Source organism: Myxocyprinus asiaticus, chromosome 17 (assembly GCF_019703515.2).
Source record: "Myxocyprinus asiaticus isolate MX2 ecotype Aquarium Trade chromosome 17, UBuf_Myxa_2, whole genome shotgun sequence".
Lineage (NCBI taxonomy): Eukaryota > Metazoa > Chordata > Actinopteri > Cypriniformes > Catostomidae > Myxocyprinus > Myxocyprinus asiaticus.
In genome coordinates this window covers 33390948-33679305 of record NC_059360.1, presented here as the reverse complement: position 1 = coordinate 33679305, position 288358 = coordinate 33390948, and the positions used below count along the sequence as shown (strand labels likewise).

The following is a 288358-nucleotide window of genomic DNA, read 5'->3' as shown; positions in this document are numbered from 1 at the left end:
AGCAGAGCAAAATGTGTTTCACTTAGTGCTCAAAATGCAGCAAAACACTGCAGTTATTGTGGTGGGATCCCGAGACAAAGTTCCCAACATAGATGAAAATTTCATCTGTAATGAAAGATAATCAAACACACACACACACACACACACACATACACAGACTGGTTTCCATGTTTTATGGGGGCTTTCCATAGACATGGTTTTTATACTGTACAAACTTTATATTCTATCCCCTAAACCTAACCCTCACAGAAAACTTTCTGCATTTTTACATTTTCAAAAAACATCATTTAGTATGATTTATAAGCTGTTTTCCTCATGGGGACCGACAAATTGTCCCCACAATGTCAAAAATTTTGGGTTTTACTATCCTTATGGGGACATTTGGTCCCCACAAAGTGATAAATACATACCGCATACATACACACACACACACACACACACACACACACACACACACACACACACACACACACACCTATCTCCCTTCCTCCACCCTCCAACAAAACAATCACAGTATTCTAATTATACCAGACATTAACAAAAACAAATGAAAAAGGAGAGAAGGAGAATGGATGAAGGGATGAATACTTTGATTAGATACAGTTCCACACCTGCTTGAACACTTAGACAAAGGAGTCAATATTACCTTCCATACTCCAGGGGAAACAGTGAGAGACTCATAGAACTAATATTTGCCAAAGCACTATCTTACTTTATTGAATTACTTTCAAAATCTGTCATGCAGTGTCTTGCAAGGCTGCACTTCAAAAACAAAAGTAAGCTTATGTTTTTATGAAAGCACTTTATTTCTGTTTTGTTCTGTTATTTCCCCCAATTTTTTTCTCTTCTTTTCTTTCCTTCTTGATCTTTTACATTATGTTCAAAATGGAATACTAGCATACTGCTTACTGTATTGTCATAATTTCAGAGCCTTAATCCTAATTTCTTTCGTAGTTGATTGTTTGTCTATACTGAGGGTGTGGTTTTGTCGCAATTATGCCAAAAATGGTGTCTCAATAATTTGTCAGTCTTCAAACATGGCATGATATTCATAACAGGGAAATGTATGCATTGATAAATAAAAAGACAAATGAATAATGAGCTCTTCATCCAGTAAGACACTGGAAAATATTGTCTGAATTATTAACATGGAATGATTAACAATAACATATCATCATGCTTCTTATTGCAGTAACATGTTTTTCAGTGTCATTTTCATGGCATGTTTCCGGCAGATGCTCCAATACATGGAATTGTAGATCTGTGAGTCTGAACTCTACCAGCAGGGTATGTTCATCATCTTCACTGTTAAACTCCACTATCTGTGATGTTTGTTGTCTGTTGGTCTCTCTAATGAGCAGCAGAACAAAGGATGAGAAAACTGGATGGAGGGTATGACTGTTTTTATTTCAGAACTTCCTTTCCATCACTATGTTTTCTTTCTTTGCTGTAATATTTCACCCAGGCTTATAAGATTAGATGGTCTGAAGCTATATTATGAATAGGCAAAGTTTTAGTAGATTTTGGTTTGTTATTAAGGGGCCAGTTCACTAAACTGTTGTGTCACTTTAGCATGTATTTCAACACAAAAATGTATGCCTTATTCACTAACCATAAGCAATCCAGTTTAACCAGGCACTAAATGTGCTGAGATAGTGCTGTATCATGAACATTTTAATTAAACCACTGTCCTTCTTTTCAGTGTAAATGCCTAATTTCTGTGTAAATTAGTGCTATTATAGTTTGCAGTTAATTCACAAACTGTTGCGCTATTTGTCGGTGCAATTAACGTCACACTATTACGGGCCGCGGGAAGCTGGGGGTAAATGGAATTTTACATCAGTGAAAAAAAAGAGATGTTTGTGTACATTTTCAATTGATCATGGCAGCACTAATTCATCAAATGATGATCAAATTATGGATAATAGGGTTATTACCAGGCATTTATCCAGACGCATGGTGTAGTCTGGCACACTTATGGCATTTTAAATAGCCTTGATCACAGTGGTCAAGCACTCATAACTGACCTGTAAGATTGGTTATTGCACCATACAAATTGCATTCAACACTACATTTTAAAGTGTTTGTGCTGTTACCTGATTTGCATAATTCCTTAAGTGATTTGGGCGCTAAAACAATGCAGGCAACCCATGCAAATAAACAGAACTATCAAAGGATGCAATTCCCCTTTAGTGTCCACAGCTAAGCTTATCAACCTTGGGCAACTGAGTATTGCTGTCTGGAACTTCGTATGTACTGTACACCGATGATCCAAAACATTATGACCACCTGCCTAATATACTGTTGGTCCTCCACATGCCACCAAAAAGCACCGACCCACCGATGCATGGACTCTACAAGACCCCTGAAGGTGTCCTGTGGTATCTGGCATCAAGACATTAGCAGCAGATCCTTCAAGTCCTGTAAGTTGTGAGGTGGAGCTGCACTTATTGCACATCCCACAGATGCTCAATAGGATTTAGTTCTGGGGATTTTGGAGGCCATGGCAACACCCTGAACACTTTAACATGTTCCTCAAACCATTCCCGAACAATGTGTGGCAGGGCACAATGTCCTGCTAAAAGAGGCCACTGCCATCAGGGAATACCATTGCCATGAAGGGGTGTACCTTGTCTGCAACGATGTTTAGGGAGGTGGCACGTGTCAAGTTGATGTCCACATGAATGGCCGGACCCAGGGTTTCCCAGCAGAACATTGCCCAGAACATCACACTCCCTCCACCGGCTTGTCCTCTTCCCACAGTGCATCCTGGTGCCATGACTTTCCCAGGTAAACAGCACGCATGTACACAGCCATCCACATGATGTAAAAGAAAACAGGACTCATTGGACCAGGCGACTTTCTTCCACTGTTCCAAAGTCCAGTTCCGATGCTCGCATGCCCATTGTAGGTGCTTTCGACGGTGGACGGGGTTCATCATGGGCACTCTGATCGGTCTGCAGCTATACAGCCCCATATACAGCAGGGTCCGATGCACTGTGTGTTGTGACACATTCCTCCTGTAACCATCATTACAATTTTCTGTGACTTGTGCCACAGTAGACCTTCTGTCAGTTTGGACCAGATGGCACAGCCTTCGTTACCCTCATGCATCGATGAGCCTTAAGCGCCCAACACCCTGTTGCCGGTTTGTGGTTTGTCCCTCTTCGGACTACTGTCGGTAGGTACTCACCACTGCTGACTGGAAGCACCCCACAAGCCTTGCCATTTCAGAAATGCTCTGACCCAGTGGTCTGGCCATAACAATTTGTCCCTCATCAAAGTCATTCAAGACTTTTCTCCTGCCCATTTCCCCTGCATTCAACACGTTGACTACGAGAACTGATTGTTCGCTTACCATCTAATCTACCCAGACCTTGACATGTGGCCTTGTTAGGAGATGATCAACGTTATTCACTTCACCTGTGAGTGGTACAAAACATATTGTTTTGGTTCATCACTGTATATGTGTGTTTTGAGAGTTTTGATTAGTCATGATGTCGTGGTGAATTTGTGCAACATATGATCAACAGGGCATAAAGATGCACGTTTGCTTGTATTTCTCATCATCTTAACAATGAGTAATGGCTTTGTTCTGTGAGGTCAGGAAATCTTGATCCAACCAGGGGCAGATTTAGCACTAGACAAAGGTAGGCATCTGCCTAGGGCCCCCTGAAGCCAAGGCTCCCCTAAAAATACAAATAATATGCTTTGTTATTGTCATTAATGCTAAATAACTTGTCCTGAAATGTTAAATATCACTGTTACAACACCATTATTGATATTGCTGTTATTTCTACACCATCAATGCAAGCAACCCCTTTCCCCCTCAGATCAGGCTGCAGTGGAATATTCCGAGGTTTTTATGCATCAACACAAGTTCGTAAACAGGTGAAAGTTAGCCAAACCACTCGGACAATTTTACTGTTACAAGTTACTAGTTAAACTAGTAAAGCTACATTGTTGCTAGTTCAGTTTGGTTTGAATTTGTGGAGAGAAATTTAATGGAATCGCGATTTCCTAAGGCAGGGCTAGTCAACTGGTGGCCTGTGGGCCAAATCCGGCCCCCCAATCATCTTTGTCTGGCCCACCGATCTGAAATACCAGAGCGTCCTCTGTGCAGAACTCAGCGTTCATAGGCACGAGCCACAGCAATCAGTGGTGAGTTTAACAACACTCGATGGCACATGCAACAGCACTCAGCCATCATCAGTTGTGCGGACCGGAGCGTGCATTTAAGATTTTCTAGTTTAGTTATACTACTTTGCTAAACATGGACTGCACCGTTTAGGTGAGCATTTGATCGCGTCTTTTTCAATCAAATGTATTTATATAAAATTGCTTGGTTGTGTGGAGTGCGGTCAAACCTACAGATGGAAAAATTATCACCACAGTTGTAACAGAAATGTTGTCAGCATTTATGCACAACTTAGGCAACAAAAGAGAAATCGATTGAGAAAACCAATCTTTCAACGAAAATGCGCTGAAAAGTTTGATTTTATTCACTATTCTTGAAGTGTCAAACGATCTTGTCTCATCTGTTCAGGGTCTGTAGGCCTTGGAAAAAAATTATAATGTGAAATTGAACCTGCAAATATCCTGCTTATATTTGGTTCTATACAGCTGTGAGTCAGCCATCTCAAATCACGAACAACATCAACTCAGTTTGTTTTTATTTTGCCAGTGATTATCTCAGCCTGATCTCACATCAAATTCGGCAAATGTGTGCCGATTTTTCTTTAGCTGAAATCGGTATACACTGACCGACTCTGAAAACACTGCCTCCAGAAGCTAAAGCGGTAAGTGTTTCAGAGTATATGACTCTGAAATGTGACATCCATTTATATTCAGGAGAGGTTGTCAGAAGCCAGTTGTAAAAATAATTTTTTTCAGCTGAACAGGGTGGAAAACAGTGGAGAAATGCTTATTTTATTTAATCTACCCCCCAACCAAAACCCAAATCTTACCCTAACCATTAGTAGAGACAAAATGCAATGTTAAGGATAAAATGCAACCTCCTTATCATGCTCATGATTGTTTATACAAATGTGATTACTTCCTCGATTGAACGGGGATTGAACTGTGGTTTCCCATGCAACTGACACAACACGCTAACAGTCGTACCACGAGGGAAAATAATTGTTGTTGAGCCATTCCAAATATGTCCAATGGGAGATAGGGCATGTCAGTGAGTCGGCATACTGTTGCCGTTAGGGTTGCCACCCGTCCCGTGAAATATGAGACCGTCCCGTATTTAAAGATAAAATGATGCGTCCCGTATTGAATCAATACGGGATGTGATTTGTCCCGTATTTAAGCTGGTCAGATGGCGTCACGGTGAAATCGTTCCAGATCGGCAATTTAACATTGATATAAGTTGGGTGTGTTAAGTTGCCTACAGTGGGTAAGGGACCGTCTGAAAAGTCCACACATTGTGCTAAAACATGCTAATATTGTGGAGGGTGTGGAAAGGGACAGTCTGAAAAGTCCACAAATTGTGGTAAAACCACAATTATAAACATAATTATATAAATGTTCAATAAGATCAAACAGTGTATGAATACAGACATAAAGACAAGTACAGGTGAAGGAAAAAAATAAAATAAATAAAAATTATATATATATATATATATATAAACCATCCAAATTGTATACATCATATGGGATTATCTACACAAAAATCTGGCTCCTACACTGGCTATTGTGTGCAAATTCAAAATATTTGCAGGACAAATTTTTTCCTCACTGAATTCGATGAATTTATAGATAAAATGGAAGAATATACATTTTATCTCTCTCTTATTTTTTTATTTTATTTTTATTTTTTTATTTTTTCAAAAAGAAAATTACATTTAAATGCACTCTTAAGTAAACATGACATTTCTTTTGTTTTCATAAGTGGGTTGATAATGTGAGAGGGCTTTAGCAGATTTAGCTAAATGTTTCTCCTCAGTTTTAATAATTTGTAAACAATAGCCCTAAAATGGTAAAATTATATTATGTTTTGTTTTGTTTTTATAGTAAAGTTTATCAAAAATTATTTTAGTTAAGAGTATAAGTCATGTTTGTTTTTCAGCCAGATCTTATGAAGGAATTTATGGCCAGACCTTAAAAAATTATAATTCAATATACGGTATACCCAGTGACTATTTTAATATGAATAAATGCACAGTAATATAGGTGTTTTTTTTTTTGTTTTTGTTTTTTTTAAGTAACATGTTAATTGCAATGAAAGTGCTAGGTAAGATGAATACTAAAAAAAAATTTGTCCCCCGCTAGTTTTCATCTGGATAATCTGGCCCCCCAAGAAAGTAGTTGAAGAACCCTGCCCTAAGGTCACACTGTCTTTCCAAATGATCAGATTGCTGCACAGCCTGCACCGCCACCCGCCGCTGCTTCCACGAGCACAGCACTCACTATAGTCACCAATACACAGTGTTGATGATGATTATGATCTGGGCGTTGACACTTGTAAATAAAAAAAATAAAAAGGTATTGTAGTGGTATATATTGTATTGTTGTTCATAATAGCCAGGTTGTGTTTTATTATATGTTGTCAGACATTATTAGCAACTCAGGAATATCTGGAAATACAGCGACTCAACAGAGAGTAAAATAGCGAAGTCTTCCTCGGATGCCATGTGTGTTGTTTACACAAGCGTTGCAGGAAAATTACATTGCTGTGGCGAAAGCTGCTTACTGACGAGTCAAATGTATACGTGAGTAATGTATGCCGCTTATACAGTGCATGTAAACAGGAATGCTGTTTTCTCGCAATAACCCGCTTTCTCGCAATAAGCCACTTTCTGCTGTCCATGTAACCATAGTCAGTGATATCTATCAGGGCATAAGAGTATTTTCTCCATACAATTCCATACAAAAAAATGAAATAATAATAATAATGATAATAATAATAATAATAATAATAATAATAATAATAATAATAAAAAGGCTTACAGCACCTTTAAGAGAAAATCGACCCAAATGTGTGTCATTGAAGAGGGCCCCATTCCTGTACTTTGCCTAGGGCCCCCAAATCACTAAATCCGCCACTGGATCCAACAGTGATCCTGTCACCCTTCGTATAACTCACACTCTCTTTATGAGGCCTATAATGCAAGAGAGCTGACCTCCAGGCCCTGAAAGCAGTTGGTGCTATCAAGATTATCTGTGTGTTATTCCAGGACACTACAGATGTCTCTACAGGGCATCCACTATGATTCACATAAGAGTGTCATAAGACTAAGATAAAATGCTGTAGGATGGAAGTATGAAATTTTGCTCTCTCAGACACAGCATAGTTTATATGCATGTGTGTGGGTGTGTGAAGTAATGTAGCCCTCAAACTGCCCCTAACCACGCATATCCTGATAAGTCTTCAGGAGATGACAAAAGCTTTCCAGTTTTTTCTCTAAAGTTAGATTTGTTGGTGGGCAACTTTCAACCTGGGTCATATGTCTCACCCTCCCTTACAGACAGTAGGCCCAACTGGTCCACCCTCATGTCAAAAGCTGCTGTGTTTGCACAAATGCATTTGAGTGTGAGTATATGGGTAGGCTTATGTGCATGTTTTGCGGGTTATCCATGCGAGAAAGGGACACATCTGGCATATTCTGTTATTGTAATTCCATTTCCAGCATTTTAGTGTGCTGTTTCATCAGAAGAGGATGGTTAAGTTATATTTTTTTTATCAGAGCCAAAGATTTATCTCAGAATATAATATATTAAAGGTTAGTTCACCAAAAAAGGAAAAGTTTCTCATCGTTTACTCACTCTCGTGTCATCTAAGATGTGTATAACTTTCTTTCTTCTACAGAACACAAACGAAGATTTAGAAGAATATTTTAGCTCTGTAGGTCCATACAACGCAAGTGAATGGTGATCAGGCCTTTGAAGCTCCAAAAAGGAGATAAAGTCAGTATAAAAGTAATCCGTATGTCTCCAGTGGTTTAATCCATGTCTTCTGAAGCGATCCAGTTGGTTTTGGGTGAGAACAGACCAAAATATAACTCCTTTTCACTGTACATCTTGCCATTGCAGTCTCTAGGCACAATCATGATTTCAAGCTTGATTACACTTCCTAGTGCGTAATAGATGCGCAGAACGCTAGCAGAGATCGTCTATCCAGAGAAAACAACCTCCTTGCTTTTACCATAGGAGAGAGCGTAACAGTTAACTAACGTGTTTTGACAGTAAGTCACCATTTGCGGATACCATACAAATGAATGGAGAGAGCCATAAACAGATACCTATCTAAAACAGCAATTTTAGTGTAGTAAACTCCACCCATAGTTCATTCCAAAAGAACTGTTTAGTGTAAAACATGTTGAAGATTACCAGACATAGAATGTTTATGGGACTGCTGCGTTATGCTATTTTATACTTGCTTGAAGGCTGCCCTATGTAGAATGGTTCTGCTGCTAGACGGCATGTGGAGCGGGACGTGGTCGTGTGTCTGTCAGTGGGGAGAGAGGAAGCAGTAAGGGCCATCACCTGGTGATTGTTGATATTAAACACCTGTCTCATTTCAGTGACGGCAGAGATGGGCTTCAAAAGGCCGGAGCGCCAGAGAGTCAGAGAGAGTCTGAGTCAAACGCACACCCGTTAACCGGAACTGAATGCTGCAAAGCTGTTTATTTAGTATTTCTGAATTTATGTTATCTGTTATCCCAGAAGCTGATGAGTGTAATCTAAAGTCCTTAAGAAAAGGCAGAAGTGTGTCTGAAAACCTGAGAATAAAAGTCAATTTACGTGGACTGCAACGCCGACTCCCACGTGTTCCTTTCCCCCTTGAGACTGAGAATCTTAGACGTTACACATTTTGGTCTGTTCTCACCCAAAACCAACTGGGTCACTTCAGAAGAGATTGATTAAACCACCAGAGTCTGATGGATTATGTTTATGCTGACTGTGATGAGGAGGAGGGTGGGGCCAGGCCGGGCCGAGCCGTGAGGACACCCGGCCGGCCCTGAATTGGGCTAATCAGCCGGGAGTGGGATAAAGACGAGCCGGTGCCAGTTTGAGAGAGAGAGAGAGAGAGAGACACACATGCGGCCGTGTTGTGTGTGTCTGTTTGTCTCATGATTTATGTTTGTTTTATGTTGAGTTTTGCATTAAAACTTTATGTTGACCGTTCAGCCGGTTCCCGCCTTCTCCTTGCCCATACTTAAACTGTTACACTGACTTTATCTGCTTTTTTGGAGCTTCAAAGGCCTGATCACCATTCACTTGCATTGTATGAACCTACAGAGATTAGATATTCTTCTAAAAATCTTTGTTTGTGTTCTGCAGAAGAAAGAAAGTCATACACATCTGGGATGGCATGAGGGTAAATAAATGATGAGAGAATTAAAATTTTTGGGTTACCTAACCTTTTAACTTAGCTAACAGTGCCTTTGACTCAACCTTGATTCAGCTTCAAGCAAAGCCAAGTTTTTTTTAAGGTGTTGTATTTTGTTAAGGAATAATTTACCCCAAAATTAAAATTATTTTATCATGAACTCACCCTCATTCCATCAAACTTGTATACGACTTTAATTGTAATGTGGAACAAAAATGCAATATTTTGAAGAATTTTCACGCAGGTATTTCTATATAACAGTTCACAGTGATGGTTAATGTAGCTCCAAAAAAAAATTACAAAACACAGGAAAAGCCCTGTAAAAGTAGAAGATAGCACATAGAAGGACCGCTGCGCCTGGATAAGTCTGTCAGTTGAACTCGAAATCATTAAAGAATCCTTCAGTCTGATTTGTGAACCAGATCAATCGATTCATTGATTCGTTCAACTGAATCGTTTACAAATCGGTTCACTGGAGGGGAAGATTATCGTTATCAGTGTGAATATGCCATATTTATCGTGTGAAATTTGGAGAACACAAGTCATACGCAATTCCCTTATGAAAATCCACTGTGGTGAGTCAAGCTGTTAACTCACTAACGTAAAAAAATTTCAGCAACCAAGTCATGCATTCTATTTTCCGTTGGCTGTATAGAATCAGAACTAGCCAAAACTGATTCGCTAATGAATCACTCTTTTGAATAGATTCTTTTTCAATGAATCATTAAATCAGTTTGGCAAAATCATCTGAAGGCAGGAAGGCAGGTTCATCTCACACAGACATTTAGGCAGCACAATGCCACGTGTCTGTGCAGTTTCATTCACACCCAGCATGGCAGCTCATGGATGGATGGATGGGCTGTCATCAAAGTACCTTACTTTGAGGGTTAAAGGTCAGTCTTACCTGATCAAACCTGCACTTTCTGTTTTGGTGCACAACATAACTTCCTTGTTACACACCACCACCATAATTACTCAATTATACTGTATGTAAAGATAATTGTTCTGCTTGCAATCATCATTATCATCAGCAACTATGTGTTTAACACCCATAGGTGTCTAATGCCTTGCTGATATTCTAAATTAATAGGGTGACTTGACAACCCAACCCAATTATAGTACTGTTTACAATAGGACAAAAACAAAAATCATTATCTTACTTCAAATGTGTAACCTATCACTATGTGGGATCAAATCTGTGACATTTAAAGTACCTAATCCTAATACTAACATAACACTTCTTTCACAAATCGGTGCTTGGTGCAAGGTACATGGTGCAAAAACAATCGCTAAAACAAACATTAGTTAAAAGAGTCGGAGTCATTGTCTTGTTTCTATTTTCTTACATTCTTTCAGTAGTTTAGTGTCTTGTCTTTTATTTTGAAATGGCTTCTTTTATTTCTTGCTTCATATTAACTGTCCACACCTGTTCACACCTTTAATTACTGTATTTACTATAAGTGTTCCTTTTGAGGTCACATGTTAGATATTTCTACTTAATAGTTCCAGTTTCCATCCAAAAAGCATTTTGTTGTCAAATGCTTGGAAGATGACATTCTGTAGGCTATAAAGTACAAACTAGTAAGGACATCATTTGTTTTGCAGATGTACGATTGTCAAGAGAGAAGATCACTATCCGTTACTGCAAACAATTTCTAAAGAGGTAATGTAAGAACTTTGAATCACTGGTACATTTTATTTGCTTAAAAGTGAATGTTTAGCATTAATTGTGTACATCACACCAGGTCCTGTCATGTTTGTGTGATGTTACATACCCACATCTCTGTGGAGTTGACTTTGAAAATGTAAACCTTGAAAGTTTCCATACTGGCCTACTTTAAATGGTGTTCTATTGCAATTTTCCAAGTAGGAATTTGGGACATTTTTGCAAGTTGAATAAAACACAGAATTATATCTGTTGTTTGGTTAGTCGTTGTTGGTGGTGGTGGTGTTGTTTTGATGCAGATCTTCTTATAATACTGATATTTTGATAATCTTTTCTTGTTTGTGGAATCCTTGAGGTTTATCTATTTTTGCAATACATCTCTGCACTTAGCTTTCCTTACTGAGATATTTGTTAGTCATCCACACCAACCTTTGTTCTTTCAATACAGAGCCTTAGCCATTACGCTGCCACAATCTATAGCATTTCTTTCATTTTTGTACTTATTACAAGGACAGTTCTCTAAAGAAACCAGAGGTTAAAAGGATTCGTTCAAGGTCATTTGAGAAAGAGCACTATTTCTGTGTCATCAATATCTGGCATTTCACTTGCCTTTGTATCAGCACCTTGGTTCTGTGTTGAAGTATTCTGTGTCTGTGGGTAAAATTTGTTCTCAGTGTTTATGGAGCAATATGTTAAGGAAATCTTAGTAAAAATATGAAATCTTCATATGTTGAAGTATTGCAAGTGTTTGTGTTAAACTGCTTTCATAAATATTCTGTGTGTGTGTATTAAAGTAGTAGTTCACCCCAAAAAAATAAATAATTATGTCATCTTAAATTCACCCTATAACTGCATTAATTTCTTTATTCTGTAGAACAGAAGAGATAATTGCGTTTTTTTTTTTTTAAACCACTTGAGTGCAAGTCACGCCCTTATTGAAAACTACCAGCAGGCTTATCTTACAGTTGGTCGGCATCGGATCCATTCACGATATTTCTGGAGTCTGACCCATTCACAGGTGACTGCGTGATTGAGAAAATATTCCTGAGGGCTTAGTAATGACTGCGGGGCATGGTTTGCTCTCAAGTGGTTTGGGAAACAAAATCACGCATGTTTTTTGCTGAAGGAAACACACATAAATGGGCACCATACAATTTATGCAAGTGTATTGGTATTTATTTGTTCAAATCAGCATTCATCTGTAACAGGCACATTTTTTGTTCATGTTACATTCACCGAACTAAATAGAAGCAAGTCCAAATTCCAAGCTTTAAATTGAGAAGCTTTTAATGAATTAGCTAGCAGTTCCATGATAAACGGTTAAAAATTTGAACCTTTTTTATATATATATATATATCGGTTATTGGTATTGACCACAATGAGCTGTGAATTATCAGTTATCGGTATCGGCCCAGTAATTCCATTTTGGTGCTTAAATAAAGATTTTATTTTAAAAGTCTGTTACTGACACAAAGCTACATATCGCACGGCTTCAGGAGACTTGGAATGTATTGTGCAAGTCAAATGGACTGCTTTTATGGTGTTTTCCTTTTTGAGTGAATGAACCATTTTAAGTATGTTCAGTGTCGGAGATGTGTGTCTTCTCAGTGCTTTTGGATAGTTCAGCTCTGTTGGACTGAAGGTGCATTTGAAAATCTCAGCACTTCCTGTACATTCTGTTATCTACCCACAGCATGTACATTTTATTGCAGCAAAATGACATTTCCGTTAATTAAATTCAGTCAATCTGTAAAGATTTGCCTGAAATCCACATCTCTTGAACATGGCCTAAACCCTAGACTTAATCTGCTGATACTGATTTTCTGTTTTGAGGAGTAATATGTTTGAAAACTGGTAGCACACACACATACTCGTATACACACACAGCTGGCCTTCAGTCATTTAACTGAATTGGCTCTGAAATGACTATTGAAGGAACGGATTCTGACAAGCCTTTAATGTACGTACATCACTATCGGTCCCACATGCACAGCTGCCGATTTAGTGCTTTTTGCCAGACTTTGTTACACAGACCCTGTGCAGATTGTGCCCTGTCTCTGGGACTTAGAAGCATGTGCAGAGGTCACATGACCTCCTGACCAGCTATGTGAGAGTGTGTGTTTATATAAAAGAATCAACCCTTATTTGTCCTCTCATTAAACCTCTCCACTCACGTTCTTTCACTCTCTCTCTCTCTCTCTCTCTCTCTCTCTCTCTCTCTTCAATTGATGTGTTAACACTGTTGTAGGAGGTTGTTAGCTGCGGTAATTAGCACTCACAAAGCAGTGGAGCGTGTTTGCATAAATGCACATAAGCAGATACAGTATCCCATGGTCTCCTGAGATGAACAGGCCAGTGACTTGACTAAGCAGCTGGTCTTACAGGGGGGGTGAAATGGTGTCATAAGGTTTTTAAGGTGAATATTAGATAGTGCTTTTAATGAGTAAAGTGTACCTTCCTAACCTAAAACTTTAAACTAAACCTAATCAATAATGTTCTAAAAATGAGAGGCAAACAAAACAGACATCATTGGATAGTGCTCACTGTGGAGGCTGTAGAAGTCTTGTATTTCAGAGTAAAGAACCAATTATCTTTTTGATAGAGTTTGCTTGCTGTAGAAAGTGCATGTTATCTGGATCAGCCTGAAAAATACATGTTTTAGATTTAGACAGGTGTGATTTGAGATAAAGAAGCAAAATGTATGATTAAGATTTTATTGCTGATTTGAAGTATGTTATGGAAACATAATCTTGAAAAATAGTTTGAGATCTCTGCCTTTTACCATTCAGGTACATAAGAGCTGCAAAATAGAAAATAGCTGCCTGGGAAGTTGATTAATATGGTCACAGTGATCTGAATTGCCTTAAAGGGGTCATTAATTGAGAAATCAAATTTTCCTTTTGAAATATAAGAGGTCATAGTACTATAAAAGCATACTGTAAGTTTCAGAACTAAAAACGTATTTGTTAGACCAAAAAAAAGGCTTTATTGAAACCAATGTTCCTAAATGACTCGTTTTCTACTTCCTTGTCTGTATTACGTAATAGAGATGAATACATCAGCACAAGTCTGCCTCTGCATAAACGGGTCAATGCCTACTTCTTCATCATCACCTCTCTGGCCCACCCACATGTTCGCGGTTAGAGTGATGATGAGACAAGAGTCGGCACGGAAGGGATAAACACAGGAGTTATTGGAGCAACGAGGTTGGAGAAACCTTGTGCAGTGCCAGGTTGTGGAAAAACAGACTCTTTGCATTTGATTCCTTATGATCCTAACATTAGGAAAGAGTGGCTGACATTTATTTTTAATGAAGTCCCAGATTGCATCAGTAAGACAGTATTTGTTGTTCGCTTAATTTTACTTTGGATTCATTTTCAAACAAGACACAGTTCGACGCAGGCTTTGCAGAGAGCCTTAAATTAAAAGTTGATGCAGTGCCAACTATATTGGAACCGACTGTAATGTTGCAACAGACAACTGTTAGTATCCATGTTAATTGTATTGCTTCATATGTTACAGACTGTTAGAGATGTACTGAGTATTTGAATGTTTTCACCAAAATTTCCAAGCTTAATATTAGAACTATTCATGATAAACTATTCACTGGATTTATGTTGTTTAGTTTTCTTTTGATTTGATCCTAGTGATTTCAGTCGAACATGTGTATTAGTCAGTGGCGGGCCGTGCATTTAAAGTCTAGGCCTTTAGTGTGATTCATGCCATTAAGAAAACACAGTTTCACAATGAGTAAGACACCCTATGCCTTTGGGCATCATACATTATTTTGCAGCTAACTAATAATACCAACTGACATTTTAAAAACACGTCCACGCACGAAAGCCAGAACTTGAAACGACACTTAATGCTCAAGCAAGCCTAATTTTAACTGCAGCATGACTGTTTTGTGAAATGAACATCTCCCGAACACACATTCAAAAATCATAATTTTTTATATGAATCTACCAAGGAGGTCTATAATACCTGGAAAAATATATCTAATAATATTTGCGATTTAAATGTTGCTTGCAATAAATTTCGTTTCGTCAGGGTACACGGTTATGCTGCAGTCCATTCAAGTTGGATGAGGGATATTCATACTTGATATCTCCAATCATAAATGCATTCCATTCCCCGATATTCAGAAGATGACTTTAAAGGAAACAAATCTGCAATGCTCCCGTTAGCTTAGCAGGGGTTCGACTCTCATTAGTGATGTCTCCTAGCAACCAAACTGATAAACAATGCTGCAGCGCTAGCATTTGTGATACAGGTGTACGATTATCAAAAGAGATTCTAATGTTTTATACACCTGTTTCTGCAGGCATTTGTTAAACAAGCTTTAATATCATGTATTGTGGAACTCATTTATTGATATTACTTAATAAAGTGAATGTTTATCACTTACTTTGTATATCTCCATGAGTGTCAACATGTTTGTGTGACATCATGCCCCTGCATCTCAGCGAAATCGGAGTTGAGAATTTCTGCACGAGCCTACAAGTTGTAATTCTGAATTAAAGATGCATTCCATTGCACTTTTCCTGTTAGGAAGTTGTAAAATCAGACTTTCCGAGTTGTATGGAACACAGCACTACTTTTCAAAACTTGATCCGACACTGAATGCTCAAGCAGCCTAATTTACACTTAGAAAACTCTTGATGTTGCTATAACAATGTAAAAAGCACTTACCAATTTGCTTGAAGTGAAAATCAGTCCTCCTTTCCTGTTTAATAAATTTAGCAATCACACAGTCATGCAGAACATCTCGTGTATTTAAATCCATAAGTATCTCTTTCAACGGCAATACCAGCAGTGATGACAGCCGACTCGTCAGACAGCTTGATCTTACACTTTTCGCTCTTGAATTACTTACACCATTTAAAGCGTGATTGCTTCACTCAAGGCCAGCTAGAAGGCCTCGACCGGGACATATCGGGGGGGCTTCCAAAATGGTGCCTTGCTAAGACGAACTTTTCAGAGCTCCTGACCAAACTTTAAAACTCTCGAAAAACTAGCTGTATTTGAATATTATCTAGTTACAATTGCTGTCTCAGACGTTTGTGCATTCAACTAATAGTGCTGCAAACATGCCAAAGACGGAAAAGCGCAAAGAGCGATCGGACTGTGTTGTCGACACTAGTATGGCTGTACACGATTATGCCTCTCCTGTTGGAAACTAAACAGATTTTTCTGTGACTCAGCTCCCTGTCACCCCAAGCAAGCCACCGGCTCAAAAGAAAGGCAAAGTCCCTAACTCAGATGAACTGTCTGATTCTGCCGTTGTTACACTCCTCGCTGATTAATTCTCGGTCTGATGCGCTAGAGGGAATGATTAGCACTACTGCTATCAAGATAGAAGCTCTAAAACAAACGATAGACTTTGTGTGCACCAAAGTACAAGATTTGAAGAAGAATGTGAAAGACCTTGATGTCAGGCTTAAAACTCAAGATCGCCTTGCGGGCACATGTGAAACACGCATTGCTGATCTGGAGAGGTACTCTTGTCGGTGGAACTTGAGATTATTTGGGGTACCCGAGACACACAAGGAAGACATCAGATTCACGGTCATTCATATCTGCGGTGAGACTTACCCCGAGGCCAAAAGCAAGTTCCCTGATGTTATTGACACTGTGCATTGGCTTGGGAAAAGAGGCGACAACGTGAAACCTCACGCCATCATCATGCAGTTCACCTCACAGGTTGTCCGCGATGCCTTGTGGAAAGCTGCCAAAAAAAATCTACGTTTCTTAATGATAATGTACTTTGCTGAGGATCTGACTTCAACAGACCAGGAGATATGGAGGCATCTGTGGCCTAGAGTGAATGAGGCGAGGGCTGCAGGGAAAATGGCATATTGCATTGGAGCCCGTTTATTGACGGAGTGGAGATTTTATCGTGAACTCCTTTAACGGAGCCGTGTTCGATTTTTGTTTTTCTAAGATCATAAACATTAGCCGTCTTCATGGCCCCTAAGAACACCACATATTAAAACTGAGCTTCCAGAGTTTAGCAACGGTCATTTGAGCTCTGCTTCTTTGATTTTCATTTTGATATTTTAGTCAATTTTGACTTTATGCCTTTGTTTTGATACCTGTTTATAACTGTTCATTGTAGTTCATTTATTAATGTCGTTTTCATTCATTTCTCTCAATGCCAGAGGACTAAGCATTTAAACAATGTGAAGCGCAAAGCACTTTTTTTTGTTTAAGAAGCATGGGTCAGACTTTAGTTTTTTTCAAGAAACCCATTCCATTCAGGACAATACTAAATTTTTGGAAATCCCAGTGGGGCAGCGATGTTTGGATGTCTCATGGCACAGAGCGATCTGCAGGTGTTACTATTCTGAAAAACAATTTTGCTGGGGAAATATTATATTTTGTTAGTATCCCCAAGGGTCATGTTATTTTGTTAGTGTTTTTATTAGGCCATGCCACCTTAATTCTCTTAAATATTTACAGATATAATTCTTCTCAAGAAAACTCAAATTTACTGGATGAGATAAGTGACAATATACAGCAATGGTTAAATAAATATCCCAATGCGCTTTTTTTTTTTTTTTTTTTTTTTTTTTTTTTTTTTAAAAAAGAGGGAAAAAAAAGAAAAAAAGAACGGGACATATCCTAAAGACCACACCCACCAAGAACAAATAAATCAGTCTGATTGGCTGATGAATGTGACAATCTGACTTTAGTTGCTCATTCATTTGCAGTGTTGAGGGATTCTGAAGAAATTCTGAAGGCCTGAGGGGGTGGAGCTCAAACTCACGCAGACATGCGATTTGTGAAACAGCTGTCACGCTTTGCTTGTAAGCATAAAGGAATAAATTATGACTGGATAAACTTTTCGTTTTTCTCTGTTTTTTTTTAGATTAATTAAGAGTGGAACGCAATTAAAAATACATAGGCAAAAAGGTGATTTGAGAATGAAAGGATGAAAAATATTGATTTATTTGGTATGTTCGTCCAGCAGAGAAGGCTTTGCTGGCCCTGAGAATTCACCACTGGTATTAGTTTTAATGCTTACTTAGCTTTCAATAATAATTGCCCGTAGAATGTTCTCATTGTTTTACTTGTATATTGCTTTCAGAGTGCCACAGATGCACCTATAGAGTATTGATAGCAATCTATTTAGACAGTCTCTTTCCTTTTTAATGAAAACATGGCTCATTGTAATGAGCAACGTATGCGTTTGTCACTACACTGATATATGAGGAACGCTGAATATATGAAGAACGAGAGTGCGACAAACTCCAGTACGTTTTATCCTGTGTGCGTTTACATGTTGCACCGTAAGTATGTCATTTGACAGTTATAAATGTGCTAGCACCAAGTATTTAAACTTAAGTTGGCACTATCATGCGTTACAAAGCATTTGTAAAACACGGAATGTTTCATCGTTGGAAAATGCCTCAACTATGTAACAAGATAAATACCGTTATGTCGTGTCTTTGTTTAAACGAGAATAACATGTAATACCTATTACACAAATAGACAAGGAATAAATATAAATTAGAGTGATTACTTACCATGCTGTCACAAACTGCAGTGTCTGGGGTGATTTTCTTCAGATTCGGGATCAGACTCCGGCTCAAACATGTATGGCTGAATTCTTCAGGTTGCCATTTTTAACCATCCGAACTTTTCAAAACAATTCCACATGCGTAAAGGCGGGTGCGTTGACACTTATTTCATATGCAAAGATGTTACCCAGTCATAGCAGTGGTCATTTACATTGAAGTCTTAAAAGAGACATGACCCGGAAATTTAGCTTTTTATTTAGAGGGCCAAAAATAGGATAGAAAATGTACAAATATTTCTAAATTAGGACTATTTTTGATGAAAAATTCTTACTACCATTATAAATTCAGTGCATGACACCTTTAAAGGGACTTTGGGGCTAACTTGTGCTCTGCTTCCAGGACTTAGAAGCATGTGCAGAGGTTAACTTAAACTTGTCTTTAATATAAGCCCTTCATAGTTCTAACGGACAAACCCTCAAAGGTCCTATAGACGTTTAAAGGCTTTTTTCAGATCAAACTGCACACTCCCAGACACTCGTATTTTCGCTCTTTAAATGTATTTCAGTTGTTCATGATAAGGAAAGAGAGAAAGAGATGAAAGAAAATCGGGGGTCTGCTATTTAAGAGTGACCAAATCAATACGGCAGACAAAACTCATCTCTCTTAAAAGGAAGTGTAGAGGAGAATCTGGGGGACGGTGGGGGGTTGTTCTAATGAAAATTCTGCCATGGGGTGAGCAGGGGAAGGGGAAACAGAGGGAGAGAGCGAAATAATAATCGACTGTTACCAGTAGTATGACCGGATCTAAAAGATCCATGGCCCATCTGAAATTTGAATTAGCTCACTGCCAAGAACCTGTCACTCTGCCTGAGTTGAGGAAATTCTCTTTAGCTAATCAGATGTAAGGGGAGGGGCTAGGACACAGATCCGTACTATAATTAATGGGGCCCGAAACCTTTTAATGGGTAGGCCTCCCCACATACACTCAAGAGTGTAAAGATTCCCCTACCTGTCCAGTCGTCCTCCTGATGACGTCCCTGCTAGGACACTGCAATTTAATTAGTGATAATGGCTATTTATTTACAGGATGTACTATTTATATACTACGACATATTTCTTTTGTTCATACTTAAAGGAATGTTCCGGGTTCAATACAAGTTAAGCTAAATCAACAGCATTTTTGGCATAATGTTGATTACCACATAAATGTATTTAGACTCGTTCCTCTTCTTTTAAAAAAAAAAAAAAAAAAAAAGCAAAAATCAAGGTTAGAGTGAGGTCCTTATAATAAAAGTGAATGGGAACAATAGAAGTGAATGTGACCAATTTTTGGAGGGTTTAAACACAGAAATGTGAAGCTTATAATTTTATAAAAGCACTTGCTTTAATTCTTATGTTAAAACTTGTGTATTATTTGAGCTGTAAAGTAATTTAAATTGTCATTTTTACAGTGGTTTTAGGGTTTGTTGACATTACATCGTCATGGTAATGAAGTTGTAAAATTGGATATAACTTTAAACAGAAAATGTGATTTTATCAGACTAAAATCATGTTTGCACACATATCCTTTATGTCTTGTTAACTTTTGAAAAAGTGAGTATTTTAACCTTGAAAAATTGGCCCCATTCACTTCCATTGTAAGTGCTTTTTTTTTTTTTTTTTTTTTTTTTTAAGAAAATAAGGAACGAGTCGAAATGAATTTTTGTGGTAATCAACATTATGCCACAAATGCTTTCAATTAAGCTGAACTTGTATTGAATCCGGAACATTCCTTTAAGGTTAGGAATTAGATCAAACCCCTAACCCTACAGTATTACATTTCAGAATGCAACTGCACGTAAATTGTTTGTGCTACAGACATGAATGATACCTCAAATTGTGAGGCTTGTTGAGGAGAGGTGTGCTTTAGAGTGCAACAGTCTGGTTCCGGAAGTAAAAATCCCATTCATTTTTTTTTCATAGGCGAATTGATTTTCAACTATAACTTATAAATCTTTCAATACAGACCTACCACGAGCTCAGAGGTTGTTGATCAATGGTATATGCCTGTCAGATCAGTCGATCTGCATAATTTCAATTTTTTTTTATCATGTTTGCACTACCTGTGAATCCTGAAGAGAAAGATCCACCAATCAGAGAATCGCAGTGAACAAACCACGGCAAATGAGCTCAGCAACGACCACCCGCTCCCATGACACACTGTGAATGATGCAACTGAGTCGGTCTCCCTACACTCTCATACTGCTTAGATATGTGTGTATATCTGAATATATTGATTCTTTACTTCTAAAACTCTTTTTATTATTTTTTTATTTTTTTATATTTAAGTCTATTACGTAATTTGCAATACTTTATAGGATTGCAGTGTATTCCCTCATTGAAGAAATTAAGTACACAGTCTACCTTTTTATTTTTTCATCGAATTTTTGCTTTTTCTTGCTTTTTTGGATGATAAAATGGGTGAAAATATCCCATAGACGTACATTGAAGAAGGAATCCAACCTATATATAGCAACCAGAATATCAGACTTGAGGGGTGGGCTTTGTTGACTTGGGCCAGTAAGCAACAATCTAGCAATAACCCAAAATGCCCTAGCAACCAACTAAAAACCACTCCAGAAAGCCCTAGCAATTGCAAAGCAACACACTTAAAACCACTCAGAACACCTTAGCATAGCTGGACAGCAATAGCCTAATACCCTAACATCATCGTGGTGAGTTTTGCATCTCCAAATATCATATTTTCTAGTTTCTGTGTAATCTAGTTTCTGTGTTAAACCTTTCCATTACAGTAACGATGAATACTTAATGACTCACTTATGTGCTGAATAGAGAAAGATCTCACAGTCATTTTGTTTACTGAGAATGGAAACAGTACACTGCCCATTGTGTCATGTTGACAGTAAATTAGATCACACCAGCACACTGAAAGCGGACGATCGCATGTAGTATCGTCTGTTTAATGTTGTCCGTTTGAATCTAAACAAAGGGGTGTACTGTATTGAAGCCTTGTAGTCTGAATATCAAGAACGTTCAACTTTCATATGTTTTAATAGTTTTGAAAAGCTACAAGATGTCTGGGATGATGGAAAAACATTCTCAAAGGATATTTATACCAGGGCATCATTTGAAAAATAATGAGTTTGTGAACCGTGAGAGTTTTCAAATTACTTTTAACCTTCAGCTATGTTTCAAATGTCAGTTCTTACAATGCATTGGAGATGAGAGAAAAGAGGTTCTTTGAAACTCTCCTGTGCACAGCAAGACTGTGACTGTAATTCGTTCAGATAACAGATGCCAAAAGGCGATAATAAGCACCCAAGGACCATTATTACCCAGAATGCCAGAGCACAGGGTTTAGAAGAAACATGACGTCTGCCCTAATGGCTGTCAGTGTTTCCAGTGAAACCCGCACACACTCTCATTTACAGACAAGAAGTTGAAGTTACACATTTTCTCTTATATGGTTATTTTACTCCTAAATTAAAATTGTTATTTACTTACCATCATGCTGTTCCAAAACTAGCTGGCAGACTTGTGGAAGACAAATGGAGATGTTGGACAGATTGTTAGGGACTGACAGCCTCAGGCCTCATTCACTTTCATTGTCTGAAAAAAAGATGCAATAAAAGTGAGTGGTCAGTTTATCTATAACATTCTGCATAACATCATTATCGTTTGTGTTCCACAGAAGAAAGGCATATGGGTTTCGAACAACATGCGGGTGAGTAAATGATGACAGAAACAGAATTTTTGTGTGAACTATCCCTATAAGTTCTTTCATATGCTGCCTATACCTGAAGAGGTCAAGAAGATTATTTTTGTTTCTTTTACAGTGCAGTGTAATCATAAGCATTAAATACCAGCTTTCTGTTACTTGTGTGTCCCCCTATACTAAGCCTATTTATTTTTTTCGCAGAAGTACCTATGGGCCATTTGCTGAAAATGAATACTGTACAAAGTCTAATGAAGTGTGCTCTCTCTTAAGTATATCATTTATTTTCCATTTCTTCAGCTGAACAGTAGGGTGACATTTTTCTCTAGAACAGAATAAAATACATCATCGGATTTGCTCCTGTGCTTCCAGGAACGTTCCACTCGATGTAAGTAAAATGAATACATACAAAAAAATGTATTGCTCTGTCCCTAGGGAGGTAGTTTTGCAGTCACTTTGGGGAAAGTACAGAACACAGTGTTTGAATACTGCAGGAAGGATATAATTTAAACTTAATAGTGAAAAGAATGGATGAGACTTTTCCTTTTACAGTGTTGTCATAATAATATTGTTTAAACTGTTATGGCATTTCAGTTTTGTTGAAGTTTTTACTAAAAAGTTAAATTATTCAACTTAAGGAATATACTGAAACATTACATTGCACAGCTAGAAAAGAAAGGACGATGAAAAAGTAGTCTTACATTTTGCATGATTCAAAATAGAAACCACCATTTGAAGGTGCTCAGGATCAATCTCGAAACTATCACTGAAAAACAACAAATCATTAAAACAACAGACAGATGTCTTGTGCACTTATCTAATGATGCAAACTATATGTTTGTAATCATGAAGCAAGTTCATGGCATTTGCATTGTGCCATTTTTGCATTGATGAATTAAATAAGGTGAATTAAGTATAATTTGCTCAAAATGGCCCAGCCCTTTTCAATACTCGCAGTACTGGTCACGAGTTTGGCCACACTAAATGCTTATGCTTAAATACTTTAAGTTAATTAGTTAGTTAAATATAAAGCAGGGGCTATTTGCGATCAATGCTATTTACACTGCAGCGTGTTTAATGTGTTTATTTGGAGTCCCACAGTCACCCTACATTAACCCTCTACCCCTAACCTTCCAATACAAAAAGTAACCATGGTTTACTACAGTAACCATAGTATCACCATTGTATTTTGTGGTAAAATCATAGTAACCACAAAATTAAACATGGTTACTTTATTATCACTATATTACTGTAGTAATACCATGGGTAATTGTATTAAAACTATGGCTTCCACACAAAAAAAAAATATTGTAACTGCAATATTGCTATAGTACAACCATGGTTAATTTTACCCGGATCAAACCTTTCTCTCAACTCCCCGACCTTCACCGTGACCAAATTACTGCAAGGAAATCAACATTTATATTAATTTGTATTTATTATTATAAGTGGTATTAAACTATTAAGTATTTAGATGGGAAACAGTATGGGAAAAAGTGGGACAAAATGCAGAATTGAACCCGGGTTGTCCGCATGAAAAAAAAAAAGCACAGCCACACCGTCGTTACACCCCATGCCACTGCAGCGACACTGGTGGTGACTATTGTGTGGCAGGTGCTATTTACACAGTGCAAATAGTCCCTCTGTAAATATAAACTGTGCTTATGTATGCACATTTTTAGTTACTTTTTTTTTTTTTTTTTTTTTTTTAATGGATGTGTATGAGAAAATTGTTTCTCGTATTCCAGCTTAATATGCAGAGACCATTTCTAGGATTCTATTTTGTTTGAGTGGCCCATCCAGTCCGACATGTTAACATTGGTTTTCGATATAACAATTGTTACTTACTGCATTAAAAATAAATGCAAAGACATCATTTTAGCTGTATGACATTACTTTCATTCGCATATCCTTCTACAAACAGTAGCCTAAGCGCTGCGATGTTGGAGACGGTGTCCCGTTCTTCCCGTTAGACCTTCCATGGGTTTTGTTCATATAAGATAATTGTTACAGTAGATCATATTTGGCCTTATATATGTCACAGCTGTTGAACTTTGGAAATGAAAAGTAACCATTTGCGATCGGGGCTTGTGAGATTTCTTTGTGAAAAGTTCAAATCTACCAACAGCAGCTGCGGCCCAGTTGGGTCTAATAGAGCAGACATGATAACAATGACAGTGAACCCTGAAATATCATGATTTATGTAAAATCCCATTTTCAGTTCAATTTGTGAACTCTGCTCTTTTCTGGTCTGCCAAATGAACCTGGTTGAAGTGGTGGAGTGGTGCATTTGTTGGTAAACAGTAACTTCATCTATGGCGTGAGTTTGGGGTGAGACTATCTGTTTCTACAACCATTAGAAGATGGAGTTTTCTGGAATCTAATTGAAAACTATGATTATGTTTGAAATTCCGTTTGGTGATGGTAGTTGCGCAGAAATGACACACTTCACCTTTTAAGCAAGGACTCTGTCAGGGCATGCTTGCAATACCTGCTGGGAGCACACCAAATAGCCAATATGATCACACAGGAATTGGCATGTTGTTTCCGAGAGTTCCGGTGCTCTAGGATCAACCACATTATGCCGACATACCAACACGCGCCATCTCCTATCAGACATTTGTGCATCTTCTCCAGTGTGTTTACCTTCCCCTGTGGTGTGACCTGAAAGTGTGTTGCGTTAGTAGTGTGGGAGACCCGGGTTTGGATCTCACATTAAAACCAGGATGTAATTGCATTTGCAGAATTGGTGATGAGCGTGATTTGGAAGTTATTTTTTCCCTCTAATTTACATTATTACTCCTAAAATATGCCTCTTCACTGTATTACAGTCTGTACAGTTGAAAACAACTCTCTTCACAACTCGTTTTTGGCGTCCCTCCTTGGAAATTTCACCCAGAAAATGGAGCTCACACATGCCTATATGCCCAACAACAGTTACCACTTTTGGCCACTGGGGGTACTGTTTTGCATTTCCATAAGTTTTGCACATACCGATTTTAGTTAATGAAACGTCAACATACTCTTTCCGATTTCATTGTAAGTTCAGTCTGAACTGGCATAAAACTATTCCCTCTTGCTTAGTTGGCTGCTTTAGTTTTGTTAATGGATTCTGTGCAAGTAAGAATTTGAGTAAACATCCTTTAATTTTACTACCATCCTGTTCTCTGGAAACAGTGCAGTGAGTTGGAAATGAAAATATTGTTTAGCTCCTTAATGCAGCTTTAGTCTGACTGATTTAATCACAGCCATCCATATTTTCTTGAAAGTAAAATTCTCCCAAATGCAATTACATTCAGATAAAATAACCACTGGTATATTCAATTGTACCTAATATGTATTACATCAAATCACTTCAGTACAGTAAATTATGTGTTCGCCAGTCTGTAAGTGAGAGCGGGATGATAAGAAGCGATATAGTGAAAAGGAGGTTTAGAAAGACAGTGAGCAAAAGAGAGGAAAGGGGAAAAAAAGGGAGGACTGATGACTAGCAAAACACAAGGAACCACAAATGGGATAATGTGCTCTTGATCAGAAGAGCAGAAAGATTTGTGTGACATTTAAGATCTCATTTTTCCAATTGCAAGCCTAAAGTCTAAACAAACCAAAGCTGGTTTGAGCCTCAGCTGACAGATCTGGACACACAAAAGAACAAACCACACACACACATCATTCCTGTTATGCAGTACATTTTCCACATCAAGTATGTCATAATTTATTAAATAAAATATTAAACTCTATATTAGATGACAAAAGAGTGAATTTTAAATAATTTCACTACTTTGGAGTGCTATGCACTAACTTTTCTATGTGTTTCTTTCTTTTTTCTAATTTAAATGTTTCAAACAAAACATGCTTTCTTGGGAATATTTTTTTTTCTTTGTATATTTTTTTAACTATCTCTTTAGTACTACCCGAGTGATTCCCTTTAACTAAAAACAAAATAGTTCCTTTATGACATAATCCTCCAGGAAGTTACATCATTTTCTTGGGAAAACAACAGCACAATCATTTGTAAGTATTATCAATAGATTTGATGATTTCTGTGATGTTTTATGGTGGTATTAGTTTCGATTGTCTCACTTATGTTACCTCCGTCATGTTTGATCAAATAAAATTACAGAGAAACATATCATAAAACCAAAATGTCCAAACATGATTAAAAATATATTTGTGAAAACTAACAAACTGACATCCTCATGCAAGCAAACTCGCAAACCCTCGATGGTCCATTTTAGTTATTTATTTCCAAACTGCATCCTTTTAATTGTCTTGACATTGTGCAAATAATCAAGGTATTAATAAAGTATATTATTTCTGAAAGTTTATATACCTTCATTGAAATACTTCAGGAATAGTTCCCCCAAATATGAAAATTCTGTCATAATTTGCTCACCTCCGTGTTGTTTAAAACCCTTATGACTTCTCCTGTGGAACACAAAAGGAGATGTTTGGCCGTATCCTAGTCTCACTCACTGTTCACTTTCATTGCATCTTTTTTCCATACTATGAAAGTGAATGGTGATTGAGTCTCATTCTGCCTAACATCTTTTATGTTCTATGGAAGAAATTCATATGGGTTTGGAACATTATGAGGGTGAGTAAATGATGACAGAATTTTAATTTTGGGGTGAACTATCTCTTAACTTGAATATGGTTGTGTGTAGAGTTTTAAAGGGTACTGCATAACAGGAGTTACCCATGCACAAATACAGACATTTATCAGTGGACACACTGCCCTCTGCAAACAGAGACAGAGAGAACAAGATGGAGTGAGAAACAGTGATGGAGGGAGAGAGAGAGGGGGGGGGGGAAGGAAATCAGAGGGAGCAAGATAGAGGAAGAGGGTTGTGATTATGATGCCTGTTGCTGGGATACTGAGTCCTGTGTAGCTGTAGTGGATGTAAAATGATGGAGAGGCAGATTGAATGATGTGGGCTGACAGCCACGTGTGTGCAGCTTGTGTGCACGCCTGCATGTACTGTATGTGTGTTTGTGTATATGTATGCAAGTGTTTGCCTTTGTATTTCTTGCCTTGTCAAAGCTGAGTGTGTAGATCTACACTAGGGATAAAGACCACTGATGGCAACCCCTATGGAATAACAAACATCCTCCAGACCAGTATTGACCTCTCCTCCACACACACACATGGAAATGTCCCCTTCAGCACCTGAATCCAGGATGAACTCTGCTATTCACCACATTTTAAGCATAAACTCTATGGAAAGTGTTTGAGTCCTATGAGGGCAGCTGTCATACAGGTTTACAAATAGCTAAGCACTCCGCATCTCATTGCTATTTGATGTACAGCACCTCTGAGGGAAAAATGGGTCCCTGCTAGATCACAACAGCTGTCAGATACACGCTATGGTCTCATTTAGGGAGATGATATGCATGAGAATAGAACAGAGTATCATGAAGTAGAAAAGAAACATATAGTACAGTAAAATAAAAGAATAAAGAAAATTGAGTAAAGTTTTATAAAACAGAAAAAACGGCAAAATTAAATGAACAGAGTTGAATATTAAATGAATCATAGATGGATAGATGACTCAATGAGCACTTTATTAGGAACACCTGTGAAGGGTTGCGCCAGCTGTGCGTAAGTTCTCACGTAAGTTGGGATGTAAAGTTCACACTAAGTGCTTATTTAGTAACTACTAGTTAGTTTAAGTCAGTGCTTAATTCGGTTGCACCACCTGTTCTTAAGGCAAGACTTAAGTAGTAGGTCGTAAGCTCTCCGTAAAGTAATGCGTAGTCGCATAATGACATTTACCTGTATTGATCCAATAAACTGCCTTCAAATTTGTACACAGAAGTGTTAAAAAGCCATCAGCTTCAATTTGATCTTGTTACGGTTGATGTACAAACCTTGTTTATTCACGTAACTGTCAGCTGTAATAAATTATATCACCATTAAAATACGATACGTAATAAAAGTAGATTTAATAAATAGCATATTTGCCCTGTGTAAATAACAATATATAGAAACTGTATCTAAAATAAATAAGGGGTGATAAATAAATACTAATACAACAGGCTGGAAAAATAGACATTTATTCATTTTAATATCTTATATATTTCATATATGTTGAAACTTCACATCAGGCAATGCATCCTGAAAATGGCATAGTTAGATCGGTTTCATGCTGCAGAGCTATTTAAAAGTTTTTCTCTCTCATAAATGTAAACAAGTGTAAATGCCAACACCATAATATATGTCGAAAGGATTGATGCCTGTCAGCCAAAACATGAGCTCATTGATGTCAGTAAATGAGTCTGCTTTTTTATTCCATCGTTACTCCTGGTCGGAGTCTGCCGTAAATATTTAGTTTATACATAGGATTACGTCCTACCTAAGTTTAATGGTGCAATGCTCAAATATTTAGTAGTGCGTAAATTGTGACTTAGTGCCCATTTTAGCCACAACTAGGCTAAGTTTTAACTTACGCACAGCTGGTGCAACCGGCCCCTGTACACCTTCATATTCATGCAATTATCTAATCAGTGTGGCAGCAGTGCAATGCATAAAATCATTCAGGTATGGGTCAGGAGCTTCAGTTATTGTTCACATCAACCATCAGAATGGGGGAAACATTTTTATCTTGATGGATGACAGAAATGCCTTGTTGATGAGAGAGGTCAACGGAGAATGGCCAGAGTGGTTCGAGCTGACAGAAAGGCTACAGTAACTCAGATAACCACTCTGCACAATTGTAGTGAGAAGAATAGGATCTCGGAATGCACAGCACGTCGAACTTTGAGGCAGATGGGCTACAACAGCAGAAGACCATGTCGGGCACTTTATTAGGACCATAGTGTTCCTAATAAAGTGCTCAGTGAGTGTAGATTTTAATGCATTTTTTGAGTGATTGTATTATATTTAAAGTCATATCACAGGGAGAACTGTCAATGTGGGGCTTTGTCTGAATATCCTGGGGCACTTTATGGATTAATGGTCTCCAAAGAAGCCTTTTAATCTGGTGTGGTGTTCTAAGATAAAAACATTGTGGGTGATCCCAGGAAACTGCGGGGTGCTAAAGTCATAAAGAGTAGGCCTATGTTTTCCAAGGGCAGTTATAATTGAGCTACCATGGGTTTTTGCATGGTCGAGCTAAAGTCCTCATTACTCTGTCCAAGTGGACATGACCCCATGCGCAATCAAATAGCCGAAGAAAAGACATCAGCTTAGGTAGTGACGTAGACGTTTTCCGGGTTGAAGAAGTCAGCTAGCTTCTAAACAGCGAGACGCACACAACAGGCTCAACAACATGGAAAACTTTACAGCCACATGCATTTCTTAAATTCTTTGCATTGATTTTGGTGCAGAACAGATTTATCCATTGTGCTTATAGTAGGGCTGGGTGATATGACGATATATATCGTGGTGATGAAATAAAATGTCAATCGTCATAGATTTTTCGATATCGTGATATGTAAATAACCATGTGCGCAGCATGGGCTTCTCAATCAGTGGGCAGGGCTTCACGTGAGACTGAGGGAATTGAAGAAACATGGGACAGGGTTTTCGGCATTTAACATTTTTCTGCGGCCGCCCAAGCAAATGTAATGACCTTCATCACGCGTTTGGTGCTTTTAAAACGTTAAATATTTTACTCCTCTGAAACACGAATGTTTCACGTGGCTGTGGCACGCACTGTCTCTGGAGCACCGAAGTGCGCACGAGTCCAGGAGGCGTTCTGGTATTTGTGCTCCAGAGACAGGAGAACTCGGAGCCAGATCACTCGCGCTACTCAATCATTTGTGACCCAGGAAAACCCCAAATGGAGAAAGAAACCTCCACAGAATGGGACGACTCCCAAACAGGTCAAGAAAATGAAGAGCAGCTTGTTATTAAAAAAGGTGCGACATGGTGTACAGAAGAAATTTAATCTGCAAACTGATTCACATGATGATAATCACTCATAATACAAGCAATCTGTTTTACCACCTCAAAATTAAGCATGCAAAAGAATATTATGAAAGCCAAAAGATGAACTCCGCATTAATTCGGTCATTTATTTTATATTTATTTTCTTCAATACATTTTTATTTTCGTTGTATTTTTTATTTTTTACTTAAGTATTTTCTTTTTTGCAGTGCTTTGAGAAGAGCTTTGTTTCTTGAGCAAAGTTTATAATAATAATAATAATATTGTTCAACAACATTTTAAACTGAAATATGGCATACTGTTATATTTAGCATCTTGGCAAGGTTAGTTTTTTGAAAACAATTTATTTATTTATTTACTTGTTCCAAATAAAGAGGAAGTAGTTTTTATTTATAGGCTAAAGTATTTAATTCACTGACTGGAGTTCCAAAAATAGCCATTACAATATGGTTATTTAATATATAAGCTAATTTTTATTTATTTTCCAAAAACTAGATTGTGATATATACAGCTGTGCTCAAAAGTTTGCATACCCTTGGATAATTTGTAATACATGTTCCATTTTTAAAGAGAACATGAGTGAGCAGGCAAAACACATTTCTTGTATTTCTTATGGGATTCATATTCAACTGTAGGTTATAACAGAATGGCACAATCATAAAACAAAACATGGCAACAAAGAAAATAATGAAATGACTCCTGTTCAAAAGTCTGCATACCCTTAGTTCTTAATACTGTGTATTGCCCCCTTTAGCATCAATGACAGCGTGCAGTCTTTTGTATTAGTTGTCTATGAGGCCCCAAATTCTTGCAGTTGGTATAGCTGCCCATTCGTCATGGCAAAATGCCTCCAGGTCATTCAAAGTCTTTGGTCGTCTTGCATGAATCGCACGTTTGAGATCTCCCCAGAGTGACTCGATGATATTAAGGTCAGGAGACTGTGATGGCCACTCCAGAACCTTCACCTTTTTCTGCTGTAACCACTGAAGGGTCAACTTGGCCTTGTGCTTAGGGTCATTGTCATGCTGGAAAGTCCAAGAGCGTCCCATGCGCAGCTTTCGTGCAGAGAATGCAAATTGTCTGCCAGTATTTTCTGATAACATGCTGCATTCATCTTGCCATCAATTTTCTCAAGATTCCCCGTGCCTTTAGCACTCACACACTCCCAAAACATCAGTGAGCCACCACCATGCTTCACAGTGGGTATTCTTTTCACTATAGGCCTTGTTGACCCCTCTCCAAACATGGCACTTATGGTTGTGACCATAAAGCTTTATTTTGGTCTCGTCACTCCAAATTATAGTGTGCCAGAAGATGTGAGGCATGTCAAGGTGTTGTCGGGCATATTGTAACCGGGCTTTTTTGTAGCATTGGTGCAGTAAAGGCTTCTTTCTTGCAACTCGACCATGCAGCTCATATTTGTTCAAGTATCGCCGTATTGTGCTCCTTGAAACAACCACACCGTCTTTCTCCAGAGCAGCCTGTATTTCTCCTGAGGTTACCTGTGGGATTTTCTTTGTATACCGAACAATTCTTCTGGCAGTTGTGGCTGAAATCTTTCTTGGTCTACCTGACCTTGGCTTGGTATCAAGAGATCCCTGAATTTTCCACTTCTTAATAAGTGATTAAACAGTACTGACTGGCATTTTCAAGGCTTTAGATATCTTTTTATATCCTTTTCCATCTTTATAAAGTTCCATTACCTTTTACACAGGTCTTTTGACAGTTATTTTGGTCATATCGCCCACCCCTAGCTTATATGTCCAAAGGCAGAAGGCGTCGCAATTTGCTCCTGGATTGTTCTAACTATATGAGCTCTGGTTTGCTTCACTTAGGCCTTCAATTTATAAGGACATTTTGCCTTATAAACTCTGTAAAAAGCATAATAATAATAATAATAATAATGAAAGACATTTACTGCAAAGATTAGTATTGGGTGACAGGCCTATTGGTGTTACTATGGCAGACAGATAAGAGGATTAGTCAGTAGAATACAGAAAAAAGCAAGATGCGCACAACAGGCTCAACAACATTGAAAACTTTACAGCCACATGCATTTCTTATATTCTTTGTGTTGATTTTGGTGTAGAACAGATGTACGTTTTCCGTTGTGCTTATGGATATGGAAATTTGCTCCTAGATTGGCACAGTCACATCAATGTGTCAGGTGTGAATGGCTTACTGTCCAAAAATGAACATTTCTAACATTCGCCATGATACAGGGTGTGTTTCATTTAGAAGTGATCATTCCTATACCCTATTCCTTTCGAAGACTTTACCATCCACTGTGAGAGCTTTGAAGGGCTGAAAGGTGTAAAGTTAATTCAGGACTCTACTTTCTACATTTTTTTTTTATTGGAAATTCTGTTTAAAGTGATCTTACAGCATGACTATCATGATTGTTCGAAGTACCCTTCGGAGGCTGATTTATCCCATTTGGAATGCAGGAGTGTGTTGTTGTTACTGTTCTTCATTCGTTGCTTTTGACTTCTTGGTTAAATACACGTCGCACGGCACGTTTGTTTTTCAGAGCATGCGCAAAATGCCAAGGCCAATTGTGGTCCAATTAACGTACACATGCAAGACGGAGCCGAGCTACAATCGCATTATTGAGGTCTGTTAGTTTAATTTAGCAAGACTGGTATGATTTCGGACTAAAGTGTTTACTTGACATTTTAAAAAGACAAATTATTGATTTAGTCTGATTGAAATCAAACTTTTTAAAGTGCATGTAAATGCACTTGCAGAAGAACATGAAAAGAGCAACTTTTCTATGCATACAGTGTATGTTGTGATTTTGATTGGCACATTGCTTTACTGCACACGGTGCATGCATATTACATGTAAAGGTAGCTATGAAAGCAAATCAATATTTTTTTATGTCTTGATGGGAACATTTCCATGGATTGAGTTATATATGGATGAGGATAAATTCTTTGCAGCAGTATAATATCTTTCCTTCCAAGCGGACGGTTGCATAATTGATGGTGTGCATGTGCCTGTGTGTGTTTTTGTTTGTGTATCCATGAATGTATGTGAGTGTGACGAGCATGATGTCTGTATAATGTAGTTTTAATGTCTTGGAGTGATCCTGTTGGTCACAGCTCTTTGTCTGGCTGTGATATTGTGACGTTCTGAGAAAGCGCATGGCTCATAAATCCTTTAAATTTAGCAGCAATGTTTCCGCTGAGCATACGTATGAAAAATGCTTCTGTTCACTTTCCTGGTTTAAACTGTGCCAGAGGCCTGCAGAGAGAAGACAGCATGATACCACCACAAAAGAAGAAACGGGAAAGAAGAGTGGGAAGAGCATAAGAGAGAGAACGAGAAACATCCCTCTGTGAATCTATAAAGTTATGAAACCAATCCTAGCATCCGTACACTTTTGTAGTTCTGTTGTTTGGCTCTAGTCACAATTGTAGGGTCCTTTGTTTATCCACAGAATGCTGTTTACTCAAGGACAGACACTAAGATCTAGAGAAATGAGCAGAGAAAGCACCCATTTCAAGTCTTGTTTTGCAGTCTTCATTGTTCTTTGCTACTGAAAGCATAAAAGAGAACATTTTTGTGCTGTAGTGAAAGAGGCACTGGCTCTGTGATCACTGCCTTACAATCAGATATTTTTATGGTAAAAGTGTTTTTTCATAGAATTTTAACAACAGGAATTTTGAAAATGGTTTCTGGCAGACTACAATCTCTCACCAAAAACTTTGGCCATTTTCAGATCCACAACTTCAAACTCAAATCAAAGAAATAATTTGGTGTGACATTATTCTTTAGATCATCTGGAGATCATGTTCTTGCGTCTAAGCTAGCTGAAGGTCTCCATTTTTACCTGCACAAACTGTACAGATTGTACACTTGCACTAGAAATCTATGCTTTTTTGTAAGAGTATAGCACAGACTTAGTTCAGCACTTGAACAGTTCTGGGTCAAGAGTCTTGCTCCGTAGATGAAGGGTGAACGCCTAGGAAACAGCTAGGTAAGGCTTAACTTAATTCACCCAAAGAGGATATGTCCCTGAATAAACATCCTTGTTGGTCCTGGAACAACATTCATATTAAACAATCAGATTTGTAAGGTTAGGTTTAGGCTAAGGGCTGAAGTTAGGTGCTTGAAGAACATTCCTATGAACCTATCCCTCTGATCTTGGGTAATGGTTCCCTCATAAAATCGGTCTGGTGTTGGGTGTTTAGACTAGGAAAAGGGTTCTGGGTAGAGATTAGGGGTTAGGGTTGGAGAGATGGGGCTTGAGGTTAAGAGTGAGTGTGAGGGATAGGATCAGATTAGGGGTTAGGAGTAGGGCTGGGCGATAAAACGATATCAATATTTTTCAGAAAAAATATTCTATATTGATAAACTTTTAAGTAATTTTTTATATTTAGCCGATGTTATACATCTAGATGATCGGATGAGGTGTGTGTCGCTAAAAACGAGCAGTTCGGCAAAGTTATTCACACAACTAGCTAACTGAATCACAGTCATGAAATCAGCCTGTTAGAAAGTATTATTAGGCAGCCCTGCTGTCATGGAAACCGACAATGAGGCTCCGTAGCCGCTAGCTAGCAGCTAGCTATCCGGCAAATATGATATCATTGTCTACCGAACAAGACAGCTCTGACAGTGCAATACAGCTATTGACTGAACACAACAACAACTCCGACATCCAGGGGCGGGTTTATGATTTCTGAGGCCCCAAGCATCCAACCAAGCTGGGGCCGCATTTCGAAAATGTTTGCTTAAAAATTTACATAAAATGTATTTTAAATCATAATTTTAAATTCATGCTATCAACCATTGTATCCAAGTACATTCAAAATGTTTAATGAAATAAAAATTTGTTAAAGATAATTAATGCATGTTTTCCCGTTTTTCGACAATACAGTGATATAAAAAAAATTATAATATTTATCTACATATATTTTTACAAAACAATGTATTTATTTTTTTTATTTTTTGTGTGTGTGCAAAACCTACTACTTCACCCAGTAACATTTTGGAATTCAGTTGTTTTTTTATTAATATTATATCCCAACAATTATTTATTGTTGTCCAGTTTGATATTATAATATGACACAGTATTATTATTACTTTGAGGATTTGTTGTATATAATAGTAATATATTCCTGTCTTGTTTACTTTACTTTCACCTGGAGTTTATATTCTGATTCTGAGGCTGTATTTTATGTAAGCATCGTAGGCAACGTTCGTATTGTAACAATAAACATACAAGGCACGGCAGCCCCTCAGCACACTAGAGCAGAAGGGAAAAAAACGTCATGGTTACTGGTGTAACCTCCGTTCCCTGATGGAGGGAACGAGACGGTGTCGATGTAGTGACACTAGGGGTCACTCTTGGGAGCCCGAGACACCTCTGGTCTTTGATAAAAGGCCAATGAAAATTGGCGAGTGGTATTTGCATGCCACTCCCCCGAACATACGGGTATAAAAGGAGCTGGTATGCAACCACTCAATCAGGTTTTACGCTGAGGAGCCGATATAAGGTCCGGCCATTTCAGTGGGTGGTTCAGCGTTGTGGCAGGAGGGACCAACAGGGAATGGAGGTTACACCAGTAACCATGACGTTCCCTATGTGTCGCTCACTCGACGTTGGTGTCGATGTAGTGACACTAGGGGTCCCTATACAAAACGCCACAAGGCTGAACTGTTACGTGAACTGGCGGTGTGTGGTGGGCAGACTTGCTGTGTGCCTCATAGCCAGCACACCAGGTCGACACGTAACCTCCCCCAACACAGTTATGAGTGTCGAACGGCCCTTTTTGGGGACAAGTCGACTACCCAAAGATAGAGACAGGCTTAACACAGTCGTGGCCTCTCTTCCCCTTCTCTTTTTCCACTCCCTAAAAAAGAAGGGGGATTATCTGACTGGGCCGCCAGGTCTAGTCGGGGGGGGATGTCCGTCCCAAGAGGAGGACACCGCGGAGACCACACCTCGCCCCAGAGAGGGGGGGGATATTTAAGTGGAAAAATACATCACATGGTCTTTCCAACCATGTGGAGAGCCTTCAAGGTAGATCCTGCCCAATGGGGGAGGAGTTACTACAACATGGAGACTGGGGCAGAGGGGCTCTGCCCAAGGAAGACGCAGTTTGCCAGCAGGGAAACGAATTAGTGGAAGATATAGATCGCATGGGGTTAGCCTTACAGGGAACCGCCACATGCAGAGCACCTACCCCAGAACCGGGTTCTTAGTTAGCGCGTGTACTGGGCTGGCAGTGAGTCTCTTCGAAAACTCGACTGCCACAGGGCTCGGAGGAAGTCAACCAGGAACAAGTTTTGTGAACACTACTGGGAATTAACAGTGCACGTCTTCAGCTCAAAAGGAGGTGGAAGGCGCTATGTGCAAGCGATACACCCGGCCGGCTATCCTGGGCTTATCCGCTTGTGTTGCGTGCCACTACCTGGGATGAAACCGGTTCCACCCGGAGGTTGTAGAATCTTGCAAAGGTGTTGGGTGTTGCCCAGCCCGCTGCTCTGCAATGTCTGTTAGAGAGGCACCTCTGGCCAGGGCCCAAGAAGCCGCTACACCACGGGTAGAATGGGCTCGTAGCCCTACCGGGGGCGGTATGTTTTGGTCGAGATATGCCATAGATATAGCGTCAACAAGCCAGTGGGCGATCCTCTGCTTGGAGACAGCACTTCCTTTCCACTGTGCACCAAAGCAGACAAAGAGCTGCTCAGAGATTCTAAAGCTCTGCATGCGATCCAAATAGATGCGCAAAGCGCGCACCGGACACAGCAACGCCAGGGCTGGGTCTGCCTCCTCCTGGGGCAGCGCTTGCAGGTTCACCACCTGGTCCCTAAAAGGAGTGGTGGGAACCTTGGGCGCATAGCCTGGTCGGGGTCTCAGGATCACGTGAGAATAGCCCGGACCAAACTCCAGGCACATTTCGCTGACAGAGAACGCTTGCAGGTCACCTACACTCTTGATGGAAGTGAGCGCAGTTAGGAGGGCAGTCTTCAGGGAGAGTGCCTTAAGCTCGACTGACTGCAAAGGCTCAAAGGGGGCTCTCTGTAGGCCCTGAAGAACTATGGAGAGATCCCATGAGGGAACAAGGGGCAGTCTGGAGGGATTCAGCCTCCTGGCGCCTCTTAGGAACCTGATGATCAGGTCGTGCTTCCCTATGGACTTACTGTCAACTGCGTCGTGGTGTGCTGCTATGGCAGCAATGTACACCTTCAAGGTGGAAGGGGACAGCCTCCCTTCCAACCTCTCCTGCAGGAAGGAAAGCACTGATCCAACTGCGCATCTCTGGGGGTCTTCGTGTTGAGAAGAACACCACTTAGCGAATAGACGCCACTTAAAGGCATACAGGCGCCTCGTAGAGGGGGCCCTAGCCTGAGTGATCGTGTCTACCACCGCAGGTGGTAGGCCACTTAGGTCTTTCGCGTCCCGTCCAGGGACCAGACATGGAGATTCCAGAGGTCTGGGCGCGGGTGCCAGAGGGTGCCCCGTCCCTGAGAAAGAAGGTCCTTCCTAAGGGGAATTTGCCAGGGGGGAGCTGTTGCGAAGAGCGTGAGGTCCGAGAACCACATCTGGGTGGGCCAGTAGGGTGCTACCAGGACGACCTGCTCCTCGTCCTCCCTGAACTTGCACAGAGTCTGTGCAAGTAGGCTCACTGGGGGAAACGCGTATTTGCGAATGCCAGGGGGCCAGCTGTGTGCCAGCGTGTCTATGCCGAGGGGAGCCTCAGTGAGGGCGTACCGGAGCGGGCAGTGGGAGGATTCTTGGGAGGCGAACAGGTCCACCTGTGCCCGACCGAATCGACTCCAAATCAGCTGGACCACCTGAGGGTGGAGTCTCCACTCTCCCCTGAGGGAAACCTGCTGTGACAGCGTGTCCACTGTAGTGTTGAGGTTGCCCGGGATATGAGTGGCTTGCAGCGACTTGAGGTGCTGCTGGCTCCGGAGATGGAGACGGCGGGCGAGTTGTGACATACAGCGGGAGCGCAGACCACCTTGGTGGTTGACATATGCTACCGCTGCCATGCTGTCTGTCCGAACTAGCACGTGCTTGCCCTGGATCAACGGCCGGAACCTCCGCAGGGCGAGCAGAATTGCCAGTAACTCGAGGCAGTTGATGTGCCAATGCAGCTGCGGACCCGTCCAGAGAACGGTGGCCGCGTGCCTGTTGCAAACAGTGCCCCAGCCCGTTTTGGAGGCATCTGTCATGACCACGACGCGCCTGGAGACCAGTTCTAGGGGAACACCTGCTCGTAGAAACGAGAGGTTGGTCCAAGGGCTGAAAAGACGGTGACAGACCAACGTTATGGCCGTGGCGCCATGCCCGTCTCGGGACTCGAGTCTGGAGCCAGTGCTGAAGCGGCCTCATATGCATCAACCCGAGCGGGGTGGCCACCGCCGAGGATGCCATATGCCCCAGGAGCCTCTGAAAAAGTTTCAGTGGAACCGCTGTTTTCTGTTTGAACGCCCTCAAACAGGCCAGCACCGACTGGGTACGCTCGTTCGTAAGGCACGCCGTCAGGGGAACTGAGTCCAACTCCAAACCAAGAAAAGAGATGCTCTGAACCGGGAGGAGCTTGCTCTTTTCCCAGTTGACCCGAAGCCCTAGTCGGCTGAGGTGCGAGAGCACCAGGTCCCTGTGTGCGCATAACACATCTCGAGAGTGAGCTAAGATTAGCCAGTCATCGAGATAGTTGAGAATGCGAATGCCCACCTCCCTTAACGGGGCAAGGGCAGCCTCTGCGATCTTCGTAAAGACTCGAGGAGACAGGGACAGGCCGAAAGGGAGGACTTTGTACTGATATGCCTGACCCTCGAACGCGAACCGCAGGAAGGGTCTGTGTCGAGGAAGGATCGAGACATGAAAGTATGCGTCCTTCAGGTCTACCGCCACGAACCAATCTTGATGCCGGATGCTCGCTAAAATGCGTCTTTGCATCAGCATCTTGAACAGGAGTATGTGTAAAGCCCGGTTCAGTACTCGCAGGTCCAAGATTGGCCGCAACCCACTGCCTTTCTTCGGTACGATGAAGTAGGGGCTGTAAAACCCTTTCTTCATCTCAGCTGGAGGGACGGGTTCTATCGCGCCCTTCCGTAGGAGGATAGCGATCTCTGCACGCAGGGTAACAGCGTTTTCGGCCTTGACGAAGGTGAAGTGAATACCGCTGAACCTGGGCCGGCGCCTGGCAAACTGAATCGCGTAGCCGAGTCAGACGGTCCGGATCAACCACCGCGATGGATTGGGAAGCGCAAGCCATGCGTCCAAATTCCGTACGAGGGGGACCAAGCAGACAACGTCGTCGGACGTACCGGCAGGTGCGGCCTCGCGGCAGGGCGGAGCGCGAGGTGCCACAGCACGTCGTGGCCGTGCTGAGTCTAGGGACATCGAAGCACTTACCTGGCTCCTTGTGACCACCCCCGGAACAGCCTGGGACGGGGGAGGAAGAGGCCTGTCCTCGCAACCCGTGGAGGCTGTCACATCGGGGGTGGATTTGTGCCACAGCTGGGCGCTCAGGGGCAGAAAGGGCACCACTGGAGCGCCAATCCTGCAAGATAAAGCCCGTGGACGGTTGTCGTGGTGACGACCGTACACACCGGGTATGTGACCCAGGGAGGAAGGAAGCCACTCTTTTGCTGAACTGTTGGTACCGCAGCCACTTGGGCGTGCGGCGAAATCAAACACAAAGGCAACAAAAGATTTTCCACCCGGCCCTCCACCGGGGGATGGAGTGGTCTTTCTACCAGCTCCACGTGAGTGGGTTCCCTCGTCCCTGGGTTGCCCGTCTCAGGGGCGCTTCGAAGACCTCCGTGGGTTCTTAGGAGCCGGCTGTGAGACGGGTGGCGTCGGCTTCCTGCGGTGGGCTCCACGCCGGGGCCAGGCTGGAGGGGCGGGCTGCGGCGGAGCCGGTGCAGTCACCGCAGGGGGACGCCCTTGGCGACGAGCAGACTGGGTGCGGGGTCTTGAGCCGAGCCGGGGCAGGATGTGCCGGATTGCTTCCGTCTGCTGCTTTACCGTCGAGAACTGCTGGGCAAAGTCCTCAACTGTGTCGCCGAATAGGCCCGCCTGGGAAATGGGGGCAGCAAGGAACCGTGTCTTGTCGGCCTCGCCCATCTCGACCAGGTTGAGCCACAGGTGGTGCTCCTGGACCACTAGTGTGGCCATCGTCCACCCGAGAGACCGCGCCGTGACCTTCGTCGCCCGGAGGGCAAGGTCGGTCGCCGAGCGCAGTTCCTGCATCAAATCTGGGGCGGAACTACCCTCGTGCAGTTCTTTCAGTGCCTTGGCTTGGTGGACCTGCAGGAGAGCCATGGCGTGCAGGGCAGAGTTGGCTTGTCCAGCAGCGCTGTAGGCCTTGGCCGTCAGGGACGACGTGAGCCTACAGGGCTTGGATGGGAGCTTAGGGCATCCATGCCAGGTGGCGGCGCTCTGAGGGCATAAGTGCACCGCGAGCGCCTTATCCACCTGGGGAATCACCGTATAGCCCCTGGCCACCCCGCCATCGAGGGTAGTGAGAGCGGGGGAACTGCGGAGCCGGGGTCGGGCAGTAAAAGGTGCCTCCCACGACTTCATCAGCTCCTCATGCACCTCCGGGAAGAATGGCGCTGGAGCGGGGCGCAGCTGGTTTGAGCGACGCCGTGAGCCCAGAAACCAATCATCAAGCCGCGAGGGTTCAGGGGAGAGTGGAGGGTTCCACTCTAGCCAACGCTCGCAGCCACCCGGGAAAGCATGTCCGTCATTTCGGCATCGGCCTGTAACTGGGCGACCGTCCCTGAAGGGGGAAGCCCAGTTGAGGCTTCTGCGTCCGACTGGACAAGCTCGCTCTCCGATGCTGCGCTCGAGAGCTCATCATCTTCGTGGGCCTCGAACAAGAAGCCAGACTCGCCGTGCGACGAGCCGGCGAACTCATCCGGAAGCCCGATTGGGCAGACGAGCGTGCTGGGGAATGGGAGGTCCGCGGGGGGATACCCGGCGGAGGCGATCCCATTGAGGTCCCCAAATCGCCCCCAGTGCTAGCTGCGCTGACCTCATACCCGTAGGTAGGAGGACTAAGGCGGGGACCGCAACGTTGCCATGGTCATGTTCTCGCAGTGAGAACATGAACCATTCATTAACACTACCTCCATGTGGGCCGCGCCCAGACACGAAAGACAGTGATCATGACCATCCGAAGTTGAGAGAAAACGACCGCAACCAGGAATAACACACGAACGGAAAGGCATCTTTAGAAAGACGCGTCTTTAAAAAGACGTTCAGTGTGTGTGCTCTTTTAGAGAAATATACTCTTTTAGAGGGGAAAAACGCTCTTTCAGAAAATATACTCTCTAGTTTTTCTGCCGAAGTGCCCAGGGGCGTTCTCTGCAGTGCACCAGTGCAGAGGAGGGAGAAACCGCTGAAATGCGCCGTCAGATCCAGTAGAGGTGAATGAACAGTACTATTCAGCTCAATGAGCATGACAGTTTGCTCCGAAGAGAAAATCTGAATGAGTGGTTGCATACCAGCTCCTTTTATACACGTATTCGGGGGAGTGGCATGCAAATACCACTCGCCAATTTTCAATGGCCTTTTATCAAAGACCAGAGGTGTCTCGGGCTCCCAAGAGTGACCCCTAGTGTCACTACATCGACACCAATGTCGAGTGAGTGACAGATAGGGAACCATTGCCGTTTATCAAGCGCTGAAACTTTGCTTGTTGCAGAACAATCTGGAATAATGTTAAACATTGTAACAGTCCCCTCTTTGCAACCTGAACTTGTTCAGAATGTTAAATCTTTGTGACACCTGTGCTAAAAAAAAAACAATCTAGACACAGTGCAACGACTGAAACAGAACGCAGGTGTCTCGGCATGCATTTCTGAATCCTGAAGCTCTTATTAACTTGACACAGTGTCTAAAAATGTGCCAGTCCTCCGTGAGACACTGAAGAAACAGCGAGACGCGGTGCAGCATGTATGGACGTTCATCCAGCGCATTTACACAGGAAAACAATGGAAAAACAGAGCAGACGCAGGCAAAAACACGTTCGGTGTGAACGGCCCCTAACTCATCCATTTGCGCATATCTGTGAGTGAGAGCGCATGCGCGAAACAAGTTCGGATGGCCAATATATATATATATATATAATTTTTTTTTTTTTCATAAATTACAAACCCGAACCCTACTTAAAAAAACTCACCTGTCCCCACCCCGATGGCTTCTAACATGAACCGCTCTAAGAGCGCTGACAACAGCGTATTTGCACATGTACCCATCATGTCATCCCTCAAGCATTTTTTTGCGGAGCTTTCCTACAAGGGCAGGGGCCCCCCGACGTCCGGGGCCCCACGCAATGACGTGGTTTGTGTGGTGGTTAAAACCGCTACTGCCGACATCAACACCATTGCTGTTTATTTATGTACTATTTAGTTAAACTTTTTTCATGATCCATAGCGCTGTCACAGACAAGAAAGTGTTTTGTCAGTGGTGTTTATTGCCAGCTGGCAATCCAGCTTTTGGTGCATTACTGCCACCTACTGAGCTGGAGTGTGAAGCGTCACAAGAAAGTCTTTCAGTGGAGTCAAACATCAGCTGAAAGTGATGAAATTGTAAACAAACAAGTTGTTTAATTCATTCTTGAGGTCTAACAAACATGTGGAATGCAGTTCCACAAATGGTATGAAATGTATATTGTGATAAATATTGATATCGAACGATATGAAAAAAAATATATACTGTGATATTTTTTTTGGCCATATCGCCCAGCCCTAATTAGGAGTTTGGATTAGGAGAAGGTGTGAGAGTTTGGACAGGATTTAGGGTTGGAGGTTTGGTTTTTGAGGATGGGAGTAACAATGTGTCCTAACCAGGTGCGACACTTTGCAAACTCTTTCATGTAGGGCTGCATGATTATGACAAATCATTATTGTCAATTATTTACCTTGATATTTGTGGCATGGGGGGCGTGGTCATGTGTCGGTCTGCGGGAGAGGGAGAGCGGTAAGGCTTATCACCTGGCTCATAATTATTTCTAACACCTGTCTCTCATTATAGTGATGGCGGAGGGAGACTTAAAAGGCACGCCAAAGCATCAGAGAGAGACAGGTGTTAGAGATAATTATGAGCCAGGTGACGAGCCTTACCACTCTCCCTCTCCCGCAGACCGACACATGACAATGCCCCAATGCCATAATATTGCAATTGCGATTTAATTTCAATTAGTAGAATTTACATTAAAATACTTATTTGGGGTGGATCAACTGCATGCCGTGTTTTTAATGTTGGCTACACATCCAAAACAAGCTGACAACTGTGTTCATGAATGACTTTATTGCTGTTTTATACATCTGTAAATCAAGACTAGTTACCTAAACGGTCAACTTTACATTAGCCCTCTCAGAAGCATCTCTGAAACAAATCTTTAATTCAAATTTTGAATAAATCATATACAGAAGCAAGTAATGGGCATGCCAATGATTGGTTAAAATGATTAATCACTGCAAAGACATACATTAAATAAAAAATTAAATGGATAATTTTGACGCATCATGAGTAGACCTACATAGACTGCTATAATTGACACGTTTAACGATTAGTTAATTGTGGCAGCTGTAATTGAAATCTCAATTATTTATTCAATTAATTGTGCAGCCCTACTTCCATGTAAATTTGAGCTTTTGTCTTAACAGACTGTGGCAAGTGACAGGACATTTTGTTGATCGCTTGATTTCTATTTCTGCAGCATTATGCTGGATAGACCTGCCCACAGTGACACCTCGATTTTGGACAAATGAGATGCTCAACTGTACATTAAACATCAAATACATTCTGACTGGTTGTGATTATGTGGCTTCGCAGAGCAGCTTCACACTCGGTGTGGACAGACAAATTGTTGCTGGAACCTTGACACATTGCGCCTGGTTAGAACACAGTGTAAAGGTTGGGTTTAGATCAAAGTCTTTCGAGCAAGTCAGTCAAATGTCAGTCATCTCTCGAATGCTCTCGGGAGGCTATTTCCAGTCATGCCAGTGCAGCTCCTATCTACTTGAATGGGAAAAGACAGAGATCTCCTAAATGGTTGGTCAAGATTACGATCAAAGGACATATTTCAAATCAGCAGTAAAATCATAAATCGTGCTTCTTTACCTCAGATTACACAAAATTCGGCTTGTATAGCTAATACGCATGTGCGTTATCAAGTTGATTGACAGGCGATGTCTGTCTAAATGTCTGATGTCTGTGTCTAAAAGGTGATTTGGCTCTTTTATGTGCAAGGCAGGACTTCCTTTCTACATCCTTTGACCGTTGGCTGCCGTTGGCCATTCCAGTTTCTCCCATTCATTTTAATAGAAGTGGCCCATCTCTGCTAAATAATCTCTGGTTTAGACTCAGTTTGGGTTGGAGTTTAAAATTGTAAGGGGTGGGGGTAGGAATTGTATTTAGGCCACATCCTCTCTAATAGGCTTTTGGTTTAAATTAGTTTCCTCATCATTTTACAAAGTATGCTGTACTTTTAAAAAAGTCTCTAGTTTTGGTGGAGGAAAATGCCCTTCCAGGCTGTATTAGAGGCCTAAATGTTGCAAAATCAATGCATTTTCAATCGAAAATGTTTTGGCATGGGCCAATAAAGGCTGAAATAAAGGATGCTAATGGTGATTTGGGAACATGTCCTACTTGGCTAAATCATGACATGCCAAGAGGGTAACTCAAGGAAAGGGATAAGGGTCAGGGTTAAAGCTTTTTTGTCACACTAAAAGCAATCAGAAGGCCTGTTTACTTGAACTATTAAAACTAATTAAATACTGTGAGCACAAAAGAGAAGTTCAATAAAATAATTAATGTTTGTCCTTCTTCAGAAGAGATGGATAGACATGAATAAAACCAGTCTAGCCAGTTTAAAATCATTGATTCAGACACCACTCCTAGAGCAGTGACAGAACAGAAAGTGACTCATTTCAGGAAAACAGACAAATACTGGACACTTATTGGCTCAGGGCACAGACAAACAAAGAGACACATCCACACACACAGAGTCTCCATTCATCCCTGTCTCTCATCTCTTCTTCGTGTTGAATCTCACAGGGATGGAGGCTTGAAGTGTCAAAGTTAAAATGATCTATGAGTGCTGTGTTATAGGAGAGGCCACTGAGATAGTCTGGGAAAGACAGCAATATAGATAATAAACTGGAATAGAGATGTTCAGGTTGAAGTCCTAAAACACAGAAGAGAATTAGCATTTTCGATCCATGGGTTCCCTGTGGAATTTTTTTATGTGTTTTAAGAAAAGTGCTTTGAGTAATATAAGGTCTGTGGTTGGGTTGTCACAATACTAAAATTTCAGTAGTCGATACCGACGCCAGTCAAATTTTACAATTCTCAATACCACATCAATAATGGGTAATATGTTATTAAACACACTCCTTTAGCCTATTCAAAAAGTTAAATATCAAAGTAAATAAATATCAAAACTAATGAAAGTTTCCCTCCAGTGTTTCTCAATTAAGTAAGCACTGCTTCAAGTTCCCTATCTGTCACTCACTCGACATTGTGTCGATGTAGTGACACTAGGGGTCACTCTTGGGAGCCCCAAACACAATGGGAATTGGCGAGTGGAATTTGCATGCCACTCCAACGGACATACGGGTATAAAAGGAGCTGGTATGAAACCACTCATTCAGATTTCCTCTTCAGAGCTGAGCGGTTGTGTTCAGTGAGCTGAATTACTCTGCCGATCCATTCACCCCGAAAAGCTGTTGGATTTACAGCGCATTACTGCAGCTTCTCCCCCTCTTGCACTGGTGAAGTGCAGAGAACGCCCCTGGGCACTTCAGCAGCTAAAAGAGTATATAATTCCTACTGAAAGAGTATATTTTCCCTTCTAAAAGAGTGGCATTAACGGAGAGCATCTTTTTAAAGATGCCTCTCCGTTTGTGTGTATTTCCTGGTTGCGGTCGTTACTTCTCTACTTCCCATGGCCACGATCGCGGTCTTACGTGCTTGGGCGCTGCCCACACAGAGACAGCGTTCGTGGAGGGGTCATGTTCTCACTGCAAGAGCGTGACCATGGCAATATTGCGGTCACGGTTTTTCCTTCGTTAGAGGGAAAGACCACCCCAGCGGCTCCCCGCCTCGGTCCTTCTACCTACGGGTTTGAGGCCGCGTCGATTAGCACTGGGGGCGATTTGGGGACCCCAATGGGAGCCACTCCGCCGGGTAACTCCCCACGGACCTCCCATTCCCCAGTATGCTCGTTTGCCCCGCTGGGATGAGACCACAGGCTCGTCTCAGGGCGAGTTTGCGTTCTCGTTTCGGCGCTCATGAAGTGGATGAGCTCTTGATTGCAGCATTCTGACCCTCCTTCAGGTGTGGTCACCCAGTCGCAGCCTGACGTGCAGCTGGCAGCTATGCTTGCCCGGGCTGCTGCGTCTGTCGGGCTGGAGTGGAACCCTCCACCCCCCTGAACTCTCACAGCCTGACGATTGGATCCTGGGCCTGGAGTGCCACTCACGGCCATGCCCCGTCCTGGTCCCTTTCTTCCCAGAGGTGCATGAGGAGCCCACGAGGTCGTGGCGTGCACCTTTCACTGCCTGGACCTGGTCTCTGAGCTCCTCCGCTCTCACTACCCTCGATGGTGGGGCTGCCAGGGGGTACTCGGCGATTCCCCAGATGGATAAGGCGGTTGTGGTGCATCTGTGCCCGCAAAACGCTGCCACCTGGCGGGACCGCCTGAGACCCCTGTCTAGGGCCTGTAGGGTTATGTCGTCTAAGACCTGTGGTGCCGCTGGACAGGCCGCCTCCGCCCTGCATGCCATGGCTCTTCCTGCAAATGCACCAAGCCAAGGCACTAAGAGAACTGCACGAGGGTAGTTCTGACCCAGGATCGATGCGGGAGCTGCGCTCGGTGACCGACCTCGCTCTCCGGGCAATGAAGGTCACGGCGCAGACTCTCGGGCAGGCGATGTCCACCCTGGTGGTCCAGGAGCGCCACCTATGGCTCAACTTGGTCGAGATGTGGGAAGCTGACAAGGTACGGTTCCTTGACATCCCCGTCTCCCAGCCACCTGCAGGAAGCAGACACCACCTGTCTCACGGGTGGCCACTAAGAACCCAAGGAAGGCTTTGAAGCACCCTTGAGACGGGCGATCCAGGCACAAGGAGACCTGCTGCAGGCCTAGAGATTGTAAGCAGACCACTCCATCCTCCGGTGGAAAGCCAGGAGGAGAATCCTTGCCTTTTCGTTGATACGCTGCAAGCCCAAAGGGCACCTACACGTTCAGAAAAGGAGCTGCATCTGGCACCCGCAACCAGACCTCTGGAATCTCCATGTATGGCCCTTGGACGGGACGTGGAAGACCTAAGTGGCCTACCACCCACGGTGGTAGACACAATCACTAGAGCTAGGGCTCCCTCTACAAGGTGCCTTTATGCCTTGAAGTGGCGTCTTCCCGATGCGAAGACCCCCAGAGATGTGCAGTTGGATCGGTGCTTTCCTTCCTGCTGGAGGGGCAGCTGTCCCCCTCCACCTTGAAGGTGTATGTAGCCCTCATTTCGGCATATCACGATGCAGTGGATGGTAAGTATTTGGGGAAGTACGACTTGATCATCAGGTTCCTGAGAGGTGCTAGGAGTGAAATCCCACCAGACTGTGCCTCATCCCCTCGTGGGACCTCTCTGTAGTCCTTCGGGGTCTACGGGGAGCTCCCTTTGAGCCCCTGGAGTCAGTTGAGCTTAAGGCACTCTCTTTTTGAAGACTGCCCTCCTGACTGCGCTCACTTCCATCAAGAGGGTAGGGGACCTGCAGGCGTTCTCTGTCAGCAAATTGTGCCTGGAGTTCGGTCCGGGTTACTCTCATGTGATCCTGAGACCCCGACCTTTTAGGGATCAGGTGGTGAACCTGCAAGTGCTGCCCCAGGAGGAGGCAGACCCAGCCTTGGCGTCGCTGTGTCCGGTGCATGCTTTATGCATCTATTTGGATCACACACAGAGCTTTAGAAGATCTGAGCAGCTCTTTGTCTGCTTTGGTGGACAGCAGAAAGGAAGCGCCGTCTCCAAACAGAGGATCGGCCACTGGGTCATTGATGTCATCATGATGGCATATCACGCTCAGGACGTGCCGCCCCCCGTGGGGTTACGAGCCCACTCTACTAGTAGTATAGCGGCCTCCTGGGCCCTGACCAGTGGCACCTCTTTGGCAGACATCTGCAGAGCAGTGGGCTGGGCAACATCCTACACCTTTGCGAGGTTCTACAATCTCTGGGTTGAGCCGGTTTCATCCCGTGTATTGTCAGGTGCGAGCATGTAAGTTCCGGGACAGCTGGCCGGGTGTACCACTTGCGCATAGTGCCTTTCCTCTCCCTTGAGGTGAAGACATGCGCTTTTGACTCCCAGTCATGTTCACAAGCTGTGATCCCTGGATGACTTTCCTCCTTAGCCCTGTGGCAGACGAGTTTGCTGAGAAACTCGCTCCCGGCCCAGTACGTGTGCTAATTAGGCCCTGTTCTGGGGTAAGTGCTTCACATGTGCTGGTTCCCCGTAGGTGACCCCATGTGATTTCTTCCGCTAAATTGTTTCCCTGTCGGTAAACTGCATCTTCCTTGGGCAGAGGCCCCTCTGCCCCCGGTCACCATGTTTGTAGAAACTCCTCCCCCCTTGGGTAGGACCTACCATGTGACTTCTCCACATGACATACACTATATTGCCAAAAGTATTCGCTCACTCATAAAAATAATTGAATTCAGGTGTTCCAATCACTTCCATGGCCACAGGTGTATAAAATGAAGCACCTAGGCATGCAGACTGCTTCTACAAACATTTGTGAAAGAATGGGCCGCTCTCAGGAGCTCAGTGAATTCCAGCATGGTACTGTGATAGGATGCCACCTGTGCAACAAGTCCAGTCGTGAAATTTCCTCACTACTAAATATTCCACAGTCAACTGTCAGTGGTATTATAACAAAGTGGAAGCGACTGGGAATGACAGCAACTCAGCCACGAAGTGGTAGGCCACGTAAAATGACAGAGCGGAGTCAATCGCTACAGACCTTCAAAGTTCATGAGGCCTTCAGATTAGCTCAAGAATAGTGCATAGAGAGCTTCATGGAATGGGATTCCATGGCCGAGCAGCTGCATCCAAGCCATACATCACCAAGTGCAATGCAAAGCATTGGATGCAGTGGTGTAAAGCACGCTGCCACTGGACTCTAGAGCAGTGGAGACGCGTTCTCTGGAGTGACGAATCACGCTTCTCCATCTGGCAATCTGTCTGGGTTTGGCGGTTGCCAGGAGAACGGTACTTGTCTGACTGCATTGTGCCAGCTGTGAAGTTTGGTGGAGGGGAGATTATGGTGTGGGGTTGTTTTTCAGGAGCTGGGCTTGGCCCCTTAGTTCCAGTGAAAGGAACTCTGAATGCTTCAGCATACCAAGAGATTTTGGACAATTCCATGCTCCCAACTTTGTGGGAACAGTTTGGGGATGGCCCCTTCCTGTTCCAACATGACTGTGCACCAGTGCACAAAGCAAGGTCCATAAAGACATGGATGAGCGAGTTTGGTGTGGAAGAACTTGACAGGCCTGCACAGAGTCCTGACCTCAACCCGATAGAGCACCTTTGGGATGAATTAGAGCGAAGAATGCGAGCCAGGCCTTCTCGTCCAACATCAGTGTCTGACCTCACAAATGCGCTTCTGGAAGAATGGTCAAAAATTCCCATAAACACACTCTTAAACCTTGTGGAAAGCCTTCCCAGAAGAGTTGAAGCTGTTATAGCTGCAAAGGGTGGGCCGACGTCATATTAAACCCTATGGATTAAGAATGGGATGTCACAAGTTCATATGCATCTAAAGGCAGATGAGCAAATACTTTTGGCAATATAGTGTACTTCCGACAAGACTTGGTAAGACCATGTGATACCCCTCCCTTCTCTGGGCGGGGTGTGGTCTCCGCAGTGTCTTCCCCTTAGGAGTGACACGTCCCCCGATGTAGACATTTATGGCCTCCAGTCAGTTAAAAAAATTCCACTCTTTTTGGGGAGAAAAAAGAGGAAAAAAGGCCATGGCTGGGCTAGCCTGTCCCTATTTGTTGGGCAGTCGACTTGTTCACAAAGGACAGTTCGACGCTCATTAGAGCATTGGGGGAGGTTACATGACGGCCTGGTGCGCTGGCTACGAGGCACACAGCGGTCTGCCCATCTCGCACCGCCAGTCCACGTAACACAGTTCAGCTAGTTGTGGCGTTTTGTATAGTGACCCCTAGTGTCACTACATCGACACAACATCGAGTGAGTGACAGATAGGGAACGTCATGGTTACTTTTGTAACCTCCCTTCCCTGATGGAGGGAACGAGACGTTGTGTCCCTCTTGCCACAACACTGAACTACCCGCTGAAATAGCCGGGACCTTGTCTCGGCTCCTCAGCACAAAACCTGAATGAGTGGTTGCATACCAGCTCCTTTTATACCTATATATATATATATATATATATATATATATATATATATATATATATATATATATATATACCTATACTATATTTTATACTTTTATATATATTTTATGTCCGGGGGAGTGGCATGCAAATTCCACTTGCCAATTCCCATTGGCCTTTTTTCAAAAAGCAGAGGTGTTTGGGGCTCCCAAGAGTGACCCCTAGTGTCACTACATCGACACAATGTCTCATTCCCTCCATCAGGGAACAGAGGTTACGAAAGTAACCAGGACGTTTTCTTTAGTAGGGCCTTATTGAAATCTGTTTTGTTTTCCCCAAATCCTGTGTTTTCCATTTTATTTTTTCTGAATTCAATGTTTTTAAGTTAACCAGGGACTATTTATACCATAGTTTTGAAGCCGTTACATGCTTTCAAATTGTAAGTTGCTAACAAGTTGCAACATAAGGACTACAACTACAATAAGGATGTGAGTTAAGGATGTGAGTTGTAGTCCTTATGTAGCAACTTACTTTTTAAACCACGGCTTTAAAATTCTCGTTTGAGGTAGGTCTGTGTGTAATTTCAGTTGCTGAACAAAATGTGAAAGTCTTTTCAAAGAATGTTAACCACAGACTTTCATTTACTCATAAATCTAAAACCGCTAATTTGAAAACCCATTAGAAATTCCTGAGGGAACCCATGGCGAATTAGCCTTCCATGTTGGCCTAAAAATTGACATCATGACTGAGCAGCTCTACAATGTACATGACAGGAGTTTTCAGTGACATGGAAACCTTTTTGAGTGCCTTTGGCTTTCTCTTTCTCTATTGCTCTGTCTTTATCTCAGTTGGAGTCTTTCACTCCATGAGGTGTTACATTTTAGTGAGTGATATGGTTTACTCACAGTGTCATGGTAACTGTAACCGTGGAAAGGAATGGGAGGGGTCATAGTTCTCTGAGAAACGGGGTTTTACTGTACAGAAATGTTCAAGGGAACCAGGGGCAACCTTAACCAAGGTCACAAACTGACTAACTAAAACGTGCTGTTTGAATGCCTCCGGCATTAACCAGTCACACCTCCAAGTGTTATGAAACACCACAATCTGTATTTCTTGTGTGTAACATACAAGTGTCTTAATGCTACACTCTCCAAGAAAGCTGAGGAGAAACAGACCCTTCCTTTTACTTAAAACTAATTTTACCCTCATTTTCACTTAAATTAAAAATTGTAAATATCAAATAATGGGCCTGTCCCTTCAGAGACAACTTTGATTTTAAAGTTTTGTTGTAAAGTTTTGCTGCTGACATAAGATGCAGAGCTATATTTAATTCTGATGGATTCGAAGACGTTGTAAAATGCTGATAAACAAACAACTGTTACAGTGCTTTCTTTTTTAATGCGTCAAGTTGGTTTGGCAACAATAAGAGCCTACAGACTTATGTTACAGTCTTACTAAGGTGTAACAATTTATTCATCTCATGTTTTGGTTCGATACAGGATGACGAATTCATATTTCAATACTCACAATACTTTAAAAAAGAAAGTTTGAATCAAGAAAAGATTGAAAGTTGTATTAATTGCTTGTGCAAAACAGTTCCTTTCCTTTTATTTGTAAAACTAAACAAAGTACTGTTAATTAAAGTGCAAAATGATCCATCAGGAATGGACTGAGACTAAAAATCAGCATGGAAACTATACCAATGGCAGTATTAACACTAGAATAGAACAATCAATAATTCTGCTAAAATGAAAATACAGAATTATGTTAAAAACATATGCTTGCACTGTCAATAACCACAAACATTTTTAATCATTTAAATTAATACTGTAAGGTTTATAAATAGTAATGTCAAATATCTTTTATATTTATAAATATCTAAAATGTAGAAAATTTTAATGGCAGTGCATGTTTATCCATTAAAGTAGTGTAGGCCTACTCCAATAGGTGGTATGTCGGTGCTACCCCATGGATATCTATAAGAATATGTAATGTCCGTAACACATTATTATGGTAATGTTATGTAGAGTAATGATGTATTAGGCCTTTGTTGACAACAACCTCTGTTATTCAAACTTTTTGTCGGTCAAAATTGAGAGAGATAGTTAATCGCTATATATCGCAATATATTTTTTCTTATCCACCATGCCTATGGTCGTATTTATGTACCGTGATATACTGTGGCAAGATATATTGTTACACCCCCAAGTTTAATGTCTACAAAATAAGACTAACAGTATGTACTATATTACATTGTGAAAGAGTTGTTTATTCCAATACCTATTACTTAATGAAACTATTTCATGAATATTGATGTCTTTTATTATATTGCCACCATTTTATAAAATTCTATGTTCTATCTTATATGAAGCGTATTGCTTTAAAACAGTATTGGTACTGTACACATTTGGTATGTGAATATGACTATTATTTTTGCAGATGCATATCTACATGTGTGTGTGTGTGTGTGTGTGTGTCTGTGTAATGTACATATGTCTGTGTAATGTACGTACCTGGCTATAGTTTGTTCTGGAAAATAGAATAAACCGCCTTTGGGGACATCCTCAATTTGATTTTTTTTTTTTTTTTTTTTTTTTTTTTTTTTTTTAAGGGATAGTGCTAGTCTATAGTACATATTATTACATTTATATAAAAACAATAGAAGTCTATGGTATGTTCTGATTTACAGTATATAGCTAAGTAAATTTGTGTGAGTGTGCATGCATGAAAATATGTGCACCAGTGTGTATGTGCTTAAATATGTGAGTGTACTTAGCTATATATTGCCCAAGTCATTCTCCACATCCTGCTAGAGGCCACACACACACACACACACACACACACACACACACTGGACCTGTCTCTCTCAGTTAAGTGCTTTACACAACTCCTCTGTGTAGCTTCATAAACACGCATATTTAAAGAGCACAGTCTAAGCATTTATCCATGGACCAAATCAATGGATTCCCAGAGATAGACCCTGTCATCTTCTGTCCCTAATGCACAGTCAGTCAATGGTGGCCACTAGCCAAACAGTCGTCTGGAGTCTGAGAGAAGTCAAGGTGAACCCCATCAGACACAGCATGTGAGTTTAATGTTCTGCTCTGAACCTGACACACACACAGACGCACTGATAGAAACACAGTGCTCTCAGCTGCACACAGAGATTATAGTTAATGCTCATGCTACTCTGTGGTCAGGCCCAGAGGAGGTTGACAGTTGTTTTGATGACAGAGAGGGGAAGAGAGAGAAAATGGAGGTTGGGAAGGAAGGGATGGATGGATGGAGTGGAGATTAAATTTGTGTTAGATTTGATACCTGATAAGTGGGTATTTTAACCTCCTGACATATAACACCAATGTTATGAGGTGTGTGTCCATATATTAAATGAATAGTTCACCCAAAAAATATTTTCTAAAATCTTTACCCACCTTCATGTCACCCATTTAATTTTTTTCCTTGGAACACAAAAGGAGTTATGAAGGTGTTATGTTAGGCAGAATGTTATGGATTGACAGCTTGTCACCATTCACTTTCATTGTATAGAAAAATAATATTTTTCTTTCTTTCTCTTTTTCTTTCTTTCTTTCTCTCTCTCTCTCTATTTTTCTTTATCTCTTTCTTTCTTTCCCTCTTTCTTTCTCCTTCCTGAGCTGCGACAACCAGATGCCATTTGGAGAGACAGAGACAGTGTGAGCGATCATGAAAGCTCTCAGTTTCACTCTCTCCAACACATGCGCTCTCGGTGTCAATCAAACATGCGCTCTCTAAATCTTTCATCAGTCATCATCCCAGTGCTATTTTGTGAGAACCCTGATTTAAATCTCATATATATAGGTTTGTCGCAATACCACTAATAACTGCAGTAACAGTTTAATATGAAATAACGCCACTGCATCTTCAAACAGTTGCTTAATAAGTAGTGATTTGCGTTACAACAAAATGGGAACGACAGTAAACAAAACAGACACAATGATTTCTCACTGGAGCAGTTTTGGAGCTTGTAATGTGTGTGTGTGTGTGTGTGTGTGTGTGTGTGTGTGTGTGTATATATATATATATATATATATATATATATATATATATATATATAATATTATTTTTGAACATATCTCTGCTCATGGTGTTTACTGGTTGCCAATGATCTTTGACAGTGATAATATAACTATTCATAAATGTTTTCAATTCAAATAAATTTTAGCATTTGATGTAAATTGGATATCATTTAACAGTGTGGGGCACTAACATAACTGCAGCATATAACTTTTATAAGTGTGGCAAAGGGCACTTTAAAATATATTTTGTTTCCCTGAGGTACTTGCTGGGGTACATCAGGGCTCAGTGCTTGGCCCACTTCTCTTCTCCATACAGTATATCCAACATCACTGTGTCCCATCATTCAAGAACACAGGTTTTCTTACCACGCTGGCTCTACTTGTTGATGAAGGAACTTGTTATATCTAGACTGGATTACTGTAATGCTGTTTTGGCCAGCCTTCCTGCATGCGCAATTAGGCCTCTGCAAATTATGCAGAATGCAGCAGCATGGCTGGTCTTCACAAACCCAAGAGAGTGCATGTTACATCCCTCCTTGTCTCTCTACACTGGCTGCCAGTTGCTGCACGTATTAAGTTCAAGGTTCTGATGCTGGCATACAGAACAATAAAATAAAATAAACAGTTCTTGTGCACTCGAATCTCTGTCTTGGCTAGTACTTTTCTGATGCAATTGAAACTTTGTAATGAAGCAATTTTTGTGTTACTGTCTCCTAAAGATAAATCGCTTATGTAGTATACTTCCTCAATTTGTAAGTTGCTTTGGATAAAAGCATCTGTTAAATGAATAAATGTAAATGTAATGTAAAAAGAATAATCAGTGATCGTATTGGCCTAAAATTTTCTGATTGGTGCACCACTAACACAGAGCTTAATATAATGCTTCAGAGGACTTGAAATATGGTGCACACGTTGTATGAACAGGGCCGCATTAAGGTGCTCCGGGGCTTACCGTTTTGCAGGGCCCTGCCAGTCATCAGACGGGGCTTTATGACCATGTGCTACATGGATGGGTTTAGCCGTTGCGCACCATCTCTGTGTTTGCATACGCGCCCTCCTGCGAACATCGACAGGGGATATGGTGGCGGATATCGTGACCGGGCCCCATCCATCTGGGAGTTCAGGGCCCCTCTGCAGCTGTGGGCTCCAGGGCTTAAACAACGGTAAGCCCGTGCTTTAATACGGCTCTGTGAATGAACCATGTGTGACGCTCCTGTTCTACCTGCTCTGTATGGGACTCGAACCGACGTCTCCAGCAAGGGAGGCAGGTGCGCTAACAAGGAGGCTAAAGGCTACAGCCTCTAGCGTCAGTTGCTAGTGCACTTCTTGAGGTCAGGAGAGTGAGGTTTATACACATTGCACAGCTATCTATCATCCTGGTCATGGCACCATTGTGACGATCCTGTTCTACCCCCTCCGTACGGGACTCAAACCGGTGTCTCCGGCGTGGGAATCAGGTACGCTAACAAGGAGGCTAAAGGCTACAGCCTCTAGCGTCAGTCACTAGTGCACCTCTTGAGGTCAGGAGAGTGAGGTTTACACATTGCACAGTTATCTATCAGCCGGCTCCCGTTACACACGCCTATGATGCTTTAATGTTGCTTTTTGTCCTTTTTTTTTGTTTGACAGCACCTGGCCACCATCCACTTTCATAATATGAAAGTGAGCAGCTCTGACATTCTACTAAACATCTGCTTCTGTTTTTCATAAAAGAAAGAAAGTCATATGACTTGAAAACATGGGTGGGAATAAATAATTTAATTTTTATTTTTGAGTCCCAATTCTTTTAAACCAGGGGTGTCCAAAGGCCATCTGCGGCCCTCCGACTGCTCCGAAGCGGCCCACGAGAGACTTTAGAAATAGAACAGAATTAGGCCCGCCATGGAGAAATTAAATGAAATTTATATGCTGGGCACTGGATGTCGCTATCAAGTGCAGCCACCATTCACAGCGCATCGTCTCTGCTAGTGCGTTCTGTGTCGTCACCAGCTTCATCCACTGACAGAGTTAAACAGGAGTTTGAAATACTCCTTATTTCCAAGGAAGTTTATTACATTTATTAAAGGATTGACATCAGGTTAGATATTTTACTCATGTACTTGTTCTTGTTAAAATGTCCCAATACTTCACATCATACAACTGAGTAGAGCTGCTGTTGCGCGAGCTGCTGAACAGAGTTTATTAAGCGCACACACAGAGATGCGCGAACCGAGCATACTCTTCCAGAACGTCCTCTGTAGCACTGGGAAGTATACTGTGATTAATTGGTTCGTTCTGATATTTCACTGGAGCAAGAAAAATGATTCACGGGCTTCCCAGCGCCATTTGAATGAGGACAAACTGTACTGTAGAAGAGAGCGCTTAAAACACTTCACGTCTACAAAATAAAATGAAGTTTAATTTTGATAAAAATGAAATTTAATTTTGATAAAATTTAAAATCGTATTTGTAATGCAAGTATCAACAGAACAGAAGCTATAATTGTATAGCTATAAGGAGTAATTCCTTAAAAAATAAAGAATAATTCCTTGCATCACTTCATAAAGTGATAAAATGTAATCTGATTCTGATTATTGTGATGGGTCACACCCAACACTCAGCAGCAGATCTATATGTTATTTGCAGTGCCACTGAATGGATATCAAAAAGATAAAAATTTGAATAAATTAGTATAATAATTTGTATAAGATGCATCACTGTTCCATTATAAGAGTTCTTTGTGAGTGAAATACCCTATACTTTATTTACACGTAGGGCCTACACAAGCATTCCATAGAGCACAAATTATGATTAAAACTTGCATAATATTAAGTGTACAATATAATTATTATGCATAGTGGCAGTCTAGTAGCTTCTAGCCATTTTTAAATTTTGTATTATTATTACAGCGATGCAGCCCGTGGCACCTTATTTTTTTCTGCAATTGGCCCCGAACGAAAAAGTTTGGGCACCCCTGTTTTAAACCAAGGTGATTTAAGTCGAGAGAGAGAGAGTATAGTGAGTACAGAGTACAGTGAGTAGTGAGTACAGTGAGTACAGTGAGTTTCAGACTGATCCTCCAGATGGCTTTCATTTGCCTGTGCATCAGGGTGTGTTATTATGGCTGTTTTTATAAAAGGCCTGACCTCCACATTGTCATTAGCCATTATACAGATATAAACCAAAACAGAAGAATGCCAGAATGTTCCAGATCCCTTTCCTTCCTCTTTGGATATGTGGCTGTGTGCGCTGCCCTGTGTTTATGGTTAAACAGTTCTGAGAGGAGTTGTATTATTGCAGTGATAATTATGAGGCATGTAATAATATCATTGTGGGAAGTGTGACGGTGTTGCTGTGGTAATAATTTGAAGTGTGATCTCTGCTGTGTTTGTGTGTGTGTGTGTGTGTGTGTGTGTGTGTGTGTGTGTGTGTGTGTGTGTGTGTGTGTGTGTGTGTGTGTGTGTGTGTGTGTGTGTGTGTGTGTGGTTTTATCTTCTCTTTAGATAAACATTGCACAACAACACAATCACAGTTGAATTAACACACGGATGTGACCTGACTGAAAAGCTCTTTATAGACATTTCAATACTATCTGTACATCTGTTTTGTTATTCATTAGTATAGTCTTCTATACTTGGGCAAATTGTTTAATAAATTAACATGCACTGTGTTTTTAAAAAAAAAAAAAGAAAAAAAAAGTGTATCCTAGATAATAAATGCTTATGTAAAAAAAACAACAAAAGAAAACAAACAGAGAAGTAATTATGCTAAAATTTAAAACTGATTTAGACAGCCAAAAAACTACCCTGGCAGTATCATGGCAAACTGATGATATCATATGATAATACCATGCTACTGAATTATATATTTATGTACAATGGCATTTGCTGTACACGGTACTCCTAAGTACTTATTATCACTGTACTACCATGGAATAAGTTTAAAGTCATTAACAAGCATCTTATGACTGAGGGAGTATAACCTGAGGGAGATTATGCATTACACAGCAGACAAAACAGACTACTAGGATTTTCATAGTCCTTCAGTGAAATGTGTTTCGCTCAATAAAACCATTACAGACGCAGGAAGAGAGAATTATCATGGCCTCATTATTAAACCCGCTATGAATTCTGCTGGGCTTAGAGAGCAATGGAGAAAACATTACAGCAGGTCCATGTGATACAGCCATCATATTTTAAACCTTAAAGGTGACCAGGCTTTGACTCTATGGCCTGACGGATCTGTTGACCTCGAGACAGAGTGAAATGATACACACAGAAAAACAGCTGTTGGATGATGCATGTACCACTATTATTATAGAAATATGATACAGCCCACCCTAGAGTGTGCTCTCTGAGACATTAATTGCATGATTCCATTGCCATACACACTCTGAGAGTTCATAGACACATTTCATAAGCTTTTATGCTCACACCGTGTCGTTTTCATCAGTACAGCAATATTTGCTCTTTGAGTGACAGTGCATTTTAGGAATACACTCACACCATTTCATTTTCCATCGATACAGCAACATTTGCGGTTTGAGTGACAGTGAATTTTGTGTCTGTGTTGTGTTGTGTCAAGTCCAGTCAGCTGCTGCCAGTCAGGCTGCTTCAAGGCCTAGAGAGAGCAGAAAAGAATGTTCACCATATTGGACAGCATGTTGTGGAGTTCATTCTCATTTTGCACAACTATTCCTGTAAACGAAAAAACATAGTATTGCTGCAGAAATCTTTTTTTTTTTTTCCACTGGCTTCATGAAAATGAGCTCTGCTCTGTGTCACTGCAGCAGCTGAGTGCTGACTGTGTGACTTCTGTTTTCAGCTCCTTTATAATATCTTTTTCTTCAGCTGCTTGGTTAGTCAGAAAAATCAAAGTTTAAGATGAACTGCAAATCTGTGGACTACGCTGCTTTGCAGGAAACATTATGGTGTTTAAATGTCTCTGTGCATATACATAACCTGTGTGTATGTGTTTGTATATGGTAGATGTTTATGCTATTTAAGTAATCAAGAAAGTGCTGTGCTGGAAAAAAAAAATAACAGCTTAAACCAGCTGCTTTGCTGGTCTTAGCTGGTTTAAGTTGGTCTAGCTTGTCCCCCAGCCTGGCCAAGCTGGTCTTCAGCTGCTTTAGCTCAGCTTGAGCATGCCAGTAGACCAGTGAACCCCCTTGGGATGAATAAAAAAAAAAAAATTATCAGGGTGTGTCAAATAGAGCTACAGTAAATACTATTAGTTTAGTTGATGGTTGGTTTCGGCAAACCACCACCTCCTGTCATGGATGCCCATGTGTGTATGTGCGGTTTGTGTGTTTTTATATTTTTACAAACACAGAAGATATGTAAGTGTGTAGTAACTAGAGAGGAACACAAAACTTCATAACTACATCAGTGAAACCACTCAGTCATGTTTTTGGGCCCTGCAACAACACCATCGCCCCTGGAAATAACCTAGCAATTTCTGGAGTGTCCTAGTATTAAAAAGATAGTTCACCCACAAATGAAATTACGACTCCAATGGTTAAATCTATGTCTTCACAAGCAAAATAATAGCTGTGCATTAGAGATCAATATTTATCTCCTTTTTTTACTATACTTAAATCTCCACTTTCACATTCTGAAAGTTAAAGTGGAGATTTATTGTAAAAAGGACTTAAATATTGATCTGTTTCTCACCCAAAGTGATTGCATTGCCTCAGAAGACATATATTAAACAACTGGAGTCGTATGGATGACTTTTGTTGCCTTTGTGACTTTTGTAGCTTTAAAAGTCTAGCCACCATTCACTTGCATTAAAAGGACCTACAGTGCCGAGATATTCTTCTAAAAATCTTTGTTTGTGTTCAGTTGAAGAAAGAAAGTCATACACATCTGGGATGGCTTTAAAGTGAGTAAATGATGAGAGAATTTTCATTTTTGGGCGAACTGTCCCTTTAAGAGAATTATATCACTTTCTGTAGAGTATTAAACAGATAGACTCTGTCCTTGAACTCAAAAATTAAGCAATACTTTTTATTCTTCCTTTTTTTTTTAACTGTAAAAAGCACACTCCCTTCCCATAAATGACTAAGATAATTTCCACATTCGACGTTATGCTTTCACAGCAGTTTCTTTTACTTAAGATGAAAGCTTATATACAACAGTTTAATAAACAAAGAGTTAATTTTGAGTAACTTATGTTTCATAGTTTTTTTCTCATAATTTTTTTCCTCTTCTAATGAAATTAGTTCCAAAAGAGGCTAAAGCACGTCCACACTAATTCGTTTTCAGTTGAAAACAAAATTTTCCATTTTCTAACTCCATAGTTCTCCAAAGTATGCAGTACTAGAGAGCGTTTCAAATGTCTCAGTTTTCGGAAAACGCCATTCCGGTTTGGATAAGAGCCATACACGTAGAAAAATCCATGTGTTCTTAACCCAAAAAAAGTGTTGGCGTGGACATGGCCTAAATATCAGCACTCTTGGAATGCCGCTTGGCTAATCAAATTAGAGGAACGGACTATATGTTGTTTACAACTAGATAAAGCTGAAAATGGGAATATTGAACGATTCTGTGAAACAACTTTAATAATGAGTGCAATTTTGCAGACCTTTGAATAGCAGATGTCCTGTCCCTGTCACCTGATGAGAAAGGTATTGTTTTGATGTTCAGTTGCTCTGTTGTGTGGTCTGGTCAGCATGGTGCTGTTTCTTCTGAAATCGCAGCTGCGGTTCCAAGCTGTGACCCCCCCCCATTCGCAATAAGAGGGAGGCAAATATCCACGAGGAACCTTTTGATATGTAAGCCCTTCAGAAAGAAAGATAATGTCAACAAAGAAAGAGATACTGGCTGAAAAACAGCACTAGAGGTAACTGTTGTTTTTATTGTTCTCACAGCATCTTAGGGAAGAAGGGAAAAGGTTACTTGGGAAAACCTATAATAGGGTAAAGGTTGGCTATTGACCTCCACTGGTCTTGTGTATAAGAATTGACTGGTATAAACTGTGTAGGGCTCTATGAAATCCATTTTATTTTTTTCCAAATTCCGTTTAATTTTTTCCCCAAATTCTGTGTTTTCCGTATTATTTTCTCTGAATTCTGGGTTTTAAAGTTTAATTAAATTTTATCATAAAAAACTCTAATCTAATTAATTCATAGAAAATTAATCAAATGAAAACAGAACAATTATTTTTCAAAATACCATTGCGTTATTTTTTATTAAATGAAGAGCATCTATACTGATCCTCACACAATCCAAACCCCAAAATATGAGGTTTTTTTATTTTTTATTTATTTTTTATTATTTTACAATTATTATGATTATTATTTTGGTCAAATACAGTGCTGCACAGTAGAGCATCACATTATTAATGAAAGCAGTGATGAAACTCTTGCTTGAGATATTGCTTAAATATAATGTAATTATTGTTGATATATTATTATTTTCATTATTACTACTACTACCTCATTGAATATTACATTTTAGTATGCAGAAGTATTATATTTATGTCGCATGTTTTCAGTTTCACTCATCTAGTTATATGGACCTTTTATTTTGACATTTTATTCTGAATGTTTTTGACAGCTTCACTTCTCACCTCCAGGAAAGCAGTTTGCTATATGGGCTAATGTGCTCATTAAACTGCAAAAGGCTATGAATTAATTATATAAATATATAGTCTGCATGTGCTGCTTCGTAGTGAATATAGTACTTTTCACAGCTTAATTTCTCACCTTTAGGAAAGCAGTTCACTACATAGGCTAATTTCTGTGTTTTATAGAAAATTAAGTTTATATATACTAGATTCCGCGATTTCGTCAGTGTTTTCCACTACGCAGGAATCATAGGGCCCTAACTATGGCAGGGCAGAGCTGTTGGCTTGCTTGTGCTGTGTGTGTGTGGTTAAGAGCTGTAGAGTTGGTGAAGAGCTGTGTGAATTGTGATTTCTGCTTTCTCAAGCTCTCATTTTACAGAGAGTGCAGCTGGGAGTGTACGTGTATGTGCATGAATATGTGCTGGTGTGATTTGTAATATCAGAAGAGCTGGTAGGCTAATTTTCTATTCCTTTGATCCGCTTGGATGCCACTAAGAGCTGGTGAGGACCATCTGGAAATTACCTGCGTTTACAAGAGAATGAAAAGAGATGAAAAGTCTATGCGGCATGCTTTGAACATCAGTTCCTCCCCACGCACATTTTCAAGAGTTTGTTTTTTAATTCTTGGCTAAATTCTTATGGTGTGGGAAGGTATTAGTGAAGTTTGGGTAGGGTTTATGGTTGAAGTGTTCTTCTTTCTCTTACACACACACACATGCACACGCACACACTTTTCATATGGAAAGTCTCCTGGACCTCATAAAACTTCTCAGAGTCTACAATAAGAGTTTATTTGATTGACAGGGAAGAAAGCCTACCCATACTCATATTCATAATCACTATGCTAATGACAGTGTATTATTCACAAGGAGGTAAAAGCGTAGGCTCGAGTCCCTCTCTAAAAGGCTGATACAGGTTAAGAACAAAAACTTCAGACTCCATTATAACACTCCTGTTAAGCGATCTTTTCAGTGCCACCGCAATTCACATGTCTGCCTGATTCTGAATAATCACAGCAATTACACAATATGTTACAGCCCCAGTCTCTGATTTCTGTTGAAAATTAGCATTTGTCAGTTACAGGTTACCTGACTGCACCATGCTGAACCAAGCTTTACTTCATTATCCATGCTGAAAAGACTGGCTTAGACTAGCATATGTGTCCAGGTTGGTCCAAGCTGGTTTATGCTGGTTTAGTGCTGATCTAGGTGGTTGGACCACCATAGTCAAGTTGTTGACCAGAAAACAATGCTGGTCAATATACATGGTTTTTCTGATGAAGCTAGTTGACAAAGGGAGGCTTGATGGTTACAGACTGGTTAAGCTAGTTAAAGGGATAGTTCACCCAAAAATGAAATTCTCTCATCATTTACTCACCCACATGCCATTCCAGATGTGCATGGCTTTCTTTCTTCTGCAGAACACAAACAAAGATTTTTAGAAGAATATCTCAACTCTGTTGGTCCTTAAAATGCAAGTGAATGGTGACTCCAGGTGGTTAAATCCATATCTTCATAATGTGATAGGTGTAGGAGAGGAAAAGATCAATATTTAAGTCCTTTTTTACTATAAATATCCACTATTATTATCGTTTTCACATTTTGAAGGTAAAAATTAAAGTAGAGGTTTATGGTTCAAATACCAGCACACCAGCATCCAAAACACAAAATGTGCTAGTGACTGGAAAAACGTCATGGTTACTGGTGTAACCTCCGTTCCCTGATGGAGGGAACGAGACGTTGGTGTCGATGTAGTGACACTAGGGGTCACTCTTGGGAGCCCGAGACACCTCTGGTCTTTGATAAAAGGCCAATGAAAATTGGCGAGTGGTATTTGCATGCCACTCCCCCGAACATACGGGTATAAAAGGAGCTGGTATGCAACCACTCATTCAGGTTTTACACTGAGGAGCCGATATAAGGTCCGTCCATTTCAGCGGGTAGTTCAGCGTTGTGGCAGGAGGGACCAACGTCTCGTTCCCTCCATCAGGGAACGGAGGTTACACTAGTAACCATGATGTTCCCTATCTGTCACTCACTCGACGTTGGTGTCGATGTAGTGACACTAGGGGTCCCTATACAAAACGCCACAAGGCTGAACTGTGTTACGTGAACTGGCGGTGTGTGGTGGGCAGACTTGCTGTGTGCCTCATAGCCAGCACACCAGGTCAACACGTAACCTCCCCCAACACAGTTATGAGTGTCGAACGGCCCTTTTTGGGGACAAGTCGACTACCCAAAGATAGAAACAGGCTTAACCCAGTCGTGGCCTCTTTTCCCCTTCTCTTTTTCCACTCCCTAAAAAAGAAGGGGGATTATCCGACTGGGCGGCCAGGTCTAGTCGGGGGGACACCGCGGAGACCACACCTCGCCCCAAGTGAGGGGGGGATATTTAAGTGGAAGAATACGTCACATGGTCTTTCCAACCATGTGGAGAGCCTTCAAGGTAGATCCTGCCCAATGGGGGAGGAGTTACTACAAACATGGAGACTGGGGCAGAGGGGCTCTGCCCAAGGAAGATGCAGTTTGCCAGCAGGGAAACGAATTAGCGGAAGATATAGATCGCATGGGGTTAGCCTTACAGGGAACCACCACATGCGGAGCACCTACCCCAGAACCGGGCTCTTAGTTAGCACGTGTACTGGGCCGGCAGCGAGTCTCTCCAAAAACTCGACTGCCACAGGGCTCGGAGGAAGTCAACCAGGGAACAAATTTTGTGAACACTACTGGGAATTAACGGCGCACGTCTTCAGCTCAAAAGGAGGTGGAAGGCGCTATGTGCAAGCGATGCACCCGGCCGGCTATCCCGGGCTTATCCGCTTGTGTTGCGTGCCACTACCTGGGACGAAACCGGTTCCACCCAGAGGTTGTAGAACCTTGCAAAGGTGTTAGGTGTTGCCCAGCCCGCTGCTCTGCAGATGTCTGTTAGAGAGGCACCTCTGGCCAAGGCCCAAGAAGCCGCTACACCACGGGTAGAATTGGCTCGTAGCCCTACCAGGACGGCATGTTTTGGGCGAGATATGCCATAGTTATTGCGTCAACGAGCCAGTGGGCGATCCTCTGCTTGGAGACAGCGCTTCCTTTCTGCTGTGCACCAAAAGCAGACAAAGAGCTGCTCAGAGATTCTAAAGCTCTGCATGCGATCCAAATAGATGCGTAAAGCGTGCACCGGACACAGCGACAACAGGGCTGGGTCTGCCTCCTCCTGGGGCAGCACTTGCAGGTTCACCACCTAGTCCCTAAATGGGTGGTGGGAACCTTGAGCACATAGCCTGGTCAGGGTCTCAGGATCACGTGAGAGTAACCTGGACCAAAATCCAGGCATGTTTCGCTGACAGAGAACGCTTGCAGGTCACCTACCCTCTTGATGGATGTGAGCGCAGTCAGGAGGGCAGTCTTCAAGGAGAGTGCCTTAAGCTTGGCTGACTGCAAAGGCTCAAAGGGGGCTCTCTGTAGACCCTGAAGAACTACAGAGGTCCGATGAGGGAACGAGGCACGGCCTGGAGGGATTCAGCCTCCTGGCGCCTCTTAGGAACCTGATGATCAGGTCGTGCTTCCCTAAGGACTTACCGTTGACTGCGTCGTGGTGTGCTGCTATGGCAGCAACGTACACCTTCAAGGTGGAAGGGGACAGCCTCCCTTCCAACCTCTCTTGCAGGAAGGAATGCACTGATCTGACTGCACAACTCCCGATGGGAAGAACACCACTTAGCGAACAGACGCCACTTGAAGGCATACAGGCGCCTCATAGAGGGAGCCCTAGCCTGAGTGATCGTGTCTACCATCGCAGGTGGGAGACAGCTTAGGTCTTCCACGTCCCGTCTAGGGGCCAGACATGGAGATTCCAGAGGTCTGGGCGTGAGTGCCAGATGGTGCCCCTTCCCTGAGAAAGAAGGTCCATACTCAGGGGAATTTGCCAGGGGGGAGCTGTCGCGAGGAGCGTGAGGTCTGAGCACCACATCTGGGCGGGCCAGTAGGGTGCTACCAGGACGACCTGCTCCTCGTCCTCCCTGACCTTGCACAGGGTCTGTGCAAGCAGGCTCACTGGGGGAAACGCATATTTGCGAATGCCAGGGGGCCAGCTGTGTGCCAGCGCGTCTATGCCGAGGGAGGCCTCGGTCAGGGCGTACCAGAGCGGGCAGTGGGGAGGATTCTTGGGAGGCGAACAGGTGCACCTGTGCCTGTCGAATCGACTCCAAATCAGCTGGACCACCTGAAGGTGGAGTCTCCACTCTCCCCTGAGGGTAACCTGTTGTGACGGTGCGTCCACTGTAGTGTTGAGGTTGCCCAGGATGTGAGTGGCTTGCAGCGACTTGAGGTGCTGCTGACTCCAGAGGAGGAGACGGCGGGCGTGTTGTGACATACAACGAGAGTGCAAACCACCTTGGTGGTTGACATATGCTACTGTTGTCGTGTTGTCTGTCTGAACTAACACGTGCTTGCCTTGGATCAATGGCCGAAACCTCCGCAGGGTGAGCAGAATTGCCAACAACTCGAGGCAGTTGATGTGCCAATGCAGTTGCGGACCCGTCCAGAGGCCGGTGACTGCGTGCCCATTGCAAACGGCACTCCAGCCCATTTTGGAGGCGTCTGTCATGACCATGACACGCCTGGGGACCAGTTCTGGAGGAACACCTGCCCGTAGGAATGAGAGGTCGGTCCAAGGGCTGAAAAGACGGTGACAGACCAACGTGATGGCCACGCGGTGTGTCCCGTGGCGCCATGGCCGTCTCGGGACTCGAGTCTGGAGCCAGTGCTGAAGCGGCCTCACATGCATCAACCCGAGCGGGGTGGCCACCGCCGAGGATGCCATATGCCCCAGGAGCCTCTGAGGCAGTTCCCTTTTCCCTGTTTGAACGCCTTCAAACAGGCCAGCACCGACTAGGTGCGCTCGTTCGTAAGGCGCGACATCAAGGAGACTGAGTCCAACTCCAAACCAAGAAAAGAGATGCTCTGAACCGGGAGGAGCTTGCTCTTTTCCCAGTTGACCCAAAGCCCTAGTCGGCTGAGGTGTGAGAGCACCAGGTCCCTGTGTGCGCACAACACGTCTCGAGAGTGAGCTAGGATTAGCCAGTCGTCGAGATAGTTGAGAATGCGAATGCCCACCTCCCTTAACGGGGCAAGGGCAGCCTCGGCGACCTTCGTAAAGACGCAAGGAGACAGGGACAGGCCGAAAGGGAGGACTTTGTACTGATACGCCTGACCCTTGAACGTGAACTGCAGGAAGGGTCTGTGTCGAGGAAGGATCGAGGCGTGGAAGTACGCATCCTTCAGATCTACCGCTGCGAACCAATCTTGATGCCGGACGCTCGCCAGAATGCGTTTTCGCGTCAGCATCTTGAACGGGAGTCTGTGTAAAGCCTAGTTCAGAACTCACAGGTCCAAGATTGGCCTCAACCCACCGCCTTTTTTCGGTACGATGAAGTAGGGGCTGAAAAAAAAACCCTTCTTCGTCTCGGCTGGAGGGACAGGTTCTATCGCGCCCTTCCGTAGGAGGGTAGCGATCTCCACGCAAGGTAGCAGCGTTTTCGTCTTTCACGAAGGTGAAGTGGACACCGCTGAACCTGGGCGGATGCCCGGCGAAGTGAATCACGCAGCCGAGTCCGGACCAGCCCTCGTGACGGATTGGAAAGCGCAAGCCATGCATCCAAGTTCCGCACAAGGGGGACCAAAGGGACAACGTCATCGGATGTACCGGCAGGTGGGGCCTCACGGTGGGGCGGAGCTCGAGGTGCCACACCACGTTGTGGCCGTGCTGAGTCTAAGGATATTGAAGCACTTTCCTGGCTCCTTGTGACCACCCCCCGGAACAGCCTGGGACGGGGGAGGAAGAGGCCTGTCCTCGTGACCCATGGAGACCGTCACATCGGGGTGGATTTGTGCCACAGCTGGGCGCTCAGGGGCAGGAGACCGCCGCTGGAGCACCAAACCTGCCAAATGGAGTGGTGGACGGTGGTCGTGATGACAGCCGTACACACCAGATACGTGAGCCAGGGAACAAGGAAACTGCTCTTGCTGAGCTCTTGAGTACTGCAGCCACTTGGGCATGCAGCACAATTAAATGCAAAAGGTAACAAAAGATGAAGATCTGCTTACCAGCTCCAGAGCAGCGGGTTTCGTTGTCCCTGGGTCGCCTGTCTCAAGGGTGCTTTGAAGCCTTTCACAGGTTCTGGGCAGCCGCGAGATGGGTGGTGTCTGCTTCCTGCGGTGGGCTCCATGCTGGGGCCGGGCCGAAGGGGCGGGCTGCGGCAGAGCCAGTACAGTAACCGCAGGGGGAGGCCCTTGGCGATGAGTAGACGGGGTGCGGGATCTTGAGCCGCTCCGGGGCAGGATATGCCGGCTAGCATCCATCTATTGCTCTACCATCGAGAACTGCTGGGCAAAGTCCTCGGTGTCGCTGAATAGGCCCGCCTGGGAAATGGGGGCAGCAAGGAATCGTGCCTTGTCGGCCTCACCCATCTCGACCAGGTTGAGCCAAAGGTGGTGCTCCTGGACCACTAGTGTGGCCATCGTCCGCCCGAGAGACCGCACCGTGACCTCCGTCGCTCGGAGAGCGAGAGCGGTCGCTGAGCGCAGTTCCTGCATCAATCCCGGGGTGGAACTACCCTCGTGCAGTTCTTTTTAGCACCTTGGCAGACTTGCAGGAGAGCCATGGCATGCATGGCGGAGGCGGCTTGTCCCGTGGCACCGTAGGCCTTGGCCGTCAGAGATGACGTAAACCTATAGGCCTTGGACGGGGGCTTTGGGCACCAGTGCCAGGTGGCGGCGCTCTGCGGGCATAGGTGCACTTTATCCACCAGGGGATTGCCGAATAGCCCTTGGCCGCCCCACCATCGAGGGTAGTGAGGGCGGGGAAGCTGAAAAGATCGGGACCGGGCAGTAAAAAGTGCCTCCCGCGACCTTGTCAGCTCTTCATGCACTTCCGGGAAGAAAGGAACCGGGGGGGGCGTGGCTTTGAGTGGCGCTGCAAGCCCAGGAACCAATCACCGAGCCGCGAGGGTTCAGGGAAGAGCGGTGAAATCCACTCTAACCGACGCTCGTGGCTGCCCGGGTAAGCATGTCGTCATCTCCGCGTCAGCCTGTGACTGGGCAATCGACCCCGAAGGGAGGAGCCCAGCTGAGGCTTCCGACTGGACGAGCCCGCTCTCTGATGCTGCGCTCGAGAGCTCATCACTTTCGCGGGCTCCGAATAAGAGGTCGAACTCACCGTGAGACGAGCCGGCGGACTCACCCGGAAGCCCGATCGGGGCAGACGAGCGTGCTGGGGAATGGGAGGTCCGCAGGGGGATACCCGGCGGAGGCAGTCCCATTGGGGTCTCCAAATCGCCCCCAGTGCTAGCCGCGCTGGCCTCTAACCCGTGGGTAAAAGGACCAAGGCGGGGAGCTTCTGGGGTGGCTCGCTTTCTTACGAAGGCGAGCCGCGACCGCAACGTTGGCATGGACATATTCTCGTAATGAGAACATGACCATCCACAAACGCTGTCTCCGCGTGAGCAGTGCCCAGACACGAAAGACAGTGATCGTGACCATTAGAAGGCGAGAGATAACGAGCACAACCAGGAATAACGCACAATCGGAAAAGCATCTTTAAAAAGACGCGTCTTTAAAAAGACGTTCCGTGTGTGCGCTCTTTTAGAGAAATATATACTCTTTTAGAAGGGAAAAATGCTCTTTCAGAAAATATACTCTCTAGTTTTTCTGCCGAAGCACCCAGGGGCATTCTCTGCAGTGCACCAGTGCAGAGGGGGAGAAGCCGCTGAAATGCGCCGTCAGATCCAGCAGAGGTGAATGAACAGTAGTATTCAGCTCAGTGAGCATGACCGTTCGGCTCCGAAGAGAAAATCTGAATGAGTGGTTGTATACCAGCTCCTTTTATACCTGTATGTCCGGGGGAGTGGCATGCAAATACCACTCACCAATTTTCATTGGCCTTTTATCAAAGACCAGAGGTGTCTCGGGCTCCCAAGAGTGACCCCTAGTGTCACTACATCGACACCAACGTCGAGTGAGTGACAGATAGGGAACTGAAAAATGCTCTGCTCTCCATCTTTTGACAAATGAACCATTACATCTTTTCACTCTGGTGAAGATGGCTCATGATCTTTTTTTTAGGCAAATTTTACAGGAAATGTGGTTGAGTGCTGTACCTCAGTAAAACTTCTCCCCATATTGTGCTAAATGAGAGGGTTTCTGATAATTATGGTTATTATCTTTGAAGTAGCTGAGACCTTTAAAACGTTCTTACATAAATATGAAAAAGAAGAGAAATATGTGCTGTGTTTCTGTGCTGCAGAGCTGACAGCTCCTGTGGTCCCTTATGCCTACTCAAACACATGCAAATTCACACACACAGATATAGACCAATGGTTTTCAACTTGACATCATTGATCATTAAGTGGTGACACAGTACCAAAACTATTTACTGTACAAACAAAAAGTTTGTAATAAAAAAAAATGTTGCAATAAACAAAAAAGTCCTTAAAATCAAACATTGATTTTTAAAATTAAAACTGCAAATGTATCAATTTTGTGCTGTAAATACATTACAAATTTACCAGCACATGGAAAAAACACTGGGCTAAATATTTTAATAGTATTAGTCATTTTACCAAGTGAAAGATGAAGTTGCACCATAATACCATAGAGTTTGATAGGACATACAGCCTTTAACATATACGGAAATCTATGTAAGATATGTGTTTGTCCTCCCTTTTAAAACTTAATAAGCCTGTTTATTTGATATCCAATGTACAATAATGTTTTGATGTTTTGTATCATTTGCATTCAGCACTGCTTTCCCCTGCTGTATATGACACTATCAGAACAGATCTGCGACCAATTTTGGGTCACAACCCACAGTTGTGACTGTAGTATTGGACACTGCAACATCATTTTAGAAAAGCATGTCAAACCCCCCCCCCTCTCTCTCTCTTCCTCTTCATCTCATATTCTTCTCTTTCTCTTCTATTATTTTCTTCTCTCTTATCTTTTCCTCTCTGCTCTTCTCTATTCATTTCTGGTCCCTCCTGCACATGACAGACCACAGCTGGCTTTGAGTCCTGTCCTCATTATCCCATCTATTGGTTTCTCTCTGTTTCACACAAATCCACATATGCTTGCATACACATACACACACTGCAATTAGCAATGGCAGTGAGATATGGAAGGATGTTAGGTTGATGCATTATCTTCTGTATAGTCCAGAAATATAATTGATTATGCAAGCATTGCTTTCCACCGTTTTGTAGAAAGTATTGTATGTAAGTATTTGAATATTTGAGTTTATATACATTTCATAATCTCTAGCACTGATAGCCAATGTTGTGGAACATTACTTATAGTAAGTAATGCATCACATTATTGTATTACTGACTATCTTACATTGTAACTTTTTTAAACAAAGCAGTGTGTTGTAGAGGTGGGTGATATAAGCAAACATTTATATCATGTATTCTTGAATTTTCTGGTCGATAGCAATATCCTGATATACACATTTTTATGGAAAAGTGATTTTAAAGCATCTGAAAAATGTATGAAAGTTCCTTTATATTTAAAATAGGCCTAATGTTGAAAGTACTGGACTTTTCAGCCATTTGAAAAACTTTTTTTAATTTAAATCAGTGCTGTCATTCGATTAAAATATTTAATTGTAATTAAACGCATGATTTTTCAGAGTTAATGCCGATTAATCACAGATTAATCTAATTGCATTTATTTCCTTTTTATAAAAGACAATAAAACAATACAGTATTTAACAATAATGCTTTATTATCAGTTTCCAAACAAAGCCTTCCACATTATAAAGATAGAAATTCACTAAAATAGCACCAATTCAAGTAACATTAAATGTATCTGAAAGTCTAAGTGGTAGGTTGACTAACTGAAAGATCTAGTCCCCATAGGTTCTGTATTCATTGCAGTGCACATTAAATCTCTTAAACCCTCATCCTCCACAATATTAATCGGCAGGCTGTGGCTATCCACTTTGGAAATGTAATTCACATGATTCGCGTCAAGGCATCAAGCGCTGCTTTGAACTCCACATGAAAATCGCTGCAGATGTTGGCCGTGTTCAGAATGGCATACTACCCATACTACTCTTACTGCTTCTGACATATGGCAGAAATAGTAAGAGTAGTATGGTGGCATACCATTCCGAACACGGCCAACGTCTTGCACGGCTTTTAGCACTGGCACTGCCATGTTATGATATTTCATCCGAACTCTCCTGTGATCTTTAGCTGACGCTGCAAAAGGTCTTCCATAGGTTGCAAAGTACTTGATTTTTGTCAAGTCCCATCTGTAATTGTTTTGTAAGAGGTCCTTTCTCCATCACTTGATCACTGACATGGAATCACTGTTGTGTTTTTGTTTGTGGTGTGTGTGTAACCAAGGTTACTAAAGCCCATATTAAACCTGTAAAAGAAAGAGAAAAAAGAATTATTATAATGCACATATAATATATTTTATTATATTATTTCAATGTTTTAGTAATCAAATATTGCTGAAGAAATGTAGTAAATGTCACAAACTAGAAAATAAATTAAATTGAACAATTAGGAATAGCTCCGCCCTTAGTGGGTTGTGTCATCTCTAGTACTAAATAGAGGTGAACAGTCTCTCGTCACGTAATGAAGTGAAATGGCCGCTGGAGCAGTGATGCGTGTTAGTAGCAGTTCTAAAGTTGAGAAAGTAAGTGAGAAACACTAGATTAATAATTGAGATTCATAGTTAAGACATCGCTAACAGGAAAAAGTTGTTAAATAGTTCTAATCGCGTTTGTATTAACTCCAAAGATTGAATGAGAAAATGAGCTGATTCATCTGAAGGAAACTGCATAAAACAGATTTTCCTTGATTCATCAGAGATTATTTCAAATTGTTGTCATTTTATTCTTGGTAAGTGGTAATTAATTGTAATTTATTTGTGATTTTTCTGCCTTGTCTTTGCAAGGTTGGGTTTTTTTTTTTTTTTCACCCTTTTCTCTATTTTGTTTTCCCTGTCCTTCAATATATCCCTTGATATTGAACGGGGAGTCTCTCGGAGTTCTGAGTAAAACTGTTTCTGCCATCAACAAGGAGTGCTCAACATTGGTAGAAACTGGCGAGCCAACCTGGTTTTTCCTGAGCTTGGACAACATTTCGTGGTTCATCGAAGTGGTAGGACCACACGTATTCATTTTATCCTTTCCCTGGATAATATCACAACTGTGGACAAGAACTGTTTTTTTTTTTTTTTTTCTTTTTGCATCTCTGAGTTTGCGTATCTGTATTCTTTAAACTGAACACTGAAACAGATGTATGAAAGACACTGAACTGAGCTAAACTCCTGTTTATTTACTTGAGTCATTCCCATCAAAGACATTTAGCTGAAAAAGAACTCTGATTTGGGTGTCATTGGACTATTGTTTATTATTGTTATCTTTTATTGAAATTGTTCTGAAAAAGGGAACACAAAGGTTATTGAGTCATATAATTGTAATTTGGGTTTTGAATGCTAACTGGTTATACCATTTATGTGAAAAAGAAACACGGTTGTTTAAAGGTTCTTTTGTGAAATTTTTATTTTTTATTTTTTTTGAAACTGTCATTTTCTTTTTTTTGTTGTTTTTTTTTTTCTCCAACACAAATAAGTAATACACAGAAATACAAAAGAAAATTACTTACCTTTTCAGCTATAGCCCAGTCTTCTGTGGTTATTTCCCTTGTCTCGCTGCAAAGCCGGCTCAAGAGCGAACGTGGTCTTCTGATCTGGTCCAAGGCATTAGAAAGTGGTTTATGCTTAGATTTGTAAGCCACGTGTGTCACGTGCTACATACGTGCTACAAAAGTTGGCGAGCCAGCCAGGAGCCAGTTCTTGCAGCGAGGGTAACTGTTAAAGAAACAGAGAAGGGAAATTAGTAAAACAAGAGATAAGTTTTGAAATTTTCAACCATTACAATGGAAATTGTGAAGCTGGAAAATGTTAACGTAGCAAATGCACTCCTAGTCGGAGGCCTTACGATAACGGAAGTAGAACATGAGCTGGAAATGTACCTGCAGAGATATGGTTCAATTAGCCGTAATATTATTATTGATGACCCAACTTCAGAGTTTCACAGAAGTGTTTTCATAGAATATAACCATAACTCAGCAATCCAAAATTTGTGCCCTTTCATACCCTTAACTTTGGGGAGTCTCTCTGACCCAGGTGTTACCTTCCAAGTGCATGCCTTAGCTACTGTCTACACTCAAACTGCTAGCTGCACTGCCACTGAAGGGTATCTTGAGGAATTGAAGGCCATTGCCAAAGAGAGTGGAAGGCCTTTCCAAAGTGTGCTTCAAGAGGAATTGGAGAAACTCAGAGAAACCCATTCTGCAAATCAAGATCCAGCAGAATCTCAAAATGTGGGCTGCCATGGCTCTAGCAGTGACTCCCAGAGTGCAGAGGCCATCATCCCACCACCAATAAGTAGCTCCCGGACTTCCAACCTGACTCATTTATAAGTAACAAACTCAAAGCTCAGAACCTAAAAACCCAACCAAGAATAAAACTACATTTGTGTCTCCCCCTTCTCCAGAAACCACCACTGATTTGTGCTTTCCCCACAAATATTTTGGACCCACTCAGTGTCCAGAGAATGGTGGTTGAACACATAGTGAAAACAAGCGAAGCTACCCTGTCCCAGCAAACCTCAGTCCGTCTGAGGGTTTTCTCAGGGAGGTCTCCTCATCCCCCCAACGAACCAGATTTCGACACCTGGCGTGCAAGTGTAGACTTTTTGTTAAATGATCCTTCTATCTCTGACTTGCACAGAACACAAAAAATCCTTGACAGTCTCTTACCTCCAGCTACCGACATTGTAAAATATGTGCGCCCTCCAGCCCTACCTGCTGTGTATCTTGAGCTGTTAGATTCCGTATATGGTTCTGTCGAGGACGGAGACGAGTTGTTGGCCAAACTCATGGGTACTCTACAGAATCAGAGTGAGAAACCATCAGACTATCTGCACCGCTTACAAGTCATTCTGAATGCAGCAATCAGGCGAGGTGACATAGCAGAAAGTGAACGTGATCGTTACCTTTTGAAACAATTCTGCAGAGAGTGTTGGGACAATTGTCTCATTGCTGACCTTCAGCTTGAAAAAAAGAGAAATCCAACCACCCACTTTTGCCGAATTAGCAGTGCTAATTCGAACCCAAGAAGACAAACACACCTCTAAAGAGGAACGGATGAGGAAGCATCTTGGGATGACAAAGCCCCATAATGCCTACCCCAAGTCATGGGCAGTCTCTAACCAAGTGTCAGTCTGTTCATGTGATGTGCCCAGCTCTGATAGTTCCGAAACCAGTCTTCTTAAGAAACAAATTGTGGAAATCCAAGCTCAAGTTACTGCCTTAAAGCAGTCTCCTGATCAGAAGAGTCCAAAGAGTCATTCTGAAAAGGCTGAGTTGACCACTTTAAAGAAGATGGTGGAAGAGTTATGCACCCAAGTAGCCGTAGTGAAAGCATCGGTCACCCAGGGACTGAAACAAAACCATGCAGAAGAGTCAGAAATAGCTAAGCTGCAGCGTCAGGTTGCGGAGCTTCAAACTCAAAGTGCCGCTCGTAAGATGCCTCGAACTTCTAACACGCAGAGACCGCTTGAAACCGAAACGGACAGGAGTACCAGGACTGGCCAGCTGAGAGTTAACAGACCACGACCCTGGTACTGTTTCCGGCGCGGAGAAGATGGGCACCTGGCCATCAATTGCGAGAATGCTGCAAATCCATCCAAAATCGAGGAGAAGTGACTTAAGTTAAGAGAGCAACAAAGCCAATGGGATTCTATGCATGGAAGGCCTGCCCTGCCTTTAAACTGAAAAGGGTCTCTGTAGCAGGACATATGGAGACCAGACATTTAGACTGTCGCCCTGAATGTTACAAACAGATATCTGATGTGCGCAGCCATGGAGTACCACCATTGAAATGCTTGCCAAAGGGGCTGGTGGGTAAAAAATGCACAGCCAAGGTCACCATTGGAGAGAGAGAGAAGTAGATTGCCTTTTAGACACAGGGTCGCAGGTGACCACAATTCCTCAGTCATTTTATGAATCAAATTTGTCAGAATTCCCCTTGAAGCCATTGAAAAACTTGCTGGAGGTAGAAGGAGCTAACGGACAGGCTGTGCCGTATCTGGGGTACATTGAGTTAACCCTGAAATTCCCCAAGGCATTCATAGGAACTGAGGTTGAAGTCCCCACCCTGGCCCTTGTGGTGCCAGATTTAACAAGTCTTTCCCAAATTCTAGTTGGGACCAATTCTTTAGATGTGCTTTACAGCAAGTGTGCTAAAGAAAATGCGGCTAACTTTCAGTCAAGCTTCCGTGGTTACCAAGCAGTACTTAAAGTTTTGGAAGCTAGGTGGAGACAAGCCGGTAGTGAGATTCTGGGTTATGTGAAGTTGAATGGAAACTCCCCTGAAGTTGTGCCTGCAGGAAGCACAGTGGTCTTGGACGGCATTGTCCACCTACATGGCCCCCCACACAGAGAAGTGGGTGACTCTTGGGCCTCCTTCGGTCCCTTTACCAAGTGGCCTGCTGATTGCAAACTGTTTGCACACCTTACCCAGTAAACGTCCCTCTAAATTGTCAGTTTTGCTAAGAAATGGAATGCAAACCGACATAAAAATCCCCCCTAAAGCTATGCTGGCAGAGATTCATGCAGTTCAGAAGGTCATCGACCAGCAACATCAGAGTTTGGATGTCAAAGCTGAGGAAGAAACACTTACCTGTGCTAACCTTACCTTTGAATTTGGTGACTCCCTTTTGCCTACATGTTGGAAAGAGAAGATTTCGAAATTGTTGAACTCCATGCCTGAGGTCTTCTCCCTGCATGACCTTGACTACGGCCACACTGAGAAAGTCAAACATCAGATAAAGTTGAGTGACAAAACACCATTCAAACATAGAGCCTGACCCATCCAACCCCAAGACATTGACGCTGTGAGAAAGCACCTCCAAGAACTACTAGAGGCCAGTGTCATCCGTGAGTCTGAGTCTCCGTTCGCATCACCCATAGTTGTAGTCCGCAAGAAGGACGGTACAGTTCGGCTGTGCATTGACTTTCGAAAGCTCAATTCACAAACAATTAAGGATGCATATGCCTTACCAAACCTAGAGGAGGTCTTTTCAACACTGACCGGCTCCAAGTGGTTCTCGGTGCTCGATTTGAAATCTGGATTCTACCAAATTGAGATGGAAGAAGCCGATAAGTGTAAAACAGCATTTGTCTGCCCGCTTGGATTCTGGGAATTCAACAGAATACCGCAGGGGATTACTAATGCACCGAGCACATTCCAAAGATTAATGGAACGGTGCATGGGAGATTTGAACAGAAAATAGGTACTGGATTTCCTCGATGACCTCATAGTTTTTTCAAAGACTCTAGAAGAGCATGAATCCCGGTTGCTCTAAGTTCTCAACCGACTGAAGGAGTATGGGCTGAAATTGTCGCCCGAGAAATGTCGGTTCTTCCAGACGTCAATGAGGTATCTGGGTCATATAGTCTCACAAGACGGGGTAGAGACTGATCCGGAGAAGGTTGAGGCCTTAAAGACTTGGCCAAGGCCAACAAACCTAAAGGAGTTGAGGTCCTTTTTAGGTTTTGCCGGATACTATCGGAGATTTGTGCGTGACTACTCCAAGATCATTAAACCTCTCACCGACCTTACAGCAGGATATCCTCCACTCTGGAAAAGCAGTAATAAGAAACAGAAGGATGGGGGGTACTTCAACCCCAAAGAAGAGTTTGGTGATCGATGGTCTCCAAACTGTCAGAGTGCCTTTGACTCTATAATTGGCAAGCTTACATCTGCACCTGTTTTGGGCTTTGCTAACCCTAAGCTTCCTTATGTGCTTCACAACGATGCCAGTACCACCGGGCTCGGTGCAGCTTTATACCAGGAGGGGCAGATGCGAGTCATAGCCTTTGCCAGCAGAGGATTGACCAAGGGTGAAAGTAAATACCCCGCCCACAAACTAGAGTTTTTGGCGCTTAAATGGGCAGTCACCTCCAAATTTAGCGACTACCTCTATGGTGCAGAATTTACCGTCATAACGGATAGTAATCCCTTGACATATATCCTAACTTCAGCAAAGCTTGATGCCACTAGTTACCGCTGGCTGTCCAGCTTGTCAACTTTAAGCTGCAGTACAAAGCAGGTAGCCAAAATCAAGATGCTGACGGGCTTTCCCGACGACCGCATGGTGAGCCTCTAGATGACCTGGTCTCACAAAAGGAGAGAGAAAGGATTAAACAGTTCACACTACACTATCTCATGGGGCCAGGAGCTGAGTCATCTGTTCTCACGGCAGACACAATAAAGGTGATCTGTGAAAAGCATCAGGTGGTGAGGTCATCTGAAAATCCTAGTCCCTCTCACTCCTCACTTACCTTGGTTGAATCCCTTACTCACCATGAGGACGCTCTGCCAAATGAGTTCCAACATGAAGACAAACATGGTCTTCCAGATCTTCCTCACCTCTCAGAAGCTTCCTTGGCAGAACTGCAGAGAAAAGATCCAGAAATAAGGATTGTTACTGAAGGTTTGGAGAAAGGCGTGAAACCTTGTAACCTGAGAGGCCAGCCACCTACCATGAGTTTGTGGTCTAAAGAGTGGAACCAACTCGAACTGAGAAGTGGCGTGCTCTACAGGAGGAGGCAGGAACGTGGAGCCTCTAGCTATCAGTTGGTACTGCCCACCACATTGAGACACATGGTGTTAAGGAGCCTTCATGATGATATGGGTCATTTAGGTATCGACAGGACCCTGGATCTCGTCAGGTCAAGGTTCTTCTGGCTGAAAATGTCACAGGCAATGGAAGAAAGGGTCAAAACTTGTGAGCACTGTGTCCGTAGAAAAACACCTCCGGAAAGAGCAGCTCCTTTAGTAAACATCCAAACTAGCAGGCCCTTAGAGTTGGTATGCATAGATTTTCTGTCCCTGGAGCCAGACCAAAGCAACATCAAAAACATACTGGTTATCACGGATCACTTTACAAAGTATGCCGTTGCGATACCAACTCAAAACCAAACTTCCAAAACCATTGCTAAGAGCCTGTGGGACAATTTCTTGGTGCACTATGGGTTTCCGGAGAAACTACATAGTGACCAAGGGGCAGACTTTGAGTCACACACAATAAGGGAGTTGTGTAAAGTCACAGGAATTCACAAGGTGAGGACTACCCCATACCACCCGAGGGGCAATCCAGTGGAACAATTTAATTATACACTCCCCCAGATGCTGGGGACACTGGAAAATGAAAAGAAGCCTTGGTGGAAGGAGTTTGTAAAGCCTTTAGTGCACGCCTACAACTGCACCCACAACGACACCACAGGGTACACTCCTTATGAACTTATGTTTGGGCGACAACCCCGCCTGCCCGTTGATCTGGCTTTCGGATTGCCAGTAGACACTCCCATCAAGTCCCACTTTCAATACGTGTGGGATCTAAAGAATCAGTTGCAAAATAGTTACGAGGTGGCTACTAAAAACGCTGAGAAGGTAGCAGAACGTAATAAAAGGAGATTTGATGAGCGTGTGGTTGCTTCAACTTTGGAAGAGGGTGACAGAGTTCTTGTAAGGAACGTGCGATTGAGAGGAAAGCAAAAGCTGCCGGACAAGTGGGAACAAGATGTTCATGTGGTTGTCAGAAAAGTTCATGATCTGCCAGTATATAGTGTCTAACCAGAGGGGAAAGGTGGTCCTCTCCGGACATTGCACCGAGATTTGTTGCTGCCCTGTGGGTTTTTGCAACCGAGCAAATTTGAAGAACAACCAAAGCAGAGAGTAGTCAGAAGGCCTAGAACCAGAGCTGCTTCTAATAATGAAAGGATACAGGAGTCTGAGCCTGTTACTGAATGCTCAGAGTCTGAAGATGAACAAATTCTCTGTTATGTACCTGGAAGGACTTTGGGCTCTGAAACTCAAATTATTATGGACCACTCACCTTGTGTTCGAGAAGGCGCAATTGACTTACCTGTCCTTGATCCTACTGGAGAGAACTTACCGGCTCAGGAACCTGTAGGGAATAATCCTGAAGAAGCGGGCTCCTGTGCTACGAGCTATAGCTAATCGAGTGCACATACATCATTCCAAGACGATGTTCTTTGTTAATATAGTTATATTTCTGTTAAGGAAATGTGTTAACACAAGGAAATAAGTGTTTATAAGTGTTTGGAAATGTGTATTTATGCATTTAAAACATTTATTGTGTTGAAAGAGATCATTTGAAATGTTAATGTTGTTAAATGGGAATTAATTGTAATTTATTTGTGATTTTTCTGCCTTGTCTTTGCAAGGTTGGGGTTTTTTTTTTTTGTTTTTTTTTTTGTTTTTTTCTTTCCACCCTTTTCTCTATTTTGTTTTCCCTGTCCTTCAATATATCCCTTGATATTGAACGAGGAGTCTCTCAGAGTTCTGAGTAAAACTTTTTCTGCCATCAACAAGGAGTGCTCAACATTGGTAGAAACTGGCGAGCCAACCTGGTTTTTCCTGAGCTTGGACAACATTTCGTGGTTCATCGAAGTGGTAGGACCACACGTATTCATTTTATTCTTTCCCTGGATAATATCACAACTGTGGACAAGAACTGTTTTTTTTTTTTCTTTTTGCATCTCTGAGTTTGCGTATCTGTATTCTTTAAACTGAACACTGAAACAGATGTATGAAAGACACTGAACTGAGCTAAACTCCTGTTTATTTACTTGAGTCATTCCCATCAAAGACATTTAGCTGAAAAAGAACTCTGATTTGGGTGTCATTGGATATTTTACCCAAAATTTATTGTCCAAACTATTGTTTATTTTTGTTTTGTTTTCCCCATCTTTTATTGAAATTGTTCTGAAAAAGGGAACACGAAGGTTATTGAGTCATATAACTGTAATTTGGGGTTTGAATGCTAACTGGTTATACCATTTATGTGAAAAAGAAACACGGTTGTTTAAAGGTTCTTTTGTGAAATATTTTTATTTTTTTTAATTTTTTTTTGAAACTGTCATTTTCTTTTTTTGTTGTTTTTTTTTTTCTCCAACAAAAATAAGTAATACACAGAAATACAAAAGAAAATTACTTACCTTTTCAGCTATAACCCAGTCTTCTGTGGTTATTTCCCTTGTCTCGCTGCAACGCCGGCTCAAGAGCGAACGTGGTCTTCTGATCTGGTCCAAGGCATTAGAAAGTGGTTTATGCTTAGATTGTAAGCCACGTGTGTCACGTGCTACATACGTGCTACATGTGCATCAGTATAATGTCCCTGGGCACATCGTAAAGGTTCTGCCCTATTCCAACCAGTGTTTAAAACTCGGACAGAGCTGAATAAAATGTCAAAATCTAATGTCAATATTAGTAAATGCAATAATTGCGTTAAAGAAAAATGAACATGTTAAACATTTTTAATTATTCACATGCATTAATGTGTTAATTTTTACAGCTCTAAAATAAATACAAAAGTTATGAGCATTATTTGAAAATGTAACTCTGGTATTTAACCTTATAACGCCACCTGTATCAAATTTGATATGCTATTTTCGAAAGCCTGTGCATCATTAACACAATAAAAATATTGCCTAAGATTCTGTTGTCTGCAATGTACTAGATGCCTTCAGCCACCTGGTTGATGTTTCCAGGCATTTTTTTTTTTGATAGAAAAATAATTTGTAAAATGTTCCAAAAATGTCCGCTTTTGTATTGCATGCACTCGTTTTTTTTATGTGAAATCTTTGCTGATTTTAATAAAGTAAAAGTGACAGTAATGATTATATTATTACTGATATTTTAAAATGAGTATTTGCTGAATATAAGAAACTTGTGCTTGGTTAAAATTTTGTATATTACTTTATTGAAAATGCCTGTTGAAACCCATGTATCAAATATAATACAACAGGCTTTTGAGGTATATCTCTCAATCACCATTACATTCAATACATGACCACCCCAAAAAACAAAAAATAACGAAAATAACAAATAAATGAATAAATCACAGAGCTTTGAAAATTCTGACATATACTTTTTATAAAATATATTTAAAGTGTAAAATTATATTTCTGTGTATTGACATATACGCAGCCTGCGCTGTCATTATAAAGATCAAATAATTTTACATTACAAGCTATTATGATGTCATTTTACCATAAGTTCCTGAAATCCAGTGAAAAATGTTTTACAATTTCTCTTTTTTAAATGTCAATATAGTGTTTGGTGCATTAAATACATATAATAAAATTGTTTATTGAAAAATGAATATTTTGTTCATATTGTAGTTTGATGTGCTGAATTGAACTGTGATACATTTCCATTCATATTTATAGACCAAGCAGAGTAAGTTGTCATGGCCAAACTCTCAAACATTTGGTATCTCTGAAAAGCCCAGGGAGTCCTCTGATAATACCCCAAGATTTACCACTGTAGCTTGTATGGGCTAAGAAAAACTGAAATAACAAATGTCCTACACAAAAATAAAAAATAAAACATTTGAATTTTCTGACAATTCTTTAATATGCCAGGCTTTACAGAGTTAAGGTGTCAGTTTAAAAAAAACTGTGCACTATTTTAGCATAATATTATTAGATAAGACATGATACTTTTAATGCATTATGAATAATGTTTGCATTTCTGTGTCACAGACAGGCCACAGAGGTCATGCCACTGAGTCACTCCACCTCTTTATGTGTGCGGTAGCTCTCATCATTAAATGTGCACTAAAGCTACAGTCGATGTTTGAGTTTCCCTTTGTCAACATATGGGTTAAACAACTTCAGAAGTCTAGGTAAGCCTTGATGGCATTGAAGTTGTTTTGTTTTTTTACATCACATTTACATCAGTTGAAAGGTCAAGGGTATATGAAATGGTAAAATACTCCCAAAGGGACAAGCAAGATCTCCAAAAAAATAAACATGACACTGAAACAATCTTTTCCAAGTCTGGATATAGTGAAATAGCTCCAAAACCACACAGATGTTGCATGTCTTTGCCGAGCAGAGAAAGTTCACTCCCATCCAGAGAGTTTGTTATCTAGGTGATTTATTCCTCTGTTTAATAAGACCTCACACTGTCTGCCTCTCAAAAATGAGACTGCGGATAGGAACACTTTTTTTAGTGAGGTTAGCTTTTGAGCAAGGTTCTAAGCATTTCTTAATATGTATATTTGTAATTCTGAACAATATATCTGCAGAAGGCTGCTTGTCTACAATTAAATTAACAAACAGTACACATGATGACATGAATCAGCGTTATAGTGACTGTTTGCAATTGTAAAAGTGACTGAAAAGACTTCTGAGGATCTGGCTGCATCCCAAATCACATAGCCTACTTACAGTAGACTATGCAATAACAGTATGCACTTCACTGGTGATGGGAAAGGACATACTTTTGAGTACTGTAGGTAGTAAAAAGTATGCAAGTATTTTGGAACATACCACAACATGGTATGAAATTCTACCACTTACGCTATTGTATTTGCATGTAAGCGAATGTAGCTAACTTTATTTCTTTAAAATAGTTTTTTTGTATGAAGCTTTTAGGTTTGTACATTTAAAAACTGTTGTGCCAACTTCAGCTTTGCATTCTTCACCACTAAAAATAGTTGATTGATACAGAATGTCACAAAGTCCTTCTCTTCTGTTGTACAAGAGATTGTGGGCAATAATAACTGAAAAACCAAGCACTGATTCACCTTTTGAAAATCCATTGGAAATGGTATACCATCTGGGCACCTTTTGGCATAATATTCACAAAGTACTATGATTTGGAATGCAGTAATTGGAATCTTGAATATTATTTAGTCCAGATAGTAGCGAATTGGGTCGCAGCGTCTGTGTTTCCTTGAGGAAAATAGCTATGACACCGCTAGCTGTATGCCAGATTTGTGGCTCCAATTCTTTTTACAGACATCACCAGAGTAATGGCAAAAATCAACAGTGATAATTAGCACTGGCCTTTTGGGGAAAGATGCCTGCATGTACGAGTGCATACAGTACTTTTCTCCATACTAATATAAAAGAACAGAACACATTGGGTCCAATGGATACACAACAACCAAACACACATACAAATGCTATATGTTTAGAACTACACAGTGACTGTACAATACTTGGCATCAGATTCTGTTTTACGAAGACTATGAAACTGAAATGAAAAAGTGTCTTCTTTAGCCTGAAAAGCTGAACACCTTTTTTGATCGCAAGGCAGTAGGAAGCCACTTTCTAATGTGCCAAAAGAGCCCTGGATCTCCAACTTCTTTGGGGGTCATTGCGGTTTTTAAGACATTAGACTTATAGTCGTGATGATCTGACTCAGTAAGTGATCAAAGACATCAGCAGTGTTTAATCGTTACTGCTAGTCTTAATGGAACATATTGGAAGAGAGCCCCATAGTCACAGCAGGGGTTCGAATACAGATGTTAGACACATACACACAATGAGCCAGTAATTGGAATAATACTAAATACCATGTCTCAACAGCTGATCTGAGCTCAAATTTCTTGCAGCTGAGTACAATCCTGTTGGATTTCTTTGGTTTATGTTGCTGGCTTGTCACTGGGTGTGCGTGAACAAACTCAGTCCCTTCCCCCTCTTGTAATTCACATAACAATACGTAAATATTGGCACATATTGAAGCTAACTAAAAAATCTGTCATAATTTAAGTGCCAGTGATAAAAGTTTTATAAAGTTTTTTGGATGTAAACAGCATGGCAAATAATTTTTTTCTTGGACATATCATAGTACCATAGCTGTTGGTTTCCATTAGCTAATTGGCTCTAGTCTAAACATGTATACACACAGGGTTGGGAGGGTTAATTTTGAAATGTATTCCACTACAGATTACAGAATACATGCTGTAAAATGTAATTTGTAACGTATTCCGTTAGATTACTCAAGGTCAGTAACGTATTCTAAATACTTCGGATTACTTCTTCAGTATTGGCACATTTTTCCACTTGTTTTAACTATAAAAACTCTGCCAGTACAGTAAGACAAAATACACGTTAAAAATACATTCTCTGAAAAACCTAAATATCTTATGCAGTGTTGTTTCTAAAACAAGATAAATCTAACTGATCTTGTTTTAAGGATTTTTAGATATTTTTACAGGAAAACAATACAAACATTATTATCAAGAATACGATTTTTGCACTAATATCAAAGGTCTTACCAGAAAAAAAGAAATTATGATCTAACGTGAATTTTCTTGATAAACTTTGGATCGCATCATTTATATATATATAAATGTTTTCCAAATGAAAGTACTAAATATTAAATGAAACTGCATAAAATGCAAAGTAATCACTTCAGTAATCAAAATACTTTTTGAATGTAACTGTATTCTAAATACCAATAATTTAAACTGTAACCATAGTGGAATACAGTTACTAATATTTTGTATTTTAAATACGTAATCCCGTTACATGTATTCCGTTACTCCCCAATACTGTTTACACATACATATGTAAAATAACATACTTCTGAGACGTTGTTCTGGGAAGATGTCGTACAGTGTGACATGCTATACTTTTTGCTAATTCTTTGAATTATGCATGCAGATTTTATGACCTCAAATTAATTGAGAGACAGAATATTTGTACTTTTAAAAATGTATTTGCCAAACCGCAGGAAAACAAATATGATTTATAATGGTGAGTTGAAAATTCTGTAATTAGATACTCATCCTCATGTTGTTCCAAACCTGTATGACTGACTTACAGGTGCACTCAGTATCTTTTGTCTTTGTGTCATCTTGGACTTACACTGACACTTAGCGGCTTGGATGCAGCATCATTTAAAATGAATAGTTTTCAGTTTCAGATGCCATTGTAGGAATTTAGTGTTCACAGTCAGCCATGATTAATTTAATCAATCAGTGAAAGTGTCAATAACAGGACAGTTACTGAGATTAAGTGAGTAGTATTTGGCTGGTCATGTGATTCTAACATGGCAGCCCACATGTGTGGACCCTCTCCATGTAGAATAAAACAGCTTTTATAAGGTTACTGATATGACTGGAGTCTTCATTTTAATGTGAGTGGTCATGATTTCCTACATATATTGCAAAATTACAATTCATGTCTTTAGGAGTTAAACTTTTTAACACTTAAGTGGCACACAAGAGAAATTGAAGAATGTTGACAATGCTCTTTTTCTCCATACAGTGAAAGTGCATGAAGACCGAGACTGTCAGTCCCTTACATTCTGCCAGACATTTACATTGTGTTACACAAAAGAAAGTCATACAGATTTGGAACAACATGATGTTGAGTAAATGATGACAAATGATGGGGTACTATCCTTTTACTGTGACCAGACACTAAATAATCTAAATAATACACTTTCCCATACATTTTTATATACATTGTTCATGGATAGATGTGTACACATCAGTATACAAATGTAATCAGATTTCTCTTTCTTCCTCTCTGTATCTGTTTATCTTTCTCCCGCTCATATACACGTGTCACTGTCCTCCCCAAAGTGAGCAGACTCCAATGTGGTGGCTGCTGTCTTGACCCCTAGCGCTCTGTGCTGGCGACAAAAAGAGCAGCACACAACGCCCCTAAAGGCAAAGCCAAATCCACTGAATCTCAAAATGAAACATGCACACTTACAGCACGAGGCTTGCAGTTTTATTAAAGGAATAGTTCACCCAAAAAGGAAAATTCTGTCGTCATCTACTTGTGGCCTCATACTGTTCAAAACCTAATTTTACTTTTTCCTTGAAGCACAAAGGAAGCTTTTTAGTTTAATGTTCAGGCTGCTCTTTTCCACAGAATGACAGTGGATGGCAACTAGGGCTCTCAAACTCCAAAAAGGAGTCCCAGTCCTTATCAGCTTTTGCTGTATGGAAAGATCAGCCTGGATATTCTGCTTCAAATTAGAGAATTTTACTGAAAATGTACAGCCTGATCTCATGAAAACTGCTACATGACTGTGGCAACATTTTTGCAAAATTATTTTACGTGGTTCCTTACATGCGTCACGACAGTTCCGAGGTAAAATGTCCACTGAGTAGCGCTGATAGCAAGTAAAATCTTCTATCAAACAGATTTGTTTTTTTGTTTTTTAAATCCCTACCATAAACCTTAAACCTAAACCTAACCGATAGTGTCACGAAAAGCAAATTTGACATGAAAAACGCACTTGCTGAAGCAACTAATTCATTTTGTTCTGTCACTTTCGGCTCAAGTGTCAACTCACGTGCTCTTCAAGACTCGTACCTTGGTCCTTAGCATTGCAACTGCAACACTCTATCAGTTGAGCTACCACACAATTTAATCACATTTGAACAAGCTTGTAAATGTAGTTGGTTATGTTATATAAACTTTAAAATGTATAGTCTTACAAGACCCTGTACAAACAGTGTTTACTAAGACAGTCGTTTAACTTGTGATTTTTGTGAAAGGGACAACAAGTCATTGTTAAAAGCAATGGAAACACACACAAACACACACAAATTTTATTCAGAGTCAACATATCACCTTCAAAGACAAAGACAGACAGGTTTTGTGTCACATTATGGCTGAGTGAGATGAAACGATAAAGGACTCTTCTGTGGAAAAGAGGAAAAGGTGAGGTAGAAAGAGAGTGAAGAGGACAGCTGAGAGAATGAGAGAGGCACACAAAAGATACATGAAACTGAGGTGATAGGAAGAGCCCAGTTATGTGTTATCATAGAGACAGGAAATATTTCTGCCATGTTAAGAGATAAGATATGTTATCACATGCCCCTCCCTATATACTTTTATTCGGTCTTTAAAAGTCTGTCAATCTCTGCTTATCATGGCACTGTTATCAATGAACACAACTAAGAAAAGCAGTTCTGCAATTTCTGCAAAGACTCTTTGATTTATTGCAGTTTACCAACAAAATTTTATTCAGTAACTGTAATTGAATTCAGTGGTTTTCTCCCATTAATTTTAGCATGAGTAAGCTTTAATTTGGCAGAGATCCCTGTGAGGCCTAAAACAGATTTATATCATCACAGAATTAGCAGATTTATGTCTCAATATTGTCTCAATTATTTACCATTACATTCTGAATACATTCCTCTTAAGAATATACCATCTGCATTGATGTGTATTTGTGCGTTTGAGATAATGACAGTTTAAATTTTCCACTTAACATGGTCAGTGTTCTGGGGCATCTCTATATCAGGTTAGCTTACACTGGCAGTAAACTACTGAAACACCATTGGAGATGGAGAGAGAGGGCGAATGAGGGACGAGAGAGAGATCATCTCCCTCTGGCCAAAATGAACAAAAATTAGGCCACTCTGTCCTGCACCTGAGCAAAGCCAAAACAGCTGCTGCTGTATTTTTTAACTCACCTTTAGATTTATGGGGGGGAACCCACTGTAACTTTATTTTTACATTAGTGAGAAAACTCAAGCTGGTAAAACTCAGCATCCTACTCTGACCACTGGGGTGTCTAAGGAGCTACAAGGATGTACTGTAACTTAGAAATTAAACCTGTGTGTGGTAATGTGCTAAGAATTAAGGTTGAATCACTGTGATGCCGTGCTCCTCTGGACATGAGATAAGAACCAATAGGCTAAAACACGTGTATGAGCCAAATATAGATGAATGAAACAGATTGTTTTAAACAAAATATAGCACAAGTCTGACAGTATTGTGTTTTCTCCACATCTGTCTGATTCCACAGAGCAAAATCACTGAAGAACTTTTAACTTTTGTTTTCCAATTTGGATGACCTAAACTGAAGGCTTGCTGGGTTTATATATATATATATATATATAATGTATAGATATATATATAGATAGATAGATAGATAGATATAGATATATAAAATGTACTTGTAATCTAAACTGTTTTTTTTTTTTTTTTTTTTTTTTTTTTTGCAAATATAAAAATGCAGAAAGTCTTTTGTGAGGGAAATGTATAGGGTTAGGGGATAGAATCTATAGTTCGTACAGTATAAAAAATCACACGCGCGTGTGTGTGTGTGTGTGTGTGTGTGTGTGTGTGTGTGTGTGTGTGTGTCACAGAAATCAGATAAGCCATCCATTGAAGGTTAAAATTTACCCGTGCCTCAATCAGAGCTGCATGCCTCTCAGATCCGATGTGGCGCCTCTACTGGCACAGTCGGTTACTGCATCTAAATAAATGAATCCAAACCGCAAGAATTAGGCTAGTTAGGTATACATTATATATGTAAACTTACTGTGAAAAGTTGCCATTTATTAAAGAGAATATTTTAAATGGTCTATTCTTTTGTTTCAGATCATACACAATAATATTAAAAATAACAATAAACATAAATACTCTTGATAAATTACTCTGTAAACATCAGCATCTTAGAAAGTCATGTTGCACTTGTCATCAGTAACTAATGGCATGGAAAAATTCAAGAAGAATGGCTACCTTTGTTTAGAATAGTGCCAAGATCAAACGAGTCTGCTTTTTAATAAAATTATGCAATTAAGATGTAAATTTGAAATTAATGTGTGTTCATGTATGTGCATGCATGTTAACTCCACACTGTAGAGACCATTTTAAGGACATAAACAATAACAAAGGAATTAAAAAACTACTGCCCATGTCTGGCCCTGAAGCATTTCCAGTAGATGCATTTTAATAACCCAGAACTGTCTAAATAAAATGACTAGTGAGCAGGGGCGGATTTAGGCATGGGCGGCATCTTACCTGGGGCGGCACAGGGCGCACCCCAATCAAAAAAAAACCTTCAGAGGGGTGCTGAAGGGGGTTTCACACAGGGCGCCATACAAGCTAGAACCGCTACTGCTAGCGAGTACTTTTAGAGACTAGCTAAAACAGAACAAATGAGATATTTGCAAAAAACTGAAAATAAACTATGTAGTGTCATTACTGGATCCTTCAAATAAAACTCAGAATCAGAATTCTCAAAGAACATCAAACATTTACCTGAAGTGACTTATCCAGAAGTGTTGCTGATTCTGAGCGCGTCTACGCGAGAGAGGTAATGAAAGGGTCGTAGTTTAGATAATCATAATTATTTCCTTGGCAAGTTTGGGAATGTTGGCTCACTCCTGTTATAATCAATTAAGCTGTTAATGCTGCAAGCGCGTGACTGGCAGAAGGTAAGGGTTATCTTATTAATTATAAAAAACTTTCCTTGTGTGTCTCTTTCTTCTGCAGAAGCTTCTATACGACTCCACCTTGTCTTGAGAACTTGGCAGTGCAATATTGCAGATATTGTTGATTTCTGTATGACAATTGGCTAGTTAAGTTCCTCATTTGTAAGTCACTTTGAATAAAAGCAAATGAATTTATTTGTAAATGACTTGCGCAGCTTCATTCATTATAATGATAGCGATCTGTCTGTAGTCACTTTTAGAGAATGTAAAGAAATACTCAATTAAATTACTAAATTAGCCAACTAAACTCTACCCATCAAACTTACTATTATTTGGCAAAAATGGCGTTCACCTACCAGTGATAAGATATGCGTTACAGTTGTTAGTACTGCATGTATATATCCAGCTGTCTTGCTTGACTGAAGCGAATCATGCGTCTGTTTGTTGTTGCTTTTTCGGAGATCTAAACACTTTAATTTCCATTTGTTCCAGGCATCCATGGAGCATCCAGCCAGCAAACAACATAGTCCACATTTTAATAATGACAGTCTATTATAATCGTATTGGTGAATATTAACGTTAATCTTGTTAGTCACTATGAATAAAGTGCCTCATGCTGTTGTTTTTAATGAGTTTGATAACTAGCTGGAAATGTTTAAGGGACAAAGACATTACTTCCATAAACCAACGAATAGCCTTTGAAATGGTCTATATTAATGAATCTTTTAAACCCACAATGTTAACCACAGTGTTTAAAACATTTCGCCAACCAGCAATCACAAATTTCCACATTAGAGTGTTGAGCAGTGTGCAAGGGTGCATCATAATCACTTCACTATTTCAGCAGTCAGGTCTCAATCGCAAAATCATTCCAGTGTACTAAAATGTTTGCTCACTGAAAACTCCCAGAATGCATCGTAAAAAAAACCAGGGAGCATCATTGTTCACTATGTTCTTTTACTGGAAATGTCATCATGTCTTCTTAAGTCTTTCAAACTGTTCGAAGATGAGCTCAAGTGTAAAATTATGAAGTCAAAGCCTTATTTTCTCTTTAAAAGAGATGTTTTTTGTAATGTCTTTCATCCATAATGACCAAGAAAGGGAAACAATCTTTTAAATAGAGTTGTTAGAAAAAGGTTAAATAAAGAAATAAAAATATAAAGGAGAGTATTTTTATGTCATTTATCTTTTAAAATAACAATGTACGTTTGAATATCTACATCAAAAATGCACAATAGCAAGGTGGATGATTTAATACCAGCTGTGTTTTAATGGGAGGTCTCATAATCGTGTCGCAGGTGATTGAGTCATTAGTGTCCCAATGTTCAGTGAATGAACACCATTGACAGTGCCCGAATTAGTTTTCATGATATACTTACCACATAGGGAGCTAGGGAGCTGGTTGAGATGCACCGCAAGTCTGCACGGATTTTAAATAGAAAGCGTTTAATGCATTCCATTAATTTACCATGATGATATGTGACAAATTAAGATATATGCTCTTGCATTATTAAGGGGGTGTTCAGACCAAATGTATTCTTGTGCTAAAAAAAAAAAAAAAAAAAAGCTAAATGCAGCGCAACGTGTAGAACAGAACGCTGGTGTTCCGAAACGCGTTTATAACTATTTATATTTTTTTATGCTTTTTGCCTTTTATTTATACGACGGTAGAGTGTAGACAGGAAAAAAGGGGGAGCAGGATCAGAACATGACCCCAGGCAGACTTTAACATGGTTCCCTTGAGTGAAGAGCTCTTGTAAGTCCTGAGCATCTGTGCAGCCCACTGTGCCACAGCTCTGACAGGCTTAATACTTTTTAACTTGACATGCTGTGTTAAAACACGGTGCTCCTGCGCAAGATGCTGAAAAACAGCGAGATGTGGCGCATGTTTACATAGGAAAACAATTTAATAATAACTCGTTTGCCATGAGCGGCCCCTAATACAGGCCTACTTACAGAAATAAATAACTGTTCGTATTGTGTAGATTACAGTGTATTCAGACCCTTTCATTTTTTCATATTTTATGTTGCAGCCTTCAGCTAAAATGCTTTCAATTATTCTTTTTTTTTAGTCTACACTCCATACCATTAATGACAAAGCAAAAAACTGATTTTTGATAACTTTGCAAATTTATTAAAAAGAAAAAACTGAAATATCACACACACATAAGTATTCAGACCCTTTGCTATGACACTTAAAATTTATCTCAGGTGCATCCCATTTCTCTGGATCATCTTTGAGATGTTTCTACACTTTGATTGGTGTCCACCTGTGGAAAATTCAATTGATTGGACATGATTTGGAAAGGCACTCACCTGTCTATATAAGGTTTCACAGCTGAAAATGCATATCAGAGCAAAAACCTAGCCATGAGGTCAAAGGAACTGTCTGCAGAGCTCAGAGACAGGATTATGTCAAAGCACAGATCTGGGAAAGGCTACAACAAATTTCGGCTGCACTGAAGATTCTCAAGCACAGTGGCCTCCATAATTCTTAAATGGAAGAAGTTTGGAACAACCAGGGCTCTTCCTAGAGCTGGCCACCTGGCCAAACTGAGTAATCAGGGGAGAAGGGCCTTGGTAAGAGAGGTGACCAAGAGTCCGATGGTCACTCTGGTTGAGCTCCTGAGATCATGTGTGGAGATGGGAGAAATTTGCAGAAGGACAACCATCACTGCAACACTCCACCGATCTGGGCTTTATGGCAGAGTTGCCAGACGGAAGCCTCTCCTCAGTGCAAGACACATAAAAAACCACCTAAAGGACTCTCAGACTGTGAGAAACAAGATTCTCTGGTCTGATGTAATGAAGATTGAACTGTTTGGCCTCAATTCCAAGTGTTATGTCTGGAGGAAACCAGGCACCGCTCATTACCTGCGCAATATCATCCCAACGGTGAAGCATGGTGGTGGTAGCATCATGCTGTAGGGGTGTTTTTTAGCGGCAGGGACTGTGGGACTGGTCAGGGTTGAGGGAAAGCTGAACGCAGCAAAATACAGAGATATCCTTAATGCAAACCTGATCCAGAGTGCTCAGGACCTCAGTCTGGGCCATAGGTTCACCTTCCAGCAGGGCAATGACCCTAAGCACACAGCCAAGACCACACAATAGTGGCTTAGGGACAACTCTGTGAATGTCCTTGAGTGGCCCAGCCAGAGCCCGGACTTGAACCCAATCAAACATCTCTGGAGAGACCTGAAAATGGCTGTCCACCAACAGTCCCCATCCAACCTGACAGAGCTTGAGAGGATATGCAGAGAATAATGGCAGAAAATCCCCAAATCCAGATGTGAAAAGCTTGTCGCATCATACCTAAAAAGACTTAAGGCTGGAATCGCTGCCAAAGGTGCTTCAACTAAGTACTGAGTTAAGGGTCTGAATACTTACGTGAATGTGATATTTCAGTTTTTTCTTTTTAATAAATTTGCAAAGTAATCAAAAATCAGTTTTTTGCTTTGTGATTATGGGGTATGGAATGTAGATTGATGTGAAAAAATAAATAATTTAAAGCATTTTAGCATAAGGCTGCAACATAGCAAAATGTGAAAAAATTAAGGTGTCTGAATACATTCTGAATGCACTGTAGAATGCCAGCTGGAGAGAGGAAGGAAAATGGGTGTAGAATATACTGGGATTCGGTATATACTGTAGGCTAGAGATTAATAAAGTGTCAAATTTGTGACTCCTTTCACAACTAGAAATGAAACCTAACAGATAGCTACTGTATCACGTGGTTATCATCCTAGGAACTGATTGATAATTGATTGAACATCAGTAACAAGGATAATGGATTCGCGTTTGCGTTGAGAGAGAAACAGAGGGAAGAATCGAAGAGAGGGGGAGAGACCTTGGAGCAGAATCCCCCGTTCTCCCTGTATTCTCTCTCTCTCTCTCTCTCTCTCTCTCTCCCCGAACGCAGCGCGTGCGCGTCCCAGAGCGCAAGGCTCCGCGGCACGCGGGCACATACACAGAAGCACTGAACGGAGAGAAGGAAGAATGAGGAAGGACTCGCACGCACATTTCGGCTCTCTCAGATTTGCTGATAAAGCATCAGCTATTTGATCGGTACGGGTCTGTCTGTGGGGAAAATACGCGTATGGAAATTATAGGGTGAATATAATACTCACGCGGGTCTCATATCTTTCCTGCATCTCGTGTATAAAAACCCAAACTGATGCGAACTGGGATACTACTGACGGCTTCCGACACGCACTGTCTCCGTTAACACTCATCCTGCCTCTATCACCGAGATTGACGGACTTCACACTCGGACGGAGCACCGTTACGGTAGGAAAGCTCTGTCCAGCTCTTTGATTTAATATTACATGGATTTGCATGAAGCGGTGACTGCATCGTTGCATGAGTGTTAATAGTCTGGATAGAAACCCAATACCATTTTCATATAATCATTACGGACAGTGACCCATTTGATACAGAGGTACTCTCATTTTACTGACTCGTTCCCGTCCCGTGCTGTGCGGCTGAAGATTATAAAAACCCTGGCCATCCGCGCTCCGCTTACCGTGTGCATCCTGGTTTACGGGATTCTGATGTGCACGTGAAACTTGTGTTAAACATGCTACGGTCGCACGGCATGGCGCTCCAAGAGTATATCTTGGGAAAACCCGATGTCTGCACCGTGGCTACGTTTATCCAAACAATAATAGCATCCCATTAAGGTATAATGTGTGTGTCCGCATCGCCTGGGATCTGAAATAACAGATGTTTCTCCTTTTACTTCTCTTTTTAGTGGATAGGGTAGAGGTGCTGAAAGAGAGCAGGAGATTGCGGTAGATCTACATGAGAGTGCGTGAGATCTGAGCAGTGCTTAATTTTTTATTTAATTAACGGTTATTAATTTCAGATATTAAAATCATTTCTAAACATTTTGAAGTTAAGAAGAGAATGTGAATTGACATTCAGAAATATGGTAGAATTTTATAAATACATCCTTCTCCATTGAGGCGATGACTCGTGCTGTAACGTGCAAAGGGACGATGACTGAACTGGTGAAATACGTGCGATTAAATAAATATGAAGGCATATTAAATATGCGTTGGAGGCTTAGTGACATTTGTTTTTATATATGAATATTACGTGAGTAATGTGTCCAAGCACAGGCAATAGAATGTATCGATTGAAAAAATAATAGTGACTTAAAATATGTGTGTGTGCAGGTACGGGTGGGTGTGTTTCCATGCATGTGTTTTGCACCATGAGCAAGTGTTTCATCTTCTTGCCTCAGGGGCCGATTGCCACCTTTGCTTGATGATGCATTTTGCTGGCATTGTTTGAATTCAGGTTTGCTTGCTTACAGTCAAGCAGCAACTTCCCAACCTGAATTTTATTGGATTGATTTTTGGGGAATCCTGTCACACCAAGGGTTGATAACGCTTTTCAAAGGAGAAACACTGTGCAGAATGAAAGGAGCATCTGGATTTGTTTATCCATTCTGAGGAAACAAACTCAACGAATGAATGGATAAACAAATTCAACAAATGGATAAGCAAGTCCAGATGGTCCTGAATTTAAAAAATAATGTTACCTGACATTTCTGAACGTGCCTTTCAGCAAATAGTTTTGAGTCTTGAAATCACTCCATAATAATGTAACAATTTCTAAAAAAGCTTGGGTAGGCACTTACTGGACATCAATGTATTGGTTTAATTTCATTAGTTGTCCATTTTTCTCTTCATTCTCCTTTTTGTCTCTTTATTGCAGCAGAAGTTTGTCACCCATTAAGGAATGATGAGGCACCGTGAGATATCCCCATGCCTCTTGCTGGGTTTTCAGTGTCTAGTGTTCATGGTGATACTGCTCTGCAGTGTCCGCCATGTAACAGCGGAACATGCACAAGACCACAGCCTGGATCATAGTTCTCCTGCCAACAAATCTCTGACCTGTGGTGGTGATGGACCCGTATGTGCCCCAGGAGTCATCCTCCCAGTGTGGAAACCCCAAAACCCTTCCTTTGGGGACAAGGTGGCTCGGGCCACAGTTTACTTTGTGGCACTAGCATACATGTTTCTTGGAGTGTCAATTATTGCTGACCGCTTCATGGCATCCATCGAGGTCATCACCTCTCAGGAGAAGGAGATCACCATTAAGAAACAAAACGGTGAAACAACCACCACAACTGTACGCATCTGGAACGAAACCGTGTCCAACCTCACCCTTATGGCTCTGGGGTCGTCTGCTCCTGAAATTCTACTCTCAGTCATTGAGGTGTGTGGCCATAACTTTGAAGCCGGTGACCTTGGACCCTCTACCATCGTTGGAAGTGCAGCTTTTAACATGTTTGTCATTATCGGAATCTGCGTCTACGTGGTACCCGATGGAGAGCATCGCAAAGTAAAGCACCTACGTGTTTTCTTTGTCACCGCCACTTGGAGCATCTTTGCCTACCTGTGGCTATACCTGATCTTGGCTGTTATCTCACCGGGCGTTGTCCAAGTGTGGGAGGGTCTTCTCACTCTTTTCTTCTTTCCCATTTGTGTGGTCTTTGCTTGGGTCGCTGACCGCCGCCTCCTATTTTACAAGTATGTTTACAAGCGCTACCGAGCTGGCAAACACCGTGGCATGATCATTGAGACAGAAGGTGACCGTCCTTTGCCATCCAAGGTGGATATTGAGATGGATGGGAAGATGTTGAACTCTCATGCAGTGGACTTCTTGGATGGAACTCTGGCTTTGGACCTGGAGGATAGGGATTTGGATGAGGAGGAAGCCAGACGTGAAATGGCGAAGATCCTTAAAGAACTGAAGCAGAAACATCCAGATAAAGAGGTGGAGCAGCTGATCGAACTTGCTAATTACCAGGTGCTCAGCCAACAGCAGAAGAGCCGTGCATTCTATCGATGCCAAGCGACCCGTTTAATGACTGGCGCAGGTAACATTCTGAAAAAACATGCAGCAGACCAGGCTCGTAAAGCAGTAAGCATGAACGAAGTACGCAGCGACACTGGAGAGAACGATCCTATTTCTAAGATCTTTTTTGACCCTGGCTCCTACCAGTGCTTGGAAAACTGTGGAACTGTGGCAGTGAATGTGGTTAGACGTGGAGGCGATCTCAACCAGACTGTGTCAGTGGAATTCCGCACAGAAGACGGAACTGCAAATGCAGGCTCAGACTACGAATTCACTGAAGGTATCGTTGTTTTCAAGCCAGGCGAGACTCTGAAGGAGATCAGAGTTGGAATTATTGACGATGACATCTTTGAGGAGGATGAGAACTTCCTTGTCCACCTCAACAATGTTCGAGTGCTTCATGAGGATGCTGAGCCTGAAACCCCTGAAGCCAATCATGTGGAGACCATCGCAACACTTGGTGTGCCCTCCACAGCTACAGTCACCATCTTTGATGATGACCATGCCGGAATCTTCACATTCGAAGAGCCGGTGACCCACGTTAGTGAGAGTGTGGGTGTAATGGAAGTGAAGGTCCTGCGTACATCTGGCGCCCGTGGGGTGGTGTCAGTGCCATATAAAACCATTGAGGGAACTGCGCATGGAGGAGGAGAGGACTTTGAAGACACCCATGGTCTTCTGGAGTTCCAAAATGATGAAATCTTGTAAGTCATAATCTCACATACATGAAAAAAGTGTGTTAATCTTATTTGAATTCCTGTACTGACAAGTCACTTCAAAAATACTAACTATTAAGAAGAACCTTAAGAGAATCGCTCCCTAAAATCAGAGTTTCAGTTTTATTGGTATAGTGCATTGTCAAAACAGGAATGTAATGCATGAAGATGATAAAGATGATGATGATGCAATCAATGTTTTTGAATTGTTTGTGCCTGATGGAGCTGCATGCTTGATGCTACTGTAAAAAAAAAATTGCTGTGACATCACTGTCGAAAAGCAGCCAATGGAGAATGTTATAAAAAAAAATCTCCCTAGATCTAGTTCTCTTTATCTTCTCCTCTTTTCCATTCTTTCATGTATCTTTCAAACTTCAACACTCTCTCTTCAGCCTCAAAGCCTGATTTCTCAGTGTCAGTGTGAATGACGATGATGATGATAAAATCCTGTTTGGCTGTTGTTTATTTATTAATTATTTCATTTATTTACTGCTTGAAATGATCTTATGTTCAATGTTGCGGTAACCTTGCAAAGCATCAAAGCTTTTTTTTTTTTTTTTTTGCTTTTGACTACAGCCTTTGACTCGCAGTCAAACCTTGTATTATTTTCCAAGCCGGAGATGTTTTCTATAGCTTGGCCAAAGCTCTGATTTCTGAATGCATGGGTGAAGCTGATCTCATGAGCATTAGCTAATATGCACAGGTTTCTTGACATTTGACCCTTGGATTTGCCACTCTGACCTTTTGACAAGCTCATGCTCTTTTACTGGGCCACATATCACAATATCTGTATGGCATGTGTGTTTGTGTTTGCCGACAAGCAATTGCTTGACACAAAAATAATTCTGCTGAAGCCTTAAAACTGTCTCACATATGTCTCTTGCACCTAAGCAAATATTATTTATACAGCAAATGATCAAATGAAGACTACACAAACAGCACCACACCTACAAACACCAATTAACAAAAAAATAAATAAACCAGGAATAGCAAAAAAAAATCCCTGTGTATGCCCCATGAAGTCCACCCCAATTGTCTCCCCGGGTTTGCAAAGCACAGTAAGAGGGTCTTGTGTATTTTAAACCAATTCAAAGCAGATGTTGAGGGTCAGACTTTCAGGGGCCTGTTGGCCTGTTGCATACTTTCTATAGAGCAAAGCTGTGAGTGTCTTTAAGTGGATTTTAATAACACTCCTTTAATGAAATGATGAAGGGAAGATTGGGGGTGGACTAGGGGTGTGCGTGCACTGTACTGCAGCGAGTAGGGGGGCCGGTTTAGTCTTACAGCTATTATTCAAGAACTCCTGTGGAATGCGATGTCTGGATTTCCTTTGCATCTTAAAAATTTCCAGGACGTATAATTAAAACATTATCTCAGCATTCAGGAATAAAAATGTGGAACAAGGCTGGAATGCAGGGTTACCTCACCGTGCAGTACTATGATTCAATGCTCTCTCCGAGCCCTTTTTGGAACAGTTTGGACAGCCCTGTGAAAGTTATTCACTTCAAAACAGATGAAGGTTCTCATCATGTTTGACCTCTCTTGGAAACAGTCTGGATGTCAGTGAAAGAAGAATGGATTGCCAAGTTCTTCCTTTCTTGCCAAAATGTTAACATCATAGATGTGCTTGCGGACACAAAACTTTTCTACCTTCCATATGGGATCAACAGACTTTGTTTTCTAGATCTCACACTGTAGATCATGTACACTCAAATTAATTTGGTAAATATCATTGCAATATATTGTCTTGCCTCTTTGGTCCAATCAGGGTTGTCCAAAGAGGTTGTGTATTACATGATGGATGATTAGAAGGCCAAGCCAGATCTCGTAGAGCGAGATGAGGTTCTGAAGCACCATTGTGTTGCGGTGCCCTTGAAAACATCCCAGATGCAAGGCAGAACGGATTGCTCCGGAAAGAAAAGAGAGAGGGGGGAAAAGAAAAGTGAAAGAGAAAATAGATGATCTACATCCCAGAGCCAGAGGCAAACTCCACCCTAATTTCAGTGGTGCATTTTGTAGAAAACACTGAACTTGAGTTTGAGCTCCTTGTAGTGTTTCAGGCCTGTAGTTTCTTCACTGTCATTGGACTATTTCTCAGAATAGGTCAATGGCTACTGAGGAGCGCTGGCATCGACTGTTAAGTCTGTGTGTGTGTTTGTGCATTTTAAGCCGATCCCAATTTAAAGCACGTTGTTGGCCAAACATGGAAATGTAAGATTTCATTACCCACACAGCACACACACACACACACACATACACACAGTTCACACATATTGAGTGTGCCGGTACACAGTCAGCTCAAACTGACATTTGGACATTTATGTTTGTGAAATGCCAGGGCACAGGGTGGCAAGTATGGTCATGGAAATGCTTGTACATCTGTCTGTTTCTGTGTATGCCTGAGGATGTACAGTATGTCAATTTGAAGCAGCTATAAATAAAATAGACTACAAAAACTATCCCTTTATAATACTTAAATGGATAGTCACCACAAATATGACAGTTCTATAATCCTTTACTCACCCTCATGTTGTTCCAAATCAGTATTAATTTTTTTCTTCCGTGGAACACTAAAGGAGATGATAGGCAGAATGCTAGCCTCGGCCACCATACCATAGAATGAAAGTGAGCTGTGACTGAGGCTGTCAGTCCCTAACATTATGCCTTACATCTCAAAATAAGTCAAATGGGTTTGGAACAACATTAGGATTAGTAAATGATGACAGAGTTTTCATTTTGGGGTGAACTAGCCCTTTAAGCTCAGGTAAAGCAGCCCTCTATGTAATGTTTTTGTGACTGTGTGTAAATAAATAAAAAATGCAGGTATAAGTTATAGTTCACTGTGACAAATCACATCTAAATTTTCATCTGACAACTCAAGCATGAGACTGCCCCTCTGGACAGAGGAGAGTCACAGAATGAGATGGAAAAATAAGGCTAAACATTTGGGAGAGAGGTGGTTAAACAAAGAGAGAGAGAGAGAGAGAGAGAGAGAGAGAGAGAGAGAGAGAGAGAGAGAGAGATGTACAAAGAGGGAGAGAAAGAGAGCGAGAGACCATAGGGTCAGGTTTGAAGTGTTAATCTGGTCTCTCTCATTAAAGCCAATAACAGCTGCAGGAAACCGCACAACTAGAACATTTACACAACACACACACACCCCTCCCACACAGTTACTCTTCCACAGTCACACACTCATAGACATGCTCATACACACTTATTAGCACTCTATAAAAATGCTACTAAAAGGCAATAACTGTCTCTTAATTGGTAATTGAGTCCCATTACTTGATTAAACTTTGCAGGAGAAATATATTTATATTATTTTCCATAAACTGATGGAGCAAAAAACAAAGAATCCCATTGTACCTTGAAGTGTCATTCATTCATTTTAAAGCTATTAAACTAATTACATCTGCTGATTACTGTTTTAACAACTTGTGAAGCCTGTAATATGTTACTGTGTATAATAACACTTTATTAAATATTAATAATGAGTCCCAACATTAGCAAAGATTTTAAATTGGTAGTGCTGTTTTTCTGTTTTTCTTACTCTGTATTTTGGCATCTGTCTCTCTTTGTATCCTTTTGTTTCTCTCTCTCTGACCGCGGAATGAAAAATGGTACATTCTGAGCAGAGACTGTGTCTGTAATGAGAGGTTTATTAGCATTGATTTTTCAAGTAGCACACGGACTTCCTTTGCAGGTGGTGAAGGTGTGTGTCTGTCAGATATCCTAAACCCTCACTCACCCCTAAGAACTGAGTCAACCCTCTCTAATGAACACCCAACTCACTGTCACACTCACTCCTGTCCACTGTCAATTCAATTAGCCTTATCTCCTTTCTTTCTTTCTTTCTTTCTTTCTTTCTTTCTTTCTTTCTTTCCTTGCTAAGGCAAACATAACTGTTGAGAGTGAGAGTGTGTTTGTTTTGAGTCACACTAGGTGAGTTCAGGCTCACTAGGTAGAGAGAGAATAACTGGAAAGGTAAGAGGGGAATGAGAGAGGAAAGGAAGAGAAAATTAGAACAGGAGAGGGCAGCGGAATGTTTTCAGGATTGTTTTGTTGTATTTCAGCTTCCCTGGCAGGCGCTGAGATAACAGGTGGGGATTACTTCTGCCAAAACACTGCTATTACTATTCACTGTAACCAGAGAACACACACATACTGGCGTGTGTATGTGTGTGTTATTACCCCTTGAGACAAACACTTGAGTTTCTCCTTTCTTTAAACCCGAATTATTATAAATGAAAATCAGCTGTTAGCCACAGGCAATACAAGCCAAATGCTCCGATCTCATTGGTTAGTTTACATGAGTAGTTTCATAGTCGTTGTACATAATCAGTCATAATCAATCATAAGAAGTCACTCATTCATTCTGTGACTCTCTCTGAATTAAAAGAGTAATGTAGATATTTTCACACAGTTAATGGGACATATCTTGAAAAATAGGATTTACCTTGCTCTTTTGAAGTTTTTTATTTTATTTTTTAGGATTACTCCTGGTCAGAATGTAAGGGTTCGAGAGAGGGACATGAGAAACTAAATTACGATCCTGTTCATGCTGAAGAAACTGGTCATAATTTACACACTGTAATGTTGCTCCAAACCAAATAAGGGTTAATTAGCCATTTAATGCAAGTGAATAGTGACTCCGGTTTGTTAAACTTGAAAAAGGATAATAAAGCACCGTAAAAGTAATCATATGCATGATAATTTTGTCTTCTGAAGTGACAGTCACTGTGTGATGAACAGAAAAAAAGTAAGTTGTTATTCACTCTTAAATCAAATTATTATTAACCTTTTCGCATGTGAGTTTCTCCTGTACTGACAGATGACCCAGCAAGAGTTCTTTAATGCGTGCTGTAATTTAAAAAAAAAAAATCTAACCTTACACTTCACAGCAGATGCACTGGAAGACAAATTATATATTATCAAATATATAATGTGCTTTTTAGATGTTTATAATGATTGATTATGATATATAAGATGCGATCGCGAACGTGATTGCCAGCTATGCGCGCCACCATGTTTCTTTTTTCTGATTAACAATTTTTTATTGATTCACATATTAAACACAGAAAAACAAAACATATATACACAGAATCAACAATTAACACCCACTATTACCCCTCCCAATCCCCAACCCCACCCTGATTATAGACACACACAAAAAAAAAAAAAAAAATATATATATATATATATATATATATATATATATATATATATATACACACACACACAGTTGTGCTCAAAAATTTGCATACCTTTGGAGAATTGGTAATATATGTACCATTTTTAAAGAAAACATGAGTGAGCAGGCAAAACACATTTCTTTTATTTCTTATGGGATTCATATTCAACTGTAGGTTATAACAGAATGGCACAATCATAAAACAAAACATGGCAACAAAGAAAAAAATGAAATGACCCCTGTTCAAAATTCTGCATACCCTTAGTTCTTAATACTGTGTATTGCCCCCTTTAGCATCAATGACAGCGTGCAGTCTTTTGTAATAGCTGTCTATGAGGACCCAGATTCTTGCAGGTGGTATAGCTGCCCATTTGTCTTGGCAAAATGCCTCCAGGTCATGCAGAGTTTTTGGTCGTCTTGCATGAACTGCACGTTTGAGATCTCCCCAGAGTGGCTCGATGATATTAAGGTCAGGAGACTGTGATGGCCACTCCAGAACCTTCACCTTTTTCTGCTGTAACCACTGGAGGGTCAACTTGGCCTTGTGCTTAGTGTCATTGTCGTGCTGAAAAGTCCAAGAGCATCCCATGCGCAGCTTTCGTACAGAAGAATGCAAATTGTCTGCTAGTATTTTCTGATAACATGCTGCATTCATCTTGCCATAAATTTTCACAAGATTCCCCGTGCCTTTAGAGCGCACACACACCCCCAAAACATCAGTGAGCCACCACCATGCTTCACAGTGGGGATGGTATTCTTTTCACTATAGGCCTTGTTGACCCCTCTCCAAACATAGCGCTTATGGTTGTGAACATAAAGCTCTATTTTGGTCTCGTCACTCCAAATTACAGTGTGCCAGAAGCTGTGAGGCATGTCAAGGTGTTGTCAGGCATACTCTAACTGGGCTTTTTTGTAGCATTGGCGCAGTAAAGGCTTCTTTCTGGCAACTCGACCATGCAGCTCATTTTTGTTCAAGTATCGTTGTATTGTGCTCCTTGAAACAACCACACCGTCTTTTTCCAGAGCAGCCTGTATTTCTCCTGAGGTTACCTGTGGGTTTTTCTTTGTATCCTGAATAATTCTTCTGGCAGTTGTGGCTGAAATCATTCTTGGTCTACCTGACCTTGGCTTGGTATCAAGAGATCCCCGAATTTTCCACTTCTTAATAAGTGATTGAACAGTACTGACTGGCATTTTCAAGGCTTTGGATATCTTTTTATATCCTTTTCCATCTTTATAAAGTTCCATTACCTTCTTACACAGGTCTTTTGACAGTTCTTTTCTGCTCCCCGTGGCTCAGTATCTAGCCTGCTCAGTGCATCCATGTGAGAGCTAATAAAATCATTGACTATTTATACACAGACACTAATTGCAATTTAAAAAGCCACAGGTGTGGGAAATTAACCTTTAATTGCCATTTAAACCTGTGTGTGTGTCACCTTGTGTGTCTGTAACAAGGCCAAACATTCAAGGGTATGTAAACTTTTGATCAGGGCCATTTGGGTGATTTCTGTTACCAATATGATTTAAAAAGGAGCCAAACAACTATGTGATAATAAATGGCTTCATATGATCACTATCCTTAAAAGAAATAAAAAAAAGTTTTTTGCATGATCGGTCATACTTTCAAAATCAATGCCAAAATTCCACAATTTCTGTTAGGGTATGCAAACTTTTGAGCACAACTGTGTGTATATATATATATATATATATATATATATATATATATATATATATATATATATATATATCACACATATTGACAACTACACCTCTCTCTCCACTGCCCCTCCCCAAGAGCCTTCCAAAAATGGCAGATATCCGCCCCATTTCCCCACAAACGAGTCCAATTTCCCCAGTCTTCTAGATGAAACCTTCTTCAAAAGCCGCCACTCCTGAAATGATGGCGCTCCAGCCGACCTCCATCCCCTTAAAACTATCTGTCTGGCGATCATGACACTGGTTAGGACCCAACTCTTCATGTGTCTGTTCTCTACATCGATGACCACCCCATCGCCCAAAATACAGAGTCTGGAGCAAAATGAAACCCGAGTGCCCAATAAGTCACACACAAAACTCTGAAACTTCAGCCAAAATTCTTGGATCTTAACACACCACCAAAAGACATGGGTTGTGTCTCCATCCTCTGATTGGCGTCGCCAGCAGGTGGGTTTGATAGAAAGGCTTTGTAATGGCAAAATAGGGGCAAGAACTTCCTGTTCAATACAAAACCAGCAAGGGGCACTCTCAGATGGAAGTGACCAATGAACCAAATGTCTGAGACTGAACGCATAATAATAAAACAAAATCTTGGGTAGGCCTAGCTCACCTTTGTCAATCGGCCTATGCAGTTTACTGAACTGTAATCTGGGACATTTACCATTCCAAATGAAGGACTTCGCTATGCTATCAAATTGCTTGAAATAAGAGAGGGGGGCATTTATAGGGAGAGACGGTAGCAGTTGAAGTTGAATTTTGTAATACAATTCATTTTAATAACATTAAACTTCCCAATTATAGATAAATGTTATGAAGTCCACCTGCCCACATTGCTCGACAACCTTTTTATTAAATGGTCAAAATGAACTAAATCACACAAATTTGCTTGGAATAAAATACCCAAATACTTAATGCCCTGTTTGGGCCACTGAAAGGCACCTAGCTGAGAAGCCGTTATTGGGCAGTATGCTGTCAGAGACAAAGCTTCAGATTTAGACCAATTAACTCTGTATCCCATGAACTTATAAAAGGAATGAATAATTCTCTGGAGGAAAGGCATAGATCTAGTAGGATCGGAGACGAATAATAAATTATCATCTGCATAAAGCAAAAGCTTATGCACCACACCTCCCACCATCACCCCTGGAAAATCATCCACCTTTCTTATCATGGCTGCTAATGGTTCCAGGGCAAGACAGAACAATAATGGGCAAAGAGGGCAACCCTGCCTGGTGCCCCTATCCAGAGTAAAATAATCTGAAATTAATCCATATTTTTAAGTTCTCTGAGGCCATCAGATGACATTTGGCGCTTCAGCTCTGCTGCTGCACTTTTAATATTTAAATATATTTAATATTTAATATTCCCTAACTCCACAAGTTCTCATGCTTTGTATTTTTGGGTGAATGAGGCATACTGTATGATCCGGCCCCTAAGAACCACTTTAAGTGCCTCCCAAGCCATGCCCACAGAGGATACTGAGGACCAGTTGGTCTCCATATAAACATTGATTTCAGCCTTTAACATTTGTTGGAATTCAGGATTTTGCAAAAGGGATACATTAAAGCGGCAACTATATGATTTCCTTTTCTCCATATGTGGCAACATCTCTAAACTCACCAGGGCATGTCTGAGACTAAAATGTTTCCAATTGAGCAATCAACAGCAGATGAAATGAGGGACTTGGATATAAAAAATAAATAAAAATCTATTCTAGAATAAATCTTTTGGACTGATGAAAAAAATGTATAGTCCCTACCAGATGGGTTCAAAAGTCTCCAAATATCTGTAAGACCAAGATTTTTACATATCCTGTGAAACATCAGTGTTGCTCTAAGTGGCTTACACACTTTTGCTTCACTATGATCAAGGACTGAGTCCATCAAAAGATTAAAGTCTCCTCCCAATATTATATCATGAGGGGTGCCAGTGGCTTGCAACATCCCTTCAAGATCTATAAAAAAGCCCTGATCATCAACGTTAGTTGCATAAATATTAGCCAAAATAAGACTTTGCCCCTGAATTTCTGCTAAAACAACAATTACTCTTCCTAATTTATCTTTAATCTGTTTGAGATATTTGAATTGTAGATGCTTACTTAACAGTGTAATGACTCCCCTGCTCTTACTTGAGCCAGCACTAAAGAAAATATGTCCACCCCATATCTTCCCAAATTTTTCAGCTTCCTGCGGGGAAAGATGCATTTCTTGAAGAAACACTATATCATATTTCTTACGCTTAAGAAAAGAAATAACCTCACTTCTTTTTATGGGGTGCCCCAACCCATTCACATTCCACGTGGAGAGAGACAATCCACTCATATTAACATTTGACATTTTGACATATTAGAAAAAATAGATTGTGTGTCAAAAATACAATTATAAAAACTACATTCCAACATTAGTGCAACAATCAAACCCCAAACTTCCCCCAAACCAAACAAACAGAAAAAAGAAAAACGTGCGCATTAACCCCACGCACAACAGTGCCAACTGGCATCCATCCCTCTAAACTCAAACAATCCATGTATGCCTACGAGAGCCCTCGCGACAACTCTGCCATTGGATTGTTCAAGTCCAGTGTTTCTATACAAATATTATGAGACAGAATTACACAACAGAAGATAATCTATTAAGCAAACTCCAGCCAATTGGCGGAATAAACACAAAGAACGTGTAGATTCGTCCACATAACTGTCCCGAAGGTGTGTTCCTCCACAAAACAAAATCCAGCTGCTAGCGGAACCAGTAAAAAAAGAAAAAAGGCCATTCAGTTTCCTCGGACAGTCAAACAAATGTTCAGTGAGCCGGCCCATTCGGCTGTTACATGAGTGCAACAAATGACCTAATCTCTCCAATGTCTTGCAAGAAATACTCCACAAAACAAACTCCAACCAATAGGAGGCATAAGCACAAAGTATGTGCAGATTCATCCACAACACTGTCCCGAAGGAGTGTTACTACACAAAACAAACTCCAGCCGCTAGGCGGAACCAGCACAAAAAGAAACTAAAAAGGCGCTCAGTTTCCTCGGACAGTCAAGTGAACGTTCAGTGATTCACTTGGCTGCAACATGAGTACCACAAAATAACTTACTCAGTCCATTGTTTTTATGAAGGACATTGCTTGCTGGGGACATGTCAATATTTTGGGGCAATCCTTAGCATCTATTCTCAATTTGGCTGGGAATATCAGTGCAAAAGCAACCTTACGTTGATGTAAGAGTTTCTTGCATTCCTTGAATCGATCACGTTTCTTTCTTGTCGAATTCGCAAAGTCTGGGAACAAGAAAATGCTGTGGTTCTTCCAAGAAAGCCTTCCTTTACTCCTCGCCTCACGGAACACGAGATCTTTATCGGATGATCTCAGAAATTTGGCCAGAATTTATCGGGGCCTGTCTCCCTCAGCGGATCGCCGAGCCAGAACCTCGTGAGCTCGCTCGATCTCCATCTTATGGCCTGTTATGTCGAGCAGATTCGAAAGGAGTCCATCCAGGAATTTCACCATATCCCGACCTTCTTCAGCCTCGGGAATTCCAACTTTTCCCAGATGTGGTCCAAATCCACCCTGGTCACTAGCGGATTAGCAGCTAATTCCCTCTCCGATGACTCCAGATAATCGATCCGTTTCTCAACATCCCCCACTCTTGTAACTGCCTCAGCAAATGTAGTCTCCAAGATCCTCCAAGTCAGCAACGACCTTCATCAGCATTGCCAACAAGTTCAACAATTCTTGCCGAATTTCCCACACTTCTCCGGCCAAATCGAGTCCCTGGTCTGTGGCCTTGTCAGGGGCATCAGCTTGACCACGTAAGTGTCTTTTAATGTCTCCAGAGCCCGAGGATTTTGAATTCTTTGACATATTGTCTTACTAGAACAGTTAAGGATCAGGGTGTATCGAATCTCACTGGTTTATGACATAAAAAGTATTAAAACTAGCAAAGTGCGCAGAGCTTGCTGTTCACACGTCCGAACCTCGCATGGCGTCACGTGACTCCTCCACCATGTTTCTTTACATTTCAGTGCAGCATGGTATTCTGAGTTTGTCATAGTCTTTCCACTTTCTCAGCCCTGGAAGTGGTGAGAATGAGTGACGGACGGGAGAAGGCTCAAATGGACTGACTAGTGTATATATTCTTTGTTTGATGTCAGAAAACATCGCCGCAGCGCTTTATCAAAACAGTGCACTCCGACGCTAACAGCTTTATACTTTTGATTATTTAATTGCTTGTAACATAAAAAAATAAAGATATTGTGATGTTGAAAAGACAATATGAGCAGCAGATTTATTATGACAACCGCTTCAGTCCCTCTTTGCTGGTAGACAGCAGCATGAAGGTAGATCGCAACGGTTTGATCACACGCATCTGAGCCCAGCCTAGTGTAATCACACCGGTTTGATAGCACGTGCGAAAGGGTTAATGCATTGCAATAAAATATGGTCAATAACCTCAAACTTTTGCGTTTGGTCACAAGACGCGATGAGAACCAATGAGGTTTGATATTTTATCTATGGAGATCATTAATGATTTTATTTTTAAAGTGAATAAGGACTTACATTTTTGATCTGTTGATCACACAGAGTGATTGTATAGCTTCAAAAGATTTATATTATATTCCTATATAATATAGACTTATAGGAAAACAGTGTATGAGTCGTGCATTTTTTCAGTGATTTTATTGTGTTGTCCTTTTTCGTGCTTGACAATTTGGAGTAATTTTTCACTTGCATTATGTGGCAAATAAACCCTGTGAAGACTTTAAAAAATAATCGTTTGTGTTCCATGGAAGAAAGAAAGTCAAACAGGTTTGGAGCGACATTGGAGTGCATAAATAATGACAACATTTTCCTTTTTGGGTGAATGATTCCATTACGTGCACATCAGGGGAGAAAATCAAAATTCCAGAAGTGTTGGATCTGACCCCTTTAAATCCAAAGAGGTGCACAGTAAGGCTCATTCAGGAGCTAGTTGAGTGAGTGTGCTTGTGTATGAGAGAGAAAGAGAGTTGCTCTTACAAAAAGTCATCGCTAAGCAACAGATGTGATGGAGTGGCTGCCATTCTACAGAGCACAAACAAGAGAAAAGAGAAACAAGAGATGAGGAAATGGCACTAGGAGAGGGAGAGCAGGGGTACAGTATAAATGAGCTGGTGTGGGTGGAAACATTTGCTGCAGGAAAATCTTTCAGCCAGTGGAGACTGAACTCCCTGGATTAGACCAATTTTACACACCTTTACTAGACTTACAGCACACCCACACTTCAACACAAAATTACTATCATCCTTCCTTTGCATTGGCCTTTTGCCTTCTGCAATGGAACTTTGAAGATGCTGATCTTTCTCCTGTGACTTTTTCACTAATCTACAGTGGCCCGCAGGTCCCATTTCTCTCTGAACAAATCCAATCTCTGCTGGATGTGGCACTTACCGAGAGGTTTCCAGAGTATGGCTGGAGGAATGTGAGGGTGATCCCTCTGCCTGACACCAGTCGTTTGCTGAATGTCAGTTCACACTCAGGCCTGGAATGAGCTGAGGAGCATTAATGCTTATTAGCTTTTTGAAAAGGAAGTTATTTAAGGTCCTGAGTTCGGTAATAAGCTCAGCTTAAGATTCATGATGTTGAAACAAGTACAGAAACTATTCATCCTCATTAAAGAAGACAGGAGGAGAAGATGACCGAGTGAGAGAAGAAAAAACCTTTAATGTAATTTTTGCCACTTATATAATACATGATGACTAATGTTAGAATTTTAGTTGTTTTTAGTATTTTCTGTATCCATTGAATACTCAACGATTTAAAAAAAAAATGTTGGACGCATCTAATTATGCTGGCTTGACAAAGCCAACATACTGTTTTACAGACATGGTTTTGGGGTTTTCAAAATCTCTAAGGCAAGACCAAAATTATCAAAAACTCCTCTTAGAGCTTTCAAGCTACATCCACCAAACTTGGCACAGTCCTCCAGACTGTTCTGACTTGGCGAACAATGGACCCTTTTCACATATCCGGGTTTGGAATGCGGACATAAACAATAGCAGGGTAAACTTGTATAGCAGTGATTGGGAGACCACAGCAAATATCATTTCTGCTTGCCCGTTTGCTCCAACAGCGAAATAAAAAATTCACTATTATACTTTCACAGCTGAATAACAGCAATCAGAAGAGAGAAAGATGCCAAATTAAAAAACTTATAACAGTGTGATATAATGCAAAGTACCGTATAATGTTATAAATGTACACAAAATAATTAACAAAATGCAAGTATTAAAAAGTTTGCTAGATTTACGTTTGCTACTAAATAACATGTGTCCTAACCAGACATGACGCGATGCTGCGAAACACAATGAAAGTTATCTTTTCCTTGTTAAACAGAGTTTTTGTCCTAACCAGCCAGGACAAGCGACACGGCATTCTATTTTTGGAATGGTTTCTATTTCTGTGACATTGCGCCAGGCAGCCCAGTCAACAAATGGGTCTAAAATCCGTCTCATAACAGTATATTAAAAGCCAGCATCTCAATAGCCGGTTCAGATCAACTTGTTTTTGGCTGAGAATGTTACAAACCTACCAAATGATGTAATGGAGGTCTCGCTCAAACCCTAACTGTCTAAACTTAAGGAATGTTTATGATTTCAAACTCCAACTATAGCCCTATTCGGATGGGATTAGTTTTCTAAATGACATTTGAGTTACAATTATTATCATTCGACATCTGAGATTTAAAGTACTGATTCAGATGGGACTAAAGATCTCATGTTTATTATAGAGTTTTCTAGATGTGGGTGTTACAGAAGGTTGAACACATAATTTAGGTGATAAAATTAACATATCTTTTAAACTTTTATTAGTTTAAATTTAAAATTACTTATCATTTTAAAATTCATTTTAAAATTATTTCTTTATTGATTTAATTGTAATTTATTAATTATACATTATAAAATACTTATTAAAAAATTATATTAAAATACGTTTATAGAAGTTGCTGCTCATAATAAACCCAATGAAATAAACAATACCTATCTGTGAATTATATAATCACAGCATTACTTAATTGTGGCGCACAAGTGGAACTCGTTCACACTCTGCTCACCACAGTAATTGAGTGGAGAAATTATGGTGAGTATCTTACCAGATATTACAGTGGCCAGTTTTAGCAGTTTCTGCAATTTGGTTCACCTTGTTCATTTTATTTACTTATTGTCAGATGACCAAAAAATCTATATCCAAACTGAAAGTTGTGCACCAGGCAGAAGATTGGCGTGCATAAGTACGATCTTACCGGTAGTTCATGTTGGTCAAAATACATGAGGAGAAGCATTGTGAAAATTCAGTATCAGCAATCACAGACATTTGAATTTGGACGAGATTAGATTTCTCAGAGGACGCTTGAGTTAGCCGAAAAACAGTAGGTAATTTGCTCTGGAATTTTCACAGAGGTTGTGTGAGAAAAACAGACTTGTCAGATTTGGACAGGGTTAAAATCACAAAGTACGTCTGTGAAACACAAATTACCCTATCCTCCTCAGGGATAACTAGTCCCTTCCGAATAGTGCTTAAGATTCATTTTTATATATATATTAAATTAAATGTTTGTTATTGAAAAGGTGAGGTATTCAAATAAGCCGACAAGGGTTTCTAACCTCTCTTGCATATCTTTTTTTAAAATTTTTGTATTCTTGCTTTGTTCTTTTATCGTTAAGAAGCCAATTAAATGCCAAATCTTACATCAGTCTTTTTATCCCTTTATCTGGTTGTGTGCCAGTTTGTCCTCATGGTTCATTTGTTTGTCTGATTTAAAAGCTTGAAGTTCGAAGGTTACACATGCCCTAAAGTTCAAACTTTCATTCAAGACTTAGTCAAGCAAACATCACATTTTAACTATCTAGTTTCATATTCTTTACATACTATAAAAAGTTTTGTAGATGGAATACCTCATGTAGTGTGTAGTATGCAGTATGCTAGTATTCTATTACGAACATTACGCCTTTTTCAGTTTGTCCACTATTACTTTCACAAAATAACTAAATGCAACATATAAGTGGACATGTTTTGTAAACCTAAATTTAAGTTCCTGTTTGTGTACTGTATATACAAGGGTCATGGAGAGATGCAAATAGAGATTAGCCAGTGTGTGTGTGTGTGTGTGTGTGTGTGTGTGTGTGTGTGTGTACATACAGTATAAGTATGTGTGTCAGGTGATAATCTCCTAATCCTGCTGAGTCATGTTTTGGAGGTCCAACTATCCTATACTCCCCCGTTTATGCCGTACTCTTGCACATGTCATCTCTTCAGGGTGCATAATTTCAAAGCCAGCTTATGGAGACGGGCTGAGAGATTCTTTTTCTTCATGACACAAAAGACTTCATGGATCAGCTCGGTCCGGTTGCTGGGAGGGAGAGATAATAACGCTTGTCCCAGTAATCAGTGCTGTGCTCAGAGAGAGAAATCGATCAAATACGCCATATAAATTAATCAAACTCTTTTCATCTGATCTATTCCATTTTGTATTAAGTTGGAGGGTGGTTACACGTCTGTTTGTTTGTCGTGTTTCCCTGTGGTCATATTAAAAGTAGTTTTTTGGGGTATTTGTACAGAGTATTGTTCTGTATTGCAGGTGCATGTGTGGATTATGTAGGGCTGTTTGTGTTTGGTGAATACACTCTAGGGCTGAGCGATATGACAATATATATCATGGCAACGAATGTGTCAACCGTTGAGATTTTTAAAAATGATATATATATATATATATATATATATATACAGGTGCATCTCAATAAATTAGAATGTCGTGGAAAAGTTCATTTATTTCAGTAATTCAACTCGAATTGTGAAACTCGTGTATTAAATAAATTCAATGCACACAGACTGAAGTAGTTTAAGTCTTTGGTTCTTTTAATTGTGATGATTTTGGCTCACATTTAACAAAAACCCACCAATTCACTATCTCAAAAAATTAGAATACATCATAAGACCAATAAAAAAAAACATTTTTAGTGAATTGTTGGCCTTCTGGAAAGTATGTTCATTTACTCTATATGTACTCAATACTTGGTAGGGGCTCCTTTTGCTTTAATTACTGCCTCAATTTGGCGTAGCATGGAGGTGATCAGTTTGTGGCACTGCTGAGGTGGTATGGAAGCCCAGGTTTCTTTGACAGTGGCCTTCAGCTCATCTGCATTTTTTGGTCTCTCGTTTCTCATTTTCCTCTTGACAATACCAGTTCAGGTCTGGTGAGTTTGCTGGCCAGTCAAGCACACCAACACCATGGTCATTTAACCAACTTTTGGTGCTTTTGGCAGTGTGGGCAGGTGCCAAATCCTGCTGGAAAATGAAATCAGCATCTTTAAAAAACTGGTCAGCAGAAAGAAGCATGAAGTGCTCCAACATTTCTTGGTAAATGGGTGCAGTGACTTTGGTTTTCAAAAAACACAATGGACCAACACCAGCAGATGACATTGCACCCCAAATCATCACAGACTGTGGAAACGTAACACTGGACTTCAAGCAACTTGGGCTATGAGCTTCTCCACCCTTCCTCCAGACTCTAGGACCTTGGTTTCCAAATGAAATACAAAACTTGCTCTCATCTGAAAAGAGGACTTTGGACCACTGGGCAACAGTCCAGTTCTTCTTCTCCTTAGCCCAGGTAAGACGCCTCTGACGTTGTCTGTGGTTCAGGAGTGGCTTAACAAGAGGAATACGACAGCTGTAGCCAAATTCCTTGACACGTCTGTGTGTGGTGGCTCTTGATGCCTTGACCCCAGCCTCAGTCCATTCCTTGTGAAGTTCACCCAAATTCTTGAATCGATTTTGCTTGACAATCCTCATAAGACTGCGGTTCTCTCGGCTGGTTGTGCATCTTTTTCTTCCACACTTTTTCCTTCCACTCAACTTTCTGTTAACATGCTTGGATACAGCACTCTGTGAACAGCCAGCTTCTTTGGCAATGAATGTTTGTGGCTTACCCTCCTTGTGAAGGGTGTCAATGATTGTCTTCTGGACAACTGTCAGATCAGCAGTCTTCCCCATGATTGTGTAGCCTAGTGAACCAAACTGAGAGACCATTTTGAAGGCTCAGGAAACCTTTGCAGGTGTTTTGAGTTGATTAGCTGATTGGCATGTCACCATATTCTAATTTTTTGAGATAGTGAATTGGTGGGTTTTTGTTAAATGTGAGCCAAAATCATCACAATTAAAAGAACCAAAGACTTAAACTACTGCAGTCTGTGTGCATTGAATTTATTTAATACACGAGTTTCACAATTTGAGTTGAATTACTGAAATAAATGAACTTTTCCACGACATTCTAATTTATTGAGATGCATCTGTATATATATATATATATATATATATATATATATATATATATATATATATATATATATATATATATATCTCAGCCACAACATTAAAACCACCTGCCTAATATTGTATAGGTTCCCCTCGAGCCGCCAAAACAGTGCCAACCCCATCTCAGAATAGCATTCTTCTCTCCACAATTGTACAGAGCGGTTATCTGTGTTACCGTAGACTTTGTCAGTTCGAACCAGTCTGGCCATTCTCTGTTGACCTTTCTCATCAACAAGTTATTTCCATCCACAGAACTGCCGCACACTGGATGTTTTTTGTTTTTGGCACCATTCTGAGTCAATTCTAGAGATTGTTGTGTGTGAAAATCCCAGGAGATCAGCAGTTACAGAAATACTCAAACCAGCCCATCTGGCACCAACTATCATCCATGCGATTATCTAATCAATCGCGTGGCTGCAGTGCATAAAATCATGTAGATATGGGTCAGGAGCTTCAGTTAATGTTCACATCAACCATCAGAATGGGGAAAAATTGTGATCTCAGTGATTTGGACCATGGCATGATTGTTGGTGCCAAACTGACAAAGTCTACGGTAACTCAGATATCCGCTCTGTACAATTGTGGTGAGAAGAATGCCATTCTGAGATGCGGGTTGGCGCTGTTTTGGCGGCACGAGGGTATCTACACAATATTAGGCAGGTGGTTTTAATGTTGATCAGTATATATATATATAATATGGTATCAAGCTTTTGACACTTAGGACAATTGAGGGACTTTGTACACAACTATTATGCAAGGTGCAAACATTAGTTGATGCTCAAGGAGACAACACACTACTATATGCATACTATATGTTAATATCTGTAATGTAGATTCTGAAGAGCAGTACTAAAAAAAATATTTTATCTCTTATATTTCTACACATTTTAAAAGGGGTGTGAACATTTATGAGACAAAAGGGAATGCAAACTTATATTCTAAACTATATATACTGTTTATTAAACCTCTGATTAATGGGTTATCAGCTGTCTTCCTTTGCTTCGGCTTTCTAGCTTGTTTCTGAACAGCAATCTAAATCAAGCAACTCTGTGATTTGGTGACTAAAAACACCATTTGGCTGCTTTATGTTTCTGTTTAGGAGCCAATGGCTAGTCATTTTTTAGTCTGGAGCCCTGGAGTTTCTTGAGGAAAGTTCATAATAATATTGGTCAACAACATATCAGACCGAAATGTGGCACAATGTGAAATTGAGTATTATGGTAAGGTTGATTTAAAGTTTTAAAACTTTGACTTATTGTCAAGTTCTAAATAAGGAGAAAATTATATAAAAAATATTTCACTGACTGGATTTTCCAAGAATAGGCATTACAATATGGTTGTTTATTATGTTAACCAACCTTTATTGGTTTTCCAGAAAAAATTACTATATCGTGATATATATTGTTATCGTGATATAAAATTACTCATATCGTAATATACAATTTTGGTCATATCGCCCACCCCTAATACACTCACAAACACTAACCTAAAAATAGACATGTACCTAAGCTCTCACGAAAGCATCATCCATCTGTATTTTTTGAACACCCACTCAATCATTTAATGAACAAATGAATGAATGTCTAAATGAGTTATGGAAGAAAGAATTAAATGTACCATTACACTCATCTGTGTTCCCATTAAAAGAGGGGATGTTTTGTGAATGTTGCAAGGAAGTGATGTTATCAAACTGGAGTATGAAATGTAAAATTTTGACCATCTTGTGTTTGTGGCTTTACATACGTAGCTATACTCTGCAGCTATAATTGTTCGTAGAAGTGAGCTAAATCTGAGGAAACCTTCCTTTTGGATTTATGGTTCTCAGCAGCCTGTTACCAAATTATAAGATCATTTCCTATTTTAACAGAACATATTTTGGTAAAAGGTGTGTTTAAACAGACTTCTTAAATAATAATTTATTTTAATAGTAAAACACCAAACAAAACTCAATGTGTTTTTTAACTACAAATTGTCATATCAACAACCAGTAGCGGATTTAGGCATAGGCAGTTGCCCAGGGTGGCATCTTGCGGGGGGGGGCGGAGGCACCCACACAGACACCCCCCAACCACGCCCCCAAAGTCCCCAACAACTTTGGAGGCGTGTTGAAGCGGGTTTCGCCCAAGGTGCCATACAATCCCTCCCCCAACAACTTTTATACAATTGTCACCAAATATTGAATTGTGGTTTACTAAGTTTTTGATTCACTAAAAAGAACCATCTGATAAGATTTTGAGAAGTAGCGCTGTATTTTTTGCAGTGTCAATTCAAAAGAACCAGCTTGTATAAGTAATTTGTCTGTGAATCGGACTTCACTGGTTACACTGTATATTTGGTCCTGTAGATTCAAAAGAACCGGCTCATAGGAGTCATTAATTCGGGAATCGGATACACTGGTTGCTCTAAATATTTAGTGCTGTAGATTCAAAAGAATCGGTTCATATAAGTAATTAATTCAGGAATCGGACTACACTGGTTACACTGTATATTTGGTCCCGTAGATTCAAAAGAACTGGCTCATAAGAGCCATTTGTTCAGGAATCAGACTACACTGGTTGCTCTGAATGTTTAGTGCTATAGATTCAAAAGAGTCAGCTCATATAAGTAATTTGTTGGGGAATCAGACTACACTGGTCATGCTGTGTATTTGGTCCTGTAGATTCAAATAAAACTGGTTCATATGAGTCATTCGTTCAGGAATTGGTCTACACTGGTCACGCTAGAATTTTTTTCTGAATAAGAACCCAATCCCATTCATAAACAATGTAATAAAGTAAATACCCCCAATTATTTTAAGGGGTTGAGGTATGAATCGGGTTATACTTTGTCTGCCGTAATTAGCTTTATTTAAAAACAAGACTTTATTTAAGAGTAAATCTAAGTTATATTCTCATTCAGATAGTTAGGTAACTGTGTGTTTGCATTTGTATTTTTGTGTTCAGTTGGCGAAGTGGAGTACATATGTGTTGATCCCTTCATTTTACTTCTAGAGGACTCAAGAGGATGTGCTGTGTGTGTGACTGCATTATTCATCCACATCTCTCTCTCTCTCTCTCTCTCTCTCCTGCTCCTTTGGCTTTGATAGAGTTTTCTATAGGGATCAGACAGAAAGATTCACCCTCTATTGACAGAACATCATTACACATTTTCCGTGTGTGTGTGTTTGTGTGTGTGTGGTTTACGAGGACATTTTTTAGGTTACAAACTGGTAATTACAAGGGTATTATGCTATAAATGTGAATTATTAGGACATTTCTAGTCCCCCCATAATTCAAATCGCTTAAAAAAAAACATACTAAAGATGTACTTTTGAAAATGTAAAAATGCAGAAAATTTTTTGTGAGGGTTAGGTTTAGGGGATAGAATCTACTGTGTGTGTGTGCGTGCGTGTGTGTGTGTGCGCGTGTGCACGTGCGTGTGCGCACGCGCGTGTGTGTGTGTGTGTGTGTGTGTGTGTGTGGACAGAGACTTTTTATTGATCAAGGACCTCTTTCACAATGTCATGCTGACTGCTCAAGCCACCTCTTCTACTACTACTACTACTACTACTACTACTACTACTACTACACACACACAAGGGATCTCCATTAAAATTCAAATATACAGTATGACCCAGATATGTCTAAGTATTTCAGCAGGATTGACACACAAGATGTCATATCTCTCTCGGTCTCTTTCCCTTATTTTTAATCATTTCTCATGACATGTCATATTTCTGAGTTGTAATGTAATGGTAATGGAACAGCAGCACAGTGAAAAACATGTCCATGAACTGTCAGTTCACACTGTGTGAACCTTGTGTGTTTGTGGGTGGCTCGTTACTGAAGCAGGAATGGCTCTTATAACGCCACTTATTCTGTTGTCTGATAGGTTAACATGAAGACACAGCGATCAGCCTGTCCTTCAGTCAACCCACACACACACTCCCAGTCAGTGAGTGGAAGGGATGAAACATGTCAGTGCACCACTGTCTGCCATCCTGTTAGTGTCTCTCGGAACCTACTGTCCCGCAGCAGTGTCTGAATGAGTGACAGAGAGAGAGCGAGAGAGAGAGGGGGGGTTAGTTGTTACTGGATTCTGGAAGCACTTGCTTTGATGGTGGCTGTTTTTTGTTTTGAAATCGTAAAGAGCTGTTTTAGTTCCACTAAAATGCCTGCTTTTGTTTCTTTTATTATTATTTTTATTTTATTTTTTTCGGGAACATTATAGCAATGTGTCTGTTGGTTTACACAGATGAGAATTGTATTGCTCAGAGTCAGAGATTGCTTTTTTATGGCTCAGGAGACTTAATGGAGTTCTTAGTTATGTTTCTTTTAAAGGAATAGTACACACTGAAATGAAAATGCTGCCACTGGATTGCTGTCATTGACGTCAACCTAAGTGCAATCTTAACCTTTTCGTACATACTTTCAAACTGTACTGACTAACATCCCCAGTGTGAGTTATTTCATGTGCGCTGTCATAAAATGTCACATTATACTTTGCAGCAGATGCACTAGAGGACAGATTGTACATTAATAAACAATAAATTGTGATTGATACTATGCGAGATGCGATCCACATGTGATTGTTTGAATTTTGGTAACATAAAAAATGAAGATATTGGGTGGTTGAAAAGATTGTTTTGAGTAGCTGTTTCAGTACGACAACCGTTTCAGTCCCTCTCTCTTCTGGTCAACGGCAGCACGAACAACAGCGCAAATGCAGATAACACCAGTTTGATCGCACACCTCAGGGACCAGCCTAGGTTTTGACTTGTACATTCAAAGTGGTTAATGCACCAAAAATTGAATATGCACATGTGCACATGAGATTTGAGAGCTATGGTGGAAGCAAAGATGTCAGGTTTAAAATGTCTCTAATATTTCCTGTATAAATACAAATAGAAACAAATGTTTGACTCAAAATGTATGTTCATAGCACTGACCACATAATTTGGTCTTGGAAGAATTTGAGGACACATTTGGTGTCTAGGCTTTTTTGAGACATTCGCTGCTTTTCCACCATCAGGCAAAACTGTGACGATTGCTAAACAGTGCAGTTCCATACCGATCCAGGCTAGTTGACATGCACAGTAATGGTTTATTTTTCCATTGTGGTGTTGCAAATTCAGAATTGAAATGGATTGACTGGGCAATGGATCAATCGTGAGTCTACATTTAAAGGAATATTCCGGGTTCAATACAAGTTAAGCTCAATCGACCGCATTTGTGGCATAATATTGATTTCCACAAAAATTTATTTCAACTCATCCCTCCTTTTCTTTAAAAAATGCTAAAATCTGGGTTCATTGTAAGGACACAATGGAAGTGAATGGGGTCAATCCGTAAACTTTAAAATACTCGCTATTTTAAAAGTATAGCCACAAACAATATGCGTGTTAACATGATTTTAATGTGATAAAATCGCATACTAACCTTTTCTTTGTAAAGCTATTGCCAATTTTGCAACTTTGTTGCCATGACGATGTAAAGTCAACAAACCCTTAAACCCTAAATTTACTGTAAAAATGATGATTTAAACAACTTTACAGCTCAAATAATACATGAGTTTTAACAGAAGAATTAATGTAAATGCTTTTATAAAATTATAAGCTTCACATTTCTGCCTTTAAACCCTCCAAAAATTGGCCCCATTCACTTCCATTGTAAGTGCCTCGCTGTAATCTACATTTTTGCTTCTTTTAAAGAAAAAGAGGGACAAGTTGAAATAATTTTTTAGGTAATCAACATTATGCCACAAATGCTGTTGATTGAGGTTAACTTGTATTGGACCCAGAATATTCCTTTAATGCCATTGCTATGTAAAAGAAACAATTGAGATATTGAAAACATCTCATTTGTGTCCATTCTATGGGTAGATATTTCATGCACAACAAAAGCAGCCCATATCTCTCACTTACAAAAGTTCTCTTGCTTTGCTAGTCAAGTCATTGTCTTACACTTTCACTCTTTTTCTTCAGTCATGGCTCAGTGGAGGTTGTCCTGATTCATTTCCCTATTTCTGCTCTGGCCTGGTTCACAAACGTATTTATAGATGTCTCCTCAGGCCCCTTGCAACACACACACTTTCACACACGTGTTCCCCTGGTTTTTATCTTAGATGTGCAGCCACCTGATTCAGTAACATTTAAAGCGGTGTTGGGTCTGCTCTTGTCATGCCATGACACGGTAAAGTGCCACATTGAGCTATCCCTCCTTAAACAAATACTAAAAACCAGCCTAAGCTGGTTTGCTGGTCTTAGCTGGTCTCCCAGACTGGACTGTTGGCTAGTGTTTTTGGGTTTTGGGTACTTTTCAGCTAAACCAGCTGGTCACCTGCTTATCCAGGCTCGGAAACTAGATAGACTAGCTTGGCCAAGCTTGGAGTCCAGCTCAAACCAGTCAAGACTAGCAAACCATCATTGTGGAAATAGAAAATGGGGTGGTTGAGTAGTTATCAACTAAAATTTTTTTTTTTTTTAGTTCTCGCTAGTTGCCAGTGTCTTTGGGTTGAAGGTTTTTTGACAGGTGAGGCATGCTGGGATGCCGAAGTTCAGCTTTATCCTCAACCACTCTTGAACTGAAAGACTGCAAACACTGACATCCCAGGGACTCGCTCTCCCTCTCCAACTCTCTTTTCCTGTTACTCATCTTAAATTTGTCTCTCACTCATTCATTCACATCTTCCTCTCCTCATTCTGTTTTTCCTGTGGTCTTTTTTGAGAGAAACAAGGGAGAACATGTCTTAAATAATGAAACAGGTTGAAGGGTAAATACTGTTATCTGGGCTGACAACCCAGCCCCTTACCCACACATGTATAACGGTAGTCAGCTGGTAGGTTGCTGTGCAGTATGTAAACCTCACTCCCCTGGCCTCAAGAGGCGCACTTGCAACTGACGCTAGGGACTGTAGTCTTTAGCCTTTAGCCTCCTCGTTTTTCCTCCTGGTACCACGATATTCATACACTAAAATGATTACAAATGACAAGAAAAGCAGATGTTTCAACAGTCAGATGGAACAGTCTGTTTATTGAATGTACCTCGTTTTCTCACTGAAGCTGTGTATGGACACTTTCTACAGCAAACCTCAAGGGGATAAGTACACAATCACACACATACACAGCGCAAAGCTACTTTATGAATCGCATCAAAATTCAGTTTATTACCATTTTTTATGTTAACGCATTCACACAGTACTTTGTTGTTATTTCGTCGATCTCCATGTGAGATGACCAACGCCATGTTTCTTTCACAGTTTCTTTTCATCAGGATGTGGTATTTGCAATAAGATTATATTAACCAAAGGTAAAAGTAAAACCATGATAACATATACAGTAACTATAAAACAAATTATGCCATTTTTCATAAGAAAAACACATCCCGAAATTAAATTGTATTCCCTCACTACCCCGATATATTGATATAAGTTCATGGTAAATATTTTTTAATATCTGTGATGTGTGGATTTAAAGCCTTAGCTACAATTTCTGTCTGTACATGGTACAGAGTTCGTCCTGGTTACTTTCGTAAACTCCGTACCCTGATGGAGGGAACGAGACGTTGTGTCGATGTAGTGAGGGGTCACTCTTGGGAGCCCCAAACACCTCTGCTTTTTTTAAAAAAGGCCAATGATAATTGGTGAGTGGAATTTGCATGCCACTCCACCGGACATTTGGGTATAAAAGGAGCTGGTATGCAACCACTCATTCAGGTTTTGTGCTGAGGAGTCGAGACCAGGTCCCGGCCATTTCAGCGGGTAGTTCAGCATTGTGGCAAGAGGGACACAACTTCTCGTTCCCTCCATCAGGGAACGGAGGTTATGAAAGTAACCAGGACGTTCCCTATCTGTCACTCACTCGATGTTGTGTCGATGTAGTGACACTAGGGGTCCCTATACAAAACGCCACAACTAGCTGAACTGTGTTACGTGAACTGGCGGTGTGTGATGGGCAGACTGCTGTGTGCCTCGTAGCCAGCATACCAGGCCGTCACATAACCTCCCCCAACGCTCTTGTGAGCGTCGAACGGTCCTTCAGGAACAAGTCGACTGCCCAACTATAGGGACAGGCTGGCCCAGCCGAGACCTCTTTTCCCTCTCTTTTCTCCCCAAAAAGAGTGGAATTTGTTAACTGACTGGGAGCCATAAGTGTCTGCGTCGGGGGGTGTTCCTCCCAAGGGGAAGACACCGCGGAGGTATTTTGAGTGGAATACGTCACATGGTCTTACAGAGTCTTGTTGGAAGTATGTCATGTGGAGAGGTCCCATGGTAGGTCCTACCCAAAGGGGGAGGAATTTCTACAGAGCATGGCGACCGGGGGCAGAGAGGCCTTTGCCCAAGGAAGACGCAGTTTGCCGACAGGGAAACGATTTTGTGGAAGATATCACATGGGGTCGCCTTCGGGGAACCAGCACATGTGGAGCACCTACCTCAGTACAGGGGCTCATTAGCGCACGTACTGAGCGGTGTGGCCGCCACTGAGGATGCCATATGCCCCAGGAGCCTCTGAAAAAGTTTCAGTGGAACCACTGTCCTCCGTCTGAACGCCTTCAGACAGTTCAGCACCGTCTGTGCGCCTCTCATTCGTTAGGCACGCTGTCATCAAGACCGAGTCCAACTCCAAACCGAGAAAAGAGATGCTCTGAACCGGGGAGAGCTTGCTCTTTTCCCAGTTGATCCAAAGCCCCAGTCGGCTGAGGTGCCGGAGCACGAGGTCCCTGTGTGCGCACAGCAACTCTCAAGAGTGAGCTAGCATTAGCCAGTTGTCGAGATAGTTGAGGATGCAGACACCCACTTCCCTTAGCGGGGCAAGGGCTGCCTCTGCGACCTTCGTGAAGATGCGAGGGGACAAGGACAGGCCGAAGGGGAGGACCTTGTACTGGTATGCCTGGCCTTCGAAGGCAAACTGCAGGAAGGGTCTGTGTCGAGGTAAGACCAAGACGTGGCAGTACGTGTCCTTCAGGTCTATTGCCGCAAACCAATCTTGATGCCGGATGCTCGTTAGATTGCGTTTTTGCATCAGCATCTTGGACGGGAGTCTGTGCAAAGCCCGGTTCAGTACTCGCAGGTCCAGGATTGGTCGCAACTCACCGCCTTTCAGGTACGATGCAGTAAGGGCTGTAGAACCCTTTCTTCATCTCGGCTGGAGGGACAGGCTCTATCGCGCCCTTGCGCAGAAGGGTAGCGATCTCCGCACGCAAGGTAGCGCCGTTCTCGCCCTTCATCGAGGTGAAGCTGACTCCGCTGAACCTGGTCAGGTGCCTGGCAAACTGAATCGTGTATCCGAGTCGGACGGTCCGGGTCAGCCATCGCGACGGGTTGGAAAGCGTGAGCCATGCGCTCAAACTCCAGACGAGGGGGACCAAGGGAATGATCACGTTGGACGTACCAGCGGGTGGGGCCTCGCGGCGGGGCGGAGCTCGAGGTGCCACGTCGAGGGGACTCGAGCCCCGTGGCCGTGCTGAGTCCAGGGACATCGAAGCACTTACCTGGCTCCTGCCGCTCCACGCCAGAGCCAGGCCACGGGGGCTGGCTGTGGTGGAGCCGGTGTTGTTGCTGCAGGAGGACACCCTTGGCAACAAGCAGACAGGGTGCGGGGTCTTAAGCCACGCCGGGGCAGGATATGTTGAACTGCTGGGCAAAGTTCTTGATGGCCTCGCCAAACAGGCCAACCTGGGAAATGGGGGCATCAAGGAACCATGCCTTGTCCGCCTCTCCCATCTCGACCAAGTTGAGCCAAAGGTGGCGCTCCTGGACCACCAGGGTGGACATCGCCTGCCCGAGAGACTGCGCTGTGACCTTCATTGCCCGGAGAGCGAGGTCGGTCGCCGAGCACAGTTCCTGCATCAATCCCGGGTCAGAACTACCCTCGTGCAGTTCTTTTAACGCTTGGAGAGCCATGGCGTGCAGGGCAGAGGCGGCTTGTCCAGTGGCACCGCAGGCCACAGTCATCAGGGACGAAGTAATCCTACAGGCCCTGAACGGGAGCTTCGGGCACCCGCGCTAGGTGGCGGCGCTCTGCGGACACAAGTGCACCGTGAGCGCCTTATCCACCTGGGGGATCACCGAATACCCCCTGGCCGCTCCACCATTGAGGGTAGTGAGAGCGGGGGAGCTGAAAGACCGGGACCGGGCAGTAAAAGGTGCCTCCCACAATCTTGTCAGCTCCTCATGCACTTCCGGGAAGAAAGAAATGGGGGTGGGGCATGGCCGTGGGCGGCGCTCCGAGCCCAGGAACCAATCGTCAAGCCGCGAGGGTTCAGGGGAGAGTGGAGGGTTCCACTCTAGCCCATCGCTCGCAGCCACCCGGGAAAGCATGTCCATCATTTCCACGTAGGCATGAGACTGGATGAGCCCGCTCTCCGATGCTGCGCTCTAACTCATTGTCTTCCGGTGCTCCGAACGAGAAGTCGAACTCGCACTGAGACGAGCCGGTGGTCTCGTGCGAGAGCCCGAACGGGGCAAGCGAGCGTGCTGGGGAATGGGAGGTCCGTGGGGGGATACCCGGCGGAGGTGGTCCCATTGATGTCAAATCACCCCCAGTGCTAACCGACGCGGCCTCAAACCCGTAGATAGAAGGAACGTTGCAGGGAACCGCTGGTGTGGCTTGCTTTCTTACGAAAGCAAGCCGCGACCGCAACGTTGCCATGGTCATGTTCTCGCAATGAGGACATGACTCATCCACGAATGATGTCTCCGCGTGTGCAGTGCCCAGACACGTAAGACAGCGATCTTGGCTGTCAGAAGCGGAGAGATAACGACCGCAACCAGGAATAACACACAAACGGAAAGGCATCTTTAAAAAGACGTTCCATGTGTGCCGCTCTTTTTGTGAATGAAAATATACTCTTTTAGAATAAACTCTCTTATTTTCGCTCTGCCGAAGCACCCAGGGGCGTTCTCTGCACTCCACGGATGCAGAGGGGGAGAAGCCGCTGAAATGTGCCATAAATCCAGCAGTTTTGAAGTGCATCTTTGGAGGGAATTGAATTCAGTGCACTGAATACAACCGCTCGGCTCCGAAGAGAAAATCTGAAGGAGTGGTTGCATACCAGCTCCTTTTGTACCCATATGTCTGGGGGAGTGGCATGCAAATTCCACTTGCCAATTCTCAATGGCCTTTTTTCAAAAAAGCAGAGGTGTATGGGGCTCCCAAGAATGACCCCTTGTGTCACTACATCAACACAACGTCAAGTGAGTGACAGATAGGGAACTCCTTTATTCCTTTTCAATGCTGTTTAGAATGTTGGGGCCATTTAATAAGATTTTAAACTAGTTTAATCATCCACATTTTATGTGTTTTTATAGAGGTTTTGAGTAAATAATCAATGCCGAATCCACGACCCAGCCCACACTTCTCTCAGCCCGGTTTATGATGATCTGTGCAGCTGAGCGCTTGAGACCAATCCACGAGTAAATGCATGTCCCTGCGCTGATCTGCCCATTGAGCCTTGAGCCATGCTGACTGATCCGGGTAGAGCTGTTTCCTTTCACGTTTTGAACATTTGCCATTTTATATTTCTCATACGCAACAAAAAACTACACCGCACAATAAGAGAGTCGACCAACTTTGTATTTGCACCAGTGTGACCTCTTGCAAAGTTTAAATGTTTAAAAGGAGGAATAGCAAAATGCAACCATTTAGTCGCAGTCTGGAGCCCTGTATTAGCTAGAGCATGAATTTTTACTTTGAATTGAGTAACAATTTTGAATTTACATACCATTTTCAAGTTCATGCTTTAACTTATTCAATGTAGAACGTACTTCATCTTATCTGCTATACTTCACCACAAAATATTTTTTTTCAATGTACATTTTTAGATTTTCATTGCAGACATTTAGTGTGTTTATTAACCATTTTCCTCATGGGGACTGTTGGCTGGTCCCCACAATGTTGGTAATTTTAGGTTTTACTATCCTTTTGGGCACATTTGGTCTCCACAATGTAGATAAAACCTAATACAAACATTCAAGTGCTGTTTCACACATGGTCAGGTTAAGCACTCTATATGTTTGTTTAGCGTGTGGTCAGAGAGCTACAGCAGATAGAGAACAGAGTTTAATTGTAAAGAGAGCACTGTTGAATAAATATGATTTCATATGACCACTGAAACCATTCTAAGTGTCCTGAATGGAACATGTTGAGGCTCATAGCAGTCTGACGCCATAAACCAACAAGAACATGAAACCATCATAACCATTAAAAATCAACCATAAAAACTGTCCAGCGATTACTGAGATTGCCAACAGAACACTAACAGAACAGAACACAACTGACTCTAAACTGAATAAGCAAAACTATCACGTGTATCTGTGTGAACACATACTTAGCTATAGTTAGGGAACGCATTTGTTCATAAAATCGGGCTAAATCAGAAATTTGGAAAAACTATTAATAAGTTAAGCAAATACTGTTTTTTAAATTCTAAAATTGCAAAAGGTTGGGGTTAGTCTATAGCAATCATATTTTGCTTTTACATAAAAAGTATAGACGTATATGGTATGTCCCCATATAGATAGCTTAGTTTTGTATATGTGTGTTGATGAAAACATGGTTTCTTGAACAAGACAACCCAGCCCTTTTCAGATCTTCAACAAGAATATCAGTAAAGGAGCTAACAGTTGTTTGGCCCAGCTGCTGTTCACGTCACTTCTAATCGTATCAGTGACCTTGAGTTGTTAGTGTAGGCACTGACATTCATTGGCTCTACAGCTGCAAATTGCTGATGCCAATGATTTCAATCAATCATGTTATGTCACACAAAATAAGCTTGAATTACAGGTGTCATCTGCATATCGTATACCATGGGCTTTGGTTATGCTGAACATCATAATAGATGTAAAGTTATTAAATATGGCTCTGGCGTTTGATGTGTGTGAAGCTCCTTGCTGAAAAGATCAGTTTACACCAACATGAATTTTCATGCTGGTCCAAGCTGACTAATGCTGGTTTGGTGCTGGCATGGCTGGTGAACCAGCAAAATTTAAATGGTAAAGCCTGGGGGACCAGCATGGTCTTTTTGATGAAGCTTGCTGACCAAGGTAATCTTGCAAAATTTTATGTGTTCAGATATTTTCTTTAACAAAATAATCCTTGAATGAGATAAAGTTAAACTGAAATTAAAATTCATTAAAATTTTGTTGTGTGTTTGTGATGCTGTTTTCTGTCATAGATGGCTTGTGTCTTTGATGTGAATTGCTCATATTACATATATTAGAGAGGGTGATACTATTATAATTCAGTGCAACAGGCTGGTTCCAGAAGTTAAAATCTCATTATTATTTTTTTCTGTAGGGGAATTGATTTTTAACTGTAATATATAAACCTTTAAAAACAGACCTGCCGTGAGCTCAGAGGTTGTTAATCGATGGTATATGCTTCTGTTAAAGCCATCAGTTGGCATTATTTAAACTTAAATTTGAAAAAGTCATGTTTAATGCAATTCCTGTGAAGAACTTCACTACCCATGATCCTAAACGGAAACAAACCACCAATCAGAGTATTGCGCCAAACAAAGCGCTCCAAACAAGCTGTTCTTCCTACATTCTCAAACTACTGTAATTGTATATTTGCAAATAACTAAGTATTTTGCAATAAAATAAAATTACATTGTTTCTAAACTTATAATCAACTAATTTAAATCAATAGTTTTATATTTTTCCATCGTTTTAAATTCGATTACGTAATTTGCTATGCTTCATGGGATTGTACTCCTGAAAAAAGTTGGATTTACTTAAAATATATACATAGCATTTTTGCATCACGCTTTTTAAGCAGATTCAACTTAAGTAATTTTAAGTCAACTTAGCTGGAAAACTTTTGTTAGATATCCATAAATGTATGAGATCATTCAACTTCTTTTGCTTAAAAAATTAAATCACACCAATATATTTAACAAATAATGGCAAGTTGTTTCAAAGTAATATTTAAGCTCAACTTAACTAGAAAACCTATACATATACACATACAGTATACACACACACACACACACACACACACATATATATATATATATATATATATGCATGCATTCAGCTTGCGTTCATTCATACAGCTTATTTACATTACCAAGGTTAATTTATCATGTTGAACCAACATAAAATTAGATTTTTTAAAACCTACAAATATATTGGTCTTCTCCTTGCAATCATCCAAAACAAAGTCCTGAAATAAACACCACAAAGACAATTAAAACTTTAACGTGTTCTTTATTTTTAAAAGTATAGCAATGTGCAACATAAGCAGTATGGGATATGTCTCAAAGATAAATGACAACAGATTAAAATATTTTTTTCAAAAGTACATTTCACAAAATTCACTTGTTTTATTCCACTGCCACCCTCCTGATTAATGCATCTCCAACATTAAGAACACAAAAAAAAAAAAAAAAATTCTCATGAACATCCCTTAAATTGATTCAGTACACATTAAGCCCATTTGACAGCATTTGTGACAATGCTGATTACCACAGAAAATAATTGACTTGTTCATTATTTAAATCATCATGTTACAGTAAGGCATTCACAGTGGAAGTGAATGGGGCCCGTCAATAAACATTAAAGATGCAGTATGTAAGATTCAGAAACCCTTGTTATTAATGACACCTGTGGCCATTAAGTAAACTGCAGCCAGCTACCTGTTGCTCGTGATCGCGCGCACATACTCCATAGGGACACGAGCATCAAACAAAACAATGACATAACGTACAAAGAGACTGAACGTGATTCACCAGCATCAAACTGACAGATGAGGTAGCATAATTAAAATTACACAGTTATGATTGTTTTACTACAAACTTTGAGACTGCATATTATATTTGACTCTCCAGTGCTGGAACAGGGCTAAAAAAAAGTGTGGATATAGGTCTGACTATGCAAGACTGTAGTTTGAAGTAATCACTTTTCTTTGCATGATACATTGACTGCATTTATATGATAGCCTATGTCGGCGTTAGCTAGCTAGCCAGCTTTATCAATAGCTGTTAGCTAAATTTGGTGGATGATGACACTAGCTGTTTATAAAATAGACTGTACATTATAAATATGTTGACACAATGCAGTACTGATGTGATTCCATCCCAACTGCCATTTTGATATATCGATGCGCTATTGTTTTATAATAATAGATTGTATATATTTTCTGTATAACCAAGTTACGTTATACTAATGAATGGGTCTTTTTGCATAATCCTGAACATTGTCTAGCATTCATTTCATGTATTATTGTTGTTTACCTTGCTGAATAATTACAGATTAACGTTGACATTAACCTGACTTTTAGCATAAAGAGAAGATCGTTGAAATTATTTGAAAGTTACGAAGCAAGGTAGCTTGCAATTCGTCAGCGTTAGCAGACGAGATCAAGTTAGCTAAAATTACACAGATCAATCCTTATAGCATTATATTTCACATGCTTTGCAGTTATGTAAGCTTACCTGTCCAATAAGTAGAATGCCTATTCAGGGTCAGTTTTGATCCCCAAAACTGAACGAAGGTCCCTCCAGGAATCAGATGCCCTGCCGATGTTCACTCTAGTTTTCGCTCGACCACGATCACGTTCCTGCTTAGCCAGACGAGATTCAGTAGATAAATGTTTTTTTTTTTTTTTTGGCTTACTCGGAGTTTGTGTAGGAGTCGGTGTTGTGCTGGAAGCCGGACGTTTGCTGGATTCCATCTCTTAAGATAACGTTACCTAGTGTTGCAGACTGTCTGTTGACGCTGTTGAAGAGCAGAAGAACTGAGGCAAGACTCTCAGGAGCACGCATAAACGTCACATCCTTTGGATTTTCCTGGCAAAAGCGACCTGCTCCCTTCGCATGAAAATCAGTCTACAGGCTTTAATAGGCAACCTAGGAAGTCCGGGAAGGGCTCATTTTTTAAGTTGCGTTACAAGCTGTTCACACATTGGCAAAAAAAACAAATATTACATGAAAAATGTTACATATTGCACCTTTAAAGGTGTACTCAGTAATTGTTTTGCTCATTAAATTGTTTTTACTCCTAAATAAAATTAATTGTAAATGTAAAACAGATGTATAAATCAAGACCACTCGCAAGAGATGGAGACTCAAGTGATATCAGTAAGCTTATAAAAGCTGTTTAAAACTACATGGAGAGGGTCCCCTCATGGGGGCAAATACTACTTGCTTAATCTCCTTAATCGCCTTGTTATTGGATACATTAACTCATGGGTTAAATTAATAATATATAATAATATAATAATGACAATCAAGTTGTAATATTGGATATAAATTTATAACCAAATAGGTTAGAAAGTGATTTTATTACACTAATATAATGTTAACACACATATTGTTTATATCTTTTGGCTATACTTTTGAAACAGTGAATATTTAAATGTTTATGGATTTGCCCCATCCACTTCCATTGTAAGTTACTTAAAGGGATAGTTCACACAAAAATGTATTTTCATTTTTGGGTGAACTAACCATTTAATGTAACTGTGATAGTTTTTTCTCAAAAATAATCTAGCAGGGATTTTTGTGGTAATCAACATTATGCAAAAATGTTGAGCCTTACTTGTATTTACCCAGAATATTCCTTTTAATATGGCACAGTTGAGAAGCCTACATCCTAACAGTATGCAACCAATGTCCATCCAAATCATCGGGCAGTAAAAGCAGAAAGAAAAACAAACAAACAAACAGAGAAGTCTTATTACAAGCTTCTTAATGCAGAACTTTTCAGAGGAGGTGGAAACAGAATCAGAACAGCCATGTTCTTCCGCTGTCTTCAATGCAGACAAACTGTCCAATTAGCTGACAGTGTCTGAACACAATTAACAGGCAACTGTAAAATTAAAAAAATATATTTTGAATCATTACCTTTGAATGATTTTTATCACATAGGATTCCAAAGCACAACTTGTCGTGCTGCTATATGGAAAGATGGATATTCAAAGACAAAGAAATGAGAAAAACCCATGAAGGGTTTAAAACTGCACTTATGCATGCACACGTGCACACACACACACACACAATGTAATAGGGGAGACCAAGACTAAATGTCACATAGGGAATTTGTCACAGGGGCTACAGTACATCTCAGCAACTAAGGTTTTGAGTAAAAATTTCAGGTACACAAATGTATACCTTTTTTCTTTGTAATAACGGTTGAAATGTTAAATGGAAAATGGTTGTGAAAATGTGAAACTCGATGCACAGTTTCACACACATGCCAGCAACACCATGGAAGCACAACTCATTCATTTATGTCACTCAGTGGATGATCATAAACTTGTGAAATACATTGAGCATGCACATAGCCTATACTTAAGAAAAACGTACTTGCATAATATGTGGAGGTAAAAAGTGACCAGCCACCCCCTCTCACATATGTGAAAACGGTATCGGCGCACATATACTTCAATTAGAAAATTCCCGTGCATACGTGAATCTCGATGGATACGCACGTATTTCTAAAATACTCGTGCATATATGCAACTCGAAGGATGCCCATAGAATTATAAAATACTCATGCATTCATGCAACATGATGGATGCACATATGCTACCTGTTAAATATTCAGGCTTACATGCTAACACGGTGCGTGCACAAAGCCTACATTTAAGAAAAACTCAAACTTACTTGCAGTCGATGGATGATGTACAGATGAATTGTTCATCATATGTGAAAAGTTGATGCACATTCTTAAACACATGCAAACACGATGCAAGGAAACACTCAAAAACACGTGCAAATTCGTTGCATTTTGTAATACTTACACATGCAAACTCGATATTCACACTTATGAAACACTCTTGTTCAAAAGACAAATTCCAATATTTCATATAATTTATTTAAAGACAGTCTACCTGAAAAAGATTCCGCCTTCATCGCCGAGTAGTAACCAATCCAGTTTTAAATTTTTAACATCTTGGTGCTTGCCAAGTGTTCATTTTGGACTTCATTTTGTGAGTATACACTCACATTGTGATTGACATGTTTATTAGATAAATATGATTGACATATTTCTCCTCAACTTTTATTTATAACTCCATTAAGTAGGGGGCCTGGGTAGCTCAGCGAGTATTGACACTGACTACCACCCCTGGAGTTGCGAGTTCGAATCCAGGGCGTGCTGAGTGACTCCAGCCAGGTCTCCTAAGCAACCAACTTGGCCCGGTTGCTAGGGCTGGTAGAGTCTTGTTGGGTTAACCTCCTCATGGTCACTATAATGTGATTCTCGCTGTCGGTGGGGCGCAAGGTAAGTTGTGCGTGGATGCCGTGGAGAATAGCGTGAGCCTCCACACATGCTACGTCTCCGCGGTAATGCGCTCAACAAGCCACGTGATAAGATGTGCGGATTGATGGTCTCAGACACGGAGGAAACTGAGATTCGTCCTCTGCCACCCGGAGTGAGGCGAGTCACTATGCCACCACGAGGACTTCGAGCGCATTGGGAATTGGGCAATGCAAATTGGGAGAAAAGGGGAGAAAAATATATATATATGTATATATATATATATATATATATATGTATATATATATATGTATATATTTTTTTTTTCTTTTCTTTTAAATAACTCCATTAAGTAGCCTATAGGGGACAAACCAGAACACCAGCATTCCATATTGACTGTGGACCAGCATGATGACTGATCTGCAGGAATGGATCTTATTTTATCTGTGCATTGCAGATAAAATTAGACTGCGAGTGAGTTGATGAACCTCAAACCCTGTTCTTCTGCAACAGCTTAAAACCATCATACACACACACACACACACACGCAAACGCCAGAAATACTAACAACCCTCTGTTTAAATACTATACATGCCCATCTCTCCAGATCTCTGGTAGGACCATTTTTGAGATGCTCTATGAAAAGCAAGTACCTCCAATTCATTTGTATGAATAAAGTCTGATATGCTTCATTAATCAGACTGATTAATGGATGGCATTAAATCTTACTTTCATTACTGATCTGAGGCCAGACGAGCATCAATGCTTTTGTATAATTACAGGAAAGAGCCACAGTGTCTTTTACTGTTCAATAATGCCATTAGACTGAAAAAGTGCTTCCATTAATTTTAAGTGTTCTCTGGCCAAACTAACTCTGATTAAACCTCAAGAGTCAAATCCAGACATTCAGGCTGTGTGTTTTGGTGGTGGAAGTTGATTATTTTGCCGAAAAGACCAGCTTAGTCCACCATAACCAGCCATTCATGTTGGTCCAGGTTGGTTTATGCTTGTTTTGTTGCATAGCCATGCTGTTCACCAGCATATCTTAGCTGAGAAAACTGGTTAACCAATATGGTCTTTCTGGTGAAGCTGGTCGACCAAGAAAGTCTTGCTGGTTAAGCCTGTTGAGGACACCAGCACACGAGTATCCCATTCTAGAGTCCAGCATTCAAAACACAACACATGCCTGGTGACCAGCAGGGTATCTTATCTTGATCTTTTCACTAGAAAGATTTGCTTGCATTACTTGTGAAATAACAGGGTTTTTGCAATTTCACCACTTAATACAACAGCAGGCGGAAAAGTATCATTAACTTTATAGCTATCGATTCCTGTAGTTCAATTGCTAATAAAGTGCTATCTTTAGATGGTTCTTTATTATCTTGAGTTGGCATAGCCCTACAATTGCTGCAACAATGTTTATGGGTTTAATGAACATTTTGGTCTTAAATCAGACTTTGTCTGCAAGGTTAAATGGGCAACGTGTGATGGAGAGATGCTGATGGAATGAGGTTTACCCTCTGGGGTCTGTTTTGGGCCCTGGAGAAGTTTTGACATGCCTTGACATTTGTGCTTTTTTCAGTTGCTTAAAAACATATTAATGGCTAAAGTCTGATAACACTATTCAGCACAAACTGGGCTACAATAATATGTGAGCAACATGTATGTACATGTTTGTATTTTTGAGAAAATAACGTTTATGCGTGGTTTTTGAAAAAACAAAACTTTTAAGTCACTGAAATAAGGCCATATAACACATACTAAACATTTATTCACAAGACTTTTGAGAACTGGATCTTGTAGCCTAGAGTTTTTGCTACAAAATGATGTGAAAACCATCCTGATCACTCATGCATACAAAACAATATAGTCATTTAACTTTTGTAAGACACCTTTAGTGTTAGAAAGGCCATATGCGATGAGGCGTGGATGATCATGAATACTGATGTGATTCACACCTGAGGACCCCTCCCCTGAGAGAGAATGAATGTGAGCAAACTTAATGATTGAATGTATTGTTTGTAGCTTATTCACAAAATCAAGTTTAAGTTAAAAGAAGTAATCTGACTATACATTTTCTTTACTTAAAGACTTTACTTAAAAACTTTAGACCTACACTACCGTTTAAAAGTTTTAGATCAGTAAGATTTTTTAAAGTTTTTAAAAGAAGACTCTTCTGCTCACCAAGGCTGCATTTATTTGATCCAAAATACAGCAAAAACAGTAATATTGTGAAATATTTTTTACAATTTAAAATAACTGTTTTCTATTTGAATATATTGTAAATTTCAATTTATTCCTGTGATCAAAGCTGAATTTTCAGCATCATTACTGCAGTCTTCAGTGTCACATGATACTTCAGAAATAATTCTAATATGCTGATTTTCTAATATGGGCATATTTACATCAAATTTTACACATTTAACAGATATTTGCAAGCTTCAATGATGATAATGAGGCAGCATAAACACTAGTTAAAATATAATCTAAACATTCATATTATTTTTATATCATATTACATATCATATTTATATCATACAGCATACAATTTAAATACCTGCTTTAGCCGAAACAACATTTAAATGTAACTAAATCTTGCCTATTAGGACATTTCAAATTTCAATACTTTGAATACTGGCTGGCAAGTCTGGAAATAGTTCAACTAATAAAATATGTACATGTTTATATAAAATAGCATGTCAACTAATGTAAGTAAAGACTTACTAATCCGAAATTGTATCCTCAGCTGGATCAAGTCGCTCTTCAAAATGCAAACGTTCATCGGAGTCCCGCTCTTCTTCTGAGGAAAATGTGAAATCTTCCTCACCTGTGCAGCGTGCCATCTTCCAAATGCACAGGAAAGTGAATGAATCGGATGATGAACTTGATGCTTTTTAAGGCACTGTTGGGGGCGTTTACCATTTGCATTGATCGCCTCAGCACATTACCGTATGAATAGCGCGCTCTGCTGGTGGGTGTGATCACATTAGGAATAATTAGCTGAGCCAGGAGAAATTTTACATCGCTTTGTTTCATACAGATTACATTGCAGGAGAATATTTGTTTTAACTTTGAACTGTTTTATTTAAAAGTAGACATTTTAAGCTTTCTTTAGACATATGTTTCATGTTTGTCTGATAAGTATTCGTGGAGTTTCACTTCATTTTTGTGACGTGTTTCTGAAAGATGCTCGCGGAGACAGAGACGGCTGAAAGCGCACCCTGTTTATTTTCTTTATTTTACAAAAGCACAAGGTTTTGTTGTTATTGTGAGTGTACACAAATAAAAGTGGACCCTTTATAGTCTCTAATGATGTCTTACACTTATCTGTATGGCAAAAAATGATGGAGTATTTTAAGTTGTTTCCGCTGTTATGACGAAAAAATCCAGCAGGTCGCGCAGGCGCGTCCGTCAACCCCAGAGGGTTAATGGAGAAATTTTAGGGTTAGGGCAAGGTTATGCAATTAGGGGTCCTTTTGTTATGCAATTATTGGTGCAGTTAAGGTCAATATTATGAGTGTGTCTTAAAATTAGAGGTAAGGTTTGGGTCAGGGGTTGTCTTAAGGCTAATTTAATTGGCGAACTGGCTTCTTTTAGTTCACCTAAAAATATGACAAAATTCACTAACGTTTTTGTTCTACTAAGGTGTTCATTTGGTGATGTTCGCGCACATTCTTGAAATTATTGACCTTGGAGAATTTGTCTAGTCGAGCATTGTTTATTGTTTAAAACTTATTCTGGGTGAGGTTTGGATGTGACATTCCTCTTATATTTGTTTTCCTCAACTAACTAATTTTAAAACAACGTTGCGTGTTGTATTGCAGTGTCTAGGCACAATCATGATTTCAAGTTCCATTTCACTTCCTAGTGCTTGACGCATACGCAGGCTGTGTCTCGTTTGGAAGGATGTGTCCTCCGGAGATTGCATTTGTCGGCCGCATACGTCATCGAGGCTGTCTCGTTTTAGAAAAGCAAGTAGGACACTTCAAATGCAGCCTTCGAATGCGACCTTCTTTCACGGGAATTCGGAGGATGCATGAGGTGTATCCTTCGTGGGCACTCACAACCCACAATTCTTTGCTTCAACAGAAATGTCAAAAAAAAATAACGCCAATTTTCCCGTAAATATGATGTTCAAATGCAAGTAATGTTAATTCCCAAGTTGAAGTACCTCAGTGGATGGGTGCAGAGTATATAATATGTATAATTATATTAATATAAAATTAAAATAAAGTATTTGACTAAAAGTACACCTGTAAAATCTATTTTCTTTTCTCTCTACATCATTATAACTCTCCTAAAATGTACCTCATACATTCCTTTCCAGAGGGACTTCGTTCCCTTCTCACTCAAAGCATCTAAAATGTACATCATACATTCCCTTCCAGAGGGACTTCGTTCCCTTCTCACTCAAAGCGCTCGCGCTTATTAAAGAGTGGCGTGCTGTCATAGCAACCATGTTACGTTCCGTTTCCGTTCGTCCTAACGTAGACGAAGGCCATCTCATTTAAATGAGACTTGTTTAAAGGAGGACACTCTGTATACTGCAGCCTTCGAAGGACGCGACCTCCAGAGGACGAATCCTTCCAAATGAGACACAGCCGCAGAGCGCTAGATACTATTAGGATGTGTAATTGAGCTTGAAATCATGATCGCCAAGGAGACTGCTGATGTCAAGATTTATAGTAAAAAAGGAGTTATATTTTGGTCTGTTCTCACCCAAAATGGATTGTATCGCTTTTGAAGACATGGATTAAACCATTGAAGTCTTATGGATTACTTATGTGGCCCTTTATGTGCTTTTTGGAGCTTAAATATTTTGGTCACCATTCACTTGTATTGTATGGACCTAAAGAGATATTCTTCTAAAAATTTTAGTTTGTGTTCTGCAGAAGAAAGAAAGTCATACACATCTGGAATGGCATGAAGGTGAATAAATGATGAGAGAAATTTAATTTTTGAGTGGACTATCCCTTTAAGTATTAGCAGAGGCCAGGCTTTGTTAAGGTTTGACTTCTTCCAATGTATAAATTAGGCTTTAGGGACAGATATTATGTATGTGGTTTTAGGTATGTTAAGGACAGAACTAAGTTAGGGTTTTCATGGTGGTGTTATCACCCTGGGAACACAAAAAGAGCAACATTTTATAAAGTGAGAGACTGTGTTTGTGTGTGTTTTTTTGTGTAGGCAGCACTGCTTCTTTTATAACTCATTCCCTGCAGGGTGTGGTCAGGACAGGCAAGGACAGCCACACACAAAAACACACAAACTGCTCTCCGGGTCTAGTGTCTGTGTGATCTGAATATTGTTGTCATGGGTTGAGACCTTCAGTCACTCATACAGCTCGGAGTCAAAAAGCCTTCACTGACACAGATCTTTCTCTCTCGTGCCTTTATTTCTATCTCGTTCTCTCTTTCTCTGTTTGCTGTGGGCAGGTTGTCCAGTCTAGTAAGAGGACAGAGACACTGATAAGTGTGTGTGTGTGTGTGTGTGGGTGTGGGTGTGTGTGTGTGTGTGTGTGTGTGTGTGTGTGTGTGTGTGTGTGGGTGTGGGTGTGGGTGTGGGTGGGTGGTTTACGAGGATATTTTTTTAGGTTACAAACTGGTAATTACAAGGGTATTATGCTATAAATGTGGTTTATGAGGACATTTCTAGAATCCCCGTAATTCAAATCACTTAAACATACTAAACAATGTTTTTTTTGAAAATGTAAAAATGCAGTAAGTTTTTTGTGAGGGTTAGGTTTAGGGTAGGGTTAGGGTTGGGGGATAGAATCTATAGTTCGTACAGTATCAAAATCATTATGTCTGTGGAGAGTCCTCATAAGGATAGCCGCACCAACGTGTGTGTGTGTGTATGTGTATGTGTCCTTCCCCTTGGTTCCTCTATTCTGAGCTATGTGTGCCCAGTTCTTAGAGGTAAGGTTCAAACCAGCTAAGGCTCAAACCATCTTTGAGCAAAATACATTTAATACAAAATACATCCTTCCCATTGGTTCCTCTAATCTGAGCTATGTGTGCCCAGTTCTTAGAGGTAAAGTTCAAACCAGCTTTGTGCAAAATAAATTTTTTGCAAATATTTCATTATATTATAATAGATAATATAATAATAACATTTTTGAGATTAATGGAAATGCTAACGGATAGCTCTATCCAGGTATTATACACTCACTGAGCACTTTATTAGGAACACTATGGTCCTAATAAAGTCCCAGACATGGTCTTCTGCTGTTGTAGCCCATCCGCCTCAAGGTTTGATGTGTTGTGCATTCTGAGATGCTATTCTACTCACTACAATTGTACAGAGTGGTTATCTGAGTTACCAAAGCCTTTCTGTCAACTCAAACCAGTCTGGCCATTCTCCGTTGACCTCTCTCATCAACAAAGCATTTCTGTCTGCAGAACTGCCGCTCACTGGATGTTTTTTTGTTTTTGAGTAAACTCTAGTGACTTTTGTGCTTGAAAATCCCAGGAGATCAGCAGTTACAGAAATATTCAAACTTGATCTGGCACCAACAATCATGACACGGTCGAAATCACTGAGATAAAAAAAAATTCCCCATTCTGATGGTTGATGTGAACATTATCTGAAGCTCCTGATCTGTAACTGCATGATTTTAGGCATTGCACTACTGCCACATGATTGGCTGATTGAATAATCCCATGAATAAGAAGGTGTACAGGTGTTCTTAATAATGTGCTCAGTGAGTGTAGACCTATTTGTTTAGTCCAAGAAAAAAAGAAAGTTTGGCTTCACACTCTTTCATCAAAGTGTAATAACTTCCCCTCTAAAAATATTTTTTCCTTTTTGGTGGACATTAACAAGGCCTCTTATTTTGAGCCCCTCCCCTCCAACCACTGCACCCATTCTGTGTATGTAACACTCACTTTTAACCATCCAATCAATTCCTGATGGATAGCATCAAGTCCGGGTCTACATTTCTTCTTATTTAAGATTCGAAAATACATCAAATAGCAGAAGAAAACCAGCTGCAAACGCTGTTTCATTTGGACTTTAAATGTCACAAAAATCTTCCTGCTTTTTAAATAAAAGCACATTTTCCCATCTGTGGTTATTGTAGTTGACATCAGTCTTTTCTTTCTCTCTTGCATTCTTTCTTGGGTGAGAAAATGGCAAAAGGATTTTCAGCTCCCACAATAATGAGTGTGAACTGCAGTAAAAGCAGGGTGCAGCAGGGGGGAACAAGGGAAGAAGAAAATAATCAAAGTAGGAGTGAGGGAAAAAAGAAAGAGAGAAGGACAATTAGCATATCCATCTTCATTTTCATTTATTAGTGCTGCTGGTGTTAGTGGGTTTAATGGCCTTGAGTCAGCAGATATTTGGCACCACTTTGATCTGTTTGGATGCTGCTTCAGAGAATGAGAGAGATTCTTTAAAGAAGCAACACATAGGGAGGAGATAAAGAAATGGAGAGGGAGGGCAAGATAAATGGAGAGAGAGAGTTGGCATGTGACTATTGCCAAAGTTGGAATCATTGTCATCGGTTTAGAGATGGTTAATCGATGGTGGTCTATCATTGATAACCATGTTGACAAAGATGGTCCACCAGGTCAATCTGTGAGAATTGAGATGGAGGAGAGAAAGAAATGGAGTGGGAGGGCAAGCTAAAAGAAGAGAGAGAGGGCAGGTTGCACTGAGAGAGAAAAGCAAGATTGCCATAAATTTGTCAAAGTTTCAATTGTTGTCACATTCTGCCCTATCTTTTCAAAATCACCACTTTTGATGTGTGTGCAAATATGTGTGAACTTTGGAGTGCATCACTGCTGCCCTCTGCAATGATTTTACCCAAGGAACAACTCACATCCCAGAATCCTTCGGTGTTCTGCTTAAGCAGCTGTCTTCACTGAGCCCATACACAAACACACACTCATTTACAGTGTTGGGGGTAACACGATAAAGGTAATGCGTGTTATGAAATCAGATTACTTTTTCAAGTAATGAGTAAAGTAACGCAACATTTTTTATTTTAAACCATAATATTGGAGTTACTTTTTAAATAAAGTAACGCGTTGCTTTTGTAGAAATCTACTGTCCCTGTATTGAGAGAAATCAGGAGTAAAAGTGTGCAAACTTCAGGGAGGAGACATAGTGCATGATGGGCATTGTAGTTCTAGAGAGTGTGAGGTCAGAGACTATTTAGCAGAGATGAGTCACTTTATATTTAAATGAATGGGAGAAATTGGAGCACCCAACCAAGAAGCTCCTACACCCAACAGTCAATAGATGTAGAAAGGAAGTCCTGCCTTGCAGGTAAAAGAGCTAATCACATTTTAAATACAGACATCGCCTGTCAATTAGGGCTGCAACGAACGATTATTTTGATAATCGATTAATCTAACGATTATTAGAACGATTATTTGACTATTCGGTGATTATTGCAACGCTTAATCATTAGCTCTTAACCGACTATTCAGCTTGTGCCCCGACTTAAAAGATTGTATTAAACGTGCTTACTAACAATAAATAGGACAAAATCATCTTTTAAAAATACCTCTAAATGACATGAACTGAATTAAAGTGAAAAAAAAATACTTTTTATTACGTTTAATTCAGTAAAGAAATTCACAGCAAAAAAAAAAATCCTATTGTTTTTAAGTGTTTTTGTCTTGGTTTCCATTTAAAAGGGTCTAAAAATCCATAAAACAAGATACATTTACTTGAGAAGCAACATATGAGATATTTAGACTTGCTTTAAGAGAATGTATCTTAAATATAAGTGTATTTTGTATAGAAGTGTATTTTTACTTTTTACTTATTTTTAGATATTTTTAAATATTTGTATTTTTTATATTATATTCAACATTCTTAAAAAAAATTTTCTTCTGCAGTATAGCTACTAAAGAAAATGTACATTGTTTTAAAGGAGTTTTAGATATTTATATTGGAAAACAAGCCAAAACAAATCAAAAACATAATTGTTGCCATGTATAAAGGGGCAAAGACTACCCTCTCTCACCTTTCTGTTCACTTCAATCCATCATTAACTCACAAAAAAACAAACTTTCTCTTATTAATAAAGCTGCGTACTGCCAATTTTCTTCATGATAAGAAATGCACAGTGACACATATATTATGGTTCATTAAGTCACAAGCCATCACGTTATAATCTAGCTGCATTAAGCATGCGCGCTCAAGGGACGAGCATCCCATGCCAGAGTGTGCCTCAGCCGAGTGCAGTTTCAATCTCTCCCCTTAGATCGGGACACTTCACGCAACTCATAGAAGAGGCGCTGACCGCACAGAAAAATGCCAGATTCAGAGTTTGTAGTTATTTACATGATCTGCTTCCGTATTATTTGATCTTAAATAAAGCTATAACGCATTAAATATTACTGCATTTAAGATGTAACGCCGGGATGTTTCCTTTAAAGACGCTCTGCATGCAAGTTTTGCCCCAGCTCCACTTATTCCACAATGAGAGTGCTTCTGTATTTACTTATTTTGTATTTTTGCATTATAATTCCCTCATACTTTGTGATCTACATCACCTGAAGCTGTTTGGAAAGTTTAGGGTGCTTCTGGACTGTGAGCTGTGTTTTCTTCCTCTCCTCAGTCAGGCGTGAACTGCATTGCTACTCTCAAGCACCATCATTAGAGTTTAATGTGACCTCATGTTATGTTAAATGAGATCAAACGACTATTCAACAACGAAACGTTTTGTTGACAATTTTTTTATTTTTATTGTTGACATACCTTGCCAGTCAGTATGACATTTTCTTAACTATCTCTCTCTCTCTCCTAAAGCCAATTAAACAGCAGAAAAGTTGTAAATCACACCACTGAACTGATCCCATAATTTAACTGTACCTTTCACAATTGATTCTTTTATTAATTAACTGGGTGTTTAATAAGCCCTTGACAAAATAATTTTCCTGGCGCTTTGACCACCGTCATCTTTTGATCAAAAGATCTTCATTAGTGCAAGCTAAAATGGAGCTGTTTGGTTTAGAAATGAACTTGGCTTAGTTGAGCTGGTCTTAGTTATACTGTTAGGTTCTGAAAGAGGAGTTAAACACTGCCTCTAGCACTCAGCGCATGGAAATTATATGACATGTACCACTCTGACATGACGCACAGGAAGTGGACAGTGTTTAGCAGGTTGAGTTGTGCAGTATGAGACTTTAGTTCATTAATAAAACACTCCCACGTTTATTTTTGCTGGTGTATGACACACATGAACTTATAACACACACACACATACATGCCTTGTCCGTCTGGATCCAGAACCAAAGCGTTCTGGTGGGTGGGCAGAGAGGCTGTTGTAGCCATAAAACGCTGTCTGGTTGACAGGAAGTTGGAATGTGAAAGATGCCTGCTGTCCATTCTGTTGGGCTTGTTTTGGCAGGCAGTGAGATGAAAAGCCCCAGCCCTACCCATAAGGAGTCCTGTGAATCGAGTCAGTGGTTTATTGATGGTTCAGGGTGAAGTTTCAGGTGGCCACCCAGTTCAAGCAGTGTTTTTGAACATTATGGATAATTGGTTAACTAGCTCAACCAGATCCTACCAGGGCAACTAATTGTTGTTTAACCATGGCGCTTTATCAGCCCTGGTTGACCAAGATGGTCTATCAGGTCAACCTCTGCCCCACCAGTAAAGAACCAAGTTATTGGCGTACTTATGATTCGGGGTGAAGTTTCAGGTGGTCAAGCTGGTCAACCAGTTCATGCTGTGCTCTTGAACATTATGGTTCACAAGGTCAACCAGTTTAATCAGGTCCCCACCAGTTTAACCAAGGTGCTCTGCCACCTCTAACCAGGTTGATCAAGATGGTCTATCACAGGGGTGTCAAACTCAGTCACAGAGAGGGCCAAAATTAAAAACTGGGACTATGTCGAGGGCCAAACAGGGTCAACATTTATTAAACAGGATAAACAGGATATTGGATAAAGTGCAAAAGGAAAACATATTTAGGTAGGCTACATTCTTCTTTTATGAACATGTGCTAAAGCCAGATGTTTGGCACCTTTTCTTGGCCGCCAGTTCATCAATGTTTGGGGTTAGGTTCTGTGCTGTGGAAACCCACAAGATGGAGTGAAGGTGTGCATCAGTGCATCAGAGACTTTGTGGGGTTTTGTTCATCTTCATCACAGAGAAAAGCTGCTCACACAGGTATGTGCTTCCAAACATGCAGAGCATTTGAGCAGCATGTAGGCGGAGTTGAGGCATCGTTTCAGGGATGAAGCCTGGAAACTGTGCAGCGCCCACAGAGTCATACTTTGCCTACACTGGAGGTCTATCAGCTCCATTTGGAGGTTCATATGTGCTCTTTCCACATCAACTGCAAACGGATTGCTGAGCAGTTCAAATTTAAATTTCTGAACTGCAAAGTTGGCAAATCGCCGAGTGAACTCTGTGCCAAGCGCACCCAGTTTATCAGCAAATTGCACAGTCAGAAACACAGCGGTAGAGACATGGTTTGTCAGTGTCTGGCAACACGGAAAGTGACCAAAGTTTCCATGCTGCATCTGAGTCTCCCACTGGCGCAGCTTGGCTTGGAAAGCTCTCACTGCATCATACATGTCTGTGATCACATGTCCCCGTCCCTGAAGCTGGAGGTTTAATGCAGTGAGATGTTTCGTTATGTCACACAAAAAGGCCAGCTCACATCGCCACTTTTTGTCCCGGAGCTCTGTGGTGTCTTTCCCTTTGCTTTCCAAAAACTGGCAGATTTCCTCATGCAACTCAAAAAATCTACTAAGCACTTTCCCTCGACTTAGCCATCGCACCTCTGTGTGATAGGGTACAGTGCCATGTTCAGAATCTACCTCCTCAAGGATAGACTGAAATTGGCAGTGATTTAAGCCTTTAGCTTTTATAAAGTTCACCGTAAGTGTTACGGTGCTTACTACATGTTCCATTTTGAGAGCTTTACCACACAGCGTTTCCTGGTGTATGATGCAGTGATAAACTGTCAGCTCACCTGCACATTTCTACTGCTGCATCATCTCCCGCATCCTCCCCACTAATCCGTTCTTTTTACCGCACATCGCAGGCGCTCCATCTGTCGTCAGTCCCATCAGTTTGTCCCAGGGCAGTTTCATTTCATTCACATATTTACATACTTCCTCAAATATGTCTTTTCCCGTGGTTGTACCATGCATTGATGTAATTCCCAAAAGTTCCTCTGTAATGCATAAACTGGAGTCCACTCCACGGATGAAGATTGACAGTTGTGCAGTATCAGTGCTCTCATCCACAGCAAGGGAATATGCAATGAAGTCTTTTCCCTTTTCCATCAACTGTTCTTGTAAATCGGTGGCAAGCTCACATACACGATCAGCAACAGTATTTCTGCTTAAGCTTATATTTGAAAACACTTGCTTGTTGTCTGGACACATGACGTTGCACACTTTATTCATGCACCGCTTTACAAACTCTCCCTCGGTAAAAAGCCGGGCTGACTTAGCTATTTCTTTGGCCACAGCAAAACTAACTTTCACGGCAGCCTCACTTTGTGATTTTGCTTTTGTGAACATAGTCTGCTGTGACACCAGAGTCCTTTTTAACTCCTCTGCCTTCTGCTGTCTGTCCTCATGCTTGTATTTGTCCTGGTGTTTTGTCTCATAATGGCGTCTTATGTTATATTCCTTAATTACGGCCATGCCAGCTCCACAAACAAGGCAAGCTGGTTTACCACTAGTACAAGTAAACAGATACTCTGCCTCCCACCTGTCTTGAAAGCCCCTGTTTTCAGAGTCCACTTTTCGTTTGGCCATTTCTTTTGGGAGGCTTGTTTAAATGTAATTAAAAGTGACGAGCGTAGTTGACTTCTGACCTCTGATGAATGTGCTATAGAGTGGGGGGAAGGTGCAGCTGGGCTTGCAAGTCTTGGCATGCTCCCTGTTGCAGTGCATTCTGGGACTTGTAGTATCAGCGGTGTGCGTCCTATATACTGGTGGGCCAGTTACGATAGACATATGATATTTTCTCGCAGGCCGGATATAATTATCCAGCCCGCGGGCCTTGAGTTTGACATGTCTGGTCTATCAGGTCAACCTCTGCCCCACCAGCAAAGAGCCAAGTCAGTGGCACACTGATGATTCAAGATGAAGATTTAGGCGGTCAAACTGGTCAACCAGTTCTGTTTTTGAATATTATGATTAACTAAGTTAAGTAGCTCAACCAGATTCCCTCCAGTTTAGCTGAGGTGTTCTACCAGGTCAAGCTTTGTTTTGGAACATATTTAACCAGGTCCACACTACTGTTGCCAAGGTGATCTAACAGCTCCAACCAGCTTTACCAAGATGGTTTACCAGGCCAACCTCAGCCCCACTAGCAGAGAGCCGAGTCAGTGGCGTAGTGATGATTCAGGATGAGGTTTCAGGTGATGAAGCTGGTCGACTAGTTCAAACTATGTTTTTTTAACATTGTTAACTAAGTTAACTAGCTCAAGCAAGTCCCCATCAGTTTAGCTAAGGTGGTCTACTTAACCAGGCTGACCAAGATGGTCTACCAGGTTAAAATTAGTTTTAGAATGTTATGGTTAACTAAGTTACCCAGTTCAACCAGGTCCCCATCAGTTTAGCCAAGGTGGTCTACCAGCTCTAACCAGGCTGACCAAGATGTTCTGCCAGGTCAACCTCAGCAGCACCAGCAAAAAGCCAGTCAGTGGCATACTGATGATCCAGGATGAAGTTGGTCAAGCTGGTCAATCAGTTCAAGATATTTTTGAACATTATGGTTAACTAAATTAACCAGCTTTACCAGATCCCCATCAGTTTTGCCTAGGTGGTCTATCAGCATGACAAAGATGATCAACCAGGTCAACCTCTGCCTGACCAGTAAAGAGCAACCTCTGCCTGATCAGTAGCTTACTGATGTTCTGGGCTGAAACTGGACTGAAAGAGATTTGACCATGAAAAAATAAAACCACAGTAGTTTGTACAGTACATTTAGAATGTCACAAACATGCACACACACATACTTATCATACATAACATTGTAAATGCCATGGTCTTGATGGTGAAGCTTTGATGTGTGCATCCCTCCTTCCTTTTTCCTTTTGTCTGCTGTAGTTCTTTTTCAGTCATTCTCTCTCTCTCTCTCTCTCTCTCTCTCTCTCTCTCTCTCTCTCTCTCTCTTGCTCTCTATTTCTCTGTCTCTAACAATGCTCTCATGCTGAGAAGAGAGAATAATGATGTGACATGAAAATCACTAAGAAACTCAAACAGGTCAAAGAGGGAAGGGGTACTGATTCGCTCTCTTTAATTCTGTGTGTGCAAATCTAGTTTTTATTTCAACAATTAGCTAAGGTATAATCATGTGTCGTTGTATGTGAGTGTGTTCACTCCAAGCTGTCACTAATGGATCATTTCTGCTTAAATGTGCATCTGATTATGTTTTTGAAGCTCCCATTCACTCAGGAGAGAAATTCTCTCTTTTACTCCTTTCTCACTTCCTCTGCAGAGTTATGAATCAAATCTGATATTCGGCCCTTTATTCTCTGGTCTCAAAGGCAGTGGGCACCACAAACCGTATGTGTCAGACACTGTTTTGGCTTAAGGAGGTCAATAAAATTGTTTTTGTTAGTTTTCTTGCACTGAAGAATTGAAGTGAGAAACAAGAAAAATTACTTTTTATACCCATGAGAAACATACGCATGGCCATTGGTTTATTTTTAGGCATTAAAGCCAGAAACCTTCATTGTGGAAATCATTCTGCCTGAACCTGCATTAAAATTTAAATTCAAAGTTTAATATTAAAATGTAATTTCAAAACGTGGCAGTGAAGACACATGGACACTCATGGTCAGTTCGTTGTTACTATGCAATAATATTTCAGTGTGCAGAAAGATTTGTTTAGTTGCTAAATCGATTCTGTTGTTGTACGATTATTAGATTTGAGTTTCAGGGACTGATTCAATTCGTGCTGGTCACTGAATTAGTTGTTGCTACAGTTTCATGGAAAACCAGTGTGAGAGGGAATGGAAAATGTCGGAATCCCCCAGGAATGCCCAGACATCCCCACAGTTGTCACAGTTTTTTCTGTATGGCAGCTGAAAAAAAGTCTTTGCACTTCAACTTTGTCTGTTGTTTTTGTGTTGTGATTTTCTCATCTTTTGATTGTGTTTAACTGTTCAGTTAATTTAGATGCTGTTAGAGGAACAAAGCAAGAAAAACAAAGAAACAGTTATTGTCAACTTTATCGGTATTCACAAAGTGACAATGTTCAGAAAACCATGATTTACTGTTGCTCATCATCTCTCTCTCTCTCTCTCTGTCTCTTTCTCTCTCTGTTTTAGTTTCATTTTCAGTTTTTTCAGTTTTAAGGTGCTTTACTGGCATGACAAACATTTTTACATTAATAAACATTTATTAAATAATAAAAATTTACACAAGTTTAAAGTTACACATAGAGTAAAGGGAAAAAATATTACTAAAAAACTAGAAAGAGACAAAGTAATGTATGTTGGAGATGCAGACTCGGGTCAGTTCACTCACAGTCCCTCATTCTGTGGCAGACAGACACATATTGTGCAGCTATCACACAGCAGTCTCTCTCTCTCTCTCTCTCTCTCTCTCTGTCTGTCTATCTTTCTATGTATATATCTCTCTCTCTGTGTCTCTCTCTCTCTCTGTGCATTTCTGTCTCTTGCTGGCACAGTTTCTTGTTTTGAAAAACTACATAAACTTCAGCATTTTTTCCATGGCTTCCGTCCTTGTGAAACACACATATTCACACACACATGCGCACACACACATAGAGTCCCCCTGTGAAACTTGTCCGGCTGGTCTTACCCCGAGAATATAGAAGGGGTTGCGAACATTAGAGCACCCTCAATTGAATATGTAAGCTTAATAATACTGTATATTGGCAAAGCATTTTTCCTTGAATCCCGGCGTACACACACGCTTTCTTCTTTCATGCCTCTATTGTACAATTGAGCATTTGATTAGTAAAGATTTCCGCTCTCCAATACAGAATTTAATTGCGGAATTATCTCACTTAATCGACCAGCTTTCGATTTCTGCTTTGGGATAAAGTGACTCATAACTGCTGGTCAGTTTCCCAAAGCCAAATGCACACCTTAACGAGATGTGAAATGTAAAAAATTACTCTAAATTAGTGGTTGCAGATAACATCTTCGACATCGCTTGCTGCATTCATATGCAGAGAAAAAAGCTATAAATTATTGTACATTCGAAAAAAATGAAAAGACTTTTCTTAAACGAAGGCAGTGTAATTTGTGAATTAAATAATTTTTCTTTGTTTTAGGATCATTAAACATAATTTCATCTAATATATATATTGGACAAAATCTCACTTTATGCAGGACAAATATATTTTCTTTGTTAAATCCATGGTTAAATCTTGCTGTACATATAAAGAGTGCATGTACAAGACATGATCGTTAGATGCATATAAAGTCCAGATTCACTTTATAATGCTTTAAAAATATAAAGGAAAAACAAAGGGGACACATGGTATCTACTAATATAATAATTATTATATAAATAACCACAGTCCTTTAGATATATGATTCGTACATATAAAATTGTAGGGAATATTAATAAAGCAACAACATTGAAAAAGAGAAAAACATTCACTGCTGTTTTCTGGATAAATTAATACACCCTTTAAAACTAAACACAAAATTAGGATGAGAAATTGCTCAGTTTAATTTATAGACCCAAAGTCTGATAGCATTATATCAGAAACCTATTAATGTATCAAATCTACAGTAATAATCATTCTGTGGAGACAGCTGAAAAACAACTATGAATTTTACTTTTACCTGCAATGTTTTCATTATTGCCATAAATGACTCGAACAAACTTTAAAGTTAAAAAGATTGTGTTTTTCTGGGTCAGTTGTATCACTTGGGTCCAGTTTAAACTGAAAACGTTTCGGTTACTGTCGTAACCTCCATTCCGCAAATTTCCGTGCACTAAACACTTTCTTCATGCACTAAAAGGACACTGGAACCCATGTGTCATGACGTAAAAATCACCGGCCAGAGGACACACACACAGCTGGGGTCTAGGGGTCTGGTTGTCCGCAAAACATTCCGTGCCACCGCACAAGTTTTATCACTTGTAGAGGCGTGTTTGATGACTTGTTTAAAGTAAATAAAGATCATTTAGAATTGAAAATTTTTAAGGCATTATTTGAAGATGTTGAATGACATATGTGCTAACAGAGAAATATTTGACTGATTACAAATGATAAGTAAGGTCTGGTTGACCCGATTATCTAACAGCAGTTGTAAACCAGTCCCAAATAAACAGCGAGATTTTATATACAAAAACACAACAATACAATCACATAATTTCAGATGTATACGTTACTAATCATTTGATAATTTAATAAATGTCAGCCTATAGTCTATATTTCACCCAGAGGGGCACCTCAGCCCATGTGGGCAAAGGGGCAGTTGCTTGGGCCACTGTAGCTACCCCCTGTGTGCGTGTTTGGAACCAAGTATACTACAGAGAAGTTTAATGTCAGAGCGGGATTTGATTGAACACTTTTTTACCGGTGAGCGTGAGCGGAGCGGAGTGTCCGCTTGGGCCGTGAGCGCATGTGCATGGAGCAGGTTATTGAGCGGAGTGTTACACCGCTCTGCTTCGCTCACATGCTCTGCTCACTACAATTGTACAGAGCGGTTATCTGAGTTACCGAAGCCTTTCTGTCAACTCAAACCAGTCTGGCCATTCTCCGTTGACCTCTCTTATCAAGGCTTTTCCGTTTGCAGAACTGCTACTCACTGGATGTTTTTTGTTTTTGGCACCATTATGAATAAATTCTAGAGACTGTTGTGTGCAAAAATCCCAGGAGATCAACAGTTACAGAAATACTCAGACCAGCCCCTCTGGCACCAGCAATCATGCCACGGTCGAAATCACTGAGATCACATTTTTCCCCATTCTGATGGTTGATGTAAACTTTAACTGAAGCTCCTGACCCATATCTGCCTGATTTTATGCATTGCAATGCTGCCACATGATTGGCTGATTAGATAATCACATGAATAAGTCAGTGTACAGCTGTTCCTAATAAAGTTCTCAGTGAGTGTACCCAGCTAACATTTTTAGAATTTAAAGAAACCAAAACAAAAGATTAAAAAAAGATAAAAAAGACTATTTAGTAATCATTTTAACCTCCCCAAAAGTAAGTTTTGTCAAATTTAAGTTGCACCACCCTGCCTATGTTTGTATGTGTTTAAAGTGTCAGGATTATGTATGTTGTAGTAAAATGGAACTGGCCCGTTAGTGACACGAAGTCTGTTTTGTGTCAAAACGACTCGCTTCTCACAAAGCAAACACGCAAACTACACAAGTGTGTTTGATCTATTGCTACAAGCTTCTCATATCACAGACTTTGTTGTGTTGATTTTTGTGGATAACGTTTCCCCAAACACTCCCAATCCTCTGGAATATGACTCACAGGACCATATTTAACCAGAGTTTTGAAATTGGCACAGATTGTGCAGAGATTTTGGTACTATCTTCAGGGTTTATCAACACACAAAGCATGCCAGTGCCTTCTGCATCTCAAACGGGTGTGTTTGCATTTTTGAGGGTAAATCATTGCTAACCATTTTTCAGTGTTTCCCCAAAAGCTGCATCAGTCAAATCACTCAGTTCACACGTCAATACTGGAGGATGTGTGTGTGTGCGCGTGCGTGCATGCGTGTACGTACGTACGTCTGGTTTTGCTAAAATTGTGGGGACCAGCCAATTGCTTAAAAATAATGTCTTAATGAAAATTGGAAAATGCAAGGGTGAGGGTTAGGTTTGGGGACAAGGGTAGGGTTAAGGGATAGAAAATATTATTAGCTCAGTATTAAAACAGTGTAAGTCAATGGAAGGCCTCACCATGAAAAACTAACTTGTGTGTTTGTGTTTAAATAGTAAATCCTTGCTAATTTGATTTCAGTGGTTCCCCAAAACCTACATCAATCCAATCGCACAGCTCACACATGCCAATGCTGGAGGATATGTGTTAGTGTGTGTGTGTGTGTGTGTGTCACAGGTTTACCATCGAATTTAATCAGGTGATGTAGAAACAGGAAAGATGCCAAGACTGCTGAAGATTTCTGAGAGATAGAGGGAATGAGAATGAGAAAATGAGAGAACCGCAGCAGTAGGGGAGATGAACAGATACGGCGTGATGAAGAGAGGGAGAACGAAGCATTAAAACTTGTAGACAGATGAGAAGCAGCTATGTGTTTGTGTTGTCCTATAGCGTCTGATGCTGTTTGATCCAGATGTTTGTCTCAGAAATGAAACTCTGCAATGAAAGACCAGCAGAGAAAACACACACACACACACACACACACACACACACACACATGTACACACTCCCACACAACATAAAAATGGGATAAGGGCATTGCTGTTTTGTTGAAGTCCATATCAGGCAAACTCTCTCTCTGTGTCCTCCAGTTATCTATTTGTAGACTGCTGTTCATTCCACTCCCTCTTGTCAACTTACAGTATGTGTGTCCCTGTTGGGATGTATATGCGTGTGTACTTAACTGTAGTTTAAGGACAAAATTGTCCCCAAAAGTGAGCTAAATCTGACAAAACCTCCCTTTGGGGACATTTGGGGACGTCCTCAATTGGATAAAAAATTATTTTAAAATAATTTTTATGTACATAAGCACCTGGCAGGTTAGTTTATTTTATATTTGGCTACTGCTAAGAGTGCAGGACTCTAAGCTCTGTTTTACCATATTTAAATCCATTTGCAGATTTTCCCCCACTATCCATTAAATCCATCAATAGCTGGTGTGTGGTGGGCGTACTGGCGCACTATGGCTGCCGTCGCATCATCCAGGTGGATGCTGCACACTGGTGGTGGTGTAGGAGATTCCCCCTATACTAGGTAAAGTGCTTTGAGTGCCTAGAAAAGCTCTATATAAATATAAGGAATTATTATTATTATTAATTTAAAAGTGTGCAGGTTTCATGTAGATGAAGTACGCGTGGAAAGGAGAGACCTGGAGCAGAGAAACGTTTTATCACAAGCTTGTCATTCACTGCATGTTTTGAAAACATTTTAATAGTGGACTGTACCCTAGGTTAATTTTTGTTTCAACAATTTATCCATGTTACCAAGATAAATATATATATATATATATATATAGATGTAGTTTGCAAATGTAAACAATCACACTTAATTAAAAAAATTCACTCAATACTAACATTAAATGGTCAGCACCCGTGTCTCTCTCTCTTTCACATTCACTTTGCCAAACGCCTCTGTAGGCTGTTAATTAAATTAAATTAATGACCTGTTAGCTCAATTATTCATGAAAACCAGAACCTAGAACACAAGTCCATCCAACACACACACCGGCACTGACAGAGAGAGAGAGAGAGTTGCAGTCTCCTGACAATTTAAACAGCCTGGATCGCCTGCTTGGATTGTCACAGACTGACCATCGTGATTTGTGATTCAGAGGAACTTTTGACCCTGATCCTGAAGTTTTGTTTATGGATGATAGAATATGCGCTTCAAAGGAAGATATCATTAGATCAGCGCTCGACAGTAAGAAAAGACTGGATTTTCACGAGGTTCGTGAATCACATCTGTTTAAATGAGTCACCTGCATATTTGCAGATGGTATATGATATTAGTTTTATTGATATTTGTCTTTTTATCATTAGACAAGACAGTTAAAAGTTACAGGGAACTTTATGAGCTCATACATGTCTGTCGCGGCTTTGATATGCGGACCATTTAAATGAAACTGTGTTGCACACCGGTCTATTATTGTAGTAGCACCATGGCACATACCAAAAAATCGGCCGGTATTCTGAATTTTTCAATTATCGGCATCGGCCGATAAATTTTTCCGTTTGGCCGATTTGTTTCTTAAGGACAAGAGGGTGCCGAGAATTGCCACATGCAAGCAGGTAATTCTCGGCACCCTCTCGTCCTTAAGAAACAAATCGTCCAAACGGAAAAATTTATCGGGCGATGCCAATAATTGAAAAATTCAGAATACAAGCCGATTTATCGGCCTTTGCGATATATCAGTCAACCACTAGTATTTGTGTTTCATGCTCTGTTGTTTAGGTTTATGGGTGTTATTGCAAGTGATTTCTAGGATGTAACAATCCATTGATCTGGATCGATGCATCGATCAAATCACGAACTATACAATGTCATTGATTCAATGCATAAACATCTATGTATATTTTTTTAAGATGCACGTTTATTTTGAAATTCTCTTGCCAGCCACGTCCGTACGCATTTCTGTCAGGTGATGCAGCAACATTATGATATTCATCTTGCTTTATAAGCGATAAATATGCTTCTGCAGAGTGATTGAAGCCTGAAGTTGCACTGTGCTGTATCCGTGCTCGCCCATCAACAGGTCTGCAAGCTCCGGTTACAGGATAGCGCAGAGAGGCTAACATGCGCAATTAAATCGGGCTTCCCTCAATATCGTGGCACATTCAACACATTTGAATTCTACATGAGAAATCTCTATTTTCTCATTTTCTATCTCTAGCGCTATGGAGCAGTTTAACCAATTAAAATGGCTAAACAGCCACGATATTCTGAACAGTGCTGACGAGGGAAAGAAAAAACACCTGCCCTTTCCCAACATCAATTACAAGACTTTTCACATCTACACATAAACACCCTACTAACATTTATCACAGTAAACTGTTACTGAATACTTAGTAGGAAGTAGTAGCCTAGAAAAAAACATGGATAGCACATAGTGTCCTGTCATGGGAATGTAAGTATTTTGGATTGAAAGACTTGCTGGATTGTTGTAGATATGACAAATTGTCATTATAGAGTTTACATCATTCCACAAGGCAATGAGCTGTCATCAGACTATTTATGATCATGTGTATGTGACTATGTTTTGTATTATTTATTTATCTCTATTTATTTTTATTTTTTCAACAACTGAAGTACCTTATTTTGTTGTAGGAGTCCCAATCTGGAGACTGGATTTGCACTTTTCAGAGAGCTCAATAAAATATTCAAATTCAAATGATATTTTGGTTGCATTTGTGAGATAATAAATGTTATTGATTGTGTAAAATACAGCAAACATCGGATCGCTGGCTAGGAGAATTGTATTGTGATGAAACTTGTGATTTACACCCCTAGTGATTTCATGTTTTGTGTGCTGGTGTGTCTGTTTATTAGTGTATTTATATTGTTTTTCAAGGCTGATGCATTAGTTTAGAGAGAGAAGCGTGCGTGCGTGTGTGCGTGCGTGCGTGAGAGAGAGAGAGAGAGAGAGAGAGAGTTAATTTCTTGAAGTCATTTTTTCGTCCATTATAGAGACTAATGACCTGCCTCAGCTCTCAAAAAGTCAGTTAACCAGAAAAAAGATCCTATTGGCTGTTGCCGTGGAGAAAGGAGGCGGGATTACAGAGAATGGCCCTAATAGGTTTTCATCTCTGTGAGATTAGTTTTTCAGAGTTTGACTGATCGGTTGATCATATTATTAATGTTTCTTGCTGTGCTTTTGTTGTTGAATTCTGAGAGGTTTAGCTCGAAGGAATCTGAAGAGGAAAGTCCCAGGAGCAGATGAAATATACTCACATATACACACACTATTCTGTTATCATTAGAGCTGTCAGAATTAGCACGTTAACGCATGCGATTAATTAAAGTTTAACGCGTTAATTTTTCTTAATCGCGATTAATGCATTTACCATTAATACAGCATTAACACTGGTGTAAAGGGCGGAAACTTTGTAATGTGTCCACACGGAATCATTACACTGATGCACACACACCAGCACCAGAGCCCTTCTACCAAGATGAGCCTACAAGCTAAGCATAAAATAGCATAACGCGGCAGTCCCATAAACATGCTATGGGCGTTACTGTCTTAACACGCTAGTTGACCATTACGCTCTCTCCTATGATAGAGCCGCGTAGGTTGTTATCTCTGGTAGCTCTTCCTTGTCAGTGATAAAATGATGGAGAAAGGAGCTCTTAACACTATTTGATGTACAAAACAAGCACAGATGGGACTTGTGATAGAGATCAAGTATTTTTCAGCCTATGTAAGGCACGTTTTAATTACCACAGAAGCACGTCAAATCTTAAATAACACCAAAATACAGAATGAGGTGTTTTTGTTTGCAAGCACTTTTCATAGTAAGGTCAAAGCGCACGACGCTGGCATTGCCGCTTTGACGCGATTCATGAACACAGCTTCACGACAGCTGTAACAAAGGGGATAGCCAAGGTCTACTGACAGATTAATATTGTGGAGAATGAGAGTTTAAGAGATTCGGTGCCCATTGCAATGAATATGCAACCTATGTGGGGATTAGTTCTTTCAATTAGTCAAACTCCCACTTAGACTTTGGGAAATGTTTAATGTTACTTGAATTGGTAATATTTTAGTGCAATGTCTTTATATTGTGGAAGGCTTAGTTTGAAAAATGTCAATAAAGCATTATATTGTTACGTATTGTTTTGTTTTCTTTCCTAACATGGAAATAAATGAATTTTGACAAGAAAAGAAGTGTGTGTGTGTGTGTGTGTGTGTATATATATATATATATATATATATATATATATATATAGTCAAATTTTAGCACTTTTAAAATCTGCGATTAATCGCTATTAACGACATAAAATGATGTGATTAATTGTGAATAAAAATTTTAATCGACTGACGGCACTAGTTATCATTCATTCGAAGTTGTTGAACAACTAAATGTCAACGGTGTTCATTTAGAATCAGCAGAAATCAACAGAGATCAGTTTGCCCAGATACCCAGAGCAAAGTCTAAATACACATACACACATAAAACAGCTTCCCCCACATAGACATTTACTTATGCCACATCCACACTAATGCGTTTTTGATTGAAAGTGCATTAATTTCACTATGCTTATGCCTCTCATCCACACTAAATGAAAATGCCCTCCATTACCGCATACTTAACTCAAATTTCAGCGTCAGAATTGTCCTTTCAAACGAAAGCGAATGAATGTGGATGTGGCCTTAGCTATATAGATGTGGGCATATATTGAATTTTATTGTTTTTATATAAATCTGACAAAGCCTAATCCTAAAACTGTGTCCTAAACAGGCTAACGTGACTAAGAAAGTGATAAGCGATCTCTTCCACATTGTTCTGAGGTTTTCTACTAACCAGCTGCAAAAGCGATGAGCCAGACATTGCATTATGTCTGTTGCTTGGTTTCTATTTCTGTGGCATTGCACAGGGTCGCTCTGCCTACACCATAATCTCATTGGAACAGAGAGAACGCTCCCTCATTGTAAAAAAACATTTATATTAATTATTCACCCTAACGTATTAAGATTATTTATTTATTTTTTCACACTTTTGTCATTATAATGAAAGTGAATATTGACTCTGGGCTGTCAAGCTCCATAAAGGACAAAAAAACAACATCATAAAACCAAAGTAAAAGTAGTTGATAAGCCATGTGATCACTCTGTATGATGACACACAGACTGACATTTAAGTCATTATTCACTATCATTAATCAAATCTTTGATCAACTCCTGCACACAAATACAGAACAGTGCACAAATCAAATATGGCGACTACGTCAGTAACATCAAACCTTAAGTGACAGAATTAAATTTTTGAATGAACTATTACATAATGTCTTTAAAGGTAGATTTATCTAACGTGTGAGGATAATTTTGCACACACAAACGCACAGATCCGCCACGTAGCCATGCACAACATACACACATGAAATGTAACTCAGTAGTATCTGATTTTACATGACTGCTTCTACTTAACAGTCCAGTACAGTCCCAGCCCTCTAAGAGCTGTCACTCAATGCAGCTGGGTCATGATTGGCTCAGAGCTGTCATGCAGTGTGACAGTTCCTCCCACTTAGCATCCTCACTGTCATTGGTGCTGTCACACCGACAAGCCGCGTGGGAAATATCAGCATCTGAGGAAGTATGAGAGGCGGTCACGGGGGAACGTGGGTAAAGCAGAATGACGTGCACAAGAGCGATGAACGGATCGCCGTTTTACAGAGTGACATTGTGGGGGTTCTCACTCCTTTTTCTTTTTATCCTTCATTCTCTCTATTCTCAAATTTGCCATCTGTTTTACATTGACGCCATCGTCTATGGACTCATTCCTTGTATCTTGGGCTCTATGTGTGTTTGTATGTGTGTGTGTGTGTGTGTGTGTGTGTGGAAGGCCTTGAGAGAACAGCTGTATCTCTGTCATCCAGTGTAGTGGAACTTTAGAAAGCAGAACTTTAAAGTGCCTAACCACTTGAGGTATTTTGGAATGTGCAACTTGATCAATGACTTCACAAGTAACTGTCACAGAAACACACTCACTCAGAGGCAAACACACACACGAGCTCTAGCAGTTTCAAAATCTATTTAGCTGCCACACTGTGTTTCCTAGAGTATACAGCTTAATGATTAATTAATAATAAAATAATTCTTAGAAAAAATTTGTAACAGTATTATATTATATTATTATATAGTTCATTATTTATAATATATATACTGTGTGTAAATATACAGTATATCTATCTATCTTTCTATCTATATATCTATATCTATATATATATATATATATATATATATATATATATATATATATATATATATATATATATATATAAAGCTGTCAAAATTAACGTGTTAACGCATGCGATTAATATGTTTAACACATAAAAAAAAATGTTTGCGCGATTGACGCATTTACCGATTTGACATTAGATTCTGCCAATTTAGAAGAAACTAAATGCATTTTGACAGGAAAAGATGTTTATATAGAGTCAAATTTAAGCACTTTCGAAATATGCAATTTATCGCAATTAACTATAAGACATTATTTAATATTAAATATTTTAATCGACTGACAGCACTAATATATATATTTGTTGCATGAAACTAGTTGAACAAATTTAGAATTTAAGTTTCAAGTTGACCAAACGGGTTTAGATCGGGTTCAGTGATCTGTAGATGCTCACTATAAATGTTCTCTGTCAACTCATGCTTAACCCTAAAGCACGTGCACATGAATGAGTAACAGCTGCCACAAACAGCCAGTGAGTGAAGCTTTGAGACAGAGTCAGCACGATTAACTTTGAAAAATTCAGTGGGATTGACTTATCCGCTGAAGATCAAGAGATCAGTATGAAAGTATGAAGAATTTGAATATTTACACAGCAAGAAGAAACACCACTGCTGCCACAGAAGTTTGAGGTGTCTGCTGGAGAGAGAGAGAAAAAAAAAGAAATACAATGTGAAATAAATAAATAAATCTGTATTTATTTAAAATGTAAAAGCTTTTATATTCATTAAAATGAAAAGCCTAATATAATTTAATGAAGTTTAAGTCATGTCACTTTGTGTGATAGCCTACCATATCATTTTAACCAGTATATTTGTTCAGGTGGGAAGACTCATCACACAATAAATGCATCTTTAAAGTGGGACAATCACCTTAACAAACACTAAGGCAAACAGCATTTTTCAGAGGTTCTCAGCATCACACACCGCATACAGGTACAGTACATAAAGAAATGCAAAGAAACTCAATATTAATTTTTAACATGCTGCTAAAAAGATACAAGGTTCCCCGATCTCTCAAATAAACCATCTAATAATATCTTAATATATCTTGCTAAACTAATGCCACAAAAATCTGATAAACATCAAATTACATTGCACACACAACTTTTGGGTAAAATAATACATTTGTAATTACACTGAACTATTTTTTTATCAATAATTGTAAATGTTGAATGAAATATATGTTTATTTATAAACTTGATTCTCTAATCTTGTTTGCCATCTTGGATTCATTCACAATGTATCCTGGGATTGACCTCTCCGCAAAGGATATATGCGATGCTGCCTTAGAATTTTGGAACGACCTTGAAATCCTATGATGCCTTAAAATGCTGCTCATGTACATTAGGAAGCTCATTAGGATGTGGAACAGAGCACATATCATTTTATAATAATTTTGTGTTAAATGGAGATATCTTGGATGTGTGTGTGAATGTGTGCATGAGTGTGTGTGTGCATGTGTGTGAGTGAGTGAGTGAGAGAGAGAGAGAGAGAGAGAGAGAGAGAGAGAGAGGTGATATACTGGTTTAATTTCATGGGCTCTTTGTGCCTGGAGCTCCACCATTGGAGTCAGAGAAGAAAAATAAGAGATGAAAAGAAAAAAGAAATGAAAAGGTCAAGGCAAAGTAGAGAGAAAGAGAGAGTGAAAGGGGGGATAACCCATAGCACAGCGCACAGTTAGAAAGGGCGAGAATGAGAGCATCTCATTCTCTTGTGCTGGTCTTCACAAGAGCTGAACCCTTTACATCCTTATCTGTCATAATCTAAGGTATCCTCCATATAATCCCATTATACTGAGAATAATCCAGCTGTCTACCAGATCAGGCTCTGATTAGTCACTGAGCCTGAGCTGCCTTTTCACTGCATCCAAAAAACGACAGACAATAGACCGGAAGTTATCCATTTCCAGCGTAGAGTAGTGCAGGGACTGCTGGGGGTTCCGACCATCTCCGGATGCAACATTTTCAGATCCGATTTGAGCTTTGTCTGCCTTGAAATATTTAAACTTGTGCGACTTGACCATATGCGACCGCTTGACCTAATGTGTTGTATTAATTCAAAACTATGAGCTAAAAACACATCTGTGAATTTCAACTTCTTATTTGCTGAATTATAGTTGTTGTTGTTGTTGTTGTTGTTGTTAATTATCATAACTATAAAACCATATTAGTAAATAATAATAATAATAATAAATACTAAATTAGTATTAAGCGATAACTGTGTAATTGTTGAGCAGATGGATGAATTCATTGGAATTTATTCATCTGCTCAACAATTACAGTTCCCTGTCTGTCACTCACTCGACGTTGTGTCGATGTAGTGACACTAGGGGTCACTCTTGGGAGCCCGAAAAACCGTTGGACTTTGATAAAAGGCCAATGAAAATTGGCGAGTGGTATTTGCATGCCACTCCCCCAGACATTCACCTCTGCTGGATCTGACGGCGCATTTCAGCGGCTTCTCTCTCCTCTGCACTGGTGCACTGCAGAGAACGCCCCTGGGCGCTTCGGCAGAAAAAAGAGAGTACATTTTCCTGAAAGAGTATATTTCTCTAAAAGAGCGGCACACACAGAACGTCTTTTTAAAGACGCGTCTTTTTAAAGATGTCTTTCTGATTGTGTGTTATTCCTGGTTGCGGTCGTTACCTCTCAACTTCAGATGGTCACGATCGCTGTCTTTCGTGTCTGGGCGCGACCCACACGGAGGTAGCATTCGTGGATGGTTCATGTTCTCACTGCGAGAACATGACCATGGCAACGTTGCGGTCTTAAGAAAGCAAGCCGCCCCAGCGGCTCCCCGCCTCTGTCCTTCTACCTACGGGTTTGATGCCAGCCTGGCTAGCACTGGGGGCGATTTGGGGACCCCAATGGGACCGCCTCCGCCGGGTATCCCCCCACGGTCCTCCCATTCCCCAACATGCTCGTCTGCCCCGATCGGGCTTCCGGATGAGACTGCCGGCTCATCTCATGGCGAGTTCGACCTCTTGTTCGGAGCCCGTGAAGCTGATGAGCTCTCGACCGCAGCATCGGAGAGCAGGCTTGTCCAGTCGGACGCAGAAGCCTCAGCTGGGCTCCCTCCTTCAGGTACGATTGCCCAGTCACAGGCGGATGCAGAGATGATGGACATGCTTTCCCGGGTGGCCACGAGCGTCGGGCTAGAGTGGAACCCTCTGCTTTCCCCTGAACCCTCGCAGCTTGATGATTGGTTCCTGGGCTCGCGGTGCCGCACAAAGCAGCCACGCCCCGCTCCAGTGCCTTTCTTCCCAGAAGTGCACGAGGAGCAGACAAAATCGTGGGAGGCACCTTTTACTGCCCAGTCCCGATTTCTCATTTCCCCCGCCCTCACGATGGCAGGGCAGCCAGGGGCTATACGGCGATTCCTCCGGTAGATAAGGCGCTCCTGGTGCACCTATGCCCGCAGAGCGCCGCCACCTGGCGCAGACGCCCAAAGCTCCCGTCCAAGCCCTGTAGGATCACGTCGTCCCTGACGGCCAAAGCCTACAGTGCTGCTGGACAAGCCGCCTCTGCCCTGCACGCCATGGCTCTCCTGCATGTCCACCAAGCCAAGGCGCTAAAAGAACTGTACGAGGGTAGTTCCACCCCAGATCTGATGCAGGAACTGCACTCGGTGACCGACCTCGCGCGGTCTCTCGGGCGGACGATGTCCACAGTAGTGGTCCAGGAGCGCCACCTTTGGCTCAACCTGGTCGAGATGGATGAGGCCGACAAGAAACAGTTCCTTGCTGCCCCCATCTCCCAGGCTGGCCTATTCGGCGACACCGTCGAGGACTTTACCCAGCAATTCTCGACGGTGAAGCAGCAGACAGAGGCTATCCGGCATATCCTGCCCCGGCGCAGCTCAAGATCCCGCACCCCGTCTGCTCGTCACCAAGGGCATCCTACGAAAGGGTGCAATAGAACCTGTCCCTCCGGCTGAGATGAAGAAGGGGTTTTACAGCCCCTACTTCATCGTACCGAAAAAAGGGGGTGGGTTGCGGCCAATCTTGGACCTGCGAGGACTGAACCGGGCTTTACACAGACTCCCGTTAAAGATGCTGATGCAAAAACGCATTCTGGCAAGCGTCCGGCATCAAGATTGGTTCACGGCGGTAGACCTGAAGGACACGTACATTCACGTCTCGATTCTACCTCAACACAGACCCTTCCTGCGGTTTGCATTCGAGGGTCAGGTGTATCGGTACAAGGTCCTCCCTTTCGGCCTGTCCTTGTCCCCTCGCATCTTCACGAAGGTCGCAGAGGCAGCTCTTGCCCCGTTAAGGGAAGTGGGCATTCGCATTCTCAAATATCTCGATGATTGGCTAATCCTAGCTCAATCTCAGGACATGTTGTGTGCACACAGGGACTTGGTGCTCTCACACCTCAGCCGATTAGGACTTCGGGTCAACTGGGAAAAGAGCAAGCTCCTCCCGGTTCAGAACATCTCTTTTCTCGGTTTGGAGTTGGGCTCAGTCTCATTGACAGCGCGCCTCACGAACGAGCACGCACAGTCGGTGCTGACCTGTTTGAAGGCGTTCAAACAGAAAACAGTGGTTCCACTGAAACTCTTTCAGAGGCTTCTGGGGCATATAGCATCCTCAGCGGTGGCCACCCCGCTCGGGTTGATGCATATGAGACTGCTTCAGCACTGGCTTCAGACTCGAGTCCCGAGATGGGCATGGCGTCGTGGGACACATCGCGTGGCCATCACGCCGGTCTGTCACCGTCTCTTCAGCCCTTGGACCGACCTCTCGTTTCTACGGGCAGGTGTTCCCCTAGAGCAGGTCTCCAGGCACGTCGTGGTCATGACAGACGCCTCCAAAACAGGCTGGGGCGCTGTTTGCAAAGGGCATGCAGCCACCGGCTTATGGACGGGCCCACGGCTGCGTTGGCACATCAACTGCCTCGAGTTGCTGGCAATTCTGCTCGCCCTGCTGAGGTTCCGGCCATTGATCCAGGGCAAGCACGTGTTAGTTCGGACAGACAATATGGCAACGGTAGCATATGTCAACCGCCAAGGCGGTCTGCGATCTCGTTGTATGTCACAACTCGCCCACCGTCTCCTCCTCTGGAGTCAGCAGCACTTCAAGTCGCTGCGAGCCACTCACATCCCGGGCGACCTCAACACTGCAGCGGACGCGCTGTCACGGCAGGTTACCCTCAGGGGAGAGTGGAGACTCCACCCTCAGGTGGTCCAGCTGATTTGGAGTTGATTCGGACAGGCACAGGTAGACCTGTTCGCCTCCCAAGAATCCTCCCACTGCCCGCTCTGATACACCCTGACCGAGGCACCTCTCGGCATAGATGCGCTGGCACACAGCTGGCCTCCTGGCCTATGCAAATATGCGTTTCCCCCAGTGAGCCTACTTGCACAGACTCTGTGCAAGGTCAGGGAGGACGAGGAGCAGGTCGTCCTGGTAGCACCCTACTGGCCCACCCAGACGTGGTTCTCAGACCTCACGCTCCTCGTGGCTGCCACCCCTGGCGAATTCTCCTGAGGAAGGACCTTGTTTCTCAGGGACGGGGCACCATCTGGCACCCGCGACCAGACATCTGGAGTCTCCATGTCTGGCCACTGGACGGGACGTGGAAGACCTAAGCGGTCTACCACAAAGGTTTGGTCACCATGCACTTGCATTGGACCAACAAAGCTGAGATATTCTTCTAAAAATCTTTGTGTTCAACAGATGATAGAAAGTCACAAATCTGGGATGGCACGAAGGTGAGTAAATTTTGGGGTGAACTATCCCTTTAAGTATGTCCTTTAAGTATGCTCTTTTAGATACAACAAAAGTGAAAAGGTACTGGAGCAGTCGAGTTTTAAAAAGCACAAAAAAGTACATAAAAAAGTTACGTTTTTCTTCTGAAATTTTTGCCCCCCACCTTAAGTATCAAATCTTGCAACAAGTTTCATTGGTTAAAGGGACGGGAGATTTTCAGCGAATACTCAATTAAATTTTAGTCTGTTCCTGATATAAAGCTATTGTATGGCTTCAGAATTTCTCCTTTGTGTTCCACGGGGGTGTGGGACACAAAAAAAATGTTCTATGGGTTTAGAACGTCATGAGTGAGAGTAAATGAGGACATACTTTTCATTTTTGAGTGACACAAGTAGCACTCTCCAACTCACCAACAGTCTCTTCCTCCACCACCATCTTTAGACACACACACACACACACACACACACACACACACTCCATAATTCTCTATGGTATTGTTCATCTCTGCCTGGTTCAATTAAAATGCTGACAGCAGCCACTAAGGAGTGAATTGAATGCTCCAAAAGGTCTTTTTACCATGCCGCCAGAGACAGCGAGAGATTGAGAGGGAGAGAGGGGGAAAGAATCATCAGAAGGTACTAATGCAAATAGAACGAATGTGTTCCACAATCAGCCTGATCTTTACGTCTTATCACTCTTTGCACCCACACGCATGATGATTCTTTTACAACTCTCATTCATAGAGCTCCAAGAATTAAACATTACAAACTCTATGATTTGTGAATGTGCAGTGGGGTTCAGAAGTCTGAGTCCATCTGTTTTTTGTTTTGTTTCTTTCATTAGCATAACAATGTAACTTAAAAGTTGAGTTCAAAAATTACCATGAATTTCAGAGTATCTTAGTATTTGGTATGTACAGATTTCAATTATCCCAAGATTTTCAATGTGGACTTTTGAGCCCCACTATACAGTATGTGTGTGCTTTTGTGTGCACACATGTGTGAAATTCCCTCATTCTTTAGAACTGCTCTGACCTCAGATAAAATGTAGGTCACTGTTTGACCTTTGACCTGACATTAACCTGTCTTGCCTCCAGTTTGGTGGTTCCTCATAACGCAGTCAGTTCTGATAAAAATCTGATAACATCTGTTCGATTTTTCACTCTCAGCTGTAGATTTGTGGTTCATGAGCAGATGAGAGCGGCTTTATTTTGATTGATTGTCAGTGTGTGTGAGTGTGTTGCGGGGTGTTTTAAAAGCACAGGTAGCATTGTAATGGAAATTAAGCTGTGTCAGCATTCTGCAATCTATCTATTGCATCTTCATTCTTTTGAAATCTTTTCTTGACCTTTCTCATTGTATCTGTTTATTTTAAGCTACAGTAACAATTTGCATGATCAGATAATTCAGATTATTATGAAAGCAATAGGAAATATGAGTTGTTAGAAAGAGGAAGGCATGTTTGCACTTGTGCCGATACACGCACAGGCAAAGCACAAACGTGTACATATACCCCTCCCCCACATATACATGTTTGTGCTTTCATGTGTGCCGTGTTTACGACAGTCTGGTTTTCATCTTTTGGTTACCAGTGATGGACCGAAAGACCACCAGACACAGTCTTGAAATATAGTTAACCCAAAAATGAAAATTCTGCCATCATTTGCTCACCCTTGTGATGGGGTTAAATTGGGATTTTGGAGATTTTGGACCTAACATCATATGATGATTCTGGTGCCCTTGGCGAGATATGACATGACCCCCTATACCAATACCAAAAAATACAAATAACAGTGATCTCTTTACAGTGTGTTGGTCCAGTATGATCTTTGCTTTTGATGTGAGTTGTGGTGGATGCAAAACCACTCTGATTGCTGGTTATTCAGCATTTTAATGAACCAGGCAAAATAACTTTTAGAAAGAATTTTGAACTTGAACGTTTTTTGAGCAAATACACGCACTAAATGGGGACAGAATGTGTGAAATGAATCAAACAAAAATATAGTACGACTTTCTTCTATGTAACACAAAATGAGATATTTGGCTAAATGTCCATGCTGCTGTTTTCCATACAATGATACTCATTCCAAGGGGCGTTCACCTTAAAATCGTTAAAAAAATTGAAAAAATCCCATAGAAACAGAGATACGTGGGAAAAAAATTTATGTAAACGTGCTACACGATGATTTTTCAGCATCTCATGCAGGAGCACCGCATTTTTAGATGCCATGTCCGGTTAAAAAGAACGTCAGCTTTTAAAAATGCATCTCGAGACACCTGCATTCTGTTTAATTTGTTGCGCTGCATCTACCTTTTTTAGATTCCTATTTAACTGGACATATGCCTGTTGACCTGTAGGCTCTTTGTTTATCCAATATTAATTTTACTGCATGCACATAAAAACAGGGAAATGTGTGAAAAGAGAGCTAACATCTTGGATGCAGAGGTACAAACTGAGATATTCACTTCAAACTGCATAAATGATAGAATATTATACCAATGCCCCTGTTGAATCAAAAAGCACTATGTCTTGTTTTTTGCATTCATCACAGGTATTTATATGCCCAAACACTATCTGTCATAGAGGATGATAAGCAACTAAACAGAGCTATTTCAATTTACATCTTTTTATTAGTTTTTGTCAGCAAAAAGATAAAAATAGTGTGTGTGCATGCTAATATGGCAGTCCTCTCTCTGTCATCTCTCACGCGTATATGCACTGATTAAACTGCACACACACTTCATCTTACACACTTTACATACTGCTTCACTGGCTTATTCTGTAGAAAAAAGCAGAAAGAAGGAGAGATGTGGCGTATTGTAGGAACAGATGGAGAAATGAGTAGAGGATAATTGTGGCCTCTGTAACCAAGCGGAAGAGAGAAGCAGTTTGGCTTATCAAAAACACGCACATTCACTTACACACACACACACACATCTGTGTTTCTTGTTGCCTGTCACAGCTGTTTGAGAGTTTTTGGCCTTTATAAGCACTTAGTTTGATTGCAATAGGCCATATATTGAATATTATGCGATTAATCGAATATTGCCAATATATTTGCATTGGTTTTGCCAGCAATATTAAATATGAAATATCGTGAATACTACGATGATATTTGTTTGGACATTAAATCATTAGTTCTCTCCTTTACTTTTAACTTGTGATTATGAGAGCATTTAAATAGCGTTTTAATATGTCTCTGCTTTAAACTTCCATTGAATAATCAGCATTAATAGGATTAAGTAATTTACTTGAATCAGTTCAAATTGTCAGATTTTAGTAAATCAATTCAAAACTGATTCATAGTTTAATTTGTCATCGCTCAAAAATGTTTACTGAAATTACAGCATTGGCAGTTTTCTTGTATTAAATGTTTTAGTCCAAATATTTGTAGGTAAACATTCCTGTTTATTACTATTTATTGTTATATTGGTTGGTGCATATAAATGAAATAATAAAATGTTATTCTTCATATATATTTAGTAGAACGAAATAGGGTGGTAAACATACCTTGATTATTTTTAACTAGATTAGAACTATATTTTACTTCTTGCATTAAACATTTTGAATTTACTTGATAACAATGTCTTTTTGGTCAAAAAGTTTTGGTTTTTCTTGTTGAAGAAAAAAAATTCTTTTAAGCCACTGCAGACCAAAAAGATCAACATTGAGATATATTAAATATCAAAAAGCTGAAAAATATCAAAATATATGTATTTTTTGCTGTATTAGCCAGCCCTAATGTGCAAATGAATTTTTAAACCAGATCTTTAATACCACCCAGATTTACAGAATAGCCTCAAGTTGTAGGTACCTCACGTAACTAAACAAAACAGATTTAGTAACAAATGTTACTAAAACTCATTATATTGTATTTATCAAGCACAATAACAAGCTACTTTTGAATTAATTAGTGACCAAAAAAAAAATCATACCCTCCCAAGCGATGCCAATCCTTGACAAACCTGACAGATGGCACAGTTACATGCTCAGCGTGTGGCTGCAGAGATGCAGGTTTGATAGGAAACAGTCTGTGAGTGTACAGTTGTTCCACACGCCCCCACAACCAGCTGTCAGAGCTAATTCGCATTCAGACTGGACGGTAGAGGGGATGAGGTGAATTCACTGTTAGCTGCATCCAAGTGGGATAAGTGCAATGTTTTTCTCTTACCATCGAGCATAATGTTTGCGAGTTTAAACATATTTAGCCCTTCAAAATTAGTTGCAGGTCTGCGTGTAGCTGTCATGTAGGCTGTGACATTGTGGAAAGTCTTGGACTGGATAACGATTTGCACTCTCTCGGTACTGTATAGAAGGTTAGAATTAGTGCATATCAAATCATTAGGGCTGCCAATTGATTACATTTTTTAATCTAAATTAATTATATGACATTCCGATTAATTCATCGAATTAATCGCAATTAATCGCATACATCATTTTTTGCTGAGAATGGACCCCAAAATAAAGATCATACATATAAATTATTCATAATAATTCAAATATTTATAAATATAATATATATAATATCAATAATAAATAAATAATATGGATTGAAATTAAGCTTGAAAAAATGTGCATTATTGTTGCAGATGAATAAAGCATTGATTAGACAATACAAAAAGTGACTTAAGAACTCAATATATTGTTTGTTTTATTCTCATATCATTGAACAAGCCTACAGTTTACAGCTATCTGTTTTGCATCGAGTTCGTCAATGTGTCCATTTCTCAAAGTACGCATTCTTGCATTCCATCTGTGCTATTTTTAATTGTCGCTCTATTTACAAGTGTGTGCCTCAGACGGATACGTTTGGACCATCTCATATCATCATCATAAACACCACATTTTTAGGACGCTCTGTGAAGTTAAAAGTAGTGGAAACTTTGAAAATCACGTCTCAAGATTCCTGTATTCTGTTCCCCTTCTGTCACTCACTCGACGTTGTGTCGATGTAGTTCCGGGGGAAGAAGGAAACTCTAGCCGCCCTCTAGCTGCCCCCCGCGCCGTGCCTTCTACTTCCAGGTATGAGGCCGGCCCGGCTGGCGCTGGAGGCGACTTGGGGGCTTCAATGGGCGCGGCTCCGCCGGGAACCTCCCATTCCCCAGCACGCTCGTTTGCCACCGGTGAGTTCCAAGAGGAGACCAGCTCACCCCAGGGCCAGCTTAGTGTCCCTTTTGGAGCTCCGGAGCAGGATGAGTGCTCGATCGCTGCATCGGAGAGCGTACTGGTGATGTCAGACGCCGAGGACTCGACTGGGCTGCCACCTTCGGGTCGGCCTGCCCAGTCTGAGGCTGACAGCAAGATGACCACCATGCTTGCTCGGGCCGCCGCGTGTGTCGGGTTGGAGTGGAACCTTCCACCCTCCCCTGAGCCCTCGCGGTTAGATGATTGGTTCCTGGGTTCGGGCGCCCCCCCCAGTCCATTTCTTGCCGGAAGTGCACGACGAGCTGACGAGGTTGTAGAGGGCACCATTTTCTGCCCGAAACCGACCTCCCACTACCCCATAGGTCTCACTACCCTCGATGGTGGGGAGGACCATGGGTATACAGAGGTTCCTCAGGTGGATAAGGTGGTTGCGGTGCACCTGTGCCCACAAAGCGCAGCCACCTGGCGGGATCGCCAGGCACTCCCTTCCAAGGTCTGTAGGATAACGTCGTCTCTGAAAGAAAGCCAATGCCTACAGCGCCGCTGGTCAGGCCACCTCTGCCCTGCATGCCATGGCCCTCCTGCAAGTACACCAGGCCAAGGCACTAAAGGAACTGCACGTGGGTAGTCCTGATCCCAAGGTGATGCAGGAGCTGTGCTCAGCAACCAACCTCGCCCTCCTGGCGACGAAGGTCACGGCATGAGCACTCGGGCAGGTGATGTCCACCCTCGTGGTCCAGGAACGCCACCTCTGGCTGAATCTGGTCGAGATGAGGAATGCAGACAAGGTTCGCTTTCTCAACGCCCCCATCTCCCAGGTCGGCCTATTCGGGGACACCGTCAAGGAGCAGCAGTTCTCGGCAGTGAGAAAGCAGACGGAGGCTATACAACACATCTTACCCCGGCACGGCTCAAGATCCCGTATCCCGTCTGCTTGCCGAGGGTGTCCCCCTGTGGTGGCGAAAGCCCAGGCGGCTCCGCCTCAGCCCGAGCCCAGTTCTCGGCCCCAATGTAGAGCCCCCCACAGGAAGCTGACATCCCCCGCCTCACGAGCCGGCACGAGGACCCGGAGGGCTCCTAAGCACCCCTGAGACGGATGACCCAGGGAGCGAGATGTCTGCTGCAAACCTGGAGCTGGTATCCAAACCACTCCATCCCCCAGTGGAGGGCCGGGAGGTAAATCCTTGGTTTCCTTTTCCTTTTATGTTCGCCGCACCCCGAACGGGCTGTGGTACCCACATTCTCAATAAAAGAGCAGTTTCCTCACTCCCTGGGTCACATAGCCAGTGTTTACGACCGCCGTTATCACGGCAACCAGGCACTGAGCACATCACACCACACTCACACCCACGGCCAGGTGGTTGTGACGGACATTAGGACATATCAGAATTTTAATTTGATTAATTGTGCATTTGTACATTAATTTCATCCCAAAAATTTCATGACATTCTGTGTTTTATAGTTAATTCTGTGTTTATGACTGGATTTCGCCATTCCACCCGTAGTTTAAGCTTAACGTGAAATGGCATTCACAACCCATTTTATTTCCGTAATGTGACATATTTCCAAGAGTAACAGGTTATTCAACTAAGTTGATTAAAAAAGTGTGCATACATACCAGAATAGAGTCAGGTTGCAGGGGAGGGGATGCAAAATATTTTTTTCACGAAAATTGCGTGACTGTGGCAAAATTTTTGCTAAATTTATATTATGCTGTGCATGAGTCATATTGCAGCAGTTTCAAAGTGAAATGTCCACTGTGTGGTGCTAAAAGTGAGTTAAATGTTGTCCAAAATAGATGAGGTTTTTAAGATTAATTCTCGATCAAGTTTAAAATAAACAAAACCAACCTCGCTAACCTAAACCTTAAACCTAAACATAAGTGTTATAAATAGTAATAGTGTTATAAAGAGCAAATATGAGATAAAAAATGCAGTTGCTGAAGCAACCACTTCATTTTGTGGTGCTTTTGGGATACTTTTGGCTCTATCATGCTACCATGCAACTTCATCGTATTTTAATAAGCTTGTAAATGTAGTTGGGTATGTAATTCAAGCGTTAAAATGTATCACCTTACAAATCATGTGCTAGAGTTGAAATGTCATAAGATTTGTGTGAGAAACAGAGCAAAAAGTGTTTATTCAATTTATGAAAAGTGTTTTACTCGGGCCTGGGTAGCTCAGCGAGTATTGATGCTGACTACCACCCCTGGATTCCAGGATGTGCTGAGTGACTCCAGCCAGGTCTCATAAGCAATCAAATTGGCCCGGTTGCTAGGGAGGGTAGTGTCACATGGGGTAACCTCCTCATGGTCGCGATTGGGGGTTCTCGCTCTCAATGGGGCACATGGTAAGTTGTGTGTGGATCGTGGAGAGTAGCATGGAGTCTCCGCGGTGTCATGCACAGTGAACCACGTGATAAAATGCGCAGATTGACTGTCTCAGAAGCGGAGGCAACTGAGACTTGTCCTCCGTCACCCGGAATGAGGTGAGTAACCACGCCACCACAAGGACCTACTAAGTAGTAAGAAGTGGGCATTCCAAATTGGGAGAAAAAGGGTATAAAATTATTTATTTTTTTTTTACTCGTGATTTGTGTGAAGGGGAATAAAAGTCATTGTCAAACCACGTAAAAATAATTATGCAGAAATATTGGTATAGTAGGTATATCAGAGGCGGAGCAGGTAATTACATTTTGAAGAATTCTTATGAAGACAAAAAACATTTCTTCAGAATAACATTTATCAATTAATCAGAATCAGATAAATTCAGAAACGTGCATTTAGAAAGCAAATAGAGTGAATTTATCGAGATGCTAATGCTTGCATGCAAATGCAAACAGCATGTGACAAATGCGACTCTTTCAAGATGCAATTTTATGATGTTGTAGTATGCCCCAATACTGGCTTACTGTCTTAAAACATTCTCAGAAGTATGCCAGTGCATGTATGCCAGCCAAGTGCATACTTTTAGTGTGTAGTAGAAGTATGCAAATTGGGATGCAGGCATGATCTTGTGGTGGATGTGAGGTGGAAGTGACAGCAGCAGCAACAGAAGCAGAGACTAATGAGTCCTAACGGATGTTTGGCTTGGGACAGCAGGATGGACAGAGGGAGGCACTAATCAGTCCTAAAGGGTTTGTGTGGCAGAGACGAACCTTCTCTCTCACACACTGTGAAAGCACAGCAGGCAAAATAATTTTCTTAATCTGTTTTTGGTCTTTTTAACAGTAAGATATCTCGCAACTTTCTAAAAGCAAGACAAATGTACCAGAGAAGCAAATTTCCATATGATAATCAGACTTGTTTTCAGAAAATATAATTTTTGTCTTTTTTTTAAGCATAAACCTCACTAAATTTCTTTAGATATACTGTATGCTTGAAATGAGAAAAACTATTTGCCAAGGAGGTATGAAAAATGAACTTGATTCATGATATATTCTCTGAAAACAAGTCTCATTATTTAATGCAATGTTCCTTTAAGATGTTTAGATATTTGTACTGGAAAACAAGACAAAAAATTCGAATGATTTATTGCAGTGTATTCACACACACACACACACAGATACAGTTGCCCTTTTAAACACACAAAAAAGCTATAGCGGAGGCCAGTGCTTACTTTACAAGCATTTTATTGAAGTTGGGGAATGTTTGCCACTGAAAGGCCGACTTGTGACATCTGTCAGTCATCAGAAAGAATAACAACTCAAACACCTTGGGAACAGAATGAACACTTAACTTGTCTTTCTCACTCCTTTTCCCATTTTTCATTCATCTTATGTTTTTCTTTGCTGAATTTGTTTTGTTTTGGCTGAGCGGATTGTTGCCGTGGAGATGATTGGTCTGTGTTAAGTACAGGCTGTTATTTAGGGTTGTTTAAGAACTTCAGCCATGTTTGTGTATCTATGTGTATGTGTGTGTTTGGGTGTCCACTTACACTGACGTACGTGTTTGTGCTGTTCTAGCTGTGGTTGATCAGTGGTAATTGATGTGTAGAGTAGCTGTGCAGCCGACCGGCCAGTGTTTATGTAAAACCAAGCCTGAGTTTAGTCAGAGTATAAGCATACAAAACTTACAGCATTTTTGCCTTTTTTATCATCATCTCTCCCGCTTTAGCTTGCTTTCAAATGTGTCCTGAATGCAAATTTGTCATATGAATAAGAGATATTCAAAACTACATATTTACAGATTATCTAGTCCGTGTGGGTTGTCTGGATTACTAGTCAACTACTCAGTCTTAAAGGGGGTAGTTCATCTAAAAATTAAAATTCTGTCATTTACATGTCATTCCAAACCCATATGTTTTTCTTCTGTGAAACACAAAGGGACATATAAGCAAAGTCTTAGGTGGCCATCTTTGGAATGCTCTCGGGCAGCTATTTTTCTATGTAAACAAGCAGCATATAAGTTCTGCTTCTATGTACTTGAATGGGGAAAGACCGAAATCTCCAAAATGGTTGGTCAAGATTACAAAACAAAGAACATATTTCAAATAAAAAGAACATATTTAAAATCAGCAGTAAAATCTGACAACACTGGAATCATAAATTGTGCTTCTTTACCTCAGATTAAGCTACAAAGCGCAATTTTCCCAGCTTGTAAAACTAATGTGCCTGCGCATTCTCAAGTTGATCAAGTTGAGGCGATGTCTCTATCTAAAAGGTGATTGCCTCTTTTACCTGTAAGGCTGGATTTCCTTTCTACATCCGTTGATCTTTGGCTGCCATTGGCCATTCCAGTTTCTCCCATTAATTTTAATAGAAGTGGCTAAATAGTCTCTGATATTAGGCAGAATGTTATGGACAGACAGCTTCTGTCACCTTCACTTAAATTGGGCCTCATTCATGAAACATGAGCAGAACAAATTTTTTTTAAATCGTTCGTAAAGCCGGTCTGACGTAAATTTTTGTATTCAGGAAAGTTTTCGTATTTTCAAAACATTAGTCGGTACGTGCAACATTTACACCTGCTTCCGACCATGTGTAAATTGTGCGTAAGATATCTGAACATGTTGTGTGTTCTTTCAGACAAACTGCCATGACTACATTTTGATAGAAGTAAAATGAAATAAGTAATGAAAAAATAATTAACAATGAAAATAATTAACAATGAAATTAACCTTAAAAAATAACAAAAAGAAGATTTTTCTTAAAAAAAAAAAAAGATTTTATTTAGAAATGTTTATTTGCTGCTTGCATTTATTTCTTCAAAGTAAAGTTTTTTCCCAAAAATGCTTATCTCCAGCAGAAGTTGACAAGGGTTTGCATTTGATTTTCTTGGGGGGGGGGGGCGTGGAATAATGTCCTCTAACATGACTGGCTGGACATTTATATATATATATATATATATATATATATATATATATATATATATATATATATATATATAAGCTCTATCATTTAGATTTCATAATTTAGTATAGGCATCGGTAAATCATGTTCAGTTGACGTATGGTCAGTGGTAAAACCATAAATGGTGCGTAAACAATAAAACTGGGAACAAAAGAAAATGCCCGTACACTGTCGTATAGCTTTTTGGTCAAAGCCCTTCTTCAGGCATTCTATCAATTTCTTTGAAGAATGTTTCTGGTGCAAGGGAAGTATATCAATGTACAGTCTTGGATTTACTCGAGACGTTTCTCTAATGACTGCGGTCGATTCGCTCAACTGAACCAGAGAAGGTGGTGGACATCCTCCTGTCGACATTTTTTACACTAAAGCTTCATATCAAGCCATTTTTATTGACCTCTTGGACTGTTTAATTCACAAAAGAACCTCTGATGACAGCAAAGATGACCAAGTTCCTATCTTTTTTTATTTTTTATTTTATGCGAGTGTTTGCTAAATCCATATTTTACAATGTGAATGCACTCCATAAAATAAATTTAAAAAAACTTTTAGTACTGTTTGCATATATGTTAAAAGCTTCTATTTCCATTTCCTACTGAGTCTGAAGCCTTCCTTATCTGGAGTTTCATGGGCGTAGAGTATGCTATTTGTGAATTCATGTACACGTGTGCTCTATTTACGAATGTTTGGACTTTACTAACAAATCTGGGGAATACGAAGCATTCTTTAATGCAGAAAGTTTTCGGGAAGTGTAACGAGTCAGAGGCAGACACAGAGTGAAGATCCATGTGCCGAGTTTATTAGAGAGCGTAGTCAAACAGGCAGAGGTCAAAACCAGGTAAGCAATCCACACAATGCAATAAATCCAAAACGGTAGACAAAAAGGGGTAAATCCAGGGAACAGGCTAAGGTCAAAACAGGCAGGCAATAGAGGAAGATAAATGCTCAGAAATGCAAGACAGAGTGAATTGGCAAGACTTCGCAGTAAAGTGAAGTTGAGTGGAGACTATATACACTGGGAGTTGATGAGGGAATGGAAATCAGGTGTGAGAGTTAATGGCAGGAGGAAAGGGATTCTGGGAAATGTAGTCTGAGAAGGGGTTAATACTCAGGGGATGGGGATCTCGTGTGAACAGATCTGGAGGATGTGACAGTACTCCAGATATCTCTGTCAGAGACGATGTCGTCTGGAAAACTGTAGAGCCAGAACACTTTATGGAAGATGGTTTCAGCTGTCTCTAGAGCAGAAGGTAGTTTCTTGATAGGGATGAGATGGCAGGCTTTGGAGACCTATCCAACACTACCATGATGGTTGTGTTCCCCTGAGACACAGGTAAATCAGTGAGGAAATCTTATGTGAGACCAGGGATGTTGTAGAATGTGTAAGGGGTGGAGGAGTCCTGCTGGAAGAAGTCTGGAAGATTTAGCTTGAGCACAGATAGAACAAAACTTTACATGCTGAGCAACATCTCGGGACAGAGAAGGCCACCAGAATTTATTCTGAACCAATTGTGTGGTGCGGTTCTCACCTGGGTGACCGGAGCTCAAGGAGGTATGGACCCACTGCATGACTTGAGGACGGAGCTTGGCGGGAATATAGACAATGACTGTAGGGCAACCTGGTGGGGGTCATTCAGTCAGAGTGGCCTGCTCGATGTCCTTCATGATGTCCCACTGGACAGGAGCAGTGATAACTGATTCGGGTAGTTGAAGTTTGTAAAAGACAGGATTAATTCGTTTGATGATCTTGAAGAATTCAGGGGAATAAATCCGAGAGAGAGCATCAGCTTTAGTGTTCATTGTCCCAGGATGATGCTTCACAGAGAAGTTGAATCTGGTGAAGAATAAAGCCCATCGAGCTTGTCTTGTGTTGAGGCATTTGGCGGAGTGTAAATACTCCAGATTGGGATGATCAGTGAGGATGGTGAATGGGTGTTGTGAGCCCTCCAACCAATGACACCATTCCTCTAATGCATCTTTCATGGCCAGAAGCTCACGGTTTCCCACGTCATAGTTTTGTTCTGTTGAATTGAGTTTGCAAGTGAAGAAAGCACAGGGATATATCTTGGCAGGGTTACCATGTCGTTGGGAGAGAATGGCTCAGATCCCAATGTTAGAGGTGTCCACCTCCACGATGAAAGGCTTGGAAGGATCAGGATGATGAAGTACTGGTACAGTGGTGAATCTTACTTTAAGATCCTGGAAGGCCCTTATGGCCGGAGAAGTCCACTGGAGAGTTTTAGGTCTTCCTTTGAGGAGAGAAGTGAGAGGGGATTGCAGTGGTGGTGAAGTTGCAAATTAATCGCCTGTAGAAGTTCGAAAAACCCAGGAAGCGTTGGATTTCCTTGGTAGAACCTGGACGAGGCCAGTTCTTAACAGCACCTACTTTGAGACTGTCCATGTGGGCCCCCTCAGGGCTGATCACATAACCTAGAAAGGTTGTGGTGGAGACATGAAACACACTTCTCAGCTTTTATGAAGAGGTGATTATCCTGGAGGCCTTGGAGAACTTGGTGTACATGCAGGACATGAGCTTCAAGGGAGGGTGAGAAAACCAGGATGTCGTCGACATAGACTACGATGCATCGGTGCAGAAGGTTGCGAAAGTTCTCATTCATGAAGGATTGGAAGATGGAAGGTGAGTTGGCAAGGCCATAAGGCATGACCCGTATTCGTAGTGACCCGAATGGGTGATGAAGGCGTTTTTCCACTCCTCCCCCTCTTTGATGCAAATGAGGTTGTAAACATGGGGCAAATCCAGTTTGGTAAAGACCTTGGCATCCCGTAGTTGTTCAGGTGCTGCTGGCACAAGAGGAAGAGGGTAGGGAAATTTGATGGTGATGGCGTTCAAGCCTCTATAGTCATTGCAAGGACGGAGTCCGCCATCTTTCTTTTCCACAAAAAAGAAGCCAGCTGCCACTGGAGAGGTGGAGGATTGGATGAAACCCATCTGTAGTGCTTCCTCGATATAATCCTCCATGGCTTGTGTTTCCGGGATCGACAGGGGATAGATACGGCTCTTAGGAGGTTGAGTGCCCGGAAGGAGGTCGATAGCACAGTCAGTGGAGCGGTGAGGTGGTAATTGAGTAGCCTTAGTCTTACTAAACATGGGCAGGAAGTCTTGGTAGACCACCGGAATGGTTGGTTGCACAGAGGCTTCAGCTGGGTTGATATGAGTGGTCTGGAGGGAAACGGGTAGCACCGACTTTAGGCAGGAGGTAAAACAAGAAGTGCCCCACTGAATAATCTCTCTGTCAGTCCAGGAAATTTGAGGGTTGTGTTTAGCGAGCCAAGGGTAACCAAGGATTAGGGTGTTCTTGGGAGTTTTGGTGACAAGAAGCTGTAGCGTTTTATGATGAAGAGCTCCCACATGCACAGAGACGGGTTGAGTAATACGAATTTCTGTGCCAGCATGAAGAGGGCGACCATCTAGTGCTGTAACAGAGAGAGAAGGCACACAAGGGGCAGTATCCAGAGATAACAGATCACAGAGATCAGAGTCAATAAAATTGCCTGAAGCACCAGCGTCGATAAGAGCTTTGACAGAAATGGAATTCTGAATGGAACAGAGTTTTACTTCAACAAGTAAATTTCTATTTTCCAATAAATGAGTCATCGGTACTCACCAGGGTATTAGTGGGTAAGGAGGAACGTGAGGAACAGGAGGAGAGGAAATGGCCAGGCTCCCCACAGTACAAACACAGTCTGTTATCGATGCGTCTTTGACATTCCTCTCTCGACAAGAGCGACCCAACTGCACGGGCTCGTGTAGAGGCATAGTTATGGAAGATAGCTGGGGAGGTGATAATAGGGCAGCAGGGGTGTGGCTCCGCTTCAAGTTGTCAAGTTTGATGGAGAGAGAAATAAACTGGTCAAGAGAGAGGTTATCATTTTGATTGGCCATCTCTACTTGTAGTTGATGCGTGAGTCCATTGCGATAGATGGTTTTGAGCGGTGCATCAGTCCATCTGCTTTGTGCTGCGAGAGTACGAAACGTAAGTGCATAGTCAGCCGCCGTGGCACTCCCCTGTGTGAAACGAATGACGCAATCACACACGTCTTCTGCACCCACTGGATTCTGAAAGGCACTCTTAAAATGGGAAAAGAATGCTTCATGAGAGTTACGTATCTCGTTATTACGATTCCATATTGCCGTAGCTCAGTCCAGTGCTCGGCCAATGAGCAAGGATGTGATAAAGGACACCTTGGATTCTTCAGTGGGGAAGTTGGAGAGAGACTGAGCGATGTAAATGCTACATTGCAGCAAATAAAAACATCACACTGACCTGGCGTGCCATTGAATCTCTCAGGGAGAGTGAGATGAGGGGCTCAGAATTTTGGCGGAGCGGAGATGCTTCCGAGGGAGCGGTCAGCGATGGTGTGGGGGCTGGAATTGTGGCTGGTGACCTGGCTGGGGAAGTGGTACGTAGATACCACTTAGCTGCCCCAGTTGACGGTGGTGAGCTGTCAGCAATTCAGCTTGAGAAGTGAATGCGGCTTGTAGAGAAGAAAACTCTGTTGGATCTGACATTGGCAAAGTCTTCTGTAATGAGTCAGAGGTAGACACAGAGTGAAGATCCATGTGTAGAATTTATTAGAGAGCGTAGTCAAACAGGCAGAGGTCAAAACCAGGTAAGCAATCCACACAATGCAATAAATCCAAAACAGTAGACAAAAGGGGTAAATTCAGGGAACAGGCTAAGGTCAAAACAGGCAGGCAATAGAGGAAGATAAACGCTCAGAAATGCAAGACAACAGAGTGTATTGGCAAGACTTAGCAGTGAAGTTGAGTGGAGACTATATACACTGGGAGTTGATGAGGGAATGGAAATCAGGTGTGAGAGTTAATGGCGGCATGATAGGGATTCTGGGAAATGTAGTCCAGGAAGGGGTTAATACTCAGGGGAAGGGGATCTTGTGTGAACAGATCTGGAGGATGTGACAGGAAGCTTCATTTTACGTGGAAATTACTCCCAATTGTTTCGTATATTTACAAATTTTTCATGAATGTGGCCCGTTGTACGGAAACAATGTGCAATGAAAGTGACTGGGCTGTCAGTCCCTAACATTCTGCCTAACATCTCCTTTAGTGTGTTCTATATAACAAAGAAAGTAATTCAGATTTGAAACAACAAGAGAATGAGTAAATGATGACAGTTTTCATTTGTTGGTAAACTATTCCTTTAAGGAAGCGCTGTATAATTACGCTTGTTTAGGGTTTCCTGAAAGGGCGTTCACATAGGACACATTCTTGTGTTAAAATCAGCTGGATGGAGCACAACAGAATGGCACAGAAAGCAGTGGTCTCGAGACGATATGTCATCTTCAAAACGCTCAGGAAAAAATAGCGAGATGCGGCACAACAGCCAAAGATGCCCATCTGCATGTGTTCATAGACCGACAGTTGAAAATATTTGTAGTCTGGCAGTAATTGTTTTGAAGTATTTTGGCGTAGCGGTGACTCTTTAAGGAGGATCAATTTAGAGATGCGTATTCTCAGAAAAGCTTTTAGTGTGTCGACAGTCCAACTGTTACTGTTGGCACACTACAGCACAGCACGCTGTCAGCATGCTAAAACCCTCTAGTGACGTTGTGTTTAGGGATATGCAAAACTATATATTTTCAAGATAGACTAGTCCGTGGGTTGCCTGAACGACTAATCGACTAACTGGTCTTAAGAAAGCCCTGAATAATGAGGCTGATTTCGCATTGACCTGTCCCCAATTGGGCACATTTCTTAGGGAGCGTTTAAAGAAGAATCATTGTGTTGAAAGTTCAAAAGCTAGATGGAGCACAGCAGAATGGAACTGAATGCACGAGTCACATGATGCATTTTTAAAAGTTGGACTTTTTTACCTGTTATGTCATCATGAATCGTCGTTTGTTGGACGAAGAGTCGACCACTGTGACCCATTGCTATTATTGACTTTAATTTCTTTAGATTAAAAATAAATAAATCTAAATAATGTCAATAATTGACCTCGCTTATTGACTAATGGGTCCCTAATATAAATGCATGTCCTTTAATTTACAGATCCACACACACACACACACAGAGAGAGAGAGAGAGAGAGAGAGAGAGAGAAATCTCTAATATACCATGTTGTGAGATATGTTCCCTAAAAGGTTGCTGGGTGTGTTTTGCAGTTTGGAGGATTGATTAGATCTTCTGTGGAGCTCTATTGAAAACTCCCAAAAAGCTTCTTTGACTTCATTTTCCAGCAGAGAACCTTCACTTCACTTTGCCTGCTCCTCTGAAGCCTTCCTCCTCCTACAGTTATTAAAGTACCTCACTTTCTTTCGCTCTCACTCTCTCTCTCACTCTCTCTCTCTTTCATCCTTTTCTTTTTTTTTTTTTTTGCCTTGTTCCATGGTCCAGTGCGGCTAGATCAGGGGGCCAGTGAAAAAAAAAGGCTGTTGAATAGATCACTTCCCAAGAGTCAAAGGTCATGAATTACCTGACTCCTTAAAATACCTGGAGCTGTCATTCATTCTGCATTGAGAGCATCAAAAGCCCGACACTACATTTGCCCTTTAAAATGGAGGTTTTTTATAGCTTAAACACAAACTGATTTAAGAACTAGGTAAAAGTGGCCTTTACGCAATCAGTATTTCAATCTGTTGATTTATTGAACAATAGCCCAGCCTTGACTGATCAGCATCTTTAAACTTACAGTATGAATTAGATTAATTAAATGAGAGAAGCAAGAGTAGGGAAAATGCTGTCATGAGCTGTTTTTCTTTCTTTCTTTTTTCTTAATTTTTTTTTTAAGGAATATAATATTTAAAGGAATAGTTCACCCAAAAATGAAAACTGTCATGTCATTCCCAATGCGGTTGACTTTGTTTGCAGTGGAACACAAAAGTTATACTGTAAAACGGAGGCAGCCCAAAAATGAGAAAACTTGTACCATAGAAGTAGCCAGTACAACTATGTTTGAAGTAATCTGAAGCCATAAAATAGTTTTTGGTGAGAAACAGACTAACATCTAAGTTATTAAACAGTTATCATATTTATAAGTTATTGTAATTTTAACTTATTAAAAAATCTTACCTTCCACCTTAACTTTCAAATCGTATTCGCATATGCACATTAGGGCTGAAATGATTAGTCGATGTTATCGACAACGTCGACAATAAAAAATTGTAGTCGTTTGATGTCATTTAATGTAACATGAGATCATATGAAACCTGATGATGGCATGTGAGAGCAGCATTGCAGCTCGCACCTCTCTGAGGAGAGGAAGAATTACACAGCTCACAGTCCAAGTGGAGCTGAAGCAAAACTTGCGTGTCGAGCGTCTATAAAGGAAACGACTGGCGTTACATCTTTAATGCAGTTATATTTAATGCGTTATAGCTTTATTAAAGTTCAAATAATAAGGAAGCAGATAATGTAAATAACTACAAACTCTGAATCTGGCATTTCTCTGTGCGGTCAGCGCCTCTTCAGTGAGTTGTGCGAAGTGTCCTGATCTAAAGGAGAGAGACTGAAACTGCACTCGGCTGAGACACACTCTGGCGCGGAGACGCTCGTCCCTCGAGCGTGCATGCTTGCTGCAGCTAGATTATTATGTGATAGCTCGCGACTTATTGAATCATAATATATGTGTCACTGTGCATTTCTTATCATGAAGAAAATTGGCAATACGCAGCTTTATTAATAAGAGAGAGTTTGTTTTTTTGTGAGATAAAGATGAATTGAAGTGAACAAAAAGGCGAGAGAGGGTAGTTTTCACCCCATTATACACTGCAACAAAATACGTTTTAGATTTGTTTTTGTTTTGGCTTGTTTTACAATATAAATATCTAAAACTCCTTTTTATATACATTTATATACAAAATACACTTAAAGCAAATATCTTATGTTGCTTCTCATGTAAGTATTTTTAAAAGATGATTTTGTCCTCTTTATTGTTAGCAAGCACGTGTAATACAACCTTAAGTCAGGGAACAAGCTGAATAGTCAGTTATGAGCTAATGATTAATCATTGCAATAATTGCCCAAATAGTCAAATAATCGTTCTAATAATCGTTAGATGCAGCCCTAATGCGCATATACAGTACTTACATTTGGCAACTCATTGTTAGCAAATAATGCTAATTTTGGTTATTTCCTTACATAAAGCTATCATGTGACTTCAGAAGGTTTGAATATAGCTCACGAGTCGTATGGACTACATATACAATGCTTTTATAGAGCTTTCAATGATTTTTGTAGCCTGAAAGCTCTAGTCCCCAGTGACGGACTGGGAACAAAAATCGGCCCTGGAGAAAAGTTGGGGGGGTGGGGGGTTGTGGTAGTGTGTTTCACTGTCCGCTTCTGCATATCGCGGCACCGTTTCGCAGCCAGCCCACCAGGAAAAGTCCTGGTTCTCCCGATGGCCAGTCCGCCTCTGCCTAGTCCCCATTCATTATCATTATATGGAAAAGAGCACCCTGGATGTTCTGCCTTATTTATTGTTTTGCTCAAAGAAAAGAATATGGGTTTAGAGTGAAATGAGGCTGAAAGCTATTCATGTAATTGTTGTCATAATTCAGAGAAATGTGTATGAATGTATGTGTGTTTGTGCGCACATATAGGCTAGGAGACATGGCTTTTTGCAGTTGTCATTGAAATGCAGGTCTGTTTTTTTGTCTTCTTTTCCTGTTAATTTTTTATTTATTTTTTTATTGTTATTTTTCTCTTGAGACCTTTATTGGCTTTGCAGACAACCTTTTTAAATAAATAAAAAAACTTACACAAGCTTTTATAATGCATTTGTGTATTTAAGTGTGTGTATTTCTCTGAGTAATAGCTCTGTGTGTGTGTGTGTGTGTGTGTGTGTGTGTGTGTGTGTGTGTGTTGCTCTATGAGTAATAGCTGTGTGTGAGTGTGTATGTGAATGTGGGTGGTACAATAACAGATGCAGACTCTAAAGTGAAATAGTGACTAGAAGAAGGAAAAGAAGAGGAATGAGTTATTGAAAGATGCCAGTAGGAGAGAGCAATACAGAGAAAGAGGGGGCCATTACAGTAAGTTTTCCACTGAAAACTTGGAGTGGCAGTGTTTTTAAGTTCCCTGTATGACCTTAGAACCTCAGTTGCCATGACTTCCCCGAACCTTTGGGAAACAAACAGCTCTATGACATCAACAAAGCAGAATGGCATCGGATTGGTTCTGTCTTGCTTAAAGCTCTGTTTGATTGAAATTGCTAAACCACACCCCTTGTGAAATTCATGACACAGAAGGTCAGAAGTTCTTATGTTACCAAAAAGACAAAAATTTTTCACTCACTGTACCGTATCATTGACTTAAAAACATAGTTCACCCAAAATGAAAATTCTGTTATCATTTACTCACCCTAACGCTGTTCCAAACCCAACTTCCTTTTCATGCATGGAAAACAAACAAGTTATGTAGCAGAATGTCCAAGCTGCTCTTTTCTATACAATTAAAGTAAGAGGTGACCACGGATGTTTCTGGTCCTTATCTACTTTTATCGTGTGTAAAAGTGCAGCTTTTCTGATAATAAATTCTGATAAATATCATCTTTTGTGTTCCACGGAAGAAAGAAATTCCTCATTGATAAATCTCCATATGATGTGAAAGTTAAAGTGGAGATTTACAGTAAAAAAGGACTTAAATATTGAATGGTTTCTTACCCACACTTATCATCTCGCTTTTGAAGATATGATTTAACTACTGGAGTCACATGGATTACTCTTATGCTACTTTTATCTGCTTTTCGGACCTTCAGATTCATGGCCACCATTCATTTGCATTGAAAGGACCAACAGCTGAGATAATTCTTTTAAAAATCTTAATTTGTGTTCAGCAGAAGAAAGAAAGTCATACACATCTGGGATGGCATGAGGTAGAGTAAATGATGAGAGGATTTTAATTTTGGGGTGAAGTATCCCTTTAAATGAGACTTTGATATAGCCCTTATTTATTTTCTGTAGATTGCATCTAAACCAGGCTTTCTTGTACCCACACACCAACAAGTCAAGCTCTGTCACTGGACAATCCCTGTAGAGCAACCTGAAGAGATGTGTTTTGCTCACAGGGCATGATAATTCAGAATCTCTGTAAATCTGTAGTTCATGGGTCAACTCGACCTGGGTTCAATTCCCTGAGCCTTTTCCAGATCCACCCACCCCAAACATGATGTCTCACTTTTATGTCACACGGACCACGGTTAAGGGTTTATAAAATGACCACAAGGTTCAGCAAGATCCATAAGCGTTCTTTTCTTTTGCTTGTTTCTCTTGCTGTCCCTCTCTCTGTTTCTATGTCGTAGCTCTCTGCCTCTTCTGCTCTGAATCCCTGACCAAGCATGACTTCATTATATGAAGATTTTAATTACCTCGTTGCAGGTTATTTGCATATACAGTGTGGTGAAGAGTACGCTCTCCCTCTGTGGCTCCACTATTTGACCTTTGACATCAGTGAGGCTGAAAGCCCATGAGAGGAGGGGCGTTGTAAGAGGTCTGTTGACCTCAACTGTTACGTACTCAAGTAGAAAATAAATTACAGGGATGCAAAAAGCACTGATAGATTTTTGTTGTTGGTGAACTGCACTACACTTTCAGTCTTGTGCTATAGCGAAAATTTGTGTACATGTAGATAGGGTTTGTGTCTGTGTGTGCATATCACATGGTTTTTATCTGAGATTTTTAATCAGAGTGAATCATTTTCTCCCCATCATTTCCTGTCCTTTCTCCGCTATCATGTCAATAATAGTGGCAAAAAGGCTACAAAAAACATATTTGTTTGTACTGTAAGATGTTGGTTTATTCCTCTATGGTAAGACTCATTTCCCCACTGAAGCAGCTTTTCAGGGCAATTGCTTTTATCAGTAGAACAGTAGAACAGGGTACAAACTGGCCTCAGGGTCTCCAGGTCTGTTAGTCTGTTCTTGTTTGTCATTATTATCGGCGCTAATGACTAGTATTTTCTCTTGAGCTGTTGTGCTTGCCTTGCACTCATCTACCGAATCAAATCCATTTATCTTTCCGTCAGTTCATGCAGTCATTACCTCCTGCGGCAGGGGAGTTACCCCAACATTTTTTCTTATGTTAACATGTCTTGAGGTGAACATTGAGGATCATCTAAACAAGCTGCTGGGTGTCTTTGTTATCAACAGGAGCAGCAGGGTGGAACTGGGCCACCGTGACTCGTCTCAAGTGCTACAGGCTGGAGGTTATGGGCCTCATCTGTTCCCTATCTGTGCTGAATTCTTCGGAAATTAGATGGATAATGATCTGGTGGGATGGGACTCTCTTTCCCTCTCTGATTTGTGCCCTGTTTGTCTTGAGCTCAACCTCTCTGGTTAGCCGAGTCTCTGCTGAGTGCCTAGTAGCTTCAGGGCTCTCAGTTAAAAGGAATAGTTCACCCAAAAATGGCAATTCTATTGTCATTTAGTCATCCTTATGTCATTCCCAACCCTTATGATTTGTTTTCTTCTGTGGAATGCAAGATGTGAACTTGGGCAGAATCAGCCTCAGTCACCATTCACTTTCATTGTGGGGGGGAAAAATGTAATAAAACTGAATGGTGACTGAGACTAACATTCTGCCTAACATCCTCTTTTAAAGGGTGAAACTATTCCTTTAAAAGTGTGTGTGTTGGGGGGGGATGGGGGGTGTCATTCATTCTCCAAGAATGATTTATGGCCACTGATAGCCTTGTTTATTTGCACTCGTCGTCTGCGTTGTTTTAGCAGCCAAAACACTGAAGGAATTATGTGAATCAAGGTACGACACAGACACCCAAAATTGTTGTACTAACTATTTTACTGCTGCCATGATCAATAGAAAATGTACACAAACATTTCCTTTTAATACAATTCTGTTTACCGGCTGCTTTTTGAGGTTGGTATTAGAGCAATGTTAATTGGCGTTATAATTAATACATATAAAATTTTTTTTAAAAAATCAATAAATGTTCATTATTATTATTAATGCTTTTTATCAGCGCAAAAATAGTGTTTCTTTTTTTTTTAATAAGGTGCAATCGATGATTTACCTAATTTATGTAGAAAGGAGGTGTGTTTGCACAGAAAAGAATGACAATGAGTGCATACACAAGCACAGCAAAACACTGATAACTATCAAAATTCAGCTTTTTTAAAAAAAACCTGTGTTTACATGAGATTTGAATTCTCTGCTTTTGACGTCAAAATGTAAACAGTCATGCACACGAGCATGTCAAAGTATACTTCATATAACTGTGCATGCATACACAGGCGTTTGGCGCATGCGCGTTATGACAGCTATTAGGCACCAGACTTTTTCTTCAGGAGTTTAGACCCATAAAGATGTCTTTATATTCCTTCAGACTCGAGTTATACAAATCCAGGTATCTCCAGACCTTTTCACACATGCGCTCTTGACTTGCACACCTACTGTTGTTTTTACCTTCATCTCCTGATGTTTAGCGGCGATGACATCTTCTAGCGCTTCTTCATGACAGCAATGGCTCAAAATGTAAGTGTTGCCACCTTGTGGACCCACTAATTAGCGCAAAAACTCCAGGCGCATTATGCGCGTTCAAAGACATGGAGTTAGAAAAATCACTCGAGCACCGTGCTGATGACGAGATTTGTGTCACACGTCCACGTCTGACCGAAGTATACTTTAGGCTTTACCCCGATAAAGGAAAACTGTTTAAGACATTTACATGACCTTATATATTGTTGGCTTATTAAGCATAATTGGGATGAGATCGTGCATGTACACATGCTCAATGACTTCATTTAAGTACAACACAATTGCAGTTTCAAAAGTGGTGTGACTGTTTTGTAAATGCTCCCTTGTGTGTATGAGAGAGAAAGATGTGTGGAATATGTAGCAGACAGTAATCCGAGGAAAAGTGGATATCACTGCTCTTCTTCCCAGAAAAGATGTTGAGAGTGAGTGCAAGAATGAGAGATTGCTGTTATTTGACCTCTAATGAATATATGATGACTTTTTTTTCTTTGCTAGGATGCTTGCCTGACATAAGATATGTAGTGTGTGTGCGTTTGTGCGTGTGTGCGTGTGTGTGTGTGCACGCATGTCTCTTGCAAAACATAATTTGAGCCCTCTGAAAATCCATCAACCGCCTGATCCAGAGACATCCGATAAGTAAGATCAAACACACACACACACACACACACACACACACACACACACTTCAGCAACTCTGTATGTATGTAACGAATGGGAGTAAATTCTGAAGCACTTACTCGTTGCTACGGTGACAGAGCTGATGTATGTGGGATCTTTAGAGGAGGAGAGGTCAAGGGATCAGCACTGAAAGAAACATCCTTATATGGGCATCCACAAAGCCCAGCAGAGAATAGACTGCACCACTGTGAGTGTGTTTAAGATGCATTTACCTTATGCTGTTCATATTGAATAAAGACCATACACACTACATACTACTCTATCAGTACCCTGCCATCACTTTTTCATTCTTTCTTTTTCTTTCTTTCTGTCTGTCTGTCTGTCTGTTTGTCTACCTTCCTTTCTGCCTATCTTCCTTCCTTCCTTTTTCTTCTTTTTCTTTCTGTTTATTATTTTGTTTGTGTTATGTTCTGTTTCAAGGCAGGTGAACTTGATTGAAGGCTGCGAAAAACACACACATACACACACCTCCAGTTTTTGTTCCTTACAGAGAAATAGCCGACTGGGTTGCTGCAGTTCCAGCAGCCCTTGATTTTAGCTATTCTGTCAGAGAAAAGTGCACTGAGAGATGGAAAGACCAGCACAGGGCTGTAAATGAAAGGAGAGACAATAAAAGATACAATGAAGGTCATGAAAGCAAATTTAGTTTTATTCCTCCACTGGTTCCACTCTGGTGTTCCCCTGTGTGTGCATGTTTACAAATACATGCTTGTAGAATGTGTGTGTCTCCAGATCCCTGCCATGTTGCAATTTGTCTCCGCCCACTCAGCTGAAAGCACTGCAGCTCTTTCAATTACTACATTATTAATGATTAGCTAAACAAAGCTCATGAATATTAAAATGCTTTATCACTAAGAACCACCAAGAGAACACACACATACACATACATATAAGCACATGCAAGCGTACATTAGTCTCCTGAGGCACATAGCCAGTTACCATTAATCTAATTAACAGTCTCACTTAAAAGCTGGCCATCAAAACTTACTCAAGAGAGGATGACAGAGAAAAAGAGAGGCGGGGATGAGCCAGATACCAGCAGACAGAAGCAAAAGAGGTTTTGAAGTACTTTTGCTTTTCTGAAATTGGGTCTTCTTTTCGTTTCTTGTCTCTTGTGACAGTTTAGACTTGAGAAAATGTGTCAAGAACAAAAATCTTTCATTGAGTTTGGATTCACCTTGACCTGAAATACAGAACTCGGAGAGAATAGGAGAAGTGAATAGAACCAAGGAAGGAAAAGACTGAAGAATCCAAGAAAACTTTATATTGTATCGGCCTTCCAACTAAGGCCATAGAAATGCAGAAATTCCACCATACAACTTAAAAAAAAAATAAAAAATAAAATAAAAGTGTTTCTCGAATTTGAGCACAAAATAGTATTAAACAAAAACGAAACTCAGTAAACAATGAAGTGGTAAACTTGCAACTTGCAGCCGTCCTGCCATATCATAACAACTGTCAGTCTAATCAAGTGCAAATCTATTTAAATTCATTGTTTTAGAACTTAAATATAATACAAATAAATCATCATCGTCATAAGTATCATATAAATAAACATAATTTTTAACATTTACTGAACTGTTTACCTAATTGTAATGTAATATAATATAATCTATAATATGATATCATATCATATAATACATATTATAATATTATTAATATAAATTCTCATATCTCAAAGAAATATTCTGGGTTCAGTACAAGTTAAGCTCAGTTGACAGCATTTGTGGTATAATGTTGTCGTCCGTCCTTTTATTAAAAAAAAAAAATCAAAGTCACAGTGAGGCACTTACAATGGAAGTGAATGGGGCCAATTTTTGGAGGGTTTAAAGGTAGAAATGTGAAGCTTATAATTTTATAAAAGCACTTATATCAGAGATGTTCACTAGTCTTCCATCTGAAGTCCGAGTCAAGTCTGAAGTCCTTAAGCTGAACTTAGTCAAGTCTCGAGTCTTTCTTTTATAGGGTGTGTGTGTGTGTGTGTGTGTGTGTGTGATATATATATATATATATATATATATATATATATATATATATATATTGAAAAATCTGTGATACTAATAGGATTCTACCTGAACTTTTATTTATTTCATATTATTTTATTTCTCAGACTTAATTAATTATCCTGTACTGTTTTTTGTAATAAAGGTGCCGCAGTTTTTCTCACGGTCAGTTCAACAAGGCTCAGAATGCACACACAAGCAATGCAATGTGACATATGCAATGCAATATCATTAGGTATAATTTTGACAAAAACTTGCCAGCTGTTTTAAGTCCACATAAAACTGTATGCGTGCTGATTGCAAGATGCTAAAATACGGGACTAATCTCTCTCTCTCTCTCTCTCTCTCTCTCTCTCTCTCTCTCTCTTTCTCTCTCTCTCTCACTCACTCACTCACACACACACAGGTGCACAAACACACACAGAGAGAGGGAGAGGCGGCATATATACTACAGAAACATTGATTAAAATTAAATCAAATTGGTTGCCGATCATAATGAGCCATGTAGCTACAATGCCCAATGTTTGAGACAGTACAATATTAGCTAGCTTTGTGTGTTAATTAATGTGACTAACCTTTGAGAATGTGTTCTTCCTGAAGTTTCTGCTTCTGAGGGCACAACCAAATATCGAGCGTGAGCACAAATGGCACGGCGGGTTCTATCATGTTTCGTGGGTCTCCTATCACATTTCGGGGTTTACGCGGAAATACATCATCGAATTCTATGATAAGGGTCCGATCGATCATGGCACATGGGGAAATGTGAAGCAGATGTACTAAAACCATACAAATAAAACGCTAATTCTTATTTTATGATATTAATAGTTAAGGTTAAAAGACTCAAGTCGTTCTTGAAATATTCACGAGTCCTTTGTGTCGAGTCGAGTCAAGTCTGGAGTCATTTAAAATGCGACTCGATTGCGAGTCTCGAACTCGAGTTCCCATCTCTGACTTACATTAATTCTAAAACTCATGTATTATTTGAGCTGTGAAGTTGTTTAAATCGTCATATGTAAAGTAAATGTTTTAGGGTTTGTTGACAATATGTCGTCATGGCAACAGAGTTGTATAATTGGCTATAGCTTTTCACGAAAAAGGTTAGTGAGCGATTTTATCACTCTAAAATCATGTTAACACACATATTGTTTAAGTCTTGTGGCTATACTTTTGAAATAGTGAGTATTTTAAGGTTTATGGATTGGCCACATTCACTTCAATTTGTAAGTACCTCACTTTAACCCATTTTGCTTTTTTCAAAGAAAAAGATGGATGAGTCAAAATTCATTTTTGTGGTAATTGATATTATGCCACAAATGCTGTCTATTTAGCTTAAGTTGTATTTAACATAGTATATTCCTTTAATGTCATAAAATGGTTACAAAATTGTAAGTACATATGGTTCTTCCAAGTAAAACACAGCAGGTATGGTTATTTAATCAAATCTCCCAAATCTTTCAAATTAAACACATATTGTCTGTCCATAACAATGCAGTAAAGTAACTAAAGTTAAAAACCCCAAAATGTCACTTTCACCTGGCACCAGACCACAAAGTGCCATTTAGCAAAATGATAAAATCAGCAGTTACATAAGAGACAAAATTATACGTTTTGCAGCGACCCATTATGTCATAATTACAGTTTTTAAAAGAACAGTGAGCAAATGCAGAACATGTGTCAGAAATGGGTGATGCTCTATTGTGTCACCTGGCATGTTTTATTAAAGAGCTTGCAAATGTTTTAAACGCCAACAAATCAGCTCGTAATGTCAACAAATTTAAATTATAAAACCACAGAGGCCAGATCCAGCTACTGAAAATCACTTGTAAGAATATGTCTTTGTTTTAAAGCCCTGTTATGTTCATATTGTAAGCATATACACCCCTCTTCTCAGTTTTCCATCCATCCTCTTCCTCTCTCTTTCTCCTTCCATTATTCACCAGCAGGTCTCTGCAGCAAGCTCACATTTCACCCCACAACACCACAATCAATACACACTCTGCGTGTGTGTGTGTGTGTGTGTGTGTGTGTGTGTGTGTGTGTCTTAAGGTTTGTCACACATACAAAAATATATATGTAATAAAGTCTTGAGATGTTTGTATACACATACACTTGTGGGCCCAGATGCAGTTTAGAACATGTCAAAAGGAGAGATTGCATTTGCCTTAATTTATACATTACCGTGATCCTGGTCATGATGGAACGGTTTTCATGTAGCCATTGAGACACACACACACACACACATGCACAAACACACATATACTCTCGATTGTGATTTTCCAAAGTGTAATGGTTATAAAAAAAAAATTCTCACATACACTCTGTCTCACTTTGTGCTATGGCACGAGTAAAAGAGTAAATACCCATAAATTAATTTGAAACATAATCACATCCACGTGCACAGACACATACATACAAAAGTCAGCTCATATTGATTTGGTGTGGCTGAGACACAATCTGAATTTTAAAGAGATTGCATTAGTTACTTCAACCTCCCTTGCTCTCTCCTGTTCTCTCTTGCAATTACACACACATACAGTGTAATGTGGCCCTTTGTAAAAAGCAGTTGAAAAGTGGCTTTATTTTGGCTTTTTCCGCAGTTGCTAAGCAAAGATCTAATTGCTGGCAAACATTTCTGGCCACTCTAAGTCCAACAGTGCATGTATGTGTGTGTAGTTGGGATTTTGGCATATATATATTAAGCTAATAGGCCTGGAGCTCATTGCAGTCCAGCTGCACTGGCCTAAACCTGGTACCGTGGTGTCTAGCACAGTCACAGTGCTGATCTTGGATCAGTCCCAGAGGTACATTCACATCACTGCAGTCACTAACTCATTTTAATGCAGCAGCAGCAGGCCATCAGAGATGCAGGCACTGCAGTAAGAGAGAGAGAGAGAGTTTACGACTCTAAGCTCCCTGACTGTCCCACAATTGAATCTATCAAATGTACCTGTGGATCTCCTAATAGTGATGGTCAAAAAAAAAAAAGGTTTATTTAGGTTTATTTAAATAGGTTTATTTATAATAATTATAATGTTGTTTGGGAACAGATGTATCCCCAGAAATCTGCCCAAATCTACCTTTGGGGATTTTCGGGTATATCCTCAATTAGAAAATCGTGTAATAAATAAAGCAATTTTTTTTTTTTTTTTAATACCCCTAAAAGAAAACATTGGGTTAGAGTTAGTCTTTAGTATTTAGAATTTGCTTTATATACAAATTATATAAATGTATGCTATGTCCCCATTATCTGCACTGTTGGACATCAGCCAATTGTTTAAGAAGAGCTGATGATCAGGGAGGAGCGGACTCTAAAAAATGTGCCTGTGGATCTCTTAATAGTGCTGATTAATACTGTGGAGGATGAGAGTTTAAGAGATGTAATGCCCATTGCAACTAATGGGGAAACTGGTTCTTTCAAGATGGACAGAGCGCAATTCCAAATGTAGTTATGTTGAGTTGTGTTTTTCTAACTTTTAAACTAACCTTTACTTGATGCAGCGACCTAAATGCACTGTGTTTATGACTTGACCCAACTGAAGTGAGACTGTCCAAAAGCGTCCATCTGACACATGAGTACATTGAGGCATTCTTAGAAAGCCCTCACAATAAATCTATCTTGGACAGATTGATGAATTCAGTTGCGAAATGGATTGTTGTGGAATTCAGTTAATGTGAGTTAATAATAATCTTTTTGATCAGTGTTTTGTTAATAACTGATACCAGTTACTCTGAAATATGGAGAACATGTAGGGACATAGAGAATAAATCTATTATTTACATTTATTTCAAAGTTATGTAATTATCGGTGATTTGAAACAAGGTAGCATAAAAAAAACAGAACCATTATCGGCAGAAGCTGATCTAAATAATTACATATCAGTATCGGCACTCAAATTTTGTAACAGTGCATTCTTTTTTACAACTTGTAAGCTCCCTCACTGTCCCACAACTGAACATAAAAATGTCCCTGTGTACATCCTGTATGTTGTCTAAATATAATTTAAGTTATTTTAAACAGGATGTGGTTTCAATTAATGAACTGTATTAATCATGTACGTTTTTTAAGGAGCTGTGAGCCAGAGTGAATATGCATAATATTGTTGTCGATGTTGTGGTTGTTGGTGGTGTGTATGTGTGTGTTTGTGTTTCAGTAGCTCTTCTCTTCAAAGCTACTGCAATGCAGATGTGCTAACAAGCATAATATAATATAATTTGTGTATGTGTGTGTGTGTGTGTGTGTGTGTGTGTGTGTGTGTGCGTGCGCGTGTGCGTGCGCGTGCGCGCGCGCAATGTCCCCCTGTGTCTTTCGTAAGCATGAGCATGTGTGTGACCTCGTTTTGCAATGCTCTGTTTCTGGTCAGACATGAATTGGAGCATCTTTATGTAACTCCCTGTTCAAAGATTTGCAAGACCCTGAGCGTATCCCACAAGCCCCTGCTCGTCTGGCTTGATTTAAATTTCGCTTTGATTTCCTGCAGGCTCGAATTTGAGCTGCTAAAGAGAGACAGGCATTCTCGGAGGAGAACTTTGTTAGCAGGAGTACACACACACACACACCCACACACATGTAGTGTAAAGCCACTGTCATCTTTGCCACTGTAACAGAAAACATTGGGGAAACAATATTGTGCTGAGTGTACGAGGCTCCAAAGTGTTTATATCTTCATGTCATTCATAACAACTGTCCTTGTATGTTTGTTGTGTGTATATGCATATGCAGTTGCATATCTTGGGAGCTGTGGGTGTGTTCCGTACACCATTGTGTCTCCACTATATACAGCTCCATCCTGGTTTCTGACAGTGTTGTTAGCAGGTGATGCTTGTGTCGGGTGGCCACAGTTTGTCTCTTTCAGAGCTTAAAGCGTTGATGTGTAAACTTAAATTCTAATGTGTTGACCGTTTGTGAACACATCGCCCGCTGTGTGTTGATATTAGCTTTTGGCTGATAAAACCTCTGCCATCCATTCTCAGAGCATGGGAACACTTCTTATTTACAGCTCATCTAGAGCACACACACTCCTACAAAATCATTTTGTTTTCTGTCAGATTCAATAGCCATTGTCTCGTACAATTCTAAACGTGATAATGCATTCGAAATGAGAGAGAGAGATGGAGTGAGTAATAAAATAAAAAAATGGCCAGTAACTACATATGTCAAAGACACTTAACAAGAACAAAACATGCAAAGAATAAAAAGAAAAACATCCCTAAACGCCACACACACAGAAACAGCATAAGATGTATTTTTTTAAACTTTTGTGTGCGTGTAAAAGCAGTGCCATGACTTATTGATGTAGCGTTAGCGTGCTGGTGTGACCTCAGCTGATCCTAACCCACATTCAGATGAGAAGTGAAGAGGGAAGTTCCCACACACAGCCAAACAACACACACATACACTACCAGTCAAAACTTTTGAAACACTTGACTGAAATGTTTCTCATGATCTTAAAAATCTTTTGATCTGAAGGCGTATGCTTAAATGTTTGAAATTAGTTTTGTAGACAAAAATATAATTGTGCCACATATTAATTTATTTCATTATAAAACTAAAATGTAATAAAAAATAAATAAAAATAAAAAAATAAATGTTTTTGAAATTGATGACAGACCAAATAATAAAGAAAAGCAGCCAATAAGTACCCAACATAGATGGGAACTTAAAAAGCATCCCAGGGTGATACCTGAAGAAGTTGGTTGAGAAAATTACAAATTCTAGTACAAATTCTAGGCAAAGCGTGACTACTTTGAAGAAGCTAAAATATAACACAGTTTTGATTTGTTTTGGATTTTGTGTAGTCACAACATTATTCCCATAGTTCCATTTATGTTATTCCATAGTTTTGATGACTTTACAATTATTCTAAAACGTGAAGAAAAAAAATCATAAAGAATGAGTGTTTCAAAATTTTTGACCGGTAGTGTACATACACACAAACACACACACACACATACTGCACCTTCCAGTGTGTAAGTGTGTCTCTGGAAACAATCTGTGATCTCTTGAGGAGCAAAACACTGTGTTTCTGTGACAACCAACGGAATGGAAGGAACATGAAATTGTCTTTGAGAGGTGAGAAAGGCAAAGAAAGAAAAAGAGATTGAGAGGAGTGTTTGTTTATTAATCTTCCCTCAAGCATATGCCAACATTTGGATTCTTAACTATTCATTACATCTCCCTCATTCAATCTCTCCCCACTTTCCTCCTCTTTTTTCTTTCTTTCTGTAGCTCCTGAGTCTTGAGTAATTGCAGATTGATAGTTGTGGACAGTGAGTTTGTATTTCTGACTCTTGAGTTTGGATTTTGTTCAGCTGGCAGTGACATATCATAGCAATTTTTCTACTGAGCGAAAATCAGCAACATTTCCTCTCATCACTGATGTTACCTCAGAGCTTTATAAATCAGAATGAGTCCTAATTTTCTCTATACATAATTTATGTAAAAGTTTTTTTGTTTTGTTTTTTGGACATTGTATGTACGTAAAGTTTAACTTTTTTTTTTCTTTTTTTAGAAACAAAATTATGTTCTGTGACAGAGGTGAATAAAGGTAAAGTGGGAGTCTTTCTGATAATTTGTCATTGGAGTTGTTTTTTTAAATATGATCCAAATGTATATATATCAGTCAGTATGCTTACAAAAGTTAGATTTTTGTCAGGCTAAAACAAAAATTCATCTAGGCCTCTCGCGATTATTATATTACTGTCTGATCGTGACTTTTTTTTATCTAACTGTGATTATTTCAGATAACTCTGATTATTGTGCACATCAGATTCTAATAAAATTTTACTCTCCAAATAAGGGAATTTTAAACAAATATAGAAATGCAATGAATGGCATGTTTTTGGGTCTCATTTTCCAGTGTTATTGCATTATGTTGGCACTCCCTGTGAACTCCAACTACCTCACTGACCACACCGCGGACCACACGTGCTGTCTGCAGAGGTCCATGCCAAACTCCAGTGAAAAATATTAGCGAGGATTTTGATAGTGAACGCAAAGCACCACGGTTTCACTTTAATTTAACATTGTCGTAATGGCAAATGTTCTTGATCATGGCTGGTTCATACACAGTGTTTATGACATGCATTGACACAGAGGAGGTTATGAGCCGCTTACTTTATTTTTGTGAAGATAAAATTAAGATACATATTGTAAAGAGGAGGCGAGAAGCAGCTTTCCTGGTTCAGGTAAGGGTTTATTTTCTCTCTGCAGTACAATTGCAGTCTCAGAGTCTTTACTTTATTCACTAAGTTAATCTATAGTCTCACACCGCTTCACAAAAATAAACTCTCATCATTTATACTACGAAAACTTCTTTGCTTCTTGATCGGGTCTGTGATGCCCAGGCTCTCTCTCTTCTACTTGCGGTGTGGCTCTATTTATGCCGCTCTCCCCGTGCTCACTGAAATTAGAGACAGGTGTTAGACATAATTTAGCTCAGGTGTAAGCGCCCATACAGCTTTTTCTCTCTCCGGAGAGATGCTTGACCACGCCCCCGCTGCCACACATATATACAAATACACACAGAATCTCAAAGGTCTTCATATATGCGAAATAAGGGCTTGTGGGTTAAATCGGAGAGCCTTAAAATAATGTGTGAAAGTGAAGAATTTAGGACAGAAATATTTATTATTGCATAGTTTAATATAATATAAAATAATATAATAGCTATTCAGGTTGTCTGGGTTCCAAAATGTAATGTAATTGTAAATGTAAAATGGACCAAGACTAAAGTTTTTTTTTGTTTTTTTTTAAGTATTTGGAAATTAAGTATTTTCCATGTCATTTTACCCCTGTGCAATATTTTGAGGAAATCATATATCCCTATTTTATTATTTGATTCCAAGTTAAATATGAATAAATGGCTTCTTAAGGTGTGTAAAGCACACATATACCTTAAAAAGCATGTTCATTTGTATGGCAATTAATCATAAGAATTGCAAATCATACTAGTCCAATTTGAACGAAAAGACCTAGATAATGCGATTGTAGCTCAGCTTCATCTAGCATGTATACATGTTAATTAACCAATAAATGGCCTTGCGTTGTGCACATACAGTACAGTAAGTATGGTGAACAAATGTTTTCCCTTCTTTATTTTAAGTACCTATAATAATGTTACAGGTGCTTCATATCAAATCATATGAAGCATCAATGGGAGAATCACAAACCTCCACTGATCATTCGTTTTCCATGATGATTCAGATAGATTGCGGATGATTGCATTAATCTGTGATATGTTTCAAGTGTACTGCATTTATAGCCAACATTTGGAAAGGGATCTTTTCGACAACTTTTCAATTTAAATTGTAACATAAAAAACATTTATCATCTAACATTGCTACTGTATATAGCACACCCACTAGAGACCACCGCTCCCTCTCTCTGACTGAAGCGGTGAATACAGATTAGATTTTTTTGCAGTTATCGTGCAAAGCCATATCACAATTTGAATCTTAATTCAATCATTTCTGCAGCCTTAATAGGTATGCTACCAATGTCTCAGAAGTCTGCAGGTTTCAAAGCGCTTCGGATGGTTTTTCCTTTTTCAATGTCCATTTTTGGTTACGTCTGTAATGCAACTTCAGTTACTTATCTAAACTGGAAAAATGTTTTCATGTCTGGACCTGCAGGGGTTTATGAATATACATATGAATGGTAATTTGATAACAAATGGGTTGATATACTGGTAATAAGTACTTTCTACGAGAAGTTACATTTCACATTTAGACTGCAAATGTCATATCCGTAACGCTAGAATTGCTAACAGGTGTTGTGTATTTGATTAAGCATTGTATCAGATATACTTTGACAGACAGCTGAAGACTGTAGCTTGACTATGCAAAAACCTGCTCTAGCTCGATTACAACTGTGCATGTAAACGTACTGATCTGTTTACAATGAACGTAATGCTGATTTTTAATAACTGAAGAATATACACATTAATGAAAGATGATTAAGGTTAAGAGTCCCACTTTGCGTGTCTTCACCGTAATAGACAGCATGCCACAAAGGCTGTCAATAGAGCTTAACGGAGTATTTATTTAACCGACGTACATTACCCTAGCGTTAACCATGACATCAGGCCAACATGATGTGACCCGTTCTGGTTATTTCAGGCATTGAATGTTCTGGGTCAAATGTGCTCAGGGAGACAGGTGATGTGTTCTGGTGGTGATGTTGTTACATTATGAGGTTTTATCTCTGTTTGTTAGTGTGTTTACAGTCAGGCTTGGAGAGGCTGCTCTCTCTTTTTTTCCATCCTCCTCTCATTCTGCTGATCTGCCTGTGCATGACTGCATGCTGTTTATCTTTCTTCTTTTTACCTTGATCTGTCTTTTCCTCACTCTTTTCTTCCTTTCCTTTCTTCTCTTTTTCTCCCCCTCTCTCCAGCAAAACGATAAAAGTCAGGATAATTGATGACGAAGAATACGAGAAGAACAAGAGCTTCTTCCTGGAGATCGGAGAGCCTCAGTTCGTAGAGGCCAATGAGAAGAGAGGTGGGGGGCATGGCCTGAGCCTGCAGTGGAAATCCACACACACACACAGTACATACGTCCACTCTCATCCTCTGTATTATCATCGGGATCAACTAGAGGCCAAACTACACTATCGACAGCCCTTCGGCCTGGCCCCCCTCCCCAGTGTGTGTGTGTGCATGTGTGTATGTGTGTGTATCATGCATGTATTATTCCAACCCCCCGCCTGTTGTCTTGTTTCTACAGGAAGACGATAACAGTAAGGGTTCTCGATCGAGAGGAATACAATAGGCAATGCAGCTTTTACTTAGAGCTACAGACGCCATTGTGGAGGAGGAGAGGATGGACAGTATACAGAGGTTTTTCTCTCTCTCCTTCTCATAGACTCTCCTTTGCTTTTTACTCTTCTCTCCCTCTAGGAAGATTCTCACACTTTTGCTGCTGGTGTCTGTCTGCTGTCTTACTAATCTAATGATGTTTCTTTGGTTTTGCTGGTGGTACCTACTTACACATATGCACAGAAATAAATGTCCTCACATTAAAGTGGACATGTCCTACATTTTCTATCAGTTTTTAAATTACAGAGTTAGTTGAGGTTTCTTGCACCAAAAACAGTCGTAATTTAGGTTTACATGACCATTTTCTAGCTTCTCTCTGACCCTTAGGATTAAACCGTCTGTTTTTAAGACTTTTACTGTCTATGCAAATTAACTCTAGCATGTAAAAAGTAATATCAATGCTTACTCGTTGGTTGCAGGTGTGCTGTCAGGTCCAATATAGTTTGCACTGCTCCATCTTTCATTAACATTCTATTTGCATAGTCTCCATTACATTGTAAAAAGTTCACAAAACAACTTAAATTTTTCCTGATATGACCCCTTTAATTTATAGTTATAATCTCTTACACAGTCTTTGTGTAGTTTACCAAACAGTGTGCTCAGAATACTTCATAAAAACAAATATGTATTTTTATTTTTACAAGATCATAAAAAAAGTTCATTGTTTCATTTTTTTCATTACAATAATTTGTAAATTGAAAGGAAATATCAATACTCACCAGCACATGAGTTCAAATGTTGGGCTGTGAATCACGAGAAGAGATTAGGAGAGCTAAAAGAGAGAGAGAAAGATGCACTCCAGCGCTCAAGTTTGTGAACTGTCTTCAAAGGCGAGGTTGATAGAGTGTGTTTCATCTCACACTTAGATAAACATTTCTTTTCCTGGAAGCAATACCGCTTGGTGTCCCGGCACTCTAGTGTTTTGCTGTGTATCGAATGGTTTTTATCATATTTGCATTAAGTTTAGGGTAATCATTTGCTTTAAGTTGATGCTTTGGTTCCCTTTAGAGTTATCATGCTGTGTTTTAGCATGAATAGACTGAGAAAAAAGAAAGATAATCCAGGGGAGATTGTTAGAGAGAATCCAAAGGTTAAAAAATAGAGAAAAGCCAATAATTAAAGAGAGGAACATCAGGTAGAGTTCAATCAATGGCAGCTAGACTTAATTTTTTTGATGACGTTTCAGCACTCATCCATTTGGCTTCATCAGTGATTAACAAAAAACTGACTAAGCCACTCGGATGAGTGGCAAAACATCTTCAAAATAATAATCAAGCCCAGTTGCATTTGATTAGCTTTGCCTATAAGACATTCTAAAATAACCTGGATGATTCCAAACCTACATAGACAAGAGAAAATGGTGTGTGTGTGTGTGTGTGTGTGTGTGTGTGTGTGTGTGTGTGTGTCCAGGTATTCCCTACGTTCCCTATGTCTCCACAAGGATAGTAAAACCTGAAATTTTTGGCACGTGCTTGCGTGCAGTGCACAAAATAAAACAAAAAATAATTATTTTGACCAATTCCGTTCTTTCGTGAATCATTAAATTTGCAGAGGTGTGTTACAGTAATGACTAAATAAACACAATTACTCTCATGTCAACTGATTCAAAATGTGGATACACACAGATATTACACTATATTACACTCTTTTGATAGTGTTCTTGCTTTTAAAAACCATATAGTATCGTGAGGGTTTTAGTCTCATTCTCCTGTTGGAACGTCATACCTCACAAAATTTCAGCACGTTCATCTGATTGGCTGCAGAATTTCAGCATGACACTAATCAAACCTCTCTGACCCAATAATTGCCCCCATCTAATCTGAAGGTCAGTTGAAGATTAGATTACCTTAACAAGATATCATCATGATGCTTTCAATGCCATTTGTAACTTTCAGTTCTGCTCCAATGAATAATGCAGTAGCAACTCATTAGTTTAAATGTTACCAGCTGTTTTTCAGTCAGTTATTTTTCAGTCTGTTCCTCGTCAACAGTTCTTCAGTCAGTAATTGTTCAGACTGTTCCTCTTCAACTATTCTTCAGTCAGTTTTTTTTTTTTCAGACTGTTCCTCTTTGGCTGTTCTTCAGTCAGTTATTAGTTAGTCTGTTCCTCTTCAACTGTCCTTAAGTCAGTTATTCTTCAGACTGTTCCTTTTTGGCAGTTCTTCAGTCAGTTATTGCTCGGGCTGTTCCTCTTCAGCTCTTCTTCAGTCAGTTATTGTTCAGGCTGTTCCTCATCGGCTGTTCTTCAGTCAGTTATTTTTCAGCCTGTTTCTTTTCGGCTGTTTTTCAGTCAGTTATTGTTCAGTCTGTTCCTATTTAACTGTTCTTCAGTCAATTATTTTTCTTACTGTTCCGCTTTGGCTGTTCTTCAGTGAGTTATTTTTCAGACTGTTTCTTTTCGGCTGTTTTTCAGTCAGTTATTTTTCAGACTGTTCCTTTTTGGCAGTTTTTCAGCCAGTGTTCTGTCTGTTCCTCTTCAGCTGTTCTTAAGTCCATTATTGTTCAGACTGTTCCTTTTCAGCTGTTCTTCAGTGAGTTATTTTTCAGACTGTTCCTTTTCAGCAGACGTGAGTAATTTATGAAAAAGAACCATCAAAAAAGTTAAATTGAACAGATTACACCATAACAGATTAACGTAAAACACAGAGACACTGGAAGAGAGAGATAGGGAGAGGGAGGCTGTTTAAGCTACAGGAGCAACTTGTTCTGCTTTTAAACTGACTGTAAATCTTGTGTGCTGGAATCCACCACTAATGCCTCAGGGTTCATTTGTAGCTTGAGATTTATTTATTCCATTAGATTTTTCATTTCATTTATAGAGGCATTTTTGCCTATGAGGCTCTTGTTTGCATTTAGCTTGGGACTGTTGTCATCATAACATTGTTTTATTGCTGTTGTTGATGTAACAGTTATGCCAGCTCTGCTTGTGAACTGAAAATAAATATGGAATAAAGAAAGAGAAAAGTGATAGACAGAATATGTTTATGCAATATCACACAAGCAAGAGTACTGTTTGTATTGATTATCACCTCGGCTGTGATTCGGCCGCAGGTAATCTTGCTGATATTTACTACAACGGCACCATTGCAAGTGTGAAACTGCTTGACAGTGAGATATTGCCAGTCTGAAATTCCGTAAACACAGACATGCATGCTGTTAAACTAAATATAAGAACTTTTGGAACAGTACTTCAGAATAGGAAATTGTAACGGTTGTATAAAGGAGGACCAACAGCAGTTTTAGAATTAGATTTCCACCAAAATCACCCTGCTGCTGCTCAAAGGATTAAAATGTTCTCCTTTCCCAACCCTTCTCCTCTGTCCACAACAGTGTTTGCATGTGTATAGACCTTATTCACAGCAGTGTAACACAGCAACATAACTGGGTTGTACAGTTATGTAGTGTTTTTGGACCGTTCTGCTGACAAAACATTGACAAAATATCTTTCCAAGAAATTTCAGTAGACAAAAAACTCCAGACAACATGAGTTGTGGAAAATTAGATTAGCTTTTTGATAGCTTTATACAGTACATGTCATTGAAGACACGTTAAGTCTATCCCTCAGCCTCGTTTTTTATTCCTGTCAAAAATAAAAGATGCTGCTGCTGTGAATAACGTTTATTGGGTTGTATACCTCTAATATAACAATTGTTTTCCTTTCAAATCTTCATCATACCTCTATGGCTTGAATCTGGTGCTTTTCCTTTGGTCCTCTCATTTCAGTGTGGGTGTGTGTGTGCGTGTGTGCGTGCGTGCGTGTGCGAGTAACTTTGGGCGATTGGCTGGGCTAAACCAGTCACATAATCTGGGGTTACGTGGGCCCATTAAAGCTGACACAAATGAAGGAAACATTTTGCCACTGACATATTTCTCATATACAGGGTGTGCGTGTGTGCGTGTGCATGCTCTCTTACTAAATATAAGTTTTGTAAAATGGGCCCAGTTTTCTAAATTTACCAAATATGGTCTGATATACCTTTCAAGTATTGGACCCTGCAGAGCCAAATTCTTATGTGCACTGCAGCTGTATTTCAGAACCTGCACACAATCCAGTTTATCCACAAAACCTATTGATGACAACTGAACCACAAACACATGCTTGGTCCAGTTGATTAAAACATAAATTGACTGGTTCACAATTTTTTTCCTGCTCTCTGATTGGTGCTTTTATTTTCAGAGGAGGAGAAAGAGGCGGGGCAGGAAGAGCAGGATCCTCTGACAGGTGAAGAGGAAGAGGAACGTCGCATCGCTGAGATGGGGAAGCCAATGCTCGGAGATCACCCCAAACTGGAGATCATCATTGAGGAATCCTATGAATTCAAGGTGTGTGTTATTCTAGCCATATGTTAGCTACGTATAGCTAATACAAATACAGGTGACCACAAATCTTAAACACATGTCAGACATACATCACAATGTAAGCTGAGTTGTGTAAGTTACTCAAAAAAAGAAATTCACCACAAATTACTAATTACTTCTCTAAAAATGTAATCAGATTACTAATTTACTGTAATCTGTATGTCAGAAAATGTCATTCCTCCTTGTTCATTGACACGTTAAGGGATACACTCTTTTAGCTGTCACAAAACACAAACAGATATACATTTTATTCGTGTTTAAAATTATTCTACATATTTGTTGTTATTTTAGAAATAACTCGGGGGCCTGGGTAGCTCAGCGAGTATTGACACTGACTACCACACCTGGAGTCATGAGTTCGAATCCAGGGTGTGCTGAGTGACTCCAGCCAGGTGTCCTAAATTGGCCCGGGTTGTTCGGGAGGGTAGAGTCACATGGGGTAACCTCCTCGTGGTCACGATTAGGGGTTCTCGCTCTCAGTGGGGCGTGTGGTAAGTTGTGTGTGGATTGCGGAGAGTAGCATGAGCCTCCACATTCTGGGAGTCTCTGTGGTGTCATGCACAATGAGCCACGTGATAAAATGCACAGATTGACTGTCTCAGAAGCGGAGAAAACTGAGACTTGTCCTCCGCCACCCAGACTGAGGTAACCACGCCACCATGAGGACCTACTTAGTAGTGGGAATTGGGCATTCCAAATTGAGAAGAATTTTTTTTTTTTAAAGAAATATGTAACTCAAGTAATGAAAAGTAACTTATTTGAAAGTCAGTAACTAATTTGAAAAGTAATCTGCTACACTACTTTTTGTACTGAAAAGTAATTCAATTACAGTAATAAATTACTTTGGAATTAAATTACACCCAATACTTGAATGGAATTGTGCAGATACCTCCAAAAGACAAGTTTTCTCCTTGTTACTTATAGAAATACACAAGACACATTCTCACTCTTCAAGGGAAGTTCAAGGAGCTAAATGTTAGCTTCTCGTCGGTCGCCTACACACACTTCAGGCACACATATAGCCACCATGCACATTAGCCCACACATACTCATTGTGTGCAGACGATCCTACACACACTTCACAGCAGGTCAGACCAAAGAGCAGTCAAAAGCACTTGACAGGCCGTGTTTCGCCTCATCTGAAGTGTGTGTGCATGTGTTTGTGTAGACGGGTGTTGGTATATGAATGTTTTCATCTGCATTGAACAATAATGTCATCTGTTTTCTTTGTGTGCTTTTTTACTCTTTTTCTTCTCTATAGAACACTGTTGATAAGCTGATTAAAAAGACAAACTTGGCTCTTCTGGTTGGCACCAACAGCTGGAGGGACCAGTTCATTGAGGCGATTACAGTCAGTGCTGGTGAGTGTGTGAGCATTTCAGTAAAAAGGACATCACTGTTTGTGATTGTGTGGGTATGCACATGTGTATTTGTTTACATGCATGAGAAGAGACATTGCACTTGTTTACCCTACTGTAAAGCGCCCCCTGGAGCTCAGTGTTCTTCCCTGGAAAGCCAACTCCACAACCTCACCTAGCTCAGATTTCTCACAGCAGCTTCTCTGTGCAAAGCAGAATGGAAAATGTACCAGCAAAAAGAAATTAAACCACAGATAGAAAAAGGTGGAGAAAAAGAAATGTCAGTTGTGCTCTGAAGTAATTAGCACTCGCAACACGACCTCAGAAAGAGTGATGATCATAGAGGCTGCCCTCGCTCTGTGTGTGTGTGGATCAGGTGTTGGTGACTTAGTGGTTCACACTTGAACACCTCTCAGTGTGCCAATTTGTGCTCTGGGGCAAAGCAAGGTTAAAAGCCTGTTTCTGTGTGTGTGTTAGTGTATGTCTGCTGTCAGAACTGACCTGTAATCACCTGCACAGTGCTGTAGACAGTCAGGCATGGACTGCTGTCAGACCAACCACAGCAGTTACAATGAGCCTTCATGACTTTTCTTACATTATCTAGTTTCTTTAGTGTTTCAAAACAGCCAGGTTGTGTGGGTGGTTGCCAGGATGTTATTATACATTTGCAATGGTGTTCTGAGTGGTTATAAGCACATTGCTATTTGTTTGCTTGTGGTTCTGGTGTCTTAAAATGGGTTAGGGCCTCTCCTTCAATTTAAGTATATGGCATTTTTTTGTCTTTTTTTATCCACCAGATGAAAATTCAACATTTTCAATATTTGGAAAAAAGTCAAATTTTAACAGTAAAAGCACACCCCTCCTCAACATGCCTCTAGATTTGAGTAATCATTCATGTCCATAGCTCAAATTGTGCGGGACAAGTTACGCTCTGTTTACTATTTAGTAATAGGTTGTTCAAATATCTTACCCTAATTATGAGCTAAAGTTAAAGTGATGCTTGCCTTAACAAGCACCACTAATTATTGTGCTTTATGTTTTCTCTGAATACTCTGTAATTAAAATGCGCCTAAGCTCGGATGGGCGGGCCCTCGAGAAAAAATAATAATTATCAAAATATTTGTAACTACAGTCTTGACCAACACAAAATATGTATCGTTTGAAAGCTTAGGAGCTCTACTTTCCACTGCATGCAGGTATTATGACCAAAACTGAACAAGTGCTAAGAAATTGACAGACAAATCAGAAGTGTTCTATTTTGATAATTTATTTTTTTTAAATCGCACTGTACATATTATTGCAATCAATAAAAATTGCAATAAAAACATCAAACACATCAAATAGCCATGTGTCTTATGCTGTTGAAAAGCTCTCAAAGAGTAGAATACAACCAGCCTATTTGTTTTACTCAAAGATAAAAATATAGCGAGTAGCTAAGTATATACAGTATGTCTTTGACATTTATGTTGGTGTTGCTTAAGTGCCGCATTTTCAAACATGAAATATCACATACTATTACTTAGATGAGGCGATTATCTTTCAAATGGGCCCACACACAAGGTAATCAGATGCATAGATCATTAGATAATCCACACGAAGTACAATGTGACATATGGCCACCAGGAGATCGTGGCAAGTAAATGACATAAACTCATTGATGCATGCTCATTGAGTCAAAAGGCATGCTATGCAAACTTTTATTCATTGTTGTTTTTGCATGTGTAATTAGTTCTTATGTAAAATTATTATGTTTTATTTGTTTCGAGAGGCTTTTGGACACGTGGAGAAATCTTTGGACACTAGGATAAATTATTTTTGTAATGTTATAACTTTTGATTGCTTTGTCGTATCAACACAAAATGTTTTCAGATACAATTGACATATCTCTGGGTGTAAATTTTATGTCAAATAAGAAAAATAAGAAAAAAGTAATTTTTGGGCTAAATTTATTTATTTATTTTTTCAGCAGCCTCAGAGAGTCTCAGAATGTATCATAATCTATATCATTATTAAAAAACTGTATCAAACTCTTGACCCTCCTTGTTTTTGTTTTGTTTTTTTTGTTTTTTTTGCTTTTTTTTTTTTTTTTTTTGTTTAGTTTTTTTAGTTATAAGCTTTTAATTTTGGGTATGCCTCTAAAACAGGAAATCATTAAAAACACCGTCAGAGCTTAAAGGGTTAATGGATTTCTAATAGATAGCTGAACAAATTCAGAAATCATCTGATGACAGATGGAAAACTAGAAAACTTTTTTTTTTTTTTTTATCTAATGCCATTGAGGACAGGGCAGAGATTTTCCATTACTTTTTATCATGACACAGATGCACACAGGCACACAATCATACACACGTACAGAGACAAAGAGAAAAGGTCTGCAACTAATTGCAGTAAATTAAAGAGTTTAACGTTTAAAAGCTTTGCTAAATGTCAGACTCTGTAGCACACAGAGAGGACTTATATCTGGGAGATAGGGAGAGAGTAAACGCAACATGAATACTGTGCTTGTGTGTTTTTTGTACTTAGCTATAGTTTGTGGACAAATTATCCTCAAAAGTGAGCTACATCTGACAAAACCTCCCTTTTTGGTCAGCCAAAGACATCCTCAATTGGAAAACTGGTAAAGTACAAATAAAGCAAATACTGCTTTAAAAAAAGGCATTCTTTTAGGGGGATGGTTAATCTATAGCCATTAGAATTTGATAAGACATAGAAGAGTAATGTATGTACTCATTTAGATAGCTAAGTAAACGTGTGGAAATGTGTGTGGATATGATTTTAATTGATTTATCATTTTATCATGCTAGTTTTTCCACATAGAGACCCAGTTTAAGACTGAGATTAAGATATTGAATCTGATCATCTGACATTTGCCTTTCACTCTCAGAGAGATTTATGAATATCCTGTAACATTTAATTACACTTTAAAAGAACAGCTTCACCTGTCAGAGAGCTTTGTCTGTGTGGGCGTGTGTAAGCTGTTCTCTTTAAGCTTTCAAGGAAACACAGCGCCAACAGAATCTCAAACAGATTAGATCCTCTGTCACTGAATACACACACACACACACACACACACACACACACACACACACATATGCGCCTATGTGTTCTACATATTGATAAAAGCCTTTCATTTTTATGCCAGAGGGTAAGAGCCTTTGTGTGTGTGAAAACTTCAGAAGCTATACTTGACTGTTGATTATGCGAAAGAACAAGATTATTCTTTTATTGTACGTGGCTTTTAGTTACAAATAGATTTTTATGTTTTCTGAGGAAAATCTAAATGGTGCTTGGTCCATGCAAAACTCACTGCCATAAAGCTATGGTGTTGTGTGGGTGGTTGCCAGGGTGTTGTGTGGTTGCTAAGATGTTCTAAATGAGTGATTTTTAGTGCATTAACATGCAGAGTTCTGAGCGTTTGTTAGGTTGTTGCTTATTTGCCCAACTCAAATGAGCCCAGCCCAAGTATTTATGATATTCTAGATATTCTTAGTATTTAGATATTGCTCAGGTTCTTCGGGAACATTGCACGCCTGATGGATTATTAAAGGAATATTCTAGGTTCATTACAAATTAAGCCCAATTGACAGCATTTTGTGGCAAAATGTTGATTACCACAAAAATTTATTTTGACTCATTCCTCCTCTAAAAAAAAGCAAAAATCTGTTTTTCAGTGAGGCACTTACAATAGAAGTGAATGGGGCAAATCCGTAAACATTAAAATACTTACTTTTTCAAGAGTATTGCCACAAAATGTAAACAATAGGTGTTTTAACATGATTTTAGTGTGATAAAAATCACTTGCTAATCTTTTCTGTGTAAAATGATGTCCAATTTTATAACTTCGTTGCCATGACAATGTAACACCATAAACAGTACAACCCTAAAGCTACTGTAAAAACAACAATTTAAACAACTTTACAGCTTAAATAATATTCAAGTATTAACAGAAAAATGAATGTAAATGCTTTTATAAAATTATAAGCTTCACATTTCTATGTTTAAACTCTCATAACATTGGCCCCATTCACTTCCATTGTAAATGCCTCACTGTAACCTCGATTTATACTTTTTTTGTTTTTTTTTCTTAAAGGAGAAACCAGTCAAAATTTACTTTTGTGGTAATCAACATTATGCCACAAATGCTGTCGATTGAGATTAACTTGTACTGAACCTGGAATATTCCTTTAAATTAACAGCACACCTCTCCTCAACAACACACACAATTTGAAGTATCATTCATGTTTGTACCACAAACGATGAGGGACGAGTTACATGCCAAAGTTTAATACACAGGGTTAGGGATTTGTTCAAATCCCTAGTAAAAGTAATAGTGATGCTTGCCTTAACATGCTACACTACTAAAATCATAATATACACTCACCGACCACTTTATTAGGTACACCTGTACACCTACTTACTCATGTGATTATCTAATCAGCCAATCGTTTGGCAGCATTACAATTCATAAAATCATGCAGATATGGTTCAGGAGCTTCAGTTGATGTTCACATCAACCATCAGAATGGGGGGAAAAAAATAATCTTAGTGATTTCAAGCGTGACATGATTTTTGGTGCCAGACGGGCTGGTTTAAGTATTTCTGTGACTGGTGATCGACTGGGATTTTCACACACAACAGTCTCTATAATTTACTCAGAATGGTGCCAAAAACAAAAAACATCCAGTGAGCGGTAGTTCTGCGGACGGAAACGCCTTGTTGATGAGAGAGGTCAATGGAGAATGGCCAGAATGGTTCAAGCTGACAGAAAGGCTACAGTAACTCAGATAACCACTCTGTACAATTGTAGTGAGCAGAATAGCATCTCAGAATGCACAACACGTCGAACCTTGAGGTGGATGGGCTACAAGAGTAGAAGACCACAACGGGTTCTTTTGTCAGATAGTTCTGATGTTTTGGCACCATTCTGAGTAAACTCTAGAGACTGATGGTTGACATGAACAACTGAAGCTCCTGACATGTATCTGCATGATATTATGCATTGCACTGTTGCCACACGATTGGCCGATTAGATAATTGCATGAATAAGTATGTGTATAGGTGTACCTAATAAAGTGCTCAGTGAGTGTATATTTCATTAAATGCTTTTCCACCATCAGGCCGAACAGTTCTGAGCACAATGAGTAACAGTTCCAGTAGCATTTCTACTTGAATACAGTTCGGTACGGTCTGGATTTCTCATCACATTTAGCTAACCATACTTGGCCATGCTGGTGGAACGGCTTTAGTGACATTGCGACACGCGATTGGACACATGCCCAGTCAGTCCATTCTAATCCTGAGTTCGCAGCACCACAGTGGAAAAAGAAACCATAACCATGCCAGCAAGCCTGGATCTGTATGGAAATACACAATTTCATGAGAAATGTTTTGCCCGATGGTGGAAAAGCCCCAATAATTTGCCACTCTTTCCTTTCTTGACCCCCTTTATTTTCCTTCAGGTGAGGATGATGATGATGAAGAATGTGGAGAGGAAAAGCTCCCGTCCTGTTTCGATTATGTCATGCATTTCCTTACCGTCTTCTGGAAAGTTCTTTTCGCCTTCGTCCCACCCACCGATTACTGGAACGGATGGGCATGTTTTGTGGTGTCAATCATCATGATTGGCCTTCTGACAGCATTCATCGGAGACCTGGCATCCCACTTTGGCTGCACCATTGGACTCAAAGACTCGGTCACTGCAGTGGTGTTTGTGGCTCTAGGCACTTCAGTTCCAGGTGAGAGACAGAGGCCCATTTTACACCTGCTAAACATCTGGTGATCATCGCTGTTTATACTTGATATTATTTTAAAGTATGTCTAAAATCATGTGATCTGATTTCAAGGGGAGGTTCTTTGATTTCATGACTGCATACATCACTCAGTACATCAGTATATTGCTGCATGTTGATGATAATGATGTTGATGTTGATTTTAATCATGCTTCAAATAACACTTTGCATAATGCTTTTATTTAGGTTGAGTACCTGTATTAAACTAACTTAAGATGTGAGTGCTTCACTTGATCTACATTTATTACTTGAATACATTTAATTTACACATAATTCACTTTAGACAAAAGATAATCTTCATATTTATACCAAAGATGCTCATTGAATTCTGCATATGTATGTGCTTTTCCCAAATTTTTGACCGAATTGTTATTTTCTTTCAGTTTAAAGGGATAGTTCACCCAAAAATTATAATTCTCCCATCATTTACTCACCCTCATGCGGATGTCAAGATTTATAGTGAATAAGGACTTAAAGTTTGGTGTGTATCACACCCTAAGCGATCGTATCTCTTCAGAAGACATGGATTAAACTACTCAAGTTGTTTGGATTCCTTTTATGCTGCCTTTATGTCCTTTTTGGAGCTTGAAACTTTTGGAGCCTTCGACTTGCGTTGTATGCACAAAAACACATTATACATACTTCAAAATATTTTCGTTTGTGTTCCACAAAAGAAAGAAGATCATACGAGTTGGGTGAACTATCCCTTTAAACCCCATGTTTAATGGTTAATGTGAATAGGTGGTCCTACACTGTTTTCCAGGACACATCAGAATATGATCACATGCGTTTATGACTACCAATAAAATGTAGTTTGAGTGAAGTGATCAAAAAATAATTTGGACCCTGTTTGCCCCTGTATTTATCGAATTATTTGAAACAGATGTTAATACTAGGTGTAAACGGGATCAGAGAGTAGAAAAGAGGAAAACGGATGATGAAAATGCACAAATATGGCTGCTTTTTGCGAGTTTTGTGTTTCAGCCACCCATGTGTGTACATTTACATAAGTCATTTATCACAGAATGAGGATGTCCAAGGCCGTGTGTGTGTGTGTGTGTGTGTGTGTGTGTGTGTGTGTGTGTGTGTGTGTGCGCGTGTGTGTGTGCAGGGCTATGATTAAGATATATCATATAATTATGTGGAGTAAAGCTCCTTGCTACATTGCGCCTCATATATTACCCTCATCAGAACTGTTATTTAAAATAGGAGAATGAAACACACACACACTATTACGCCCAGGAGAGAGTTCCTCTCTCACACACACACACACACATGTTGGTGCAGCTATCATTATGAGGACTCACCATAGACATAATGATATTTATACTGTACAAACTATAGATTCTATTCCCTAACCCTAACCCTAACCCTACCCCTAAACCTAACCCTCACAAAAAACTTTCTGCGTTTTTACATTTTCAATAAAACATCATTTAGTATGTTTTTTAAGCGATTTGAATTATGAGGACACTAGAAATGTCCTCATAAACCATATTTATAGCATAATACCCATGTAATTACCAGTTTGTAACCTAAAAAAAGTCCTCGTAAACCACTTAAACCTGCCCACACACACACACACGTTAAATAGATTCAGTTTGCTGGAGATGCAATGTATGTTCACCATGTTTAGTATTCCAGACACACTGGACTGCTCATAGAGAAAACGCTGAGAGAGCAGAAAACAGAAGCATTCCCATCTCTCTCTCTCTCTCTCTCTCTCTCTCTCTCTCTCTCTAATGCTCTTTCCTTCTTTCATTCTTTTCATTTTCTCCATCTCTTTCTATTGTCTCCTCTCTCTAATCTGTATTACTGTCCAGTTCCTTTCTTTCTTTCTTTCTTTCTTTCTTTCTTTCTTTCTGTCTGTCTGTCTGTCTGTCTTAAAGAAAAAAAAGATTTTCAAACAGGTTTCCTTGTGGTAAACTGATGGAACAATTGTGCAGTGATGGTATTAAATGGTAATACCATTTATTTCATATTTACATGGGACTCCAAGATACTTCAGAGATGGCCACGGTACATTTCTAAAAAACATGGTAAAACCATGGTAATTTTTGGGAAGTTTTTGTTAGTGTCAAACAGGGTTTAACCATTAAATGACTACTTTTTGAAAGCACCACAGTGTTTACACTTTTCAGAGGGAATCAGCCTACAGATTTATCATCTTGTGGTTGTCTCTGCGTGTTAAGTTGGGATTGAAGAAAGTATTTAACATTGAAAGAATTACACATTTCAACTATACATATTTCATTCTTTCACATCCAGCACTTAGCAAACATTCTCATACCCATATTTAAAAAAAATAAAAAAATGGGTTCAACTTCCAGTACGCCTGGCCACAAAATCACATATTTCTTTTAATCTTTTTGCTTGTTTTGAATAAACTTCAAAATCTGTTACCCTGAAAGGTTTACAATCACATATATTGATTGTTTTTTCTGCTGTTGTTTAATTACGATTCTGCTTTTGAGCTCAGTTTGACAAAATGACAAATGCCAAACAATGCAAACTGAACAGTGCCATACACTTACATTAGCAAATGTGTCAATCTGTTCTGAGAGATGAAAGTCAGTAAGACTAAAAAAAGGACTGAAACATCCAATTAACCAAGTGCTCAGCCAGAAACCAGACAAATAAAATGTACCCTGACTGATAAGGCAGCGTTCACTATGCTTTTAGACAAAAAACAAAGCCTATAGATTCAGCAAACAGTTAGCATATCTTGAATTATTAATTGGCTCAATTAATTTGAAATTGTAAGGCTTTGTAGGCACTCAATGATTTGCACACAGCCTCTGAATGAAGTATGTATTGGTGTGAAACTTTTCCTAAATTTTGACTGAATGAACCCCAGTCGAAGCTATTGTAACCTGAGAAATGTTCCTTATCCTTGGTAAATATCAGTGTAAAACATGGCTTCTCGTGGCTTATTTCTTTACTGTGGTGAGTTTTCTCTCTTGGACTAAATATTGTCCACTGTGTCTATCCCAACACAATGTGTAAATAGTGCTGTATCTCTCTACACTGGCCGTTGCAGACATACATTGGCTGTCTGCAAAAGCTCAGCGACATTTATAAGTGTGAAAGTGCTTATTTAAACTATATGTGTGGCAGTCCAAATTTGAATCTATGTCAATGTGCAAATGTTAGCAGTTTAATAACAGTTTCAAAGTCTGTAACAATCTGGAACACAGATCCGATTTAACTTCGTAATGATTAACTGCTCCCGAGCGTCTTTCTTGGATTGGATATTCATTGCCATCACACCCACGTTAGTGGCAGTTGTCAACCGTGTGCTGCCAGGCTCTTTGGCAAGACTTTACACCAGACTGGGTGTTAGCTGAGCCTTAACTGAGAATTTCCATGGTAATACCATGGAAACGGTTCCTTCCATGCTGTTGTTTACAACAACACAACAGGACAGTGAAGAATAACGAGAAGGAAAATGTTATTTCAGAGCTTTACTGTAACCCAACTTTGACTTTAATATTGCACCATTTCTGTGACTCCTTTAAAGGAATAGCTTACCCAAAAATACAATTCTGGCAAATAGGAATGACTTACTTTCTTATGCAGAACATGAACAAGGAAAGTATCAGAAGTAGTCACTGTGACTCGTGCATCATATTCCCAGTGAGTCACTATCAGCAGCACTATCATTGACTCATTTTTTATACTTTTGGGGGCTTTTTTAAGCTTTAAAGTCAGTAACTGTTAACTGCAAAGACCAGGATATTCATAAAATGTTCTCCTTTTGTGTTATCAAACAATGTATACCTGTTTTTGTTTTTTTTGTTTTTTTTATCATATTTTTGTTTGACAAAATGTTTTGTGATTTAAAATTTATGGAATACTTTTCATTCAAGGGGCACTGCCAGAATACCAATATATGAATGTGTATATTTACATTTATGCATTTGGCAGACGCTTTTATCCAAAGTGACTTACAGTGCACTTATTACAAGGACAATCCCCCTGGAGCAACCTGGAGTTAAGTGCCTTGCTCAAGGACACAATGGTGATGGCTGTGGGGATTGACCCAGCAACCTTCTGATTACCAGTTATGTGCTTTAGCCCACTACGCCACCACCACTCCTATTTAAAGTGCATATCTGCAGGAGAGACCTTTAAATGAGAAAAATGGCTCTCTGTGACCACAGGCAGCAAAGAGTAATATCAAAATATTCAGAGCAGTCCAGAAGGGTTATGCGTTATAGACTACATTAGCATAACGAAAGAGAGAGAAAGGGAGAGGGAGGGAGAGAGAGAAAGATTAAGAAACAGCAAGGAAGTGAGTTAGAAAGGGAATATATGCCTCGAGGATTATTTAAGAGGCTTTTTCCAGACAGAACTGGCATAAGTACCCTCCTGCCAAATGCACAATCAGCATCCTCATGGATTCTCTGCTGTCTGCAATAGATCAGCCTGTTAGCAAGCAGCTGTCTCTGCGCGAGAGAGAAGCCACACTGTTTAAATAGCAGAGAGCCCTCTGATTTCATCTCTAATCTGAGGTTAACCATGCTTTTATTACAAAATTACACATTCTTACCAAAAAAGGAGGCCTGAGTGAGCGAGAAAGAGAAGATGGGTACTGTGTGGGATTGTGTGTGTGGTTTTACTTTGCTATACTATAGGGACAAAATTGTCCCCAGATGTTAACTAAATTTGACAAACCTCTCTTTTGGGATGTCCCAGGACATACTCAATTGGAAAAAATTATTCATAGATAAAGCAAATAATGTCTGTAGTACAGTAATTATAATTATGTTAAGATAAAAGAAGTCTGTGGTATTTCGTCATTTAGGGATGTGTGTGTTTGGGGACAGAATTGTCCCCAAAAGAGAGCTAAATCTGACAAAATCTTCCTTTGGGGAAATTCGTGGAAGTTCTCAATTGGAAAATCAATTCATAAATAAAGTAATACTGTTTTTCTAAAATTGCAAAAGGTTTACTTTTAGGGGTAGGGCAAGGTTTAAGTTTAGGCCCGGAATGGCCATCGAGAGCACCTGGAAAATTCCCGAAAATTCCCTGATTTGACACCAACATTCCTTGTGATGAAGGATTTTTTTTTTTATCACCTGCCTGACGCAAAATCCACTTATTATAAGTGACAAATGGCTTTATATATATATATATATATATATATATATATATATATATATATATATATATATATATATAAATTTGCTGATAAAATTGGGTGGTTGCGGTTTAATTAGTCACGTTTTGGGGCTTGCTGGTTCTTGGCTGAAGCTCCCATAGCACAAAATAGTGTGACAAACCACTATTCGCAGCAATCAAATATCCCCACATACTGTTCGAGCAACCCTCTACACCAACTGTGTTAAACGCAGGTAAAAAGTGGATTTTTCAGTAGTTACCATGTCTTTACTGAATTATTGATATGATATGATCTATTAATTCAGATTTGATGCTGGCGGATGATGGCAAAATGCTCTGGCTTTTTTGTTCTGCTAAGGTGTTTGTTTGATGAAATTTTGTGCACATCCGTCAAATTCCAGACCTAGGAGAATTCAGCTAGATGAAGAGCATTGATGATTGGGTAAAACTAATCGTGGGTGTGGTTTGGATATGATATTCTTTATTTATTTATTTTCCTCAGTGAACTAATTTTAAAATAGTATAAACACAAGCTTCGATCATTGAGGGTACTTTAGTTTGTTCAGTAGAGAGAAGTTCGGCTACTTCCAATGTATAAATTAGACTTTAAAATATCTCCTTTTAGAGATATACAATAACTAAAGTTGTAAATATCATTAAAGTTATAATATGAAAAGATTTATGAAAAGGTTTATAAATTATAATGTATGATTACTGTAACTATCTGCAAAAAGTATTGTACTATATACTGAAACCACTCTTTTCCCTCTTCTCCACTACCTCCATTTCTTTTTCCTGTCCTCCTCCTCTTCCTCTCAGACACATTTGCCAGCAAAGTGGCCGCGATACAGGACCAGTATGCAGACGCGTCCATTGGAAACGTGACGGGGAGCAACGCCGTAAATGTCTTCTTGGGCATCGGAGTGGCCTGGTCCATTGCCGCCATCTATCACAACTCCAAGGGCCACGAGTTTAGGGTGGAGCCGGGTAACCTGGCCTTCTCTGTCACCCTGTTTACCATTTTCGCCTTCATCTGCGTGGCGGTGCTAATGTACCGCCGCCGGCCCGACATCGGTGGCGAGCTTGGGGGTCCACGGACTGCTAAAGTGCTGACCACCATGCTTTTCGTCAGCCTCTGGCTCCTCTACATCCTGTTCTCCTCTCTGGAGGCTTATTGCCACATCAAGGGCTTCTAAACACACATACACACCCTCACATAAACACACACTCAGAACTACACACCTTCACACAGTGACATACATAAAGACTAGTGACTTTGGAGAAAGGCAAACGCGGCGGACTCTGTTTCAAGTTTATGTGAATAATCATTTCCGCAAACCATCGGTCAGTTCTTCTGTTATCTACACATGCCACTCCTACAATCATCTTCCTCTGTTTATTGTGTGTGCTGAATGACTGCATCTGACTGGACGATCTTTCGCTTATTTAAAGGGCCGTGACCACAATGTTTAAACATCAACAAATAAGACTATGAAAGCTAATATTGCTACCTTTAACTACTGTAGTTGTGCTTTTTAAATCTAATCCAGTGTAAAAGCCAAGTGGGGAAAATAGCAGCCACTTGGCTGTGGGGAAACTGTGGAATCTGTAAGCTCCTTTCATTGTGCCATGGAACTCTGAGTTATGTAATTCAGTGTTATAGGCTGTGTGTGTTATAGGTTTGTTGTCTTTATGGGAATATTGGTTTAGTTGTAAGTTGTTTTTCCTGGGTGACAGAGATACATACTGCCCTACAAAGCCAAAACACAGTAACTACACCAACACTGAAACTGAGAAAAATGGCTTTTTGGATTGTAAAGCCAAATGTGGACTATGAAAGTCTTGCTCTGTTTTCTCTGAATCTAAGCAGCTGAGCCAAACCTGTCTGGGAAGGTCATAGTGTAAGAGCCCACATTTCAGTCATAACTAAATTTTGACTAAATGTGTAGTTACTGCATTTTGGTTTTGCAGAGGATAGTACTCCTAGAATTTGTAAATAGACAAAATTGCATAACTTTTTGGGGTTTAGAGATTATGAGCACAGTTGTAGTTGTTTGACCTGTAATCAGAGTGGTCCTAACAAAAAGTGGTCAGCTGCTGCCTTGGACATCCTCCTAAACAGCTTAATGTTGTTGTCAAGAGCAGCTCTGTGTACTGTAGCTAGTTTCTGTGAAGGCCAGTTTTTAACCCAACTTGCAATGGTGGAGTTAATTTCCTACATTTTCAGCAACAGTTCAGTTCAGAAAGGAATCAGTTATACAATAAGGAGAGTGTAGTGTGGACAGCTATAATCTCTCCCAGCTTTAGAGACCAGAGGTGCACTAGTGCAAGACTTTGATTGAAGAGCTTTGATTTGACATTCTTAAAGATCGTAAAGTGCTATTGAAAGAGCTCAGCATTAAGGGACCCCTGCTGAAAAGACAGCTTTGACCGGCATGAATTTCAGTGCTGGTCAAAGCTAGTTAATGCTGGTTAGTGCTGGTCAACCAGGCTGGTTAATGGTTAATGCTGGTTATTCAGGCTGGCTAATGGTTAGTGCATGTCAACCAGACTGGTTTATGCTGGTTATTGCGGGGAATGTTTAGTGTTGGTAAACTAGTCTGGTTAATGGTTAATGCTGGACAACTATGCTGGTTAATCCTAGTTAGAGCTGGTCAACCATGCTGATTAAAGCTGGCTAGTCCTGGTCAACCAGGCTGGTTAATAGTTAGTGCTGGTCAACCAGGCTGATTAATGGTTAGTGCTGGTCATTCAGGCTGGTTAATGCTGGTCAGTGCTAGTAAACCAGGCTGGTTAATGGTTATTGCTGGTTAATCAGCATAGCCATGCAAAACTTTGCTGAATTTCCATCCTGGTCAGAGTTGGTTAATGCTGGGCATTTCGGCTGGTTAATGGTTAGTGCATGTCAACCAGGCTGGTTTATGCTGTTTAGTGTGGGTAATGGTTAGTGTTGGACAACCAGGCTGGTTAATGGTTATTGCTGGCCAACTATGCTGGTTAATGCTGGTTAGTGCTGGTCAGCCAGGCTGAATAATGGTTAATGCTGATCAGCCAAACTGGTTTATCCTGGTTAGTGCTGGTCAACCAGGCTGCTTAATTGTTTGTGCTGGTCAGACCTAATATAGGAAGTTTCTGTAGTATGGTCCCAGCATCCTAAACACAACATATACTGGGGACCAGCAATGTTAGTCTTTTCAGGAGGGACATCCTTGATTTTTAAATAATACAAACAATTTATTGACATACTGCAGTTTGTTGTAGATTAGATTATTAATTTATTTAATCAGTTTTCAGATGGAACGTGTAAATTCAATGAAGTGAAATTTGTGCGTGACATGCTTTTGCCAACATCACATCAGGAGTTTACTATTATGACTGTTACTTTCCGTCCAAACAAACACACATTCATGAACACATACTGCAACCACATAAAAATTAACTGAACAGCAAAAACAGTGGCCATACCAGACACACTTACAGTCTTACACATGCAAGCATTAGAAATTGGTGGAAACATACACACTCACTCATCTATGTGGAGTTTACGAGGGCACACTCTCCCTCCAACCCTGCTGAGATTGCTTCTTTGTACTTTGTAGATTTGCTGCATACAGAGCTGTAAGGTAAATATCGTACAGTAGCCATGGATTTAGGAGCAGCCATTTTAGACATAGGCCAGTTTTAAAATCAGAAATTCTAGAACTAATCTGAATTTGACTCTAAACATCTTTAGAATAGCATGGTTTAAGCATAACAAAAAAAAAAAAAAAAAAAAATATATATATATATATATATATATATATATATATATATATATATATATATATATATATATATAATATTTATAAACTCAACATTTTCAGGGAAGCATGGTTTGAATTTTTGAAACCACACATTTTCACTCTCCTTTCCAAATTTAGATTTTAGACATTCAGACCAAATGCATTCTAGCACTAAAAAAGCTAGATGTAGTGCAACAAAAGCAGCGTATACGGACGCAAAAACAAGTTTGGTGTCAATGGCCCCTTTGTCAGTAAGTAAAAACATAATAATCTGAGCACAGTAGATCTGACAGAAATATTTTGGACTCCATCTGTTGTGTAGTTTGCTCCAAATTTGCCAAAGGGGAAATCTTTCCAATTTTCTTATGGAGAACTGCAGTGCCACACAGCCCCTGAAGTGGGTTTTGTATTTCAAATCTTACATTTTTTACCCACACCAAAAATATTCTTGCAAGGAAAAAAGAGGCCTTGGTGACATTTCTTATGGGTGTTTGTACCTTATTCGAGAGGTCCAGCCTACACCTCTTTTACTGCACCTGAGCACCAACATTCCTTGTGATGAAGGAAGTGTCTTTTTTGGGAATTTTGGGAATTGAAAAGTGCAGGGGTTTGTAGTTTCTGTAGCTTAATTTTGAAAGAGAAGGAAAAAATGTACTAGTTGAATGGCTGTTTATTATTTTTTGTTTTATGTTTTTAATGAAATGAAAAATATGGTACCAGCTACAGAGTACTTCGATATGAAAACGATGACCCTGACAAAGATGGCCCACAGTTTCTTGCTAATTCCAAGCTCCACCAGAAGGACACAATAAATAAAAAACAATCAATACAATATGACACACAGACTTTTTCTCTAGAAGCCTAATATCTATTTAACCAGTAAACAACCAGTAATACAGAGATGTAGTTGGAAGGAATCGAGGTTTGGTGAAACCATGTGAATTATAGCCATACTCTATGTTCTGCCAATAAGAATTTCATGGGCTCTTGCTGACTGACTGCAACGCTAAGCCAGAGGTGTGTCTACACTCATGGGCGTGTCTGCCGTATGAGGCGTTCAAACTGTACATTGTCTCTAAGGTTTATACTCTATATGTATTTGCTTTGGCAGAGCAGGGGTCAGCAAATTTGTGTATGTATGTCTGTGCTCAACAGTCACCACTTGAGGGTATGCCTGAAAAACTGTGCGAGACTGCATTGGACCCGCCTTCTGTGAAACCTAACCCCCTCCCATGCCCCACCCCAATGTTTTGCCATGTCCATATTTGGAATGTTAATGTGCTTCGTGTTGACAATGCATGGATGCTAACCTGTCTGTATATAGTATGCAGAATTCCCTTCATTAACGTAGTTGACTGACATTTGAAAGCTGTATAAATAATCAGAATATAATTTTTACAGTTAAGTTTGCTTGTTTGTTTCAGTTTTCATTTTGTGTTTTTCTTTTTTTAACTTGCACATGTATATTAAAAAGGCAGTATCTGTCGTTTGGTACAGGAGCACATGTACAAACTAAGGAAGCAATATATCAAAGTCCTTTGCTTGGTTGTTGCTGTGGTTGTATTATTTAACAGTAAAAAATATTTTGTCACTAAACAGTTCAGATATGTTTGTATATACTGTACAGTAGAATGAAGACAGAGTTGCTGCTCTGGCATTATCACAGAGAGAATACAACGTATTTATTTGAGACCTTTATGAACTTAATGACAAATATTGCCTTTTGGATTGATTGTTGCATAGCACTTGTTTTGTTCTAGTTTTTTCGCTGAGCAGTGTGTGCGAATGTGTGTATGTGTGTGTTTTGCCTGGTCTGGAGCAGTATGTGATATTGGTAAGAATTAAAGAAATAGTTCACCCAAAAAAAAAAGAAAATTATGTAATTATTTACTCACTCTTACATTGTTCCAAACCTATAGGCATTTCTTGCATTGAATTCAAGAGGTGCATTTTTGGAGTCCTGTGGTTGACAATCTCTAAAATTACCCCCCAAAAAGCATAATAAAAATATCTTAAAAGTGACTCACATGATGTCTTTTTGTGAGGAACAGGTCAGAATTTAGGTCCATACAAAGCTTGGAATATACAGTGATGGCAAGAAGTATTTGCCCCCTTCCTGATTTCTTCTATTTTTGTGTATTTTTCATAATAAATTGTTTTAGATCTTCAAACGAGATATATCATAAAACTAAGGCAACCTGAGTAAACACAAAATGCAGTTTTCAAATATATATATATATTGTTTTTATTGAAGCAAAAAAGTTATCCAACACCTATATCAGCCATGTTAAAAACGAACTGCCCACTTAAACTTAATAGCTGGTTGTGCCACCTTTAGCAGCAACAACTGCAACTAAATGCTTCCGATAACTTGAGATCAGTCTTTTACAACGCTGTGGTGGAATTTTGGCCCACTCTTCTTTGCAGAACTGCTTTAGTTCAGCCACATTGGAGGATTTTCGAGCATGAACTGCCCGTTTAAGGTCCTGCCACAGCATCTCAATCAGGTTCAGGTCAGGACTTTGACTAGTTTAATTTTGCTTCATTTGAGCCATTCAGAGGTGGACTTACTCCTATGCTTTGGGTCATTGTCTTGCTGCATAATCCAGTTGTGCTTGAGCTTCAACTCACGGACTGATGACTGGGCATTCTCCTTTAGGATTTTCTGGTAGAGAGCAGAATTCATGTTTCCTCAATTATTGCAAGTCACCCTGGCCCTGAAGCAGCAAACCATCCCCACACCATCACACTACCACCACCATGCTTGACTGTAGGTATGATGTTCTTTTTCTAGACTTCTGTATTTAATTTAGGCCAGATGTAATGGGATCCCTGTCTTCCAAACATTTCCACTTTTGACTCCTCAGTCCACAGAACATTCTCCCAAAAGGTTTGAGGATCATCAAGGTGTGTTTTGGCAAAATTCAGATGAACCTTAATGTTCTTCTGGGTTAGCAGTGGTTTTCGCCTCAACACTCTTCCATGGACGGCATTTTTGGCCACTTTCTTTCTGATAGTGGAGTCATGAACCTTTATTGATGCAAGAGAGGCCTGCAGTTCCTTAGATGTTGTCCTTGCTTTTTTGTGATTTCCTGGATGAGTCGTCCCTGTGCTCTTGGAGGAATTTGGAAGGTCGGCCACTGCTGGGTAGGTTCACTACTCTGCCAAGTTTTTTCCATTTGGAGATGATGGCACTCACTGTGGTTCTTTGGAGTCCCAGAGCCTTTGAAAAAGCTTTGTAACCCTTCCCAGACTGATGTATATTAATCACCATTTTCCTCATCATTTCTGGAATTTCTTTCGACCTTGGCATAGTGTGCTACTGGGTGAGACCTTTTAGCCAACTTCATGCTGCTGAAAAAGTTCTATTTAGGTGTTTATTTGATTGAACAGGGCTGGCAGTAATCAGGTCTGGGTGTGTCTAGACCAGCTGAACCCCATTATGAATGCAGTTTCATAGATTTGGGGATTTAGTAACTAAGGGGGTCAAATACTTTTTCACACAGGACTAGTTGGTATTGGATAACTTTTTTTGCTTCAATAAATACCATTATCATTTAAAAACCGTATTTTGTGTTTACTCAGATTGCCTTTGTTTTACGTTAGATTTTGTTTGAATTTTTTAAATAATTTAATATGAGATATTATACACAAAAACAGAAGGAATCAGGAAGGGGGCAAACACTTTTTCACAGCACTGTAACACACAAGTCTCAGGAACCACTTTTACAATACTTTTAAGGTGTTTTTTGGAGTTTAAAGGCCTCAGTACCCATTTACTCTCATTATACACCAATCAGCTGCAACATTGAAACCACCTGCCTAATATTGTGTAGGTTCCCCTCATGCTGCCAAAACAGTGCCAACCCACATCTCAGAAATAGCATTCTGAGATGCTATTCTTCTCACCACGTTTGTACAGAGCAGTTATTTGAGTTACCATAGACTTTGTCAGTTCGAACCAATCTGGCCATTCTCTGTTGACCTCTCTCATAAACAAGGCATTTCCATCCACAGAACTGCAGTTACAGAAATACTCAAACCAGCCCGTCTGGCACCAACAATCATCCATGCGATTATCTAATCAGCCAATCATGTGGCAGCAGTGCAGTGCATAGAATCATGCAGACACGGGTCAGGAGCTTCAGTTAATATTCACATCAACCATCAAAATGGGGAAAAAATGTGATCTCAGTGATTTGGACCGTGGCATGATTGTTGGTGCCAGATGGCTGGTTTGAGTATTAACTGCTGATCTCCCGGGATTTTCACACACAACAGTCTCTAGAATTTACTTCGAATGGTGCCAAAAACAAAAAAACATCAAGTGAGCGGTAGTTCTGTGGACTGAAATGCTTTGTTGATGAGAGAGGTCACCAGAGAATGGCCAGACTGGTTCGAACTGACAAAGTCTACACTCTGTACAATTGTGGTGAGAAGAATAGCATCTCAGAATGCTATTCTAAGATGCGGGTTGGCGCTGTTTTGGCGGCACAAAGGGGACCTACACAATATTAGGCAGGTGGTTTTAATGTTGTGGCTGATCGGTGTATGGACCAGAGCATCTAGGCTCTTCAAAAATTCAAAGTCATACCGGTTGGAACATCATGAGGGTAAGTAAATAACAGCAGAATTAAAAATTTTGGGTGAACTAATCCTTTAAAGGTACAAATAGTCCATTATGTATCTGCTCCGTGTCTGTAAACCATCTTGCAAAGCTCTGTGAACCATCTGGAAAATGTCTGTAAAACGTGTATGAGACGCCAGGGTAATGTTTGCCTTGTGTATGTCTTACATTCCTCTGCCCCCCTCTCTCTTCCTTACTGCTCAGATGGACTGTAGTTTTTCAGGGGTTTAATACTGATCTTTGATAATATTGTTTCCTCCTCCCCTCTCTTTCTTTCTCTCTCCCCTATCTCTCCAATCCACAGCCTCACTAACATGTTGCATTAATGTGTCCAGTGCTGAAATTACGTGAGCTGTGTGTTGAAAACAAATGCAGCAGTGTACATGTGTAAAGACGTTCCTAAAATTCCTGGAGAGTGCATATATGTTTGTATATGACTACATTGTACTTATTTACAATGTATACATTTATAACATTTATAAAGGTTTGCAAAACCATTTGAACAACATGGCAGATCTCTCATGCCAATGCAGGACTGAATGTATTGTGTGTTAACGTAGCTGTTCTAAATGAAGGAAGTTTTATTATCTTATCTGTCTTGTACAGATCGAGGGGCTCAAATCATTTTGTGTATACGATCACTGTAAGCTAACGCTGAGAGTCATGTTAATGCAAAGTGTGTGTGGCCTTGTGGCATAGTGTGTTTTACACTGTCCTCTGTCATATAGGCTTATTAAAGCTGTCTCTATTTACCTCCTAACTCTCTCTCTCTCTCTCTTTCTCTCTCTCTCTCTCTCTTGCTCTCTCTCTATCCTACCTATCGCTCTTGCACTTTTCGCTTTGTTTCACGCTTTGGTTTGTTTTGATCGTTAGGTTGTTAGGTTGTTTTTAATTTAAAAAATCTGAATAATTGAATGTTATAATTTTTTTTGTTCTGATTTTGTGTGTGTGTGTATGTGTGTGTGTGTTTTTGTGTGTTGCACTCAATCTAGTAAAATGGACGTCCACTAACTGTGATTGCTTCCTTAGTACACCTCTACACAGGAAATAAAATTTGGGATATCCTGTTTAGAGCCAAGAGGCTGGAGTGTGTCTCTTTTTATGATTGCATTTCTCAAGCACACACATTCACCCTGCAGATAACCAGTATAACAAAGGTGTCACCAGTAAGATCATACAGAACCATTGCAGTTATACAGTGTACATCACACAAAGACCAAATGAAATGAAAGTTAGTTTTGTGGCTTTTTATTCATGTCTGTTAGCTTTGATGTCGTATAGTGTTGGGTAGATTACTTCTGAAATGTAATCTGGTACTGATACACAACCAAAACAAATCAATATTGTGATATTTTATATTACACTTCTTTGTAATTTATCGATTATCATTCATATTAAGTGTATAAAGTGCCAATTAACACTCTCAATTAACATTAAAGGAATATTCCATGTTCAACACAAGTTCAGTCGACAGCATTTGTGGCGTAATGTTGATTACCACGAAAAATCATTTCAACTCGTCCCTTCCTTTCTTTTAAAAAAGCAAAATCTAAGTACAGTGAGGCACTTACAATGGAAGTTAATTGAGAGTTTAAAGGCAGAAATTTGAAGCATATAATTTTATAAAAAGCACTTACACTTATTCTTCTGTTAAAATTCTGTATTATCTGAGCTGTAAAGTTGTTTAAATCGTATTTTCTTTGGTCGTTTTAGGGTTTACCTGTTACGTTGTCATGGCAACGAAGTTGTAAAGTTGTATGTAACGTTACACAGAAAAGGATAGTAAGTTATTTTATCACACTAAAATCATGTTAATACACATATTGTTTACGTCTTGCGGCTATAATTTTTAAATAATGAGTATTTTAATGTTTACGGATTGGCCCCGTTCACTTCCATTGTAAGTGCACTGTAATACTAATGATGTTATTATTATTTGATAAAAGTTCTCACGATGTTAGGAGAAAACATTCTTAGTGCAACATTGTTTGTATGCCCTTTAAAGTAGATTCTTCTTAAACACTAGTTATTGTTGTTGGCTCCAACTAGTAATATAATCAATATGTAATCATTTATGCATCATATAGTAATATAATCATTTAACTGTAATCTCATTATGTACATTTTAAAATGTAATCTAATTACAAGTACTCTGTTTTTGTAATGTGGTTATGTAATGAGCTTACTCCCCAACACTGTCTGATGTTGGTATACACATTTAAAATTTAGTAGGGGTTAGTAATATAAAGACAAGTAGTAGCCTAATATAAAGTACTAATTCTCCAAACTTGCGCTAAAACACCCTATAACGCTATAAAACCGCTATAAAAATGTCAGTAAAATATACAAACTTTAACCAATTATTTTTTTTAATTTTTGTGGATTTTTCCCCTTTTTCTCCCAATTTGGAATGCCCAATTCCCAATTTGCTTTTAAGTCCTCATAAGTCACGTAGTGACTCAGTCCGGGTGGCGGAGGACAAATATCAGTTGCATCTGTGTCTGAGATCGTAAACCTGTGCATCTTATCACGTGGCTTGTTGAGTGCATTGCCATGGAGACATAGCGCGTGCAGCCACACTCAACTCACCATGTGCCCCACCGAGAACGAACCACATTAAAGCAATCACAAGGAGGTTACCCCATGTGACTCTACCCTCCCTAGCAACCGGGCCAATTTGGTTGCTTAGGAGACCTGGCTGGAGTCACTCAGCACACCCTGGGATTCAAGCTAGTGAACTCCAGGGGTGGTAGCCAGCGTGTTTACCACTGAGCTACCCAGGCCCCACTTTAACCAGTTATTTATACATTTCGATGTATAAACATTTATTAAAACATTTCTATGAACATATTTAGATTTATGATCATAAAATATATAACATATAAAAACTATACTTGATATAACAGCATAAAAAGAGTATATTAAATTATTAGATATTATTAGTAGGCTATTATATTTTAGAAATGATGGTGTTGTTAATCATTTTAGGGACTGTTATTCATTTTTCGTGTTTTAGACAGTTGATCGGTGATCAGCTCAATTCACGCAGCTCAAGCGGGGAAATCCCCAACACTATGCCTGGATTATTTTAATGCATTCTTTCCTGTGTTCCAACAACATTATTATTGCACTGTTAATGCCTTTCAGTATAATTTTTTCTTTTCACATTTTTGTTGAGAAAGTTTCAATCAAAACCATTTAATTATCGTCAAAATCTTCTTTTTCTTGTCATCTTCATTATGGTTGATGAAATAAAAAATACCCCTAAACATTTTTGTCATTGCTTTCATTAACAAGAGTTACACAGAATTTCTAAATAACAAATGAACTGTCAATCATTTTTGATGCATGCACCATTTTGACAGCACTTCAGTGGGTGGGCTTGAATGCCGACAGGGGGTGCTGCAGCACCCTCAGCACCCCTACTTCCCGTGGCTATGCAGAAAACTGCATTTTTCAAACTATTCTTTTCATTGTGTTTCTGTAGCTGATGTAAGTGATTTTAGCCATTTTAGAATTTCCCCAAGCTGAGCCATTGGATTAGCCACTCCCCCTTTTTCCAAAACTCTGCACTCCAAAGCTACAAAATGAGCTTTTTTGAGACCAACACAAGCAGAAACGGTTGTCAATTGACAACTGTTATGAGCAACAAGGCATAAAAATAGCAGTAAGCCTCAATAATTCACTGCAACTACAATACTCTGAGAATGTGCAAAATGATTGACAAGAAGAAAGCGTCATTTTCTGCAGCCTGCAGACAAACATTTTTGTGTGCTGTTTACAGAATCTAGAGCTGTCACAGAGACTGGTGAGATATCTCAGGACACTTATTTCATTAATATCTGCATACATTTCCATGAAAAAATCGCTACAGCACCTTTAACTTGTAGAGCATGACTCTAGCAATGCTAAAGTCATAGATTTGATTACAAGGGAAAAGGTCATTTATTCATTCAGGACACACTATTACAGTGTGTTTGTGTTTACTGAAGAATACATGCCTCTTAAAAATAATTTAGAGATTTCCCAACATGCTGTACATTCAAAATCGCTCTCTCCTCTTTGGTTCCTGTTGTTCTTTCAGTTCTGAGAGAGTCATTAAAGAGAACTGCAGGCCAGTCCATGAATTTAATCATCGGCTTTGACTCTAGGCTTGTAAAAGAAAAAAGAAAAAACACTAATAACACTGTCTGTGATTCAGTGTCCATTTTTTACTTCAGGTAATGAATTTTAGTGAGACTGAATCTGAACTTGGACTCACCTTGTCCATGAAAAACCACTTTCAAAGCCAGATGGGATTCAGAAGTCTCTCACTTTATCTGAATTCTCCCATCCCACTGATTACAGAGACATTACATTGAACAAAACATCAAATCACAGAGAAGCCACCAAGGTCTTCCTGACCAACTGCAAATGTAAGTAGGCACAGTCTTTCAGTTTTCACATTCAGTAATGGAAAATGAGACCACCAACTCAGATATTGTACTGAACTAGGTACATAGAGCAAACATATTATTTTCAGAGCATACAGAATATTTAAAAGTACAAAATCCTGTTTCATGACCAGTGTTGGGTAAGTTACTTAAAAAAGTAATTCACTGCAAATGACTAATTACGTATCTAAAATCACTAAAGTAATCCCGTTACTCATTACTTTATTTTTACATTACTTTCTAAAACACTTTTCACTGAAAGGTTTTTGTTTTTCCACTCAGCAAAATCAAAATAATGTCTATTTCCTCTTGATCATTGTTGTACTTAAGTCATACTCTCAGCACCACACGTTTCTACCCTAATGACCCATTAATGTCTCTTCAGCTGTCACAGAAACACAAATAGACATACATATGAGCATAATTCATTTTTTAAATGTGTTCATCCGTAAATAAATTATTATTTTATAAATATGTAACCCAAGTAATGTACATAAGCTACTTATCTTAACTGAAAGTCAGTAACTGTAATCTGATTACACTCTTTTAAAATGTATGAATTACACTACTATTTTTTTTACTTTAAAAGTAATTCGAATACAATAAGTAATTACTCTGTAATTAGATTGCACCCAATACTGTTCAGGTCTGATTCTACTATGTCTTCGCTTGCAGATTTTTAAATGATTAGTTCACGCAAAATTAAAACTCTTCATAAGAGAAGATCAATTATAATCATAAATTGTCTGTATGACTCATGTGCTTTATTCTTTTCATAATTAAATCTACATTCACTCACTGAGCACTTTATTAGGAACACCTGTACACCTATTATTCATGCGATTATCTAATCAGCCAATCATGTGGCAGCAATGCAATGCATAAAATCATGCAGATACATGTCAGGAGCTTCAGTTAATCTTCGCATCAACCATCAGAATGGGCAAAAACAAAAGTTCTCAGTGTTTTCAACAGTGGCATGATTGTTGGTGCCAGATGGGCTGGTTTGAGTATTTCTGTAACTTCTGATCTCCTGGGATTTTCACACACAACAGTCTATAGAGTTTACTCAGAATGGTGCCAAATACATAAGAAACATCCAGTGAGCAGCTGTTCTGCAAACAGAAATGCCTTGTTGATGAGAGAGGTCAACGGAGAATGGCCAGACTGGTTCAAGCTGATAGAAAGGCAACAGTAACTCAGATAACCACTCTGTACAATTGTAGTGCACAGAATTGCATCTAAGAATGCACAACACGTCAATCCTTGAGGGGGATGGGCTACAACAGCAGAAGACCACGTCAGGCACTTGATTAGGACCATAGTGTTCCTAATAAAGTGCTAAGTGAGTGTAATTGTATGATGCTTTTGCTTTCTTTTTGAAGCTTGAAAGCTCTAGTTCCCATTTATTGCAATGACATGTGAAAGAGTGAACAGTACGTTCTTTAAAATTAATCCTTTTGTGTTCTACTGAAGAAAGAAAGATATACAAGTTTGGAAAGACATAAAGCTGAGTAAATGATGACAGAATTTTCATTTTTGGGTGAACTATCCCTTTAACAAAATATAGCTGAATTCAATGCTGTAAAGACTGAAAGCCTCAACAGAGCATTTGGCCTCATGTGAAATACTGAGTAGTGGCTAAGTCTGTGCACTGCATTCAGATCTGCTTTATGTTGTGTGAAATGCACTACAGTGTAACGTATGTGACAGGAGGATGAGATTAAAGATTATATAACTTCATATTATTCAAATAGATCCATCCATCACCTAACTCACACAGTCACATACAATGTCATCTTGTTTCTGCACATATATGTGTGAGTGCATTTGGGTAGTTGATCCTTAAGGACTCTTAACTGATCACTAGTTGATGTGACAAATGAATTTTTAAAAATACAAATATTTGATGTATTCACTCAATAAAAATAAGGCCTAAGGTCAAGCTGCATGCATCATAATTAGAAAGGAACTGGCGAAATTCTGTCTTCTATTGTTTTAGGTGGAGTGTAGCATGTCAAACTGCAAGATACTCTTTGTCAACTTACATTTTGTATGTCAGCCCATGTGTGCAAAACAGCCTTTAGTGATATAGGCATTTTGGAAACACACTGTTTGATGTTTAGTTGAATGTTCCATGAGATATAAAATGCAGATTGAATATTCATAAAGAAATAGACTCCCTAAATGCTTTTCATTATAGTTAATTATCGACTGAATGCATTGATGACAGAATCCAACATAATCAGCATCCAGCATCAATTTATTACAGTCTCCATTCTCTCTCTCTCTCTCTCTCTCTCTTTCTCTCTCGTTTATTATCTGGTTTCTGTAAAGATGTTTTCCACTATATAGTTTGGTATTTGAATTAATCAGCAGAGATGTTGTTCAGTAATAACAGCCATCATTCTGTTCTGCGTAACTGCTTGAATGTGCGCATTTCTAAACAGATATCGTTCAGATGGGACCATCCTGGAAAGCATAAAGAGTTTTTAAATGTCACTTAAATGCCAGCCAGTGGTCTCTGAGCCTTTAGTGAGTGTTTGAATGCACCATACAATGTTAGAGGGCTTGTCGTAGTGACTTGTGTTCAACTCAGTAAATGTTAGCAGCAAAGATTACACATACAGTCATACAGAACACTTTACTCATCCTAAATAACTTCACACAGTCTGGCCTAAAACAGTGGTAATGTTGCCAAGTGTTATGCAGTGTTGTTGTGTTCTTAAGCATTTTTAATGTTCAAGGTTAAGAGAGGAATAAGTGTTCATTGAGTGTTTTAAGAGGTATTAGACAAGCTTGTCCTCTTCTGGAAATTATACAGCTTGTTATTGAGACACTTTTATGTAGGCTATGGAGGGACCTCAAAGGAATTTTTAATTGTAAATGGAAGTAATAGTAACAATGTGTCCTCATCCACTTATGCTAATAACAGCACAGTTTTGATTTCAGGCCAGGGGATGTCTCAGCTCTGAGCCTCTGTCTTAAACTGTTTGAAAATGCTACAGTTTCGTACTCTTACTCTCAACACCCCCATTTCTAATTACACTTTTTCACTTTTGTAAATGTTTAAACATTCAATAATCATGCCTAAATCACATGAGAAAAACTGATACTCTTATAAAAGTGATTTAAATACATAAATGGCACTGCCAAGTGTCTTTTGTTACTTACCAAAGCTAATTTAAAACTGGATAAGCAATTCAATGAATGTAAATTATAAGTTGCATTCATTACAACATTTAACCATGCAAATGATGCAAGGCCATAGCCTTTGATTTAAAAAATAAATAAATAAATAAAATAAAAAAATCCCCATTTATTCTTTCTTTCGTCTGTCTTTCATTCTTTAAAAGTGACCTTTCATGTATTCAAGAAAATATTCTTGGATAGGTTGTACCAAAATTTTGCTCTTCCTAACATTTGTAGAATATAAAGATACTCTTCAGAACAAGAATACAATACTTTGCCATTGCTGAAACATATTAACTGAGTGGTGCAGTGTGTAAATGTCTGGATTGCATCCTTAAAGGTTTGGTGTTCAAATCTCACAAATGATAGTTTTAAAATTGTACTTCTGTTCAGCTTTGGGTCTTTTGGTCTGACACAGGCTGAACTTCACAGCATAGTTTCCAATTAAATTCAAAACTACTGCATTAACGACAACATTTTCTCATCAATCATTTTGTACTTTCAACTTTGTATCTCCCTTTGGTGACTGCTAATGTTGTGGCCATGTGTTGCAGTGGATTGTGCGGTGGACTGAAGATTGGAAAGTTACAGGTTTGAACCATACTTGGGATGACTCATAAACCAGTGTGTATATCATATCCACTCTGTGGGTCCTATGGGTCCTATCAGACTGATCTCACAGTGTAATCAGAAACAGTAGGACTTTTCTTTAGCTAAAATCCGTCTGTCCTTATTGGAATTCGAAACACGGCCCCCAGTGGCCAAAGCAAAGCGGTAAGTGTTTTTAGGCGTATGGGCAAGTGTTAGCTTAATTGTTTGGGGAGAAATGCCCACAGGGGTTGCCAAAAGCAAGTTGTAAAGAAAGTTCAATTCAGCTGTACACACTATAATACAGCAAAGAAGAATAACTGTTTTATAAACTATACCCCCCAACTCAAACCCAAACCTAATCATCAGTGAAGTAAAAATGTAATGTAAGAGGTAAAAATGCAACCTTCAATTCATGCTCATCACTGATTATGCAAACCCAAATACTTCCTGTTTTTAGAAGGGGATCCAAACCCAGGTTTCTCATGCTGCTATCACAATGTGCTTCCAGTCACGCCACAAGGTAAACATGTTGGAGCTGATGCATAAATGTCTGATAGGAGATGTCGCTTGTTAGTGAGTCGGCATAATGTGGTCTATCCTAGGGTAATGTAAATTTAGGAAACAACATGCCGACTTCCCATGTGATCATGTTGGTCCTATAGGTCAGCTAGGCCTGTAGGCCACTTAGGTGCTTGGCCCCGTAATTGCTGCTTGCAGCTATATTTATTATCTTTAGTATATTTTTATTGTTAAATCTAAATGTTTGTTTAAAAAAAAAAAAAAAAAAGTTTAACTTTTTAGGTGAAGTTGTGTTCTTTACAGTATATGAAGTAATAAAACACTAGTTAGCCATGAAGAACCAATGCATACAAAGTTCTTTCACACTGAGCATGGTTGCATCATCTGGGACTGAATAACAGGGCCTTTTCTAACAGAGACTCTTGACGCTAAGAATATAAGTGATTACTGGAGTTTATTGTATTAATTAATTTTGTTTTATTTAATCAGTTAAAATAATTTGATTCACTGTGATGGTCAGGAAATCTCTGAAGGGCTAGTGTAGATACTCAGCAGTTAATCCATAACTTCCTCTCTCTCATTACTCAAAGTTATTATAAAATTATAAAAATATATAATTATTCTCCCAATTTGGAATGCCCAATTCCCACTACTTAGTAAGTCCTCGTGGTGGTGCGGTTACTCACCTCAATCCGGGTGGCAGAGGACAAGTCTCAGTTGCCTCCGCTTCTGAGACAGTCAATCCGCGCATCTTATCACATGGCTCGTCATGCATGACTCATGCTACTCTCCGCGATCCACGCACAACTTACCACATGCCCCATTGAGAGTGAGAACCACTAATCGCGACCACGAGGAGGTTACCCCATGTGACTCTACCCTCTCTAGCAACCGGGCCAATTTGGTTGCTTAGGAGACCTGGCTGGAGTCACTCAGCACACCCTGGATTTGAACTTGCGACTCCAGGTGTGGTAGTCAAAGAATAAAATTATTAAGAAAACAGAAAGGAATAAGACATGATTGGAGATCTGTTCATTTTTCATCAGTAATTAGCCTTGCAGATGAAGTGCTAAATTTCATACTAGCCCCTCACTTTTAATTTAAGATGCCCCTCTTCTCGAACCCTCTGTTGTTTAACGGACCATATCAGGAATGAAAACAGGGCAATGCAAGGCTGTATATCAAGCCAAGACCTGCCATTTTAAACAATGGAGCATTTAGTACAAAGCGAGCAGCTAATTATTCTGGTTGCCGCTTTCCAAGAAGTGTATTAATGATCTCTTTCTACATGGATACATCTAATACATCGCCCCAATGAAGTGAACCCAACATTAACATTTACAGGGAATGAGGGAGGAAAGAGATGAAATATCCAAACTGTGTTACAAAATGAACTCAGAGAGGATCACAGAAGTGTTGTTTACTCATTAGTGCTGAGATCATCTCTATTTCTCTCTCTTTATCCCTTGGTTAATAAGCAGCAACAAGAATCAGTAGGCAGCGGGAGAGTTTTCTACTGGTCAGACGCCTGGACCAGTAACATGTTAATGCTGATATTACAGCCCTGCTCTGTCACTTATAACCCTGCCATGCCATCTGTAAATATAACACTGTTGAGCTCTGTCCCTACATATAGAACACTGTTGTGCTTTGTCATTATTCTACATATAGAACACTATTCACTATTCGCTGTCCTTTTCTGAATATCGCGGCCCCCTTCGGCATATCGGGGTGTTGTTTTGCAGCCCTCTTCAGCCAGTCACAGCCCATTCGGCATAACACAGCAGCCCATTTCAGCTTATCACCGCCCGTTCAGCCCCGTTTCGCGGTCGGCCCACCTGAAAAAGTCCCGGTTCTCCCTATGGCTAGTCCGCCCCTTAGTGTCCAAACCAAACACCCTAACCTGTGTTCATTTATAAATAACCCATGTTTAATTAGGTTTTGGTTAAAAAGTCAATCTGATGGATTTATCTAGCCTAATCAAACTTTATTCTCCTCTAGGTGCACTGGTTAAAATTTTATTTTAAAAGATAATACCCTAATCAATCCAGAGCTCTAAAAAATAAATCCCTCTGTGTCTCCGAGTAGAAAAGCTTAATTTGGAGTTTTTAAATTTTGTTTAGACAGTGTGCTTATAGTGACCCTTAGTGGTGACATTCTGAAACGCACACACTAAAATACCCTACCCACAAGATTACACATACTGGGTCATCATTATGTTGGGTTATTACAGAGACTATTTAGCTCTGAGAGGGAGCACTTGTATTAAAATTAATGGGAGAAATTAGAATGCCCAATATGGAGGATGTAGAAAAGGAAGTTCCGCCTTACATGTAAAAGAGCCAAACAACTTTTAGATACAACTGTCAATGAACATGCATGTGCATTAGTCAGACCAGCCTGAAAAATAGTGTTTTTTAGGGTGATCTGAGCGAAAGAAGCACAATTTATGATACCATTGTTGTCAGATTGATCTGCTGATTTTAAATGTTCTTTAACTCAGCGCTTGAATTGAGGGGGGGCTGGGGGAGACCAGAACCCCCCATAGGAAGCCAAAAATAGACTTGGAAGGGTCAGTAAGTCCATCGATGATAGTGCTCTCTCGCGCGTGCACACGAGCAAACACACAGAGCACAAGGAGAGAGAGCGCGCATCCATGGTGGTGATATACTGTATGTGTAGACTTATATATAAGTAGAGGGGGCTTCAAGGTAAAAAGGTTGGGAACCACTGGTCTGGTGCATATTTTCATAGAAAAACGATTTAAAAAAAAAAGCATACACAGATGCAGAATTGCTTTGTGGTAGTTTATGTCATATAAAATAAATTAACATAACTTATAAATTTCATGAATAACCCATTAAGCATTATTGCATTATACAACGCTTAATAGACAGTTAAAACTGAAAGGGGTTGGGACCACCCATAAGACTGGAATCAATTCGGGCATTCGGACTTTCCTCATTCAAGTAGATAGGAGCTGTACCTTTATGCCGCTTGTATACATAGAAAATAGCTACCTGAGAGAGTTGCCAAGATGGCGGCCGAGTGGACTGAATTGCCTTGAAAGGAACTTTGGTTTCTATTAATATTTTTGGTTATTTTTTAGTAACAAACTCAGCAAGTTAAATATGAAATTGTTAATATAAGAACATGAAATTATGAAAGAAAATATGAAATGATAAATACAAATATGAAACTATAAATGATAAATTCTGAAATAGGCCTATTTGCTCTCTCATGACAACAACAAAGTTTAAATCTGCATTGATGATGAATTCCATTTACACAGAACCAGATCACCATCAGAGCCACCATTGATTCTAGGGGCTGAGGTGGGTAAGATTTGGCATATTTTAATATTCTTCCCCATATACAATAACCATGAGAGTAGGCTTTTGTCCCATTAGCCATGGATATGATTGTGCCAAGCAGCATCAATAGATTACCTATCTCATCTTAAAAGACTTAACTTTGAATAAGTTCTTGGACAATGGGTGTTGAGAGTGTCACAGACTTATGGGCTATATTAACCTCCAACTTAAACAGCGAGCACATACAGTGATACAGAGACAAATTGTACATTTCCAAACAAATAAATGGGCCAACCAGTTCCATTAAAATGTTTACTCTGAATTCAGAATTATGTGAATAAATCACAGAAAAGGTGTTTGTTCTTGAATTGTGGTTTTGCTTACAGAAAAATAAAACAAATACAATAATTTAAACTGTAAAGAGTGAAAGTGAGTTAATGTTCAATTAGAAAAGAACTCTCTGCGTTCCACTCATTATCATTGACTGTTATTCCATAGGCGTTCTATAGCGCAGCATGCTTCCTAACCCTAGAGGGTGCCCGGTCTGTGCTGGTGACGTGAGAACTGTTGCGACTGGAGCGTTCAGTCTGATTTCGTGAACTAGTTGGAGCGGTTCTTTGCTTAGAAGAGTTAGGAAAAGCAGATATCACAGTTCTAGGATCACATTACTCCCGGTTATTGGCTCATTTCACAAAAAGCAAAAAGTACAGTAAGTGTTTATGAACTTATAATCTGCCATTTTACTTGTGATTTGAGTGAAAGGGGTTAAAGTCGTTTTTTTGTTTTAGCGTCTCTAGTGTTCATTCCACCAGGAAATTGCCATGTTATGTACAACTGGCCACATAAAAATTATTTTACAAAAATGTAGTTATTGTAACATGATTCTTTGACCAGGTTGCGAATGCCACTGTGGGAGAAATATGACAATCATCAGAGATGGTAAAAAGGCGACTTAACAAACCAGTCGAATTTAACAACATCTTCACTCACACAATCTCCTCTCTTGATTTCATTCTAGCTAGGAAAACGGTTACTTTTTACTTTTTTAATACTTAAGTACAATTTAATGGGAATACTTTTTTACTTTCACTCAAGTATGTTTTTGGCTAGATACTTGGACTTTTATTTGAGTAAAATGTTCACTCAGTATCCATACTTTCACTTAAGTATAATTTCTGAGTACTTTTTACACCCCCGTTTTCATGTCAGCCGAAGTTCAGTTGAGGTGTGCTAAAAGTGTTCTGGTTCAGGTGTCATGACTCCTGAAAATATATGAGTCCTATCAGGATGTTCTACCAATGCTATATTCGCACAGTTTTATGCAGTGGCGGATTTAGGCATGGGTGGCATGGGCAGCCGCCTGGTGAAGCATCTTTTTTTTCTGCATAAGTGAACAAATGTTCTGGTATTTTAAAAGGCCTATAACATCCAAATCAAGAGCTGCTACATGTAAAAGGACTATAGTAGAATACAGATTCATCTGTTAAATTCGTCTAATACCAATTTTCTATCCCTTAAGATACTTGTGTCTTTATTGAATGGAGTAGGAACCACGTTTAAAGCTAGGTTGGATCTTTTTTTCTTTCTTTTTTCTCCCCTTTTCTCACCAGTGCGCGCTAAGTCCACATGGTGGCGTAGTGACTCGCCTCAATCTGGGTGGTGGAGGATGAATCTCATTTGCCTCTGCGTCTGAGACCGTCAGTCCACACATCTTATCACATGGCTTGTTGAGCGTGCTACCCAGGCCCCCTAAGCTAGGTTGGATCTTAAAATCTTTTGGAAGAAATTGTTCTTTTGATAGAAAATAACTCATAAAATCTGCATTTATATATCATTCTTTTTTCTTGTTTATTCTTCTTCCCATTACACAATTAAGTTTAAACAAGATTAAACTTCATAATAATTTTCATCAATTTACATATATCATGTACAGTATTTGAATGCATGTGAACCGGTTGCATTATAGCATTATAAAATGTTTGTTGATAACTTAATGACAGTTAGAGTTACTGTGGCAGGGAGGAGGGCGGAGTCGGGTCGTGATGCTGCACACCCGGCCCCTAATCAGTCTAATCAAGCCCTCGAGAGGGATAAAGGCGACCGGAGGCGACAGTTCGAGAGAGAGAGTTACGGGCAGCTGCCCTGCATGTGTTTATGTTTGTGTCTTTTTGTTTTATTAAAAGATTATTTATATTGTCACGGCGGTTCTCGCCTCCTCCTCCTTTCCATTGAACTTTGTTACACTGGTGCCGAAATCCAGGAAGGAGGAGGGATGCGCCGTAATAGAGTCGTCGTCTACCATCCACCCCAACGGAGTAGCCGCGGCCATCCGCTGGGGGACGGAGGAGCCTGGCCACCTGAGAGCGGAGGAATGGCCACCGACCGCGAGGGGAGGAGGGGCTCCTAGCCGACCGCCTGGAGTGGTCAGGGCCGCTGCCAGGGGCGGAGGAGACCCCTACCGGCTGCTAAAATGTGGCAGGGTCAAGAGAGGACCTCCGACCGCGAGCAGTGAGGGGCTCCTGGCCGACCGCTGCCAGGGGTGGGGGAGACCCCTACCGTCCACCAAAAACGCGGCGGGGCGTTCCGTCCACCAGGGGATGGAGGACTGCCTTCGATCCACCCAGGGAGGTGTGACTGTCGTCCACTAGAGGGTGGAGGAGTGGCCGAGGACCATACTATGGCGTATCGGAGAACCGGCGAGTACGTTTTATTTTTCTCTCTTTATCTCCTCTCTCCCGCTGTCACTCCCTGTTGGCCTTACCCTCTCGTTTTTTTTGTTGTTGTTGTTGTTTTTTCCCTCCCCTTGTCACCCTCCTATGGTGGGGATGTAAAGGGGGGGGGGGGGGGGGTACCTCATGCCAGGGGCTCCTGGCCTGAAGGAAAGGAAGAAGGAGTGTGGCAGGGAGGAGGGAGGAGTGTGGCAGGGAGGAGGGCATGTGCAGCATCATGACCCGCCCCTAATCCAGAGGGATAAAGGCTACTGGATGCAGCAGTTGGAGAGAGAGAGTTACTGGCAGCTGCTCTGCATGTGTTTATGTTTGTGTCTTTTAGTTTTATTAAAAGATTATTGGCCTTCTACTTTCTATTGAATATTGTTACAGTTACCTTTCCCCTACTATCAGTGCAATAATTCTGCTGTACTCTGTATTCTTCTTGCACATGTGCAGAGGTGAGAAAATATTATTAATGACGTTAATTTTCCTTGTGTGGGACAGATGCCCTCCTCTAGTTGTATTTCCTCAAGTCACAGAAGTGCATGTGAGCGCGTAAAGAAAACATTTATCCGACGTTGGCTGTCATTCTAAACTGGAGAAAATTGATTTAGCTGTTTTGCAGGTGTCTTTATTCACTTGGTCTGCCAGGGCATCAGTACGCAGAGAAGCGCACAGTTGAAGTAAAGGAGAGACGCCGATTTCAATCACATTTCCAACCACCGTGAATAGGACAACATCGATATTCTCCTATGTTCGGAACGATCTTTGTAAACATGACGAGTTTGAAGGCGTTTACCGAGCCGTTTGGTAAGTAAATCTGTTGAACTAATGTTAATAAATTCAAATTCAATTTTGTGTGCTGTATGTATACCTAGGCACGAGTGTTACAATGATGGAAGTTTCGGTTTTCATTTGTTTCCGAGGTACAGAGTGTTCTGAAGTAGTATGTTTCAGTTTTACTAAATGATGATAAAACGACCACAGATGAACATTATTTGGTCAAATTTAGATTTTAAAGTGTGTTGTCTTGTTTTGGAAGTAGACAAAGGAGCAACATGAGATGGTATCTAACTATTAATGCTCAATGGCTTGTTTGTTGGCAAGTGCCATTTTTGAGATCCAGGTGGACTTTCACTCGCAATTAGCAGTGATTGTATTTACAAACGTAAGGATGCAGTTTTTATTTTTTAATAAAAAAGTATTAATGAAACTTGCTGTGTTTTTTTATATCAAAAGACTTTTTGTGATTTCCATCAAAGTATGTAGAGGTTGTTGTTTTTTTTAGCGAGTTACTTTTGTTAGTATATGGGTGGCCATGCAGAAGAAGAGAAGGCTTTTGCCCTGCAGAATTATTATGATGTGGTTTACACTTTATCTCTTCAAGTGCATCCTGAGCAAGCAGCTACATGTTCTCTGCATTCCCTTGCTGAGCAGAAACAGTCTTGAATGGATTCAGACTGCACAGGTTTGGATTCGTCTACAGCACTGAATGTGACTGAATGTGGCAGTGCAGATTATTCTCTGTTCACTCTTAAAATTTTATCCAGGGACATTAGTTCATCCCTCTGCTGCTGTAAAGAGTGAACCCACAGCATGACTTTTAAACAGTAAAAGTTCATGCTATACTTATTTATGAGAGTGTAAAACTTTTAGAGCAGAAATTAAGATTTAATTTTACACTGGTTCCTCACCCATGGACTTACATTTTGTATATTTTTCTGGTTAACACTCTTTTCTGTTTTGAAGCTTGAACCAGAGTTTGAGAAGTTGCTTATTTTTCCCCAGCTGTGGTCGGTACTTTCAGCTGTCATCATGATTAGAGTAAAAGGTATTCTGTATTTGGTCACTATTTCTGTTGATGGGATTTCTATACATGTAGGCTACACACACACACACACACACACACACACACACACACACACAAACGGTAACCACATTACTAAGCTATTTCCATGGAAGACATCTCAAGTATAATCTCAGCCTCAAATGGCATGATCATGGACCACCCACAGTCCTCACGCCATCTGATGCACGTAGCACACAAAACTGGAAAACACTTTTTCGATCAACTCAGTGCAAATCTGATCGACTAGTTCGGTGGAACTTCCGCAGGTAGATGGACACAGGATGTTTTTGAAGTTCGTCTGGAAGTCAAGCTGTGTATTTGTTGATAGAATGAGTGCTTTTGAGGATGAAATAGTCACAGAATTTGCCCAAGTTTGCCAGGTTAGTGACATTAGTTCTTTTTAAATATATTCAAAGTTTCGTTTGAGGCACGTAGCAGAAAGTTAAGCGGATATCCACAGGCAGAGCCTCTGCCTGTTTTCTGCCTGTGAAAATATCTATAATGAGGTTTTCTGTGCTGCACTTACACTCTACACATTTTCTGCTATTTTCCCGTGTGTTTTCTGTGCAATCGCTCGCGGAGACTCGTGCGCCATTACATTAATTTATTTTTATTTCCTCTGGAATGTGTTTTATTATGGCATGATACATCTCCTATAACCTTGCCCCTAAACATAGTTTTAATGATAAAACTGGCTGTGATTGGTCGCTTTACATGTCACTTTTCCGCAAGCAAACTTTGATCTACAATCGAATTTTGAAATTAAGCATTTGAATGCAATTCGATTTTCAAAAAAACAGTAAAAATCCATGAATGACAGGGTTGTGCCAAACAATCAAATAGCAATATATCGCTTTTTTCACAATATTATATTGATACTTTATATCTATATAACAATATATTTATTTAGCTATTTGTGCATTTTTTTGATGCTCCACATTTTACTAAGGATTAAGCAGGTTGTCTAAATAAGTGCACACTCTGAAACAGAGGGGTCTTATTACCCTGAAGGGTTTTATTCTGCCATAACAACCGGCTGACTGTACATTATCCCGCTTATTACAAGGCTACTAACCAAATAATAAAAAATAAAAAAAATGCACATGAAATATCGATTTGCTTTTAAACTGTGTTATTATGTGAGAAGAAAGAAATCGCTGAACAGCTGATTTCCACCTCCGGTTTACATTGGAGTTCTGGTGGTGTTTATGTAGCTTTTTATTTAAATTATCCAGATTGCGGGTGGCTAGTGAATAAGTTGCACCTATTTGTGCCGAAATACCACACGCAAAAGAGGTGTAACTGTTTAGTGACATTCGCCCATGAATGTTTAAAAGAATATTCCAGGTTAACTACAAGTTATTATTATTTGTGACATAATATTGATCACCCAAAAAAAATTATTTTGTCTTGTCCCTCCTGTTCTTTAAAAAAAAAAAAAAAAAAAAATCTAGGTTCAGTGAAGTTAAGTGAATAGTTAGTAAGTGAAGTGAATAGTTATGAAGTTAGTTAAGAAATGGAGGGACGTTGAAATTATTTCTTGTATTAGATTTCTTGTAGATTTCTGGTAATCATAATTATGCCACAAATGCTGTCAATTGAGCTTCACTTGTATTGAACCCAGAATATTCCTTTTATATTTTATAGGACACTATTTTTGGTTGACAAATTTTAGCTTGACACATGTAAAAAAAAAAAAATAATAATAATAATAATAAAAAAAAAAAAAGAAATAGCTAAACCACCCTTGTCACTTAACATAGGATAAGGGGTCTGCCACTAGAGGCAACAGCGAGAAGGGCCTCCAAAGATCTGGGCAGGGTTGCACCAGCTGTGCGCAAGTTCTCACGTAAGTTAGGACGTAAAGTTCACGCTAAGGGCTTAGTAACTACTAGTTAGTTTGTAACTAAGGCTATGTTCAGACTGCAGGCAAATCAGATTTTTTCTCAAATCAGATCTTTTCAGGCAGACTGTCCACACTATTAATTGCAAATGATCAAATCAGATTAGCGCGTTCAGACATAACCAACCTATCTGCATGGGTTGATTTGTTAACAACGTAGGCGTACCCACGTGACAATGCTTTCAAAACAGATGCGGGAAAAACGGAGGTGCATCATCTCGCTCTCCAAATAAGCACCCTGTCCAGTCGCAGTGCTGAACTCCTCCATCGCACAAGAAAAACTCAGCGACGGAGGAGACTGTTAAATATTGTGATGTTCCGTGCTGCAGTCACGGCCGGCTTATGAATACTTCCGGCATTTCCGTCACCGATTTTTGACTTCATCATTGTGTGTCGCGTTAAGAGTGACGCAAAAGACCATTTGAAATCCGATTTGAGCAGCCAGAGCGTCCAGACTGAGACGCATCTGAAAAAAATCTGATTTAAATCGCATTTGAAATCACCTCCCGATGTGGTTTGAATCAGATTTGGAAAAATCTGATTTCATGTGGTCTTTTGCTGTCCAGACTATCAAAACTCATCTGGATACAATCTGGATATGCAAAAAAATCCGATTTTTAGTTGCAGTCTAAACATAGCCTAAGTCAGTGCTTAATTTGGTTGCACCACTTGTTCTTAAGGCAAGACTTAACTAGTAGGTCATAAGCTCTCCGTAAAGTAATGCGTAGTTGCATAATATGACGTTTACCTGTATTGATCCAGTAAGCAGCCTTCAAATTTGTACACAGAAGTGTTAAAAAGCTGTGTATTTCAGTTTTATCTCATTACAGTTGATGTTCAAACCTTGTTTGCTCACATAACTGTCAGCTGTAATAAATTAAATCCCCATTCAGATACGATTCATAATAAAAGTACATCTGATAAATAGTATATTTGCCCTGTGTAAATAACAATAAATAGGAACTGTATCTAAAATAAATAAGGGGTGATAAATAAATACTAATACAACAGGCTGGAAAAATAGACATTTATTCATTTTAATATCCTATATATATTTTTAATGTGTTGAAACTTGACACCGTTCGACGAACCCTGAAAAATGCACCGTTAGATTGGTTTCATGCTGAAGAGCCGCTTAAAAGTACGTTTTTTTTCTCTCTCGTAAATGTAAACGAGTGTAAATGCCAACATCATCATATATGTCGAAAGGATTGAAGCCTGTCATGCAAAACATAAGTTAATTGATGTCATTAAATATCAGTCTGCTTTTTTATTCCATCAGTTACTCCTGGTAACTCCTGGAGGCTGCCGTAAATATTTAGTTTATACATAGGATTATGTCCTACCTAAATTTAATAGTGCAACACTCAAATATTTAATAGTGCATAAATTGTGACTTAGTGCCCATTTACACAACAACTAGGCTAAGTTGTAACGTACGTTGCTGGTGCAACCGGCCCCTGTTCTCTGCCGCCTCACAGGACCATGATCTGGCCCTGAATGGAAGTGTTTTATTATGCTTTATCTCTGACAAGCAACAAAAGTGATAAGGATTCCTCAAACATTTGAATACTTTTTTTAGGATACACCAGGGCTTTTCACACTTGAAATCAACGGTGTGTTCACACTGTACATCTGTCAACCCTGGGTGAACATTCTTATTTGCATATTTAAAAGATTTAAAAAAATGATTATAGATGTACTGCAATGAGCATGCGACTGCTTGTGCTTCTCTGGCAATGTTGGCATGTAAATGCTCTGCTCTGGTTAAGTATAAAGTCTTCTAAAACGTACTAGTAAAATAAAAGCAAAGAATAGAAGGGAATCAGAGAAGAAATGTCACTGTTTGACATTTCCATTTTGACACCAAAAATTAAAAACACAGCTCTTGAAAGTTTCTGATTGTTTTCACTGTTTAGTTTATGATTGGTTGTCTGTAGCTAAACATCTCACTGTAACATTATATCACTGCATTGTTTCTCCTTTGCAATAGCTGTGTGTGAAATGCTATAATACTCAGATTCTTGGGCAATCTTAAAGCTGAATTGTGACATTTCTGCGCCATCGAACAGATTTCCCCCTTCACTTCAACAAACTATGCTTTTATTTTGGGAAAAAAAGGTTATTAACAGTATGGATTTATAAAAAAAAAAAAAAAAAAAAAAAGTTTTAAGTATAACAGTAAAAAACATTTGCAATCACCTGGAGCTTACATAGAAACCTGCTGACTGCACTAGGGTAATGAACACACATAAACTCTACATAAAAAGGTTATCACATTTTTATAATTTCACATGTTATTATTCTGAAAAACAGGTGGTAAAGTTGGCTTTTTATAAAATGCACTCTCCCCGTTTTCAGATATTTAACGCACATGAAATATCTGACAAGCATCCGACTTTCCCGTACTGCTTCGCAATTCCTTTCCACCATAAAAACATGGATCCTTGTCCATTGGTGTGCATGACTCCAACAAAAACCGAATACCAATAGAGTAGAATTCAATAAGAATCAAAATATTACAGGTATTGGTAGTGCTACACTTGGCTTTGCTTGAAAGCACACCAAGATGTCATGAAGTTCTTCTCTCATCCAACACCTCAACAACACCCCAGTGTACTAAATTGTAACTGTGAGATTTGGTGAGAGATCCAGAGGGAAAGTACAGTATAATGTATAATTTACAGTTGCGCTTTGATTTTTGGTGTGAATGACAGTGAGGCTTGAGGGATAGACTTGCAGTCCCTTCAATGGGTTGTACTGTTGTTTAAAGTGTTTTGGATCATTCTGCTGATGAAACATTGAAAAAGAAAAAACATCTTTCCAAAAAAATTCAGTAGACAAAAAATTCAAGAAAACATGAGTTGTGGAAAAGTAGATTTGATCTAGAGGCTTTTTACAGCTTTATACAGTGGATGCTATTGTAGAGACTGTAAGTCTACTGTGAATAAGGTCTATTCAGCATTGCCCACGGCAGGCAAATATGCAAAGGAAAATCAGTTTGCGATAGTCGAGTAGCCTAGTGTTTTTAACAGTCGACTAGCTGGTGCAGAGCAAGTTCTCGATTAGACAATTACTCTGTTTTTGTACTCCTACTCCAAACATATATTGATCCAGTTTTTCAGTATTGGTACTAAATTCAAGTACTTTATCAGTGGTACAAATGATTCAAGAAAGAATGCATAAACAGAGGCAAGCACTCACTCACACACATATACACATGAGCATACTCTCATACATCCTTCCTCTCACAGTTCCTCAGTAATGTTGACTGTGACTCCACTCTGTGTTCTTTCTGCTATGTGTTGTTTCCTCAATTGTCATACAGCTGCTAAGAAAGGAAGTTCTGTATTTGTAAACTGCATATATTTAGCATCTGATACCCTTTATAAAACACCACTATAAAATGTTTTATTAACAAGAAAGTCATCTTTGTGACTTAAAAACTAATAACAGCTGCTTTTTTATCTTCTAATCTTGGGCTTCCAAACTCATCAGTTAAATTTCAGGGCCTAGGACAATGTTTATATATATATATATATATATATATATATATATATATATATATATATATACAGTGCATTCAGAAAGTATTCAGTGCTTTCAGAAAGTATTTTATTTTTTCACATTATGTTGCAGCCTTATGCTAAAATGCTTCAAATTATTATTTTTTTCACATCAATCTACACATTTTTAATAACTTTACAAATGTATTAAAAAGAAAAAACTGAAATATCACATGTACATAAGCATTCAGACCCTTGCTATGACACTTGAAATTTAGCTCAGGTGCATCCCATTTCTCTGGATCATCTTTGCTAGTTTCTACACTTTGATTGGTGTCCACCTGTGGCAAATTCAATTGACTGGACATGATTTGCAAAGGCACACACCTGTCTATATAAGGTCTCACAGCTGAAAATGCAACTCAGAGCAAAAACCAAGCCATGAGGTCAAAGGAACTGCTTTCAGAGCTGAGAAACAGGATTGTGTCGAGGCACAGATCTGGGGAAGTTTACAAAACAGATTGAAGGTTCCCTAGAGCACAGTGGCCTCCATAATTCTTAAATGGAAAAGATTGGAACAACGAGGACTCTTCCTAGAGCTGACCGCCTGGCCAAACTGAGCAATCGGGGGAGAAGGGCCTTGGTAAGAGAGGTGACCAAGAACCCGATGGTCACTCTGGTTGAGCTCCAGAGATCATGTGTGGAGATGGGAGAAATTTGCAGAAGGACAACCATTACTGCAACACTCCACCGATCTGGGCTTTATGGTAGAGTGGCCAGACAGAAGCCTCTCCTCAGTGCAAGAAAGCAAAAAGTACCTAATGGACTCTCAGACTGTGAGAAACAAGATTCTCTGGTCTGATGAAAGAAGACTGAACTGTTTGGCCTCAATTCCAAGCGTCATGTCTGGAGGAAACCAGGCACCGCTCATCACCTGCGCAATACCATCCTATGTCTCAGTTGTTGAATCTTTTTATGTTCATACAAATATTTACACATGTTAAGTTTGCTGAAAATAAAAGTAGTTGAAAGTGAGAGGACGTTTCTTTTTTTGCTGAGTTTATATATATATATATATATATATATGTGTGTGTGTGTGTGTGTGTGTGTGTGTGTGTGTGTGTGTGTGTGTGTGTGTGACTGACGAGGAGGAGGGCAGGGCCGGGCCATGATTACACACGCCCAGCCCCTAATCAGGCTAATCAGCCAAGGAGAGGGTTAAGTGCCACGGGACATGGCAATTCGAGACAGAAAGCCACATGCAGCTGCAGAGTGTGTGTTTGTGTTCTGTCTTTTTGTTTTCATTAAATATTATTTTGACTGTTCAGCCGGTTCCTGCCTCCTCCTTTTCCAACCTTAACCTTGTTACATTGGTGCCGAATCCCAGGAAGGAGGAGGGATGCGATGTCGTGGAGTCCTCGCCACTACCAGCCAACCCAAAGGAGCAGCCGCGGCCATCCGCCGGGGAACGGAGGAGTTGCTGCCGACCGTCTGGACCCAGAGGAACAGCCACTGTCCGCGAGGGGAGAGGGGCTTGCTGCCAGCCGCCTGGAGTAGTGGAGCTGCTGCCAGGGGCGGAGGAGTTCCCTACCGGCTGCCAAAACGCGGAGGGGCGTTCCATCCCCCAAGGGTCGGAGGACTTGCTCCGTTCTGCCCGGTGTGGTGCGGCTGTCATGCACCAGAGGTTGGGGAGTGGCTGAGAGCCGGACGACAGCATATCTGGGCACCGGCGAACCAGGTTATTCCTCTCTATTCTCTCTCTCGCTGTCGCTCCACTTTGCACTTTCCCTCTCCTCTTCTTTTTTTTTTTCCTCTCCTCGTCCCCCTCCCCAGCCCTAGAGAGGCGGGGAAAAGCCTGCTGTGACTTCGCACGCCCGGCCCCCAATCGGGCTAATCAGCCGAGGAGAGAGATAAGTGCAGCGGGACGTGGCAGTTCGAGAGAAAGAGACCCACATGCAGCTGCAGTGTGTGTGTTTGTGTTCTGTGTCTTTTTGTTTTCATTATATATTATTTTGACTGTTTAGCCGGTTCCTGCCTCCTCCTTTCCAACCTTAATCTATGTTACAATATATACAGTTGTGCTCAAAAGTTTGCATACCCTTGGAGAATTGGTAATATATGTACCATTTTTTTAAGAAAACATGAGTGAGCAGGCAAAACACATTTCTTTTATTTCTTATGGGATTTATATTCAACTGTAGGTTATGACAGAATGGCACAATCATAAAACAAAACATGGCAACAAAGAAAAAAATGAAATTAACTCTGTTCAAAAGTCTGCATACCCTTAGTTCTTAATACTGTGTATTTCCCCCTTTAGCATCAATGACAGCGTGCAGTCTTTTGTAATAGTTGTCTATGAGGCCCCAAATTCTTGCAGGTGGTATAGCTGCCCATTCATCTTGGCAAAATGCCTCCAGGTCATGTAAAATCTTTGGTCATCTTGCATGAACCGCACATTTGAGATCTCCCCAGAGTGGCTCGATGATATTAAGGTCAGGAGACTGTGATGGCCACTCTAAAACCTTCACCTTTTTCTGCTATAACCACTGGAGGGTCAACTTGGCCTTGTGCTTAGGGTCATTGTTGTGCTGGAAATTCCAAGAGCGTCCCATGCGCAGCTTTCGTGCAGAAGAATGCAAATTGTCTGCCAGTATTTTCTGATAACATGCTGCATTCATCATGCCATCAATTTTCACAAGATTCCCCGTGCATTTAGAGCTCACACACCCCCAAAACATCAGTGAGCCACCACCATGCTTCACAGTGGAGATGGTATTCTTTTCAATATAGGTCTTGTTGACCCCTCTCCAAACATAGCGCTTATGGTTGTGACCATAAAGCTCTATTTTGGTCTCGTCACTCCAAAGGCATGTCAAGGTGATGTCGGGCATATTGTAACCGGGCTTTTTTGTGGCATTGGCACAGTAAAGGCTTCTTTCTGGCAACTCGACCATGCAGCTCATTTTTGTCGTCGTATTGTGCTCCTTGAAACAACCACACCGTCTTTTTCCAGAGCAGCCTGTATTTCTCCTGACGTTACCTGTGGGTTTTTCTTTGTATCCCGAACAATTCTTCTGGCAGTTGTGGCTGAAATCTTTCTTGGCCTACCTGACCTTGGCTTGGTATCAAGAGATCCCTGAATTTTCCACTTCTTAATAAGTGATTGAACAGTACTGACTGGCATTTTCAAGGCTTTGGATATCTTTTTATATCATTTTCCATCTTTATAAAGTTCCATTACCTTGTTACGCAGGTCTTTTGACAGTTCTTTTCTGCTCACCATGGCTCAGTGTCTAGCCTGCTCAGTGCATCCATGTGAGAGCTAACAAACTCATTGACTATTTTTACACAGACACTAATTGCAATTTAAAAAGCCACAGGTGTGGGAAATTAACCTTTAATTGCCATTTAAACCTGTGTGTGTCACCTTGTGTGTCTGTAACAAGGCCAGACATTCAAGAGTATGTAAACTTTTGATCAGGGCCATTTGGGTGATTTCTGTTATCATTATGATTTAAAAAGGAGCCAAACAACTATGTGATAGTAAATAGCTTCATATGATCACTATCCTTAAATGAAAGACAAAAATGTTTTTGCATGATCAGTCATATTTCACAATTTCTGCAGGGTATGCAAAATTTTGAGCACAACTGTATACACACACACACACACACACACACATGTATTATATGTATAAAAATTCACCCAACTTTTTATGCTAGATGAAATGAGTAATTCACTGCTTCTCTGTTTGATTCAGTGTGGCAAGCAACACCGACTCTCACTCGCCAAACTACAGCACAAAACATTAATTTGCATTTTCAAATGAACACGATGTAGTGTTTTCCTCATGATTTCTAATACACTGCTTCACTTGTGTCTTTTACAGGGAGAGTGTCCTCTGAACCAGTGGAGGACACGGACCCCAGCAGCTTCGTTACAGAGATGGTATGGTGTTTTTATCTTTCCAAAACAAATAGCAGGTTTTTTTCACTCGTAACTGAAGGTTTTGGATAAATAACCAAAGGTGTCATTTTCGGGTGGGACGTGTGTCCCTGCCACTTTTTGCCTTTGCCAATTTTGTCCCAACCACTTTTTGAAAAAGCTTTTGTCAGGTAAGTGTCTAGTGCCTAGAGTTTGCATTTCATTTGTGTGTATTATAATAAGTGCCGATCCAGCATTGGAGTCTGTTATTTTTAATGTTATAATGTGTGCTTGTTGCGGTTGTTATCAGTGGCGTTAAGTGACAGCGGCCGGCAGTGTTCTCCTGTGCATCCAGACGCAAGCTTTACTCACTCAGCTGTTCAGCTCGTGCTCCTTTCCAGTTAACTTGCAAAACAAAATGCAAACAGTTGTGTTCCTCAAACCATTCCCGAACAATGTGTGCAGTGTGGCAGGGCGCATTATCCTGCTGAAAGAGGCCACTGCCATCAGGGAATACCATTGCCATGAAGGGGTGTACCTGGTCTGCAACAATGTTTAGGTATGTGGCACGTGTCAAGCTGACATCCACATGAATGGCCGGACCTAGGGTTTCCCAGCAGAACATTGCCCAGAGCATTACACTCATCACAGTGCATCCTGGTGCCATCCCTCGGACCACTGTCAGTAGGTACTCACCACTGCTGACCGGTAGCACCCCACAAGCCTTGTCGTTTCAGAGATGTGAGTGGTCATAATGTTTTGGCTCATCAGTGTATTACCCACTGATGAACAAAGTCCCAGTATATTTACATTTACATTTACATTTATTCATTTGGCAGATGCTTTTATCCAAAGCGACTTACAAAAGAGGAAAACATAAGCGAATCATCTTAAGTAGACAGTGGTACGAAAAAGTGCCATATTACAAAGTTTCACTAGCATCAGAATAGTATTCAAAACAGATTAAAGTGCAACAAGAATTTTTGAACAAGAAAGTGCTCATGGAAAAGATGTGTTTTTAGTCGTTTTTTTGAAGACAGAAAATGAGTCAGCTTCATGGATGGAGTTGGGAAGGTCATTCCACCAACATGGTATGATGAAGCCAAAAGTCCGGGAAAGTGTTTTGGGGCCTCTTTGTGTTGGTACAACAAGACGACGTTCCTTAGCCGACCGCAGGCTTCTAGTGGGCGCGTAGCTCTGCAGAAATGATTTTCTGTACTGACCTTATTAGATGCACAGATCAATTTATCAAATTAACTATGTAAAAAAAAATATTTGAGCGCTTGAATTGGTCATCAAGAATTATTATTAAAAATTAATAATACCACTGTCCCAACCTCTTTTTAAAACCAGTGATGTAAATAACGTTGGGTAATGCCCTCTGAAATCAGGTGACTCGTGTTTTTGGTTTTGCTTTATGCACACTACATGAGTTGTAAACATTGTAGCCTTTAATACTGTGATCAAACATCACAGATTATGTAGGTTAGACATGATTTCATTCATGATATGAAAATAGATATAAGGCTTTCTTATTATATCTTGTGGATGGGGGAGCAGGCTTTGAAACACATATTCTTACATTGTTCTGTGATGTCTTCCACTGTGTCTCAGAGGTATGTTCTAGCATGTTCTCTGCTCATTTATTCACACATCTGAAAGTTTAATTTCTCCCCTTTGTCACACTGTACGCCCCATCTCTATTCAAATCTGCCCTAACATGTAGAAATAGAAACAAAGGTATATTGTTTTCCTTTAATAGAGCAGTAGTCTTGTCTTTCTCTGATATGTACAGTATGTGTATAATGTGAAGTTTGAACTTTGCTAAGTCTTTACTGTTGTTTCTTCTGTCTGCTCTTGTTTCAGTCTCTGAGGTCGAACTATCCTGTCCAGGTCACTGATCCACAAGATATTAGAGGTATTTTATTGTTTATTTAGATTGTTGCTGTTTATATTGATAGTGACCGATGTCTATAGTGTTTATAGTGGTTTTCACCCAGATGATGTTCTGCAACTGATATGCTATTAATTCATAAGACTTATAGAGCTATTCAGTGATGATGTCAATTTATAGGCCGGGTTGGATGGCTAATTTGCTATGGGTTCCCTGTGGAATTGTGCGATGGGTTTTTAGAATAGCATTTTTTAAATTATGAGTAAAATAAGATGTGTGGTTAACACTACTTGAAGAGACTTTTCAATCAATCAATCAATCAATATTTATTTATAGAGCACATTTAAAAAACAACCATGGTTGACCAAAGTGCTGTACAAAAGGTAAAATTATTATTACAGAAAAATAAAGCATACAGCAAGGTAGATCTAAGTACAGTAATAAAAAGATAAAACAGTTCACAAAGATTAAGGAATATTAAAAGCCAAAGAGAATAAATAAGTCTTTAGAGCAGACTTAAAGGTTGAAATAGAAGGTGTTAATCTGATGTGCAAGGGTAAGCTATTCCAAAGTTTCGGCCCAGTGACTACAAATGCGCGATCACCACATATTTTTAGTTTTGATCTAGGCACAGAGAGTAAACCAGAATTGGAAGATCTCAGAGTTCTTGATGGAATATACAGCTGGAGCAAGTCTGACAGATATTTAGGGGCCAAATTATGTAGTGCTTTGTAAACATACAGTCAAATTTTATAGTCAATTCTGTACTTAACTGGAAGCCAGTGCAAAGCAATTAGAAAAGGTGTAACTGACTCGTACTTGCGTGATAAGTCTGGCAACTGCGTTTTGTACCAGCTGTAGATGAGAGAGAGAAGACTGAGAGACACCGTAGTAGAGCGAATTGCAATAATGTAAACGAGATGTTACAAAAGCATGAATCACAGTTTGAAATTTGTGCATGGATAAAAAAGGTTTTACTTTTGCAAGTTGCTAACAAGTTTCTACATAGGACCGCAGTACAATAGTGAAACATCAAGTAGTGTTAACCACAGACCTAATTTAATTCTTAAATCAAAAACCGCTATTGGTCAATTTCAGCAGCACTTACATGGAAAACCCTCCAAAACGCTTTGAAACCTGCAGACTTTGACGTCTGGGACATCGGTATGATATCCTTTAAGGTTGTATGTTGGATTGAAATAAAATTGAAATTGCCATATGGCCTTGCTTGATTACTAAACCGTAAAAGCTGTGTTTTGAAATTCAGGGTGTTACTCAGTGCTAACAATGCAGACAACAGACTTGTGTTTTTATGAAGACCAGTCTTGCCAAGCTACCTTGGAAGAACGACCTCAAAAGGACAGGAGGACTTATAAGGCATCTATTGCGAGCTTTGAGATGTGCTGTGATCTTCCTGTTGCGCAATTGCCTGTCCCAGCACATTTGTAGCCAGTGAATGAGCTACTTGTTTTGTCACACACCTGTGACAGCATTATTATCATCACACCAGTGAGGTTTAGCAGGACTAGTGACACGTTAAAAGAATAAAGTCTTATAACACGTGTTTCCTCCATGTGTTTATTACTTTATTACTTTATAATGCCCAACAAAAAATGTTGCCGCAGTATGACGACTCTCTCGAGACGTCAGACTTTCGCGAGCTTGCAGCGGGAAACTCTTGAGGGAAAACACAACGATTAATGTCCTCCTTCTGCCACCGTAGTGCTGCTATGACTTCTGGGACTTCAAATGGGTTCTTGCCCACAAGTCACCATCCGATTCATCCTCGATATTCGGCCTAATCAAGAACACATCCAGTTAATTTTATGTATTCTCGTTACTTGCGTTCTTTAGTATTGGAATTGAACTTCGGCAGTGGGTGATGATGTTGAACGAGTCCACGAGATCGTAAGAATACATAAGAATGCACATTGAGAAACAGCCATAGTCTGCATTGAACGCTTCAGTCAGGACTGCATGAGAGAGCGGCGGGTGTGTGGCACACTGAGCAGTGCAGCAATATGAGATGTTTATCATATTACAGTTCAAATCACTTGGTTTGTCAGATTGATCCCTTTTCAAATGTTGGCTACAAGATTAGTCTGAAACAAGTCACAGTTCAAAGCAATAAAGAGGGATTATCTGAATCATCATGGGAAAAGAATGAGCGGTGGATGTTTGTGATTCTCCCATTGATATTCATACGATTTGATATGAAGTGTCCGTAACTGTCACATCCATAACACATTATTATGGGTATTTAAACGAAAGAGACCATTTTTCATCATACTTAACATCGACATAAGTTATCTTTGTACAGAAAGTATTAACTTATTTGAATAAATATTGTTTGAGTGATAAAAACGTAACTTCTAAAACGTTATGGATGTGACACAGCACTGAAACGCATAAATGTGTTTCTTATCATTTCAGAAAGAAGTGTTGTTATGACAAAGTGTATATATTTCTCAGACATTTCCTTGCCTTTCTGGAATATAATTATTTTTAACATAAAGGAAAAAATAAAATCCCTTTTTTGAAATATGGCTGATTGAAAATGTTGTTTTAGAAATGGAGCGGACCTCGTGAGGTGGATAAACATTCTAGCACTATAATACAGTAAAATATTGACCTAAATGAATCATTTAAAAGGGGTTTTGTTCCATTATTTAAAACGTTATTTTTCCATGGTACCGTTGACATATCTGTGGCATTGCCCTATTCTGAAAACCCATTGGAAATTCTACACAAAACACATGGCTCGAAAATGCTAATTCTCTAATGGGTTTTTATACTACAAACTGATCAGCTCTATTGATTAGTTCAGTTTCTCTATTCATCTGTCTAAAATTAATATTTTTGATAAGTTGGGTCTGTTAGGTCAGTTTACTTTGCACTGAACATTTATTTCCTGTCTGCTTAGTATGTAATCAATGTTGATGATCTCCATTTACATACTGAGAATGGTGACCTTTTGGCCAGCCTCCACACTTTCCATATAATCATATTCAATAAGATATGGCAGCATAAAGTGTTCATAAAAGATCAGTACATTTTTTCATAGAAATCTGACCCCTGATTCTGTACAGATCCTGTGACCCTGAAGCTCAGCTCAGTTCCCCCTGGTTACTTGACTCCACTGGCAGACAGGATACAACAGGTGAGTCATCAATTTATATTTTATTCATCTGAGATCATTCATTTCTTTGCATCTTCAGTGAGACTGAGAAATTAAATGGGTCTGGACACTTTCTTCATGTGCTGATGTCACATAACTATTTCCGACAACATTATTTATAGATACAAACCATATGCTGTATGTTCTACCGATTCTTGAGCAGTAGTGAGATTCGGGGTGTGTAGGATATATGGGGTTTTTGTGTTAAGATCTTTGACAGAAATGTATTCCACTCCTCGGGGCAGAGAAGTTATTCCCCTTTAAGCATTTGACAAGTTAGATCTCGCTGCATTTTCATTAGGGGCGTGGATTCACTTTTTCTGCTCCATTAACTTTATTTAAAGGGTTATGAAACCCCCTGATTCTGCACAGTTGAGTTCCCATCACAGTTTTAAAAAATGTCAGGGAAATTGGGCATGGTTTGCAGCAGAGGAAGGGCAAAAGGGGGAAGAGGACACAACAACTGTCTGATCCAGTCACTCGGCTGTATTTCTCTAATGCAGTTAACAGCATCAAGTATTCTTACAATTGCTCGTTACAAGAATTAACAATATCAATAAACAATACAGGTGCATCTCAATAAATTAGATAAATCATCTCAATTAGCTGATTGGCATGTCACCATATTCTAATTTTTTGAGATAGTGAATTGGTGGGTTTTTGTTAAATGTGAGCCAAAATCATCACAATTAAAAGAACCAAAGACTTAAACTACTTCAGTCTGTGTGCATTGAATTTATTTAATACACGAGTTTCACAATTTGAGTTGAATTACTGAAATAAATGAACTTTTCCACGACATTCTAATTTATTGAGATGCACCTGTATATTTGACACTGTTATGTAAGCTCACAAAACATTACATAGAAATACACTGGTCATTTTATTTCTTTTATTTAATAAAAGAAATGCCAGGCCGTTTTACTCTGTATTGAAAATATGTTAATGCTTTTTGCATTTGTAATAACAATTGAGATCTCCAAAAAACTGATTCACAAATATAAGTGCTTAGATCGGTTAACACACTCACATTAAAGGCCTTTGCACACTAAACGCAAATTTTCGCCGCAATTTCTTATCGCGATTCCTATGAAGCCAATTCAACATCTGGAGTGAACATTTGCGTGGTGACAAAACTTGTCAGGAGTCGCAGCAGTTACCAAAAGCAGCACAACTGGTGGTGCTAAAGCACAGAAAACTGTTTTGACCACAGACATTAAACACTGAATTAACTCAAGGAAGAAATCCTGAACCAGCAGTGAGGATTTGTATTTCGTTTGCAACAAATGCCTTAAAAACTGAAAGGAAAAAAAAATTATCATATGAGTTCTCTTAACATATAAATGATATTCACTGCCTTGCATCCCCTTTAAAAAAAAAAAACTCTCTAAACTTACGATGATTGTCTTCATAATATATTTCATATTGCTGTTTTTTTTTTTTGCCTTTGCATTTAATATTATGTGAGTTCTCTTATATCTATAATATATAATATATATTGCAGCATTTTTGCCTTTTGTATCACTTTTTTAAATAAACTTGGATTATATGGATGTTAAGTGTTTTTCTTCGCCGAATATTAGTTATATCAATATTACAGTATTTCTGTGACTTGCAATGACCTCTATGTGACTTTGTATACCAAAAATGTGGTCGTTTCTCCACAAATTATGTTATCATTATTGCTGTGCTATCGTTGACAGCCGTAAACAGCTGTCCTGTCATTAACAGTAAAGTATCTAATAATGGGTCGGACTGAAGATGGGTTTATGTTTAGATGTTGTCACGTTAAATACGTAACATCTTGTCCAGCAGGTGAATTGCAATAGTTTGTGAAAGTGTCATGAATGTTTTTTTTCCTCGTTGAGCATATCAACAACACACTCGTCATCGCTGCTACAGGTTGTAGATAGATGCGTTTTATTCTATAAATTGAACTCGCTTGCTTGTCTTTCGTATTGTGATTCCATGGTAGTTCTCATCTGTGATGGGCAAAGGGGAGACCAGCTGAAAGGTGCTTTTTTGCACCACCTACCATACAAGGGTAAAATTGCTTGTTGTTTAGCGCCACCTATTTTAAAGGCGTGAATGTGCTTACGGCGATCATTCGCCTCGCTTTTAATGTGAAAATGCCATTTGTTGGCAATTCGTTTTCCATTATCGCAACTCGCAGGCCACGCAGTCTCATAAATAATTATGAGACACTGTTGAAGCAATGATGTTTTATAGTGTGTGAAAATGTCTTATCGTGTGACATTGACTCGATGTTGATTTTAAACCTATAAAATGAAAATGGGGGAAAATCTCTGAATTAACCACTTTCCTCCTAAAATTAAAATGTATCATTACTAGGAGAAGGATTTTCTAGGGGTGGTGGTGGGAGGTGTGGTGCATAAGCTTTTGTTTTACACAGATGATATTTTATTATTCGTCTCCGACCCCACTAGATCTGTGCCTTGTCTCCAAAGAATTATTAATTCCTTTTCTATGTTCTCAGGATACAAAGTGAATTGGTCTAAATCCGAAGTTTTGGCTCTGACAGTGTACTGCCCTGTTACGGCTTCTCAACCGGGCACCTTCCAATGGCCCAAGCAGGGCATTAAATATTTGGGAATTTTATATCCAGCACATTTGAGTGATTGAGTTAATTTTGACACTTTAATAAAAAGGTTTTCGAGTAATGTGGACAGGTGGGCTTCACTACATTTATCTGTGACTAGGAAGGTTAATGTTATAAAAATGAATTGTATTCCAAAATTCAACTACCTACTACAGTCTTTCCCCTCTTTTATTTTAAAAAAATTTGATAGTATAGCTAAATCCTTTATTTGGAATGGTAAACGCCCTCAGTTGCATTCCAGAAAGTTACACAGGCCAATTGACAAAGGTGGATTAGGTCTTCCCTAGAGACTCTGGACTCTGGGCTTAAACAGCTCGCTGTGCAGCTGGATCCTGGACTTCCTGTCAAGCAGACGCCAGGTGTTAGAATAGGCAGCAACATCTCCTCACCACTGACCCTCAACACTGGAGCCCCGCAGGGCTGTGTTCTCAGCCCACTCCTGTATTCCCTGTACACACATGACTGTGTGGCAACATATAGCTCCAATGCCATCATTAAGTTTGCTGATGGCACGACGGTGGTAGGTCTGATCACTGACAATGATGAAACAGCCTACAGAGAGGAGGTGCACACTCTGACACACTGGTGTCAGGAGCACAACCTCTCCCTCAACATCAGTAAGACAAAGGAGCTTGTGGTGGACTTCAGAAGAAAAGACAGAGAACACAGTCCCATCGCCATCAATGGAGCACCAGTGGAGAGAGTCAGCAGCTTCAAGTTCCTGGGTGTCCACATCACTGAGGAACTCACATGGTCCATCCACACTGAAGTCGTTGTGAAGAAGGCTCATCAGCGCCTCTTCTTCCTGAGAGCATCCTGACTGGCTGCATCTCCGCCTGGTACGGCAATAGCACCGCCCACAACCGCAAAGCACTGCAAAGGGTGGTGCGAACTGCCAGACACATCATCGGAGGTGAGCTTCCCTCCCTCCAGGAAATATATACAAGGCGGTGTGTGAAAAAAGCTCGGAGGATCATCAGAGACTCCAGCCACCCGAGCCATGGGCTGTTCTCACTGCTACCATCAGGTAGGCGGTATCGCAGCATCAGGACCCGCACCAGCCGACTCCATGATAGCTTCTTTCCCCAAGCAATCAGACTTCTGAACTCTTGATCTCCCACGATCAAATACATCAGCACTGCACTTTATTACCCTTACTCTTATATCTCACACCGGACTGTCATAAATTATATTATTATTATATTATATTCTCTCTTAACAACTGACTTATCAACCGACAGCCTGAATGTCAATACAGTACAATACTGTACATTCTATATATACTATATATACTTTTTTTATATATTTTTATTTTTTATTTTTATTGAATAATGTGTATCTATATAGTGCGTATTGTATACTGTACAGTGTATGTTATTATTTGTATATTGTTGAGTGTAATTATGTGTATATCAGATTGTAAGGGGGTTCAGTGGAAAGGAGGAGGCGAGAACCGGCTAACAACTTAAATAATAATTTATTAACCAAAAACACACAACCAAAAACACAGCCCAGCTGTCTGTAATTCTCTCTCTCTCGAACTGTCGTCCCCGGCCGCCTTTATCCCTCGCGCGCCCCATCAGGCTGATTGGGGACCGGGTGTGTCTCATTCCAGCCCGGCCCCACCCTCCTTGGCTCTACACTCCTCCCGGCGTTGCCTCAGGCCGGGGAGCCCCCGGCATGACGTACATCCCCCCCCACCCTTCCTCTCCGGGGAGGGGGCGTGCCTTATGCCCCGACTGCCGGCGGGTCCTCCCCGCCTTCCTCGACCTGGGAGGAGACAGGAGGGGAAAAAACAACAACACAAAATGGCGAGGGAAAGGCCAACACGGAGCGGCAGAGAGAGAGAGAGGAGAGAGAGAAAAAGAAACTCACCGGTTCTCTGATGCGCCGTCGCGTGGTCCTCGATCACTACTCCACCCTCTCAGGCGGACTGCAGCCGCTCCTCCCCGGGCGGACCGGAGTCAGACCTCCGACCCCCAGCGGACAGAACGCCCCTCCGCGTTCCCGGCGTCCCGTGGGGACTCTCCTCCGCCCCTGGCAGCGGCCCTACCACTCCAGGCGGTCGGGGAGTCGCTTCCCTCCTCCCCCCGCGGACGGCGGCCTTCTTTCGACCCCTCCGCATTCCCGGGGGACGGCAGGGCACTCCTCCACCCCCGGCAGCGGCTCCCTCCCTCGTGGACGGCAGTGTCGAGGATCCTGCGACGGGAATCCCTCCTCCTTCCCGGGTTTCGGCACCAGTGTAAGGGGGTTCTCAGACCAGGGGCGCAGATGGCTGTCGCCGACTTCCTTTCCAGGAATGGGGGGGGAGTGGTAGGCAGGCCGGATGTCGCCCCGGCCTGAGTCGGGCGGTGGGGATATGTGGCAGCGGGGGCGTGGTCAAGCATCTCTCCGGAGAGAGAAAGCGGTAAGGGCGCTTACTCCTGAGCTAAATTATGTCTAACACCTGTCTCTAATTTCAGTGAGCACGGGGAGAGCGGGAACTAACCGCAGCCTCCACTCTATGCTTTTTCCCCCGAAATTTAATTGTCAGGGTCACCACTGGATACTTGTGAATATCCCCGTGTACACACTTCACCTTCACCGTTTTGGATGTGACCAATGCCTCGGGTTGAACCAGGCGTTGGTGGATAGTGGTTTGATTACACCCGGTATCCACCAACGCTTGGTGAGTACCCCCCTTGACACTTACCGGTATCCGGTACGCTCCGGCCCGGTCGGGGGCAGCCTGTGGGAGGTCAGAGACCCGCACCACCGTCCCCAGCTCCATCAGAGGGCACTGATCTCGGAAGTGGCTCGGGTCTCCGCACCTCCAGCAGGCCGGCCCAGGCGCCACGCCCGCACTTGCGTCGGCGGGCGCCCCCCTGAGGGGGAGAGCGGCGGGGCACTGGAGTAGGGGAAGGTGTCGCCTCCCACACCCGGGGAACTGGTCTCAGGGGCTGGGTTCCTCCTCGTCTGCGTGGGGCAGGAACGGGACCTGGAGAGAGAGCAGACGAGAGAGAGAGAGGGGAGGGGGAAGAAACAGAGGGAGGAGAGAGAAGGTAGGAGGGATCTTCTGTCCTCGGGATCGCCGCCATGTGGTCCTCCGCAAGTCGGATAGCTTCCTCCAACGACGCCGGGCGGTGGCACTGGACCCACTCCGCCGTTCCTTTTGGCAGTCAAACTATGAACTGTTCCAGTACCACCTGGTCGATAATTCCCTGGACGTCGCGATCCCCCGCTAACAGCCATCTTCGGCAGGCGTCACGGAGCCGCTGGGCAAAGGCAAACGGGCGGTCAGAGCTTTCCAACTTCAAGCTCCGGAAGAGTTGACGACTTTCCTCCGGAGTGCGACCAACCCGTTGCAAGATGGCTTTTTTTAGATCTCCGTAGGCCAGGAGGCTCGACGCTGGCAGTTGTTGAGCCGCGAGCTGGGCTTCCCCGGACAGTAGTGGGATCAGTCGGGCTGCCCATTGGCCGAGCGGCCAGCCCGAGATCTCGGCGGTCCGCTCAAACAAATCCAGGAAAGCCTCGGGGTCGTCCGCCGCCCCCATTTTCTGTAATGCTGGCGGGGGTAACGGCGTGGGTGTGTCCGGGGTCGCGGCTGAGGATGCCCCCTGGCTGAGGAGGCTCCGGATCGCCTGCCGGTCCTCGGCTTGAGCATGCATGAGCTCGACAAACCGGCGGTCTTGATCTTGTCGGAGCTCAAGCAGCGTTTGTTGGTGGTTCCGATGTAGGCTGGCGAGGGCTTGGAGGATCTCCGCCAACTGGGAGGACTCTACGGGACGACCTCCATCCATCTTCGACCCAAACTTCAATTCCCGGGTTTCAGCACCAGTGTAAGGGGGTTCAGTGGAAAGGAGGAGGCGAGAACCGGCTAACAACTTAAATAATAATTTATTAACCAAAAACACACAACCAAAAACACAGCCCAGCTGTCTGTAATTCTCTCTCTCTCGAACTGTCGTCCCCGGCCGCCTTTATCCCTCGCGCACCCCATCAGGCTGATTGGGGACCGGGTGTGTCTCATTCCAGCCCGGCCCCGCCCTCCTCAGCTCTACACAGATGCTTAAATTGTGCTGTGTTAATTTGATGTTATTGTAAATTGGTATATGTCTCATCACTGTCACGACTGCTATGTTGATCGGAACTGCACCCAAGAATTTCACACACCATTGCACTTGTGTATATGGCTGTGTGACAATAAAGTGATTTGATTTGAAGATTTTGTTTTACTATTATGTTTTTGGTCTCAGACATTTGGCACATTGGTCGCTTCCACTTGAGAGAGCCCTTCCCTGGCTCTTTATTAAACAGGAGGTCCTTGCCCCTATCTTGCCATTGCAAAATCTTTCTACCAAGCTGCCCGGAGAATTAAAGACACATCCCGTTATCTCGCACATGCATTTAGTGTGAACAAAAGTTTCCCACGTGTTCAATACGGACATTTATCTGAACGTTGCCGCAAGTATTTGGTTGAACCCTAAATTGTGCATTAAAAAGTCCCCTTTCTGCTGGACAGAATGGATTGAGAAGGGTGTTGCTACACTGGGTGACCTGTATGAAAATGGAGCGTTGAGAAAAATGGAGCGTCCTTTGAAAATATAATACAGTGGTTTGGGATTCCTAGATCTCAATTCTTTAGGTACTTACAGCTGCACCATCTACTCTGTACCTCCTTTGGGTGTAGTACGCAGCCCCCTAAAGTGGCAGACACTCTTGAGATGGTACTTGCTGCTTTTAGAAAAGGTCACGAAGCTTCAGCGTACTCTTCCTGGCTAATTCAAGTCTAGGGTACGGGGTTTTAACATCTCTTAAGATGTTATGGGAAAGACACTTGAATTTAGTACAGGAAGATGGAGAATGGGGTAGGATTTTTAAAAAAAAGTCTATGTCTAGGGATGCAAGGGTGCGCCTCATTCAATTTAAGATTCTGCATAGTTTTATTGGACTCCCTCTAGATTGTATAGGCTTGGCCTCAAAGACACACCTACTCGCTGGTGATGCCAGTTGGAGGATGGAGACATAGCCCATGTTTTTTGGTTCTGTACTAAGATTCAAGAGTTTTGATCAAGGGTTCAGAATTTGATCTGTGAGGTCTTGAGCTTTCAGATTTGATTTTGTCCCTGAGTTTGTATTTTGGGTGATGGGGCGGTATTAATATAATAAACAAACATATAAAAAACTGGGTTCTTACCAGCGTGATGATCGGCAGACAGGTAATTCTTAGGGGATGGAAGCTGGGGTTCACATAATTGATAAAAGTTGATTCGGTGTATTATTGTGCTCATGAGTATGGAATCAATAAAAAATTGTTAATGACAAAAAAGAAGACATGGATTAAAACACTGGAGTCTTATGGATGCCAAAGGAAGCTGAACAAGCCGTTATGCAAGTTTATTTTCATGCTCAGTACAAAAATGCAAGTTTAATTTATACTACATACTTTATTACATTTTATTTATACCACATCACATTGTAGTGACAATGTATTTTAAAAGCAAGATGATTGAGATTTACTATTAATGATGCTTTTTATAGACTGCAAATAACAAAATAAAGAGTGAAAGGTAAAAAAAAAAAAAAAAAGACAAATTAATCAGTCTTCTATCTGTTAACATCTCAGAAAATGTAGTTTAGTGATTCATGACCTTTAATGTGTATAAAGATTGTAACACGTCTAACAGAAAAGTTGAATAAAAACATAAACATATTTTAAGTAGAGAACAATAGAGACTTCTGTACTTCTAAATAGGGATGCATTGAAAGTTCGGCCGCAAAACATTTTCATCCGAAAATGGCCGAAAACATGCTATTTTCGGTTTTCAGCTGAAAGAGGGGAACAAAAGGCTGAAAATCTTGGCATAAAATTTTAACAGAAACTGTTACTTTAAAATTAGAAACACTCACATGGAGAAAAATCATTGTTTATGTTGAACATTAAAGTCTGTATCCCCAGAACTGAAGTGATCACTCTCTTGCGCATTAGCGCATTTGCTAATTTCTGAAGAGCATTTTCCAGTGCTCCAGTATTTTGTGTTATTGTGTATCAAGGTCATTATTGTCAAGCTCAAATGTGACATTAACGAAACATAATAGCACCATTAAGGTAATACATATGAATCAGTGCGTTATATTCAAAGTCTGTTGAAGCCATACAATAGTTGTGTGAATTGTAAAGGATGCGTTTAATGAGCAAATATACAGTCTGCATGAGCAGTGTACTTCAGATAATGAGCGCTGCTCTGTTGTTGACACACACACACACAGAACACACGCTTGGCTCATGATACGCTACTGTTTCAGCGCTGCGGCTCACAATATGTCAGCACTCCATCTTGTAATATGTCAGCGCTCCACACACAAACACCATCTTAGATGTAGATGCTTGATAGTTCGCTTAAAACATGCATTGAGAACGACACTGGAGGAGCATTTCACCTGATGAGAAGCATATTAAAACTACTGTAAACTAGCCTACAGACAGAAACTCAAAATTCTTCCTGGAGTGTTCCACCACAATAAAAGACAGAGGGTTTCAAAGTTAAGAAATTAAATAACTTAAGTGAACACAAAAGAGATTCACTAAACTTAAATAATGTAATTCCAGGTCCACACACAATGTAAAAAAATTGCCAGTAGAACTGGCTTCATGTTCACTGAACATTTTCACTGGAATTACTGTTAATTTTGCTGCCGCATTATCCTGTAGAGTAGTTAATAATAAAGGTTTTCCTAATAGGCTACACATTTTTAATGTAATTTTTTTCTGTCCACTGTATTTTAAATAAAATGTGTAGTGTAAATGACGTTAAATGGAGCTCCTGACTCTCTGTGGTCATTAAAATCCCAGGGCATTTCTCCAAAAGAGTAGGTGTGGAACCCCTGGCCAGATTTGCCCATTGGCCTCTATCAGTCATGGCTTCCTAATAATCCCCTATATACCTGTATATGAATTGGCTACATCACTGTACTCTCCTCTACACCAATAGCTGATGTTTGGTGGGCATTCTGGCGCACTATGGCTGCCATCGCATCATCCAGGTGGATGCTGCACACTGGTGGTGTTTGAGGAGATTCCTCCTATAATATGTAAAGCGCTTTGAGTGCCTAGAAAAGCTCTATATAAATGTAAATAATTATTATTATTATCCCTAATTATATTACTAATAACAACATTTAGAATTTAGTTATTCCAAACAGTCTATTTTAAAATCGTTGTTTTCAGTTTTCTGCCCATTGTGTCGGCCAAGAATTTTCATTTTGGTGCATCTTTACTACATTTTAAAGTATTTTTGTGTTTTCTGTTGCCTATGCTGAATGCATTGAACATTTTCTTTAACCTGAATAATACATGACCTTTCACATCTTTCCTTTTATCACCCAGCCTGTGGAAAATGATGGGGACAAATTTATTCCATCTGCTTCTGTTTCATCAGGTATGTGTCATTAACCCTTAAAGCTAATTGTAAACACTACCATTACTACAGTACACAGTTGTCATCACATGTTGGACACAATTAGGGCTGTTTCATTACAATCAAACATCGATATATCTCATGATATTGTATCAGTGCTTTAGATCCATTTATAGATATTTATATTTAACTATTTGTGTATTCATATCATGTCATTTGAATAAAGAAGAAGGTCATCTAAATAAGTGCAAACTCAGAGTGGTGTTCCTCAGTGCAGTCAGAGACGCTTCTATGAGGCGTGAGAGAGACTGAAAGTGAGCCCGTTTCTCTTGCCCACCCTCTGGGACTCTCTCATGAGTTTGGCACTAGGGCTGGGCAAAAAATATTGATTTTCTGCTTTAAGAGATTAAAAGTTTGGTTTGACTCGTTCCGTGTAATTTCTTTCCAAAGACAAGATCCAGGCAATCCATTTGTCATTGAATAATATCTCTTTTATTACCCTTCCTGTTCTTTACAGTCAATATTGACAAAAACAACAAAAGAAACATTTAATTCTAATCACACATAGCACGGATGCTGTTTTTGACCTAAACACTTTTGCTCCTAAGTACCTGCTGCTGGTTTTAAAGTGACAGTACCGTTTTAGCACTTGTTCTACATATCAATGTTAATAAATGTAAATAGTGCAAATTAGGCATGTAATCAATATATGTATGCAATTTACTGAAAGGAATTTCAAGACATCAAATTTATTGATTGAATACATGGACTTTTTATGTGTTTATAAAGCTACAATGTGACCAAAATGATGAAAAACGAATGATAAAATAATGTTTTTAAAATTAACATTTCCGTAATTTACCAAGTAAGAAGACCAAGTTCCCCTGTATAATTATGTATAGTTCAGCATTAGCTGAAAGAGAATTTCTTTCATACTGTATGCAAGCAAAATGGACATTATAACTAAAATATACCCAAATTAATTGGAATTGAAAGTTTGTGAATTGGAATCGAATCGTGACATATGTATCCTGATGTATCACAATCAGTGTTCACAATTGCAATCAGGATGTATCCGATTACAAAATAATTTTTCACTGTAATCTAATTACTTTTAAGTAAAATAAAGTAGCGTAATGCATTACATTTTAAGGTCTTGTAATCCGATTACAGTTACTGATTGTAAATGAATTATTTTTAATTACTTGTGCTAAAGTAACATGTATAATACATTTAAAATATGAATTCAAATGCATGTCTGTTAGCATTTCTGTGACAGCTGAAGGGTGTGTGACAATGTATGAGGAGGAAATATAGACATTTTGAATGAGTGAAAAAAAAACTTTTTAGGAAAAGTGATTTAGAAAGTAATTTAAAAGTAAAATTAGTAATGTGATTACTTTTGAGATGAAGTAATCAGTAAAATAATCTGATTACATTTATAGAGAAGTTTTTAGTGATTTGTAGTGGATTACATCTTGAGTAACGTACCCAACACTGATCGATATATCGAATCGTGACGTGTATCGCAATACATATCGTATCTTGAGGTGGCTGGCGAAACCCAGCCCTAGAAACAATACCAGTATCGTGGTTCTGTTTGGGGTTTTTGGGGGGTTTTTTTTCTTGTTTTTTTTTTTTAACAGCATTCACATAAAAATTTAAATCTAGAATTGTACTATTTTAAATTAAATCAGTGGTCAGAAAATGATTAGCTATTATTATTAGCTTCCAGTATTGGTCTAATCAGATACATGCCGATAATTTTACCAATAAGGTCACCGATGTGTTATGCATCCCTAATAAATTACCGAAAATTATTGTCTTAATTTTTGCCTGTGCCTCGATGTAGTATTATTATACACATTAATTTTGGATATTTGCAGACTGTCATAATGTTCACTTTATTCCTCCCCCACCCCCCTCTAGATTTTAGCAAAGACCTTACATCCTGTAAGGAGTGCTTGTGTTCCGCCCCTCCTCCCAAAATCAGCGACTTAATGAATGACGAAGACCTTCTGTACACACTGAGGCTGAAGCTGGACCCGACTCACTGCATTGTAAAAAACTGGAAGAACTTTGCGAGTCGCTGGGGGATGAGTTACGATGAGCTTACACTTTTAGAGCAGCGCACACACGGATCCACCTACCACAGCCCCACTCAAGAGTTCCTACTGCGCTACAACCAGAAACCTGTCAAGGAACTCACCGAACTCTGCCAGATCTACCAGCGCATCGACGTGCTAAGATTGCTCCAGAGATGGATGGAAAACGACTGGCCCTTGCGCTGGCAGAAGGCCAATTAACAGGGGCTCAGTGAAAACAATGACTGGACTTCAATGCAGCAACATCTGCATAGAATCTTAAAGTAATGATTCAGGGATGGATGGCAAGTCAGAACATACACTACTAAACAGTGGTGGTGCCTGGATATTGTTTACATGGTTGTAAATGTTTGTGTTCCCTTTATCGACACATCGGTTGCATTGGCTCAATTTATCGCTCCAGATTTCAGTATTTTTTATAATGTCACATCCTTGAAACGCAGGTAATAGCTATGTGGTTGGAAGGAGTGATCAACAAATATAGCAGTGGCCTCACTGCATTGAAAAGACCAAGTGTGCTCAAGTGTGAACAATCTGGAAATTCTTTATCGGTCCGGTCATTTATAACATGCGTGGCATTTAATTTATTTTTAAATAGAAATAGTCATCTCATATTTACTTGTGGTGTTGCAGTGTTTGTTAGGGTTGTCTTATGAAGTGTTATATGTCCTTACATTAGTCACATTTTTTATGGTATGAGTCACTGCACTCAGTTTTGAGACTGTTTCTCACCATTAGTGTTGCCTTCCTGCCACCCTATAACGACTTGTGAATGAATCACAATGGAGCGGTGGTGTCATTTCTGGAAGAGAGTTTACAGGGATTCTCAAAACTGAATGGTTAATACTAAGAACATTTCAGCACTAAATGAATTTGAGCATTTTGTTTCTCATTGTAACAAATCCTAAAATATATTATATCCCAAGATAAAAGGAGATTAGAGGTAGTTTTGATAAATGTGATTGACTTTCTTGGATTTTTCATCATTTCCCAGACAATATTAATGCATTGTCATTTTGCAGTCGATTGTCAGTTGATTATACAAAATAAAATTCCTCAGAATGCCATTTTAAGTAAAGCAACATAAAATAAAACAGAATTACTAAGGTATAAAACTTAAATATTGATCTGTTTTTCACCCACACCTATCATATTGCTTCAGAAGACAGATTTAACCACTGGAGTCGGATGGATTACTTTTATGCTGCTTTTATGTGCTTTTTGGACCCTTTGAGTTCTGGTCACCATTCACTTGCATTGTATGGACCTATAGAGCTGAGATATTTTTCTAAGAATCTGTGTTTGTGTTCAGCAGAAGAAAGTCACTCATCTGGGATGGCATGAGGGTGAGTAAATGATGAGAGAATTTACATTTTTAGGTGAACTAACCCTTTTAAATTTCCCATTGCACTGCTCACTGAGCACTTAAATTTACTATAATGTTTGGTTTGAATGGCACTTAAACTTTATTTTTTGTTTTGAGTCTAAGAAAGCTTCACCATGGATATCTCTAGTTTCTTTGAGAAAAGAGCAGTAAACATGCAGTATAACTGCACAGAACTATTGATATTAAACTTGAATAGTACAGTTCTGGGCTGTTTTGATGATCATTAGATATTTGATAGTTTCACAATGCAGGGGGTTGGTGGTCACAGTATCACATATGTGAAGTTTGAACATTTATGGTTGAATGCCATTTTGCAAGTGTAGGTGTAGGTTGTAAGTACTTCTGAACTTTAAAAAAAAGCTACAATTTTGAGTATGTTTGGTGTTCTACTGTACTCAGCTTTTGATTCCCTTTGAAACTACAGAAAGCCATATTTGTTTGTTGTGCATCACTGGCTCTCTCTGTGTTTAAAAATAAACTTTATTTGAGAAGTCTTTGAATATTTGTTATAAATATTTTTCATTAACAATAGGCCATGAACTACTGACACTTTTGTTGTTATGCAATAGTGAAAGACAAAGTGAAACTGTAGATATTTTACTGCTTTACATTTGTTTTTTACGATAATCTTTTTGAGTACAGTTCATAATTAGGCTGTACAACCTAAAAATGTGACAATTCATAGTGAACTTTGAAATTAATTAGCCATTGCCTTATTCATATCATAAGCTTTATTACAATATGATATTAGTGCCTCTGAAAATAAGTAACAGAGTACAAATGCTTTTGAGAACATTGAAACAGAAAACAAGCACAATATATATATATATATATATATGGAATGGAAAAGTGTAAACAAAAGACTATATATTAGATATTAATACATGTAAACAGTGGAAATAAATTCAGAATTTCCTTCATGTTATTGTACATTTTTGAGGAGACAATTCAATCATTACACATGAGAAGAGAACTTTATACATAACAGAATCCATACAAAAATAATCTCTGTCATATTCTGTAATGCTTCTTTAACAAAACTCTACTCATTCTTCAAAGCTGTACTTTTACATATTAATTTACATGCGCATTAACTATATGAAGATGGAGGTGAAATTGTTAATAGCGATCTAACAAAATTGGTGCTAGGCTCTTCTTAGGACTTCAATCTGTTGGCAAACCAAGCATGTTGTTTAAGCTGAGGGAAATCTTGGCATTTTCATCATCCTCGTTGCTAGTAGAATCCACCACTGGATAATCCATATCAGCATCAGAATTTTTTATTTTAAATGTTCCTCTGTTCACTTTTGTAGGGCTGCATTGCTCTGAAGACATACGTAAATCGGGGCTTGTGGTACGTGCATTGGACAACCTCAACTTTTCCAGGATGTCTACAGTGGATGTCTGTCCATTCACCCCAGCAGATGGAGAATAATTTTTCAAATTTGCCTTGACTGATGGGGCAGAGACAATAGTGTCAGCGACTTTTATAGGGTCAGTGCTGAGGTCAACTGCCCCAGTGCGTTCTTGCAAGATGCTATCAATGTTGCTGTTAGGCAAGCTGTGCATCTTGAACACTGGCATATTTGTGGGGAGTTTTACTTCTAAAGCACTACCATCTACTTCTGCTGTATTAATGTTTATATCGCCATCCTTTGATTCAACAGATCTTCGCCATTTGAAGGGCCATTTGATCTTGCGTTTGGTGCCCTCAGCTTCAGCGTTGATGCCTGGCACATCAACGTCAACTCCAGCAGTGTGTAGACTAATATCTGCATCAGGGGTACCAACCCCAGGAGCAGATAAGCTCAGATCTGGTCCACTTACATCAGAAGATAGGTCAACATCAGGAGATTTGACATTTGGGCCAGCCTTTTTAAGTGTTGTAAATTTCAGGTTTGCTTTGGGAGCATTAATGTCACAATCTGATTTAGGGAGCTTTACATCAGCATTTGGAATGTTGACATTTTCAGCAACTGTGGGAGCTGAGAGGCTGAGATCGGGAGCTCCTGCATTTAAATCAATCTCAGGAGTCTTTACTTTTGGAGCAAAAAGTTCAGCTTTTGGTTTCTTAATTGTGATCAGTTTCAGCTTTCCTGATGGAGCTTCGACATCCGGGGACTTAATATCTACATTGGGAACGCTGACTTCAGCTTTCGGTAAAATTGCTTTTACATCAGGCCCACTGACCTCCGCTTTGGGTAGATTTAGGTTAGTGGTAGGGGTGTTTAATTGTCCTTGAAGTTTGGGAACTGACACACCCACATCTGCGTTAGCATCTAATTCAGGCCCTTTCACTTTTGGCCCAGATAGATTCCATTTTGGCATGTTAAAATATGGCAACTTAATATTGCTAGACGGAGCATTAATGTCAACATCTGGGACTTTTAGGTCTGCATCAGGACCATCAAGCTCTGCTTTTGGCAAGTTTAGTTCTACATTTGGGTTGGAGAGATTGAGATTTGGTGTTTTTATACTTCCACCGATGTTCGCAGTCTGAGCCTTTAAGTCAGCTTTTGGCAAATCAATGTTTAAAGATGGAGCAGAAATGTCACTTCTCAGACTAAGATCAGATGCTTTCACATCTAAATCAGGGCTTTTGAGTTCTGCTTTGGGCACGTTGACATCTACATCAGGTGCATCTATTTTTTTCAGTGTTTTCACCCGAGGTCCAGAAAGACCAAATGTGGGCATTTTAAAGTGAGGTAACTTGACCCTGCTTGAGGGAGCATCGATGTCTACTTTGGGTGCATTTAAGTCTATCTCTGGTGCTGTTGCTTGGAGATCTACATTTGGAGATTTTATATTAGCATCTGGAAAGCTCAGATCCATATCTGGAGCATTAATTTTGCTGTCAATTTTGGGTGCTGAGAGACTGAGATCTGGAGCTTTCAGGTTTAGGTCAGGCCCTTGGAGATTGGCTTTAGGTGGTTTCACATTGACTTCAGGGACAGAGTACTCAACATTTGGTGCCTTCATCTGTGCATTGAGGTCTATATCTGTCCCTTTCACTTTTGGCCCAGATAGATTTATTTTAGGCATTTTTAAGTAAGGCTTTTTAACATTTGCAGATGGAGCTTCTATGTCAAAATCTGGTGTCTGCGCATCAATGGTTGGACTTTTAATGTCTAGATCTGGTGAACTAATATCACCCATCATTTTTGGTACAGAGAGATTGAGGTCTGGTTCCTTAACATCTAGATTTAGACCTTCCAGTTCAGCTTTCGGCAGATTCACATCAACACCAGGAGCTGATACGTCCACGTCTGGACTTTTCATCTTTGGTTTATGTAAATTGAAATTTGGTTTTTTAAGAGTAAAAAACCTAGCCTTTACAGATGGAGCCTGAATGTCCGCATCAGGTGCTTTTATATCAACATCAGGGGCCTTTATTTCTGCCCTTGGTAAAGTCACATCTGCGTCTGGGGAGGTGATACTCAAATCAGGTGTTGAGACATTGGCATCTAAGCCAACTTCTGGGGTTTTAACCCTGTGCCCAAATGTGGGTTTCTTAAATGTTGGCCACTTTATTTTGCCTGAGGGAGCATCTAAATCAGGAGTTTTCATTTCTACATCTGGAGCTTGAAGATTGGCACTTGGCAGATCAATGTCAACATTCGGTGCACTGGCATCTGCATTCACCCTTGGGGCAGAAAGCTCAAGATTTGGCGCATTTAGATTTGCATCAACCTCTGGTAGTTTTACTTTTGCAGTTTTTTTTTTTATTTTGGGCAGTCTGAACTTGCCAGATGGAGCCTCGATATTTGCTTTTGGTGTTTCAATGTCCAGATCTGGGCCACTAAGCTTAGTTTTTGACAAGGTCAAGTCTACATCAGGGGTTTTGAGCTCTCCGTTAATCTTTGGGGAGGACAGACCAAGATCAGGGGTTTTTAGGTCAGCATTTATGTCTGGGGCAGTTAAATTTACATCACCTGCAACCTTTGATTTTTTACCATGGAGACTGAAGTTGGGCATATTAAACTTGGGAGTTTTGGTCTTCAATTCAGGTTTGTCCACATTAACAGAAACATCTGGAGTGTTTAGTCTAGGGGTGGAGACACTGACATTAGGTGCTTCTACTCTTCCACCTATATCGCCCCCTTCGAGTTTTGGCAGAGATGTGCCAAAAGTTGGCATTCTGAACTCTGGGGAGCTGAAGTTATGTGTGGATTTCTTTAGATCGATATTTGGAATTTCTCCATTTACTCTGGGGGCTGTGATGCCACCCTTGAGGCTTGGGGCATTTAGCTGTCCATTTAGCCTATTGACCTGAACAGCTGGTGCTTGAAGTCCTTCCTGTGCAAGCTCATTGTTCAAGCGAAGATCACCAAGAGACTAGAGAGGAAGAAGAGGGGGATGAAGACAAGGTGAGATAAGGTGAAAAAACTTTTTCTTTCTTATGATTTTCTCTTTTATTTCATTCATGAGTTTGCTCACCAGGCCAGCTTTCAGATCTTTTGAAGTCTTTAGCTCAAGGTTCTTGTCATAGGGCTCAATGATTTTGATCAGTTTCAGCACATCATCTTTACTGAGGTGGTCGAGATGAATGGTGGCAGAAACAAGCTGATCCCCTGGAAAAACCATGAAATAGACTGAGAATTAGGCACATTAAAGGAATCATTTACCCAAACATGAAAAGCACACAGGGTATATGCAACACATAGGGTACATGCACTTATTGAAGTGGGTTCTTTACCTTCTTTTAGATTAATTGCTGGATTTTTAATTCCCGTGACTACGACCCCTCCTTTATCGGTGTCCTCCAAAATCACACTCTCCGAGAGGGCACAAATCTGAGTTTGTCCATTCTGCAAACATGTTAAAAGTGACATACTACAATTTAATAGAGTACTATGTTCTATTTATGATCTCATATATGCGCAATATTGTATGCATTTTTCACGAGAGGTCACCAACCATCCTGTCTTAGCTTCTTTAAATACAGCTGAACATGTCATGAAAACCGGTTCAGTTCAACCAGATCTGTCAAAACAAAAAGGAAGACTTTTAACATTCTTTCATCATTAATGTGTCATGTGGGTATTTACTTTTAGAATCATTTGAAAAACAGGCCCATGGATATAATGCCATTTAACAAAGAATTTTATTTCAGTATTTTCAGGAACAAAAAAAGGAAGTACAGTGACTAATCGGAGTTCAAATTTGAGGCTACAGCCAGTTTCAGACAAGAGAAACCCCTGCAGCATCAAAACAAAGTCTTTACATGCAGTCGTCATGACACCTCTCCTCCATAAATGGACATACAAGTGCATGGGTGCGTGCGTTTACTTCCTCACTTCCTGTTTAACCGTTTACCACACTCCATACACTTGTTACATCCATATTGCATCATCTTCAGAAGTCAATTATATTGACTAGGAGTAAAGCTGATAAGTTGCAATGCACAACACAATATTAAGTTGTGAATTGGTTGATAGTTGTGTTGTTACCATCTGATCAAGGTGTTTTGAATCTTTTGAATCTCAGTTAAATAACCAACCACAGCTTTTTGGAAAAGAGAAAGAGGAAGTGGTAGAGAAAAGTCAGGAACCACCTTCAGTTTTTCCAAGACAGAGATGCAACAGGCTGTAAATTCAGTTCCAATTAATCATTCATTCACCAAGCCTAAGTCTTGACTGGGTGTTTGTCATAAGTACAAGTAAATAAGATAAGAACATATTAATTCATGTGGTTTGCACTGCTGAATCACTGTTAGGAAACAAAAATAAAATAATAACAATAATAAAAACAGTATAACCAACAAAAAGGTCTTTCATGATGCTTACTTTGACTTTAAAGTCAAAGGTCTGCTACCTGGTGTGTCATTTGTGTACAATTATAATTGCAACTGATTACGTCATCTCTGTCATTCTGACATCATAACAGATTTATCAAAGAATCAAAAGAGGAATCTGTACACCAGACCATTAATATTAAAAAATAAGCTTGAGGTCCAAAATCCAATAAGAAAAAGGTTTTACCAAAGACATTCAAACTACAATCCACTTCAGTGTTTTGGATCATACATATTGAATCGACACACCCGATAACTACTTGTCATTATTAATTGATACAGGACTTCCTTGTTTGTATTTATTTTTTATTTTTAGAATAGTCACATCAAAAAGTTACAGATGAGAAAAGAGCTAAATTTAAGCCCTGATTATTTCAAGCAATCTAATTTTTGGTCTTTTTAATAATTTATTAGTATCTTACTGGTAATTAGTGGTAATCCTACTCACAATCTCGCATCAAATTTTGTGCAAAGATGCAGTATGAAAATTTGGTACAATATAAAAAAAAAAAGAATTAGACAGAGGAACCTTGCATATGTGCAAACTGCAGCATCTACGAGACCAACTATCAAACAGCAAAGCAGCTTTCCATGAGCCTCTAATTCCAATTTAACAAGCGGATTAAGATTCTTTTAAGACTGTAACTAACAGCTTGTGTATGTTTTTTGTACGTGTGGTTTGTATCTATGGAATGCTTGTGGAATGGATGGACTGTGAAGAATGAGCAGAACCTGTCTATAAGATGAAAGATGAGGAGATAAACACCAGGTTGTGCTGCATCTCTCTCCTCTCTCTCTCTCATGACTTGTATGCTGTTTAGCCAGAGGGGAACTGGCCCCCACAGTGAGCCTGGTTCCCCCAAGGTTATTTTTCTCCATTATCCATGGAGTTTTGTGTTCCTTCCCACAGTCACTTTTAGCTTGCTCACTGGGGGTCTAGATATTATTATGATTATTTACTTATTTAATTATTATTATTATTATTATTAGAATGATAATTTTTTCATTTCTTAAGACATCATTTATAATAATGTTTTTATCAAACTGCTCAGTGACGACTGACATTACAGATATTACAGCTTCATTTTCTTTTAAAGCATGATTTTCTGTAAAGCTGCTTTGAAACAATGTGTTGTGAAAAGCGCTTTACAAATACAAATGACTTGATGTGGCTCTCCCCCCTTTTCCCTAAATTTCACTTCTGTTTTGCTCTGTTAGTCTCTTTAAAGCACACCCCACAGAGACAGTGAATGTCAAGGAGGCATGCGGGATCTGATGTTTTTGACAATGAGAGGTGACGATCTCAGGGTCGAGATCAATCAACAATTCAGTTTATAATTACAAATCAGCATTGTGTTCTGAAGATCTGCTCAGTAAAGCTGTGAGCTTAGTCAGGAATAGGAATCATCTGATGTTTTAGCTTACTCCACCACCATAACTCCATTCCACCTCTGCCACAAATAACCCATCGGTTCCTTAAAAATTTGCTGCAGTAATTATAAATGTGGCTACTGTCACAAATCTCTTTTTCTTTCACTGTCTGCTAGTCTGTATAATTATGGTGCATAATCGGAAAGTGCGGAGAGTTTCAGCTCAGCAAAACATCACAATATTCCTTTTGTTCACATGTTAATGTGTGATTGTTTTAAATTCTCAACAATTAATCACAGTACAACCTCTTTAGATCAACAATTAGGTCAGAGTCTATAGTCAACGCAAATATTTCAAGACAAAAAGGAAGTCTCCACATGATAAGTTAGTGCAATCTACCAAAAACTTGGCCAGTTTTACAATATTTTGTTCCATTAATCTATTTTGATCTTTTGACTCTACAAAACTGTGCCAGAAAATAATTATTTGTGCCAATCAAGCAGAGACACATAATGTGAAACAATGGTACTGCTGATAAATTGCACTATTTCTTAAATTGCACTGAAGCGCGTTTAGCTAATAACAATGCTTTCTTTTTTTATATATGAGCAGCACTGAGCTTTAAAGCTGAGAGCGGCCCACTTACCCAATGCAGTTCATGTATCTGTAGCTGCTGATGTTGATACCTCTAAACTCCAGGTGAATATGACTGTCTCATGCATGCTCTTAGTCATGGGGTTTGCCAGATAAATGTATGTAGAGCCACCAAACAGGTTCTACAGCAACACACACTGAAACTACAGAAATAACAATGTTTGAAAGATGCCAAGGAGCTTGTATGTAGTTTTGTGGCAGAATGAAGTAACATTACCTTTAATGAACTGACATAATGGTTACAGTTCTGCTTATGTTTGATTCCACATTGGTGAGACATTTGAGAATTTATGTTCAAAAAGTTCTAAAACAGTTTTAAATTCAAACTGAATTTTTAAACTGAGACTTGCAATTACATGAAGAAGCTTAGGCCAGACAAGTGTTAATTAAAAACATAGAATCATTATTATTACATTTTCTCACTCAGTCAGAGTGATACTGAAATGAGGGTTCTGCTATGTAGTTCTGTTATGATAAAAAAAGAAAAACAAATTATAAATATAATATTTCTTGAACAAATTTCCGGTGCAAGGAAAATCCTGCACTTGTTGATTTGTTTTCATCTCATTAAGTTCTCAGATTTTAACTGTAAAGTTCAAAGAAAGGGAATATTCATAAAAACTAGGCATAAACAGTCATATCCTTAGAAGCATAACAAAAAAATATCCTCTGAAAAACTAAAGTGTGTTTTGTCAACAGTGAAGTGTTTCGATCATAGAGAGTTGTGTTTGCAAGGGTTTGGCTTCACAGTCTTGTTCCACATCCCCTTAGTAGTTTCTAAAATGCATATGAATGCATAACATTGCAGGAAGGTTTCAGCTGGTTGTGTTTTGATAGTTTCATTACAATTCAGGGACTGGATTATTTTTCATTGGTACAGGGGGCAAAGTCCACCAATGTGTTCTCAGTCACCTTAGGGTGTGCAACATTAATGAAATACAGTACAAACAAACCCAGATTTAGAGATGTTTTGGAAATGTTGGTTCGCATTTCTAGGCAAAGGTGTTTGATCAAATGAACTCTCAAATGTCCAACTGGGAACTGCTGTCTTATTGAATAGTACTGAAAGTTTGAGAAAAAATGAAAACTATGAAACCAGCTGAGAAAATATTTATGCAATGCACTCTTTGTTCAGAAATGAGTTGTCATTCCTGCATATTAAAGGCTATATTGTAATCGTTTTTTTTTTTTTTTTCTTCTCATCATTTGTAGTACATCCAAATTTCTAAGTGATAAGTAGTCTACTTAGAATACTCTGGAAAGTTATATTATTAGTCATCAACCTTAATGTTGCAAGAATCAGCGTTGGGCTCCGGAAATGGAGGCCTCCGACTTCTTTACTAGATTTGCATTCAATTCACTTACTATCGTATGTATATCTACAGTATTTGTCTTTTTGTCTGATTTTCAATACTTTTTTGCTTCAAATCAAAGCTTTTGAAGTTGTTATTAGCCTCAGAGCTGGTTAGTTTGGTTCATGGCTCAGAACTCTTTTATAAAGGATTTTTTGAAATCCCGATGGGAAAAAAAAAAAATGTTGCGCTCTATAGAGGATTCCTGTTGAAAAAACATCAGCAATGCTGGTCATAGGATGTTGGTGTTCTGGTGTCCTTGCTTCTTAACTAGCTTAATCAACAAGCCTCCCCTGGTTAACCAGCTTCATCAGAAAGACCATCCTGGTTGGCCAGCATTGTTTGCTGGTGAACAACATTGTTAAGGTGGTCCGCTAGCTAGATCAGCATCAAACCAACATAAACCACCATGGAAATACAGTTGGTCTTTTCAGCAGGGCTAAACATCTCAGGCTCAATACAGTACATAGTATACAAATTTCAAAGCTGCATGTATGCAGTGTTATGGAAAAGTGGAGTCATTCATTTATTTTAACATTTTAAATGTATTTCTTACTATTTGTAAATTTACAGTACACTGATAAACCACACACTCATTAAAAAATATATATATATATTTTATATAAACTTTGTTATGCAGCACTTTTTGTGCTACTGTCTCCTTAAGATGAATAACTTTTGTATGCTTCCTCATTTTGTAAGTCGCTTTGTATAAAAGTGTCTGCTAAATGAATAAATGTAAATGTGTTTGTCGTTTTAATTTATTAAAAATAGAATCCCTAGAGAGTCAGATCATATCCTGTTGCCCATTTACGTTGAAGTAATTTGCATTCTTAAAGGGAGTCAAATCATTGTAAACAGAGCACAAATCCAAGACGGAGACACACAACATCAAACCTCATTGGCTTTTATACGTATCATGACCAAACATCATGATGTCATGACAACAACCAGTGAGTTTTGATGTAATTGATGTGTTTCCATATTGGATTTTTCCTTTGTTTGCATGTGTTGATCAATGATTATGATGCTGAACATTGACCTTTGAACAATGTTCAGCATCAGTCTGTTCAATGTACAAAGAGAATGTATGGCTTCTGAACACTTGAAATATGGCGCACAAGTCACATGGACACTTTTGGGTGCTTTCTTTAGCTTTAAAGTGAGTCACTATCAACTGCTATTGTATTGAGATCAGTGAAAGAAACATTCTTTCAAGTATCTCATTTTGTGTTCTGCAGAAGTAAGAAAGCGATATGGGTTTGGAGCGACATGAGTGTGAGTAAATAATTTTTGGGTTAACTATTCCTTTAAAGCCAGGAATTCAAGTATTAAATTTACAAAAATAGAAATGTCAATACATCCTCTCTGAAAACATCTCTTACATGACTGGACACAAACACACAACCACTCATCTTCACAATAGAGGGTTTGCTGGTATTTGTCCACAGAGAGAATGTTTAACTTAGAAACTAAACTGTGCCTTTGTAAATGTTTAGACTTTACAACTCTGTACAAATATAAAACTGCATGAATAGAATGAGATTGTAGAGATTGTAGGTACACAATTCAAGGCGCCAGTAATGTGTTTGATTTGGTGTTAGTCAGCAGTGCTTTATCAACAGTGAAAATGAACTTAATGTTTTCCAATTTAACTGTGTACACAGCAAAGCTCCCCTTGAATGGACTGTCATGAACCCACAGATATATTACCGAACCTCAACTGAAAGTGTTTGAGAGAAGAAAGCGCCTCATGTGGTTACACTCAACTAATTCATAAAGATTAACTGTGGCACTGAGCTTGTGCAGTTGTTGCTACATGTCTACAGTAAGAGCAGTATTTTAGCCTTAAGTAAGGACTTTGGAGTTGAGTCTTTGACTTTTATTCATTCACGTTACATATTAGTGTCTGGGCATCAGGTATAAACTTGTCTCCGTCATAGTGTCTATGTAATAAAATACAGTAACCAGCAAACTGCAAACAAAGAAACTCCTCCAGTCATAGACGTGTTAAGGACTTGCCACTAATTAATGTATAGTTTACCCAAAAATGTTAATTCTGTCATCATTTACTCACCATCATGTTGTTCCAAACCCATATGACGACTTTTGTGGAACACAAAAGGAGATGTTAAGTAAATGTTAGCCCCAGTCACCAATTATTTTCATTGAAAGGAGAAAGATGAAAAAGTAATGCAAGTCAAGTCATACACGTTTAGCACAAAATGAATTTACAGAATTTTCATTTTTGGGTGAACCATCCTTTTAGGGAAGCGTGTTGAACTATATAAAGGTGGGTTGCAAAAACGCTGGACAGAATGTTGATTGCAGACAAAGACACAGGTGTCTGAATGAGCAGAGCAAACTCAAGATCAACACAAAGAACATTTTACTCAGTTTGGTCTTCTGTGTCGTAAGTTAGATTCTTTGGGGTTTTGTGTTGGCTGTCTCACTATAGCACTATGTGGTGGTACGAAATGTAGTTGAGCAACTGCAATGTTTGAATTGTGAAAGACACATTTTTTACATTGCACACAGCACCATCGGTAGAGTACTGCATGTTTCAGATGCCATTGATCTGGTTGTTACAAACTCACATTGTTTAAAGAAACACTAACTAATGATTAAGGTGCAAAAAAATGTCACAAATAGTTCATGCCACATGATAACAAGCTTATTTCCAAGTAACAAATTGCTTATAAAATTCTTAAATGTTCTCATTGTTGCATGTAGCAGTTAGCAACATATCAAAACTGCTTTTGTTTTCAAGTATGACATCACAATCAGTGAGTAAAATCAAGTGAATGATACAGTCACGGATACAGTTTTGTTTAAAACTTCTGAGCGAACATTTCCTCTTATGTTTGGCTTAACTGAGTAACATACACCCATTTGTGTTTGGATTTAACTTTAACCCATGCTCTTGACTTGTATCTAGCACTGGTAGTGTTAGCATTACCAGGTAATCACTAGGCCCAAACTGAGTAGGCAGACTTCTTTTTCAAGCAATTTCTGCCCTGATTTGAGGGGAATAGACTGAGCACACAGTTGCTGCATCAGAAAACTGGAAAATGTTGCCTTCGGAGGATGTATGTGGAGGTAGGATGAAATGAAGGTGCTTTTCAAACTGTTCTGAGACCATTTCCTTACAATGCAATTAATTTAAAAAACGCTATAAATTCAGTTGAATTCGGTTACAGTAGGTCGAAAGTTATGCTGATGAAACTGGTCTGTGCTTACTGAAATTCTAATCACTGCCCCCCAGTGGCCGAAGCAGGAAGTGTTGTTAAACATATGGACATGTGTGTGCTCCAGTTTCCAGGTGAAATGTCCACAGAGTGGCACCAAAAGCAAGTTACTTTTAGTTGTAAATGATGTAATATGCATAGGAATGCATATGTTGTTAACTGTACCACCTAACTCAAACCCCAACCCTAAACCTACTGTAACCGTCAGTGGAGTCCAAATGTAATTTTAGAGTGAAAATGTAACCTCTGAAATGATTGAATTCACCATGGTTTATGTGAACGCATGCACTTACATAGTTCTTCTTTTGGTAAGAAAGTGTCTGCCAGGAACATAAACTGACTAATCAGTATTTTTCTAACACAGCTCTCACACAACCAAAGCGATATAAAATAGGCACTGTGATTTTAGTATGTATACATTGAACACCCTTTTAATTATAACTCTTGAAAGCAGACTGTCCCAGACTGTCTAAACCAATTTAGTAAGCAGCTAACTTGTGATTCACTGCAAGGTGATACAGAGGAGGACAAAAGTCTATATATGCTAACAGTTTTAAATTACACAGAAGAGAGGAAATATTTAAAGGTTATCTAACCACAGATACACGTCTCCAGATGCACAAATTCAGAGCACTGGGTCAGGGTCAAAGTAAGGTCAGGTACAGTAGACTTCCTGTTTTGTAGATTGGGATTTAAAGTCGTGTTCGTGTCATCTTGAAGATGTGCAGGTGTTCCAAATTGTAGCCTAATTGTCTAACTGGGATGGTATCATTGTTCATTCATATATTTCTGTTGTTCAGAGTTTCCATCAGTACGTTTACATGCACAGTTATAATCGAGCTACAGTCAACACAGTTGAGTTACAGTCTTCTTCTGTCTGTCCAAGCATACATAACACAGTGCTTATTGAATATTTAAAGGTAGGACTCAGCTTCGGAAGTGTCAGGGGTGGGGGGTTGCTGTCCTTTTCTGCATATCGCTGCCCCCTTCCGCATATCGCAGCGCTGTTCTGAGGCGCATTCTGCATAACGTGGCGGCTCATGCGGCCCACCGGGAAAAGTCCCGGTTCTCCCAATGGCTAGTCCGCCACTGGTTACCATGATTTAGCACATGGTCCTGCATCAACATCGTTGTTGGTCCTGGAACAATATTCCTTTTAACCATCAGGTTTTAGGGCTAAATTCAGGATTAGAGTTAGGCTTAGAGGCTTGTGCACCATTCTTATCAACCTTATGATTATGGTTGGGGTTAAGGACTGTTTTTAGCAGGAATATTGTTCCAGGAACACATCCAAATTGGCAAAATCATGGTGACCAGTGAAATTATATGTTTATTAGAATGTTGTTGAAGAGTCTAACATCAACCCTTAATCATAACCCTAAAATCTAATCTGATAGGAATGTTAATCCAGAAACGTCCAGTTTGTTCAAATGCAGTCAGTTAGGGCCAACTTCAGGGCGTCATAACTGTATACCTCTATACACATGTTCTGGACACATGTCTGTCATTCCAGTTAGTTTTAAGTCTTTCCTGTAACATATATGGTCATTTAATCATCTGTTGCTAGTGCTGCATAGTATCATTGGAAACTAAGGTGTGGCAGGAATTGAACATAGCGACTACATTTCAGATGAATGCCACCACTCCACATTCTCCTGCAGGTATTCGTAACTCAGAAAAATTGCACAGTTAAAGCCAAAGAGGGACCAGCACCCTGAAAAGACCATTGTTCTTATGTAGATATACAGCGGACAGGATTTATAAATGGTAAGGTTGTAGTTTCTAAACCTGCTGTGGGGAACCTATAAACTAGTTACAAGAGAGTTCTACTGAAAAGCTCTATCAGTGATTTGCCCTGTAGCAAGTTGTTCCCGGAGGAATTTAAAAAAACAGTAGGTGTACTTTAAGCCACAACCAAGAGTGAAAAATGAATTGTTCATATACCTGTCAAGCTAGCAACATTGGATTTGATTTGTTTAGTGGGCTTGTCCTCTTACATTCCATTAAATTGGTTTCCTCTGTCATAAGCTCCTTTTTTTATTATTTATTTTTTACACTTTTTAGAGAACATTAGGAGGTACATGTGGTATTTGACGCATTAGAACATGCAAATGTTATTTTATAGAACAGAAAGTTCTGACCGAAATCTGATCCACTGCCTGTTTTAGGTCATTTTCCCCAGGACAAGTAATTTTTGTCATTTTCACACCTGTGGAACTTTCTAGTTAGACTTGGTTTAGATAAAATGAATACCTACACTGGCTAAGAATTATTTAGCAGTTTTCTTATTTTATTATTTCTGAACATCTGGGTTTATTAGATTTAAGTTATTTTACATTTACACTCTGTTGACAACTTCCCCCTGTGGTGCATTTGTAAATTTTTCTTGCACACCTATGTTTCCTATAATGAAAAGAACTTGGATTTCTCTAACCACGTAGCCTTGCATTCTAATAAAGAACATACAGTACCAATTGAATCATGTTGGAGTACATTTAAAAGTTGAAAAAAATCTAAATCGTAAATCGTTCATAAGTTTGATAAAAATCTAGATTTAATTTTTTTGCCTTATCGCCCAGCCCTGTCAATATAGAAACATGCTTTTTGAGAAGGGTCTGTCTGCATCCTGCAAGACTACTACAAAACATGGCAAATAAAACATACGCCCCCTTCAATAACAGCCGAAATGCAAAGTCTTGCAACAGTTGGATGTCAATGTGTTTTTTTTTTTTTTTTTTTTTTTTTGAGTCCCACAGCAACCATACACCTATGCCTACTCCTAAGCTTAATCCTTACCACAAACATAAAAAATGAAAAGTTTGCAAAATTATTAAATATACCACAATTTAAAAGTTCTAGCATATGTAATAGGGTAACCGGTTTGCTTTTGAGCAAACTGTAGGAAACAGCATTGAAATGTTTAACCTTGGGGGGCCTGGGTATCTCAGTGAGTAAAGATGCTGACTACCACCCCTGGAGTCGCAAGTTCAAATCCAGGGTGTGCTGAATGACTCCAGCCAGGTCTCCTAAGCAACCAAATTGGCCTGGTTGCTAGGGAGGGTAGTCACCTGGGGTAACCTCCTCGTGATCACTATAATGTGGTTCGCTCCCGATGGGGTGCGTGGTGAGTTGTGCGTGGATGCCACGGAGAATAGCGTGAAGCCTCCATATGTGCTATGTCTCTGCGGTAACACGCTCAACAAGCCATGTGATAAGATGTGCCGATTGACAGTCTCAGATGCTGAGGCAACTGAGATTTGTCCTTGGCCACCCAAATTGAGATGAGCCACTACACCACCACAAGGACTTAGAGTGCATTGGGAATTGGGCATTCCAAATTGGGGAGAAAATAAAAAAAAAAAAAAATGTTTAATCTCACCATTTATATCTTTGGTTTAATAATATGATATGTGACATATAATTGAAGTTATTCTTTGTCAAATTTACACAGTTAAGAAAACATGAATCATATAGCGATTGCATAGGATAATATATATATATATATATATATATATATATATATATATATATATATATATATATTTGTCAATAGACCTGCTTTATGATCCAAGGGGGCGTTACTTGGAGTGGGCATGTCGTGTAGTTGGATGTTCCGTGTAGTCTTGCCAGGCGCAGATACATTTGGGCTTTTTACCACCATATAGGGTGTAGTTCCCTGATAGTTCCAGCATCTACCAGCAAGGTACCTGCTAACCAGCCAATGAACCCTCTTCACAAACTATGATGATGCATTTCTGCCTGATGTAGCAATGTAAATCTAGCAAACTTTTTTTTTAAATATATATTTAGTGTAAATTTATAACGTGGAATTAGTTTTAAAAACAAGTTGCCTCAGCTGCCACAGGTTTCTCATACAGCTGCTGATGGAGTGACAGAAAATTTGGCTTCTTTCTTTCATCTGACTGCTGTAATCCACTGCTCTCTATTTTTATCTTCATTTGGAAAGCTGTGAAAGCATATTAGTGGATTTTCTATTTTACTGTTGTAGCTGTGTAAACAAAAATTATATTTGCTGTGGTCTCCCATTCACTGCTATACAAATTTATCTTGCTATTGTTTTACTTCTGCATTCCAAACCCATATTTGTGAAAAGGGTCCATTCCTGACCCCCTGGGTAACTTGTCATTTATTTTCATTATAATCCTGACTTTAGAACACCACAATGGAAAATTAAACTGTAACCATGTCATCAAGCCCGGATCGGTTTAGAGCAGCGTGATTTGGCAACCATCGCTGTTCAGACAGATGATGGAAATGCACCTCATCTTACCTACTAGACGTTGCTTCAGATAATATCAGCTGTCTCTGCTGATCAGCTTTAAAGGTGTCATGAAATGCTCTTTTCTTTAGTTTTATCTTCCCTGAGGTCCAATGATAATGTTAGTAAAGTTTTTTTTTTTTGCATTAAAACAGTCATAATTTAGTAATAAATGAACATTTTCCACCATTTTTAGCCCTCTGTCTGAAATGCTCGGTTTAGAAAGTTTGCGTCGACACACACCCGGAGTAGACAGCCTCAAGCTGTTGCGTCACGTCAATGGACGCCCAGTGCAAACAGGATGTCAGCGCTATAAACTATAACACAGTCACAACACATGAAATATTCATGAATTGAACTGATTACTCAAGGTTTCTGCGATCGTGTCCAAGTGTTTTAACTGCCCCATCCTTTAATAACAGTTCCTTTGCAAAGATTTAATCATATTGGTATGAGCCGAACATACAATCCACTCTAAAATACACTGAAGACACATCCACATCCAGTTCCCATAATCATTCCTTCATGTTTTCATACACCAACAACTAAAAATAGTGCGATACAGTATGTATCAAGTGGTCAAAGACGTCTGTCCATGCATGTTTATGTAGAAAAATATTTAAATCTAGACAGGCACACAAAGTTGTCTTGTGTAAGCCCATGACAGGCTCCATCTCTCTCCACTTCAACTGTGTGACTGACTGAGAACCAGTGGGCGGGGGCAAGGGTGCATAAAAAAAATATGCGTTGCATATGCAGTTGTATTTGGTCCTTTTTACGTCACAATTTCCACAAATTCCAAACGAGCCGTTTTTGAAGCTTGGTTTAAATAAATGCTCTTTTTCTATTATGGAGGAAGTTTTCAGTTCTGAAACGTACAATGTTTTTATAGTACAATGACCCCTTATATGTCATAAGATCAATGAGATTTCGATTCCTCATGTCATGGCCCCATTAAGAACAAAATCAAAACTGCATTAGTGCAGCACATATTAGAAAAGAAATGTAGACACAAGATAGATAATAGTGTATTTATTGATTCAAATAAAAGAAAATTCATAATTATACTAAAAACAATTATTTATTGACATGAACATACACAATATGTTACAAGGACTATGGCTTGTAACCATTTTGTTACTCTTAATGAAACAACGGCTTTACTAATAGGTTACATGTCATTTTGTGTTGATGAGAATCTCTTTATCTGATTCAGCAGCCGTTTCTGTCATCACATTCTCTTTGACTGGTGACATTGGCTCTCCTTTCCTGCAAGTGCTTAACTTCGGATTGTCCCTGAAACAAACACATTTAAAATATTTAAAAGAATTGCATGTAGCCATAAAATAAGGTATATTATTATTATTATACAGAAAAAGTAAAAAGCCATTTAGTTTAACACTTTAAAGGAATAACTGACCCAAAAATAAATGTGTATATAATTCTATAAATTTCTTATGTCATTCCAAACCTGTATGACATACTTTCTTCCATGGAAAACAAAAGCAGATATTTTGAAGATTGTACAATGAAAGCCTAGAGTGACCAGGGCCTTCAGACGTGGCGAATTAAGGCACACGGTGGCAAGTTTGATGTCACTGCCGCTAAACGGCATTAATTCTGGTAATTGATCACAATGCTGCAAAAGCTGCGGCTAAGGGCAAAGTTTTCAGTGAATGATGTATTTTTCAACATGTTCCTCACACTAAGGTATTAATATGGCTACACAAGCATGCACAAGTCATAAGGAGCTTGACAGCGTCTTGTCACTAACCACGTTTACATGCACTTAAGAAAATGGTTTATTCCAGGGTTTTTGCAAAAACACGCCATTCTGAAACATCATGTAAACGAGAATGCCAATTTCCCTACACCGTTTAAGGAATTGAGAGAAAGCAGTTTAACAAACCTGGGTTTCTCCCAGAGAACACGGCTTATGTGGTCATGTAAACACATAAGCGGCGTTCTTACAGGTTTTTGAGGAGTACACATGTTCGTGACCAAACCAGATAACAAGTATCATAGGATCACCGGTGGAGAGAGTCAGCAGCTTCAAGTTCCTCGGTGTCCACATCACTGAGGAACTCACATGGTCCGTCCACACTAAGGCCATTGTGAAGAAGGATCATCAGCACCTCTT

General features: G+C 40.1%; 4 protein-coding genes across 13 annotated transcripts in view; 2 read left to right on the top strand and 2 right to left on the bottom strand.

Moving 5' to 3' along the window:
- Positions 1-94191: 94191 nt before the first annotated feature.
- Positions 94192-220328, top strand: LOC127455579 (sodium/calcium exchanger 1-like). Of its 3 annotated transcripts, none has more exons than XM_051723590.1 (7): positions 94192-94491; positions 95929-97775; positions 199864-199976; positions 204133-204278; positions 205576-205675; positions 211132-211407; positions 217405-220328. In XM_051723590.1, the coding sequence occupies exons 2-7, from the start codon at positions 95950-95952 to the stop codon at positions 217779-217781; spliced, it is 2838 nt and encodes a 945-aa protein (XP_051579550.1). In that variant the 5' UTR covers positions 94192-94491; positions 95929-95949; the 3' UTR covers positions 217782-220328. The 3 variants fall into 3 exon arrangements, with proteins under 3 accessions (XP_051579550.1, XP_051579549.1, XP_051579551.1); XM_051723589.1 differs by having other exon boundaries at positions 95926-97775; XM_051723591.1 differs by lacking the exon at positions 199864-199976 and adding an exon at positions 199532-199638 and having other exon boundaries at positions 95926-97775.
- A 19731-nt stretch (positions 220329-240059) lies between these two features.
- Positions 240060-270020, top strand: LOC127455585 (ectodysplasin-A receptor-associated adapter protein-like). 6 transcript variants are annotated; one of them, XM_051723604.1, is made up of 7 exons: positions 240060-240212; positions 240380-240564; positions 250905-250963; positions 252806-252857; positions 255923-255993; positions 265998-266049; positions 267958-270020. In XM_051723604.1, the coding sequence occupies exons 2-7, from the start codon at positions 240507-240509 to the stop codon at positions 268332-268334; spliced, it is 669 nt and encodes a 222-aa protein (XP_051579564.1). In that variant the 5' UTR covers positions 240060-240212; positions 240380-240506; the 3' UTR covers positions 268335-270020. The 6 variants fall into 6 exon arrangements, with proteins under 6 accessions (XP_051579564.1, XP_051579563.1, XP_051579566.1 ...); XM_051723603.1 differs by having other exon boundaries at positions 240369-240564; XM_051723606.1 differs by lacking the exon at positions 240060-240212 and adding an exon at positions 248341-248750 and having other exon boundaries at positions 240268-240564.
- An 86-nt stretch (positions 270021-270106) lies between these two features.
- Positions 270107-277413, bottom strand: LOC127455577 (neuroblast differentiation-associated protein AHNAK-like). The gene is made up of 5 exons (XM_051723588.1): positions 277332-277413; positions 274438-274503; positions 274217-274328; positions 273958-274091; positions 270107-273855 (listed from the first exon to the last, which is right to left on the bottom strand). The coding sequence occupies exons 2-5, from the start codon at positions 274438-274440 to the stop codon at positions 270685-270687; spliced, it is 3420 nt and encodes a 1139-aa protein (XP_051579548.1). The 5' UTR covers positions 274441-274503; positions 277332-277413; the 3' UTR covers positions 270107-270684.
- A 9835-nt stretch (positions 277414-287248) lies between these two features.
- The window catches only part of LOC127455580 (exonuclease 1-like), a 77452-nt gene continuing 76342 nt past the window's right edge, over positions 287249-288358 (bottom strand). For all 3 annotated transcript variants that reach the window (XM_051723595.1, XM_051723592.1, XM_051723594.1), the window contains exon 14: positions 287249-287514. In XM_051723595.1, coding sequence (XP_051579555.1) covers positions 287397-287514 — 118 coding nt within the window. In that variant the 3' untranslated portion in view covers positions 287249-287396. The remainder of the gene's footprint in view (positions 287515-288358) is intronic.

Coding starts and splice junctions, on each gene's coding strand:
- LOC127455577 (XM_051723588.1), bottom strand. Junction 274,092..274,216: donor AGCAATTAATCTAAAAGAAG/GTAAAGAACCCA, acceptor TGGTTTTTCCAG/GGGATCAGCTTGTTTCTGCC. Junction 273,856..273,957: donor AAGATCTGAAAGCTGGCCTG/GTGAGCAAACTC, acceptor CTTCCTCTCTAG/TCTCTTGGTGATCTTCGCTT.
- LOC127455585 (XM_051723604.1), top strand. CDS start 240,507: ATGTTCGGAACGATCTTTGTAAACATGACGAGTTTGAAGGCGTTTACC. Junction 250,964..252,805: donor GCAGCTTCGTTACAGAGATG/GTATGGTGTTTT, acceptor CTCTTGTTTCAG/TCTCTGAGGTCGAACTATCC. Junction 252,858..255,922: donor TGATCCACAAGATATTAGAG/GTATTTTATTGT, acceptor GATTCTGTACAG/ATCCTGTGACCCTGAAGCTC.
- LOC127455579 (XM_051723590.1), top strand. CDS start 95,950: ATGATGAGGCACCGTGAGATATCCCCATGCCTCTTGCTGGGTTTTCAG. Junction 97,776..199,863: donor TTCCAAAATGATGAAATCTT/GTAAGTCATAAT, acceptor TTGTTTCTACAG/GAAGACGATAACAGTAAGGG. Junction 199,977..204,132: donor AGGATGGACAGTATACAGAG/GTTTTTCTCTCT, acceptor TTTTATTTTCAG/AGGAGGAGAAAGAGGCGGGG.